The 235,000-nt window shown below is 49.4% G+C and overlaps 1 protein-coding gene across 1 annotated transcript; it reads right to left on the bottom strand.

Annotated features, from left to right (window-relative positions):
- Positions 1–18,459: 18,459 nt before the first annotated feature.
- On the bottom strand, positions 18,460–167,392 carry LOC132319035 (hydrocephalus-inducing protein homolog). The gene is made up of 84 exons (XM_059828440.1): positions 167,273–167,392; positions 165,993–166,118; positions 163,970–164,089; positions 160,415–160,549; positions 155,249–155,448; positions 146,882–147,006; positions 134,166–134,367; positions 131,360–131,543; positions 122,229–122,328; positions 117,616–117,734; positions 115,361–115,584; positions 110,868–110,935; positions 108,656–108,891; positions 107,717–107,817; positions 105,797–105,932; positions 105,150–105,314; positions 100,628–100,780; positions 91,462–91,700; positions 88,278–88,533; positions 86,216–86,359; positions 84,348–84,491; positions 83,180–83,493; positions 69,767–69,959; positions 67,938–68,054; positions 67,188–67,397; positions 66,196–66,333; positions 64,321–64,498; positions 63,675–63,805; positions 62,793–62,926; positions 61,761–61,897; positions 60,775–60,902; positions 60,467–60,658; positions 59,925–60,074; positions 58,542–58,781; positions 58,093–58,261; positions 57,340–57,531; positions 56,333–56,503; positions 55,518–55,691; positions 54,145–54,353; positions 53,529–53,681; positions 53,041–53,224; positions 52,421–52,562; positions 50,434–50,599; positions 49,044–49,679; positions 48,374–48,586; positions 47,732–47,934; positions 47,369–47,551; positions 47,029–47,148; positions 45,597–45,756; positions 45,319–45,491; positions 44,651–44,849; positions 43,683–43,782; positions 43,039–43,138; positions 42,356–42,524; positions 41,836–42,074; positions 41,398–41,512; positions 40,577–40,781; positions 39,984–40,219; positions 39,101–39,252; positions 37,930–38,122; positions 36,940–37,048; positions 36,096–36,356; positions 35,455–35,597; positions 34,894–35,112; positions 33,576–33,736; positions 32,889–33,001; positions 31,037–31,283; positions 30,277–30,489; positions 29,469–29,607; positions 28,962–29,127; positions 28,398–28,545; positions 26,925–27,132; positions 26,453–26,674; positions 25,722–25,891; positions 25,331–25,529; positions 24,998–25,156; positions 24,596–24,876; positions 24,030–24,249; positions 22,977–23,189; positions 21,380–21,543; positions 20,912–21,062; positions 20,268–20,498; positions 19,426–19,650; positions 18,460–18,939 (listed from the first exon to the last, which is right to left on the bottom strand). Exons 1-84 carry the CDS (start codon positions 167,390–167,392, stop codon positions 18,460–18,462), a joined length of 15,357 nt encoding a protein of 5,118 aa, XP_059684423.1.
- Between the last annotated feature and the right edge of the window lie 67,608 nt (positions 167,393–235,000).

Here is a 235,000-nt window from a genome sequence, read left to right as displayed (position 1 = left end):
TTTTCTTCTTTTCCTTCTTTTTCTTCTTCCATCTTCTGCTTCCGCTTGTGTTTTGCCTTCTGCTTCTTCTTCTGCTTCTTCCTCTGCCTTTTCTGATTCTCCTTCTTCTGCTTCTGCTTCTTCTGCTTCTGCATCTTGTTCTGCTGCTTCAACTTCTCCTTCTGCTTCTCATTTTGCTTCTTTTTCTTCTGGTCCTACTTCTTCTTCTTGTTATTCTTCTTATTCTTCTTGTTCTGTTTCTTCTTTCCTTTTTCTTTTTCTTCTTCTGTTTCTGCTTCTTCTTTTCTGCTTTTTCTTTCTATGCTTCTCCTTCCATTTCTGTTTCCACCACGGCTTCTGCTGCTTCTACTACTTCTGCTTCTTCTGCTGATGCTTCTGCTTCTGCTTCGCCTTCTACTTCTGCTTTTACTTCTGCTGCTTCTGATTCTTGTTCTTCTTCTGCTTCTTTTTCTTCTGATTCTGATTCTGTTTCTTCTGCTACTTCTGCTTCTTCTTCTGCTACTTCTTGTGATTCTTCTTCTCCTTCTTCTACTTATTCCACTTCTGGCTCTGCTTTTTCTTCTTCTTCTTCTCCTTCTTCTTCTTCTGCTGCTCCTTCTTTCTTCTACTTCTTCTTCTTCTTCTTCCGATTCTGATTCTGTTTCTTCTGCTACTTCTGCTTCTTCTTATGCTTCTTCTTCTTGTTCTTCTTCTGCTTCTACTGCTGCTTCTTCTGCTGCTGCTTCTTCTGTTTCTTCTGCTACTTCTGCTTCTTCTTCTTTTGCTTCCCCTTATGTTTCTTCTTCTACTACTGCTTCTGCTATTTCTGCTATTAATTCTTCTTGTGCTTCTGCTTCTTCTGCTTCTGCTTCAGATTCTTTGTTTCTGCTTCTTGTTCTGCTTCTTATTATTTCTTTTGCTTCTGCTTCTTCTGCTTCTGATTCTTCTACTACATCTTCTCTTCTGCTTCTGTTTCTTTTTCTTCTTCTACTTCTGCTTCTGCTTCTGTTTTTGCTTATCCTTCTTCTGCTTCTTCTGCTTCTGCTTGATTTGTTCTGCTTCTTCTGTTTCTTCTTCTGCTTCTTAGACTACTTCTGCTTCTTCTGCTTCTGCTTTTTCTCCTTTTTATGCTTCAGCTTCTTCTGCTGCTGCTTCTTCTTCTGCTTCTTCTGCTTCTGCTTCTAGTTCTGCTTCTTCTGCTTCTGCTTCTTCTGCTGCTTATTCTGTTTTTTCTTCTGCTTCTTCTGCTATTTCTGCTATTCTGCTTCATCTTATTCTTTTACTTCTTCTTTTGCTGTTTCTTCTTCTTCTGCTTCAGTTTCTGCTGCTCCTGCTTCCTCTGCTTCTTTTGCTTTGTCTGCTTCTACTTCTGATTCTTCCTCTTTTTCTTCTTCTTCTTCCTCTTTTCTATTGCTTCTACTGTATCTGCTTGTGTTTTTCCTTCTGCTTCTACTAATTCTGTTTCTTCTGCTTCTTCCTCTGCTTTTTCTGGTTCTCCTTCTTTTTCTTCTGCTTCTTCTGCTTCTGTTTCTTCTGCTTCTTCTTCTGCTTCTTAAGGTTCTCGTTCTCCTTCTCCTTCTGCTTCTGTTTCGCCTTCTACTTCTGCTGCTTCTCCTTCTGCTTCTTTTCCTCCTGGTTTTTCTGCTTTTGCTTCTGCTTCTTTTTCTGTTTCTTACACTTTTCTTCTTGTTCTGCTCCTTCCACTTCTTCTGCTTTTTCTTCTGCTTATTCTGCTTCTTGTCCCACTTTTGCTTCTGCTATTTTACCTTTTTCTTCTTCTTCTTCTGCTTCTTCTTCTGTTTTTTCTGCTTCTGTTTCTCCTTCTGATTCTTCTTCTTCTTCTCCTTCTCCTTCTGCTTCTTCATCTTCTGCTTCTGCTGCTTCTGCTTCTTCTTCTGCTTCCTATTCTTCTGCTTCTTCTGTATCTTGTCCTTCTTCTAATACTTCTAATACTACTTCTGCTTCTGATTCTTCTGCTTCTTCTACTACTTCTGCTTCTTTTCTTCTCCTTCTGCATTTTCTTCTTCTGCTGCTTCTTTTTCGGCTTCTGCTTCTTGGGCTTCTGCTTCTTCTGCTTCCCCTTCTTCTACTTTTTCTTCTGCTTCTTCTCCCTTTTTTCTTCTTCTGCTCCTTCTACTACTTCTGCTTCTTCTGCTTCTTTTGCTTCTGCTTCTTCTGCTTCTTTTTCTTCTGATGCTTCTGCTTCTTGGTTTCTTCTACTTCGACTTGTGCTTCTTCTGCTGCTGCTTCTGATGCTTCTGTTTCTGGTTCTGCTTCCGTTCCTGCTTTTTATTATACTTCTGCTTCTGGTTTTCCTTCTCCTTCTGCTTCTTCTGCTTCTTCCTGTTCTTCTGATTCAGCTTCTTCTACTTCTTCTGCTTCTTCTCCTTCTATTGCTTCTGCTTCTGCTTCTTCTTCTGCTTCTTAAGCTTCTCATTCTGCTTCTTATTCTGCTTCTGCTTCTTTTTCTTGTGGTTCTCCTTCTTCAGCTTCTTCTGCATCTGATACTTCTGCTGCTTCTTCTTCTGTTCTACTTTTGCTTCTGTTTCTTTTTCTTCTACCTCTGCTTCTGTTTTTCCTTCTACTTCTACTTCTGCTTCTGCTCCTGCTTCATCTGCTTGTCATTATTCTGCTGCTTCTTCATGTGCTTCTGCTTTTGCTTCTTCTGATTCTTCTGCTTCTTCTACTGTTTCTTCGACTTCTTTTGTGTCTTCTTTTTCTTCTTCTGCTACTTCTTCTGCTTCTTCTGCTTTGTCTGCTTCTGCTTCTTTTTCTGCTTCTGCTTCTAATTTTGCTTGTTCTGCTTCTTCTGCTGATGCTGCTTCATCTTCTGCTTTTTTTTTTTTTTACTTCTGCTTTTGCTTCTGCATTGTTTCTTCTGCTTCTTCTGCTGCTTCTGGTTCTGCTTCTTTGGCTACTGCTTCTTCTGCTGCTGCTTCTGCTGCTTCTTCTGCTTATTTTTTTTCTCCTTTTTCTTCTGCTTCTTCTTCTTTTCTTCTTATTCTGCTCCTTTTGCTCCTTTTGCTACTTCTGCTTCTTCTGCTTCTGCTTGTTCTGCTGCTTCTGCTTGTTCTGCTGCTTCTGCTTCTGCTTCTTCCTCTTCTGCTTCTTCTGCTCCTGCTTCTGCTTCTGCTTGTATTTTTCCTTCTGCTTCTCCTTGTGTTTTTCCTTCTGCTTCTACTACTTCTGCTTCTTCTGGTTCTCCTTCTCCTGCTTCTTTTTCTTCTGCTTCTTCTGCTTCTTCTGATTCTGATTTTTCTGCTTCTTCTGCTTCTTCTGATTCTGATTTTTCTGCTGCTTCTGCTTCTTCGTCTTCTTCTTCTGCTTCTTCTTCTGCATGTTCGTCTTCTCCTGCTGCTTCTTCTGCTTCTGGTTTTTTCTGCTTCTGCTTCTTATGCTTCTGCTTCTTGTTCTGCTTCTTAAGCTGCTCGTTCTCTTTCTATTTCTGCTTCTGCTGCTTCTGCATCCTCTTCTTCTGCTTTTTCTAATTCTTCTGCTTCATCTTCTGCCTCTTCTTCTGCTTTTCCTGCTTCTTCTGCTTCTGTTTTTTCTACTCAATTTTCTTCTGCTTCTTCTTTTCCTACTACTGCTGCTACTGCTTCATGTGCTTCATCTGCTTCTGATTCTTCTTCTGCTTCTTCTTCATCTGCTTCTGCTTTTGCTTCTTCTGATACTTCTTCCTCTTCTGCTGCTTTTTTACTGTTTCTTCTATGTATACTTCTTCAGATTCTCCTGCTTTTTCTTCTGCTGCTGCTTTTTCTTCTTCTTTTGCTTCTACTTCTGCTTCTTCTTCTGCTTCTTTTTCTGCTTGTTCTTCTTCTACTGCTTTTTCTTCCATTTCTTTTTCTTCTGCTTCTTTTTTTTCTACTTTTTCTTCTGCTTCTTCTTCTTTTTCTTCTTCTGCTTCTTCTTCTGCTGCTTCTTCTACTGCTTCTTCTGCTTTTTTTTCCTCTGCTGCTTCTTCTTCTGCTTCTTCTGCACCTTGTGCTTCTTCCTCTGCTTCTTCTTGTTCTTCTGCTTTTTCTGCTTCTGCTCCTTTTTCTGCTTTTTGTTCTGCTTCTTCTTTTTCTGCTTCCACTGCTTCTGCTTCTGTGTCTTCTTCTTCTTCTTCTGGTTCTTCTGGGCTTCTTCTTCTACTTCTTCTTCTGCTTCTTCTTCTGGCTGACTTTTGCATCTTCTTCTGCATCTTCTTCGTCTTCTTTCTTTTGCATCTGCTTAGCAACAAATTCATAAAAATAACATAAAAATCACATGAAATTGCACATAACAACATAATATAAAATAAAATAAATAAAACAATTAAATAAAAGTATAATAACATAAAGCAATATAAAATAAATTAGAAAAGAAAGAATTTAATATAAAATTTATTTTGCAATAATATAGTATAATAAAACAAAAAATAAAATATCATAAAATAAGAGAAAAACACATTAAAAAAGAGAAAAAAGAAAAAAGAAGAAAAGAAAAGAGAAGGAAAGAGGAAAGAAGAAAAGAGAAGATAAAAGATGAAAGAAAATAGAAAATGAAAAGAAAGGAAAAGAAAAAAGAAAGAAAGAAAAGAAAAGAAAAGATGAGGAAAAGAAAGGAAAAAGAGAAGAAAAGAGAAGAAAAAAGAAAATAAAAGAAAAGGAAAGTAAATGAAAGAAAAAAGAAAAGGAAAGGAAAGAGAAAAGAAAAAAGAAAAGAAAACAAAAGAGAAAAGAAAAGAGAAAAAAGAAAATAAAAGAGAATGAAAAGAAAAGAAGAAAAGAAAAAAGAAAAGAAAAGAAAAAAGAAAAGAAAAGAAAACAAAGACATATGAAAAGAAATCCTGCTTCAACCCATAACCTTTGTGATTTGTGTGCTTGAAATTTCTTTTTAGAGCTGAAAAACCGCTGGCGTTACAGGCTCAGCCTGTCGACTGATCCCAGACGTCAGAGGTGGTCTGCCATGGTATGTTCCCTAACATCCCTCCCCTCTCAAGCCTTTTGACAGTAATTTTTACGTTACAGGTGGAGCTTGAGTGACTCTAGTCATACATATCTTTGTTGGAATTGGTGTCAAAGTTTCTCGCTTTGCTTGTAAAGGTATAGACCAAGAAAAATTCAGAGCGCAAGCTCAGCGAAGGGTGGTCGCACCTTGGAGGCGGGTAGCTTTTGGGATGGAGGTGTGTTTTGCTGTTATGATGAGATTATAATGAGCGAAGTTCACCCAAGGATAGTATTTTGTCAGAAAAGTGAGAGTCTGGGGGCCCATTCCCAGGCATATTTATCAGATTCAAAAATGCTTCACTGCACAGCATTACACACACTAAATAGGTTCTTGTATCTTTGTACAGTAGCATTGTCTTTGACCAGGTACGCGTATCCTGGTTACCAGGGTGGGTCTCCATCTCTGTGTCCCATAGTACCTTCCAGTTCCCGTCTTATCACAGAGCCTGGCCGCAGTGTCTCCACGCCGCTCCACCCTCCGTACAGTTTCTCTCATAGTTGGCACACCATGTTCGCCGGGTGTTGCCAACATCTAAGGTTGCCTAGGGAACTTGTGTGGGATGGAAGCCTTCCATAACCTCCATGCTCCACCCTGAAAGTTTCTTCAATGCTGTACCTTTCCTTAAAATGCGAATATAAATTTAATTTCTAAGTCACCTCCAGCAATAATTCCAGAGACCTGCACTGCAGAGAGCCGCTCTCCTCGATGGAGCAGGAGACCTTACCTACATTGGTAAGGAATGGTGAGGAAATGCTGCATGCTCTCTACGTCTCTGCAGAGTTCATGCGGAGGGAACCAAAAGCCTTTCTTTCAGCTCGGGCATCCCCACGTCCAAAGGCATGTCTATGGTGCAAAAGCCCTTCTTTACCTAGTCTGGACGTGCAGATGAATTGAGAGGGACGCCCAGCAGCTCTGCCCAGCGCGTGGCCACCAAGGGCAGGGACGGCCCGCTGGGCCTCCAGGGCACGGGGACTGCCTCGGGGCCAGCACCAAGGAAGGGTGCTGGGTGGAGGGTGGAGGGCGGGCGGGCGGGGCTGTGCATGGCGGGCCTCGTCGCCCCCACGTCACAGGGCCACCGCCCGGCAACGGCGCAGTCACAATGCCCTGGGACAGGATAAAAGGGAGCATCGTCCCCTGTCCCGCTGCCAGAGGGCAGCCCGAAGACATCCGAGAGGAAGCCCATGAGGAGACGGTGGAATTACTTGGAGAGGGGGCTGAGGGAGGAAGAGCGGAGGAGGTGGGACGAGGCTGCTGGAGGTTCCCCACTGCCAGGCCAGCTCCCGACAGGGCCCCCTTCACAGCCCATCTGATGGATGAAAATCCTGCCTCAGCCTTCAGGGATCAGACAGCAGCTGCTCAGGAGATGAGAAGAGGCACCCAGGCCTGGAGGTGCCCAAGGCTCTCAGGCCTCTTCAGCTGGATAAGCGGTGGCAAGACCAAGGGAATGCCTTCTTGAGGAGCACTGCAGAGCTCGCCGTCCTCACCCTCTGCGGAGCCAGTGGCAGCAGCCGTAAGAAATGGGATGCAGAGATGTTGCCAGGGGTCCCAGTGCTTTGGAGCACCCACTGGTGCCCTGCCAGGCGCAGGAAGGATTTTGCCCGCAGGGTCAATCAGGCTGGGGGCCTTTGGCCACTCTAGGAAGCCCCTGAGGTGGCTCCAGGTTAAGGGAGAATAGGGCTGGGACATCTCCTGGGAGGCATGAGCAGCCTGTGGGAGGAGGAGGCAGGTCTTGCTCACATGCTCAGGGACTAGCCGATCGATCGCCAGCGCTGGGGTCAGGAAGGAATTTTCCCCCGGGGCAGATTGGCACCGGTCCCCGGGGGTTTTTTGCCTTCCTCTGCAGCATTGAGCATGGCCGCTTGTCAGGGCTCCTCAGGTCCCTTTTGGCTGGGTCACTGCCTGCTGCTCATGCACCACGAAGACGGCCTCTCGTGCCCTGCAGCTGGGGGGAGGAAGGCTTTTTTTCCCCCACGGTGGGCTAGCGAGTGTTCCCGGGGGTTTTTTGCCTTCCTCTGCAGCGCGGAGCACGGCCACCTGCCAGGGTTCCTTTGGGCCATTGTGGCTAGGTGCCTGCTGCTCCTGCTCCACGAAGGTGGCCCTCGTGCCCCGCATCCGGGGGGAGGAATCTCTCTAGACTCCCAGGGCGGGCCCCCAGGGTGGCCCCCAGGGCTTGCTTCTCCTCCTCTGTAGCATTGAGCACAGCCCCTTGGCAGAGCTCCTCCGGGCCCTTTCGCCTCGCTTCTTGCCTGCTGCTCTTGCACCTCCGAGGCGCCACTCGTGCCCTGGCTTGCTCGAGCTCTCTTGCCCAGTGCCACTTTGGAGCGGGAGCGAGCTCTGCTCTTCCCTCGGCTCCATTTCCCCAGGGGCTCTTGCCTGCGCTTGGAAGGGCTCCAGGCTCGCTGCACCATCTGGAGCTGCCACTTTTCAGCTGTCCCGGCGTGCAGGACAAGCGGGCCCGAGAGCGCTCTTCATGCGCCACTGGCCAAGAAGCGCAGCGGAGCAGGTTTGGGAAGGCAGAAAGTGTGCTTGTCATCGATACGTGTCATACTTTGGAAAATACCCCACGGTACCACACACCTCTTCTTCTTCTTGTCCTTTTGTGTGTGGTCGGGACCGATGCTCATAGTTCAAGTTGTCACTCTTCAGGAACCAGGGACTGCTTGGCCTGTATTCCTGCTGCGACTTTCCGTGGCTCTGTGGCATTCCTTTGCCAGACAGCAAGGGCTGGTTTTTTCAAGCTACACTGAAGAATGCATCTGCCTGCTCCTGGCTACACACGCGCATTGGGTTAGCGCTAGTGAGCATTGGGTCTGCAAGGGATTCAGAAAAACAACATAAAATCACATAAAACCACATAATAAGCCTTAAAATAACAAACCATAAAATAACATGTCATAAAATAAAACAAAGCAAAGTAAATCCAAACAAAGTAAAGGAAAAAAAACTAAACTAAACTGAAATAAAATAAAAATAATTAATATAAAATACGTACAGTAAAATAAAAAATTATAATAAAACAACATAGTAAAATATAATAAAATATCATAAAATAAGAGGAAAAAATGTGAAGAAAAAGAAAAGAAGAGAAAAGAAGAGAAAAGCAGAGAAAAGAAGATGAAATGAGTAAATGAAATTAAATGGGATTAAATTAAATGAAATAATGAAATGAAATGAAATGAAATGAAATGAAATGAAATGAAATGAAATGAAATGGACAAGGAAATGATAGAATGAAATGAAATGAAATGAAATGAAATGAAATGAAATGGAAGAATAAATTGGAATAATGAAATGAGAAAATGAAAAAATGAAAAATAAGGTGAAAGAATGAATCAAATGAATAAATGAAATGAAAGAATGACAAGAAATTTAAATTAAAGAGAAAAATGAAATTTAAGAATGAAATGAAATGAAAAAAGTGAACTGGTTAAATGAAGGAATGAAAGGAAATGTAATAGTGAAATAATGAAAAAAGGAAATGACTAAAAAAATTAAATGAAAGAATAAAAATAAATGAAAGACAGAAAATATATGTAAAATTGAAAAATGAAATGAAGAAATATAATTAAATGTAAGAAAATTTCATTTCATTTTGCCATTCATTTCTTTTCATATTTTCATTTCATGATTTCGTGTCATGATTTCATTTAATTTCATAATTTTATGTCATTTCATTTCATTTCATTTCATTCTTTCATTTGATTTTTTGTTAGTTTTGTTTCATCCTTAAATGCAATGTCTTTCTTTTCATTCTTTCATTGTTCCATTTTGTCATTTCATTTCATTCTTCCATTCATACTTTTGTTTCATTTTTTCATTATTTCATTCTTTCATTCTGTCAATATTTCATATCATTACTTCTTTTCACTCTTTAATTTGTTCATATCATTTTTTCTTTTCATTTCTTCATTCTTTCTTTCTTTTTTTATGTCTTCATTTCATTATTTCATGAAATGAATCAAAAACACATGAAATGAAACAACAAAATCAAATGAAAGAATGAAATGAAAAATAACATGAAAAAAGGAAATAAAATAAATTTAAATTGAATTAAATTAAAGAAGGAAATAAAAGAATGGACTGAGATGAAAGAAGGAGTTGAAAAATGAAAGGAAGGAAATTAAAAACAACATGAAAGAATGAAGCAAAAGAACGAAATGGAAGAAAATAAATGAAAGAATGAAATTACATGGAAGAATGAAATTAAAAATGGAAGAATGAAATGAAATGAAACGAAACGAAATTAAATGAAATGAAATTCAGTTAAATGAAACAAAATGAAAGAACAAAATAGTGACACACAAAAATGCACTAATGACAAAACGAAAGAATGAATGACTGACAAAACCAAATGGTGAAATAGAATAATAAAATAATGAAACAATGGAATAATGACATAATGTAACGATGTAACGCTATAATGAAATAATGAAATGAAATCATGATACAATGAAATACAATACTTTAATTTCATTCTAATGAATTCTTTCTTTTAATTTAATTTAATTCAATTAACTTCATTCCGTTCCATTCCATTTTGCCATTTCAGGATTTCACGTAATGTTTTCACTTCATGATTTCAGCTCATTTCTTCATTTCATTTCATTTCATTTCATTTCATTTCATTTCATTCTTTAATTTAATTTAATTTAATTTAATTTAATTTCATTTCATTTCATTTCATTTCATTCTTTAATTTAATGTTTAATTTAATTTGTTCCTTTCATTGCATTTTTCTGTTTAAATTCTTGTAATTCTTTGATATTGTTTTATGTCACTTCATTTCATTCTTTCATTTCATTTCATTTTACATTTCAATCTTTCATCTCATTTAATTGTTTGATTTTTCATGTCTCCATTTCATTGCATTCTCTCATTTTAAACTTCATTTTATTATTTCATTTTTTCATTTCATTCTTTCATTTCTTAAATTAATTTCATGTAATTTCATTTAAGAATTTCATTTAATTTCAATTAAATATATAATTTTGTTTAATTTAATGTTATTTCATTTCATTCTTTCATTTTGCTTTGTCTAATTTCTTTTGATTTCACTTAATTTCATTTCTTTTCATTTCATATTTTAATTTCATGATTTAATTTCATATTTTCATTTCATGTCTTAATTTCATTATTTCATGTTATTGTTTAATTTAATTTCTTTTCACTCATTCATTTTATCCTTTAATTTAATTTCATTTCATTTTGTGATTTCATTTCATTCTTCAATTCACACTTTCATTTCATTTTTTCATTGGTTCATTGTTTCATTTTTTCATTGTTTCATGTCAGTATTTTTTTAATTTTCATTTTTTCATGGCATTATTTCTTTTCATTCTTTCATTCCTTCATTTTTTTTTTACTTTATCACTTCAGTATTACCAATGAAATAAAATAAAAAGACATTAAATGAAATGAAAGAATGAAATTAAGAGAATGAAATAAAAAATTACATGAAAGAGTGACATAAAATGAAATGAAATAAAATTAAATGAAAGACAGACATAAAGTGAAATAATGTAATGAAATGAAATGAAATGGAACCTAAGAATGTATTAGTGACGTGAAAAAATGAACTACTGGCAAAACAAAAGAATGAACGACTGACAAAACAAAATAATTAAATAGAATAATACAATAGTGAAACCATGAAATAATGACATCATATAATGATATAATGAAATAATGAAATAATTAAATGAAATACTGATACAACAAAAGGAAATAATTTTTTTCAATTCATTCTTTCATTTTGTTTCGTTTTGCCTTATTTAATTTCATTTCATATTGTCATTTCATGATTTCACTTCATGATTTCATCTCATTGCATTAAATGCAGTGAATGAAATGACATGAAATGGCGAATGGAAATGAAATTGAATGGAAAAAATAAACTAAATGATATTACATTAAATGAAGGGTGAAATTAAATTAAATTAAATGAAAGGAGGAAATGAAAACTTAAATGAAAGAATGAAATGAAATTAAATGACATGAAATTAACTTATTTTTTAAAATGAAAGGCAATGAATAAAAGGAAAATCTGAAAGGAAAGTAATGAGTGTATTAAGTGGAAGGCTAAAAGGAAAGAATGTAATGAAAGAATGAAATTAAATGAAATCATGAAATGTAAGAATTAAAGTATGAAATGAGATTAAATAAGATGAAACAAAATTAAATGAAATGAAAAATGAAGTGAATAAATAATGAAAAGAAATCGAATGAAATAATGAAAAGAAGTGAAAGGATGAAATGGAATGAACTGAACTGAACTGAAATTAAAGGAAATTAAAGGAAATTAAAGGAAATAATGCAATGAAATTCAATGAAACAATGAGATGAAATGGTGAAATGAAATGAAATAATGAACTGAAAGGAAATAATGCAGTAAGATTAAGTGAACTAAAATGAAATGAAAGAACAAACAGAAATGAAAGAAATTTAAATGACAGAATAAATAACATTAATAAGATTTAAAAAGAAAGTGAAATTAAAGAATTAAATAAAATAATGAACTATCATGCAGTAAACGAATCAAGGGAAATAAAAAATGAAATGAAATGAAAGAATGAAAAGTAAGAATGAAATAATCAAGTCAAATAATAAATGAAGGAATGAAATGCAATGCAATTAAATGATATGAAATAATGAAAAAAAAACAAAAAATGAATTGAAAGAATGAAAAGAAATTAAATAAAATCATCAAATGAAACTAAATGAAATAATGAATTCATTAAAAAAAGGAAATCATGAACTGAAATGAAAAAATGAGTTAATGAAATAAAATGAAATGAAAGGAAAGAATAAAATAAAAAATAAAAAATTAAATTAAATTAAATTAAATTAAATTACATGGAATGAAATGAAATGGGAAAAAAGAATTAAATCAGATGAAGAAATGAAGGAATTTTTAAAAAATATTGACATTAAACAGAAGACTAAACAAATCAAAGATTGAAATTAAATGGAAGAATAAAAACAAATGAAAGAATGAAACTAAAAAAAGCAATGAAATTAAATGATGAAATGAAATGTAAGAATGAAATGAAATGAAGCAATTAATGGAAATCAAACAAAAGAGTGAAATGCAATAAAATAATGAAACGAAATGAAAGAAAATTAAATGAAATTAATGACAATGAAATTAAATTAATGGCAATGAAATGTAAGAATGAAATGAAATTGAAAGACTGACATGAAATGAAGGCATGAAATGAAATAAAATAAAATTAAATGAAATGAGAGAATCTATTTAAAGATTGAAATAATTAAATGGCATGAGAGAATGGAAGAAAATTATAAAATGAATTTAAATTACTATCATGAAATGAGTAAGTGAAATGAAAGGAAATGAAAAGAAAAAATGAAATGTAAGAAAAATTAAATGAAGGAATTGAAATGAAAGAACGAAATGTAAAAATGAAATTAAATAATGAAACAATAAAGGAATAAGAGAATGAAATGAAAAATTACATGCAAAGAAAGAATGAAAAGACTGTATTATATGAAATGAAATGAAATTAAATTAAATTAAATAATGAAATAACCGAAGAATGGGTTGAAAGAATGAAATACAATGCAATGCAATGCAATGAAATGGAAAAATTATAGGAAATTAATTGAAAAATAAAAGATGAAAAGAAAGAAAGTAATGACAGGATTAAACTGAAGAATAACATGAATGAAATTAAAAGAATGAAGTGAAAGTATGAAATAATGAAATTAAATGAAATAATGAACTTGAAAGAAAAAAGAAATTAAATTAAATTAAATCATATGAAGTGAAACAAAACTAAATGAAATTAAGTTAAAGAATGATATCAAAGAATGAAGTGAAAAATGAAAGAATTAGTTTACATGTAATGAAATGTAATGTAATGTAACCGAATTTAATGAAATGAAATGAAATTATTAAAAAAGGAAATGAAATGAAAGAGGGAAATTAAAGGAAAGAATGAATTTAAATAAAAGGCATGAAAATAAATGAAAGAATGAAAGAGAATAAAATGAAAGAATGCCTTGAAAAATGACATGAGAGAACAAAATGAAATTAAATGAAAAATGAAAAATTAAATGAAAAATGAAATTAAAGAATGCAATGAAATGAAATGACATTCAATGAAATAAAATTAAATATTTAAATGAAATTGGATAGAAGAATGAAATGAAATCAAATGCAATGAAATTAAATTAAATTAAGGAATGAAAGGCAATGAAATAAAATTAAAAAGCAAAAGAAAGTAATAAGTGTAGTAAATGATAGACAAAAATGAAAGAATGATAGAATGAAATGAAAGAATGAATTCATGAAATGAAATCATGCACTGAAATGAAATCATGCACTGAAATGAAATGGAAATATGCACTGAAAGGAAATAATGAAATAATGCACTGAACTGAACTGAAATTAAACTAAATTAAATTAAAACAAAACAAAATGAAATTAAATGAAAGAATGATATTGAAGAATGAAGTGAAAGAATGCAGGAAAGAAATCGAATAAAATTAAATGCAATTAAATGTATCGTAATGTAATGAAATGAAATACTGAAATGAAATAATTAAAAACTTGAAGGAATGAAACTGAAAAATGAATACAGATTAAATGAAAAAATCAAATGAAATTGTATTAAATTAAATTAAGGATGAAATGACATGACATGAAATGACATGAAATGACATGAAATGACATGAAATGAAAGGAAAGAAGGTAATGAAAGAATGAAATTAAATAAAAAGACATTAAAATAAATGAAAGCATGAAAATGAAATGTGAATTTACTAGAAATTAAATTAATTTAAATGAAATGTAATTAAATTAAATTAAGTTAAATTAAACATTGAAATTAAATGAAATGATGTTATGAAATGAAATGATGAAATGAGATGAAATCATAAAGTGGAATCATGAAATGACAATATGAAATGAAATGAAATGAAATTAAGTGGAATTAAATGAAAGAATGAATTGAAATGAAAATATTTTATTTCTTTATAGCATTATTTGAGTTATTTAATTATTTCATTATATCTTTACAGTATGTCTTTATTTCATTGTTTCCTTATTTTATTATTCTTTTCATTATTTCTTTTTGTTAGTAGTTCATTTTCTCATGTCACTATTTCATTCTTAGGTTTCATTTCATTTCATGCCATGTCATTTCATGTCATTCCTTCATTTAATTTTTCATTTCTTTCATTCATTTGGTTTCTTTCATTTTTTCTTTCACTCTCTCTTTTCATTTTCCATTTTCTTTCATTTTTCATCTCCTTCTTTCATTTCCTTTCTTTTCATTAAATTTCATTTTAATCTTTCATGTAATTTGCCGTTTCATTCTTTAACCAGGGGTTTTACGGCGTCATAGGGGAAGACAGGGAGTCGAACATACGCTACCCCTTTGGCGATTTAGACCGTGCAAGAGAAAAGCACCTTGGAGATGACCAGGAGGCGGCTCTGAGGCCCCTTATAAAGACAGAAATAACTGTCGGGGTGTGGAATTTGGATAATGAGGTGGGGATTCCTGTGCTCAAAGAACCGTTAAGACTGACCTTGGCATCTCTTGGCATCTCTTGTGCGACCCGGGGGAGCGGAGACTCGCCTGCAGATAAGGAGGGGGCCCCGTGGAGGCAGGACAGCTCTGCTTGTGGTCAGCAAAGACAGCGAGATAACAGGAACCTGAATGGGTCTTTGTTTCTTCCAAAGGCTTCGTGTCCCATCACTGACCTTTGCCTCATTACCGGTGAAATGCATATTCCAACTCACACCCTGCATATGCTAATGAAGATTAAAGAGATCATGCTAAACATGTATGACTATAGCACTCGTCTCTCCACCCAAATCATGCTACACATCAAATGGGGGGGGGGCGGGGGGAACCTCGTAGTTTTTGGGGATGAAAGACAGAGAAAATGATTGTAAAAGTGGGAGAGAAGAACCTCTACACCTGACGGAGCTGTCGACGGGCTGCGTTCTCTTCCCCCACCCCAGGCAGGGACGGCTCTCTGGGAACGCGCTGCGCCTCCCACCCTCCGGGTGACAGTTATCCCCGGGTTCGTGTATTACTGTCAAGTCTGCTAGCAAGATTAACCTTAATTAGTAGCACTATTGCAGTTAGTGACTTTATCAACAGCAATCTCGAATCTGTTTCCGTCGCTTTCAATAAAATAACTGATTTTGATTTTTGTGCACCTGCTCAGTGCAAGTCCTTTCTCTGGGGCTCTGATAAACGAATCAGTGAAAGTCCCGGGACTCTGACAGACAAATTTGGAAACCACATTCCTTTTAACACAACATGAGGCTGATGAGGAACCGGAAATAACGACCCACACCGTTCCTTATTCCCCCACTGATGTAGCAAAAATTCAGGAGAAATATTCAAGAGAATCAGGAGAAACAGAGACAGAATATGTGCGGAGAGTCTCGCTTACGGGTGGGGATACCATAATGTTGTCCGAGGAGGTGCCCAGGAGTCACTCAATTATGGACAGAGAATGGGGTTTATGAACACAGGAGGGACTAAGGCTCAGGCAAACCTCCGAAGGATAGCGGGACAAGGGGAACGGAAACAGCAGCATCCCACAGGCCCCTGTTCCCAAACCCATCAAAGAAGGATGCCGAACACTCGGGATCATAGGAGATATGCTCTGTGGGCCGAAGGCATTGCAAAAGGGATTCCGAGGGAGGTCATGGACAAATTGCCCACGCCTAACCTGGAGGCATTAGTCAGGACATGGAAAGGACTCCAGGACAGCCAATGGCTCCCTCCTATCCTGAGAAAGGCCGGAGCCAAACGCCCTCTCCAATCCACCGCATAGGGACTTGATTGATTTAAGGGGCCCTGGTTTGGGAAACTCCCCTTAACCTGTATGCCTGCACAGCCACCGATGCCCATAGAGGGGAGCGTAAAATTGACACTCGGTGCATTATCCCTTCCTTTTAAAACCGGTCCTCGTTGGACTGGGGTTTCTGGGTTTTTTCTGTTCTCTTTTAGGAGGAAATATCACAGGTGGTTAGAGAAGACCTACAGTCAAGCCTATAATGAACAGTGATTGTGAGCATTTGCAGCCGGCGTAGATCGACAGGCTAGTAACTGCACAAACCATCGCTGCTGGCTCGCTGATCTTTGCGGAATGTGTCTATTGGCACCACGAACATTGGTTTGGGGGATCCTTTTCCTCTCCCTTACTGCCACAAGCGGCTGGGGAGATGAGGCCCCAAACCTTGCCTGGGAAATGATAAAGGGCTTTATGAGAATACGGGGGCAACCGGATCAAGGAGGATATATTACTTTACCCCGAGCAGCTGAAGAGGGGCTGAGATTTTTCATGATGCCGGTGAATTTGAGGTTTATTTTGAACACGACTAATGCCACCTCTCTTACATTTTTGGCAAAGAAGTGGACGACTGTAAACCTTGATAGCCAGGTACGATGGAAGGGTAAGCCGCTGATGGGAGGTGACATCTATGAAACATGGAAGGAGCCTCCTAATTTGTCTAGGAATGCCACGTTAATGAATCTGCTCTGTAATGTTACCAGGCCTTTGTTTAACGTAACGGTCCTGTCTCCAATAGAAGGATCAAACCCTTTGTTACGATGGGGCAATTTGTCTAGGGGTAATACTACTTTTGAATAATTGTCAGTATCCACGTAGACCTTACCCGTGGGATCCGATGCTCCATCCTCTCCGGAAGCCTGATCCCTTTGAAGCCAAGTATATGACAAAGTGGGAACCAAGTTGGCGCATCCAACTCCCCAAGAGAACACAAAGATCTCCAAAAGATGGAACTAAGCTGATCTGGGCCTGGTCTGGATCTACTACAACACAGCCCCCCCAAGACCCTCAATTCAAACCACCCGTTGGGGGCCACCCAGTCCTCTTTTTAACTGTACCAAGGTGATGACATGTGACACTGGACCTGGAGATCCTCCTGAAACATGGTTGATTAGTAGGCTCAGGACCCTGATCAGAGATATGTGCACCTGTTGGGGATACGCATCAAAAGGGTGGCAAAATCAAGATTCACCTTGTAACACCACCAATACCTCCTACATTCCCTCAGGTGGCATCCCACATACGCATTGTCCTATAAAGGGAACCCCCCTGGAGACAGAGCCGCAAATAACTGTCATAAGGTTTGCTGACCATTATCATTGCAAGACAGCTGTATACACGGCTCCTCTGGGGTTGGCTTGGGGATGTTCCGATGGAAAGTTCTAGTCATATTTAACATTGGAACAACATGCGGGATTGAAGTGTGGTGTTGGAATCCCCTCTTTGTGTCCCTCTAGAGTATTTAGTTTCACATCCTACCGCCACAGAACACGCATAGAACACGGTAATAACCCCACAGCACGGCCCGGGTGGGGCTTCCCTTGCAAGCGCTTTCAAAAACCAGCCCCACGGCTTGACTCAAAAGCCTGACGGAGCCGTGAGCCTGCAGAGTCCGTGCTCCCCTTCACAGGGACCTGGATGCTCTGGCAGAGCCCTGGGGGCAACTTATTGAGCTTGTGCTTGTTAACGAGAGGGAAGTTCTAGAGAAAGACCTTAACAGGGACAGAAATCAGCTGACTTCCCATGCAAGGGACATCAACACAACACCTCCAGAACTGGACTGACCGACCCACGCGTTCAGCAAGTCAAACTTCCGCCAAGCTGCTAGCTCAAGCTAACGCAGCTTGACACCTTAAGCCACTTGCTTACTTTGACTACAACTCCGCCACCGTTTGGCCCGTACCTTAACCCGCTTCCCAAAGGCCCTGCCTGTGCTGCCGGAGCCGGTTGAGCCGGGAGATAGAAGGCCCCTTCCCTGGGCTCCCGGGCCCACAGACCCCCAGGGCTGCAGCCCCCCGATGCCCCCGACCTCCCGGGGTGACCCCTTCCCCCGGACACCCCCGCTGCCCCCGGACCCCCCCAGTTGCCTCTGGGGTGACCCCCTCCCGCGGGCCCCCCTCCCCCGAAGCCCCCAGCTCCCACCGGGGAGCCGGGCCGGTCCCCTCCCGCCCCAGACCCACGGCTGCACGGCGGGACCCCCGCCCGCCCCCCAGCATCCCGTGCCGGCTCCCACCACCCCGGGGCCGCAGGCGGCCCCAAGACCCCCTCCAGCCCTCCCCGGGCCGCCGGGCCGGCCTCCCCCCGCCGGGGCTCGGGGCAGCCCGGAGCGGCACCGCCCCGCTCCCCTCCCGGTTCCCGGCAGCCCCCGCCGCCCACTGCTCGATCTCCAGGGCCGCCCCCTTCCTCTTCTCGCACAGCGCGGCGTTCAGCGCCCGCACCACGCCGGGCGACAGCGGCGCCAGGTCCCGCTCGGCGATCATGGCCCCGCCGGGCCCCGCCCCGCCGCCAGGGGCGCCCTTTCGCCGATCGGGCCCCTCCCGTTGCCTCAGCACGGGCTGGATGGGACGCGCTGCTGGGTTTATTCCAAAGAGACCTTTAATTACCCCCGCAGTTAATTAACGAACGCCCACGGCCAGAAGCAGCGTGGCCCAGGGACCCCAGGAGGGGCACGAGTCACGGCTGAGGGGGCAGACCCCGGAGGTAGTACACCCAGGAGACCCCCGGCCCCTGACCGCCGGCAGCCCCGGGGCAGGAGACCACCATCCTGGTGGCGACGGGGGCCGGGGCACCCTGGAAGGCGACGGTGATGAGGGCAGTCTTCTTGGAGCGCCAGCTCTCGGGGCCCCTGAGGGTGAAGGCCGGGTGCTCCACCCTGTACTGGAAGGCCGTGGGCTGGAGGAAGACGTTTTTGAAGGGGATGGAGGTGGTGCCGCCGGCCTTGACGGGGAAGGGGCCCTGGGGCTTGGGCGGGAGGGCGAGGCCGAAGAGGGGGATGCTGTACTCCCCCCCGAGCCGGGAGGAGAGCCGCAGCGTGGCCCTGACTTCGCCCAGCTGGCAGGGCTCGTAGGTCACCTCCACGCTCACCGCCGAGCCCCCGGGGCTGGCGGGGGCCACGCTGATGGTTCTCTCTGTCTGGAAGTCGGGGCAGTCGGTCTGCGCAGGGGAGAGAAGAGACGGGGTGGCGGGTCACAAAAGCAGAGCCGGCACCTCGGGGAGAAAGCGATGGTCCCCCGCCATCACGCAGGCCGGGGTCCCTCTCCCCTGCCTGTCACTGCACCTGTCCCACCCACACCATACCCCTGGTGAGCACCCACGATCGACGGCCACGAGGACTGTCCAAACCTGCCGAGCAGGGACAACCCTGCACCCAAACCCCAAGAGACCCTTCTGCCAGAGCTGGGGTTTAGGGTGGAAGTCCAGACCCCACAGAACCTGCAAGAGCAGCTCCAACAAGGGCAGCAGAGAGGGGTCTGCGAGTGAGGACAGTCCAGCTAGAGATAGATCCAGTGTCGGTGGGAAGACCCCCGGGCTCACGTGGCTGCCCTGGCTACGCCAGGGCAGGATCCCTTGACAGAGAGGGCTGATGCTGGCCAGATGAGCTGCCTCCCCCCAAAAGAGCCCAGGGAAAGCTGCGGTCACCTGGAGGAGGTAGTCTGTCTTCTGTCGGGCATAATTCGTGATTTCAGTGGTGATGGTCTGACTAGAGCCCAGGGTGGTGCGGAAGTAGAGGGGCTTCTCCGTCCTGCTCGTGGTGGCTTTCAGGTGCAGGTTGTAGTAGAAAGAGCCCAAATCGCTGCTCTGAAGCACCAGGCGCCCGCTGCTCTCACCTATTTTCATGGGCTGGTACTCAAAGACAAGGTCAGCCTGGGAGGGATGAAGGGAAAAGCCACTGGGTCAGGCAGAGATGGGGAAGGCAGGGCCCAGGATGGGGGAAATCGGTCCCTGGTGTGCTCACGCAGTGCTGGAAGGCAGCCCAGCACCCTCCCTCGCTCCAACTCCTTCTCTCTGGGTCAGAGCCCTGCTGCATATGGGGGACAGTTCACTTGGGGGACAGTCCCCAACATCTGAGCGCCCTCCAGCACTATCCCAGAAGCTTCCCACCCTAAAATGCCCCTATACTCCCCCAGGTCACACAACGCCTCCTGTCAATCCAGGCTGCAAACACCCTGCCAGTGGGGTGAGGCATGCCCTGCAGCCACTCCAAACTGAAAATACCCACGCTAAGTAAGGAGCATGTGGCACAAGGACCTGCCACGTGAGGCCTGATGGGAGCATATCACAAGGGGCAGCATGGCAGACTCCACCAACACAGGGCGATTCCCGCTAGGGATATTCTCACACACTGCTTCACCTCCAGATTACTAGCAGGTCGGAGCTGTCACCCTTGGAAAGAAGCCCCAGATGGTTCATGTAGGGCAGAGCACCCACTCCCAGAAAGGCTGCAGGAAGAGGAGAGCGTACAGGACGAGCTTTGCTCCTACCTCCGACTGTGCAGGAACAGTGAAATGTGGGGGAACGTTGACATCGGGCACTTTGCAATCTGTGGCAAACGTCACCGGGACAGGCAGAGGGTTCTCCACCTTGACGGTGGAAGACACTCTCTGCCGAACAGCGGCGGTCATTTCAACAGTGCTGAGGGGTCCCGAAGCGGTGGCCTTGAAAGTCACCATGTAGAACAAGTACTCCTTGGTCACCTCGTTGAGGAAGGTCACCTGAATGAGAGAAAAAGGGAAGCACTATATAAAAATATACCAGCTGTGCTAAGCCAGCCCAAAGAACCCTCCAAGCCCAGCACCCTACTTCCAAGAACAGTGGTAAGCAGCCACCCAGGAAGAGTGCCAGACTGGGGAAAGCATGTGTGGTATTTCCACTCTGGAGTCTCCTGATTGCCTATTGCTTCCAGCTCACCAATGGCCTGACCCACCTGTGCTCTGCAGCCCCCAGTGGGACCCTCGCAGAGACTGACACGTGAGTGGGGCACGTGGAGAGGTGCCTGCTGTTCAGTACCCACCCAGGACACCTACAAGCCCACCAGTGGGCACGTGGAGGTATGAAAACAGGCACGTAGCTTCTCAGTGAGCAAACAGCTCCTTGAAGGGCTCCACAGTCTGGTGTCCACACTTACCGTTGCGTTAAAGACTCCTTCCTTGTAGGAAAGGAACGTGAGCTTGTAGTCCTTTTTGGCAGAGCCTGGCACGTCAATGTAGTCCAGCCCCTGCAGCACAGAACTGCTTTCCAGGTTTTCTGGTTTGAGTATGTCCACTACCACGAGGAACCTGTGGGTGAGAAGAATGCAGTGAAGCTCAACGGGAAGGACTCCCATAGGATACCCATCGTGGGGGGGCACAACACAGCTCCTCACACCCTCAATGCCTCAGGCAGAGGGAGACAGCTCTCATCCCCTCGGAGGAAAACCCTCCAGGATGGGTCTGCATAGGCAGAACGTGGGTAGGGTGATCCCAGACACCTATGGCCAGAAATGGGCCGAGGAGAATAAAAAGCTTGCAGGAAGGACCTTCCGGGCAGTGGGAAGCCCTTCCTTGTGCTGCTGCAGGGATTGCTGATGGGACGAGACTTCCTGGGCCGGACTCACCTCTGCGGTCTGTTCAGCCAGTTGGAAACAGGGATGAGCTCAGTGTAGGAAGTCCGACATGGTACCTGCCGGAAAATGGTCCCTGAACACTTTGGGGCCTCAGCAGTCCCTTGCAAGAGGTAGTACAAGCCTGTCCCATCCGGCAACGGGAAGAAGATGGAGCCCTAGAGACAAGAAATAGGATAAGTGAGCTCTCCTGCTCTCTGCCTGGATGAGTTACTGGCTCGTGAGCACACCTGGCCAGTCCCATGTCTCAGGCTGTCATTTGAGCAGCTTTGAGCAGGTCCAGCTGGCAGAGCTGTGACCGCAGCCCTGTGTCCCACGCAGGTGGAGATGGCAGTGTCATACCCGCTCGGGCTGGCACAGCCACGGGACACAGAGGCAACACGTCTGGGCAAGGCAAGGAAGCACCAGCCCTGCAGCAGAGCTGGTCTGACCGTCCTAGCACCCTTTTACTTGCCTTACTAATGTGGGCACGTCAGCTGCCAGCCCTGTGCTTGTGCAGGGACAGCCGTGGTAAGGGGGTGGCAGTCCCTACTAAGCTTGACTGCCCCGGCAGTGCTGGGATTAGCCCCAGCATTACTGCCAGGAGAGCAGCCTGTAAGCTAACACGGCAGGGTCCCACCAGCCAGGGTGGGCCACGAGAAGCTCTCATCCCAGTACTCATCGGGTGCCAATGGGTCACAGCCACCTGCCTGCAGCACCTCCTCTGCCTCCAGAGCAGCATGAAGAGTCCTGCAGTTTTCAGCAAGGCTGTACATTAAAAAGATACTGAGCCTATGCAACCCTACAGGGCACAGATCTGCTCCGCACCCTGGAGATTGAGCCCAGAAGTCTCTGGCCTCCACTCTTGCACTGGCCTAAATTCTGGCGTGGTGTAAGATCAGCTAGAGGGGGCCAAGGGGCAGGTGTCTGACACCCACCTCCAGCACCCCGGAGCCATTTGGAATTGACCCCCTTGATTTAAGAGCTTGTCCCTGGTGCATCTCAGAAATAGTGCTCATGGAAACAGAGGGGCCAGTCACCCTACCTGCCCAGCCTGAGACCTGCAGGAAGGGCTCTTTTCACATCACCAAAGGTGATGTCAAGAGAGATGTCTGTGTTGTTTCCCACCCGACTGCTCATGGTGAGGGGGGGCACTGAGAAATGGCAGGGCAGCTTCGCCCCTCTCGTTCCCTGCATGCTGCAAAAGGACCCCAGCAGGGCAGTGCTGGCAGAAGCAGTCGCGCCCAGGGCTTGGGGAGCCTGTGCAGCCCACAGGGCTGAGCACGGGGCGGGTCTCCGAGCCCCCCTGGGCTGCACAGGCAGGGACCAGGAGCTGCACAGAACGAACTTCATTTCCTGGACCTTCAGACAACCTGGTTTTTCAGGTGAGCTGCTCCAACACATTTAATGGTCAGTCCAGACTTCCCACCTGCAGTTTCCTTACACCTGGCCTCTAGCCACCAAGAAATCCAGCTTCCAACATGGGATCACAGGATAATTTCAGCTTGGAGGGGACCTCTGAAGGTCATCTTGTCCAACCCTCCTGCCCAAAGCTGGGTGAGCTATGAGGGTCATGCTACCGAGGGTCAGCGTGCTGGCACAGCTCACATACCTGATGCTGCTTCTTCTCAGAGCTCATCGTTAGGGGTTGGTAAGTGATCTTGTAGGGCTTGTTTTGTTGATTGGCCTCTAGATGGAAAAATTCAGGCCCCTTCCAGTGTTCCCCCTCAATGACAGGTTGCGCGGTCCAGGCCTCATTGCTTGGGTTGGACAGGAGGATGGTCTGGCTGTGCTCCTGGCGCACGTCGCATGCGAAAGTCAGTGTCTGCAACAGAGGAGCACAGAGGCTGCTTGGCCATACCGAGGAATCCTTTCCACTCGGACTCTGACTAGCTCTACGCACAGGGAGCAGCTTTTCCTCGTCGTACGCAAAATTCCCGTTTGAGCCATAGATTTTGGTGTAAACCAAATTGTCGGTTCTTAGAGAGGGAGAGGAAGGGGTGTTTTGCATGCTGGGTGAAGGGGGATGCCGCCTCCCAAGGAGGGGAGAAAGAAAATGGGGAGTCCTGGAAGGAAATCTCTCCTGTGCAAGGACAAGACCTGCAGCCGCACAGCCCCTTCGTGGGCAGAATGGAGAGCAGCTCCGGGCTCTCTTTTGGGAGCAAGAGCCAACACCCCCCAGCTGCACCCTCCCGCGATGCCCGTGAGGGCCAGGAGTCCTCCAACGCTGCATCCCTGTGCCCTAGGAGCTGGATGCAGACGCCTTGCCCACTCCTAGCGCTGAATGCCCTCCCCAGTCCCGACAGGGAGGAAAAGTGTGGCTGCGCGTGCAATACTGGGAGTACAGCTGGGCAGCTCTGTGGGGAGGGTCTCAGAAGAGCCCTGCAGGGTGTCCCTGCAGCAAGGGTGCTGCAATGCAGAGCCAGGACAGCTGAGGTGCTCGCTGGAGGAGCAGCACCGTTAACAGGGGAGGAAGGCAATTACAGGGCTCAGAAATTCTGGGAATCCTGCCCAACGGTTTTTTTCAGGTCTCTGGGATACCCAGGCAGGATGACAGGCAGGAGCGAGTCTATGCACGTAAATATCCTCCAGTCCCTGCCCTGGGAGAGATGTGGTGCAAACGGTGGTGCAAGGAGAGGACCCATCCTGTCTCTGCTCCAGTTACCTCTTTGGTCACAGGGGTCTCCATGCAGCATCCTGCCAGCGTAAGCCGGAGCGGCTCACTGCCCTGGATGAAGCACTTCAGGTCCTCGTACTGGATAGCGTGGCTCAGCTTAGAGGGGTGGAAGGTCACAACGAAGGGGACATCCATTCCTGGGGAGATGTAACCCTTGGCGGGGCTGATGGAGAAATCTGGCTTGAAGCTCGCGATGTCCCACTTAAACCTTGCCAAGGAAAGCACAAGGACAGGAAGGAAGGATTAGCAATGGGGAGGCTGCGAACGCAACGTGCCGTTTCTAATCCTCTTGTGGGCTTTTCCACCAGATTTCAGGCATGACGCTGAGCCACCTGGCAATAAGGCTTCAGGCTGGCCAGGACTCAGCTGCACCCATCTGTAAACAAGGTTTTGGTTGTATCCCTTGCTAACTTCCAGGGCCTGACTGCACAGCCTTGGCTGCCCAACTCTCCATTGGGACGGAAAAGCAGAGGGGAACTATCTGGGCAAGCTACAGCTCCATCCAACCCTCATCCAAGCTCTCAGCCCTCAGAGAGAACAGGGTTTTGCATTACTTGACTCCTATGTCGCCCGTGTTCTGCATGATGATGCGCCGGGATGTGTAGCTCTGCTGCACCACCGCTCCAAAGCTGAGGTGTTCCTGGTCCAAGCTCACATGGATGCCCTGGCAGGAGCCCCGCACCATGAAGAGGGAGTGCACCAGGCCGTTGCACTCCATCGTCACTTCTTCGGTGAATGGCTGGATGCGGCGTTTTGGGGAGAAGGTCACCTCCACTTTACAGGTGTCACCTTTGGGTTTCAGACTTAGTTCGGTGGTGGGGTTCAAGCAGAGAACCTGCCCAAAGAAATGAGTGGAGACTACTACTACAATTGTAACTACTAGCTCCTGCCCAGAGCAGCTCATAGCTACCAGCAGGCACACCAAAGTGCTCTCCAAGTGAAGGAAGGAGCCTTACCCCAGCTTCTTGGAGCTCTGGCATGGTGGACATGAGACGGAGCTTAAAAGTAAGAGGGGCAGCACTGTTGTTTGCTATGGTGACCATCTTCTTCACCGTCTGTCCGATGGAGAGGGCTCCCAGCTTCACCACCTTTCCTCGTGGTTTCACAACATCAACCTGAGGCAGGAGGGATTAATATAAAGTGAAGGGAAAGAAGGAGAAAAGGTTTTCTGCCACCCTCATGGCAGAAAACCAAAACATGGTAGGCTGGGGAAGAGATGAGGAAAATGAGAGAGAAAGCCATGCTGGCTGCCTGCCACCTGGAGTTTTAGGGTTTGGATTTCATCTCACCTTCATTTTCATGCCCCTTCCTCGGACCTCAACAGTCTGCTGGCAAAGACCATTGATTTCAAAAGGGATGAGCTCATGGTAAGACGCAACCTCTCTGGGATAGAAAGTGATGGGCACCTCCACTGTCCCTCCTGGGCGTAGGACGTGCCCTGGGAAGTCCACCTCCAGGTACGCGGTGTTGGTGAACAAGCAGTTCAAACTGGCAGAAAGCACAGCAAAGAGGAGCAGAGGTGTCACAAGGCTGTGTGCGCTCAGACAACAACATCAGGGCTACTTGGGGCTCTCCTTTCTCCTCCCCCTGCATCTTCAGGATTTCACCCACAGTGGTCACGAGGACATGGAGCAGGCATGCGCTAAGCAAGGGTTGAAGGAGTGTGCGGAGAAGGCCTACCTCATATCCCTGTCTGCCTTGTTTGTGATGACAAGGGTCCGCTGGGCAGGTGGCATCCCAGCATGGTAGATGAAGCAGGCTCCAAAGTCGAGTCTGGTGGTGGAGAAGTGGACAGCGGGCACTACCACGGTGGCCAGGAACACGCAGGTAAACGTGGGACCCTTGCTGATCTGGTGGGGCAAAAGACACCATGAGCCAGGTGAAGAGGTGGGAATTACAACCCCAAACACCAGAGATGGCTGAGGAAGAGGATGGGGGACAGCTGGCTGCAGTGACAATAAGGAAAAGCAAGTACCAAAGGACCCCAGAATAGAAAGAGAAGGCGGAATGCTTGGGCTAAGAGGGAAAGGGTTTTTGAAGAGTCATGGCCCTGCTTTGTGCAGCCATGTGCTGGCAAGACCGTTCTGAGCTGTGGGACCCGACTCAGGAGGGGCCTGGCAAGGAGAAACAGCTCCATCCCCGCGCACATCTAGAGCCCCTCCAAATTAGGGGCAGAGATAGCCTGGGGCATATGTCCTGCCACAAAAGCACCTCCCAAAGTAGTCCTGGATAAGCGCTTAAGTATTAAAATATTCCATTCAGAAGCTGTCAGGCTCTTTATTGCAGCAGCAGGAGCCTCTCTGCCTCGTTCAGGCTCTTCAGTGACGGAGCTCACCCCCAGCCCTGGCCTCCTGCTGCCAAGCTGCTGCGTAGGGAAGGCGAAGGTCCCGTATTAAACACTGGTGCCTCACCTGTAGCGTCAGCTCTACATCCTTTAAAGAGCACATCTTCTGTGGGTGAAACACCAGCTGGGTCTCTGCTTTCCCCTCCGCCTGCACGGTGCCCGTCTGAGGGGTGACAGCAAGGACCTGCTTACGGGCTGGGGGGCCGCTCAGCTCCCACGAGAAGGCGAAGCTGAACTTGCCGTTATTGCGGATGCTGAAGATGCGCTTGATGTTCTCGTTTAGCTGTACCTGCGGGGAGAAGATGGTGAGGATTAGGGCTTGGAGCACATGCAAAGCGCTGGCTGACCCAGCAAGTGCTCCTTCATCTTTCACATTCAGCTAATGACCTGTCTGAAAGATCAATCTCCCTCCCTCTAGAGACCCACAGATGAAGAAAAAACGTTCCCTCTTAGTCAAACATATCTGCAAAGCTCCTGGTTAAGGCCGAATCTTGCAGGGCTTTGTGGGGCAAATGGTTCAGGGAACCAGCGCTGCTCACCTCCTTGAGATCAATGACGTTGACCTCCTGGGCGCTGAGCTCAGTGACACAGCCGTCGCCGTCCTCACAACTGACAGACGCCTTCACGCTGTAGCCGGTGGCCTTGATATTCAAGGAGAGGGGCTGGGTCTTCCTCTTGACATTGCACTTGAGGTTGAAGACCACCTCTCCTTCTAGTGTTGGTGTGAAGATGACTGTAATGGGAAGCCTGGGGAGAAAAGATCCTTTTTGCTCCATTCACTGCCTCTTTGCTTTCTTGGCCCCACATTGCCTGCTCTGGGAGGGCAGGCTGTGCAATGGCTGTGGTGAGACCCCAGGCCTGGGAGAAAACAGGAGCAGCACTCTGCCCTTCCAGGGCCTTCCGCTATGGAGCGAGCCCTGGTGAGAACTGTTTAGGGTATGATGATCCCATGCAATGAAACGGCAGAGGATACAACGACAAGGCAGCAAACCCTGAGCTGACGCTGACCTTACTGCCCTGCCCATGTGCTACAAGGCAGCATTGGGTTAAGACCCCACTTCTGTCCCACACACAGAGGAGGGCACTCCTAGAGACCCCCAGTCTCTCTGATCTATACGACAAGGGTAACAGCCTCTTTGCAAAGAGGAATCATCCAGCTCCCGTGACCGCTGTGCAACGCGGGTGCCACCAAACTGCCTCTTTGTAATTTCTGTGGATAATTTCTGGGTACGTGATCAAACACAATCAAACTACAGAGATTGAAGGAATTACCACCTCTCAGGTGAGCCACAGTAACTGATACAGGATGTTCTCTTATCTTACACCCTGTGGCGAGCCAAAATTCAGCATCTTTTAAGCCACAGCAAAACTGCCTGGAGCTAACGCGTTCTCCTTACACCCAGGCAGGCTATGAGTGGGCACAGGGACATTCGTGGTGGATCAGCAGATGAGCTGGTGACCTCCTTGAACTCATGATCATGTCTGATCACAAGTCACACCTGCAGTTTACAAGAAAAGAGCATCCATTTTCTGACAGGTGATCCTGCAAAACACAGCTAGCTGTGTAAGCCTGTTGCTGTCCCCCATGATGGGCTTATATGCTGCTTGTATGCTTTGCTGCTCTTGGTCGCTTTGCCCAGACCACGCGTGGTGGACTCTGTCACTAAAGGAACACAGAGGAGAGAGGAGACCTTGCACACTTAAGGCTGCTAGCTCAGGGGAATCACAGAGTTAAAACCTCCAAACATGCTTTTGTCATCAAAACTAGAAGATCCAAAGCCTGAACTTCTCCAGGAAGGGGGCCTAGAAGACCGGGGTAACCCCAGCACAGCCACTCTACGGAGAAACCTGAAGTTTCATGGTGTCCCCATTGGGAAGGAACAAAACAAGGCAGACGTATGCTATGGCCAAGAGTCACCGGGTGAATGTGGAGGGGAGAGCGTCTCAAAAGCAAAATGATGGTGCTGCATTTGGCACATGGGAGAGGGAATCTGACCCGTGAGCCCTGTTACCTTGAAAGAGGAGCGATGGAGCCTTCCAGGGGCTCTATTTTCACGGAGGTGTTGCATCCCTCTGAGAAGAGAGAGCTTTCTCTGAAAGCAAAGCTGAAGGCTTCCTTCTCACTGTTGATCATATAGATAGTCTGGCGTACCTCGTGCCCTGGGGAGAGGACAAAGCAGCTGCTGAAAACCTTTTGTTCCTCTGGCCACCAGACCACCACTGCCCACTGTGCTCCTGCCTGCCGGCTGAGCCCAGCAGGCAATCTGCAGTGAGAAGCACTGCCTGCAGCATGGCACGCTCAGGATGCCAACATGGAAACGTACTTCTCACCCCCTGGGCTCCCCCAAATCCCCTCTTGGAAACAGCCCCAACTACATGCTGTATCCCTGACACATGCCTTCCTCCCTTCCCCTTCCTCTCCCTCCTAACACTTGGGTGCCAGGAGCTGGATGCTCTGCTCACAAGTGCCTGTTTCCATTTCCACCTTCCTCGTGGGAGCCTGCTGGAATAACGGGACTGCTGGGCCCCTGGAGAGGTACGCTTCTGAGCACGTAAGCTATAATCATGGTGCTCACCGATTAACAGCAAGTGGAAGTTCAGGTGGGATCTGTCCAGAGTCACGAGCGGGTCGGTGGTGTTGCCCACCAACAGGAACGGGACCGAAATGCTTTGCTCAGGGATTGTAAAGACCCAGAATGATTCTGTGATGTCCAGGTGCCGGGGGATGAATTCAAACTTGATCTGGGGGAGAAAGAGGCAAATGAAGGAAAGTTGCTGCCCCTGGCTGGGTAAGGGGAGTGGGGTGCAGTCTATACCACCAAGAAACCCCCCAAACCTCCACCTTATGTTGCTGTGAGCTCAGAGATAGGCTGTTGTGCCACTTACAGCCCAAAAGCATGGCAGATGCGGGGTACACGGTGAGGACAGGTTCATCTGCCAGCTCAGTTACATTGCAGTCAAAAGTTTCTTCATGGTCTTGGCAAGCTCACAGAGACATGGGATGCCCAGTAGGTGTAGATATAGCTGGTGTTAAATTGGCATACACGTGTACCTGATCTACTTTCTTAATTTTCTGCACCCACCTCTGCTTTCTTCCCTGGCTGGATCTGACCTCTCTCTGTCAGGCAGAAGAAAGCCACCTGCTCTGGTGGGGCTTCAGGGTCTTGGCAAGTCCACTGGAAGGAATACACGGAACTGGTTGGGTTCATAACCCTGATGGTCCTAGGCACACAAAGCAAAAAAAAGGACTACTAAGGTCGTGTTGGGATGTTAATGACTCTGTCCTGTAGCAGACATCAGGCACTGCCAATCCTGCACACCATCTGGAAGGGGTTATTTGGTACAGGGGAACGACGTTGGGAGCACAAACATTTCACCTGCTTTCTAGGGGCCCTGTTTGTCTCTCAGGTGGCTAAAAATTAATGGCTATCAACAAAGAAATTAGCAAAGAAATTAGCCAAAACCTCTTGCATATTAAAACAGTGAGATCAAGTGAAAGTGGTAAAATGAAGTCCAGCAAGACTCCTTTAGAAGATAGTACTCTCTGTTGTGGTTGCAGCCTTTGCTGACCCTGTCTAACTGGTATCTCAGAGGTGCAAGAATGTCCCAAGGATGCTCTTCAAAGGGACAAAGGTTGTACTGGCCACATGACATGGGCTGGGGATACGTGGTCCTCCCAGACTGACCCATACCTTACTGAAGACAAAGAACAAAAAATTGGCCAGTTGGTCTTCAGTGACCAGCTTGTTCCAGCCCCAAAACAGACTGGTGGCCAAGTCTCAGCAGATCACAGACAAGGTACCTCGGGGCTTGGAAGAGTAGCTAGAGAGGTCTCTGGTTAAGGAGGGTGACTAGGAGACCACAAACAGGGGAAACCATGCCCACACCTACCTGCTGTTCCTGCCGTGCGCTCCAATTGCCGCAAACTCAATCACTTTTGTGTTGAGATCGAACGTTGCCCCTTTTGGTCCCTGCAACTCTGGGTTGCGCCTTTTTGCAGTGATGTAGTCAGAGTCTTCCAGTTCAAAGTGGCAGTTTGGCATCAAGCTTCTCCCCTTCACAACCACCTCTGGGCACTTCTGATTTGGCTTCAGGTTAGGAATACTAGGAAGAAAGGGACTGGTATTAGCCAAACTAACGTTTCTGGACGGCAGCTGCTTGTCTGTCTCCTTGTACAGCACAGAGCGCTGCATCCTCTCTCCGTGCAAGCGTTGCTCAGCAAATCAAACAGAATTGCACTCCCTGCCATGGGGAGGCAGCAGAGGTGAAATGGCAGAAGCATGACCAGTTATGTGTCTAGAGACCAACCGCAGCACACAAGTTTCTATGTAGGTAAGGAGGCTGTGCTTGTCTGATAAGGAAGCGTAGCTAAGGACTAGCTGGCCCCTTGACAGCCTTTCTGGATCTCTCGTTCCAGATTTTGCAACCCTCCAGGAGCTTAATATTTCATACAATGTCTTTTCCCACTGTCCCATACCTGCTTCTACCAAGGCCGGATGACCATCTTTCTTTGTTGCTGTATGTTAGCTGTTTCTGCTGCCTCTCTGGGGCTGGCTGTCCCCAGGTCTGCACTCCCACCCACCCCAGTCAGAGGTATTACCACGACTATGCATCAGTAGCATGAGTTGAAAAGTGGCTGGACGTTTCCTACCTGCAGAGCATATGGCTCTGAAAGTCCCCCACGTACACCGGAGAGAACTTCATCTGGAAGAGCTGCTCCTGGCCGGCAGCGATGGTGCCGCTGCCGGGCTCGACAGAGAACAGCAGGGCGGCACTGACGGCGTTCAGAGATGAGCTCAGGGAGGAGGAGACGTGCTCCACAGCACGGTCCAGCTGGCTCGAACAACGGCTAGACCGGAGCTTCACAGAGGTACCAGAAGTGGAGGAAAGGAATTCCCCTGCAATGAGGAAGAGGTTATAGCAGGATATCTTTCAAGGAGAAAATCCTCTGTTCCCAGCAACTCTGCCTTCTGCTGCAGGCGAACAGAAGGGAGGTGGGATGCACTTGGAGCATCCCTGGCCAAGCGCTTTCAGCAGGAGGACTCCCGATGAAGAAGAGGGAGAGCGGTCAGGTTGCTTTTTGCTTCTGTGTTACTGCTTGCTAAATCGTCATCCCAGAAAGTCCTGGGGACGGGTGTGAAAGTGAGGACGGACAGGAGGGACAACTGAGGGTGGGGGGCAGCAAATACAGTGAAAAGGCCCAGCAGAGACCCAGAGAAGCACGTGAATCAAAACACACAACTGAACATCAATCTGTAAAGATATTCAGATGATGGACAGGAAGGCTATGTCTATGTTAGCAAATGAAATGGGCCCAGGACTGAACCCCGCTGCTTCACTCCATGCTGTTAAACTCCCTCCATCTCCAGGACTGGGGAGCTAGATGCAAACTTCTCCTGCAGAACTGTTTCTGGCCAGTGTTCCTTCCCAAACCATACCCAGGAACTAACAGTAGAGATGTCTGGTGTTACAGCATCTGGGAAAATTTCTGGGCGCTGTTTCACATCCCAGCACAGCCAGCCTCAGCGCTTAGCATTAAGGACAGCGTTAAGTCCTGCTCCCCAGCTGCCTACAGAACTGAATTTTGTTTGTTGTGCATGGTGGAGAGAAGGCTTTGGGGAACAGCACTGCTCTGTCCTTCACACCCTTTCCTTCCTTCCTCTTTGTCAGGCTTTCATAACCGACAACCAGCCAGCTAATGGCACAGCAGACCGGCTTCAGCACAAGCGTGCCCCGTGCCGGGGAACAGCCAACACCAGGACCCACAGGGGAGGGAGTTAAGCACATTCAGAGCGTCAAGGACTTTGGTTGAGGTCTCCCAGCTCGGCAATCAGACAAGCTGCTTGTGCTAGGAAACGCAAGGCTTGACAGCTCTCCTCATTCCTGTTCCTGATGAGACCTCTTGGACACACAGCCCTGTTTCCCCGCAGAACCACGCTGCTCCCAAGGAGACCACGCGCTCAGACACAAACACATTACTGCACGTTAATGAGTCACGGCCCCGCCGTTGAGCTCCGATGGCTGCTGTGAGCAGGGTCTCCGCCTGCAGCAAACACTCCCGTGCCCGAGTTAGGAGGGTTAATTTAGACAGTGACTTTGCTTTTGCTGTAGACTGGGGAATTGCACACAGACAGTGTCTGCAGGTCAGCGAACCCATTGTTACACTATCAATTTTCCCAGTCTCAGAGACTTGCCAAAGAAGTGCCCTGATGTCCCCCTTCCCAGTCCCGACCCACCACGTGGCTCTCCCCTGAGCCAGGCCCAGCTCCCGCGCAGAGCACAAGCGTCAGAGCAAGTGTAGGAGGGTCTGGAAGGCAGAGAGGGGGCAAGGAGAAAGTCTCCAGCTGCAGCTGGGAAGATGCTGGTGAAGGTGGGTGACCAGACAGGGATGAAAAAGCAATTCATGCTCTGGGTTGAAGTGGTATAGTCTTCTCACAAAGCCCTCAGCTACCAACTGAAACACCCCGGGCACCCCCAGCTGCCACAGAGAGCTAGTGCCTTACCATCCAGACTGGGCAGGAGCAGCTCCCCAGTATGGCTCACCGCCCTTTCATCCTCCACAGCCCTCATCCAGGTGTATTCCAGGGCCACATTCCCTGTATTGGACAGCTGGAAACTGAAAAGCAAGGAGGAGGCATAAAAAGAAAACGTCCAATAAATACCAAGCAAGTAGAAAAGTAACCCTGTACGGTGGCCTCCCGGCACCCCTTTCTTTATGCTGAGTAGCATCTTCTTCCCCAGACAACTCTGCCACGTCTAGATCGCTGCCCTGGGCTGCCCCGAGACAAAGTATTTCAAAGTTTGGAAGTTTAAGAGGAAATGGCAGACATGGTGACCATGAGAATTAATCCAAGGGTCTTACTCTGGTCTTTATGTCTCGGTTTGGCGTTATTTTGACTCAAAACTCGTCTTCAAGCAGATAAGGACAGGCAACACACAATGAAAGCAAAACCATGGTTGTTCTCAGCAGAAAGGCATGGCAGGATGGCAACCACCATCTCCTGCTTGGCTTTGTGTGTAGATATGTGGGCCCCAGCACCCAGCCAGGACTTGGAAAGGATGAAACCAAAAAATTATGTGTTTAAAGGGAAGAACAGCAGGTGAGACTGCTCTAGGGAAGCAGACACCGTGTCAGCCCTGGGCAAAGGCAGCTCCCATACGCAGGTCCCTGCCTGGCCTCCAGCACTCACGTGAACGTCCTCGTCTGGAAGAGCAAGGTCTCCTCGAACTGAATCATGTCCGTATCCAGCTTGAACTCGGCGTAGTCAACGACAGCACTGAGGCGAAGCTCCACCTCACGGCTGCTCTTCTCCAGGACAGTGTGAGCTGGTTCTGGCTCTGGCTCGACCACCTCCAAACAGGACAGGAAAGAATCACTGAGCAGAGCCCAGAAAGCCAGGCTGAACAGGGAGTCTTTTGGCCTCCAAAATCAGCCACATAGAGGGGCCAGAAAGGACCATTCCCATTTATTTCCCTGGAAAGATGATAAAACGTGACCCTTCCGCTACAATATTTGTTTCTACCTACTGATCAGAGGAATCACCACGACTGCAAATACACCCATGGGGACTATGGCCGGGTATCGGTCCCCGTGTTTCAACCCTGCAGAGTGTCTGACCTTCTTCCTGGCTCCCCATAAATCTAGCAGGCCCCTAAATTAGGATTAAGTTCCGCTGCTGGAGCTCTGTGGATGGAGAACCCCAAGAATGAACAAACCTAGAAAGCACCTTTTCCTTCTTGTCTTAGGAGAAAGTGCTTTCCAGATGTCTCGGGTGGGGCAACAGCCACACTGGTGGGGGCTGGGGATGGGCATTTTGGGATGGGCACAAACTCACTAGGAAAGTCTCCAACTGCTGATGCTCGGATGGGGAAGAAGTTTGGTTTACAGGTCTTACAATGGTTCAGAAACTAGGGAAGACCCATCACCCAAGACAAGTGTGTTTGGCAAGAATGATAGTAAAAGCAAGAGTTTCTGGAGATGATACTTCTCCGAACTCCTGCATGACTGCCATATAGTGCCTGGGCTGCCCCGTAATGAGATATCCCACACGATATAGAGACCACAACTAAAATCTCCAGTACCAGTACAGACAGAGCTCAGAGCTCACCCGCAATGTGCTGGTGGGCTAGCCAGCATACATGAAAGAGCGCTAGTGTTGCTCTCCACTTTAAAACAAGGGGACAGAGCGCAGTGGATTTAACTCCTTGTTGGTGAAAAGGCACTGATTCAGATGAATAGATTTTAACACCATAAAATCAGCAGAGACTGATAGTTTGCACGTGGCTAAATGTCTCTTGTCAAACTAAACATCTCTCGTCAAAAAGACTTCCCCATCTTGTGCGAGCATAGCAGGTCACTGTGCATCCACCTCTCCCCTAAAAAGCACTGCTGGTTAACCTCACGGATGGATTAAATGTCAGGAGGAAGCAGGAGCCAGCTTAGCCAGCAAGGATGGCGGTCTGCTGCCGTTGGCAGCTCTTTTTGTAGAAGCTCAGTTAGCTTCTTACCTTCTTCTTGAGAGGCCACGTGGCTGCCGGGCCCCTCGGGGCATCCACCCACTTGACGGTGCGCAGGCGGTCGTCCCAGTCGGTAACCAGCTCTGGAGGCAGCTGGAAGGCGATCCTAGCCACCTTACACTTCACAGGGTGCTTTTTGAAAGCGACCGCAACATCCGATTTCAAGGTCACCGTGATGTCCTTAGCACAGCCAGCATGGAGGTGTCCCACCTAGGGAGAACCGGAGAGCCAAGACCAAACTGGAATCACTGGCAAGGGCAAGACTGACAGCAAAGGGATTGATGTGTTGAGGAGCTGTGCCAGGGATCTGCATTCTATTGTGTATTTATCTGAAGTTTGATAGGGAAAAAGTACAAACAAAAGATGCCACCTCCCATAACACGGAGCCTTTTCTGCCGGGCTGACAGCCCTGCCCCAGCAAAGCCAGGGATTGCATCTCCTATGTGGCACTGGAATGGGCTCTCACTGGGACGTGCTGACTCCCTGCTAACTCCTGGCAACCCGCCGGGAAGGGCTCGACCAGCGGGGAAAGGCAGAGCCGTTCAAACTCACCTGGGGGGAGAAGTGAAACGGGGTGTCTGCCAGCCACTCAAACCGCACCGCCTCCCCCCTGCTGCGATTGGTGACGGTGAAGGTCACGGGGTAAGGTGTCCCGATGTGACAGTCCCCGAACTGGATGTGATCCACTCTGGTAGCTGTTAAGAATGAGAGCAAGGGATCTCAGCGTGCTGTGAGGTCCGCCCGCCCCCCTCACACGCACAGACACACGTATGTCCAACTCCTTTCCTCGCTCCAAGCCTTCCTCCCTCTGGGAGGTGCAGATCCCCATCCTACCACTTTCAGAGATACACCCTGACATGTCCCTAAACACGCGGCTGTGTCTGGGCAGAGGGGACATGCGGTGCAGCACGCACGGCCTCTGTGCACAGGGCTGGCCCGCTCACAGACCACCAGACCTCCTTTTAGAGATACTCAGCTGAACGCTGGCATCTCTCACCCTTCCCTCCCAGCCTGCACGCGTCCCCCTTGACAGAGGATCCTCCCTTGTGTTCTCAAGCGTGGCTGCTCTGCAGGCTACAAAAGACAACAGGATCTGTCCGCTAAGTCTGGACCACACCTGCACTGGCACAGGGTGAGCAGAAACGTGTATTTTCCTCTTCCTTGCTCCATCTTGGCAGCCTCTCCTTTCTTACCCTCAATTATGTCTTCTTCCAAATTGCCTTCAGTGTTCTCTTCATTGCTGTCTGCCACTAGTCCATGGATGTTATCAAGCGTGAAGTCATCCTCGTAGCCTTCACCCACCAGCTGAATGTCGGTCTCTTCATAGGGGTTGTCCACCACCGAGAGGTGGATCTTCCCTTCCACACGTTGGGCCAGGTTGGGTTTGAAAAGCACGTCAAACTCTGCTAATTCCCCGTGATGCAGGACCAGGCAAGCGGTGTGGGGCTTCCTCCCTGCACAGCAATGGAAATCAGAGACAAGTGATACAGCTGTGCAGAGGAAATATTCCATTGGGTATAAGAGGAATAAGAGGTTGAAACACAGCTGTCTCTAAGCACAGGTTCTCCCACCACTGGTTCCAGACCCTCCTCCTATATTCACAAGTCTATGAAACCACCATGTATATCACTGCTTAAGCATCTTAACCTTAGGTTAACACACAGCTCTCACTCAAACTTCTCAAGCCGTACGTAACGCTGAGTCAAAGAGCGGTTTTGGCTTTTGTTGGTTGGCTGTGGGCTCAAGGGCTGCCTCTGTTCAGGCTGGTAACTCCCCACATGCAGCAGAGACCTCAGATGGTCCATTCAAGTGCTGATAATTCCCCGACAACTCAACCCACCACGTCCAGAAGAACAGAAAAACTTCCTACAACTTGCTAGGAGGAAACTCTGCAAAGAGTCCACGGGAAAAAATAGGGGTACAGAGAGCCCCAGGAAAGAAAGTATGTCTAACATCTGGCTGCTGCTTGGCCAGGCCAAGAGCAGGGCACGCATCTTCCCTGTGTGAATGACCACACTTCATGGTTAATGAATTTACCTTCTCCAGGAGAGTCCTCCTTCGTGCCCGCAGCTTGGTAGATGCAGTGTGTGGTGGGTCTGGCTTTCAAGAAGAAAACTCCCCCTTCATCCAACAGGTCTATCATCAACTGAGAAAAGGGAACACAGAGAACGACCACACTGGTGTGGGTACAGGGCGGCACGTGGATCGACACCGTACCGCTGCTGGTCCAGCACGGGGAGCCCAGCACGCTTCCCCGCTTCAAACACAGCTCTTAGCACGAAGTTTAAGTAAAATCAGACAGAAAAAAAGAGTGTTCAGAGGCATTGGGATATCATTAAATTAGAACCAAACAGGACAGAAAGTACTAAAAGCAATGAGCAGAACGGAATTAAACTACAACTGAGTTTAATTAAAATGTAGTAAAATGTGATCAAATACAATCTAATGTAACGAGGACATCCCACATTCCCACATGAGAACCAAAGCGTGAGAAGAGAGTCGGGAGGAAAAATACCCCATCAACTTTCTTGTGTTGTGTTGAACTGAAAAGGATAGACTGGTCAGAAACTCACATTGCCAAGAGGAACACCCTTCCTGGAAAGCAGAGTTCAGTCATTTGCTTAAAAAGAATTTCTGAGACCCACTCCTGTGCAGTTCACTGCGGCACAGAGTGGAAAGAGTAACCGGCATAAAACCCAAAGGTGGGTCAAGACTAGCGGAGACAGCAGCAGTGGTTGCAAAGGAGAGGGGGACAAAGACGAAGGGCTGATGGAACTTTCCTAGAGGATCTGGCTGAGAAACGAGACTTTTCCCACTGGTTTGCCAAAGCATCTTCCAGAAAGTCAGAGGGAGTTATTCTCCTGCGATGGAGTGGCTCTGAGCGCAAGGCAAGGGTTTCATTTGGTGTTCAACTGCACACATAGAGTAGCGGTGCATCTGTGCACCTCTACCACGGTTTTTGGTGCCTTTCCTCCATGGCACAAGGACTTGTTCCCAGACCAGAGCATTCCCTGAGCAGGTCCTCACCTGGACAGGTACGACGCCATCATTCCGAAGGACCAGAGACAGTTTTTCTGAATCACCCAGCAACAGCTTCTTGAAGAGCAGCACTGGGTTCCCTCTCTTATTGTGAAGGACCGGGCGCAAGACCGTCACTCGAGGCAGATGCCCATCTCCACTGATATCGAAGGTCAGGCTTTGTGCTTTAATTGCTGCAGGGCTGCAGGAGAGGCAGAGGAGAAATCCTTACGGCTGGCACTAACCCATTTCCCACTTGGCAATCAATGAAGCGAGTGCCATCCACTGCGTTTTCCCTGGCTGCTGCTCCTGTACCCCACGACACAGCTCCCTCTCACCCCTCTCCTCCCAGTCAGATCAGGGCCATTCACAAGAAGAATCTGCTCTGAACAGACAGAGCCTTCCAGAATAACAGTTAAAAATAATTTCACTTCATCGAATCATGCACTACAGCAGGTAAATAATGAGGCAACAGATGACACATGGCAAATTCACTGGCTGCGGTGATATGAGACATACGCAAAAAGCACAAGCACAGCATGAAAATAGTAGAAAAGCAAGAAGGGAGAAGTCAATAAATAACACCATCACTAAGGATTATTTCCAAGGACACTAAACCAGGAATTGCTTATTAGGGCAGAAAGCTGACTTATCTCGTCCCATTTCAGTGACTAAAGGGTTGGGGAAAAGCAGGTCAGATCCCCAGTACAAACACAGGTCCCAGGACAGAGGAGCTGGGCTACTCTTTCGTAAGGGGTCCAATCGCTCCTTTAACATAAAATATGTTAATATACCCCAGGTAATCACATAGGATCATCTCATTTTAACATAAACAAGGAGGAAATAATGCATGCTGACTTGCTGGCACAGAAACCGCTTCATCTAACGCTTTGTCCTTGGAAAGCCCCAGCTCAGCTGTCGCACATCACCGTTTCTTTCTGATTCAATAACTTCCAGTCGGCTACCTGATGTTCTTCATAGACACTCATATAGGCTAAACTATGACCCTTATTTTTCTGCTCTGCTCTATCTAGTAGTTACTGCCTCCTATATTACCTAATGCTAAGTACTCGACCTAAGGCTAATGAAAGCATTAGGGTTAACAAGAGGTCTACGTCCTCCCAGAGGAGAGGCAGCTATCAGAAAGGTGTCCCTGACAAGATTCCCCAGGGTGAATTACCTTGCCTGGACATCAAGGGATGCCTCAAAAGTGCACTGGTAGCTCTGCATCGCTTGCGGAGTGAAGGTCACTGTAGCAAAGGCGTGGGAGCGGCTGGGCACGCACGTCCGAACGGGATCCACCTCGAAAATGTGGCTAACAGGGCTGTTAAGCTTGGGGAACCCACAAAGAGGTGTTAGGAGAAAACATCCTTCAATATGATTTGCCTTAGTCACATATTCATCATGGGGAACAGCCCCAGGCAGCATTTTCCTTCCTGCTTCCCTGGACAGGCTCCTTCCATCTCGGGGGTGACTCCAAAGTGGTGCTGACCTTGCACACGAGCTGCCATAAAGCCCAGGAGTGCAAAAGCTTGCTCTGAGCGCTGGGCAGCCAGCCCAGCATACTTGGGAGGTGGGGAATGCATGGCAAACCCCACAAATAACCTAGAATTGGCCTTTAAAGAGAAGGGAAAGATCAGGGAGCCTGAGGAAATAGTCTGCTTTGAGCCCTGGCACATCAGTCCAGTAAAAGCCCCCATCTGAGCGTGCTTCCAAGAAGGGTTCAGGTCTCCCACCAAAGATACAGAGGGTTGAGCCAAAATCTTGCTTGAATCACGGAATCACTACGGTTGGAAAAGACCTGTAAGATCATCAAGTCCAACCATCAACCCAACCCCACCATGCCCACTAAACCATGTCCCACAGTGCCTCATCCACACGTTCCTTGAACACCTGAGACACACTGAATTCAATTGCCACCCCAGCATTGCTGCTCTCCCCTCTAGTTTGACCTGCACTGAGCTGAACTAGTCCAGACGAGAGGAAGCAATGAATCTGGAGAAGGCGGCAGGCTACCACACAGCCTTTAAAGAGCAACAGTCGCCTTGGCCTCTTGTTCCTACCTTACTGGGGATGGGTTTGATGGAGAAAACCACGTCACAGGGGACTTTGTTCACGTTGCAGATCTTGAAGCGAGCTGTGGCCCGGTGCCCAACCAGAACGTTGGTGAAAATGAACTTGTTCTCATCTGTGACGAACACGCCCTTGTCTCGCACTGTCCGTAGGATCCGGCAGAGGTTGATGCTGCTGCAGATCCGATGTTCCTCAAAGATGGACTCCATGTCATCAACCACAAATGCTGTGAGCAGACAAGAGGGAGGGCTGAGGATGAAGAAGCCTTCCTGCTCAATTTATCTGGACCCTCTTGGTCTCTCAGAAGGCTTGATAAGCCCTTTCTGCCTGGGTCACTGCAAAACCCAACCTGGGTGGGGAGTTGGCTGTGAGGATGGAGCTCAGTCACCCTCAGTCTTAAAGGGCAGCGCTTTCCCTGTATCCTTCCATGCTTCCCTCCCAGCCTCCCCCCACTGCTGGACTTGAAAAGGACTGGAACCTCTGAGGATTTTAAGATGGGACTTTAGGGTTAGGGCGTCTCTCTGTAAGCCTGGGTGCTGATCAGCAGCAGGTCTGGCCAGGGGAACCTGTGGACGGGGCGTACCTGGGAGGCAGGACTCAGCAAACAGGGTGTAGGGGATGCCAAGGGGATTGTCCGTAGGGTCTCTGTCGCTGATGTCGATGGACAGGTACTCCTTGCAGATCCCCACTGGCTCTGTGTGGCAGTCCACTGTGATCATCTGCTGGCCCCCAGGAGGGATGGAGCCAAAGCCAGGGTACACCGTGAACATGCCTAGAGTGAGGCGAGCCTGCAGAGAGAGTCCCAGGAGAGGCTTGAGCATCCCCAGCAAGGAGTATGCCACTCCTTGACCTCCAGCCGGGCCCAAGCCCCCAGTCCCAGGGCAGGGAGGGATGATTCCATGGCCCATAGGTAGCCCCAGGATGACATGAACAAGCTGGGAGGAGGCATAGGCTTGTCCCAAAGGGTATGGAGAAAGGAGTTGGGGTGTAAAGGGTGAAGGTGGTGGCTGGGATCCTTCAACCTCCAGGGGTAAAACAGGAGAGCAGAAACGATGGGAGAGGAGAGAGGGGGCTGGGAAGAAGAAAAAGCAAGGTCATCTCATATCATTGGACTGGGAGTTCAAACAGGGATGTTCCGCATCTGTGGTATTCATAGACCTGTTTTGGCCAGCAGCTACCAAACACAGGACCTGCTCCCCTCCCTTGAGCCCACAACTTCAGGTCTGAGCCAGAGCATGGGACTGTCAGTGGGACTGAGCAGCTCCTGCCTCTGCTTGTGGCTGGGAGATGACCTCCGTCATGCAGACCACCAGATCTCATGGCGACAAGCCCCCCAGGCTGGGCACAGCAGCGTCCTCCCACTCCAGCTGCAGTGGCACGTGTTGGGGAGCCGGAGCCACCCACCTGCAGGAAGGTGTTTGTGTCCTTTGGCAGCGAGCGCTTGCTTTGTCTGGCCGAGGGAGTCATTTTGCCCACGTTTTCACTCTCGTGGGAGCGGGCAGATTTGATTCGATGTGCACTGAGAGGAGAAAGCAGAAAACATCCATCACGCTGAGCTCCCCCTGCCTTTCTCCGAGGCCAAAGCTGGCCTTCCTCGCCATGGAGGAAAGTCCTCCTGCTCCCGGAGGGCTGCCTGCACCACCCATTGCTGTAGCTTATGGATAGGTCAGCTGTATCACCGCCTTTGTCCTACACATGGGGATACTGAGGGGTTTTTCTGCTCCCTGCTCACAAGCCAGTGACGCAGATGGACAAGAACCCAGGTGTCCTGGCTGCCTGTCACACCCCAGCCATGCTGTGGTGCCTCCTCGGGCAGGAAGGGTGGTGCAGGTCTTCTCTCACCTTTTCCTTGGCAATACAGGTGCAGCCTGGTCCGCTCGGTAGATGACGAATTTAAAGTCAAGGACGCCTTTGTTCTCCAGCGTGAAGGTGCAGGTTTTCCTGGTGCCATTCGTCAAGGCACCGAAGTTGATGAGCGAGGCAGGGTAAATGCTGTACTTGCTGTACACAGCTTTTGCTGACACCCTCACTGGGATGACAGCGATGGTCTCGCCTCCTTCACAGATGCTGGGCTCAATCACCTGCAACCGGAGGAGGGGTTGGTAAATGCAGCAGAAGCCAGCCTCTATCTCTGTCCCCTGACGCCACCCCAAGTCCCCATCAGCTCACCCTCCCTGCTTAAATGCCTCCTCCAGAGCCAATTTCAGCTCTGCTTAGGAGCATCAGAAATGGTTTCTGAAAGACTTTATTGTATATGGATGAGAGAGGATTCCCCAACTAAAGCCTTCCTCCCAGAAGACACGTGTCCCGCCTACACTCCCAAGACACGGTGTGCTAACACCGCCTGGCCCAGGCAGCTCACCTGGCACTGCAGGATGGGTTTGTTCTCAATGCTCATTTCCATCTTGGGATGGAAGAGCAGCTGGACCTGCACGGGGTGCCCGGAGGCAGTCAGCACGCCCTTCTGCGGCTGGAGAGTGAAGTGGGATGCCAGGTCGCGTATGTTGGTATCTGCGGCTTCCAGCTTGAAACTGGGGTGAAAGGGAAGGAACAGACCTCTGCAGTTAAAAATACCGGTGCCACCAGCACAGCCGGGACTTTGCATAGGACCATCAACAAAATAATAAAAGGGAAAGAGTCCAGCTCTGCTTGGGGAATTCCAGATCTTGACACAGAGTGCAGACAATCAGGAGTGTTGTAAGCTAACCTTGACACCAAATTTTTTCATTCCCTCCTTTAAAGAGTCTCAAAGAGAAATGAGCTGACCCTCAAAGGAGGGCAATGAATCTCAGCAGTGAGGGGCTTACATTTCAGGGTCTCTCCTTCTGGTTCCTGCTGAGCTGTGAAGAATTGCTGGTGTGTGGCTGGATTCTCTATTAAAGTATTTGAGCTTAGAGAGCCCAGGTTTTTATTTACCTGGAGCATGAGGTAGTCAGCATGGGAACAGGTTCTAACCATGGACAGAAGGAGAATGCAGGCCTGGGTGGCACCATGCATTCACGGGTGGTGGCACCATGCATTCACAGACCAGGCAGCTGGACCCACCTGTACACGATCTCGTATTTCCCTTTGTTCTTCAGGGTTAGCACCTGCTTTGCCTCATCCAGGACCTTAAGGATCCCAAAATCCACGCTGCCATCTGTACCTGCAGAAAACCCCCAGAGAGAGGTAAGAAATGGTGAATATTTGTGAGCTGCTGCAGACTACACCAAGTGACAAGATACAGATTTGGAGTTCTCAGGTGGCACAAAACCCTTCTCGGCAAGTTTCCCTTATGGAAGGTTTTTCTAGCTACTTTGCTGCCCTTTCCCTTACTCAGAGAATATGCGTAGGGTTTAGCAGCTAAGGAGCTCACTTTCCATCTGCCTGCTTCCAAGCACAGATCCAACAACTCTCTGTGCCATGCCGAGCCTTCACGAATTGCCAATTGCTTGTTCACATCACTGTCGTTTCAAAGCCCCCAAATCAATCTGCACATGAAGTTGCACACTTCAAAGTTTGGAGGCGAGAGACTCAAGAGACTTTCTGTGTCCTGACAGTGCTTCACTCCACGCAGCTTGCAGGATACGTGTGTTACATATCCGTGCCACGTTTGCATGGTATCCCATCCTGTTCCAAGTGCCCTGGCTGCTCACCTGCCAAGGCAATGCCATGCGCCGGACTACTTGGCTTCGGGGGCATCCACTCACCTTTAGACATGCTGATGCTCAGAGCAACGTCATAGGCCTCCGCAAGGATTTGGATATTTTCAGTCTGAACAATCCCCAGGATGTTTTCTGCATCTGAAACCTGAGATGGCAAGAAACAAACACTGCTTAGACCATTCTCAATTCTTTTGGAGGACAACATACGAGGCCTTGCCTCTGCCGGCTGCTTCCACCATGGCCTCCCCTGCTTGACAAGCATTTGTGACTCCCAAACTTTCCTAACCTGTTCATCTCACGGGCTGACCCAGCGAGATTCTGATGCAGTAAGAAACCCTGTCAGCCCACCTCGGCACTCCTCTAGCAGCAGTGTTGCTGCTAAAGCGCCCTGGGAAGCAAGGGGATGTTAAAGCCACCACAAGAAGCATGAGGTGTCCTAGAGCACGTGGCATTGATGCCCAACCCTCTCCTCTTCAACCACCCAGCACCCTCACTGAAACACAGCCCCTAAACCATGGGGAACAAAATCCCAGGCTGAGAGTTTGTTGCTCCATGTTAAGAGCCCCAGACGGATTCCAGGATGGCTGCAGGGAGCACGTCCAAGTCTGGACAACCAAACGACTGCACTCAACCATGCACAGCAGCAAGGTTGTTGTTGTACGGCCTCAGGACGAAGCCTCAAAACCCAGATGTAGGCCACGCAGATGCAGCACCTCTTCCTGAGGTGCTGTACACAGCAGTACATCTCTTCCAGACTCCACAGCGTACTTGCCCCATGAAGCTCAGCTACAAGAGCACCCTAGGAGTCACCTAGTTTCCAAAACGTTATCCTTCAGTGAGAGTCCCTTGCTGCTAAGGGACTGGCCCCCCGGCAACGCAGGTAGAAGGGAATCTCATGAAGGCTCATCCTTTTGCCCTCTTGGCAAGGTACCCTTCAAGCACAGTCTCCCAATCCCCAAGAGCACAGGGATCACTCTGCCCTGCTCTGCCAGGGAGGGCACAGTCCCCCTCACCTCTAGCTGGATCATCTTCTTAACGGTTACAGCCTTCGTGGCCTTGAAATACAGATGCACGCCAAACTCCGTGCAGGGAGCAATGAGGCCCTCATCCTGTGACAGGGAGAAGTCCTCGCCGAGGTTTTCCAGCCCGCTGAGCCGCCAGGCCACGGGTAGTGGGGTGCTGTTTCGCAGCACCAGCGTCTTGCTGTCCCTCCTGTAGAGACAAGAAGACACTCAGCACCGGTTGCTCGACTGTCATGCTAGCCTTGCAACTGAATGCAACTTGGAGCAGCCCTAGCCATGCGTATGAAATCATATTTTAATGTTTTCCCTATGTCACAAGTCTGAGAGGTGAGGTCCTTGGGGGACAGCTTGGTGTCAGAAGTGTATCCAAGAGAAGGGAGATAAGGAGGAGCCACTGGACTGCTCTGCAACCAGCAGACAAGATACCAATGCATCGAGATGCCCATGGCACAGCATTGCTGGGGGGCTATGGAGCTCGTGGCTGTTACAGGATATCGGAGCCAGCGAGGAATGGTGAGCAAGGGACTGGGAATTGCTGGGAAGAAAAAGGGATGCTAGCCCAGCCTCCAACCTGAGTGGCCACACAGCCGGCGAGAGAAGCTGAAGGGAAGCCCACTGTCAGCTCTCGTCACCAGCAGAGCAGCCGCGGGATGACTGACCTGTGCAGAAGCAGCCTGTCGAAATGCACCTGCTTGGAGCTGACCCCCAGCTCCACCTGCACACCCTGGCAGCACAGGCGGAAGACCACCGGCTCTGGGTTGTCCTTAATGCAGCAGATGAGGTTGTCTTCCACGAGGCCAGCTGAATTGGGGTACGCCCAAACGCTCAGCTCCTAGCCCCGTCCCCGCAAAAAGAAATACAGAAAAGCATTCAGTGAGCAGGAGGAACGGCTCCTGGGCACTTCTACCAGAGCCTGCCCTACCTGTCCGTCTCCTACCTGCTTCTCGTTAGGTTTCAGCCTCATGCTGGGAGGGTCTAAAAGGAACGTGTCCGCTTTGACGTCGTGCTCAAAGAAGAAATGCACCTCTGCCTCCAGTGGGGTGACATTGAGGATGGTTAACTTCTCGCAGTTGCTGGGATACTGCAGCGCCTTGTACCTGTCCACAAAAAAGGGAAAAGGCTGCAGAGGAGATGCCGGGACCGTCGTCTTTATCACACATCGAGGAAAGCACTGTGTCCTGGCAGCGGGAGGTTGCACTGGAAGACCACGGTCTAACAAGCCGGCTAAGAGAAAGGATCACTTTCACGGGCACATTGCATGGTATGCACGTTCATTCTTGCGTTACTTTGATGTCCACCTCTGTACCTGGTGCCTCCATCCCAGAGGCGTTACGATGCACAGGCCACTTAAAAGAGTGTTTTATAAAATATAAATTCAAAGGTGCATGGAAAAATAAAAGTACACTAGGCACATGGGTTCTTCCCCCTTCTTTGTTGGGTTTCCTTCCCTGCAGGATATAAAGAAATGCTTTTCAAAAGAGGTTTTAAAAATAGTTTAGCTTATCTCTTTCAAAAAAGTCATGAGGCTGTCTTTTATTTCATGGGTTAGCCCAAAGTCTGAGGGAAGGAAATAGAAAGGATTCATTCCCAAGAGGAATGCTAAATTTTACAAGTGTCCCTTCTTCTCAGGTGTGGAAGAGAATTTGGAGTTAAAGGGTTAAAAAAGCAAACAGAAACCTGAGACCATTCATCAGCCTAGCTAAAGATCCTCTTTTGTTTTTTAAACTGTTTTGATTTAATTTCCTTGGGTGGTCAAAATACCACTAGCTCTCCAGAGCTCCCATGAAGACAAGAACTTCATTTCTAATATTAAAAAAAAAAAAAGAAGCTATGTTAAAAATAGAAATACACCAGCAGCTACAATGCCAACTTTTTTAGGCAGACTTCATCCGGCAGTGAGGATCAGGAAAATGTAATTCCCATTTTTATTCCTCTGCAGGTTCCGCCCCCCTCACCCCACACGCATATTGGCAGGTCAACTCAAAGTCTTACTAATATTACAGATTAATAAATCACTTTAAAAAAGCACCATAAAGTTAATTTCACAGGTGGTGAGGCTGAGATGTGGACGGGGGACACAAGTTGCCCCAAGTCACCTTCAGGCTGGAAGCAGCACGTGGCTCTGGCCACCGAGGCGCCCACCATGTTGGAAGATCATCTCCATCTCTTCCCAGCTCCTCCAAGACTCATGTGCCTGTTTACCTACCCAAGTTCACACATCCGCGGTCCTTCAACCCCAGGTATCTCTCAGGTCTTTGCCTGGGCCTGCCCGGAATTGTGCCGCGGGGACAGCATGTCTCCAAGCATGTCCATGAAAGCACAAGGCCCTGGAGATCCCATCCCAACATCAAGAGATCATCAACACGTACCGGTCTCTTGACTTCCCACACAGCAGCGGTCCAAAGTGGAATGCACCCGTGTCCATGACATACTGCTTGAAGATGATGTCGTCATCCGCCTTGCTCTTCCGCCAGTGAGGAAACACCAGCCTGGGCAGAAAAAACAGGGAATGAGGAGCTGCGAGATACTCTAAGTAGAAAACCTGGTCAGAAAGCCATAACCCTTCCTGGTGGCTGAGGCACCAGTACTGGTTCCCAGCTCAGGCAGCACGCTCTGCCCAAGCCAGAAGGCCACAGGGGTACAAGGGACAGCCCTGGCTCGGAGTTTAGGAGGGAGCAGTGTGGGAGGGCTCCCACGGGCCAGCCTTACCGCGGGTCCTGGCTGATGGTGGGATACAGGCAGGTGCCCCTGCAGTGCAGCTGGTACAGACGGTTTGTCCCCAGGATCTCAAAATGCAGCGTCTGATCAAACTGGCCCAGCACTGTGGAGCTGAAGTGGACCTTCAGTTCCACCTCGCCGCGGGCAGGCACTATCCACCGGCAGCTGCTCAGCCTGGCAATTAAAGAGGAGGCTTCAGGCATTGTTAACGAGCAAACGAGACAGGCAGGAGGGTTGTGAACTCGCCATCCCATGGAGGCACTGGCAGAGGGTCCCTGCAGAGCTGGGGACAACGGGCCTCGTTTGGCAAGATGGACATGAAGCAGAGGGATCACCTCCTCCCTCACAGCTCACCTGACGGATCTCCCTGGGCACGGGACCACGTCCATGCCGCTTTGGTCCGCCTCGGGGGGACGTGTGGGTGCTCCTGTGCCTGGCCCCTGGAGACTTCTCCTGCTGCGGCTGGAGCTCCGCTTCTCCCTTGCAGCCTCCTGGCTGCCTGCGGCTTTCTGCTTCCTCGACCGGCCCCTGGTTGGGGTGACCTGCTCCTCTGGCATCTTCACACCAAGAGGAGAGAGAGAAGGGAGAGAGGTGAGACCTGCCCTGAGACATCCCCATCCCGGAAAGAAAACTGCAGGTCTGCTAACAAACAGGAGAGAGAATAAATAAGTAACCAGCATCTGCTGGTTTCATAGCTGCCCAGGGACTTGGTCTTCCTTATTGGACTTTGTTTTGCCTACGAGACCTCTCCTCGCCCAGGACCCTCTCCTCGCCCAGAACCCTCTCCTCAAGGGAAGTTGAGGACTTTAGGTGATTTTTTTTCTCTCGTCTTACAGAACCGCCCTATGTCTCAAGCACAGCTGTCTCTTTCGGACAGACAAAAGGGATGCCTGCAGACATGGGACCCTGACATGTCTTCACTGCCCTTCCACAGTGATCTTTTTCCATCCTCCCCCCCACCATGCCCCCACCCAGCCTGCTCCCTTGCCCTGGCACCTTCACCGCAGGCACGGTCGGGGCATCCACAGGACTTTCCATATCCTTCTTTTCATCTTCTGCAGCAGCATCTTCTGGCACAACAAAGACAAAGTGCTTGAGGGCTTCTCCTGCTGCAGGGAGCATCCGCTTCTCCGGGTAGTGGACCACAGAGTAAAAAGCCGTAGGGGGAATAGGAGGCCCGGAGGGACCCAGTCCCAGGTCATCCAGGATCTAAAGCATAAGAGAAATTCCCATCACCTTCATCCTCACACTCCTTCCTTAAAGGCAGGGAGCTTTTGGCAATGGTTTTTTTTTTGTTTATATGGAGTACAGTCCTTTTTTACGCCCAGTGGGGTCGGCAGGCTCCAGAGCAGTGCCAGGACCTACAAGCAGGACCTAGAGAGAAACCTCTCCCTTGAGCGACTCAGCTGCCCTGGGACCATTTTTAATGATTTCCAGACCGGGAAACTCTCTGAACAGACAGGATGCTTGAACAGAGAGAGCACTCCCTCTTTCCACCCATCTGAGGGATGCTGAGAACCTCCCCAGCCACGTGGCTGCTGCGGAGCCGTTGTGGAACATCATCAGTGGCCTGGACAAGGCTCTGTGCCATTGTCACCTGGCAGGACACAACACACCAGGGCCCAGACCATGGCAGGCTCAGCATCTGAACCTTGCAGGGCTTTACCTGCTCTGCTGCTGGCAGCTTGCCGCTCTCCAGGATCTTCTTACTCACATCTTCTGAGCTCAGCACCTGCATGTTCAAGCAGGGCACCCCGACATCCTGGCCTCTGGCTGACCCTTCTGCACCTTCCCCTTCCAGCCGAGATAACTTGGAGTCCTCAAGAGCCTTCAGTTTTTCCAGCTGCTCCTTCTCCAGGCGCTCTTTCTCCGCGCGCTCCTTCTCTCTATCCTTCCGGCTCCTGCGGCTGGATAAATACCGGCGCTGGTCTTCTGCTTGGTGCCGCACCTCCTCTTGGTTCAGGGGGGACAGCAGGATACCCTGAACCCTGTCCCAGGATGACAAAATATGTGTGATGTCCTTCTGCGATGCCTCATAGATCTTAAACCTCATGGCCAAGTTCTTCTCGCTGTCACTCAGGGCCTCGTTTTTGGTTTCCCCCTGTTCTGGGTCTGAGGGTTGCACAACCACCGCTGGGCACGCATCCGTCAGGGGAACCTTGCCTCGCTTCTTCGTATCTTCCTTGTCACCTGCAACAGAGTCTGGGCGCTCCTTTACAGATCCCTTCTTGTCCACCCCCTTGGTGACATCCGACCAGTTGCTGGTGGACACGTTGGTGTTGCTGGTGGATGCGTTCATATTCTGGGCAGGAGGAGCAAGAAAAAGCAGTGAGCATTTCAAAGCACCGACTCAAATGCTGTAGGACAGTGATGACCTTTACAATAGCACCCCAAGCCTCGTCCGAGACCTGTGCTAGGTGCTCTACAAATCCCAGTTCAGAATGCGGCTGGTACCCAGTTTAGCTCAACTGAAACCAAACTCCCCAGTGCCAGACTGATGAGGAGTCCTGCAAACCAGATGAAGAACAGAACAGCTTCCCAACCCAAACAGGGAACTTAAGACACCTCCTTATTCCTGTGCAGTCCTCTGGGCTCATTTGCAGTGTGCTGAGCATCCCTGTGGCTGGCGGACTCTGGGAAGTCTGGTTGCTAATGAATACCTAAGGCTTGGTGGTGTCTCCTGCCAGTCATGTAGGAAAAGACACCACATCCCAGACGGATCGTGGCTCAGAGGTGTAAGTCACATGCAGAGTGGGGAGAAACGCTGGACTGAAACTATCCAGGGTTTCACAGTGAATGTACGGAGTTATCTGAAGCCGTGACTCCAAGGCAGCATGATCCTAGAAGAGCAGTTCTCCAACAAACCCATGGGAAAACACACCTCTAGCAGCATGATCCAACACCGGCTGTTGTTTCCCAGCACAGCCCCACGTGTTACTCATGGCCAGGTACTCGTCCCCAGCGCTGCATGTGACTGCTGGCTTCTGGGCGAATGGTCCAACTCAGCGGGAAGGTCCCCAGGGCTTTTACTCATCTCTATAAACACAACCACCCACCTGTCTGACTCCAGGCTGGCTTTTCTTCCCCAAAGCATTATTTGTGTCTTTGCCAAGCTCTCTCTTGCTCCGCCTGGACGACTTCTTCAGCTCTTCTTCCTCCTTCAAGCGTTCTAGCTCCCGCCGGTGCTTTTCCTCCAGCTCTTGAGCCATCCGCTCCATCTCCCTTCAGCAAGCCAAAGAGAAAACATCCCTGAGAGTCACCACCAGAAATCTGGGCTCACCGCAATCCCAGCTGGTCCTGCACTTCAGCCATTGACCCTGAGGCCAAGCAGAACCATTAGACCATCTCCATGGACCTCCCTCAACCTGGGGAGGCTGGGAACATCCAAAGTGAGGAAAGGTGGGAGACGACCTCCAGGACCAGCCAAATCTAGCCTTTGCTGTCATAAAGCCTAAATTGCCCTGCTTCTCCAATAAGGTCCACCTGGACACCTCCAGCACACTGCCAAAGACTGATCCACCATCGCTCCATACTGATGCCTGAAGTCCTCTCTTGATTTCCCGGTGCATAACAGCTCACAAATCACTAACACCTACTTATCCCTGCACCAATACTTCCTTGGCTTAGCCAGCCCTTCTCCCTGGCCATATCCTGCTCCTTAGGGACAATAATCACATCCATCAGAAAGCAAAGACTGCAGGAACTGCCCTCCTGCAAAGCAGGCTCTGAACAAGCAGGTTTCCTGCTGGAACCCCGTCGTGAATCATGGAAAACTTGTGCTATTGTGCTGGTTTTGGCTGGGACAGAGTTAATTTTCTCCATAGTAGCTAGTACGGGGCTGAGTTTTGGATTTGTGCTGAAAACAGTGTTGGTAATACAAAAATGTTTTAGTTATTGCTGAGCAGTGCTTACACAGCGTCAAGGCCTTTTCCGCTCCTCACACCACCCCACCAGCGAGTAGGCTGGGGGTGAACAAGAAGTTGGGAGGGGACACAGCCGGGACAGCTGACCCCAACTGACCAAAGGGATATTCCAGACCATAGGATGTCATGCTCAGTGTATAAACTAGGGGGAAAGCTGGCTGGGAACCGCTGCTTGGGGACGGGCTGGGCATCGGTCGGAGGGTGGTGAGCAACTGTTTTCATTTGCATCACTTGTCTTTCTTGTTTGGTTTGGGTTTTTTGTTGTTTTTGTTCTTTTTTATTACAATTTTTATTATTATCATTATTTCATTTCTTTTCACTTACTAAACCGTTCTTATCTCAACCCACAAGCTTTCTTTTACTTTTCCAATCCTCTACCCCACTGCCCCCGCAGGGGGGCAGTGAGCGAGCAGCTGGGTGGTGCTTAGTTGCCAGCTGGACTTAAACCACGACAACTGTTTGTCCTGGAAATCACAATTTGAAGCAGCCCTAGTGACCTCCTCCCAGGGAAACAAACTTCAGCCTGGGCTGAAAGAAGTGCTGAAACACGTGTTTGCTTTAAGCAAGGCCCTCCTCGAGTTTCAGGCGGGGATTAATACAGGCTTACGCCTATCCTATGCATCCTCCTGAACACGCTGCTCTGCTGGATGGGAGCTTCTCCCGGGCTCACCTGCTGCTGCCACAGCTGAAGGTGAGCCTAAGGACACCAGCTTTTATGGCTGGGGTCACTCAGTATGGAAAACCCTGGGAGATCGGCATTGCGAGGACTTCACCTGCGAAAGGACTGGTATCTAAACCAAGCCAGCACAGCTGCGCCTCACGCCAACCCCCAGTGTTGAAGAAGGGGGATGAAGAAGATGAGAATCAAAATAATTAACTTGGAGACACTTAGAAGTGCAGTGGCAAGGCAAGCAGAGAGCCCAGCTCCCTGCGTCTCACCAGAGGAAGCTCCTTCCTCCGTTGGGAACCAGGGAGGTGGTACTGGCCATCCTTGTGCCCCTTGTAATAGACACTTTTGGCCTTTGCTCTGTAACCCCTCTGAGCTCAACCAGGGTCTCCAGAGCAGGGAAACCCTTCAGGGACACTGTCCTGGGGAGTTACCCATGGAAGGCTTACAGACCTCTTCTTCCTCTCACGCTGGACTTGTCGTATATTGTTATCAAACTGAGCTTTCTGCTCCTCAGAGAGGGCATCATACTCTTCCTCATCCATCTCCCAGAGACGTGCTTTCTCTCTCCTGGCAGCTTCTTCCCGCTCCCGTCCTTCAGCACAGACCAGAGGAGAAACCATTAGCGACCACAAGCAGAGCTTGCTGTTCTGGGTGAGCTGCGAGGATTCACAGCTCTGCCCCGGCCCAGACTATCATTGGGCCAGGAGATACTGGGGAGCTCATATCCCAGCTCCAAAATTCAGATAATCCCCCAAACTGTCGCCGGTCAGCGAGTTCTCGTCCCTTGCTTGGCTCACGTGCACCAGCGGCGTGGGCAGCGGGCCGGTGCTTAGTTATTGAGCCACACACTTGGGCACAAGCTTTAACGTTAGAGACCAAGATAAGTTTTACAGCCTCAGCTCTGATGTATTTTAAGCAACGGGGCACTGAGCGCTGGCTACACTGAGGCAGAATGAGGAAGGATTAAGAAAAACATTTCTGACAGGCTCTGCTGGTAACCCAGATACACATGGATAAGGTTGAGGGCTTGAGAGAGAGGATTTGAGAGGTATGGAGGTGAAGAGTCTCACCTTCTTGCTCTCTTGCGGCTGTCTCCCTGGCTTTCAAAGAAGAATAATCCTGGAACAAGTTCACAAAATAGATAGAAGGCCGATTTCTGACAGCTTTGAGCAGGCAGAGGAGAGCAGACGCCGTGTTGCGTGCAAAGAGGGTCTCCAGGCCATCAAACACCACTCCCTGGTAGCAGTCACTCAACTGTGAATCAAATCGAGAAGGAAGAGAGTCAGCTATCACACGCATTGGACTCTCAGCTAGTCAAACCCCAAGGTCAAAGGACACCAGCCATCATTGTTCCAAGCGCATCAGCTCAGACCAGCTCTGATCTTCCCCCGTGCTCTGCCAACTTATGGCATCTGCAGCTTCACCCAGGGATCCCTGCACGAAGCCCAGGACTCTTCCAACAGCAGATATAAATCTCCTCCTCTCCAAATTGTACCTCTCTGTGTCTCGCTGCCTGTCTCTGTAGCAGGGACATTTCATCTGCCTCCATCCCACATACCTGCAGCCTGTCAGAGAGGATGGCCACCAGCAGGTCCTCGGGCAGCACGCAGCTCATAAAGCCTGTCTCTCCCGTCGTGCTGCCACTGATGCTCAGCCATCGCTGCGCAGGAATGCACGGAGAGGGCGAGATGAGATTAGAACTGGATGAGCCCTGCAACATTGAGCACCACGAGAAAAATCAGCCACTTTGGAACCCCCTAAACAATTCCAGCTGCTGGGCTTGGAGTTGGGCTCTCTCAGTAACGGGAGACCAGAACAAAACTGCAGACCAGCAGCTCCAGGGGACAACCCTGGGGGTCACATCCCTCGGCCAGCAGAGACCCAAGCTTGCAAGCCCCTGGCACAGCATCCCACAGCTCTGCCCGCTGCCTGCAGCCACGTTAGTCGGGACTGCACTTTGCCAACAAACCGTAAGACCCAGTAGAGTTTTTCTACTGGTGCACAGGGTTTCGTTCCCACCCTGAGCCATCCCCAGCCTGCCCAGCTGGCTCTCTGCGCTATGCAGCCCAGCACCAGGCTCTGGGTGACACGAAGGCCCCACTGTAAGCAGCCTCTTCACTTCTCAAAGGCAACTGGAAGCTCCCAGGCATTAACCAGTGCAGATCACACTTCACCTGGGAGCCTGTCGGATCTGTTGGATGCTGCTTCTGGGATTGGGATGTGTGGCTATCCGTCTTCCTCTTGTCCACTGCGGCACTCGCCTGGCCTCGGGAACTGACGGAACGCAGGCTGGCTTTGTCCCCAGAGCTGGACTGGCTCATGTCCGAGCTGTGCTTGGCCTCGGCGCTGGACGGCAGGCTGAGGAAGACATCTGCGTTTTGACCTGCGGAGGGGACAGACGGCTCAGCGGGGCTGCGGACGGCCCTGTGCTTCAGGCACCTTCCACCCCAATGGGCACAGCCCTGCGCCCTCGCAGGGATGCAGCACGCGTCCCCCAGCCTGCCAGGGACTAGCAGCACTGCTTCCCAGAAGCAGCTCCTTCCTTACTTCTCTTATTAGCACGATAAACCACACCATCAGATACTGGATTTTGAAGCTACAGACTTTTCAATGCACAGCCCTATGTCCCTCCTACCAAACGGAGCAGCGTGCACGCAGGTGATGCCATTTGCACAGTACCTCCCGGGTGGATCAAGCCAAGGATTTGTCCTCCAGGACCATCGTTTCCATACCTCACACCCGTCCTGCATTCTCACACAAAGACCGTAATACGCAGCCTTGCCCTGGCTGCAGTCACCCATCTCCCCTAGAGTTAAATCCTCCGCTGTGGGATACCCCCACCCAGGACCCACACTCTTCTTCCTTCCACCAGCTCCCAACTCAACCAGGTTCAAAGCTGAGTGATGCAAAACTTCCCCCCACCAGAGCCAGGGTCCCCACCTCAGCCTGCAGAGCTCGGGGCATCAACTGCCCAATAAAGTTCCCTAAAAGTCTCCGGTCTCACGTGGAGAACAGCACAACATGCACGAGCTGTGCGACCTGACAGCGTGTGTAGGAAAATCTCTGGAGAAAAGAGCTCATCTGCAGTGTGTCTCTCATCTGAAACTCCCCTGGGAGGTTATTCTTCCCTTCCTCTCATGTTTGTGAAGCCACACTCCAAGTCAGTCCTCTAGTGCTTAATGAGCCGCTTCAGAGGGCTTCTTCCTCGTTAAAGTGGGCAGCAGTTCTACCTGATGGCCATGAGGAGGAAGCTGGATTCAGCTTTGAGGAAATATATAAAAACCCTGAGAAAAATACAGGTGCGCTTCACCGCTCCTAGGAAAAGGAACATGTGCTGCGAAGCCCGGCGGCACTAAAAGTGTCTCTGAGCTCTTAAAATAGAGATTTTGTTAATAACCTGAGATGCTTTATGAAATGACTTTGCATTTCTACACCCATGTTCCCTAAGAGACCCAAGGGCTGTCAAACTTCTTCTCGGGAGCAAGCAGAAGCGGATGGTCACGGTGGGTTTCCGAAGCGCTGCTCTGGGTTCACTGTTTCTCCTTACCGGCATCCTCCGTCTCCTTGTGGCTCTGCTCGACGGCAGCCCTGATGCACAGCTCCCGGGCACGGAGCCCTGCTGAGCTGCTCCTGTCCGAGATGGCTTCTGTCACCATGGCATCGATGGACAAGCACGCAGCACCGTAATATTTGGACAGGGCGACCGCTGCCGACGTCTTGCCTTGAGAGAGAGGAAGACTGCTTGGTGACACTTGCATATGCAGCATTTTCAGGGACAGGCTCTGGAAAGCCCCCGAATGGGATTTCAAAGTTTCAAGGACAGTCCGAAAGCAAAATGCCACTTTAGGGGAAACCACGAGGGAGGCAGCTTGAGCATGGTTAGAAGTGTTGTCCTCTAGAGCCAGGTGGATCATCTCCACTTCACATTCACCTAAAGACTTCGTCCCTTGTGGCAACCTCAACCCTGGGCCAGGCTTTGGAGCCCTGTCCCACCACCATTCAGACCATTTGCTAGCCTGTGCTGGATGGCGCTGCCTCGGGTAACATCTGGGCACGGTTTGGGGGTCAGTATGGGCTAGGGACTGCTCCCACAAGGCAACATGGACACTAGGCAATGTGGTCCCAACAAGGCAACGGGGACATGGCCACCCTGTTTGGGGGAACCAGAGCCTGGCTGTATGGACACAAGATGAGCCACGCCACTTGCGCCGGCGAGGTGAAGGCCTGGGACCGTTTAACGTACCAGCAAAGCTGTGGCTTACCTCGCTTCGCTTCAACTGATCAACCAGGCAGCACGGTCCACCAGGATACTCCTCTCCTGCTTCCCCCACTCCTTGCAGCCAAGGGCTGCAGCTCACGTACCTGTCAGGGGTGCCCCGTGGACGATGACAACAATCCCTCTGCGGTTTCGGGCTGCGCGCCCTTCTGCAGAGATATCGATGCCAAGGTGGCGGGCGATAGCCCTATAGACAGGGCTGTCATCCAGTTCTCCCGCGGCCTCCTTGCTGCTGGCGGTGCTTTGCCGATGCTCTGCTGTGCGGGACCGGGTAGAAAAGTCAGCCTCCTGCCTACCTGTGATGCTGATCATCCTCCCCATCCCCTCAGATCCTGGCAGAGAAGACTCTGCCAAAACCAACGTCACGCCCAGGGTCTCCCCGTCCCCTTCCTTAAGGCTTGTGCAGAGCAGGGTCTGCCCTAGATGCTGGGAGAGGTTCCTGTTCAGAGTATAGTAAACGGGATGGCAGAAAGAGGAAAGAACGAGCATCTGGCAATACCTAAAAGGACTGGGCCAAGTCTCCTTCCCTGAACTGTCAACATGGTCCTCATGGGAGTTTGGTCCCAGGTCCTGCTGAGTAAGGGGGGGACAGGCAGAACTGGGCATATTACACAGTCCCAAGGGAGCTCCTCCATTTGGGAATCAAGCGATTATCCAAAAGCTGGATGCTTTAGGAATATTAGAGCTGCAGATGTGCTGGGCTCTGAATTCACCATAACAGCATTTACAAAGAGTTGCCACCTTTGCCCTTGGAAGGTCAGCCAAAGCCATCTTGGCTTGCAACGTCATATAGGACAGAGAGCGCGCTGCCCTGCCTAGGAAAGGGACCACCACCATCCTGATCCCAGCAGCTCCTGGGAGAAAAGGCGCTCGTTTGGCAAAGCTGGGCAAAACCTCCCTGGCCTCTCCCTTGTCCCTGCCCCAGACTCTTCTCAGGATCCTACAGACTTCAGATGCAAGAGTGGATTCAGGGCCCACAGGAGCGAAGATGGCACCAGGCTGCAGTGAAGTGATGGAGGTGACGCTGAAGTCCACTACTGAGGCCCTGTTGCCACAACAGACGTAAAATAGGTGAAGGGCTTCGGGTTATTACCTGTCCCGTGTCTTTTGTCCGCACCTTCCTCCTCCTCTTCTCCACATTCAGATTTAAAGACCACCTTGTTGGAGGGGCTTTCATCAAAAATGGTGGAGGGAACGACTGAGCTATGGGATGAGATGGTGTCAACAATCCCAGCAGAGCGCTCTCCTCCTTCATCTGACCGTGTCCGGACGTCTTCAAGGTTTGCTGAGGAGGAAGGACATGGGGAGGGAAGAAGAGGGTGAACATGGCCAGGCAATCTGCTCTTTGCCATTCGCCACTTCGCATGGCCACATGCAAACCACGGAAAATTTCCCAAGAAGGGAAGCTCCCAAGGCAGAGCTTCCCTGCCCAGGAAAACCTGCCCAGGCTGCCTCTGCCCTCAGGGGAATTTTGAGCTTGTGCTTTTGGTGCTGGGAAGGAGCAAATATCAAATAGCTACTGAAATTAGACCTGGTTCTACCGGCTGAAGAACTCATCCAGCCCTACTCCTTGTGGATGAGGGACACAAGGAGATATCTTGATTATTTCCCCAGTCCATGGCAGGCAGATATGAGCTTGCTTAGGCTGCACTCAGGGCTGGTAGAGGATGCACATTCCAAGCCCCAGGAATTCCTTTCACCCAGGAATTCCTCCCCCGAGCTGGGGAAGAGGTGGCTGCTAAAAGCATGGACTTTCCGTGGAGAACAAGGTCACAGAGAGCTCAGGGGAGGTGGGCTGGACTCCCTGCTGTGTCTACACTCAGGACAGCCAATGCCAAACCCTCACCATTGTCCTGGCCCGCTGGTTCCCCCGTCTTGGACTGTGCCTGTTCACCCTGCAGTCTCTTCTGGTGCTGGTAGTATTCCAGCACCTCCGGGGGCAGCTTCTCACCCGGGGCACGTGGAGGCAGCAATAAGGTGTTGTGGCAATCGTAGTCCTTCAGCGTCTGCAGGATCTGTGTGCGTAGGGAAGAGAAACCATAGATGGGATGTGTTTCTTGACCTCCATCCCATGAACAGACTCCCCAGCCAACCCATCTTCTCCCTCATTCCTTCCTCCCAACAGCACGGACTATCCAAGCCCCTCCACAGCCTGCCAGCCCAGCTGGCTAACCCTGAAATGCCACCAGGCTTTGCCCTGGGGACTGCCTCCGTCTCCCCGGCACAAGCCTGGGAACGCTGGAGCACTGTGGAGCTACGGGATTACGCATGTGGGGACCAGACCTTCCCTCTCACCTGCTCCTCAGCAAGGTACTGCTGGTCGAACTCCAGCGAGTAAAACTCGATGGGGAACTCGCAGGGGTTCTTCACTACGACCGTCCCCTCCGCCCCACGGCTGTACGGCAGCACTGCTCCCAGGTCAAGCACCGCGGGGCTGAACTCCAGCTGTGGCTCCAGCCCCTGCCCCGAGACCAGCAGCTGGAGGGGCTGGGTGCGCTGGCAAATGTTAATCTTCATCTCGCTTCTGTAGGACCTCTGAAAAGAGAGAAGTGCAGAAAGCTCCTCCATGAAGTCCCAGGTGGCAGGGCCTCAAATTTAACCCTTGCCCCAAGGTCAGGGATGTTACCAGTACCTCTAAGCTGAATGGAAAACAGATATTAACTTATAGCAGGGGCTATGGCACCTGCATGCTGGCTCTGAGGAACTGGGATGAATCCTGGTGTGAAGTGGAACTGGATATTTGGGTATCTATGGATGGATCTAAAATGGACTATCAGATGTTTCCACCTAGTCACGAGGGAGCGCAATGCTCCTAAGAAAGGTCTTCATGGGTGGACTCAGCTCTCACAGGATTCAGGGGCTGCTTCACCTCCTTCTTCAGGGTTATGTTGCCCAGACAGAGTCCTGGAACTCATGCATCAGGCAAACATCAGCTACATGAAGGAGGCAGATGAGCTCTCACGGGCTAGAAATAAGGGTCTTCCTCTCTGCTCAAGGCTTGGCTCTAAAGCCAGAGACAAGATGGTTACAGCTCTACTAGCAATTCAAACATCCCTGGGACGCTTCCTAGGCGTGGAAACACTCGTGTCCATACTGTTACAAGCTGCCAGTTTCCAAGTCATTGTGGCCGCATGCAAACTATCTCTGGGAACACTCCGTCCTTTATGCTGACTCCCAAACTACCTGGGAACGTGCAGGCAGGCTGCGCCAGAGCCACAGGGACTGCTGGCAGCATACCACTACAGGTGACTGGCCTGCCGTGCCCAGGAAGGGGTCTGGTGGCTGTTTTGTCTGCTGGTACCAGCAGCAGGATTAGCCTAGCTCAGCCCTTCCAGGGTTAGTTATCCCCTGCGAGCGTGCCTGCTGCTCTGCACCAGGGCGTTGCAGCCTGCAAACACACCCATGAAAGGGGGAAGACGAGGGGAAACAGGCAGATTTCCCCCCATACGCCGAGAGGGAGCTGCACTGCAGTGCCCTGATGCTCTCTGTGCCAGCTCCTCATTTTGGCATTTCAAAGCCCCTCTCAGAAGAGTGCGCTGCAGGGGAAACTGAGGCACGCTGGTATAAGACTTGCAGAAAGCTCCATGTGCAGATAGACCTCCTCTCGGGCTCCCTGAGCTGGGCTAGTTACCACACTGCCCTGCCACACCTCCTGGGGGTGACACCCGCCAATCTCACCTCTTCCACGGGTGAAAACCTGACTCGCACATTGCAGCGCTCTCCCGGAGCCAGGGTTCCAGCCGAGGGCAACACCTTGAAGACACGGGGCTTGGTCTTCCACTCCTGGAACAGCTTCCGACGCACCCTCACCGGCAAATGCTTGTCCCCCTGAGCATAAAAAAACAATTGTGTGAGGTCTCCTCGGTCTGCGAGGACAGACTCTCGGGTCCTGCAGTGCTCTGAGATACTTTCACGGTGCTGAGAGCACCCCCATCCAAACCAGCCGCAGCCACCACTGCTCTACAGCTGGAGGGAAGACATAGGCAGGGCAGGCAGATGGGGAGGCACTGCCCTCGGAGGAGGAATGGGGGAAGATGGCAGAGAAGTGAAGCATCAGCTAGTGAACAGGTCCAGGAGAACCAGATTTGCTCGGTAGTCCCTAAGGCTTCCTCACACGAGCTGTAGCCCAAGTGCTCAGGCAGCCACAGGGGCAGAAAAGGCAAGAGAGGCAATGAAAACTCAACCAAGAAGTTAGGCGCTACACGTCGTCTGCGCTTTACCTTCTTAACAGGCTCAATCACAGTGATGAACCATTTACAGGGGACCTGGAGCTGGTTGTGGAGCTGCACAGTTTCTTCCCGGCACTGCCCACACTGGACAGCGGAGAACTCCAGCCTGTCCCTGGAGAGGCAGAGGGACGGCACAGTCACGTAGGCACGGAGGCGGACATGAAACGTGGGGCCTTCTGCTACCTAGCAAAGGACAGAGCATCCAGCTGAGAGCCTGAGTGACACCTACTGCTGTCCCCAACCTGCTGCCTGCCCCAAAAGGTGGTGCGGGCAGAGGGAGGTGAGGGACCATGAGGTACCTTGATGGGCAGGAGCACGTCCACCTCTCCCAGGGGCAGGTTGGCACTTTGTGGGTCAAAGCGCACGTCAAACGTCTCAGTCTTGCAGTAGGGCAGGTGCTTCACACGGTCCAGGTCCACGCTGAAACCTTGAACAGAGGAAAATAAAACAGCTGAGACACTCAAGCGACATGAAATGTGTCACAAGCACGTTAAGGCCATACGGGTGTCCTGGCTGGCAGGTCTGTGAAGAAGAGGGCTCTTTGCCTCTCCAGAGAAGACTGCCACTCTTTCTCCCTTGTCACCGCTCCAGGAGAAAGGCTTTTCACAGCCACAAGCCAAGGTCCGCATGGTAAAAAGGAAACATTAGCTGAGGAACACTGGTAATTCCTTTATCAGGCATCCCAGGGAAGGATGCCCAGACCTCTCCAAAGGAGAACTTCCAACTACGATTCCCCCGTGCTGTGGTGCTCCCTGGAAAACAACTTAGAGGAGACACCTGACCAGCCCTCAGGCACAGCGAGTCACCATTTGATGGCACTGCAGCCTTACCTCAAGGCCTGTTTCGGAAGCCTATTTTGATACACCAGAGGACCTCACAGGCTGTTTTCTCAATAAAGGCTGAACAGAAGTTCTGTGACATTATGAACTCTAAACCAAAGCACTTCCAAACCACCAAGGGGCCATCTGTTTGCAATGCAAACCTACTGACTGCACAAAAACTCAGATGATGTTCACGGTAGCCAAGAGCAGAAGATGCTGAGAGGTGACCACAGTGATCAGCACATCCAGCCCCTGCAATCACGTGTTAGGGCAGCCACAGGCAGGCCACGTCTCTGGGCACTGCTGGCCAGGAGCACTCAGGCTCCAAAGCACCAAGCAGGGGATACTAAGGACAAAGCTATACAAACAAGCACTCAAAAAACGTCCCCATGTCCAGTGGCTTAAGCCAATCTGTTGGAGACAGCTCCTTCAAGCCCATGTGAAGTCTCCCCAGCACTGGTTACCTGTGTCACACAGGACCCGTCCATCGGCGCATAAGGTCACGGGGAACTGCCCAGTGTTGGTGATCTTCACAACATGAGTGTGGATGTTCCCGAGAATGATGTAGCCAAAGTCCAGGACGTACTCGGGCAGCTCAGCTCTGAAAGGAGGAGTAAGGAGAGCCCTTAAACCACAGCCTGGCTATGTTTCCAAGTGGATGGAAGATGCAAATGAAATGGATATTTCTGTATTCACTGCTGTAAAAGCTCAACTCTAGCCAGTGAAACCCAAGCCTGACCACCTGGTAATAAGTCTTTGGTAAGTCATGGGGAGTCTAGGTCCTAGGTTTTGTCAGCTACCAATGGGACCTTAACAAAAAATCAGGTTGCACTGCTCTGCAACCAGATCTGTCCCCAGAGGAGCACCGGTAAATGCAGTAACCAACACCTCCAAGATTCGTAGGAAGGTCCTTTGCCAGAGCAATCCCACTCAGGAAAACACCTAAACCATCTGTTTTGCAGAGCCTCTTCTTCCTGAACTGGAGCCTACGGTGCCCGTCCCTCCTCATGAAGGAGCAAAAGCAAGGACCAAGTTACCTAGGTGAGCCCTGCAGTCCCACCAGCACCCAAGCCTCCCGGTTTAGGGCTTCTCAAGGGGTTGTCAACCTGTGCCGTTCCCTGCTCTTTTTGTTTAGTGTGAGCTGTTAGTTGGAACAAAGATGCCAGCTTTGAGTTGCCTCTTTCGGAGCTGGTCAGCAGGGATGGTGCCTGGGCTGTCTGGATGGGCTTGGTGGTCTGCACTGGACCCCCTTAGCTCTAAGAACAGAACCCATCATCTGTGGGGAGTTGAGCATCCCCAAAGCTCGGGGTGACACTATAGAGGTGAGGACACTCAGCTGCTCACAGGGAACATGTAAATCCATCAGGATCAGACCCTTTCTGAAGTCCCCAGCTATTCCCAGCTCTGCAAACACAAAGAGCTCTCAGGAGCAGGGGTGTGCCGCCGGGTGTTACCCTCGGGGTGCCAGGAGATAGGGTACGGGAGTCCCCACTAACTTGAGAAGCCTCCGACGAGCACGCTGGTCAAAGACAGTGTCCTGCGGGGAACCAGAGGCAAGAGCTTTTTGCTGCTCCAGGGCGTGTTCCTCTACCAGCAGCTGCTCCATCTGCATCTGCAGCCAAATGTCAAACTGAGGAAAGCAAAGACAGTGGCTGGTTAGCAAAGGTCCTTCCCAAGGGAGAGGCTTGTCTCTGAAAGAGGATCCCACCCTGCTTTTGTTGAAGGGGGTGATGGGGTCCACCTGTCTCCCTGCTCAGTGTCTCTGACACCTCCCGCTCTCCTAGCCAGGACCTTATCTGGGGGGAAATGAACTCCAGCATCTTCGCCTGTCCGGTCACTGTTATAAAAGCTGATCTGGCCAGACAAACGACAGACAAGCCAGGAACCTGCCAGCGCTCCAAGTATTTGCCTGCCCCCAGCCACTGCCAAAGCAGCTTGGACAAAAGCTCTCTCCAAAAGGGAACCACGACAAAGCCGGTGCCTCTTGGAGACGAACCCTGACAGCACGGTCCCAGGGCACAGTCAGGCTGCTGCTATGAAGCTCTGTAAACCTGGCAGGGCTTGGGGTGTGAGCCACAAACACCCCAGCCATGACCTGCATCTCCATTCACAAAGTACCATAAATTCAATCACATGAGCATGGTCTTCAGGATCTCTCCCTGGGGTAGTCTGGAAGCTGGTGCATCTACAGGAGGGACAGCTACCAGAGGTGGGCAGCCCCCGGGGCAACGCTGAGCTGATGCGTGATCATGGCCAGATGCGGGCAGGGAGGTCCCAAGTGCCAGCAGGGCCCCGGGAAGCCTGCTGCAGGGTGCAAGGGGCCCAAGTGACACGGCGGGAGGGTGGCACATGACAAATGGGGCAGCAGCCGTTCTCACCACGGTGCCCGAGTCGTCCGTGGGTGGCTCCACGGCTGCAGCCTCCACCAGCACAGCTGCTTCATCTCTCTGGCCGTCCTTTTTCATCTTCTCTTTCACCTCCCTGAGGATTCTCTCATACTTTTCATTTCCTGAAGGAAGAAAACATCCACAAATAGAAGGGTGAGCGCAGCACCATTCTCACTTAAGCTGGGAAGTCCCACTCCCCCGATGCTGGGCTCTCCCAGAAACAAACTCCTCGAGCAACCTATGGAAAATGGATGCTGCGACTCCCCTCTGAATCCTGATGTTCACTCCCACCCATCTTCCTCCCCACATAGGAGCATCTCATCGCCCGCAATGTGATGCAAAGCCAACCCTGCCAAAATCCCTGCCAGCCTGACAGCTTTCCCAAGCTTTTCTGTTTAGGCATCATCTTTCCAGGCCACCAACAGATACGCTGGCAAGCTCTGCAGGATGGTTCCTGGGGCAAAGCCCACGTGGGCTCGTCTGCTAGAGACTTGGGAAACAACCAGAGGGTTGAGTGTCGGTCTGACAGCCCTGAAACCTCCAGGCTTGCTGGAGATGGGTGGGAGCTGCCCTATGGCCATATGACATGGGGGAAAAAGCCGAGGACCTCCCTGGGGAGCAGACAGGCAGTGCTCACCTTCGATGTTCCTGGGCAAGTCCAAGGAGATCCTGGGAAAACTCCCCTCTCCTCTCAGGGAGATTTCTTTTGGTTTTAAGTGACCCACTTGGATCTCGAAAGTCTTAAAGAAGATTCCAGGCACTCCCGGCAGGTAATAGACTTTCAACACGTGCTGCTTGCCAGGTCCAAGGTAACCCTGCAGGGTGTGGGAGAAGAGGGAGGGAATGCAAACCAAAGAGGGATTGGTGGAGGGATGGCTCAGACGATAGACACGCTGAGAGGAGAAGGCAGGTTCTCAAAGAGAAAAAAGCATCAGACAACATCGCCTTCTAGCTCTCTTCTATCCAAAAGCTCAAGTCTCCTACACCAGGATGCAGCGTGTCCTTCAGAGGGCCTGTAGGGATGCATTCCCACAGCACAGACTGCCCTGCGCTCAGCAGGAGCACAGCTCTTCTGCTAACGGTGTTCACTCTCTGCTAGCCAGAGCCAGACTGAAGAAATAAAAGCTCTTTTACCAGCCGCTGTGGAAGAGGAGTGAAGTGCCTGCGCGCTCAGCAGAGCCAGCAGCTCCTCTCACAGAACGTCAGTAGTTCCCAGGCTGGTGCCGAAGGGCCTCGCCCCTTATTAACGACCCCAACCAAACACCTCCTGCCTGTGCGGTTACACCGAGGGTGCACGAGCCTATCTGGACTCACGATGACCTGCAAACATACATCTCTGGAAACGCAGGAGCAGGGACTAGAATGAGATCTAGGGAAGAAGGTGTTGCCAGGAAGGTCACCTCCTCTCCGGGCTTCCAGAAGGACTGTCCGATCCCCGGGCTGGGCTCACACCAGCCAGGTTGAGAGCAAACACAAGCAGATGGCAACACAGCTCTGGATGACAGGACACAGCCGCAGCTTTCCTTGGCTCGCCCTCTGCACGCGGGGCTGGACCCTCGGCTTCCCGCTCCCCTCCATGCTGCAGGGACGAGCTACAGAGCGGGACGGATCCTGCCACTTGGTCCCCCGAGCCCTTACTCCAGCACACAACACAGCTGCAGCGAAAGTGAGCCCTGTCAAGCTGCCAGGGCCGACAACACCGTTATAGCAACAACTGCACGGGTCCAAGCAGAGCTGTGTGTTGGGAAGCTCGCAGGAAGAGGGCATCAGCGTGTCATCCCTTGTAGGAGACAGGCATGAGGGAATGTGAAAGCCATTTGGCTTCCTCTTCCCATCGCAAAAAGCGTCCAAGATAGGAACACTGTTTCAGCTCAAAGATATCCATGCAGGACTGAGAAGCTGGGATGGTGGGATGCTGCAAACTCGTCTCCTTGCTATTCCAGCCCTGCTCCTCCCTGGCCCCCTCACTGCCCCACAAAGCTGCTGCAGAGCAGCAAAGCTGGAGGAGCGAGGGACTGGCACAGGGGCTGTTACAATTTCTGGCCAAAGAGCGTCATGCCCAAGCCAGAGAGTATTGAAGTCTCACCTGCTCAGTGCTGGCAGGGGGCAGGCAGGGTTTGGTACAGGCAGGGACAAGGACTAAGTCCTCTCCGATCACACAACCTGGGTACAGTGACCCTCGGGAGAGCCTGCACCGGCCAGCGCCAGTGCCGGCACAAGCAGAGAGCTCAGCAGCTGGGGTCCGGAGAGCTACCAAAGCACTCGTGCCTCCCGCCCGTGGCTGCTGAATGACAGCAGAGCCACCCGCCAGCAAAGGCCATTCAAGGCAGTCTATTAGGACCGCGCTTGCCTGACCTTCTCTGCCCCCCAGCAGCAACTGCTTACAGCCCTGTCTCTCCTGGCTGCTTTTGCAGGGTTTTTCATGGCTTTTTTCCCTTTTTTCCCTATAACCCTCTCCTAGGCAGCCTGACAAAGGACCAGGGTTAATTGCTTGCGCTACCTCCATACTCACCGTGCTGGGCACGACCAGGGGCACGCCGGGCAGAGGGCTGTCGGCAGCGGCCGCGCTGGGGCTGAGCACCACGTAGGTGAATCCCACCTTGCCGCTGTTCTGCAGGGTGACCTCTGCTTCGATGACTTTGTTAAACAGCTGAAGAGAGGACAGAGGAGCGGGAAGTTACAGACACAGGCCTGATGCTGGGAATCTCCTTCCTCTTTCATTGGCTTGAAAGGAAACGAACCCAACGCAGCAGCAGGGACTGCAGAGGACATATGGGCACTTGACTCTCCCGGGTTAACCCAGGGAACCCACAGCCACAGGGCACCTCTTAGCCCTACACAGGAACAGATATTTAGGGCAGCACGCAGAGGTGCAGTGACAACCATGTAAAGAGCAGTAACAAAGAAACCAGGGGATACAAGCCCTCTGCGCTTTAAGGTGTCATCGAACAGCTAGCTGAAACAAAGACGGAGGCATTTCAGAGGAAAAGGCACCTGCATACAAGTACTTGCAAGCAAAATACCAGCAAAAAGGGAGACAGACAGTGCAACACATGCAGGGCCAACAGCTGGAAATATCTATGGGGTTTTTAAATGAAAAGAAGTAAAGTGGGGATTCTTCTGGGAAACTCTCTCCAGCTACAGTGACGGGAAGCCCAAGTTAACTCCGTCCCTGGTTTATTTTGTGATTAATCAAGAGCACTGAAAAAGAGCATCTCCTTGCACCTCAGGCTTTAGGAGTGGATCAGTGGCTGGATGTCTTGGGGCATGTCCCTCTGGAGATCACCACCGGGATCCTGCCTGCCCCAGGAATTCCCAACTTTGGGGGGGATGGAGATGGCCGTTAAAAACCACCTTGGATGCAGGATGTATCGCTCAAAGGTTGTACTTCCAAGCCATACAGCTGACAAAGTAGCTGGGAAGGGGAGAGAGCCCTAGACCTAGGTGGGCAGCAACCCGCCAGCGATGGTTTCAAAGACCTCTGCCAAGAGAAGTGCGCGGTACCTGCAGCCCGCAGTCGATCTCCGTAACATCTAGGAGATAGTCGATGAGCGAAGCCTCCCCACTCAGCGAAACCTTGTAAGTCGGGCCGCCCTCCACCTTGCACACCGCAGTGACGCTGGCGACGATGTTCGCGTGGCCAAAGAAGGTGAACGTAACCCGCTGGCTCTCGCCCGGCTGCAGCACACCATACAGCGGCACGATGTCAAAAATCTGGAGGGAGAGGAGGAGAGATCAAGATGTCAAGCATCCAGATGGATGCAGAAGAGCCATGGCTTGAAGCAAAGGACAGACATGACTGGAGGGGCCTGTTCCTCAAACACAGGCAAAATCATCCTAATCTCACCCTACATCCATTACACTTTCTAGTGGAGAAACCATGGGAAAAATCTCCCATATTCATTAAGTAATACATTAATTAATACACTACATCAAAGTAATTTGGGAGGTCTCCTCGCTCTCTCTCTGATTTGCATGCTGCTCTCTCTCAGGATGCTACAGCAAAATCTACTGCAAAATTTTCCTATCGACCACTTGGTTAGGAACAGCAGGATGAATAATGCCCTCCATAGGTGCCGCACAGGTAACGTCCTTGGCCAACCCTACGACACGTCCCGCATGGCCTCTCCAATGACCGGTTGCTTCAGCAGTGCTGTGCGATATGCTTGGAGGGGTGTGAGGCCACTCCGTGAGCCGCACCGAGGGCCACCAGTGGGAGTGGGGGCTACATAAGCACGTCAGATTCCCACTTACCTCCTCCACTCCCAAGGTGAGATGCTCCGCCTCCACGAACGGCGTCAACTTCTTGACCCTCACCAGGCTCCGAGTCTCCACAGCACCTTCCAGCTCCGCAGCAGAGGATGGTAGCAACTGGAAAACAAGCACCATGGGCTGCAGAAAGCAGCTGCCTGGTCTGGGTGAGACCACTCTGCTGCAGGATCCACCACCTCACCAAGCCAGCAGCAGCTGAGATGGGACCTGGGCACAAATCAAGCAGGGGTATGCCCGTGCCATCAGTTGAGCGTGGGTCCAAGCCCACCCACAGATGAGACATGGGCTCCATCTGCACTTCCTACACGCAAGCTTGCACGAGGAAGCTGCGTGCGCCCAGCACTGAGTCCTGGCAGAGACCTCAAGGGTATTTTGCACCCTCATGCCAGCCTGGCTTTGCTCACTCCCGCTCAAGGAACACACCGAGAACAGGAAAACAAGGACTGAGAAAGTGCTCAGCACAACTATCCCATTTCAGATGGTGCTTAGGTTTCATCTCATGCACTCATCGGTGCTGGAGAGCTGAGGATCTCTGCTCGGGCATTCTTCTCCAACGGCACCTTCCTGAAGAAGGCAGCTGAGATGGCTTTCTGTCTTGCAGCAGCTGAGAGCTGGTATTTAACCTCAAAGGCATCACCTCTCAAAAGGAACCTCATCCCTGGGCTTCTGACCCCTATTTATAACAGAGGGCTTTGTGACTGCTCTTCAAGTTTAATACCCCCTCGCTCACTAACGCGAAGAAGTGCTTTGTGCTGTGGCCTTGACTTCAGCAGAATCTACAAGAGTATTTACAGGACATCCTTAGACCTAATCAGAGGCTACATCTCCCCAGCAGATAAAGCACTGGGGAGAGAAGAGTTTTCTCTCATTTCATTGCTCTTTCGGTTGTCTCCACATTTTCAAGCTTAGCAAAGCTTTGCCAAGCGTATATTCCCAAAGATGCTAACCCGCATCTTTCCTAGGCCTGCGGTCTCCCACCTCCCCAGGGAGGTTATATGGAGCTTGCGTACAGTGACACAAGCAGAAGACGAAACTGCAATCCAGAAGCATCCTTTGAATCCAGAAGAATCCTTTGAAGCAATTTTGGATCCTACTTAGCCTGGTCCACTTGTATTTCCCTGGTTTACTTCCTGGGCATACAAGGCAACAAAGCAGGGAATGAAGATGAATTCATGCTTCTATCCAAAAACATTCAGCCACGCTATTCTTTACATCTACAGGGCATCATTTCTCCTGATTCAGAAAAAATGTGCAGAGTTATAGCATTAAAACTGCTGATATTTGGATGGAAGCAGGTGCAAGCCCCCTCCTTGAACTTAATGTCAACACTGGCACTTTCAGAACCTCTCGAGCTCTCTTACATCCTTTTTTTATTGCCCCAGGAGCAGCCTTCATCCCACACGATGCAGAACAAGGTGCCAGCTCCCACTAGTACCAAGGTCAAGCTCCAAAGCAGCGAGGTTCACCAGGAAGGTCAGCAGATCAAAGGCGTCTTTGTCTGCAAAGCCTTGTTTTATAAAAATCCTCTCTGTGGCCGTCACTGCAACACCGGCTCTTAGGGGAAGCCAGAAGCATGAAAACGGGTGGCTCCAGCTGGGGTTGAGAAGGTGCTACATGGAGATCAGTACTTGGCATGGCTTGGTGCAGAAAGGAAACTGGAAGCCTTCACATCATGGTGCAGATAAAAGCCTCATTTGGTGGTGTAAAAAAACCCAAACCAAACAAAAACCAAAAAAATCCCAAACCCAACGGAAGTCAGCAGAATCTGAGTGGGCTTCTCCAAGGAAAAGAAGGTGCAGAAGAAAATCTACCTTTGCTCCCAGGGAGTCATCTGCAGCTGCTGGCTCTTGGGCAGGATCCCCCGCTGCTGCCAGGACTTCGGCCGGCTCCTCCGCACCCCCGACCCTGGAGCTGCTCTCTGCAGACGCTGAGCGCTCCGACAGGGCTCCCTCCTTCTTTGCTGGTGGGGGTCTGATGAAAAATTTAGGTGCTGGAGGGCTGAACCTGGAAAAGAACATAACTTTGGTCACGGACCTGCAGTGGGAAGGAGGAGAGCCTGCACCAGCGGTCCCTTGGCAGGATGCGGCCCCTGGTGTGGCACTGGTGGGGTGAGCTCAGCGATGGGTCTGACCCAGCAGCTCCGAAACCAGGATGGAGCAGGACAACGCTTGGGGCTGCCCAGGGATGATGCTGCTGTAGCGGCTGTGCAGGCAACTAGCAACGGGCTGCAAGGAGAAATGGAAGAGGACAGAGGAGAATAGCTTATAGGGAGGTAAAAAGCGCAGCAGGAAAGGAAAAGGGACAGAAACTGTACAAAAAAACGTGAGACCGAGATGCAAAGTGGCAGAACCGGACAGCGATGAGCCAGTACAGACCCACCAGTGCCCTCCTGAAAGCACCCACCGCCGCGGACCATCCTTCCTCACCCAGAGGGCCAAAGCAAGAACTACTACACCTCTACTACACCTTCATCCTGAATATTTCCGCTGATAATTACCCGCAACCGTAGGTCAGTCCGAGCAAGCAGTAATGCTGGTGGCTTTCTCAAAGCGCGATGGGGCAGGAGCAGGGGTGCAGCCCGCAGCCTGCTGTGCCCTGACCGGACAGAGCCCAGCACCGCTCGGGGCACCCACGGAGCCCAGCGTGGGACACCCTCGCACGCGCACGGCAACACGGAAAGACACGTCGAACAATTCCCGGCAGAGACTCGCAATTAAACAGCCCATTGATCCCTGATGAGCGCCAGAGCAGCAGCGATTAGTACTTTGGGAAAGAAAGCTTTGGTCGTTTTGAATCAATATACACCAAACGTGGATGACAAGATACAGCTCCCTGCCATGCCGCAGGTATTCCCCGGCTGCAGAACAAGGGCTCCAACAGCACCTCGCGCTAAAAGGGCAGCAGCTCTGCTGAAAGAAGGTTATAACCGACATGGCAGTTACCAACGGTGCGGCTACCTCCCCAGCAGTTTCTAAACGCAAACCGGTTGAGGACCAATTTGGCAAATGATTCAGCAAAGCAGTTCAACGGCTCGTTTCACAAACGGAGCTGAGATTATAGGTTGACCAACATCTCTCAGGAAAAGGTATATGGTTTGTAACTTTTTCAAATGTTCCCAGGTGACTCTGATGACATTCCCTGCACAGTAACTCTGCTCCTATTTCTAATGCCACACACTCGAACCATGCCCGCCTGTCACCATGCCGATTTGCAAGTGTTCCCCATAGGCAAACAAGGCAGATTTTTTTCACAGCAACCTGGGTGCTTGCACCTCGAATGCTGTGTTCAGTTTTGGGCCCCTCACTATCAGAAGGACATGGAGGTGCTGGAGCATGTCCAGAGAAGGGCGACGGAGCTGGTGAGGGGTCTGGAGCACAAGTCTGATGAGGAGCAGCTGAGGGAGCTGGGGGTGTTCAGTCTGGAGAAGAGGAGGCTGAGGGGAGACCTCATCGCTCTCTACAACGACCCGAAAGGGGGTTGTGGGGAGGTGGGTGTTGGTCTCTTCTCCCAAGTGACAAGTGACAGGACAAGAGGAAATGCCCTCAAGTTGCGCCAGGGGAGGTTCAGGCTGGATATTAGGAAAAATGTCTTTCCTGAGAGAGTGATGAAGCACTGGAACAGGCTGCCCAGGGAGGTGGTGGAGTCACCATTGCTGTAGGTGTTCAAGGAACGTGTGGACGTGGCACTGCGGGACATGGTTTAGTGGGCATGGTGGGGTTGGGTTGGTGGTTGGACTTGATGATCTTACACTCTTTTCCAACCTTAATGATTCTATGATTTATTCCCAGCTGGGAATTTGGTGCCTCTAATGACATTGCTCCCAAATAAATATTTGTCCTTAGCTTTGTAGCTTATTATTTTCATTTCTGGATGAGCGGCTCTGCTCTTCACAAGCCCCAAGAGGTCTCACCTGACTTGTCCTTCCTGCAAACACATGCAAGAACAAGGCTTGACCCAGGCAAGCTTCCCCAAGCAGGGACCGATGAGCAGCGGTGCCGTCACCCCTCCCCAACCCTCCCTCCACCTGCTGCTGGGACCCCATGGGGGACCCCAAAGACAACCTCAGCACTGTCTGCGTGGAAGGACAAACCAGGACTGGAGGGGACAAAAGCATTCAGTTGCCCCTGCAAAGCATCACCCATCTCCAGGCCCACCTGCATAACCTTCACTCCTCTCAGCTGAGGCACCTTAATACATTTCACACTAGGCAACCAAACCAATCCACACCTCCAGCAGCCACTAAGTTGGGCATCTATGTAAGGATGAAATAAATTCAGCTCAGCTGTGACAACAGTGCCTCTGGGCAACACTACTTCCCCTGGCTGATAAAGGAGATGCCTGCAGCATAGGGGTACAAATATCCAGGGCCAGGAGCACTCGGAAGCCCTCCAGCTATGCACCAGTTCATGAACCAGTTCAGCACATGAGCCTGGCCATCATCACGGCGGCTGTCCCAAAACTGCTAGCTGCGATCCATCCTAGCGAGGAAATGAAACTGCGGCTCTTAGAGTGCTTGTGATAAATACTGCGGGTTAATAACAACTCCTGAGGAGAGAGAAACCCCTGAGATGGAAAATCCATCATCGTTTATTAAATTACCTTTAGTTTTATAGAATGGTTTGAGGCAACTTCACGGAACCACGGTGCCTAGACAACAACAATATTTTTCACTCTAAAGGAGAAGCCCTCTGGGACCCAGTGCTGGGAGATGATGTGATTAGCGAGTCCTGCTGTGGAGAAGCACAGAGAACCACAAGGGACTTTTTCCAGTGGGGGAAAGTCAAAATGAATAACAAGTGTAACGTGAAAAGGGAGGGAACGAGGAACCCAAGGTGTCAACAGAAAGCTGCCTTATTTCTGATCTCTGAGACAAGAAATCTTCTTGGCACTGAAGGAAAGAGAGCTGTCTCAGAAAAGGAGAAGGAGGGGGAAGATAGGAAGCTCAGCATCAGCTCAGGCTTTAGGCAGCTCTTCCTCTTCCTCCCCAGCACCTTCTGGCCAAGGTTGTGAATGCAAGGAGGAAGGCAAGGAGCAGAGAGCAGCTCCTCCACCTGCAGAGAGGACCCATCCCAAACCAGAGAGGCCAAAGGGCTGTGGAATTGCCTCCACCAGCACCGTGGAGCTGAAGCAAGGAGCCTCCCGACATAAGCAGGTCAGCCTGGAGCTGGAGGGGCCGAAAGCAAGGTGTTAACCCCTCTGGGTCTGTCTCATCCAACCTGGCCACCCCTCAGACGAGACAAAATGCATCCAGGAATTAACAGTGGGCATTTAATGGCAGCACGGGTGGATTGACACCGGGGAGAGAGGAGTCCTTCCTGCTAGGGCCAGGACAAGTTTGTGCCGCCCATCGTCCCCAGCCTCTGAGACATTAGAAAAAAATAAATCTCACCCTGTCTCTTGGTTTCTGAGCCTGCTAGGGACACAGCTTCACACCGCTTCCCACACCCGCCTCCCAAAATAGAGGAGCTAGAAATCACACCGCTTCTGCAAACTCCATGTGAAGATTCACGTGGGACGATGTGACCCTGCCGACCCAGGCTGCGCGAGAGACATCGACATCAGGAGCGTCACCCCGAACCTGCAGCGCTGCAAGGGGAGCACCCGAGTCCCCCACAGCCCCTGCCAGCAACGAGGACACGGGCCAGAAGCCACCACCCCTTCGCATTAAACAGTGCTGAGGCTGCTTCCCTAGTGCATGGCACCCACATGTACCCTCACATCCTTGCCTGGCCTTCCAAGGACCACCCGCTGGTGCACCCATCAGGCACAGCCATGGCAGGGGGTACAAACAAGCCTCTCAACAAAGCACGAGCTCTTTTCAGGTTATCACAGGGCAAGGCACCGCAGACCGCATGCCCGTGAGGTGTCTACACAGGCTTACAGACCCCTACAATGCACTTTCATTTCTCCCTGGGGCCATCAGATGCATATTAAAAAGGCACTTTGGACCAAGCCACAGACAGCTCAAGGGTGTTTGCAACTGAAAGCAAAATAACGGAACACCGGAGCAAACCGAAACCCTTCCCAGTGCACCATGTGGGAACACTGGGCTTGAGCTGGGCCACCTGGCCAGCAGCTGAGGAAGGTGGTGGGGATGGTTTGCCCTCATCAATAGCAAATATTAAACTGCATTTTGTTCAAATGGCCCCGACGACTATTTCTTTGCTAGGATAAATTCCTCTGCTGAGCTAAGGCTTGGGTATTTCCTGAACCACCCACTGAAATTCAGACCAGGCAGTGGAGAGAGAGAGAGAGAAGAGAAGCAACATCACTGCAGTGAGATCCGACACCTCCAATTTCTGTCTCGCACACGCTGGAAATGATTAAGCTGGATTCGGCGTTCATCTGAATGCAGTGAGCGGTCCTGGGGATGTCCCCCTGTGAGCGAGTATTAATTAACTCAAAGTTAATAAGCAGTTTTAAGAGCCACTTACTTGAGTCAAAAAAAATATTTTGAGAGATGAGGGAGAATTTTGATTTCTCCTTTGAAAAGAGAAATTGTGTAGGAATGGACGCAGGGATGTTACTACTGAAGAGAAGTATCACATTCCTGGGGCAGCAACCAAAACGCTCCAGCACCTTCCAAGCAGGAGCCACAGGATTTGATTTTGGGGTGCGCCGAGAGGCCTCGGCTCCTGCTGAAGCCCACTGACCTCAACTGTACCATCACTTTTGATGAGAAGAGTCAGAGGAGCAGCTGAGGCCCCTCAAGCTCTTCTGACATGGTTTGTACCTCTCTCAGAGTATTCCCACGGGACATGCCTGGTCTGGTTTTGCAGGGTGCAGGCGCTAAAGCTCCTCAGCCACCTTGGTCCAGCCTAAGCTGAGTCAGGGCCAGCCACCAGCACTGCAGGCACAGTGGGTCTTGCTGGAGATCACCCTTCGGCAGCAGTACTTGCCTCTCTTGGCAAGTGATAGCCCTGGAAGAAGTCTCCATTGACTTCACCGGAGTTATTCTGACTTGCTCTCATTTTACAGATGGCAAAACACTACCCATTAAGTCCTCTCCTTCCTCATGCTTTGCACATCAGCCAGGTGATTTAGAAGCATCAGGTGAGGCGGTAGGAAGCTCCGGCTTCTCCATCAGACAGAAAAACGCTTCTTAATCAGACTCCGGCCAAAGGTCCCTCTGAACAAATCAGTAGCTCTAACGAGAAAGACGATTTGTCATCTTTGTTCAAAATTAAACGAGCCCCAACAGCTGTAATTTGGAGATGCTATTTAAAGTAATCAGCACCAATTACAATCTTACCAGCTACTTCAAAAATTGGCTCTGCAAACAGACAACTGTGTTGACCCCCCGTAACTGACAGCAAACAAGGAGAGATGTGCTCCAGCTCTCTTTGTGGCAGGGATCTGGACATTCACCATTTTGAGATGTCTTCATAGGGTCAAGCCTGAGAGCTTGGCAAACCAAGAAGGGTATGGCTGCAATGGTTAAAATTATTAGGAAGTGGGGGGGGGGAGCCAAAGAACTGGTTGAGAATAACCAGTTGAGAGCAGCAGGCTGGTTCGGGGAGCGTTAGGCAAGCAGAAGGCTCCCAGCCATGGGAAGAGAGAGATTCCTGATCTAGCCTCTCCTTAGGGGAAACGCTGCAGGAGACCAAAGCTGGATCTCAACAAGTTTGTGAAAGGGATGAACAGGAGAGAGCCTGAGGTCACAGGGAGCAGGCTGGGTAGGCTTGGCAGGCCAGCTTCACCCTACAAGAAGTCAAAAAGAAGCTCAAGTCTGAGCTGAGGCATCCTGGGGGTTGAGGACCAGTGTGTCCCTGGGCTCTTCTGCCCACCAGCTAGCATCACTGTCCCTCCAGGGTGCCAAGAGCAGAGCGTGGAAAAGGAGGGAGATGAAAAGATGGAGCACATCCTGAAGTCCTCACCTAGGGGGAAACGTCCCTGCTCATCTCGACCGCTTCTGCGGAACCCCAGAAGGTGTCTCCACTGGCCTGCACTGATGCGGGCTGCCCGGCACGTCCCAGGTGGGCAGCAATGCCGCAGCCCAGCGCGCCCTCCCAATGGGACTCCACAGCAGGTCACCGCAGTGAAAAGCGGGAGAAGGTAAAGCAGCAACGATAACGAAGGCAGAATGAAAAACAAACCAAGAAAAGCTCCAGTTTAATAGACTTCCTAGGGTCGCATCCCAAAATCAATCAGACAGACACTGAAGCTCCACCCCGCTGAGTACGCTGGCACCACCATCCATCCCCTGTCCAGAAGGAACAGGGCTTGTCACAGCAGCAGAAATCACAGATTTAAGGCTGAGCATGGCTTTTACCTTGATTTATAGGGTTGGTGTAAAAGGCTAGTTAACATGGCTGCTGAGTTATTAATTAAAGGTCACTCACAGAGTACAACAGAATTACCCCCTGCTTTACCCAGAGCAAGGCAGATGTACTGCCGGGAAACGTGCTCACAGTCCAACGGCCCCACTGAGCTCCTGGGGACGGGGCGAGGGACGACCGGACAGGGTTGGCCTGGTCCAGGCGACACCGGGGACAGCTGAGGGCAAGTGTGGGGTGACGGAAGCAAGCGGGCGAGGGAGAGGGGACAGTTACCACCGAAGACGAAGCAAGCAAAGCAAGCTCACAGTTGGAAAGGTTTCCTGCAGAGGAGACAGATGACTCTTCCGAGGGCAGAGCGGCTGAAAAGGCGGCATTAACTGAGTCAGGCGCTCTCGAAAACGCATGGCATGCCAGCTGGCCCAGAAGGACCCTCGGGGTGCCCGACCCCCCAGGGACCCCTGCCTCCCTCCACTACACAAAGCAGACGGTGGGGAATAAATCAATCCTTCTCGCACCAGCCCACACCACTAACTCTGCGGTGGGCATCTCACTGGGCTGCCCTGCTCTTCGCGGAGCCCCATGAAATCTCCCTGTGAGCTGAAGTCCTCCCCAAGCTGCTCTGCTGTAAAGAGCTAAAGGGTTCCCCTCTCTTCGCCCCTGCCTGCCTCCCTCTCCGAGTCAGGAAATGTACATCTACGGCGATACCTCCTCAACATCCCAAAGTCCTCACCAGGGCTGTTTGAACACAGGGGCCCTACTCTCGTAACCCAATTGCTACTTGTTTGTTGAGTGGGCAAAGACAATCCATCTGCTTCCGCGAGCAGCACGGCAATCTGTCAGAGTTCACGGATCATCTGGACAATGGTCTTAGTCAAATGGTTTAGTTTTAGATAGTCCTGCGAGGAGCAGGGAGTTGGACTCAATAAACCTTATAGGTCCTTTCCAACTTGAGATATTCTATGATTCTATGAACCAACGCTCCTGTGCAGCTACAAGGGCAGTAGGAATGGCAGTTCTTCACCACGGCTATTTTCAGGGATGAAGAGACGGGCCAGCTGATGACAGATGATTTTTTTTTTTTTTTTAACAGGGTCATTTAACAGAGTCTATGGCAGCATGGAGTGGCTCCTCACCTAGAGCACATGGAGCTGGCGGCTGTGGCCAAAGAAACCATTGGGGACCAAAACGCTGGCTTTGGCCACCTGACTTTGAGAGGAACAGCAAGCATTACTTCTGCTCCACGCTGGGACAATCTCCGGCCTCCTCAGTGATAGAAGAGGAAACCACAGCACCGGCACATGCCGGACAGATCCCACACTTTCTGAAAAAGAAATGCGTGATGATGTCTTGGGAAATGATCTCCCTCACTGGTACACTCCTCGTCTGCCTTAAACCAGCCAGTAAGCACCAAGGGATCTGAAACCCACCCAAAACCCATGCTGTCCACCCACCATCCCGGTATCAGCCTCTCGAGGGGAAAAGAGAGAAGGAAGAGCATTAGCTTCACTGTCCAGCCTCACACACGACAAAATCCCTGTTCTCTGGAAGGGTTTTTGCTGCAAATCCCTGTCTCGGCAGCAGCCAGCTCCGGGCTGAAGACGGGACCGGCAGGGAGCTGAGCTCTCCATCACCTGTGTGCTAGGAAGCGCCTTGGACTAGAAGGGATCAGCACAAAAATCCCCAGGGCAGATTTATACCCAAAAACATGTGAAGATTTGACACGTGGATTCAAATCTGGCCTGAGCTCCTACTCCTAAGAGTTTAAAGGTTTCTCAGCTCCCCTGTAAAGACAGGGATGTACCAAAGAGCACAGCAATACTACAAACGACACTCTTGGGCAGAGCAATGCCAGCGGGTTCAGACGGATTTTCCCTTAAGGAACACTGTTTGATGCACAGCTTGCATGATGTAGGAAAACTGTGATGGGTGAGAAACAGCTGGAAAGATTAAGAGAAACGAGGTCTGGAAAATTATGTCACCTTACTCATCATCACCAGATGCAGTGACAGCAGCTCAGCAAATAAACAGGCACAAATAGCCTATCCTGCCACCCAGGATTCAGCTCCTGAACCAATGCTCTCGCTCTGCCTCAGCCAGGCTACGACAGCGAGCTGTTCCCACAAACCAAACAAAAAAAATCCCCCCCAAATCAACATTTTGTTGCATAAACAGTAAAGCTCTGCAGAGACGGGGTCTTGAGCAGCAGCCCAGCGGCAATTAAAGCATGAGCCATCCAGGCAGCACAGGCGTAATGGCGTTTATAGGGAGAGGGACGTCGTTTGCAGTGCAAACGTACCTTGGGTTCCCACTGCATGCCTTGGGTAATGAAGACGTTCAGAAAGCAAAGAGAGAAGTCGGCTGCTCCCCAGGTTCCCTAGCTGAACATCGCTGGCAGGGCAAGAAGTCACCTTCCAGCCAGCGTTTGCTGGCCAGCTGTAAGACCAGAAGGCAACCCCCGTCCAACCGCAGCCCACTCAGGGCACGGATGGCACATGGATATCTCCCACGCTTCGTCCTGATGGCACAGGACAAAGTCAGGGAGAGAGTCAGCTGCCTGACACCACCTTGGCAGGGACATGCAGCGCTTTCCACCCAAGCAATAGTTTCTCCTTCACCTCCCCTGCCCTCAATTCACTCCTCCAACACCCTGGGGCTGCTCCCCGGTCTGCCGGGCCAAATGAAAGCTCTCGGGGTCTGTCACCCTCATGCAAAGGAGGAGGCTGAGCCTCAGAAAACCCAAGTGTAACAGTTGAAGTGATTCCCACGCAGCCGTTCTGGGCTCCAACCTCCATTGCGATGGCCCAGGTAAAAGTCCTCCAGGTGCTCAACAGTGAAACCGTTGGGCAGAAGCCCCGGGGCAGCAGAAGCTGTCGCAAACCTGCAGCTTCCCAGCAAATGAGCTGGGGAAAAAGCAGTGTCGTGCTGGAAGGCGCAAAGGTGGAGGGTACATGGTGAGGGTCACCATGCTGAAGGTGGAGGTAGAGAAGAAAGAAGTTTACAGACATGTTGCAAATAGGAAATCATCACACTCCAACCTTCGTTCTGATAAAGCATCACTGTACCATGCCGAGTAGATGGGTTTATGTCTCTAATACAGACTTGGCAACAACATATGCTCACTCACTCCTGGCTCCAAAGCCCTCCTTGGCACTCACTGTATTTACTTTTCATCCTTTCTGGAGGGGAACAGGTCACAAATTTCCCCAAGTCGCCCTTGCTTCAGCTCCCCAGTGCCTCTGTCCACGAGTACAGAGCCTGTCCATCAGCCACTCATGGCAGCCAGACTGCCACCCCAGAAGTAAAGCCTTCCCGGCACCCAGCCCTTGCTCCAAGAGACTCCGTCTCCAAAAAATAAGAGGCCACTTCTCTGTTACACCGAGCAAACCGCTTCTCAGCTGCTGCCAAACCACACACGGCTGAAGGACACCTTCAGCAGCACATTTCCATCACGACTCAGTCCTCCTTTTCTAAGTTACCCATGGGATTGAAGCAGGAGAAATAGCACCCATGGGGCTACCAAAGCCCAAAATGTCCTGCCCCGAGGAGCTGATTGCACTGCGGGGTGAGAAGGGGGTATGCTCTACTGTCACCCATCCCAGACTCCCCAGCATCAGGGGCACGGTGGATGTGTGCATGTCTGATGTATATTCTCACTGCTGATGTTGCTACCTCTCCCCTCCGGTGGCTGACAGAGCACTGCTGTCAGGTTTTTGCCTTGCACTGTTTTTCACCGTCTACATTTTCCATTTCTTCCTTGCTATAAAAACAACAAAGCAAAAAACTCATCAAATACAATACAGAATTGATTTGGGTTTTTTTTTTGTCAGTACCAAGGCTGAGATCTGGCTCGCAGGGTCCCTGCAGTGCAACCTGCCAGGGGACATGGAAGGAGAGAGGGCAGAGGCATGAGGAATTACTAACACTACAGGAAGATCCACTTGGGAGGAGAAAGGCTGCTGGTTTGTTCAAAACAAATTGCCCAAGAAAATCCTGGATGGAAAGGGAAGAGTCATTTTCTAGATGTTTAGGCCAACAAACTCTTTCCCCAAAGAATCTACTGGCAATTCATTATGCTGGCTTTGTAGCCAAGAAGTTCCCACTCTCCAGAGATGTCGGATCAATGCACGGAGGGGGCTTGACATGTGCCATGGAAGTGCAGAGCTCCTGCTGATCCATCCTGGCACACGGAGAGCACGGCGTGTGTTAGCTCTGTCCCAGGGAACATGGCTCGCGTGACGGGGACAAAGAGGTGATGCAGGAACAGCAACGCTCAAAGTAAATGACAAGGCGTGGACCCTTAATGAAGGATGAAAACTCTAGAGAACAGCTAAGTTTGGGGATGAGCCTTTGTCACAGGTCTCTAAGAAAATCCTTGTATACCCTTTGCATTTAATGTCTTCCTTTTGATGGGGATCCCAAACAAAGCTGAGAAGCTGAGTACTGCCCTTAGAAAGGGGGACAAATCAGTCTTTCAAGAAACCTTTAAGGTAAGAAAGGTGATGAAATGTTTGAATTTGACTCCAGATCTACTGTCTCCTCCTGGGCGATTCTGGAGATCCACTCCAACGCTGCAGAAAACATCTTGGTGCAAAGGCTTAACTCAGCTTTGAGCTATCACAGGTCCAAGGGGTGAGGAGAGCCTATTCTCAGTTTGTCTCTAACCACATAGGTCTAGAAGAAGAGTAACCATGAGAGATTTACGGCTCAGCAGTGTCAGAGAAGGGGCATGGGTTGGCATGAGTTGGGCATGTCCAACCACACAACAACGGTTGGACTGTGTTGCTCATATGATTGCTCTGCTCCAAGTAGCAGCAGTGACTAAAGTGTAAGGAGAAAAAAATGGGTTGAACAATTAGAAGAGAAAAAGAAAAAGAGATCTAAGCACACAGCGCCCTGTCCAGGCAGAGAAACAACACTTTTCTCTCCTGGCCAAAATAAATAGATGTGTCTGATTGGCGCTGGGAGTCTCTGATGATCGGCTCCAGCAAGGTTAGATGCATGGACGGTTAAATTCTATTGATCTCACCTTCCTGAGACCTGATGTTTGATTCCCTCAATGTCAGACTGAGTTAGTTTGATCTGACAATTCAGAATACCAACACTGCTTAATGTGGACCAGGAATAATATCTGACATGTTGCTCTTCTGCAGGGCTCTTAATGAGCAATTTGAGGTGTTAATAGCTTGGAGACCGTCTTCATTTCCAGCTCTGCCACAGAGGATCACATGGTGTCTGCTGAGGGACCCGGAGAGTACATTACTGCTTAATTAATATGCAGAGCAGAGAAGGGAGCTGTCGTAACGTCCACAGCGCTAACGAGCCAGCAAAGGGGCTATGCCAAACCCTGTGGAGCAGAGGCTGCTATCCTGCCAGATGCTCAGGACCCTCAACTGCTACCGACTCAGCAGAGTCGGGTGACTCCGCACCCGCTGGAAGAATGAGCACCTGCAGGCTCAGGTCCAGCAAAGCCAATGTAGGTGGAGACGGTGTAATTAAAAGCTGAGAACTGATTCAGCATTCGCATTTTCAAAAACCTAAATTGGTTCTAAAAAAAAATAAGAGTAAAGATAAACAGGCAACCAGCCAACAAGTGGCCCCAGAGGAAATTAATTCCACACAGGCTTCGCTGCAATGTGTTTGTTTCTCTTATAAAATATATGCATTGTTCCATCATCAAAATTAGATTTTCCCTTTAGCTGGTAATTAAACCCTAATCTCATTTACCAGGAGATGACAGGGGCCTCCAAGCAGAGCTTACAGCCCTGCTCCTCTTCCCCTGCCCGCCTCCCTCCACCTGCTTTTGCAGACTTTCCTCTGCATTTTAGGGTCTGTTCTTGAAGGCGCTGTGCATCAAGAAGGGCCACACTAAAGACTTGTTGTTACTTGGCAAGAGCCAGCTGTGGACGGGCTACCCCAATGCCCAGATGTTCTCCCCCCAAGCCCTCCTCATAGCCATAGCTAATTTCCACTTCCCAGTAGGTTGTCTCCTCTGAGCCAGATCCCAATGCCCTGAACAAAACTGTTTATTGAGGATCTCCGGTATTTGTAATAGCAGCACTTCAATGCACAATGGGTGATTTTGCTCGGTTTCCTAGGGCATTATGGAAAAACCATTTGTGACTGTAATTAAAACTGCCCAGACTAGACTTTTGTACTATGTAGAGAGGCCACAGCATGAGGAACTGCTAGAAATCTGTTTATAGATGTGCTCTGGCATGACTACAAGATTGGCTTGGAAACCACAGACCAGCGCTGGGTGGCCCTGCTCCCAGGGGATGTTCAGATAAGTCCTCCCCCCAACATCTACAGCTGCACTCGAAGCTGCACCAGGACCTGCCATTTCGCTGCAAAACACTAAAGAGCTGTTTGGCGAATATGACGTGCAGTTGAGCAGATGAAAACTCACTTCACCAAGGTGGTGTTTGCCTCAGGCCACAAAGGTCTGAGAAAGCAGCTTTCCACACCAGCTTTCCTTCCCAGGGGAACCAGGACGGGGGCTACGGCAAAGCAGCAGCAAGAGACTGGGGCAGCAGCACATCGTTCTGGTGGCAGTGCCTGTGTAGGTTCTTTGTATGACATGATGACAAGTAGGGTTGGCAGGAAAGGAAGAGAGCTCCCGTTATAGATCTGCTTTTCCAAGCGCCTAAGCATGGCTCTGTAGCTCCAGACACCAAGCAGGATTCTAGGCTACGGGCTCTGCGAAAAGTGTTGGTCGTGTCTTACGGTCCCAGCTTGGCTGGAGAACGCTGCCTCTTTCCCAGCATCAAACTGGTGGAGATCACCTATTCCCTACGCATCGAGCCTGACCACGCCTGGTAGGTGTTATTTCCACAAGGGAAAGTTGAAGGCAATTTGTCGGATCCCAGGCAAACAGCTTGGTCTTGGCAAAGTACAAACAGGACACCAGGAAGAAGAGCTTCAAGGAAAGGGCACTGGTGCACGTACCTCATCTGCTTCGCGTGGCTGTCCACCAGGAATGACCAGTGGTACTGGACAAGCAGCGGGCTGCAGTTAGTCATCTCAACATACTGGACAGCTTCAGTGTCGTTCAATATACAGCCGAAGTCCAGGGCCGTGGTCTGGATGTGGAGATTCGGGAAGTAGACCTCTCCCCGAACGGTGACCTGCTCCTCACGAGGGTGCTCGAGAAAGTGTATTTTCAGAGCCTTCTCTGCTACCCAGGTGTTCAAATGCTCTTCAAAAGCAGGGTTAAATCTGATGGAGAGGTGAAGCTCCTCCCCTACCTCCAGCTTCATGGGCTGCAAGGAGATGAAGAGTATTAAGCACCAGTGTGATGAAGTCCCAAGGTCTGATGGCATGAAACGTGTAAATATTCAACATGTGACCCCAACGTGGCCTTCTCAGTTCATCCTTCCTTTTCTTTACAGCGTGCACGTGACCGCAAGCACCACACCACTCTTGTCTGAGACTATCTCAGGCTCATGCCTCTGGGCCCTGCATCAGTACAAGAGGGAAGTAAATATTGTTCTCCTGAATTCTGGACCCACAGAAGCTATACGCTAAATACATAACCAAACCAGCACTCTGGCAAGCCAGGGCCTTTTGCCCTGACTCTACAGGAACTCCTTTATCCTCACAGCACAAGCGCAATGGCATTGCAGCCTCACCCTTGCAGGTGCTAGTCACTGGCACGGCGCAGAAATGGTGGCCGTGCCTACCACAACACGTTTCGCAGAGTCCATACCCAACACCTTCCACCAACAACGGGGCAGGTGCCGGGGAGCGGCTGGAGGAGCATCCTCAGCCTTCTGGAAAGCAGGGCTGCTCTTGAAGGGAGCAAGCTGCTCTCGAGGTTATCTGGATGGCTGCTGGAGAGCTAGGATGGATTCCAGGAGACATCTTTACTACATGGCATGCCCAGACCTAGTTGCACGCTCCCCTCTCCTCATGGCTTAGAGCCAGGACATATTTCCCCAATTCAGATGATATTTTGGTTCCTTCAGCAACTTGTTTTGAATCTAATTTAGTTCGGGCCAGTCTACTGCTGATTCTAAAGAATAAACCTCGCTACCAGAGGACCTCCCAACAGAAATGCACCACCACGCTCCTCCCTCTTCAAACCCCACCAGCACGAAGGTCCACGGCTGCTCACCTGAACATCTGCGGGGAGGGGCTGCCGGTCAGCATCGCAGATCATGAAGGGTTGCTCTAGGGCCAGGACAACGCTGAGTGGCAGGGAGGAGTTGTTTTTTAAAGAAAGAGGCTTGTGCTGAAGAGCAAGGACATCACCAGGTTGCTACAGAAACAGGAGACAAGGAAAAAAAACAACCTGAAGCGACCACGGACGTCCTTTCCTTTCTGATGCGTTTCAAGTTTTTCAACCCCAGAAGAGCATACACCTCTATTTACTATTTTTATTCACTTCTACCCTTCTAGAAAGGTTTCCTTGAAGTAGATCAGATGCTTCTCATCTTTAGAAACTAGAGCATCCCCCGGGGGACAGGGAAACAGTCTCAGGTACACATGGGGGGATAGGACCCCGAGAGGAGGCAGCTGCTTGAACAAGATCAAAAGAGAAAGTGAACCCAGTTCGTTTGTCTCCAGTTTTGTACCCTCTCTTGGGCGGAATGGCACAAGACTTTTCACGCACATACGGTCATTTCTTATAAGCCTATCGGTTCTAGTAGCCTCATAAAAGCAGTGATGCTAGTCAGAGGAGAAAAGCAAGCAGGATTTAGCCCGTAGTGGAGAGCCTGCAGTAGCCTACGGTTAGCTTTGAACATTTCCATGCACATACAGCCAGCGAGAAACCTCGACAGTTCGTTTGCAACGTGTCTCCTGCCGCCCCTGCTACAGTGACAAGGTGTCTGTAGCCTCAAAGCTCAAGCTCAGCCTAAGCTATTTCTTCCTGTTTATGCATTGCTCTGGGCTTCCTGCATGGTTTATGTAAACTAGGCAGTGTTTGGGAAACTAGTTCTGGGTGTATTGATATCAAACAGCTGCAGCGTCGTAACGCTCGATAAATCAGAGCGCGTGGCATCAAGCAGACCACAGGCAGACATCAGGCAGAGCTGAAAAGCTTCTAATTAAATCAGAACTGCCTGCTCACAGGATTTTGTGCTTCTCTGGAAGCCTAGGAACCGGAGGAGAGACCTGAAAACACAGAAACTAAATAATGAAATATCTTCTCTTTTTCAGACTCCTCGCGGGAGAGGGAAAGATGATGCAGGAGTCAGGATCCACAGACTAAAGGGCACCTGCTTCACGTTGGTGTTATCACCACTGCGGCTGAAGGACGTCTGTGGGTCCTTTGAAGAAAGTGAGGCTTGGGGAAATGCAAAGAGCTAGCATCCATACCAACAGCAGAGAAGGCAAAGAGAGACAAGAGATGACAGTTTTTCCTCATCAGCCTGAGGAGTTGACAGCTAAATCAGTTTTTCTCAGCTCCCCTACAGGATCAGTGTTCAGACTTCACCGTGCCTTGGAGGATCCTTAAAAACCTCCCGTTATACTGAGTACAGAAACTGGTGTCTCTCTACAAGTGGCCATGATCCCCCTCAGCGGAGCAGCTGTAATCTCAGTTTTACTTTGGTGAAGTTAAGAAACAGTCCCAGCCCTAAAAATGTCCTCACTTATTTTACAAAGCGCCTCAGGAGGGGTGAGGAGCGGGTTTAGCATCGCTCAGCTGCAGCCCCAGCACACGAGGTGGCTGAGCAAAGCCCACGCTGTTCTCGGGGGTCCCACACATCTCACCCTCCGCCCTTGGCTCAGCAGCTCAATTCTGTCTCCACATCAAAAAAGGCAGAATAGAGCTGCTGAGACTGTCCCCCAGCCCAGAGGAGCAAAATAATGATCTCGGTGTTAATGGCAAAAGCTTTGTCCTTCTCAAATCAATAGCCAAAGCCCCGAGGACTTGGAGAAGATATTTAACTTCCTCCTTTGAACACAAGCGCACACACCCCACGGGCTCTCAGTCATCAGCCAAGCTGTTCAATGCCAGCATGCAATCCAAAGACTTACCTTCTCCACCCGGAAAGTGACTTCTCTGGAGGATAGCTGCACAACAGGAACAACAAACTCACAGGTGACATCCACTTGCATGATCTGTGCCTTCCCTGCCTTGCTCCCCACCATGGCATGACACAGCAGCCGCTCCTTCACCACCTGCATGCAAGAGGCACACGTCACCCAGCGGGTGCTAGCAGGGCGTCCAGAAAACACCCTGCAGTTGCTAGCCACCCGACCGTGGACATAAAGGATTTTGATAGCATGGATAAAAACCATGCCATGGGATCTTGGCCATCAGCAGCTATTACTGCCCTAAAGTGACAGTCACTCATCTCCTCAACAGCCCCCCTCTTCCTATGCTGCATCCTATTTATTCTGCACTCAAATGTCCGTAACACTACACCCCAACATCCGCAAAAGGCACTTGAGTCATGTGCTGTCTACAATTGTAATAATCCCTGCCCCAAATAATGATTTGATGTGCCCCATCGCTAAGCATAATGCTTATGAAAGGCTGTAGGAATGGATTAAAAAATACCTAACTATATTAAGGGAAACAAGTGGTAGAAAGGCAAATGCCAGCAAACCCTCCCTCGGAAGCTTAGTGGAAAGGATCCATGGCAAAAACCCAACTAGCCAGCCTGCCTTCAGGTAAAGAGGGGATCACTCACTCCAAGGCTGTACTGTGCCCTCCTAAAGCTGGTTTTAAAAGCAATCTCCCCAGAAAAGAGATGTCTTGCACTTTACACGAAAACCCTCTGCTGAAGCTGGATGCTCTTGCGTTCAAGACTTTTTCCTGATTTCTCATGGTTTCACTTTCCCAAATTCCTCCCGTCATTTCTCACTCTTCTCTCTGGTACAACACCACAACCCAACTCCTCATTGGAGCCTACAGTCTCCAAAATCATCTGTGTTGCACAGGCAGTGCAGGCAGTTGGGTTTCTGGCCAACCTGAAGAGTATTAAGTTCTCAAGAGCCAAGTAAGGTGGAAAGCCCACTCCCAGGGTCTGGGCTTTGACTGCACGAGCCAGGCAGCCACAACTCAGCTCACAGATCCCCTTTGGCCTTTCCAGGCAAGACACCCTCACCAGTGCCCTGATCACTTTGTTTCCTTTCCGGTACCTTTTTCCCTCTTCAGCAAAACCTTTGGGCTCAGAACTGCACAGGAACAGTCCCACCACAGTCAACTGAGTGAGTAATCAAGTCTTCCTCAAGCTGCTCCTGAGGCAACCCTTTAAAACACCTTTCAAAGCACTGCTATCAGCAGGAGCTTAATGGGGATTTATTCCATAGTTGCTTAAACATCTGGAGCCAGGGAATGCACACCAGGGTTAGCTGGCAGTTGCCTTGCAGAGTTGGATTTCCCCTGCTGAAATCCCCCCTCTCAGCTGCCATCCAAGGGTGCTGCAAGACCTGGCTGCCCTTGGGACACCGCGGCTGGCTGAGAGACTGGGGCGAGCTGTTATGGAAATACTGACAAAAGTCAAGCTGTCAAGTATAATGATCCCTGGGAACAGGCTCCCCCGTGGAGAATGATCATTAGAGCTGACACACCCTGTTCGTTTTTCTCCTCCAGGACTCGCTGCTAGACAAGCCCTCGGCTTCTGTTTGTCTACAGAGGAAAAATGATGCTGCTCCCAGACACTCCCTCCCCTCACAGGTGGTTTGTTTTACTCACTGCTTCCCCCAGATATATTACCTTGCATTTTTTAATCTCCTTTCTTCCTGTGTTCCTAGTCTAAGTGTAACTTATTTTCCCTGCCCTTCCTTTCTGCCTCAGCACACGGCACCTTGTAACCTGCTGTTTGCCCCTGAAGTAGGAATACTTCCTTCAGCCCGCATTTTGGTGTCAGCAAGTTGGGTTTATGGTAGCTATAGAAACACAAAAAAAAGCCTTAGCAACTGATGGTGGCCAGCAAGAAAAGCAACTGGTGCTGCCATGGTAACTTGTGGCATTAAATCAGTTTCTGGAAAGCTCTTGCTCATTTTCGCAGGAAAATGTCAAGGGGCTGCAAAAGAAGTCCCAGTGGATGTGATCTGATGGGAAAGGCTCAGCCCTCGTGGGGGACCTCACCTGAGGAGTGCTGGAGAAGCCTTCCAGCGTCATCTCCACGGTCTTGCCCGGCATCAGCTCCATCCTCAGAGGCCGAAGCCTGAACACGGGGCAGGCGGGTTTGGGGCTCTGGGAGGCATCTTTGCCCTTGCTGTTACTGATGGCCGGGAGACGATGACGCAGGTGAAAGGGGGCGAAACCTTCCGTCGTCCAATAGAGCTGATGGGTGCGTCGTCCTTTATTGGTCAACTTGAAGTGGTAACTGCAGGGATCCAGGCTAGAAGAGAAGCAGAGATGGAAAATGTCATGGGAGCTGCTATTTCCCAGCGATCACCCAGCTTCAGCACCCTGATTTCATTATCTGACTGCACACTCAGCAATAAAGGCACGTCCAAAAAGGCTGACCTAGCTCAAAGCTACAGCAAGAGCTGGACCTTGGTTGCCCCTAAGTTTATCACCATCCAGCAGCTGGTCTGGTTGTGCACAGCAAGGAAAAGCTTCATGGAGAACATAGTGGTGGGTTGATCTCGGCTGGACTCCAGGTGTCCACCAAGCCACTCTATCACTCCCCTCCTTAGCAGGACAGGGTGGGGAGAAAATCAGATGGAAAAAACCTCGTGGGTCAAAATAAAGGCAGTTTAATACAGCAAAAGCAAAGGCTGTGTGCGGAAGCTAAGGAAAATAAAAGATTTATTCTCTACTTCCCATCAGCAGGTGATGTCCAGGCACTTCCCAAGAAGCAGAGCTTCAGTACACTTAGCAGTTGCTCCACAAGACAAATGGTGTAATAACGAATGCCCCCCCTTCCTCCTCCTTTCTCTTAGCTTTTATTGCTGAGCAGGCGTCGTATGGGATGGAACATCCCTTTGGTCAGTCTGGGTCAGCTGTCCTGGCTGTGTCCCCTCCCAAGATCCTGCCCACCCCCAGCCCACCGGTGAGAGGGGAGTGTCGGAGAGACAGCTCGGATGCTGTGCGAGCACTGCTCAGCAGTACCCAAACCACTGGTGCCTTATCGACACCTTCCAGCTACCAGTACCAAGCACAGCACTATGAGGGCTGCTGTGGGGAAAAGGAACTCCATCTCAGCCAGACCCAACACAAACATCATCTCAGTTGCTGCAGACAGAGCATCACCAGCCTTTGGGGCTTAATAATCCGAGTATTTTTTTCCAAGGTGCAGGTCTCGCTGCATCAGACGCTAAGCTGGCCTGGCCGCAAGTAGAGGGAGGAACAGCTTCGCTGCCATTTCACCTTCCCCTTGGGAGCTGCTGCCTCGGATGGCTTCCTCCAAAGACGCTATTGGGGAGGCTGCAGGGTATAGAGACTCATCTGGTGATCCGGGCACCGCTTGCCTCGCTGGTGGGATCTCATCCCTTAGAGAGCAGCCAGCCCTCATCGCTCCCAACATATCGCCCTTTGCCTGAACAGTGCAGCTGGTTTTGTGTTTTAGGAAGATAAATGCACTCTGAGAACACGGGATCAACAGAAGTTTCCCCAATACGAACACGGCAGCAAGACCAGCTCTAGCTGCTGAGGGAACGCAGCGACAACCAGAGATGAAGAACTAGAGCTAGATATAAAACCAAATGAATATTCAATGGAAATTGATTCCTTCAGGTAAAGAAACACTAACCGCAGGCTAGTCTGGAGTAATTCTTTTACCCTCTATAAATCCGAGCATGACCAGGAAATGAAGAGTTCCTGGAACAGTTAGTGTCTTTTTGAAAGGTACAGAATATGTGGCTCACAAAATGCCTGTCTGCCATAAGCAGCTAAATACAAACACAGAAGTGACAGTATAGAACAAACCAGTCTTTGAAACAGACTGTTAAAAAAAAATGATGTATACAAGTTTAGTATGACATGGTGTACATTGGGGAGAGCAACGGATGAAAGCTCGGAGCAGCTCTGGGGAGATGCAGAATCTGTGGCTCTGGGAAAGCCCAACTCAGAGATGTTACCGGGGTCCCACCTCAGCTCAGCCGGTGGCAGCTCTGCAGCCGACACCAACGGCAACAGCTCCAAACAGAGCCTGCGGGTGAAGGGCGGCAGAACATGATGACGTGAACCACCCCAACATTGTCCCCCGTGTTGCGTAGCCAATTTGTGGCTGCACGGAGCACAGGACACGCTGGACAAGCACCAACCTCCCTGCAATGTCCCTGCTGATGTGGATGGCTTGTGGATGCATATTTAAGTCGCTAAAAATCTATCCTAAATGCTTATGGTGGGATTAACCTGCTCCAACTAAAATTTTAGGTATCGGAGCACTGTGGACCCTCTTTGCAGCCAGGGAAAGGAACAGGCACCTCGAGAAGGTGATGCCTCTCGCCCCAAAAGGTCTCCAAACACAAGGTGAGCAGCACTTTGCAAAGCCTTAGTTTCCTCCCCTGTTTAATAAGGATGTGCCTGGTTTCAGACACGCCTGTTAGGATCGATAAATCCCCTCCTCTGAGCCAAGCTCTTTCAGTTGAAACTCCCAATTTACCCCACCCAACCTCAGCAGATCTCTCCTCCTCTCCCTTTCAGAGCTGGGCCTGCAGCCACCCTCGCTTGCCCGTGCCCCGGGCTGCTGCTGCGGTCTTGACGGAGGAGACAGGGAGGAAAGCAGGCAGGAGAAACGAGGAAAGAGCGACTACGTCTAATAAAGAGCAGCCCGGCAGGGGAGCCGGGGATGATGAGTGAACTGAGGGATGATACAGGGCAAAGACAAATTCTGCTGCTCCTCCAGGACTCCCAGGCAGAGGGGAAATAAAGCAGCACCATTAATTTAGTCGAGGAGCTGCTAACAAGCTACCTCCACGGTTTTCCGCTGTTGCAAGATGATACTCCACAGTGAGTGAAAAAGCAAGCCATGTTATTGCAAAGGGAAATATGTTTATACTCGTAATGCAGCGTTTTCCAGCCGGAGGCTTTCGGGGACCTGCTGTTTTCCTTCGTATCTTTATTTGATAAAGTGAGGAAATAAATGTATTATAACTAAGGGCAATTCAGTGACAATTTAGCAACTGGTGTCCATTTTGGTGGCTTTTGAGGGTATCTAACGTCTTTCAACTGGCCATAAAATGCTTCTAAAGGAATTCTTGTGGCTTCAGTGAAATGGAGCCAGGACCTTGAGCACGGGAGGAGAACTAGCCTGAAGGACCACAGCAAAACTCCTCCTGGCTGAGCCCATGGCAGAAGCGGGTGATGAGAGATATCCTACCTGAAGTGGGGTCCCAAGTTGAGCTCCGGACCAAAAGGTTTGTCAGTGACAATCGTGGTGCCGATGCCGACAGCCTGGACGGGGATGACATAAGAACGACTGTTCTCTATGAACAGGTTCACCTCGTCCTTGAATTTCTCCGTGTCATCCAAGTTCGCTATGACGGTCACAGACACTTCGCTCTCAGGGGGGATCACTCCTCTACGGGGTTCAATCCTCCAGCGCGAGCGTTTGCCAGCCTGCAAGACAAGCCAAACACTAATGAGGATGGAAACCATGGACCCTGGTCTCTTGTGGGGCGCAGGAAAAGGAAGGACTAAAGATATGAGGGTAAAAAACATAAAGGCTTCATTTCCCTAAATCTAAGCTACAGTGTCTGGAAAGAACAACTACGCAGGAGCTTACACAACCTGTAATTTACCCTCCTTTAACAGACTCACTTCATTAACCCAGTCTTGCCCAACCCAAGAGATGCTCATCCTCAGGAGAAGGTTATTCCCCCTCTTCTTTTGGTCTCTCTTTCGGAGTGCACACCAAGGGAAGCTACTTTATCTCTCCTGCCTTCCCAACCACGGTCGCCAGGTTTGCATCAAGGCTCAAGGCCAGAGGAAGCCAGGACTGCTCAAATCCCACCGTGGCAGCGGGATACTGCTGAGAGCCTGAAGAATAACTCTGCAAAACCGGTCCATCAAAACCCCAACACCAAAGTCTTCTTTCCCAAGAGTTCGGCAGTGCTTTTCAACAGCCCCTGAAGGACTGAAGCACTTGGGCCCCACTGATCATCAGCTGCAGCGAGGTGTCCCACTGTCCTTGGCTTTGAAACATTCAGCTCTAAGTGTTTACAGCAGGGCAGTAAAGAAATAAGCAGAAAGAAAGGGCAAGACATGCCCTGTGGGCATGGCCGGGGCTTCCCAAGCGTTCTCTTCCTCTGGTCTCTCACAGACCTCCCTTTACAGATGGGGCAATAAGGGCGCTGGACCCCCAATTCCATTTAAAACCACGTTCGCAGGGAGCAAGCTTGCAGCAGACAAAGAGAAACGCATGCAATGCTCCCTGGCCAGCCTGAAATGCACTGGGATGTAGATGTACGGCTTCAAAGTGTCCACCACAATGTTAGTGGCACATGCACTCCACAGTTCAGTGCTGTGTTCGGGAAAACAGGCACTACTCACCCAAAACACCGCAGTATTGTAAGAGAAAAGGGGGTTTTCTATTTTTTTTTTTTTTAAATGAAAAGCAATGATGAGCTTGGAGGCCTGACATGATCCCAGTGCCTGATGCAGGTGAAGTCAGCTTGAGTTTCCATCTGCCAGGCTGGCGGCACTGAGCTCTAACAGGACACCAGACAGCCCAAGGGAGAAGAGCATCAGAAAACCAAGCAGCACTTCAAAGTCATGGAAAGCATTTTAAATAACCCCCCAAAACGAGGGTAAGACTAGCGGGAGGCCAGGGAAGCAATAACTTGCTGAGCATTCAGGGTCCCAGCAGCGTGGGTAGGCGCCCCAGCTACAATAACTCCTCAGGCTGACTGCGCCCTGCACGGAGAGCGGGTCAGGGCTGCATGCTTGCATCCCAGGATGGAGCACACCAAAGGCATCACAATTATTCCAGGCGCTGGCAAAACTAATAAACTCAGTTCCATTTCATTTATCCTCTAGAGTTGCAAGAGAAAGTCTTAAAACAAAGGCAACATAAGGGTGGAATCACAGACTCACAGAATGAGAGGGGTTGGAAGGGACCTCTGGAGATCACCTAGTCCAACCCCCCCACCAGAGCAGGGTCACCCAGAGCAGGTTGCACAGGAATGCGTCCAGGTGAGCTTTGAATATCTCCAGACTCCGCAACCTCTCTGGGCAGCTTGTTCCAGTGCTCTGACACCCTCGAAGTAAAGAAGTTCCTCCTCACATTGAGATGGAACTTCCTATGACCAAGTTTGTGCCCGTTACCTCTCATCCTGTCGCTGGGCACCACTGAAAAAAGACGCCCCATCCCCCTGGCACCCACCCCTTCAGTATTTAGAAGCATTAATAAGATCCCCCTCAGTCTTCTCTTCTCCAGACTAAAAAGACCCAAGTCCCTCAGCCTTTCCTCATAAGAAAGATGCTCCAGTCCCCTAATCACCATCGTAGCCCTTTGCTGTACCCTCTCCAGCAGCTCCCTGTCCTTGAGTGGAGGAAGGTAGTCGGCACAGGCTAAACCCCGGGGCTCTGCATCTCCAGGGACAGCAGGCTAGGCTTTTTTCACTCCTCCTACACCTTCCACATCCATTATTACCTGCAACCTTACTCTCCAGCCTTCTGGTTTGGGACCTCATACTCTGTTAGGGAATATTCTTATATTCCCTTTGAGGTCTGGCTAATTATCATTTTGGTTTCTGCACCCCCCGACACTGCCTGCCTGCGGAGGGGAAACAGTGCTTGAAAACCAGGCTGAACCTCAGGGTGTCTAGCGAGACTGGAAGATGGCAAACAAAGCAAAAACCTGTCAGCAGAGCTCTACCTGCTTACCCAGAGAGACTACAGTCACTGAAAATTCATCAAATCAGCACCACATTTATTTTCATCTCAAAGGCCAGTGACGCACACAACCCCAGGCAGGCAGACAAGAGAAGACTGACCTCATTCACCACATAGGATCCCACCAAACCTCTGCTGTTGTCCCTGCATCCCATGCGTAGCCTCAGTGGAGCCTCAGAGGCATCCACTGCGCTGCCATCAGCCAAGGGCTACCCAGCCAACACGTTCATGCCAAGCCGGTGGGTGTTAAGTCTTCATTGACGGTAATGTACAACTTTTCCTCTGATTCATGCTGACACAGGGTAGCTCGCTTGAAAAGGAGACCTGATAGCTCTGCTCCAGAGGTGAATCTGCAAGTCTGCTATCTGGCAAAGCTCATTTATCAAAGCTTGGCAACAAGCCGGGCAGTAAATTGTACCCAAGAAACTATTACTGAGGAATAACGATAGGCTGTCTCGACGGAGCCAGACTTTGCATTTCCCAGGGTGACCCAGCGCAGACCCACCAAGTCCTACCAGGCCAACAGCCCACTCTGGAGGAGTGTGATTTGCATCGTGTCCTCATTCCTTCAGTCAGCATTTGGTGCGGGTCCGAGGGGCAGAACAGTGCATCACTGAACAGGAGACCTGCCGGGACCAAAAGGCTCTGCCGGGCCACATTCACTCAGGTTTCTAGGTCAGCTCCTGCCTACACCCAGCCAGGCTGTGTCCCAGAGACAGGAAGTCTCGTGGAGCCATGCTGAAGAACTCCATCACTTTGGAGACCAAGATCTAACTTCTGATGACACCCCTGCTACTTGCTTCTCCCTGAATGCTCTGGAAAATGATGCAATAGCCGTACGCACTGGATAGACAAAGACAGTGGCTATTTTTATCCCTGTAGGAGCTTGCGCTATCGGACATCAGAGTCCCTGAGTGCTAGGCAAGGGTAGGGATCAATCACTTAATCAAGAAGTTCAATGCTAAGATCATTAGCTTCTCCCAGGACAGATTTCCATTGTGAATAAGAGCTGACAAAATTTGATGATAACAGACACCAGCGTGCATCTCAGAGACGGATGGATGGATGGAAGGATGGCTGGCTGCCCTAAGGGACGACTGAGGAGCCACCACACTCCGTTCTCTTGAAGCTACTCAAAGCGAGTTAATTAAAGGGGTCTGGTCATTCTGGCCTTGCACAAGCGAAAGAGGAAGCAGAACTCAGTATTAAAAATGCAGCTGTACTTTACCAAGCCATAGCTCTAGGGAGAGAGCGTTCCCACCACGTCAGGCTGACCCATCGCTCCTCGCAGAGGTTGCACATGATGGAGAAATAAAACCCCATCCTACATCAGTCGTGCGGAGAGCCTTGTCCCAGGTGTTTTCGCAGTCCTGAGGTGGGGGACCGCACCTTCTTCGTTTCCAAGCTACTCTTTAGCCGCACAAACTGCCCGTGGCAGAAAACAGCACAAAAGCACCCCGAGCCCCAGCACGAGGTGGAGATCGGAGTGCGAGGCTGGCTAGGTGCTCCCACCAACAACCAGCCTCCTCCCGGCACCTCAGCACCAGCATCTCCTCAGCAAAAGCATGGAGACCACCTTGGTTTAGCCTCCTCCCCAGCGCACCATCAAGGGGATGCTTTATGAAAGCAAGAGGCAGAGCCTTTAAAGCCAGTAAAAATATAAAAACTAAAGCGTGGCACTCACTGCCACTGACAACGCAGCCTATTTTGTCACGCTTGGTTCAGCTAATAGCAGACTGGTGAGGGAGCTAACGAAGCCTCTCTCCACCTTTGGCCCCTGCCCACAGCTCACCCCTCCAGACCCCATCTGCCCTCCCCACTGAGCTGGGGAGACCAGTGCCACTGCTCCGCACATCGGGGTTCGCCAGCCAGGACTCAGGCACGGCTTGGCCAGCTGCTGCCCAGCACAACATTTAGTAACCAAACTCCTCCCGCTTTTCCTTTGGGAAAAGCACTCCGCTGAGTCACTCTTGCTTGTAGGAACATAATTGCCTTGAAGACTTCTACCCTTCTTTAATTCAGTTGGCCAACGGGTGCAGCGCAATACGACGAGCTTAGTTTCCCTAGACGAGCAGAACAACAACTTCTTCAATTACTGAAATACAGCAATTTTGAAAGGGCATGAACTCATATAAGATACCTGACATGATAAAAAAACCCTCTTCCCTGTGGCCAGGTTTCAGGCACCTTTTCCAAGGTGTCCTCCAAACCTCTGCTCCCCTAAGAGCCACATGCCCTGGACCTAAGCCTGTGCAACCCTGGCAGGGACACGGCCTTCCACCTTCCTCAGGTTTTCATACAACCGGTCGCCAGCACAAGACCGGACCCTCCTGGCCCTGACCCCCGTTCATGACCGATGGCGTGAATTTCCAGGCATGGTCCAGCTCTGGCATGACCAAGCTGGGTGGAAATCAGCAAATCGGTGCTGCTGTATTAGCAAAACACAGCCTTTAAAAACCAAACCAATGGTTTAAGTCTAAAGGTGAGCTTTCAGAGCACCACGAGGCTCTGCTGGGACAGCTCTGGAAAGAGTTAAGCCTATGCATCTTATCTTCAAAAGCTCTGCTCACCTTGGAAGAGACCACATATTCAGGGCCAATGCTGCCCATACCCTGCGAAGTTAATGTAACACTCCTCTCTAAACAGCATTGCAGGTATCATTTGAAGGGCACGGCACTGCCTGCGTCTCGCTACGAGCAAACACTGACAGGCTGCCTAATTATTCAGATGCTCCGGGAAACAAAAAAATAAATGTAATTTACAGTAGATTTCAAAACCACCCTCTTGCCGATTCAAGTCTGCTCCGACTTCAGCGAGAGCAGCAGGAGAGAGCTATGAACAATGCTGACAGGCTCTGCGAAGCCTTCCCTCCCGCAGCCTGCACAATTCGCTCAGATAACAAAATCGCGCATCAGCCAGAACAAGAAACAGAATCACTAAAGCAGCATCCCTTTATCGGCACTGGTTTTAAGTTTAAATCCACGTTTTGCTGTCCCTCTGTACGACCATTTCTTTCACAAAGGGAATGTCGTCAAAAGCTTGAGATAATAAGCAATGAAATTAGTAAATGAAACAAATCCTGCACTAAATGAGGAGAGAAGCGAGTATGGGAATGGGAACTGCGTGTTCTCTCCTTGCTTACACCGAGTTTGACCAAGAGCCTTTATATGCTGCCTCAAAATCAGTTGATTTTCTCCACTGAATCCCAGTGAGAAGACAAACAGTTACAGCTTTTTCTTTTTCTTTTAACAAACAAAACTTGGTCTCTTCTGCAACGTCAGCTCCAGTTGAACCTGACGGCAGCTCATCCCTGGGAAGGTGGAAGGGGATCTGCTCCCCAGGCGCTCTCCTGAAGACAACACCACATCTGGCTGGACAACCGCTGCTGGAAAAACCAGGCGGCAGCGAGCTCCATCAGGAGCACAGGGCTCTGGATTAGGGAGGTCAAGGATCCCGTCAAAGGAGACTGGACCTCAAAATTAGGAAACAGAGCACCGTCACTAGAAGGGGAAGTCCCAAGAAAGTTTTTTCCTCTCCTCCCTCATTACAAGGCACCAGGAAACCACCGTTTGCCTCCCTGCGGTAGCACATAACAGACCCAGCGCGGTGGTTATGCAGGCAGAAGAAAGCTGCCGCTGATTAACAAAAATTACACCCTAAGCCTGTCTTCTCTTTCCTGATCACACAGGCATGATACGCAGCTGCCTTCCGTGATGCCGAGAGATGTCATTCTTAGCAGCCAAATAAAAGATGCCCGAGAAGAGAGAGTGACAACAAACAAGTAGGAAAAGATCAAAGAAAGATGCTTTTCCCTCTCTGCCTTTCTGCAGGGAGAGCAAACACTTCCATTAATCAATACAACTCTTCTGCACTTGTCAATACGGCAAAAACCAGACACTTAGGGAAACAGGAAAAAAGATGACAGCGGCAGCAAGGAGGAGAAACAGCCACTTTTTTCAGCAGGTCGCATCAGCCCCCAGCTAAGCTGCAGCAGCTCCTTCATGTTGACCTACTCCTCCAGTCTTTTTTACCACGAAAAAGGCAAATCCTCCTTGCTGGATCCAGAGGATGCTCTAATGGGGCTGCCTGGCAGCTGGGAAAGCAATCTGACAAGGAAAAGTACAGACAGACACAAGAGTCAGTGGATGAGCAGGGGATGACACGCTGGCCCCAAGGGTCACAGCCCTGCAGCTACCCTGGCAAGCAGGGATAAGCCAACCAAGGACATGGGTATGAAGTCCCTACACCCCACTACAAACCCAAAAAGCCCCATTGCAATGCACAGCTTTGGAGGTTTTTTTATTTCCTTCCTTCTAGTGGCAGAGATGCTCAGTGCTGCTCCCTGCAACTCATCCGACGGAGAGAAGAGGGGTACGGGGAAGCCTGTGCACAAGGGGTACTCCAGGTAATTCCTTAAGTCTCTATCCCGGAGTGAAGTTATCCACAAAAGACATCTCTGCTTGCTCAGATAATGCTCTTTTCTCCCATAAAGCAAGAAGAAAGCTCGACTTGACAGGAACAGCAATTTGCACGTGATGGTTAAGGACACCACCATGGCCATCTGCATTACAGCATTTCCCTTTTCTGTTCTGAACAAGACACCAGCCTTTGATTTGCCTTGTTGCTGCCCCTTAATCTAATCTCATTCAGGTTGTTGAGCTGCCAGTCAATGTGCTGTAATGTTGCTGTGAAAATTTCAATCAATAGCTCTTTCTTTCGAGTGGGGAATCGTGATCTAGAAGCCTGACTGCAAAGAGCCACGGTTTCGAGATTAGCCATCAAGCGGGAGACAGGGATATCACAGCTCGCTGTCCTGCGGCAGTCTCCAAGCAGGAAATCAAAGCAGCAGCTTTGGCATCTTCGAGAACACAAGACTTGGGTTCAGGGGCACAAGGGAATGAAGGATGCCCAAGTCACCCACCAGCTAGGCTAAGGGACAGCCGGAGCCAGTTCTGCTCTCAGATCTACACGTGCAGGTCACCCTGACACCCGACCGCATCTCAGATTTTATCTCCAAAATTATTCAGTCCTCTCTTCTTCCCATCAATAAACTGCCAGGCAGCCTAAGGCAGCAGCAAAGGGCAAAACTTCAACCGAGGCAACAAAACAGCACCAATGGAGGCAGCCGCTGGGGGCAAGGGAGGAGCTGGAGCACACCTCGCCTGCCACGGTGCTGCTCCCATCAGGCAGGCTCAGCATCACGGTCTTGAAGAGTCTGAAGAGCCCTTGCTGAAACGCCTGATCCAGCAGGTTCCCGGGACCTGCCTCCTTGAACACCTCCAGGATAGCAGCAGCTATCCTGAGAAGCCAAGACGCTCACCATGGGGTAACTCCATGCTGGGGAGTCAGCAGAGGGGCTATGGAACAGCAGAGGCCATCTTTACTGCAGGAAAAGAAACCATCCCTGAACCACCTCATATTACCATTCTAGTTATTGATGAGCACAATATTTGCAGAGATCGCCGGGAAGCAGGATGGGATTTATTGCCCAGTCCCATAAGTTAGGGCACTGAGGCAATGGAGAGGCAGATACACCCCTGCAAGCCCCCTGGGTGCACTGCAAGCTGCCCAGGGGAGGGAGGGAAGGCATCACACCCCGACGGCAGTACCTAAACAGAGCTCTGCAGGTCAGTCTTGGGTACAAGCATGCAAACCCCATCATTTATACACCAGTGCCACCCATCCGAGGTGGCTTGCTCTCTGCAGAGATAGAAAGCAGGTTTTTGTTGTGGAGCCAAAGAAAGCTGCCCTGGGAATCCCCCACTTTGAGGTTACATTTATGCTCCTGGGCACAGAAACTGGAGTGCAACAGCTGCAAAAGCAGCAGGAGGGAAATTCAGCCTGGGTTAACCAGCCCCAGAACTCCAACCCACCACAGACAAGCACAAACCCCCTCCAAACCCTGTTTTCCTGCCCTGATCCCCCCTCCAGTGGGGAGCACATCCCCCCCAGCCTCAGCACCCGAGCCCTTCCCGGCTGCATCAGCCCCGCTCCCCCTGCCAGGGAAGCAGCCAAGCTCTCCTCCTGCTACGCAGCTTGTCACACTAGGCAGCCTCCATGAATTAAATAACCTTCTTCTGCAGCTAGTCTCCAGAGATGCTCTGCAATGCTACGGAGTCCACAGACTCCGTGGCTACACCACCCTTACAAGCATATTTTTGGGCAACAACCCAGCTCGTGTGACCCCCCGTAAGTGTGAAACTCGCCTCACCATGAGCAGTTGGAGAACAGACCTCGCACCCTAGTCTCTATCATTAACAGGAGGTTGAGGCAACGGAGATGCAGATGGAACAGGGAAACCACAGGGCCACCCATGCCCTTTCAGGAGCAAAGGGTCACAGGGTTCCCTTCATCTCCTAGAGCTCCAAAAGCATGACTCTCCGAGCTAAATACCTTCCACAAAACAAAGGGACAACTTGTAAAAATGACCCAGACTCATTTCTGCTCAAACATCTATACAAACTCTCTATTTTACTGAGGGGTACCCCAGCTAAAACCACCCCCAGAACCAGGCTCCTCTTACCGCATTGTGATGGAATATCTTGCTTTCTCTCTCGGAGAGCGATACGGAAATGTTGTGCATAAAAATCAAGTCACGGGCTGTTATGGACCAGTCATTTTTGTTGGGAAATAGCCTCACAGATACTTACCATCTCTGCCCAGAAGGATGCAGGGATGACAGTCTGATTGCAGAGGTGGAGAGTTCGGGAAGCATCTTGCAGAACTTGGACACTGCCGAAATTTATCTTATTTGGATGCACGTAGACAACTGGTCCTTCTCCAATGCTCACTAGATGGATTTTCTGCTCCAGGAAGCAGGTAGGAAAGATCAGAAAGAACAAGGGAAGTTTAAAAAGATTAGACAGCTCTAAGGGTACTCCTACACTGAGGGATAATTAGGGTGGTTTGAAGTTTTCAGTGTTGCAAGACTGAAACAGAAAGCCTGGAGCAAGTGTGGGATCTGGAGGGATCCCATCTGAAAGCCACAAGCTCCCGTTATCAGGGGATAAAGAAACCCAGTTTCCCATGCTTGCTCTTTCACACCTCCTCCACACTGTTAGCTCTCCTTCCGCTACCCTGTGCCTGCTCACTCTTGCCCCAAACCACCTTCCCTAACTCCTGCTACTGCACAGTCCCACTTGGAGAGTGACTTTGTTAACATTCCCAAAGTGACACTGATGAAAACCAGCCCAAGTCAGAAGCAAAGCAGGCTCTTCAGAGTACGGATCACAGAATCACTGAGGTTAGAAAAGACCTGTAAGATCATCAAGTCCAACCATCAACCCAACCCCACCATGCCCACTAAACCATGTCCCACAGTGCCACATCTACACCTTCCTTGAACACCTCCAGCAATGGTGACTCCACCACCTCCCTGGGCAGCCTCTTCCAGTGCGTCACCACTCTCTCAGGAAAGACATTTTTCCTAATATCCAGCCTGAACCTCCCCTGGCGCAACTTGAGGCCATTTCCTCTTGTCTTGTCACTTGGGAGAAGAGACCAACACCCACCTCCCCACAACCCCCTTTCAGGTCGTTGGAGAGAGCGATGAGGTCTCCCCTCAGCCCCCTCTTCTCCAGACTGAACAACCCCAGCTCCCTCAGCTGCTCCTCATCAGACTTGTGCTCCAGACCCCTCACCAGCTCCGTCACCCTTCTCTGGACACGCTCCAGCACCTCAATGTCCTTCTTATAGTGAGGGGCCCAAAACTGAACACAGCATTCGAGGTGCGGCCTCACCAGCGCCGAGTACAGGGACACGATCCCCTCCCTGCTCCTGCTGGGCACACCATTTCTGATACAGGCCAGGATGCTGTTGGCCTTCTTGGCCACCTGGGCACACTGCTGGCTCATATTCAGCCGGCTGTCAACCAACACCCCCAGGTCCTTTTCTGCGGGGCAGCTTTCCAGCTACTCGTCCCCAAGCCTGGAGCGTTGCATGGGGTTGTTGTGACCCAGGTGCAGGACCCGGCACTTGGCCTTGTTGAACCTCATACAATTGGCCTCAGCCCATCGATCAAGCCTGTCCAAAAGTATCATGCAAGTTAGTTGCCTCTGACTTGTGCTTATGTGTATTCCTGGTATTATATGAATAACAGACATTAATTATTAATTACATCATTCAAGCAGTATTTTTTCTTTTGACAGTCTGAGACCCCAAAGTTTTCTTCTTGCAGAGCTGGCACAGACTATTGGAGGAGGAATACGGATCTCTTTGCTAAACCACCTTCTCACATCATTAAAAATGGGAATTTCTCCAGTCTGGCTGGATTTCATCGGTTCCAAACACCCCAACTCTTAAACAGCATCTGAACGCATAAAACTCCCAACACTGACAAGCTGCTGTACGATTCACTGGAGGGCACGGAGTATGATTTAACCACAAAAGAAACCAGACTGATGTAAAACCTTTAATAATGTCTGACTCAAGGAAATGGCATTGGCAGCTGTCAGGATCGCTAGTCCAACTCAGCCAGAAGGAACAGCATCCAGAAACGCTCATCCCTTGACAGAACACTACTGCGTGCAACTAAGAGCCAAAAATCACATACCAAGGCTGGTACCTCAAAAATAAGGGACCTGAAGCTACACATGATGCTGGACCTTTTATCCCTCCGGGAGAAGGGAGGGACGGAGACCTGCAGTCTGGGTGATGCTGCCCAAAGCTCCCAGGAAGAAGGAGCTGGAGGGAAGAGCTGTGCCTTGCCAGCTGGCCTTGCTTCCACGTGACAGCAGGGCATAAGCAACAAAGGCAGAGCAGAACCCTTTGGAGATGGGCAGAGTAACATCTGGGGGATGCCCAGGCTATCTGGCTTCAATTAGAGTGTCTGCTAACACCACATATCCTCGCCAAGGAACGGGCTTTTAAAAAAATACGACCCCTTCATCTACAGTTGTCTTAAAAGGGATGAGAAAAAAAACCCGTTCAACAGTGTTACAGACAACATGGCACACGGGGAAAGGCAGTAAAAGGAGACAGCAACTTTGCCATCAGTCATATTGCCACACTCTTGGCTTTGTCGATGGGTATGTAATGTCACATCTGATCATTTAGGAATGAAGAGCGTCCGTCCCTGGCAGACAGCCACGGTTTGAGTGACTGCTTCATTCTGATAGAAACCAGCTGCCAAATGCCCTGCGCGTGGCACACGAGGCTGCCTTGCCACCGTGACCCCAGGGCTGGGGTTTTACCAGCTCCTTAACGCAGGACATCACCTCCAGTGATGGTGACTCCAACCAAAAAAAAATAAGGTGTTCAAGGAACATGTGGACGTGGCATTGCGGGACATGGTTTAGTGGGCATGGTGGGGTTGGGTTGATGGTTGGACTTGATGATCTTTCAGGTCTTTTCCAACCTCAGTGATTCTGGGAGATTACATGCACCAAATGGAAGCTGGCATGCAGTCACTGACAAAGAAACTACCAGGCAACAGACCCGTGGAGGGACCCTACACAACCTGGATGAAAGATCTGTATGATATTTCACCTAAAGACTCGGTATCAATACCAAACGGCCTAACCTAAGATAACAAGAGCAAGCTTAAATTTTGCTTTATTGGAATACATTGCAGCGATTCCCCTGAGGTCAGATTCGCATGATATGATCTAGACGGGCAGGATTTGCCACCAGTGCAGGGTGTGTAACAAGATGGTTAGCTGTTCTGCTAGCTCGGAAAGCTCTGGACCAAGGAATGACTGAAACAACACCTAAACTATAGGGCAGTCCTATAGAAAATGCAAAGAACCTCACCTAACGGCCAGAAACTCAGGTCTGTGCTGCCAACATACCCAGCAAGGTTCCTAACAGCACTCGCTGGGCGCTAGAAGCAACCGAGCATAAACGCTGCACGTTCAAGTTCAACTTCATGGGTGCACGCACACGCTCAAGCTCATGCTGGTCATTTCTTTAGGGACAGCTAGGATTCTCCAGCTGAAATGCTCGCCCTTTGGGCCAAAAATTGACATATTCCTCTCCCAACAAAAACAATTAAGGTAAAGTTTGAAACTATACATGGTTTAGCCCAAGGGTAAAAGCTTTGCAAGAACACTGTAGGTTAAACAAGCTAACAGTTAAACAGCCAGGTTATTCTAGGGGGGAGAAACCCTCCTTTTTAAGGGAAGCATGCCTTCTATTTACGAGCAATTGTTTTGTCAAACTTCACACTTCCCTGCCAAGCCTGCATTGCCCAGCCTTCCTCTTGACTGGTTTACATGGCATATCCACAACAGCCTGGGTTGAGAGGTTCAGTGGCATCCAGGGGCTTCAGCAGCATCATTTCCATTCCTTTTAATGAAAGTTTAAATCCCTAAACTACCTTCAAAATGTCAGCCTTCCTTTCTGTTACAGAAAGCTTCAGGTTCCCAGCAATCATCTGACATTCTCTTTCATGCTCAGAGAGACGACAAGACATTTTAAAACAGCTGCTTCAAAAGTTAATACCATTTTCAATTAAAGGTTAATTAACTAAATTTGCTGTAGATTTCAGCTAGATGAAGCCAGGACACTACACACAATGTTCTCTTGCCTACATTTTGTTGCTGCTGCTGTCGCATATGCCTGAATGCAAACATCTTTTAGGAGGCTTTAATCGAGGAATGCTTTGCCTCATCCATTTCCAAGCTTGGTAGAAATAATTCCCTGTGCTCCAGATGCAAATGGTGCTGAGACTCACGTGTCTGTGGCTGGGACTTTTGGCAAAGAGATTTGATGGATATTTCTCAGACACGATGGGCCTGACTTCAGAAAAGCTGAAATCCAGCTTTGCACAAAACATCACTTCAGCATGGTTTCTTACAGGCTCGCTTTAGCAGGATGCGGGGAGGTCCCTGTGCGCTCCTGAACTACAGTCCTAATGACACAGCAGTTGCTGCTCATCTAATATCACAGCAGAGTGTGAGACCCAGGGATTGGGCTGGGTTTCAGACTGGGCTTGTTATCCCATCTCACATATCCGTAATGAAACGCGGTGTCAGACACTTAGATTACCACCTAAGAGAATACCATCCTTCCTCTTCTCTAGGCATTAGCCGTTGCTCATGCCATGAATCCCATCTTTCCTTGTCCACACCAGCCATATATTACAAGTTCTTGTTTTCCCAGGAAGAATCCCTGTACACTTTACGCCCCACCAAGACGAGTCGCGCAAAGGCACGCATCTCCCCTAGCACTCACCAGTGGGGATCCTTTGCTCCCAAAGACCGCGACGTGAGCAACTGTTTCCTTCTCTCCCATCACCTGGGCTTCCAGCATAACCGGGACCTCCACCAAGCTGTGAGGCTGGATAATCCCACACGGCACAGGGCTGGAGTACCACACAGGAGCATCCTTCTTGTGTTCCTGTAAGGCACAGAATCAAACCCAACATTAAAGCTTCCTCAAAGGTCACTCTGAACTCCTTGACATCTACCACAATGATAATTCCCACATATTTTTAAAAAAATCCCTAGGAGAAAGCAGAAAGGCACAAAAACAGATGCAAGACTAGTATGAGCTTAGCGTCCTGAGGGGGTCCAAGAGCTGCTGCAGGCACAAACACCCGCTCCTGTGCTGGCAGCCTCCTTGCAGCCGCCTTTCGTGACCCTCTAAGTCCTCCTATGTGAACGCAACCCAAAGACTAGACTATAAACTGTTTCCTAAAGTTTATATTCAGGCACGTTCCTATTTAACTGCTTCCTAAAGTTTCTATTCGGGCAGGTTCCTGTTCTCAGCAAACCTTTAGGTTTGAATATAAACCAGCAAGGTCTTAGCCAAAACTCTTTTTTTTCCCTAATAAACCCCTCGATAACATTTGAGGGCAGGAGGCAGATGCGATGACAAACCTGAGGAAGAACCATGTAGCAGCCTGGAAGATTGCTGTCGTTCGCAAGGCTCAGTATCTGCCGGTAAGGGAATTTCAGAAAGCACCGTCCAAATGTCATGACTGGGTTGAGCACTCGCAGCTGAGGAACTATGCATCTAGGCAGAGAGATGACCAAAAGGGAATCAGAGATCCTGAGAGAATGTACAATTTCTTTACTCCCCAAATAGCACGAAATAGACCATAGCACGTGTCACTGCCAAATGGATGTTTAATACCCCTACAGCAATAAATTGCCTTTAATTTCTTTTTATACAACAACCTCTTGTAAAAGGAGGAGCAAACCCTGAGTCTCAGCATTGTAGGGGCTGCCAAGTGCCCAGGCAGAGCACCGCGCCCTGTCCCAGAGCTGTCTGATGGGCACCTTCGCCCCAGGAGGCTTGCGAAGACACCTTGCAGCCTCCTGACGCTCCCAGCAAGGCATGAGCCCCAGGGGAGCCTTCCCACCCATGACCAGGGCTCACCAAGCCTCAGGGAACACAAGACCCCAGTATCTCAGTAAAAATGACTCCTCTCCCATACCACTCTTGCCCTGCCTGAAAACTCAGCCATTTACCCCAGCAACAGAGGGCACAAGCCACCACCTGCCCCACGCAGCAGGTGGTCACCCTTTCCCCATGTCTGTAGCTACCTTGCTCCGCAACCCCCACGGCGCCATACACTCTCTGCTCCCATTTGCACTCATTTTACAGAACTGCAGCCCAGGCACTGACTGGACAACTCTGCCACTTGCAATGAAACTGACACCCACTGCAGCACAACAGCATCAAATCCGGCTGCAGCAAGAAAAACTTTTGGCATAAGTCCGGGAACATTAATGCTCCAAAGAACCAGAGGAAAGAAGGGAAACCTGAGCTCCCAGAATCACTGAGGTTAGAAAAGACCTGTAAGATCATCAAGTCCAACCATCAACCCAACACCACCATGCCCACTAAACCATGTCCCACAGTGCCACATCTACACCTTCCTTGAACACCTCCAGCAATGGTGACTCCACCACCTCCCTGGGCAGCCTCTTCCAATGCTTCACCACTCTCCCAGGAAAGAAATTTTACCTAATATCCAGCCTGAACCTCCCCTGGCGCAACTTGAGGCCATTTCCTCTTGTCCTGTCACTTGGGAGAAGAGACCAACACCCACCTCACCACAACCCCCTTTCAGTCGTTGGAGAGAGCGATGAGGTCTCCCCTCAGCCCCCTCTTCTCCAGACTGAACAACCCCAGCTCCCTCAGCTGCTCCTCATCAGACTTGTGCTCCAGACCCCTCACCAGCTCCGTCACCCTTCTCTGGACACGCTCCAGCACCTCAATGTCCTTCTGATAGTGAGGGGCCCAAAACTGAACACAGCATTCGAGGTGCGGCCTCACCAGCGCCGAGTACAGGGGCACGATCACCTTCCTACTCCTGCTGGGCACACCATTTCTGATACAGGCCAGGATGCCGTTGGCCTTCTTGGCCACCTGGGCACACTGCTGGCTCATATTCAGCCGGCTGTCAACCAACACCCCCAGGTCCTTTTCTGCGGGGCAGCTTTCCAGCCACTCGTCCCCAACCCTGGAGCGTTGCATGGGGTTGTTGTGACCCAAGTGCAGGACCCGGCACTTGGCCTTGTTGAACCTCATACAATTGGCCTCGGCCCATCCATCCAGCCTGTCCAGATCCCTCTGCAGAGCCTTCCTACCCTCCAGCAGATCAACACTCCTGCCCAACTTGGTGTCGTCTGCAAACTTACTGAGGGAGCACTCGATCCCCTCATCCAGATCATTAATAAAGATATTAAACAAGACCAGCCCCAAAACTGAGCCCTGGGGGACTCCGCTTGTGACCAGCCACCAACTGGATTTCACTCCATTCACCACGACTCTCTGGGCTCGGTCGATACCTGGCTGTGAGAGGCAATGCCAACACCTCCTTGCCAACACCATCCACGTCCACCACCAGCGCCAGCTCATATCTCTTCACAGTGTTGGAACACAGGGTGACCTGGCGGAAGAGAAGACCATCAAATACTGCATCGCTCCCAAAAGCCATTGTCCATGTGTGGTGTCCTCCAGTTCTGCTTCCACAGGAAGGAAAGAGAGGATTTTGCTCTAATTCTTCTGCTGGTCCATGTACAGAGCACAGGCTCTGCAAGTAATAAAAGTCTTCTGACAACGTCTGCTTTGTTAAATACACCGTGCAGTTATCAGGGTATATACAAGGTAAATTAAAGCACAATTAGACTAATGCTCTACTCACCACTGTATTAAAATTAAGGGACCAATTTGTAATCTTGACTACAATAGCATAAATCCAGAGGAAATCTGCTGACTTGAACGGAATGAGTACAGCTTTATGGGGGGAAGGTGAGAGCAAAACGTGGCCCAGCAGATGCTGTGCAGTTCACGGCTGCCAGAGCTTTTTCAGTCCCCATTGGAGATCGCTGCAGTGAATACAGCTCCTTCTACTCAACAGGACAGGAGAAATAAGACCGGGAAGAAAGGCAAACTGCTTTATACAATGACATCTCTCTTTTTAACAGCCACCTTCTGTTCTCATTCTTCCTCTGCCCACTTTAAATCAAAGAAATCGCTCTAAGCAGCTCTCAAAAACACAGGAGTGGCTTCTGTACTTGACTATATGGTACCAGACCTTCTGCTTGGGATTCTGGAAACAAAACAGTGCTCCTTCTGAAACGTCCCAGAGTAACCCAGCCAACAAAAGCCTAACACTAATGCATATATCTTACTCGCATTATGCTGGCAGCACTAAAGCCCTCTCATACATCAGTGAAGCTTCAGCTCCACCTGCTAAAGCACGTATGGCCGGACTCTTCCCATACCTCGATATCCATGATGCCCTGGGAGTGGATGGTCCCTCTGCACGGTGTTATGGTAAATTCAGTTGGCTTGACGTAACCCTGGGCTCCCCTTCTCCAGGATGGGGGAGCATTGTCCGACATTTGAACAAAACTGCTAACGCTGGGCTCTCCTGAGCCGTCCCCAGGAATGCGAAGGGTGAAAGTCATGGGCACCAAGGAGGTGTTAGTGAGGCGACACGACAAGGTGCGAGGGAAGCCTAGGAAAAAAACACAAATATGAATTTATGCGCCAATTATCCCATGATTCCTGGTGTGAATATTCTGTTATGATAAAACTGCACCTGGAGTTTAGCTCTTCTCAATCTGAATTAGAGCTAATTGACAAGCTAAGCAAGGAATTAGTCGTCACTTAAGCTCCCTTTTATGCTGATCAGAGATTGCTTCCTCGGCAATGGCCACTCTTAATGATGCCGAACACCAGAATTTCGTCTCTCTAACTGAGGACTGTTCTCACATGCCCCTAAAGCAGCACCAATTATTTCTCACTTACGAGCGTGCATCCAGACAGACCATTGATTCGGAAAATTCAGTCCATAAAATTCCCTGTTAACTTTGCGAACACTCCCACAGTTTTCAATATATAAAAGCAGTGTATTGTCATCGAGGAGAAGCTCCAGTAAGAGAAAGGGTGGATGCAGTGGGATACCACAGCACGATGCAAAGCACTCTAATGCAGTTTCTCTAGGCAGCATCCTTAAGGCATCTCCTCTTTTGGGGTAACCAGACTCGGCTCGTGACAACTTGCAGCCCACTTCACAGGAGGCAAGCCTGATGCTTGCTTAGAAAATTAGCAGGAACCATGTCTCACCTTACCTAACAAACGGGGACATCACATCCATGCTGCACACTGGCTTTGGTTACTGCCCGCAAAGGTTTACATCACTTTAGCTTGGATACTTGCTTTCCATAATGGAAAAGCAGTGATACAACCACACCTGGTGGGAATGTGCTGCAAAGACAGGACATCAGCCCACAACCTGCTCCGGAGTGGACATCGGGCTTGGCTGGCCACCTCTGTGAGAAGGAGACATCTCCCATGGCCTGCTTACCAAGCGTTACTGGAATACGGGTGGGGAGGAAAACCATCTGCAGACACAGCGGATCGTTCATCCGTGCCCACCAACAGTGACCACTGCCCACCTCCAGCAACTACTCCAGCAAACAAAAAGGACAAACACAGACTTCACAATCCCAAAGGAGACCGAAGTCTCCAGGGGCAGACAACAGCCAGCAGCAGAGCTAAAAGAAGCAAAAATACAGTAGCTGCCTTCAGCTCAAAAGGCCTTATTAACGAAATCAGATTAAAAGGATGAATCTCCTATTACATAACCAGATTTCCGCCTGGTGCGTTTCTTGTTTTATTTATTCAAAAGGAAATAAAGAAGTGGCAGAGTGGTGATGTAGGGAGGGGAGGAAGCAGCTCAGGGAAGGCAATGAGTTTTCTTAGAAAGTCCATGAACAGCATGAAAACACAGAGGCATCCTGGGTGCAGAATGATAATGGCCCTTCAATCAATCCACAATTGATTTCACATTTCAACTTCAGAGCATCTCAGTAAAAAGCCTTTTGTGAGACGGAGATAGAGAACCAGAATCTGCATTTCAATGGAGACGCTCTGGATGCTCAGCCACCGGATCCATCAGCAGAGCTGGGCTTTTGGCAGGGAAGGAGGAGCCCAGATCTCGGAGGACATCAGTGCCCCATGCCGAGCTATTGCTTGGGCATATTACCTGGGAGGTGAGAACGAGGTGCCCTCACAGCACTAATTAACATCTCACACTGAAGGTCAGGTGGGAAATGGTGTCCTTGCCTTGCAACACGCACATTGACCCAGAGCAGCTACAGGCTAGGACGTGGCTTCAACTCCCTTCTCCTGCAGTCCCATCCCCTGGGACCTTCTGGCACAAGGATTTTCACAGCCATTCTGCTGCCAAGCATTGGGAGCTTGGGGCTGAACAGACTATGAGGGACATCAGAAAATACTGACTTTCTGTTCCTTTGGTCCTATCTGATCTCATGATGGCACAATACTGCCTAAGCAGCCAGCAGCCCTGGTTTTAACACATGGAAGGCTGCTATGGAGGAACACAAGTGACATGCTCTTATGTGAAGTGCTCTGTTTTGGTAACGCACAGACCTCTCAACCTATGCTCCAAGCCCAGGGCACACTCACCGAAGGAGACGTCACCAAAGCAGAGGGAAGGTACACTGAAATGAAAAGTCGGTCCGATGACACAGCCCCTGTGAGAACAAAGACAGGCAGAGAAGGCGTTGGTTTGGTTAAAGAGAAATGCAAAGTGTTCAGCTTTCGTTACCGCCCAGAGGGATAAATGCTGGTCTCAGAACCACAGCAGGTTTCAAATCAACCCGTCGCCCTTCTGCTCAGCACGGCATCCATGTGGGCAGGAGACAGGCAAAGCAAAGTGGTCAGCAGCTGATAGCTGCTGATGTGCCTTAGGGCACCATGTCAGGCAGGGTATGCCCCCAAGTTGCTGCTGGCCTGATGAAGGACCCTGAACAAGTGATGGCTCCGTGCCTCAGTTTCCCCATCTGTAACGTGATGACACAGAGGTCTCCACGCAAAAGTGGACCCATTGTACTAACTTTTCCAGCTGCAGGTTCTCTGCTTTGGTATTTCTTTGCTGGAACTGGTATTCCCATGGAGTATATGAACATCTTGTCCTCAGAGCATCTTGATCCACACAATCATTAGGCATGCAGGATTTGGAGGCATGAAGCCAGGGGAGCTCCCAGACACCCACTGGCCACAACAACAGCAGCAACAGTTCTACACAGCGGACAGCTGAATCTTGGGGGAAAGGATCAGCTTGTCACCAGTGCACCAGCTGACACATCCAAGAGCAACACACGTCTCCAACCACCGAACATGGATGTCCTGAAGCCATCATACCCATCCTTACATTCAGCAGCCAGGCTCCAAACTCCAAAAACTCACCAAAATCCACCAAAATCAGCACTTGGAGCTGCACAACATTCATTAATTTATTTCATGGCTGATGCCAATCAATGCCAGCTCTGCCTCTTAGTTAAAAGTCAAGGACCACAGTGAACGCTGCCTTCTAGTTTTAATCACAGGACTGCCACTGGCTCTGTTTGGCACATCAACAGACCCCAGCATCCCGCAGGAGGGACCTGCGTTCATCCGTGGTGTCTCATTTCCAGCATCCCTTTCTAAGCACCAAAGAAACAAGCATTCAGGACCTTGTAAGGTTGGGTTCCAAGTAAGGAAGAATCACCTACGGTTTGGGCATCTTCTGATTGCATAGTCAAAAAGCACTCAAAAACTGACTTTCAGGAGTTTCAATCCAACACTAATTCGCAGTTCTTGGAGCTGAAGCAGTTCCTGAGACTAAGTCAGGGAGCAAATCCCTGCTGCTGATGAAGTTCCCTCTCCAAGGACCTCACATAATCAGACCTAACCTCCCAAGCCCTAACAGCTTATTTTGGACGGAGCAAAGGGAGCAGGCATGTTTTCCGTCACAGCACTTGCCAGGAGACAATGGAAAACTACCTCCAAACCAACCATGACTGGGGATCACGCTGGGAAACTGCCAAGGATGAGCCTTGCCAGGCAAGCGGAGAAATGACTGCCATTTCTGCTGAGTGCGCTGTATCTGGGCTCAAGTGAGTTAACCTGAATGACTGCCAGAAGGCTCGGGAAAGGAGCCAACCCGGAGCCCTGTGCACCACAGCTGATAACAGTACAGCTTGTGAGAAAATGGGGGGAAAGGCAGTGGTTTTGGCAACCACCGTGTTTTACAGTAGCATTAAATAATGCACTTGCGAAGGGAGATCAGGGTCCTTGCAGAGCACGAAGGATAACACAAGGTGGGAGAGGAACCACTTCAACACTCATCCCCATTCCTTCCTTTGCAGCCCAGTGTCCCACCAGCCAGCTCACCTCCGTTCAAAAGAACTGGGAGTTTTTCTCCATGGAGGACTAAATCCAGTGCTTAAAACCTCCTGATGAGGGAGGCTCAGCTTGACCTGGTGGGTGGACATCTCAAAAGCTTTTGAAAAGCAAACAGCTTGACTTGTGGGGCTGGAGAATGAGAGATAAGGACTGGATAGGGATCCTTGAAACAAAGGCAAGGCAGAAATCAAGGAGGCAGATGACATGTCAGAAGAGTGGACTGCAATGGGAATTACTGCTGAGGGATAGGTGTACGGGAGCAGGTGGGCATGCTGGGGTACCCTCAGATGGGCTGCACAGGAGCCACCAGCCAGCAAGGAGGAATACAAGGATGGGGAAGAAATAAATAAAAAAGGACCAGCAATCCTCTTTCACTGAGACGGACGTGGTTTAGTGGGCTTGGTGGTGTTGGGTTGATGATCTTACAGGTCTTTTCCAACCTTCGTGATTCTGTGATGAGGTCTGCACCAAGCTCAGGGCCGTGCTGGCAGAACGGGGCAGAGCGGCCACAGAGAAGGGGAGGACGTGCTGGGCACCGGGAGCCAGGGCATCAGTGGGGGAAAAAGGACCACTTCATCTGGTTGTGGGGAAGCCAGAAGACAACTATCCTGCTGACAGCTCTTTCCTGCCCCAGGAGCAAGGCCATTGCAGGGCAGAGGCAGTGGGCACTACCCAAGAAAAACTGTATTCTACCTGTGATAAGCACATCTTTACAAGCGAAACCTGCCCTTGGCTCAAGGAGAAAGCTGCTTATGCTATAACATCCCATGACCAATTTGGGGGAGGGACAGAAGAGAATAAATTATTTGATTGTGAAATGTTCCCTCTTGATTTCCAAAACAAGCAGCACTTTCCCTCCAAACACAAAGCCAACATAATTGTTTCTCTACTGAGGTCAACAGACCTACTCACCACTCTTCTCTTGCAAAGTAATAACCTTGTTGTTCTTTTTTTATCCATTTCCCTTACCTTACTGGTAAAATCAACTGCAGACTCCTTTTGTTTCTTTACTACCTTGATCTAATGCCTCCCCACAGCAGCCGCCCGGGAGGCTGGCTGCCGAGCAGGCACAGCCAGCCCCAAAGCTCCAGAGCACCCAGCATCAGCTTCCCTGCCTACACCACGTTATCCCGCCAGCCCATGGTTAAGACTAGCTGGGACGAGTTCGCATGCTGCTGTGCTCCTGTGAAGCGAGCTTGGCCTCTCCTGTCATCAGCTTTTTTTTTTTCCCCCTTCTCCCCTTTCCTCGGTGAGGATTATCTTTTCCAAAGGCAGCAGCCCATGGGATGACGCCCAAGTCCTTGTGACAGTACTTGCTGCAGAGCTTCCCGTCTCCCGCATCAGCACTTTTCCGGCTGCAGAAAGAAGGTACTGTAGCACTTGCTGCACAAGAGCCGGGAGGACAGCTTGTCCCAGTGCATTAGCATGAGAAACTATGTTGATGCTGCTGCTGCTACCCATTTTGTATGGCTTATTAACAGAGGATTTTAAAAACACTGCTTCTGGCTGCAGAATCACCCAGGCTGGCCCCTCTCCAAAGCCCTCCTGGCCTTGCTGGGTGTTCGGTGGGACATCCCAGACCATCTACTGCCCAAAGCTGATACCATCACACTGTCTGCCATGGCCCAAGGGCGAATGAGCTACCTGTAGCAAGGAGTCACTTCAGCTCCTGGGTACCCACACAGGGCAGCAGGCATCTCCACACCTTTCCTGTCAAACTTTTTTCCAGCATGGGTAGCCACTTAAAGCCCCAGGGGCCTCACACAGAGATGTCAAAGGGTCACAAAAGGAACCTGCTGCTGCTGAATTTGGTGCAAAAAGTTTCCTGGAAAGTTACAGAGCCACCCTGCCTCAACCATGAAGGCAAAGCTGCTTCCCAGAGGAACCCAAGACTTGGAAAGTTAAACTGGGTATTGAGAGCAGAGGAGGCACGGTCATAGGTGGCCAGCAGCTCAAGGGAGGTGATTCTGCCCCTCGGCTCTGGTGAGACCCCCCCTGCAGCAATGGGTCCAGCTCTGGGGTCCTCAGCACAACAAGGACATGGACCTTTTGGAGCAGGTCCAGAGGAGGTCACGAAGATCATCAGAGGGCTGGAGCACCTCTCCCATGAGGACAGGCTGGGAGAGTTGGGGTTGGTCAGCCTGCAGAAGAGAAGGCTCCGGGGAGACCTTCCAGGACTTAAAGGGGCTTATAAGAAAGATGGGGACAGACTTTTTAGCAGGGCCTGTTGCGACAGGACAAGGGGCAATGGTCTTAAACTAAAAGAGGGCAGATTCAGACTCGATAGAAGGAAGAACTTTTTTACAATGAGCATGGTGAAACACTGGCACAGGTTGCCCAGAGAGGTGGTAGATGCCCCATCCCTGGAAACATTCCAGGTGAGGTTGGAGGGGGCTCTGAGCAGCCTGATCTAGTTGAAGATGTCCCTGCTCCCTGCAGAGGGATTGGACTAGATGAGCTTTAAAAGGTCCCTTCCAACCCAAACCATTCTATGAGTTCCTCTCGTGGACAATTACACTTTCCTGGCTGCTGCAATTGCAAGGTTCAAACTGGAGTCAAGGTGAAAAAGCCTTGGCTCTTAGTGCTAGGTGCTAGGTGCTAGGATCTGAGCCAAGACTAAGACCTTAGACAACCCCTTTTTTCTCTGCTCCATCATAAAATGAGGTAGGGGGGAGCTGATTACCCAGAGAGAGCTACAGATGTGCCCACCAAACTCCTATAACCCTCCTCACCTGATAGTCAAGGTCACAGGCTCAGGGGATCCATTCACACTGAAACTGAACTCTTCAGTGAACGGCCCCAGGATGGTGGAACTGAAGGAGATCTGGATGACCTGCAGCCCATCCGGCAAAATGGTGCCCTCCTGGGGGAGAAAGGTGAAGCAGGAGCCCAGAGCTGTAGCTGGAGGGACCAAGTTGAAGGAAGCATCGATGGCTCCTCTGTTAAACAGGACCGCCTGCAGCAGCAAGAAAGCAAAATGGAAATACATAAGGAATCTTCCTTTCTTAGACAAGGCTGATTTGTTTTCCCGTTAAACAATTAACATCTGTAAAAGGCAGAAGATGCCATGTGCTGCTGCTTGCCAGAAGCCAAAGAAAATGCAACAGGACAAGTTCTGCCTTTGGTTTTTTTCATGCAACGCAGTGATAACTTCATCTAAACAGAGTCACGCTGCGTTTATTCCACTGACACAGAGCAGTCCACTTTGACTTGCAGTGCTCAGCATCACCAAGTTGATTCAGACCCATCCCTAAGAGCAGCGAAGGGCGGTTGCAGCATTACTAGCGGATCATCACACAACTGCTGCTGCTCCAGATGAGCCCGGTCCTGCCAAGGGCAGAACACGTTCAGCTTCCATTGCAGCCAGCAAGTTTATTGCATGTAGAAGACACCTCAGACCAGCACTATAACCAACTAAGTGCTCCCCAACTCTGCTACAGCAGAGAATTTAGGGTTCAATTTAGGTTTCTTTTATTTTTTCTTTAATGCGATACTTTCTTAATCTTTGCTCAAACAGACATGTCAGGAAAGGATGAGCGTGAGGTGCATAGCAGCTCCATCTATTCCAAAGAATTTCTCTTTCCTAAATATTCACAGCCACCACCTAAGATTTTACCATTATTAGAATAAACTGCAAATTTAGAATCAAGCTGTATTTTGTTGAATACTCGAACTACTGCCTCTAACAAGTGACACAATCCCACAGCGTTTGTTGAGATTCAGCTCTTTTCGTGTTGGGCAAGAAACGCCCGCATCTGCCTGTGAGTACCAGCATGCTGTCAGTCACCTACAAACCTACCCAAAGCAAAGCTGTAGAGTTTCTGATTGCTGCAGGGTGAAATCCTGCCATTTCCATGGACTTAGCTATCTGCTTTCAATTTCTTTTCCCTAATTTTTCTCCTTGCAAAACCTGTCAGAAAAACTGAGACAGAAGCATAGAAACATCCCTTGTCTTTCAATTTTGCAGCTGCTCTTGAAAATATGCATGTATTCAAACTCCACAATGGTAACTTGAAAACTACTCTCTCCTCTCATGTGTTTTACACCTTCGTTACAAATTGCACTTAGGGATCCTACGCTGAGCTGGGGTTTACCTCCAGTCTAGCTGCTTAGGAAAGCACTAACAGCATCATCTACTTATCCACATTTTCTCAAGTAATGAAAATAAGAAATTGATAGAGAGAGAATCAATAAAGTAGCAGCATTAAAAATGCACAGAGAGCACAGAATTTTGGTAAGAAAACAACTTAATGTGTCCTTCCCTGCCATAGTCAAGATTTTGAAAGTGTCTGGCATGATGTATTGCCTCATTTTCTACCTCTTTCGCTTGCGCATTTTTTTTTTGCGGAAGACTTGACACCATTGGGGGGAGGCAAATATATAGAAAGTGCTTTGCTTTATTTCCAGAAATGCTTTGCTCTTTATAGTGCCAGAGATGCACCAAGTCTGAAGTGTGGTGAGGCACTGGTCGGCGAGGGGAAGCACTCCCAGTTTCTTTGCTGGGGACAGCTCGGAGCCAGGAGGCTGCACGGCTTCCCTCCGACTCCCAGGAATCGGTAGGATGCACTTAACTGAAAACTCTTCGCAAGGGACTTGAGTTCAAACACAGTAACTTTGTTCCAGCTGCTTTTTAAGAGCCAGAGTACAAAGATGCTTTGCATCTAGGGCTGAAACAAAAGCCTCTGGATACTTATCTTTTTGACCCAGCGGTGCCTGGGTCAAGGGGCTTTTTTGCATGAAGTCTCCCAGCTGACCTCAAATGGAGGTTGCCAAAAAGCAGGCATTAGGGCTTCCTAAACATATATACCTTTCAGACCCCATCAAAAGTATCCAGATTGTGTGAAACCCCCCACATTTGGCTATTATGTCAAATATTCCCTGCTCACAACTGCCTGAGTTGCCAGGAATCCCCCAGGTCCACGAGGCTCAGCGTTGCCCCGGGAGCCGTGAGGATCCAGCCCAACCCCTGCGAACCCCTCCTGCTCACCTCATAGCTGTGGGCCGATCCAACGAAAACCTTCCCGATGTCCAGCTGGTCAAAGTTGAAGTGGAGCCGGGGCCCTATGCCTTCCCCCTTGATGCGCAGGGGCAGCCTGGTCTCTCGGCCTGGGGAGAGATTGCCGTTTCAGTACAGTAATTCCCTCTGTTGTCCTGGATTTTCCAGCCTGCCTCAATGCTAGTCCCTGACTCCGGGATGGATGGGACCTGCTCTAGATGCTCTACGAGAGGATACAGGACCCTTCTCGGCCCTCAGGAGATATGCCCTTGGGCTGGTTTCTAATTGCGCACCAACCCCTTGGATCAGTTTCTAATTTAGCGAACAATTTGCACCCTGAAAAAGCGATGCTGAGTTTAAAACATGATCTCTGAATTTCTTCCCCACGCACTTAGACGAGCTCTGAAATCCATTCAGTGAAGGCACAAAGCTCACGAAACAGAACTGAAGATAAAAATACACCATCTATACTGGAGATGACAGCACAAGAGCCGAGAAGTACGAGCCCAAGCAAGGCGAAGCTCCCTGCTAAGGGCCATACGCACATCCGAGTGCTGCCTCGAGCAAGCAGAGCATCTCAGCCACCGCCTGTGCCCAACATACAGCTCCATACCTGGGAGTGACCCCAAGTCTCACCTCCTGCAGCAGCGCCTGAATAACACAGGGCTTTATGATCTCCAGAGAAGAGAAGCACTCACCTATTCCCACCACGATACCAGAGCTCAGCTTCGTAAAGACACCTTAGCTGAAGCACGCTGAGCAGTTATGGAAAACCAACCTCCTCACTACTGAGATGAAATAAGCCATAAACATACCGCGAATACACACATCCCTTGCTGCAAAGGTAACTGAGACCGCAAGGCTCATAGCTAAACTCCAAGATGCTCGTTCTCATCCATAAGTCTGCTAAGCCGACAAAGTGCAGGGTCTTCCAGTCTGAAGGCTCTTCTGAACCACCGGAGCAGCCCAAAGTGCCTGAATCCTAGCTGGAATTTCAGGTTGGGTCTCCCTGCCTTCCCATTCTACTCTGCATGGAAAGCGAGTAGCACAAGGAGGAAGAGAGTGCCCCAGAAGTTGTGTACAACCCTCACTGTAGCTTTTGTGCAAAAATATTCCTCTTGCCTTCAAGTTCCCCTGCTCACTGCTTAGTAAAGAGTAGGGATTGAAGGTTGCTTTTAGAAAAAAAGTCTTCTGCAGAGCTATTCGAGAACATCCAAACTGACTTTTTATTGGAAAGAGCAGCCCAGGTGTGGCAACACAGCAACTAGATCACAACTTGAAAAAACCCTCCTGGAACAGCCTTTTCAACAATTACTGACTTTTTGATCTCGCAACCATGGGATGAGGATGTTTGATAATGTCCAAAGCCAGAAAGGAAGAGCTAGGGATCTTTTGTTCAGTTCAACATTTTTAGCGTGCATCCAGCCAAAGCCCAGCTGACGCCAATGATAAGAGTTATGTTCCACAGCTCCGGCGCTAACAGAGGGCTCTGTATTTCTATTTCTCAGACACCGTAAAAGAGGCAGTATTGGGTGCTCACTGTCAAAAGAATTCTCCATCTTGCATCACGTGTGGCTTCATTTTAAAAACTCTAGGTCTAAGCCATGAAACCTCTTGGGAAATGGCAAAGATTGACAAGTGACAAGCTTTCGTCCATGACCTTGCTGAGACACACGTCCCATGGCCACTGTGATGGAAAAATCAGTGGCAGTTCTTCCCCTTCTGCAGTAGGTCCTCATCCTCTCCTGAAGGTCCAGGGAAACCATCCTTTCTTCTACCCCTACGCTGAACTTGAAACTCTAGGAAATCCCTGAAATCTTGCTCTTCCTCCGTCCAGGTGAACCTCAGAGTGGGCTTTTCCCAAAGGAGGAGCAGCAAACTAAACTACAGGCAGCATTCAGGAGAGCTGAGAGGAAGAAAGACGAGAGTACATCCTCCTCTTTGCTAGCAGCTGGGGCTTTCAGGAGCATCCAGCCTTTGCCCAAGGCCTGGGTACAGCTGGCCTGTGGCCCTGTGATGCTCCCACCATAACGTGTCCCAGAGCACGCAGACCAAGGGCATGGAGGAGCTACAGCCTCCTCATCCTCAATCCCAAATCCACACCTGGTACGAGAATTTGGATCTCAGGAGGAATAATACCTTGGCACGTCATGCAGGGTGTACAATTTGGCACTGCTGCCTTGCTTTCAAATCAAGAGGGGCGTAGGTGGCCCAACAGCACAGCACTTGGTTGCCAAAGTCCTTAACTTCTGCTGCTTTCTGACACTCAGTTTCTTGTTCACAGAACGTCCCCGTGTTTTGTGACTGGTTTTGAACACGATTCTCATCTGACCACGGCAATAAACAGGTTCACATGATGCAGGACAGATCTCTCACAAGGTAAGGGAGTGATTGTCATTTGGGATTTTGCTTCTCCCTGCAAGAGTGGCTCAGAAAGGGGTTTTGCAAGCTGCAACCTAACACAGTTCTGTGTGCAGACAAACCTAAAAATGAATTTTAGGTGTCTCAGCCCCCCACCATATGCTTCCTTCCAGCACTCACGAGCTCCAGCTTTATTTGCATGAATAACTAAGGAAGTTCATTTTGAGCTTAAATATTTGCCAAGAGCACATTTCAAACCACTTCTTAACTGCCAGCTTTGCAAGTTGCCCAGTGCTGATTAGTTCTGTAAATCCCCTGATCCAGAAGCATCTGCTAAGCAATTTATGGAGGCACCTGCAAAAAAAGTGGAGGCCAGCAAAGCCCCTTTCCAGTGGGGCATGAGATCCAGCTGCACAATTCACAGCGCTGCACTGGGGCAAAGCTTCCAAATATTCCCCGCGAGGGGCAGGCACGCCATCTGCACAGCACGCTCCAAAGGGATGTGTGACTGGCACGCCGATGTACGAGGAAGGCAGTCATGCTTCTCAGAGGAACCAAGAAGCAAGGTTAATTGACTCCCTAGTTAAAGATCGTTGTTTTCCTCTTTAAAGTCTTTTCGCACCCAGGGACCTTGACTCTGGCACAGCTTCCATCCTGACGACACAGTGGAGCAGCTCTGTTTTGTCACGGATGGGGAGTAGGGGCATCATTTAAATGACCTCCTCGACATCCTTTTCCAAGGAGCCAGTGGAAGAGTTAAGCTCTCCGGAGGGCCCGTCAGGGTCTTTCAAAAGCAGGATCCTCTTTCTAAATACAGATCATTTGCCCAGCTCCGTCTCCTGTAACTCCCAGACCAGCTCAAGGCTTGCATGCAAGTAGTTTTCCCATTTCTCTGCAACGAAAAAGCTCTCCTGGCACAACCCCTGGAGATCCCTGCAGCAAAGTGATAGACAGCCCCCCATCACCACAGCAAGAATCCCAGAGCTATGAGCATAGCACTGAGCAAGGAATCCCTTGGGAGCAACTTCTTAAATCAATCCTTGCCTTCCACAGCTCTAACAACTGCAGCTGGTGGGCAGGAAGACAGTTTGCTAACACAAGCCCTCTGTAATTACTGTAGGTGGCATTTGCCAAGTAAACCCTGCGCAATTACTGTATAAATAAAAAGCTGTTTCATGACATTTGTGTCTGTCAGCTTGGAGCGGTAAGGAAAGCAACAAAGCAGCTGGGTTAGTGATTTCAGCACCCTCCAAAACAGGAGCCTGGGTGCTGGAGGGCCACGGCTCTCGCACCTCTTCCATGGGGAAAACCATCATGTTCCCTGGAGGGAAATCTGACAGCCATGTCCCACTCAAAAAACACCTTAAGCAGCACCGTGCAGAGACACAAAGGAAGGACAAGGTAACCTGAACCACGCAGCCTGCTGCAAGCATTCCCTGCCCCGTGCTAGCACAGCAAAGGGATCACCTCTGAAGGGCAAAGATGGTATAACTCGGGTGGGTCAACAATAACTGCTCCCAGAAGAAGACCTGACAGCACTTCTGTAAGACAGGATGAGCAGAAAGCTTGTCTGGCAGACTGCTCGGACTCCAATTTCCAGGGAAGGCATTCACTCTGCTGAGTACAGCAAGGCCTGTGCAACGCTACCCGTATGCACCATAGACTCCGAGCCACGAGGTGACAATTCCCACGCAGGGAGAGAAGCACAGGCTGGCCAGAAGCGGTCCTTTCGCAGACACCCCGTGCTCAGCAGGGCTCAGTCACCTGAGGTCTGGCAGCATCGGAGGAGCGGGAGGTGATCCAGGGTCTGGGAGCACATTTGTAACTCAACTCCTGCTGCCTCAGGAGTCTGATGATGCATCCGTGTAATAAAGACTCATCCGGGAAGGAAACGGTCTATAGGGGCTTAGTGCTCATCCACAAAAGCTGTTCTGCTGTGTCCTTCTTTGGCATTCCCAGGCACCTCACAGCAGAGGAAACGCTGGCAAACCCATGGCATGAAAGCTTATCCCTTCACTGCTTTGGTTGTCTGGGATCAGTGATCCAAGCTCATAGCCAGACATCCCGAGGGCTGGCCGCGGATAGGAGACCACCTGGAAACCGCAGGGACAGCGGGCATGTGCCAGCCCTGCCCTGCTGACCACCCACCCTTCCCAGCAACTACACAAGAACCGAGGGGGCTGGAAGACTAGTTGTGCCTCGCCTTCACCGTGGGTAACAGAAGCAGGAGAAAGGAGCTGTACCTGAGATGTCACAGTAGACCGTCTGTTGATAGACTCTGGCTTCACGCGGTTTAAAGATCACCTTGATTTCAGCCGAAGAATTTGGCCAGACATCCCCCTCCTAAAACAGAAGCAGACAGCAAACCATTTATCTTCCAACGTTACATGTCTTGTTTTCAAGCCCAGCCCTGTAGCCTATATTTAGAGCATCAGTGAGGAGCAAGGAGCAAGCAACACTTGTCAACAAAATTTATAAGAGAGTTTGGAAGCAGCTGCAAAAAACTAAGCCCCTTACCTTTACTGGCACCTGGTAGAAGCATTTTGTTAAATTAGGGCTACAACAAAGCAACCAAACTGGCAATCAAACTCCAGCGAATCAAGCAGGATTTCTTCAAAGGTGCTAGCCAGTCTACGGAAAAAGGACCTCTCTCCTGCAGACCTTCCCGTATATCCCTGTATCACTATGGCTATGTGAACACTTCTGCTCAGATCAGAAGAGATTTAGCAAATCAAATGGATTTTTCCATTCTTAGTTATGAAGGTTCTGCCTCTTCTCCCCTTCACCCGTACATGTATTTAAATATATAACGTACTCCGGTGAGTTGGGGCGCTCAGCAGAACAAGCCCTCCCACCTGTGGATCAATGAAGAACAGACTCCTTGTCTATGGCTGCTTCTGCCCCGTGCCGTCAGCAGTCAGCCAGCACATAGGTTACAAAAGATCTGAGAATGAAATTGAGAGTTGGATGTGACCTGATTACCTCTGCAAGGTGCATGCGCTCCTGGTTCCCTGAACACAGGCTCCAACAATAAGAGATGGGATTTGCTTATAGCTCCACACCTCTTTCAACCAAAAATCAAACAGTTCTTTCCCTTGTCATGCTCAGAGATTGAAGCCTGGGCCATGCCACCAGTGCTTCTGCCAGGGTCTGCCGCTTCCTTGGGGTCTTCTCGCTCTACTTCACCCCCAAAGAGTCCTGGCACTGGTGCCCAGTCCCAGGGAGCCCTGTTGCTCAGTTTTGGAGGCATCCCTGGTTTGTAAAGGCTCTCACTCACTTCTTGCAGCTGCTTTAAACAAAGGCACCACTTACATCCCCTCAACTCCTACCATTACAAGCAGCTCTTCGTGCATTTGTTGACATAAATATAAGCACATCTGACAGCTGTAATAATACTCTACAAGGAATGAAAAATTTAGTTATAGAAGGAGACAAAAAGAACAGAGTTCTTTTTCTATCAGCAAAGTGAGGCTTTGATTCTGCTTGCTGCTGGGGATCCTCAATACTTTGTCCAGAACAGCCGTGAACCGACTGGAGCCTCCGGCGCTCCTGCGGCATAAATATTCAATAACTATAATACTTCCCATCGACTTAGCACTTATAGCTCAAAGGACAGTCCCCACAAAAATTAAAGGGCTGTGACATGGTGAGTTATTGGGCTGCAGCTGCAAATAATTCCCTAATGCACAGCCTGCTCGGAGTCAACAGAACAGAGGGAAGAACAGGCAGAGAGAACAGTTGCGAACACCAACCACCCATCACCACCACAATAATAAGAAAAGGCAAGTCTGAAAGCATAAAGTCACTTGGATTCCTCTCAAAACCTAGAGCAAACACATTTGCCAGACCAAATGTACTTCGTGTTTCCCCCCAGCAAGCGACTGGATGAAGATGAAGCCGCCTTCTATGACGACACGCTTGCTTGAGGAAGCAAGATGGGGACATCAGCCTGCAACCCACAGTCAGCGTGCCAGGTGTCAGAGCCTTTGGGTCCCACAGGGATGCCGCGTGGACTGAGCGCCCACAGAATTATCTCAGATTTGCAGGAATAAAAGCATTCCGGGTGCTCCAAACAACAGAAGCTCTGCTACGTCTGGAGCTTGCCTAAGCTGAGGCACTGAGAAAAACCACTCGGATGATAGATTTCCCTGGCTTGGCTAATTAGAATTGAGTAACTCGGCAGTGCGCATCACCCAGCAGCTCCCTGTGTGTTCAACAGACTGAATTCAGTGGTCTCGCCCTGGGCAGAGCATCCCTGGGGAGGGGGCATGCACTAGGCAGCTGCTGGCATTTGCTTCAAGCCCAACGCCTGTAGCTGAACACAGATCTCAGCTCACCGGCGTTCTACGCTTCTCCTTAAAGGGTGCTGCATGGGCTGAGCTGCCCAGCGGCACCGTCTGATCCTCCAGCTGCTGTGATCCTCTGCCCAGAGAGCTGCAGAGAGCCCTCATTCCTGCACAGCAAACAGTGCCTTGCCAGCACCATCAGCTATGCAAACACTTGCTGCTGCTACGCTGAAGCGGTGGTGATCTTTGACGTCTTCATCTTAGAGAGGGGCAGAAAGCAGGGGAGGATAGCACATCCTGAGCCTTAAAACCAAAACACAGGCAGGCACTAAAAGAGGACTTCAGCAAGGAGTGGGAGTGAAGAGAGCCCAATTTCAGAACAACCACCCACATCACACCAAGGGGAAGTCTCCATTTGCTCCATAGAGCCCCACGGGCCAGACAGCAAAGCCGGGAGAAGGTGTTTGAATGAGACAGGACAGAACCAGAGAGGCTGAGGGTGAAAACTGATGCCAGGATTTGACTGGAGGTCTGCAAGCAGGCTTACGAGGGCTGTGCACAGCCAGACTACCAGGGGCACGCAGCTTAGAGTTTGTGCTGGCTGTCAGACGGACGATGCCTACCGTAAACCGAGCATCCCATTTGCTGGGACGGCGTTACTGCTTTCAAGACTTTGGGACCTATCTCAAAAAGCAGAGTGAGATTTATACCATGTCACCATTTAGTGCGATACTGGCTGCTCTAAAGCAGGAGTTCATACGAACAGGTTCCATACAGCCAAATCATTCCTGGGAAACTCAGACAGCATCCTTCCCTCCACCGAGGCCAGGAAACAAACTTCTCTGAGCCTAACGCAGCAGTATCAGTCTTTCACGTCAACGATCTGACAAAGTACTCTTTTGCTGCTGGCTTCTGCTGGATCGCAAGCTGATGGTACTCGCTGGTATATTTTATGTGCCACAATCAGATATATAGGCCCTGCAGACACTTCAGGCCAGTTTGGTTATTACTCAGAGCTTGACAGAGGCAATACATCTCCCATTAATACAATTCACAAGCAAAAATGAAGCTAAGCAGGAAAGGAAGAGAATTCAAAAGAACCATCGGCCTGATGAATATGTATCTGCTAACAACGGGCACTCTTCTAGCTGAGCGAGTTTAGCTGACTTTGGGATTCGATGAATTCCAATGCCGGCACATCTGTGACAGAAATATAACCGACACGGTGATCTTACCCCATTGTTTTGGAGCACAGTAACAGCAATATATCACGGAGGCAGCGACAGGGACAGAATTGACGGGGCGGGGGACCTAGGAAGGCGGTGCAGAGCCAGAAGGCAGGGACAGGAGTGGGAGACGGTTCAGAAGCAGCCTGTGCTCGATGCTCACGACAGCTCTGCCTTGCTACGAGCTGCACCCACATGACCTGTCCAGCTCTGGTCACTGCCAGTTGAGCTTTGGGTGAACAGGACTAGGATGGCAAACTTACCTGTTCCCCCGCTAAGCTCTGGCAGTCAGACAGGCAGATACTCTGCATGCCTGAGCCCCTAACGTGACTTGCACGGCGACAATCCTGACTGCAGCGGTGAATATACACAGGGAGACATTGTGACTACAGCAGGGAGAAGGGAATAGAAAGAGAACTTCATAAAAAAATTCAGTAAATCTCACTCCCCCATTTTACAACACACCAAAATGGAGGCACAGCAAGGCTTTCACTCACCGCAGAGTCCACCCAGGCTACTGCGGGACTTCCAATGCTCCTCTCAGGGCAGCGAAACCTTCCAGGAGCTCCCCTGGCAGGGCAGCACCGTTAGCCCCAGGCGCTCCACCGAGGTTCCAACATACAGAAGGACTAAGGGCTGAATCCTCAAGGCCTGAATGCCCTCAAGTGTTCAGGAGAGATGTGGGAGTATTCACACTATATAAACTTTCTATTTCTAACTTGGATCATCTACAAGGAGCCTCGGGCTACAAAGCCTACATCCCCTTGAGTGCAGAAGCTGAACTGCCCAGGTTCTCCACCACCCCGGGACACCTGAGGTTTGTGTCAAGGGCAGGCAACGGGGAAACCCCTCCTCCCCAGAGTAACATAAAAACCTTTGATAGTCCTCACGCCACTCCAGTGGTGTACTAGCCCCAGGAGTGCACGACTACACGCTATTTCATAGTCCAGAGAGCAGCCTCTGCACATGCCCTGGGCTCTCTGCAGGCACCGAGCTCCATACCAAGGGCTGCCCCTCAGAGGAATCCCTTCGGGTCTTCGCGGCTTTGGATTAACCTGGTTTGGGACAACAACGCCCACACTTAGCCTGTTCTCAGGGGACACTGCCTCTTGCCACGAAACTGCCTTGTGCAATACCAAGTCCGCTTCAATAGCCTTTCTCTCTCTCTCTCTCTCCACCATAGGACCTGTCTCCATTCAACTCTTGCCCCCACCTAACCCCCGTCCCCCTGCCCCCCGTAGCACACACATCTGTAACAGGCACCAGGTAGCCGGACGCTGGCAGAGCCAGCAGCGATACCCTGCCTCCCGCTGCGTGCCAGGCCTTGCACCCAGCAGGACATCTCAGATCAGCTCCTGCGGAGAAAACCATGCCCACCTCCATCTTTGCAGAAGGTACTTGGAAACCAGCTCGCAGATGAAGGCTGGCAGGGAGCTGGCTACCCCAGCCAGGACTCGCTGTCCAAGGCTCCCTCTGCTTACGGACAAGTGGGCACAGAAGGCAGGAGGGTGATATCGGGGCTTTGCAATCTGCTCCGGCTGCCTGCTGGTCTCCATGTGGGATATGAGACACTGGTCGGGACACAAAGCCCTAGTTGTCCTGGCCTCCTCCCATTCCTGCATCACCGTTGCTGTCGGAAGGGGAACCGGAGCTGGGTCAGTGCTGGCAGGGCATATATCCGACTCTGGAAGTTGATCCTGGCCCAAGATAGCCCAAAGTGAACATCAAAATGGGGAACTGCCACTGCACCAAAAACCACAGCTTCAGCAAGAACCCGGGAGAACACTGCAAGTGCACATCTCCAAACAGCAAGGGAGTGGAAGTGAGTCCCTGCAGGTGTTACTTGGAGTGCCCGAGATCCTGGTGGGATGATTTGCTCAATACCGCGAAGACCACAGTGATGGCTGCAATGCTGCCGGGATCTCTCGGTACACTGTATAATTAACCAGTGCGGGAGGGAGCCTAGAGCTTTGTGCCGATGTCATGTCTTCTTTTACAACCTAAACAGACAAACCCCCCTTGCCGGGGAAGATGCCTTGCCACGCTCCAGGAAGCCATTCAGTGATGCACCAAGATCCTGACAAGGGACACATCTCCATACATCTGAGGGGCTGCTGGATCCCAAAGCACAGTCACATGAGACGCCTCTAAGGCACCAGGAGGAAACAAACCTCCGGACTAGCAATAAAACCCAGCCTTCTGTATGCATCAGCACAGCTCTCTGGAACGATCCTAATGCCGCATCATTACTGGAGCCTTGCGCTCATATCCCCACTCCCAAGCAAACCTGCACCAGCAGTTAATAGATTCAGTCTCTTCGGCTCCCGATGCGAAATCGCCATTCGGCAGGATCCAATGTATTTGGGCGGAAACTTTTGGCAGTACATCCACAGATAGCTTCCCTCTCCTGTCAGTGAAGCTATAAGCCAGATCGTTTGACTCCAAAGGTGGAGAGCAAGAAGAAATAATCAGTTACACTTTCTTCTACTATACCATAGCTAAAACAAAGTCTTTCAAGACATAACTAGTCTGGGAAATTTCTGTCATTTCTCCCTTCATTACTGCTGCATCTTAGACTATCAAACTAGAAAAATACTCTGAGTTATTTCTCCTGTGAAATTAAAATAGGCTGTTGAAGAGGTTCCTCACATTCCTGCTACCCCACAGGGAAGAAAAGAGCTGCTGGTTAAAAGGATATGCTTCATTACCCACCCTTGCAGGCTGCTGCTACATGCCTAAGAGCCTCGGGACGCCTCAGGAGCCAGCGGTCTGCCTGGGCTAGCGTGTTCTCTATAGGATGGCAGTTGAGTCAGAGCACGAAAAACTACCATGGATGCTAACCAGGACAGAAATAAAACATATAGTGCTGGGAACAGGATATTGCAACGCTTCTGGCTTCATGTCAGTCTCAGACAGGCTGCAACTGGAAGGTGGCAGAAAATACAGACAGTGGCTGTATGGTGATACAGCACAAAAACTCCAGCTGTCGTACCCTGGCTTTGCTACAGCGTAAAGCAACGTGATACGGGAGGGGATAACACACCATGACTCACAGCTCCAGAAGTGATGTCTATGCAAGAGCCCAACCGTAAATACTTGCAGATCTTATTTTCCCCCCCTCAGGCCCTAAATAATGAGAATCCGCTAGATATCCACCAACCTGAATAAGAAAAAGCCTGTCTTGAACAGCTGGGGACGACCAACTGTTGCCAAATCCCCTACTTGCTTTTGCAGAGGGGGAAGGCGAGCCACGGAATGGAAATCGCTGCTCAAAGTGGACAGAAAACCAAAGACAGAGCTGGCAAGAGAAGTACCAAAATGCCACCCAAAGCGCACCCTGCTAGTTCAGGGCATTTAGGAGAAAGGCAGCGCCGAAGCAAACATCTGCCTCTTCCCATAAATAACTGAACCCCTGGAGACAGTCTCTTCTGCCAAAAACTGAAGTGCTCTGTAGTAACCTTTCATTTGGATGGGGACCAGCTTGGTCCCCCAGCTGAGGTGGAGATTTGCAGGAACAAACAACACAGTTACCTCCCAGCCCAGCCTCTGGATCAACAACACGAGCAGCTTCATAACCTGGACATCTCGAAGACCACCTCCCTCAGCTCAGAGCTAACACATGGCACTGAGGAGTCACTACCAAGCAGTCACAGGACAGGGAGGACTTGTCAACGTCAGCGCAATAGTAACAAATCCTTGCCCTCCCTTTCCTCTGGTTTCCATTTCCAAGGAGTCAGCACCCACGAGTCTGCAATGTGACTTACAGCTCAGCTGTGCTGCGGAGGGTGCAGCAAAAAGCAAGGACCTTCTCCTTTGGTAGCCACCTGGGCTTCTATCACAGCTGCTTCTGCTGACATAGCATGTGTATTTGCAAAAATAAATTAAACCAAATTCGAGATGCACTCAGAAAGTCAGAGTTGCGTAACAGCTTGTTTCCCACAGGCTTGGACGGCTGCTCAAAATGTTCATGGCCACGTGGTAATTCCAAAATCACTGCCTCCTCTTTTTTGTTATTATTTTCACCAGCAAATTAACCCTATACACACTGAAGTCACCTGCTGCAGCTTCTACAGATAGCAACACCTGGAAAAAACAGCAGCTAATGGTGCACTTACACAGCAAAGCTTCTGCACAAGCCCTGCAAAGGCACCCTGCCCAGAAAGCATTTCCCAGACCGCTGTCCCTCCATCAGCTTCCTAACCTCTGGAAGCAAATGCTTCCTCCAGTCACTTGTTACAAAGGTTTGATTATTTTTATAGGGTGCTCTCAGACATCACAGGTGATAGGTGGGAAGAAGAGAGCAGCCACTTTGGGCCAGAAGGTCTGTGAGGCAGCAAGGTCCCAGCTTTGGGGGGGCTCTCCAGCACGTTCACACGGCAGTGCAGGAAGGGTGTCTGTCCAAGCTAAATGTTACAGGGCTGTCACTGGAGAGAAGGTTGTGGAAGTCAGTGGCGGTGGATTTGTAGATTCTACCTTTGATAAAAAGGAGAAAATACTTGCTATCTTTTGAGGTAAAGACACCCAAATGTCAGGCGGGAGGGAGAAGACAGACATGAGCAAAACTCCGAGCGTGAAACTGATTGTTCCGTAAATAATGGAAATAATGGAAATCAAAAGGTTGATAATGCTGGCCAAGGCAGAAGGGGAGAGACCCATGTAGTAGCCCACTTATATTCAGCCCTGGAGCAAACTGTGTAACATCACCATAGCCATTCAGGAGATGTTTCCACTCAAGACCTGAGGCCAGGCTACACTTCATGTCCGTACATCATTACATGGAGTACCAGCACGCAGTACTGTGGGCAGCCAGACTTCGGGACCTCACCTTAACATATGTAATGCATCAAGGGTGGGTCGAGCTAGTTCTGGAGACATATGCCAACTGTAACGAAGCAGGAGCCCTGGGACACGCTCCAAAACCAGCTCTAATGCACTGCAGGATGCCCTTCATGCTCAGCTGATCAGCTCCCACCCTCCACAATACTCCTACAGCTCTCACTCTATCTCTTGGTCACACCATGCTGCTGCCAGCTACAGTGGTGTGAAACCGCAGCTGTGCTGACATTGCTGGCTCTTCAGCCTTAGATGGGCTCTAGGAACAACCAAGAAGAGAACACAATCCCCTTCCTTGAAAAAAAACAAGAAATTATTTTCACCTATTTTAAAAAAAAGAAGAGGTTGGGTTTATTCTAGGGTTTACTCCACGATGAGAACGGATTTTGCACTGCTCAGGCAGCAAGCATTCTTTGTCTCAGACCATGCAAATACTCAGAATCAGAGCTCTGGTTAATTGAAGGACATGGGGTTTTGCTTGCAGAAACAGAAAAGCAAAGAATGTTCTGTACTTATGTACAATACAACTCAAAAAGACCGTTTAAACCTGCCAGTCTTGTGTCCAGGCTCACAGATGACCCTGGATGGGAGATTCCGACATGGTGTAAGTCCAGGTTATACAAAGTGATTGGTATTTCCATGATTAAACTTGGGCTGAATTTGGCCTCCTTTCCACAGAGGACCATTTCATTCTTCAGGTCAATATGTGAACTGACAGTGCTCTAATACCCTTTGATACTCCCCATACAGTATGCGTGAAGGTGTGCCCTTACGTATAATAACCGATACCTCTGAACACTAAGAGCACTTATTTATAGCCCTTGCAGTAGCTCAGCTTTAGGCAGGCTCTCGCTGCCTGTCAGGAGCCCGCAGTTCAGAAGTGGTTTTTGTAACAAGCTCTCCCAGCCTCGCTAGAAACCTGATGTTTTCTCTCGGCACATCAAGGCAGCTGATGCAGGGATCTGCCAAGTGACCTCATTCAGGGAGGAGGAAGAGGAGGAGGAGGGGAGGTTCTCAGCTACAGCTTACCATCGGCTCAACGGTGAAGATATCATCTGAGAAAAGCATGGAGTCTCCTTGCACCTTTGCCCTCTGGTTCTGGAAGGTGCGGGAGAGAAGGGAAAGGCGTTCTCGGAGAGCGGGGTCCACCGTGCACTCCTTGAGGATGCAATTCGTCTTGTCCTCTTCCTGCCTCTGCAGCCTGCGACACAGCCTGCGGTCACAGGGAGAGACAAACCAAACAGATAATTCAATAAGCAACATATTTGCAGAGACTGCCGGGTAAGTGCAGGGGCAGCAACGCACTCAGGGAGGAACAGCTGCAGCTCAGCAAGGGGCTGACCCCGAGCCATGGGGTCCCAAATGGCTCAGATGATCACTTGTTGCTCGCTGGCGCGGCAGGTAGTTTTACAACACACTCACAAGTTAAGAAGAGGTTTTGGAAAGCTAGCAGCCCTCAAGAGAGCCTTCCGGCTCAAAGGCGCTGCCGCAACTGATGGAGAATCCACCAACCTCAACTGGCTTTTCCCACCATAGAGCTGCTCGGGGGGAGGCAGATAAAGATGAAGGAGCACCCGTTGCAGGGCTTCACCAGCAAGGGGAGAAGCACCTGGGGTACAGCTGCAGGTTACTAGCATCACTCTTTTCCCTTCCTTTTCGGACCTGCGACGATAAGGAAACAATCTCTGCTCTCTGTTCCCTATACGGCCTTCCAGAGGAGCCCAGAGCACTTGACAAGCAAACTAATGAATTCAGGCATCACACCCCCTCGGTGAAATTAATGGGTTTATATGCTTGCAAACAGAGGCCCTAGGAAAGGAAGGGACTTTGCCCAGCATCACCCCATAAAGAAGTCAGGACCAGCACCTCTGAATCCAAACCCTTCAGTCAAGCCTTGAACCACCTTATTTTTTCCCTTTTTTGGCCTTCTCTCCAGAGCTGTGACACCGTTACTCTCTCCCTTACTTGGTAGTTGTAGCAGAAATCATTCTAGTGTTTCAAGATCGCAACCAAGAGATGAGAAGGCAGCACTGCTACAGAGCCACTGCTTCCAAGCTGGCATATTCCTGTCCCCACTTCATGCTCCAGTCCCCTGGCCATCAGGAACCAGCAGATGACAACACGGGGGGGGATGAGCGAAAGGCTCCCTATGCAACAAATCGAGGCAGTGTGGTATAAACAGGAGAGCGATCATCACCCAGCTAAATTCAAACACAATTAGAAAGGAAATACAGTCATGGATGTTACTAGCTGCACGCAGACAGAGCCTCGGGCAAATGCCGTCACCAGAGCCAAAAATACTTGCTTTGGCTAGCTCCCTGTGGAGGGCGATGGAAATGGTTCTCCGTGGCTGACCTGCAATGCCGCGCATTCGGGGGGCTTCCAGCCACTGAGATGAGCAACCCTCAACTCAACCTCAAGGGACCATAATTCCACCATTACATCCCAGAAAGTCCTGCAGGAAGGAGACGATCCAGGTCTTTTTGGGTCACATCCCAGTGCAGGGTCCTGCCTTCTCCCATGAAAAAGTCCTCCCTGCTCCAAGACCTCAAAAGCTTCTCTGACACCAGGACAGCGGCCTTAGAGCTATGACCATCCCTATGACTTCCAAGTAAGGAAGAACAAAACCTCCTGCTCAGACTTTAAGACACAAACTGGCATAGAGATCAAATGTAATTGGAAAAAAAAAATAAAAATGATCAGGTTGAAGTCGACTGGGGGGAAACCTGGATGCTTCTGAGGGGAAAGAGGATCACTCAGGGTCCAGGCTGAGACAGGCAGCTGGGAGAGATGGTAAAGGAATGGGCCAGGGAAGTACCAAGAGAAGGTCACGAGATTTTCTTTCAACACACTGAGCTTGCACAGAAGTCACACACTGTGTCTTTAAAAAGAGAGAACAGTGGAAAACTAGTTTTGCCCTTCAAGGCATTTCTGACCTAATTATGTTGAACTTTATTTGCTCAGAAGCCCTTAAAAATCGCTCCAGTTTAAGGCAGTTTCCTGATCAGTTCAGACTAACTCCAATATATCCACATCCATCCAAGTCTGAAAAGTCACACAGGGATTCCCTAAATCACCCAAGCTTTGAAGTGTCATTTCCAATTCACACCCCCGCCCCGGGCTGTGTGTGCTGCCCGAAATGGGAATTTCAAAGCCTGAGCACAGACACGCTTTGAAGAACCTGCCCCATCTCTCACCACCATGAAGACACAGGTGACTGAAGCCCAAATGCACTTCCAGGTCCTGTGCTGCCCTACCTTCCCTGCAGAACCCTCCACCTCCAAGCTCTCCCCAGCCTCGAAGGAAGGGCACAAATAGCTCCTTGTGCTGGAAACCAGGGCAGCGCGAGGCAATTAAGACCCGACAGCAGGGTGGCCTCAACTTCCACCCTACCCTGCACATCGCTGGAAAAGGAGCCTGCCACCTTATCAAAACTGGAGGGGAAGAAACTGCAGTGACTATCGTAACAGTTATGTTATCTGCAGCTACATTACGTCCCAGGTAACGAGTGCTGACATTTTCCGCAGCCTCATGGACCCTCTGTAGCCCAGGGATGTCTGGACCTCAGTGGTTTGTGCTCCCACCAACCACCAATTTGCTATCTAGTCATTGCAACCAACCTTTCCTCCGTAAAACATCATCCTCGCCTGGAGTATGGGTGGAACTGGAATGGGAAGTGCTGAGCTCCAGTACCCTGAAGCTCAGTGACACATACCCTGACACTGGGGATGGTTTACTTCTCCTAAACCGTTCAAAAGCACCAACACCCTTGAGGCCACACGTCAGTTTTACCCTTGGGCAGCGTATGTTATGGAAACAAATCTTTCAAACGAACCTCAGCTTCCGCTGATCCTCCTCTTCCTGCATAGCAAAAGGCTTCCACTGGAAGTGGGCTATGATTTCACTCTGATTGTGGATGACCACGGATCCGTGGTTTGACAGCGAGAGGTAAGTCTTCTCAACTGCCAAGGAGTTCCTGTCTAGCCTGATGTTGACATCTCCAGCTGCTCCATAAAGGCTTGTGTGAACATCTTCACCTGCAACAAAGCAAAAGGCAGTCTTTGCTCATCTCACTTGCCGACAGAAGTACCAGGAAGAGAGCAAACCACAGGTAACAGAAGAAAGCGTTACAACTTTTAGCTGTATTAGCAGTTCCATGGATCAGTACATTTATCACATCCTGATAGATACATGTGTACAGCACAAAGATGTCCTGGACACCACCTTAAGCACTTAATTTCTGGGTGTGTTTGTAGAGGTTTATCCCCAACGTGACAGCATTTACAGTGAGATTTTTCAGATGTGCCCAGGTGCCCTTTGGGTTGCCATCCCACTCAGGTCACAGGGAATTCTGCAAAGTCATTCAGGTGAGTCTGAGGAGTCCCACCACAGTCACAGCTTGCCCAGGGTCTCCTGCAGGCACACCACCAGGGGTGGGTCTCTCCTGAGGATCCCTTGTTGCTGGCAAGCAAAGATGCCTGGGGGCATGTGGGCAGAAAAGGGAGGTTCAGAGGAACAAGTCAAGTGACAGCCCACCGCAGGATGACACACAGAAGACAACCTCACTGTGTCGTAGAAGCAGTGCCCTCACTTGCTGTGGGTTTGTGAAGATATGTCAAAACGAGACTGGTGGGGCACAGCCCACACCAACCCGCCCATTGCAGACCTGCAAGCCCATTTTTTCAGCCTGGATCCTGTTGCCTATGCCCAAGGGCGCAAGTCTACGCTGAATATTCCCAAGCTGTTCAACAACCAGAGTGACGACATCTTTGCTTTCCAACTCAGACCAAGCTGAAGAGGAGCGAGCCCCTGCCTGTGCACATCAACTGATTAATGACCGGAGTCTTGCTGGGGTACCTGCCAGCATCGCACCCTCCAGAACAGACTCCCACCAAAGGCTCCCTCATTCCCAGAGCCTTCAAACCTTCATTCTTCCCAACCAAGGAACTCCTGGGAGTCAACTGAGCTCAAACTTCACTACCAAGCCCACTCTTCCTGTTGTGGGTGAGTGTTTCCCAGGTGAGATGCAAACAGCAAACATCAGACATGCTCTCCAGAAATGGCATTTCTAGGGAGTGGTGCTTCAAGCCTCCGAGCCAGCCCCAACTGACAAGCGCAGCAACCCGGCCATGGCCTGGAGGGCATCCCTCTGCAAAGGCACAGCCTTCTCCTCACTGCAGGGCTTACAGCAAGGCAGCCAGGGGATGGACCTGCCTTTAAAAGGCTGCCATGAAACAGCACAAGGGGAGAGCTGGATGGACTCCTTCAATCCTAAGCCCGGCAACACAGCAGAATCACATTCGCTTTGGGAGTGGGGAATGAGGCAAGACTCACCCTTAAAATAGCAGATCTTTACAGTCATTCGTTCACCTCCACACATGGAGAATTCAGCCTTCATGCCTGTGTAAGCCTCAATTTCTTTGCTCTTAAGGGAGTTTGGAGTGGCAGGGATTTGTGGCCAGAGCTGAGTTACGTCGGGAGAAAACCAGCAATGTTTCCAAGGACTGGACAATCCACCTCCCATAAGGGACAATTCAGCATATAAAAATAACTGAAGTTCAGAGGAGTTAGAGGCAGGTATGCTTTATAAGCATTACCTTTCCCCTGCGCTGAATCCTCGGCATACATTGGCAAGCAGATGAGCCAGGACCCAAGAAATGGGAGATAGGCACAGTGCTTCGAGCGTGCACAACGCCGGTTTCTGGAAACACAAGCTAATCCTCCACAACCATCAAGACAAACTACTACAAAATAAACACCATGAAAACTATCATCTCACTGTCCAAACCCATGGCCACGTGGGTCTTGAAGTATTGGGTATAGTTCTGATCTCAAAAACCAAGTTGAAGCGTTTGAAATTAAATAGAGAAGGGCAGAAAGTACAATTAAAAGTATGGAGCAGCTTCTGCATGAAGACTGAATAGGATTCCTCAACCTAGCAATCCTATGGGAGATAGATGGGAGAGGTTTGTAAAAGCATGAATGGCCTGGGAAATGTGAATGAGGAAAGATTTGTCAGGATTTGTCACAAGACAGGAACCTGAGGGCCTGAAATCATGTTAGTAGTCAGAAATTACACAGAAGTAGTAGTACTCTTCCAGGGAATATTCCTTCCTTTGCAACATACTGCCATAGGATGCTGTAGAGGCTAACAGCTCTAAATCCAGAGAGCAACCGGACAAATTCTCGGGAGATAAAACCATCAGAAGCTCTTAAATGAAGATGAGAATGAAGCCTCCAGCACAGAGAACTGCCAACTCCAGAGCCCAGGGGGGAGAAAGGATATGCACTGCCTGTTTCTACACGCTTTGCTGAGCATCCCCCGTGACTGCTCTTCTGGAGATGAGCTGGGGACGCAGCCACCCTTACACTCCTGGCTGCAGGCACCGAGGACTCTTTTGAAGGCTGGAGGGCTTGCCGGAGCACCTTCTACCGCAAGGAGAAGTATTTGACATCGTGCTGAAGATATAAACCCAGAAATGGCTCGGTACAGTAGAGCGTGCACAGATGCCGGTGAGTCAGGAGGAAGCCGCAGCTCTGTCTGCCAGGCAGATGAACTGACACAGAGAGCGGAGCTGCCAGGGTTGGCCAAGGGCGGCTGCAGACTTCATGTCTGGGGTGCCAAATTAGATGTGACATGTCATTTAAGACTCTTGGTTGTCTAATACATAAGTTTATAAAAAAAAAAAATCTCTCTACTGTAACAGTGATGTAGCACTAGGCATTGCACTTGACAGGGTAATGTCCATGGTGTGTAGTCTGGGATGCTTTGCTGCCGTGAAAGCACATTTACCGAATCTAGATGTATCTGCCCTACCATTATTTACACAACACAATCGTATTACAGGCTGTCAATTCTTTCCTCCTTACATGCTTTTGATACATTTCCTACAGGTGGCAGGACACAGCGCTCACTCTGCAACCCAAACAAAGCAAGGCCTAAACTTGAAATTAAAAGCTAGACTTTTTACACAGCAGTAGGGCAGACGCTTTGGGTTGTGCACTCCCGGACGATGCTCTTTGACACAGCAGAAACACCACTCTGTTTTATTCCACCATCCATCTGCATGACTATGGATGCAGGTGTCTTAGCACATCATTACTTTTTATATGTTGAATCAAGAAATCTAGTATTGGGTCATCCTTCCTGGGGCCTATTCTGCAGGAAAAAATGTTAAAAAAGGGGAATTTACAGGACAGCTAAAACATCTCTCTGAATTCTTCTAATGCTACATGATCGTCCTGGTGCAAGAGGAAATAGTTTTCAGAGCAGTACAAATTGTTCTTAAATAGAAAGACAAATTTGGTTTAGCCTGAAAGTATAGCTCAATGAATGGATGAGCAAACCCTCGAACAAGATTTCAAAACACATTTTGGCATTTATGAAGAATGCTTTCCTAATATTCAAGAGTAGTACTTTCCTTCATTGATCACCGCTCTAAATACTAGAAAGCTGGCAGCCAGATTGATTAGACCGAATAGAAACAAAACAGCACCCTGCTGCACCTCGCCTTCACTGAGATGATTCTTCCTTTATCCCTGTCACTCCTCACATCGATCTGCAATAAATAATTCTTTTGCTCCCGCTACTATCATACCCAACTGCCTCACCGCTGCCGGCACACTCTTGTTTTTCAAACAGCATGCAAAGGACAGCTATTACCACTGCACCAGGCTAAGCCATCTCTGGGAAGCTAGAGAAGTCACCTACAGCTGGAGCCAGCCCTCCCCAACAGATGCTTTTTGCTGCACCTCCCGCAGAGCTACCGCTAGATCAGAGTCAGGAGCACTGCTCTGAGCCCTTTCGCTGTCGGGAAGCTAATGGCATCACCTGTGAGGTGTGCTGGGTCTCCACCGGCCTGAGGAAGGCAATCTGTCAGCCCCCACGCTTGAATTGCCACCACTAGAGCAAAATGCAGAGCAGTGACAGTCATTTTTAAGTGTTTCTCCAAGGCGGCATTCATGAGCCACCTTCAGACTCTTAAATCATCACGTTATTTACTCCAGCCCTAGGAGCAGCTTGTTTAAAAACCTCACCACTAAATAACGGCTGCTGCTAACACGGGTGTTTCAGAAGAGTCATTCCCAGGCTACAACAAAGCTCAGAGCATCCTAATCATTACCATTGCCACAGTTATCGCTGTTAACGGCCAGAAGTCCCCGGCATGGCCCAGGCCTCAGCAAAGCACCCGCTGAGCTCATGCGGCACATCGACAGAAGAGGGTCTCTACCCCAAAGACTTTGCAAGGAACCGTAAGACAACAGATGGGGAGGAAGAGGGAGATGGAGAGCAATGACAGGCCGGCAGTGGTCTACGGACAGGCTGCAGGCTCTTCAGACAGCTCTCTTCCACATCAAAAGTCATTTCATTGTCCATCAGGGTCTTTGTTGTGCATCCATCTGTAATGGAGCACCCAAAGTATTCCCCATTAGCTCCTCTGCCCCATGCTTAGGAAGAGCTCGTTGCCTCGTTATAGGATGAAATACTCCGGCACAGGAATATCTGGGACCCAGCAGGGAGGCTTCGTTCTGCCCTGCGTGAAGGAGCCTCACAGAATGTATTGAAAAGGACAATAAAACTATCGGATGATGAAAGACAGCGCTGCCGCGGGCTATTTTTAATCATTATTGCTACTACAGTAACGATACGCTGGGGTACCTGACTGGCTGAAACATTGCTCTTGGCCCACGGGGAAAATAGTGCAGGAACTTTCATTCTGATTGCCTGGCAGAGACATGCCCAATATACCACATAATAAATCAATTACCCTTCAAGCTGCTCTTCTGCTTCTCAGCAGATACTGACTGATCCACAAGGAAAGGAGGTTAATGAATGGTCAGTTCTGCCCTGAAACCCATCCAGAGTCAATGACACTTAAGAACGTATTAGTGATTTCCACTGATGATAGGGTAGACAAGCTGCGCTCAAGGATGACCTGCTACGAGATGAAAACCACCTTCTTCCAGAAATTTGTCATGCGCTAAGAATGAGATCTGCGGCGTCACACAAAAGTCTGTTTCTGTGCATATCTGGGGATGAACAAAAACTGCCAAAAGGAGATATTTAACTTCCAAACGACCCTCCAAGTACACACACACACACACACCCCCCCCAGTCTGTGCTCATGCAGCCAACTCCATGGGTTGCTTTAGCAGGGTTTTTGTCAGGAGGGGTGTTAGGTAGTTGTGGAGCTATAAAGCCGTGCAAAAAAACCTCAAGCACAAATGAAGCACAAACCTGATTCCCCTTCATCTACCCTCAAAGCGATGGACCATCTGTCTTGAAACACAAAGCCCTGGAAAGGGGGCAAAGGCCATACTCTGTTTGCAAGAAGCATAACAACCTTACTTAAAACAGTATAAAAAAATCATTCTTGCAAGCAGCACTAGAAAAGGGGAACAAAGACAGGGAACAGTTATTACCTATTAGCTGTTTTGACATAAACGAACACTTTGGAGACCAATTAGACTCACCCATCAATCTAATTGATTTGGACTATAAAAGCCTATAACCAATCCGTTGGATAAAGTATTAGTTACCAATCCTCCATCTGTTGCAACGCCGCTACTGTTAAGATGCAAAGTCAACATACAATTGCACAAACTCCTATTTACACCTTTTTTTCACCTACAATATGCGCCTCCCTCCACCCACCTAGTTCCCACTCCCTTCGAAGCAGGCGTACAAGAACATACGTCAGTCAGAAACCAGCCGTACTGCTGGGAATTCGCACAAGCAAAGGAAGAAAAACCCAACCCGCACTCACCACCTGCCACAAGCAGAACGAAAAATCCCTTTGCAAAGTTGTTAAATGCCTGATGGCCCAAGAAAAAGCTAGAGAAGCCTCTTGTAACAGCTACAGCATCAGTCTGGCTTACACCTTACAATAACGTGGGAAACAAGGTCTTTATAAACTCACGGAATAAAATAAGTTTCTAAACATCTGCCAGCACTAAACACAAGCAAAAGAAACTGTGTCAGTGCACAACAACAAAGCTTCGGAGTCAAAAGAGGCTGCTGCTTAGGAAGCAGAAGATTTCCCCAACTCTTAGCACTCATAAGAAGCTACTATAAATCTGTCTGGTGTTGAAGGAACAGAGAATTGCACGAAGACGAACAACTACAGAGGTGAATAGCAACAGCACACAGCGACGGCAATCAGAAGCTCAGGGTCTGTTGCTGTGAATTTAGCTCAATAGTAGTTTATCGCTACTAACAGCAACATCCGAGCCCCCGTAAACACTCACACAAGACTAAGATTAAAGCCAGAAAACGGTTTTGGTATTCCCACCTTGGTATCCTCCACAACACAGGGACGACTCAGATAAATATCTAAAGAGGTAGCAAGTTTGCTCAGGCAAGCGTTGAGCCTCCTCCGTTCCGGCTGAGGTCAGTACAAATTGAGAGCACTCAGCAACCTCTTTGAGTGATCTCAGGAAGGGAACATGCAACACGACAAGGGCTAAACCTCAGCGAAACCCTGCTGCCTACCCACATCCATCAGCGGATTTGCAAAGAAGAACAAAAGAGAAAGGAAAAGGCTTGATCTAGAGACTAAATCAATAGGATTTTCATTTCATTTTCAAACAAGTTCCTGGAAGCCACTGATTGCAATGCCGGCCTTGCAAGGCAGATGACAAGACCCTTGGTAGAAAAGAGGTTCTTAAAGGAGAGAGAACAGAGCTATGCAAAGGTGCTTGTGTTCTCCAAAGTCTACACACAAACACACATGAATAGCACAGCAAGGCAGTGCTTGCCTCAGATGCTTTAGCCTTGTGGGTAGCTGAGATGTTCGGAGGTGCTGGCACACCCATGCTACAGTCACTTGTTCAGCCTCAAACAGCGAGAAACAACCAGGGCTGGGATTTAATGAGTTTCCTGCATGCGCACAGTGATCACTAACACACCACCAAGCCCTCGCACGGGTGGCTTCATTTACCAAAGTAAGCCAATTCAGCTAAACCCAGCATCAATTTTACCTGATGAAAGGGATTCAGCATCCCGACACGTTTACATTCCCAGCTGGCAACGCCACGCTGATCCACGTAGGAGCTGAACGGTCACTAACACGGTTGACAATTCCCCTTGGCCCATTTGCCATACCACGTAGCCCCTACTCCAATTTAGCACCGTGGCCAAGACGCACAGGCTTTCCTTCCTACGCTGCCAGACAAGCACACCCGGTTCTGTAGTTACCCATCATCTTCACCAAACCCAAACGGCTCTAATACATCACGTCAAACTCGCTGTCATTCCACGGGTGACTAAAGAGCTCCACATCAGCTCTCTAATTAGTCAGTTTTTAATATGCCTTAATTTTTCCTGTGATCTCATGCCTTGTTCTCCCCATTTGAGATGAAATGTCAGTGTTTTCTCAAGCTGGCAGTTTTTACTCATGGCTCCAGAGACTGCTGCAGCACAGAAAAGCTGTCTGTGCTTAGACCAAGAAGGGCAGAGGCATCTCAGGGTGTCCTACGTAGAGTAGAAGACCTAGAATCATCTCTGATAGCCCCCTGGAACCCTGAGCATTGCTGCCACACTCAGTACAGCCATTCCCATTCAGTTCTTTGAATCACAGAATCACTAAGGTTGGAAAAGACCTGTAAGATCATCAAGTCCAACCACCAACCCAACACCACCATGCCCACTAAACCATGTCCTGCAGTACCATGTCCACACGTTCCTTGAACACCTCCAGGGATGGTGACTCCACCACTTCCCTGGGCAGCTTATTGAGATCCACCCAGGAAAGTTTTTACTATTTTTTTCCTTCTTACATTGCCCCAAGGAAGTCGTATCTAGCCTACGAACATTCGTGCTGGCTCAGAGGAAGGGGATGATCACAGATCTGCTAAGCACGCTCGCTCCAGACACCCGTAGGGCTAGCAGCTGTAGAGGCAGTCCATGCAGGCAGATCCTGGTCAACCCAAACTGCACATCGTCTTGGCTCTCGGGTGCTCAGTACAAAAATCCCCTGCAGTGATTCCCCTCAGCGCAGCCAGCCTAAGCGCCTGGCTGTTGGACAGCTTTCAGGACTGGAAAGGACCCCAGGAGAGACTAGAGGGGCACTGCCAGGGAGGAGACATCTCAGGCCAGGGCTTGCTTCTCCACCCTGCAGCCTAGTGCTACGTAACACAAGGCTGATGTCTTGCCTTCCATCTAAAAGCGAGCAGCAATGGGGAGGAAACGATGCTGGGGACCCCATACTTCCAGGGCCAGCCAGCAAAGCCCAGAAGCAGGGGAACAAGGCAGACAGACCCTTCCCTGACCCAGGGCTGGGCAAGCTCAGCTCCACATGGTGTCCAGCACTGGACAAATATTTAGCTGCTCTCTCTTCTCCCATACAGGAATAACCTGAATTTGGTAGAGGGCAAGTTTTGCTTCCCCACGGCTCAGGAAGGAAGGCACTACTTCATCCGCTTCCTACAGGGACAGTAACTAACCCAGTGCAGGAAAACTCCATCTGATTGACAACTACGGAGCCAGAGGCAGACGCTGCCCGCATCTTCTACCTGCTCTTGAAGTAATTAATCAAGGAGCTGAGGCTGAGCTCTCCCTTCCTTGCCCTGCGTGTGCAGAGCCACAAAGGATGCTCTGAGCCTGGGTCTGGCATCCACATCAAACAAGCTGATATTTGCTTTAGGAGACCTCCTGCTCAGGAACTGTCAAGCCCTCCCGTAAGTTCTGTAGGAAGTGGAGGGAAAACAGGGTATTAATCTGCCAAATACCCAGATGGTTCCTCAGCAGGCTTTTAGCACGAGGCTGGAGGCTTCCAGCAGGACTAAAACCACTGAGAACTATTCCTGAGCCACACGTGCCCTTTTCTTCTGGGGAAGCTGCTTTCTGGGGCTCTACACCAAGGGCAGACAGGACAGTAATGGAGTAGACACTCCTGCCTGAGGGCTGGCTCTTCTCGCATGTGCCGTGTCTCCTAAAATTCACATACGAGTACTGGCTCTGATCTCTCCCCCTCGAAGAGGACGAGATCCTGCCCCCAGGCTTTTGCTTCTGTGTTACAGTCTCACAGAGCCACCGAAGGAAAATGCTCTGCAGAATTACACTTATTACTGACAGCAATAAAGGCATCTCAATATATAGTGTCTGTCAGCCACGCACAAGCTCAGTGAGGCTTTGCTAATTACTGACGTTTCCTGTGCTGACAAAGGCATCCCAAGGGATGCAGTGACTGATGGGGAAAAAAACCTGTACAGAGGACTTTCAGCACTGCACAACAGATCTCCTAGACTAGAAGCACGTTGTAGCACCTTGCCACAGGGTGCCGGGGGCACTGCAGGCACCCACCTACAAGCACAGAATCTGGTCTTACACCTTGAAGGCCACCCATCATACCAGAGTAGGTACTTCTTGGAGGCAGGAGTCTAATGTGAGTCAGGATTTAGGGAGCTCTGAGCAGAGAAGTGATTCTCCTTCCACAATTCCCACCATCTCTCCAGCACCTCCTGTCTCTGGCAGCCTCCTTTACTTGCGTGGAGGATTGCCATAGACGTTCTTGTTTCTGGGTGCTATGGGACTGGTGAGTTTGTTTGCAGCTCCGGCACAGCTCTGGGAAGCTGTCACGCATCTCCTTAACCACGTGTCCCTGAGCAAAGCTCACCCTCCCGCCCCAAGCTTGTGCTACGCCGTCAGGTTGCAATGAACGCTCTGATTGCAGCAGACTGGGTTTCATGTACAAACACAGCAGCACGCAGGGCAAACAGCTTGGGTAGCTCACTTGAGAACTGCTTGAAAGCTACAAGAATACCTAAGCTTTATGAATAATGACTTGGTTGAAACTAGAGACTTAACTCCATGACCTTATTTTCCCACAACCACATGGGGTGGCCTAAGTGTCACCTGGGAAGGGCCAAGCCACCAACCAACCTTCAAGCCGTCCTGAGGGCAGAACGCTTTCCAAACCTGTACATCTGCTTGGCATGCAGGCTTCAGAAACCCCTTCTGATACCATCATGAAGATGATGAATAGAGAGGACCACTAGATGATCTTGGAGGTCCCTTCCAATCCAAACCATTCTATGATTTATGAGGAGGAGCCCAGAACATCCCAAGTCACCTTCATTTCAGGATGGGCAGGGATTTTTCACACCCACACACACGTGCATGGGGCAATATAGAGGAGTTTGGACATGTAAAGCACCGAAGATCAATTTTTCATTGGAAATCATTATGCTTTTAGCAGCAAAGACACTTCCTTCACACTCATCTGTAAAGTTTGTAGCAACAGGACTATCAATATACGTACTGTCCATCGAGGGGACAGTACCTACATTCCTAGCCAGGGCAGTCTAAAGGATGCACAATTTAAATCAACCAAGTAATAGGCAAAGGGAAAATTGTGACTTACTGACATTGAAGAGCTCCACATTTGCTTAAGCAATGCTAGCGACAGATTTGACCCAACTTCAGCAAAAATTAAATCAAGGCAACACGCACCTGATCCTGCGTAAGTCACACTCACAACAGCATGATTTATTGAGAACTACTGCCACTTGTGAGCTGAGCAAGTCAATACCCATACGCAGCAAAGCAAGGAAAATGCCTCCCAACATCCTAAACCGCTGTGATGCTCTTAGCACTTCTGTTTCGTAATAAACAGTCGGTTGGTGGCTCTGATAGAGCAACACAGCTGCTTTTTGTATGCGAGTCACACAGAGTCTGACTTAGTGCAGGACAAATTAGCCAGGGCTTGCCACGCGAGGTTGGGTAACATTGTCTGGTGCTCTGCACTACACCTGCAATAAGCAGCTTTTAAGAAGGATTGATTAAATGTTTGGGTTTCATTTTAGCAATTAATCACAGCAGCCTTTTACTTACTTGTATGCTTCAACGCTAGAGAGATAATCCCTTCATTATTCCCTTGCTCTCCTCCTTATTCCGTGGTTTATTTAAAAATAACTGCACTGTTGTACTGACAGGCGGGAAGGAAATCCTAGGTTTATCTCCCAGGTAGCTGCACGTGTTCCTGCGAGGTCGCCCATCTCAGAGCCAGCAGATAGTTTGATCTCCATGGTCTAGCCATGCAAATTGCTTCGGCAAAGATTAACCACGAAGGAACCAGGTGTTTCAGTAAGAACCAGACTCAGGTTTTCAAAGCAAGCCATGAAGATCCTCGCCCTAATTATTCACTCAGTCTTCTCAGTCACAAAGTAGAAACCCTACAGCCCTAACCTCTAGCGTTACTACTGACTTACCCCAGAGAAAGATCTAGCTCTCTGAATTTTATCCTATAAATTCTCTATATGCATACAAATGAGGCACTTTTTGTGCTTCTTTCAGTAGCTCTTTCAAGAAAGTCTTACCCAAACCCATGAGCTTCCCAGAGTGAGCATAAACCATTCTCTGGGAATACGTCACTAACTGACAAATATTGAACAAAGCTGTGATAACTCAAAGCCACAAAGAGCATCTGGAAGATAAAGGAGCCTTTTTATAACTTCTACAAACTCGAAACAACTAAGATGTTCACTGCTGGCCTAAAGCATCACAGTATCACCTGGATGAGGACATCATGCTTCCCAGGACCAACAGTCAGGAATAGGGACAAACCAAACCTCTCTTTCCAGCAAGAGAAAACGCACACCAAATGCATTCATGCAACGGAGAAAGCGTCTCCTTCAGCATCACAAGATACCTCTCCTGAACCAAGGCCGACAGAAGCACTTCAACATGTCGCACCTTCTTCTTGAGTTTTCCCCACTCACTCCTAAAGCGACTTATAAAGCTGACGGTATTTCTGTGGCCTGATCTTGGCTTCTCGTACCCTAGCATACATTTTACACCTATCTCTGGAGGCAGTGAGCACTTCCTGCCAAATCCCAAGAGCCCTCAAGTCTGGCTACTTTAGTCCTGATGTTGGGAAGCACGGGCTGTAGATGGGTAGAGGGCAATACGGAAGAAAAGATCTGTGGCAAGACGATGGAGAAGCAGTACATGGCACAGAGGTGTGTAAGAGACAGCGGGCACTGCAGAGACTCTAACAGAGACGTGTGTTCCCTGTGTTACGCTTCAAACATAGCATTGTCTAGGAATAAAACCTCACGCATACATATGCAGGCTGCAATGGTGAGTCAAGGTTTCTCCTTCCTCTGCTCAGCAACTCCCAGAAAAACAGCATTCCAAAATCTCATTCCCATTTGAGGGGATCTACTTTAACAACCCCCTCAACACCAACTATTCTTCACTTTTATCCGAGGTAAAGCTGGGGCAGGGCAGGTACACCTGGACAGGGAATTGAGGTGGCTGGGACAACGGGGAATGATGGTGGAAGACTGTCACGAGAAGGTGCTGGGTGCAGAACACCATGCTGACACCAGGGTCCCCCAGGGAGGGACCAGCGCACAGGACATACAGAACAAGGACAGGCTCAGCCTCTGCCTCTTATCTGTTCACTTCTAAGCACTGAAACATGCAGAGGTTTTGGAAGAAAAGCTTTTAGAAGTTGCCCACAAAGCAAACTTAACATTATTCTGCTTAGAAAGGGCTCTGCTTTGAAGGACGCAGAGAGCGTGCACCACGCAGCGCCCAGCACTTACCTGTGTCGTAGTGAACTACCAAGGACCTGGAATGGTGCCCGGTCTTCAGTGGGTGAAACTCCACTGTCACTTGCATGGCATCACCAATCCCAAGAGTCCCGACGGAGGGATCGACAGAGAAAGGGCTGCAAGGCAAAGAGAGCTATCAGGACTACTGCGGGAGATTTGGGGACTGTATTCCTTTGGCAGCCTAGTTCCCTTCAGCTCACTTGCGCAAGCAAGGAGCAAACAAACCACAGCCAGCAGAAGACAAACACAACATACAGGATCAGAAACAGAGCGACTGACTCCCGCTTCTGCAGAGATCCAGCCCTCAGAAGATCCCATGGCATAAAATGACCTCATCTCCCCCATGCTCTGCATCCAATTCTCGGCAGCCTCAGGAGTCCAACTGCTAGCAATACGATCAGAGAATGGCTTGTGAAGAGCACAGAAATGGTAACAGCTATTCGCATGCACAACCTGATGCTGATTTCCTCAGGAATCTGTCTTTTCCTGCCACCCAGAAACCTCACCTCAAGAGATGCAATACCTGTTCCAATGAGATTACAGCCTAGAAATCAGAGAACAAAAGTCTTTTTTGAAGACCAGAGACTAATTATGGTTTAATTTGCAGAATTATATTTTTTTCTTTTTACCTTGGAAACATTCTGGTTTAGCCTAAGAAAGGGCACGTTTTATCAGCATTTCAATGAAAGCTGCTCCAAAAAAAGGAACCATCAGAAAAATCTGAGTGCAAATGCAGATCGGAGCGATCCCATGGCATGGAAACAAGACACAAAAGGAGTATCCCATTTACAGCCTGAACAATTAAATCTCGAGCTAAATGAAGCGCCATTAACAGGAGCATATCAAGGCGAGTTTAACGGGAAGTTTTCTCTCTGTTCACAAGCAACGCAATCTGGGACTCCGGGTTGTAATCCAAGCTCGGTAACTGTTTGCCTGGCCCACCAGACAAAGTCTGTGCAATGTCTTGGAAATAATTATGAAAATGCGTTGGCCTACTTTGGATTTAATATGAGCTATTATGATTTGTCACCAGGTAAACAGCTCTTGGCTGACAGACACAAAACTCAGTGCTTTAATGCTTAGGGCTAAGTCAGATGAAACATGCTTCTGCACAACGGCAGGTGGGCTCCATGGCTCTTGTGCAGCCCCACTTAGAAAACAAAAGTTACTGGGTTTTAGTGCTTTGCTGGTGGTCAATTTGTCACCGTAAAAACATGTTCTGGAGAGTTTTACCGTGATCAGAGAACGCAATGCGCACACAAAAATAATGAGAACAACCGGAGCCGTGTGCAAGCTGAACTTTGTTCACCTAAGTAGTGACAGTGATGAAATTGCTGGAGTTTCTGCTCGTTAAGGAGATATTACTGTGATTAGGGGCCTGACCTCTTCCCATTACAACTAGTGAGAACATTACCGCTGACTAATGGAGAAGCATTGGGCCTGCAACGTTTACGTGCTGGACTTGAGACTTCTGAGAGAGAGGAGGAGGAGGAAAGACAAGGCATCACCAGCCTCAGAACCGGATTGCTCTACATGGTGCTGCACCTCCACTGGTGGTTACGCCAGGACTGCTGCAGGTCTCTGCTGGCGCTTGGGTGGGATCATGGCCTGCTGTGGGAAAGGCACGGATTTTTTTTCCCCCCCTTCTTTTTTGGCCAGAAGCGTTGCCAGAAAAGCTGCTAGCTAAGGAAGGGGACTCCTGGCAACACTTCAGCACTGCCTCCCATCCCATCATCTTCCTACTCCTTCCCCATGTCTAGGTACTCCTGCCCTCACATGGCTGGGATGGGAATAACACTCCTGCGGGTGACTTCAGGGGACCCCTGAGAAAGAAGTATCTCCTATTTTCAAATTCTCAGAAGAGGATCTAGCCAAGTTCAGGACTCTGTTCTCAGGACTGAGAAACCGAGCACAAATCAGACACTGCATCTCCTACACCCCATCCCATGCTGTACCCACAAGACCACTCTGTTACTGCTGTAGCAAGAGCTCATTATCCCTCACATAGACCAGGTTCTCCAAGACCCAAAGATGCAAGCTCCATGGTTCAACTTAACTCCTCCGAATTGCAGTCAACATCACTAAGCTGTTCCCTGCAGCCTACAGATAAGAAGAGATGCTACGGAGACATCCCTGATGCATTGTAAAAGCCAAATGAAGACCACTGCCAAGAGATGAAGCTGGCAAGGTAAACTTTGGCCTTTTATCCATTCATTGTGAGCTGCTCTTTAAGATAATTCCGGTCCCGTTCGATCTACCCTTTTAATGAATCACTACTGCTCCCAAAAAACAGGAATGACAAGGCTTGCAGGTTTTTTTAATAGCTTGTTTTCTTCCAACTTGCTTCTTAACTACGTCCACTTGGACGTCTGCATTGTTGTATGACATCTAAACTTTCACAGGTCCAGATCTCCCAACGGTACCTTGCAATCCCCAGCTTGTATAAACTCATCTAGCCACAGCAATTTAGGAGAGACCTTCCCACCAGCACCTGCTGAGATCTTGCCTATTACTGTCCTTTAGAAAGAGATCAACGCTAGATTGGTAAGCAATTTCATAATGATGTACTTTAGCATTTACATCTTGCTTACTTTCTCCAGGCAGCAGCCCCCCTTCTTTACAGAGCTGGGCAAAAGTTATGGCCCGTGAGGATACCAAGGGCCAAATACTCCTGACGTTATTTAGAAACACAACTGACGAGTGAACAAAGCTGGCAATTCAGGCTCTCAAGCCACCATGCCACCTTTTCTCCTGCAACCACGCAGTTAGCAAATACAGTGTGCAGGGAGGCTGCAATATCCTTTCCTCAAGTCCCATGCTATGTTTACCTTCTACGACCAAACTTCCTTTGGTCTACTGACCCCTTAATTTGCATTATCAAATTATCTGAGTTTGGGAGAATCCATTTCACCCAAAGCTACCTCCAACCCCATGGAAGGCAGTAAAATCTACTGGTGATTGAATTGCCTCATCTGTCCACTAAGATCTACTGCAGGAAAAACCCAAAGATCATTTAATCTCAGTATACATTACTTTTAGTAATAGTATAGCAGCCAAAGTCAAGCAGTGTCACTATTCCAGTAAACCCAGTCGGTTAGGTCAAAGCATCCAAGACTCCATCCCTGTGCTGAAAAAGCCTGTGTAGAGTCAGCATCCCACAGCTCTATCTTTCCCTCTTTCACTGCACCTAGGCTCTATTTTCATATTCTTGGATGGTCTTTGTCCGTCTTATTGTAACTTTTCAATCCCATGCCTCCATGTAGTCTGTGGGTACTACAGGGAGGGATGCAAGGGGGCTCCAAGCACTGTGCCTCGTAGGATAATCGTGCCCCTGTACTCAGCACTGCTGAGGCCACACCTCGAATGCTGTGTTCAGTTTTGGGCCCCTCACTCCAAGAAGGACCTGGAGGTGCTGGAGCGTGTCCAGAGAAGGGCGACGGAGCTGGTGAGGGGTCTGGAGCACAAGTCTGATGAGGAACGGCTGAGGGAGCTGGGGTTGTTCAGTCTGGAGAAGAGGAGGCTGAGGGGAGACCTCATCGCTCTCTACAACTACCTGAAAGGGGGTTGTGGGGAGGTGGGTGTTGGTCTCTTCTCCCAAGTGACAAGTGACAGGACAAGAGGAAATGGCCTCAAGTTGCACCAGGGGAGGTTCAGGCTGGATATTAGGAACCATGTCTTTCCTGAGAGAGTGGTGAAGCACTGGAACAGGCTGCCCAGGGAGGTGGTGGAGTCACCATCCCTGGAGGTGTTCAAGGAACGTGTGGACGTGGCACTGCGGGTTTAGTTTAGTGGGCATGGGGGGGTTGGGTTGATGGTTGGACTTGATGATCTTAGAGGTCTTTTCCAACCTTAATGATTCTGTGTGATTTGTGATAATTACCTGGGCTTTCAGAGCTTGGTGGGGACATTCCTAAATGGATCTTATCTCAGACTGATCCTCTCTAGACCTATAGCATGGCATAGTACAGTGTCTGTAACGTCAGAAAAAGGCAGTGCTGCCCTGAGATCTTCTAGACACCATTTTCAACTCAAATGTACTGGAATGACATTTATCTCCCTGAATGTCATGGAGAAGAAACTCATTATCCTGCCTTAACAATGAGAACGACAGAAAGAGACTTTCTGTAGTTATACTATTATTATTATTATTACCAAGCTATGCAGTTAAGAGCTGGGTATGGACGTGCAGAGAGAGGACAGGCACAAAGCCAGACTGCATGATGAGTGCTTTTAGTGGTTTTTTTTTTTCCTTTTTCAAAAAGTGGTTAAAATGTGGCCATGTTTTCTGGTAGACACCATGGCAAGGGAGAGCTCTGAACAAGGAGCAGCAGAAGGATGCTGTATTGGCCCCACGGATTCACTTAAGAGGTCTTCCTTGGAGGGAAATGCACAACAGAAAACAAAGTCCTTAGATAAATGAATAACAGGCAGGGAACATCATGAACTGACCAGATGTAAGAATCGAGCTGTCCATACTGACAGAGGAAAGGTTAGGATGGGAGATGGGCTGAAAAATGCACCGAAGGTGAAAGCAGATAGGTAACGCTTGATGCTATAGAGAAGGGAATCCAGAGAAAGGAGGCCAAGGGAAGCAATATGACCAGTGCAAGGGACTAGGAAAGGGTGGCATCTGCAGCTGGCTTGCGAATGGGCAAGACCCTGACTTTGCTCAGGCCAGAAAACAAAAGTTGGGGCAACTAAGACAGAAGCTTCAATTGTGCAGAGAGAGAGGAAAGGACAGAGGGCAGCTGATGGGTCTAGAAACTTACACAGATCTCTCATTCCCTTCTACTCCACCAATCCTCCTCCCTCTCTCCTATGCATGCATGTGCTTGTACGTATCAACACACACCAAAGCTATTACGGGATATTAAGAGTGCCTTTAACACAACACCGCATCCTTACTCAGCAGAAGTCAAGCATACATTCAACTTAAGCTGCTTAAATTCTCCACTAAATAAGAAAGACCAAAACAGTCCTGAAATTCAGCCTGGAAGGCTGGCACTCCTTTCCCTAACTCTTGATTATGCATTTCATTTACACTATAAGCTCTCCAGGACAGGGAACATAACTCGTTCATTTCCAAAGCACAGTTTTAAGTGTTCTGTGGTAATAATTAATCACCAAGTTATTAGGAAAGTCATTCAAAAGAATTAGTGACATTAAACCTTCACTACCTCTGTTGTTAATAATGATGCAGCCTTTGTCATAGCCTCTACAACAGGGAAATTAATCCCCTAACGTTAGTAGGAAAATGGCCTCTCTTGTGAAAGCCTCTGTAAATATATTTGTTCAAAGACAATTGCCAGCTAATAATCTACTAGCCTGTGGAGCGGTGTATCAGTCTGATTCTCAAGCCAGCTTGTCACACCACCTGGGAGGCCAATTCTTGTCTGCTGGGGTTGCTAGAACCCCAGGGCTCACCTGGGAGCTCAGTATCTGAGCAACTTCTCATAGCACAAGCGGCAAGGAATCAACCATTGATCACTGCTATCAAGAGACTCAGTCAATAATGGGAAAGTTTACAGCCACGGTAGAGGGTCCAGAGGCACTCAGACAGCAAGAAAAGAGTTGGTGCAATGCAGTGATGACATGTCACACGGTACAGTCGCCAGCACTGGCTGCAATGACCACTCCTGGCACACCACAGCCTCATCGCAGAGAGACAACACGGTTGTTCTGGTCTTGGGCTGCAAGGGGACATCCTGACCTGGTCAACAGCAGGGAACACTCCAAATGTGCTGGAGGATACCACGCTTTGGGGAGTGGTCGACACACTGGAGGGCTGGGCTGCTCTGAGGAACCACAACAGGCTGGAGAAACAGGCCAATGTGAACTTCATGCAGTTCAGGGATGGAAAAAGGCAAAATCCTGGATTTGGGATGGAATAACCTCCAGCAGTACAGGCTGAGCACTGATGGCACAGAAAACATTTCTACAGAAGAGGACCTTAGGGGCTGGAGCACAGGACAGGCTGAGATAAATGGGTTTGTACAGTCCTGAGAAGGAAAGATGAAGCGTGATCTTAGTGCTGTTCACAACCACGTAAAGGGAAGGCGTAAAGAAGAGGGAGCCAGGCTCTTCTTGGAGTTGTACAGTGTAGAATAAGGGAAAATGAGCATAAGTTGCAGTAATGGGAAATCGGAGCAGATATTAAGAAAAAAAAATTGTCATCATGAGGGTGGTCAAACACTAGAACAGAGACCCAGAGAAGCGAGGGAACCTTGAAGACATTCAAAGCTCAACACAAAACACAAAAAGGTCCGGAGTAGCAAGCTGTGTTGCTTGCAAACTTGATCAAACTGACACTGCTCTTGCTTTGAGCAGGGTGCTTGCTCAGATGATCTCCAGCGGTCCCTTCCAAAGGTACTCTACGATTTTAGCTTCTAAATCAGCCCAATCCCATTTCACATACTCCTCAAATTTCTCATTATATTTCCTATACATCTGTGCGTGTCTGTGTAGGCAGACGGTAGACAGACAGGCATTAGAGGAACTCAACCTTTAAGAAAATTCCCAATGAAGAATTCATTATGACATTTTGCTGAACACTTAAAGCAAAAATAAAAAACAGAGAGCAGAAACACAGGAACTTCAGAGTATTTAAAAAGAAATCCGAATAAAAGTAGGACCGACTTAATTAGAATAAAATGCTGATTATATTCAAAGATTTAAATCATCTGTTTGAAATTTCAAAAGTTCATAATGAAATGGAAGAGATGACTGCTGCCCTCAGCTAACAAGGGAAATTACATTAGCTTTTGAGCTCTGTAAACATGCAATCCGGTTATTCAGGATTCTACTTTTTGGTGTAGTTTGAAGTAAAATTTTCGTAATGCTTCCCATTGCTTTATTGCAAATCAGGACTGAAATACCTAATTGCTGAAGTTCAGAAAAGTCTTAAAATCTCTATCAAGCAGGATTCAACATACGCTGCATCACGCAATAGAATAGTTGGCAAGTACACTGCAAAAAGACGCTAGACTTTACTGGGGATTTATTTTAGTTGTGACAACCAGATCTGGAAATCCCAGAGGAAAACTGTACACTGATTTGCAAGTTCCTGCCTATGCATTCTCCATGGTGAAAAGCAGCAGCCTGCTTAAAGAGCATCCTCGAAGCCTGCTTAAATGGCTTTGCCAGGCTGTGGTGGAAGCTCCTCTTGGACCCTCACGTTTCACAGGACAAAAGTAAGAAGTCTTCTTTCGAGCCCTGCTTTCCTGGGGAAGAAATTGAGGCAACGCAGGTGCACCAAGTCAGACAGCGGGTCTTTGCTGCATTCTTGACCTCAGCTCCTACACCAAGACCTCTGGGACCAAGCAACTCTCAACTCATTACCAGCCAACTGAACTGCTTTCCTTGCAGATGCGGTGTCAAAAAACTCATTACCCTCTCCAATTCAGCCAACTGGAAAACCAGTGACTGCCTTCTGAGACCAAAAGGAACAGCACAGGCTGTCCGCAACACAATTCACATCAGGCATTTGATCAGGGGACCACCGGAATACCCTGTGCTTGTGGCCTCCCAGAGAACGGGTGTATCTGGCTGACAGTGGTATGCAACCATTTCAGAAGGTATTTACCATCAGCAGGTTGCAAGCTAGCTACTAACATTCTAGCACTCTCCAGGAAACCTAGGGGAGATAAAGCTCCAGGAGAAAACGCTCCCAATCCATGCACCAGATTTTTGCCGCAGCTTTTGCCTGTGCCCTCAGTAGCATTCTGCTTTGGGGCTGTAGTGCAATCTTGAAGCCCGTGTCTACTCATCTCCACCTAAGAGCTCATTCTACTTAAGAATATTTTGGTTCCAAGGACCAGACGAAACCTACTGGAAAACAAAGTTCCTGGACCACACGGTGGTACTCTCAGGGCCTCAGTACCCTCAGCTTTCATCTACTCATCTCCAATTGCTCAGAATGACTTGCTAACATAGACATAGCTGCTGATCGACTCTTAAATGTCTCTTCCACCAGCTCATAGCCAGCCATTTCCTAACACTGCGTTTGGTCTACATAACCGAGCTCCCTAGAGCTGTCATCTGCCACACACTATCCCATACAGCCCAAGGGCGGTCAGGTTGCCTTCCTTTATTTGTTCTTTCAAGCTAACAGAATTCGTCTAGTGAGATGCTGTGCTGGAGACACCACTGCAGTGTAAAACTTTGCTGCAGCTTGCAGAGTTTTATCAAAGGTTGTATCATGCTTAAGACACCGTAAGCAACTGCCAGACCCACATGTCCTGCCTGTTTCCAGCTACGGCTGCAATACAGCAGCTCAGAAGCTCTCATTCCTTTTTGTTACTGTTTACCAGCTATATTATCACGCAACAGTGTTTTGCACAAGATGTTGAGTTCCTTTACCTCTGAGTGCTCATGCGGTAGCGGGCCTCCCGGTTCCCGATGTTGCGAACCAGCAGTGTTTTCTGGGTGCTGTATTTGACTGGACAGACACCGAAGTTCAGCTGGTCAGGGAAGTCCAGGATGGCTCGGGCACCTATAGCTCGGATCGGCACAACGAACTTTTCCCTTTCCGTGATGCAGGTGACCCGGTGGAAGTAATCCTGCAGGGAAAGAAACAATCTCAGCACAGTGCGTTTAGTACCATCCCCACGGCAGAAGGAAAGCTGCTGTTTTCTAGGACTCTAACAGAGGCATTCAATAACGTAATAGTCCTTTTTGCCTTAATGACCTTTCAGTCCAGTAGCACGACTTGAACAGGGCTGCTAACTCGCAAAGAAGGAACAACCCCCTTGAGTCACCTGCTTTCCCAGCAAGCTGGCAGAACCAGACAAAATCATCTGACACTTGGATTCTGAGGCACCAAAATAGAGTCATGTCATGTACGGGATTACAGCAGTAACAAGAACCTGCCTTGATCGCCACTGCAGACTATTAAAGGCACCACTAAGAACCCACTTGTGCCACAGGGCCAGCTCCAATCCCAGCAATGCAGTGACCTGCTTGAAGCTTGGCAGGGGATGCTCAGGTACATTTTCAGAAGGACTTTGCCACATGCACAATCAAGAGTCAGTCTGGTGAAATACTTAACAAGCTGGACACAATACTTTTTTTCTATCAGCTGAGTGTAGGGTACAGGTGTATTTCCCACCCCTTCCCATAGCATTATAGAGACAAAGCTGGGGACACACACCCTTAAAAGGTTATCTGATCCATCTCCCCACCCCAGAACTGGCTCAGCTCTGTACCCACACTACTCAAGAGATGTTTGACAAGTACTTGAAAGCACTAACAACTCCACCCCTGCCCTCAGCAGCCTGTTCCAGCTCTGCCCTAGGCTTAAAAAGAACTCTTTCTGTGTCTAATCTCAGTTTCCCTTTACATCTCCTCCTAGCCTCAGCGGAGGCAGCAAACAGCTTTGCTTCCTCTCCGCTGCATGACTGATGTCTTCATCGCCTCCCTTTTGTACAGTCTCCAGAATAAGCGACTTGCTGCCTTGCTAGCATGCCTCCCTGAGGCAGGTCAGACATCCCGACCAGAGCAAACTCAGCTCTGCCATTCCCAGTCATTGGCTTGCTCAGAAAAGAGCCAGACAGCCCCCCCTAAGCTGTCTGGCATTTAGCAGTAGGGAGGTGAATTCAATCACCAAAATCATTCTGCTGTAGGGTTGAGCAGATCGATCTCCAGATCTACAGTGTGGCATAGCTGGGCTGGAAGTATCACCTTGCCCCCCGCTGAAAGCAGTGGTAAAACTGTTTCGTAGGGCCAGGAGCCATTACCTCCAGCAGCTCTTAGTGACCAGTTGATAACAGCTCTGCCTCTTATCACTCACTTGCTCTCCTGATCTTTTTTCCACTCAGTGCTTTTATCTCGTTTGGTATTTTTATAATTGTTGAAGCAGCAAGCAGACAATTTAGGATTTGCACACAGCAGCAAACCCCCTCAACCAGACCACATTCGCATTCCTCTGCCCTTGGGATTTCCTGCTCCCATACCCACCCTCTCCAAGCCTGCAAGGGACCTACAGCAGCCAGACGAGGCACAGACACAGAGCTACAGCTTTAGCACAACAGCTAACACCCAGCGCCTACCAACCGCCTGCTCGGCTGGGGTTTAAGGTTGCAGTAACAGACGCTGTCACATCCAAGGTGGAAAAAGAATAAAGAAGGACCTTTTATTCTGGGTATCTGAAATATTCACACTGGATATTGCAGAAGGGCTTTTCCTTCGCATATTTGGAAGGTAAAATACCAGGAAAGGAACTGCAGCAAACGACCTACAGACTGGAAGATCACATTTCAGGAATGCATTTCATCTTCAGCAAGTCCTTCTGAATTAGCAATTTTGTACTCAACCTTGCAGCCTAAGCCCTCTAAAATAAAACCTATGGGCAGTCCATGTGAATTTAAAGCACCTATTAGCTGGGTACTTCACATCCTGGACTGTTTAGATCCTCAGAAACTGCATTAGCAAATAAAGAATCCTATTTACTTTTTTTTTTTGTTATTTTGGCCACACTACTGTAACAAAGGCATTGTAAATCCAATTGAAATCTGCGTGCCTTATTAAGTCTGGGCATGCCATATTGACTTATCTCTCCCTTCCAGAAGCCAGGTAGACAGAGGAGGACGCAAGGAGTTCAGATCAGCGGGGGGATAAAGAAAAAAGAAAACTTCAACAATTGGAGGCATTTGAGGGAAGTAAAAGGAAATAATTTTCAAGTCATTGTCATCGCTAAGGAGCAGATCAGCAGCAATGCAAATAAGAGCCCAAGGAATCAACCCCCCCAAAAGCAAGCACAGGCAGCCTTCCCAGCTCCGCTGCCGGTGAGGGGCACTGGGACTGCCTGCACAGCAGCGCCTGGGGAAGGGACTTCTCCAGGCGTGCAAAGACAAGGCTAAAGCAACAAGGATTTGGCCTCGCAGAGACAACCGCGACCTTTGAGAGAGAAAGCTGCCTCTTCCCATTCACATACACACATGTTGTGTGCTGAGCCCCTTCTCCAGGGACACCCTGGGACGGTGCATCCTCTACAAAGCTTGACTCAAAGCACTTCAGCACGTGCTGACCCTTCAACCGCGCTCTAGGACCCCAAAGTGGGACCTCGCAGCAAAGTTGAATGCAGCATCAGGCCAAACGGGGGGGCAGAAAGCAAGGAAAGAGGGGTGCTAGGCAGAAGCTGGCTGCTCACGCTGCTGTGAATCCATGGTGGCTTTACAGAACCATTTCCCAGAGCCTGCCTCTTCGCTAAGGGGTTTTCAAGGTGCTCTGCACCTCCTGACCATGCTACGAATGCATTTCTAGCTGAGCTACAGCACTTGGGTACTTCGCTGACTCACGCTCCACCAAGGACGAGACAAATCCTTCCATTTGTACAAAATTCTGATTCAGCTGTATAAACCCCTACGTGCTCCTCACCAAGCAGCACGCACCCCTCTCCCGATGCCCTGCACAACCCCTGCACTGGGCACAAAACCCAGTTCAGCAGAAACCCGCCGGGGTGTCGCCAAAGCTGTGCGGAGGACCTCTCGCTGGCAGAGCTCCCTACTCCAGATGCTCGCCAGTTCAAGGGCAAGACAAGGGACAAAGTATTGGACATCAGTGCTCTTGGGGGGTTATCTCACCCTACTTCTACTTGTGGTGATGTTCACCTGTTGCTCTGCTGCCTCTCGAAACTTGAAGAGCAGCACTTTGCCACCCTTCATGGGCACCCACTTACCTCTTCCACCCCAAAGATGAACACTAATTTATACTAATAAATCACATTTTAAAGGCACCAGTGTACTTTGCAAAGCCTACCTCAGTGACATTAAGCTCTCGTGTCACTTGGGTAGCATGGAGAACTGCCCTAGGCCAACATAATTTTTACCCTAAATATTAATGATGTTAAATAATTTCTCAGTCCCTCCAAAGGAACGGATTATTTCACAACCATGGGGAGCCAGGCACCACAGGGCATTTCCTCTTTAGTTTTCTATATCCATACTGTTTGAGGACAGGACAAAGTGTTAAACTGAATCTAAGCTGCAAATGGAAGATGAGAAAACAGCTATGCCCAAAGAGATCTTGCACCTCTGGCCTGCTGCAGAAACACCAGCTGGCTCAGAGCTATCCCCTACCCTTGCGTCTCCAACAAAGTCATGCGAAAAACAGTGCTAAGGGGTGGCAGGGTGCTGGCGGAAGGAGTCAGCCTGCCTGTCTTTGTTTGCCTGCAATGCTTCCTCCCTTCCCTGCCATGGACTAAATCCTCTGTATTAACAAGCCTCCAGGTAACAGCACTGACCCTTCGCATCACAGCACTGAGAATCAGACTTGCCAGGGCCACGGCACTGGTGTTCAAACCTCCAAGCAAAAGTATGTGTGGCACGGAATAGGCGCCAGGTGACAGAGCAACCACAATAACACGCATGAAGACACAGCCACACCAGTATTACTGCCCACAGGCTCTGGGGTACGGTGTCTGCCTGCAGACTGTACCTGCCCCTTTAGTCCCATACGTGCTCTGCCAGGCAGATGTCTCACTGTCATCTGCAGCACATCAACCTCCCGCTGAGTTAAGGACATCTAGAGCTCAGTGGCTCTGCACCAGGCTGGCTCCCTGCCATGGGCACAGCACTCCCTCTCCCCTACACTCGCAGCTGGATCGCAGGCGGGTAAGTATCCTCAGAAACAGCACGGCTGCAAGGCTTGGAAACACAGGGGATGAAAAAGCATCATCTTTGCTCCAGTCCAGAGCCAGGCAGGGAAGTGGCTGCCAAATGAGACAGAGAAAAGCTCTCTGGATCTACTCATGCCTCTAGGATTTTCCATAAGAATTACACCCCTGCCATTGAGATGGCTAAACATCTTCTCAACACCCCTCCCTGACACTTTCCTACTGTTCCACGTGCACCTTCCCTCACGAACGCTCAAGAAAGCACAGGGAGGGAAAGCACAGCCTGCGAGTCCCTGCTGCAGCGCCTAGCAGCACCCTGCAATGCCAAGATGTGACCAGCTGCAGCCTGGAGCAGACCTCACAGCAGGGGGTGGACTAGAACCAGCATGCAAAAAAAGCGATTACTTTAGACACAACGTTCAGCTGTGTCACTGCTGTGTGTCCAACATGATATACATTAAGGTGACTGCAGTTTTCAAAGGTGGTGGTCCTCACTCTGATCAGGCTTACTTCGGGTCCCCCAAATAACAGGTCACTTTTAAACAGACCTTTGTATTTATAATTAGTGGAGCAAACCCATAATTATGCAGCAACGGACAGATACTACAAACCGACACCTTGAGAGGCTGCCTCACCACAGACAGTAGACTCTCTTATCCCTGAAGCCAATAGACATTACGTTAAATGTGCCAGCGCTGAAGGATAAAAACTGTCTGAAACACGGAAGAGCCTCCAGCCTGTGAGAGCATAATCTTCACCATGGGGAAAGAGTTTCCCCCAGTTCTAGATCCAGTGCAACCCCACCAAAACCAGGACACTTCCACAAAACCCACACCAGATGCCCTGGTCTGAATCCGGCCCTGCAGGTGCAGCTTCCCCTGAAGGCACCAACCTCTTGGCACCTCCACTCTCACCTTGTTCTCCTCAGGGGTGAAAAGGATGCGGAAAGTGGAACGCATGCCAGGTGCTACCTTACGGTACACAACCTTGGGGCCGATCAACTTGAAATAAGGTGAGCTCTCCAGGACGACCTTCACCAGCCGAGGAACCTGCAGGAAAGACATGAAACTATGACTTTGCCAGTTGTGGAAACACGAGGAGAAGAGACCTAGCCATGCCCCGGTGACATCCTGCCTCAACCACCTTTCCAAGGCACTTTTAGCTCTCGAGGTACATACACATAATACACAAGGGTGGACCTGAATCCCTGCTGCCAGGGCAAAATAGCTCCAGGCCAGAGGCAGTAGGGCAATGCCCTGCTGTGAAGGAAGTGCCAAGCAGATAAGACACCAGCAGCATGGCGATACGATACCAGAATCAAGTCATCCACATAGTCAACAAACCCCGAGAACCTGCTTGCTTCTGCCTGCGCACATCCATGCCATCGCACCTCTAAAGGGGGAATGTATTATCTGAAGGCAAAACAGGACGTGTTATACTGGGGCAAGGAAGAAATTCACTTCTAACATACCGGGTTTGAGCAGGGCAGTCAAGCTGCAATGCTACAGAGTCATGCAGGCAGACCAACAAGAGAAGGAGACCACAGACATTGTGGCCCTACTGGGAATAAAAGCAAGCTGAGGAGCAAAAGGAGGAACATAGGAAAACAAAGGGACAACCCCACAAACAAGGAGATGGCTAAGAGAATTTAAAGGAGGCTGTAGAGAAGCAAGGAAGAAGCATCATACTCTACAAGGAAAGGCTGATGCAGAAGATCAGAGCAGTGAACTTACCACAATAATGGCAAGCCAGATGACCCCCCAGGCTGTGCCTACCAATTATGGGCTTCAAAGGCATTTTCTGCCCTGAGATACATGACCAGCACTGACTCACAGCGTGGTTTCATTACTAAAAGCCAATCTCAGCTCTCCGGAGGCTCTTGCTGCCTGCTGACTGTAGCCAGGCAGCTGCCAGTGCAGGCAAGGCAGATCTCTGGGCATTCCTCCCCATACCCGGGAGTCCCTGCAGGCACCCTGCTGCAAGTTTCTGCCCTCTGGGATGCCACAAACACAGAGACTGCACACAGGCATTTTCTAGCACGCGGATATCAACCCTCGAGCAGCAAACCTCATCTCAGAAAGTCTAAAACAGGTGATTTTGACTGACAGGCAGCTTCACTGGGAAACAACGAACCCACATGAGGCTTGGCAAACGTGGAGATTCATTCTGCACCACCCACCCGAGCCTCATAACCCACGGCCCAGGCAGTCCTGAACTCTCCAAACACCCTTTGCTCCCAGCAATCCCCTGGGGCAGCGAGCTCCCACAGCCAATTTCACACTGCAGACAGACATTTTGGTTACCAAGTCCCTTGGGAGATGAGTTAAGACCTTCAGCAAAAGCCACCCAGAAGACGTGAGGAGCAGCCTGAAGGCAGAAAAGCACTTGTACAAAACACAGGTACAAACAGGAAGTATGTAGCAAAGCGCTTCTGTATTGGAATGATTACAGAGCCTCTATTTGGAATACACTTTGCTGTCAGCTGGATTTTGATGGAGCAGACAGCACCAGGCTACCATGCAGTATAAGTCAGTATGATTCAGAGGAATCTGGGAAACTGGTGAGAAAACTGAGACAGAGCACATGTTGCTTTTCTCTAGGACATTATCAAAAGCCAACGAAAGTAAAATATAATAACCTCTCTTAGGACTATCATCTCTAACTTTGTGTACTTAAATATGCCAAGGATTTTCCTTAGAGCCAATCTTACTTTCACACCAGTACTATCCAATGGTTGAGGTCTTACTAGCTTCAAAACTAATTCATTTCGGGAAAAAATCAACAGTTCACACATTGCCTCCTCTTTACAGGGCATACAAATCCCAAGGTGCAGCTGTACAAGTTTATTATTTTTTAGTGGGAATGGCAGAAATGTTGATGCAGATCTTCTTTTCCACTTGAGGAAGCAGGAATACAGCAAATTAACTGTTTGCCTGTTGGCTGGTACTTGGCAAAGACAAACATTTTGAAGTGCCACATGGATAATGGAGCAGCTGAAGCCAAAAGACTTAGTGGGAATGAAGCAGAGCCATAGGGAAAGAGAAACTGAGGCACACTTTAATCAGGAAAGGACACCTACAGCAAAGAGTGCCCAGAATCACTGTGGACCACACAAGTGGTATCCCTGGGGCACGGGCATCCATGCTGCATCTTTCCAATATCCCCGAGCTGAACGCCAGACCAGGAATGGCACAGCACTCTCCAGGAATAACTGAGGGACCACGCCTGCATCCTCCCTTGCCAAAGGGGCTTCTTTTCAACCATGTCCCTGTCAAAACCTGTCATCTCCAAATATACTTTGACTTCTCTTGCTGTTCCTCCACCTGCCATATGCCCCGACAGTGCTTTTTTGTCCACCTCTTTGTTTCCCCCAACAGGGAGATTTGGAGAGGTGGTTAATTCACCCGCTCTCGTGCACACTTCCATCTTCCCATCCTGCCGCCCTCCTCTCATGGATACGTCTCACTCTTCAGTACACAAGACTGTCTTTAATCACACCTTTCTTTTTCTCACCCTTCTCTGCTTCCAGCACACTTACTGCTAGGTGTCAAGAGAAACCCTTGCCTGTACAATGTTCTCTCCCAGAGCACTTTCTAACTCAGCTCCTTTCCTCACTCCTCTCTTTTCCCACCACCTTGCTCTTGGCACATGCCTCACTCCAGCAAATATTTCCCCTGATGAAATTCAAAAGGTCTCAATTCTCCTCTTTACAGTGGAAGAAAATTGCTGACGTTTTTCAACTTTTCCCTTCTCAACTTCCTTGGGAAATCTCAAAACAATCACAATTTTTTCAAGGAAAGGTGGAGACCTTCAAGAGCATGTTACTGTGGATGGGCTGTGGTTCTCCAAAGGGAAAGCAGAGAGCCACGTTGCCTTAGAAAAACCTGGGCAGAAATGAATTAAACTTAGCAGGAGCCTAAAGTGGCCCCTAAGGGCCTCCCACTGCTCCTGCTAAATCAGTCCGCTTCCACTGCTGTTTCAAAACACCCTTTCTGGAGTGCTAACACCACTAATTGTAACTTATTCCAACATAAAGCGGAGAAGACTCAACCCCTGTGCTCTGACACTGAGCTGCAGAGGCAGCTAAACAGGTTGTGAGAGGCAGAGATGCCCTGCCAGAAACCAAGATTAACCAAGGAGCCACCAGGACATGATACACACTCGAGGTAAAGCATGAGGGCAGATACGGACTGTACAGCCCCTGACATTCCCCTCAGTCCGGGGCTTTCGAGAGGAAGGATGCTGACTAGAAAAGCTCCTTTGGGCTAGATACCACCAATGCATGGCCAAAATCAGGGGCAGAATCTCCAGCATGGGAAGATTTCCACCAGCTTGCAAAATAAAGGTGGTGAGACATTTGATTCTGACGTGCTGCGCTGCAGCAGATAACTTGCTATGCTGTATACCGCGTGAATTACACTGCTCTCCTCTTCCAGCACAGCATTAAACCTCCACGTCCCAGCACTTACCTTGTCGGTGTTCCTCAGAATCAGAGGCGCTTCATAGACCTCGCAGGGGACGTAGCTCTGAAACACCACCTCTGATGGAAAAGGCTGAAACAAGCTCTGGTCCAGGTCAACTGAGGAGAACTGGAGATGCAAGAGAGAGCAGTGAGAGGTTCAGCTGCTGGGAAAAAGATTCATGAATGAGATTCCTACATTGATCTCCCGGGAAGTACAGTCTCTTAGTGACTATGTCTGCCCAGCTCACACTAGGGAAACAGGAGCTCACCCACCTGTGTTCTGAGCTCAGCAAAAGTTTCTGGGCCACGCTGAACGGGCTCAAGCTAAGAAGCTCTTTTGGGAGGTGTTTCTCCAGGTTTCCTTCTCCAAAATGCACGGCAGCACTTACCTCCAGCAGAGCCCTATGCTAACGGGGTCACACAGCTCCAGAGCACTTACTGAAAGAGCCATGAGCACTCACAGAGAAAGCGAAACCCAAGAATTTACGTGAGACTCCGTGGGAAACCATTTCAGGATGATCTTTACTCTGAGACAGAGAGACCAAGTCCCACACATCCCCAGATATCATTTTTTGATATAGAGCCTAGAAATCAGTAAGAAGAGAACAGTACCAGAGGAGGTAAGGCCAACAAGAAAGTAACAGTAGTTAGGAAAAAGACATGTGAGGGGAACGTTGGATGGTGATAAGGTTCAGCTCTTTTCTCAGCATTACCGGGCAACTTGAGTAAGACTGGACTTGAGATCTCCTTTTGCCATGAGCTTTAAAAGGGATGCTTTATTGTATTCTATTATTACTCTTAATTAACACCACTGCAGAAGCATGGCTGAAAACATACACAAACAGCAAATGCTTACAGAGCAGAGGCATTACTTGGAGGAAATTCCTCCCTGCTTTGTCTCCCCTCTTCCAGCTGCACTGCTCCCCCTCGAAAGACATGGGCAGGTCTCCATGTGTGGCTGCGGCACACTGCCAGTTAGTTGTGCACTCGTCTGACGCATTCCCAACCTCCCGTGCTGTCTAGGGCAATCCTTAACCAATTCGTTACAGGTCTCTGGCTGGCAATTTTCCACTCAACAGCCTACCTCAGTAATCTACCCATTTGGACTGCGTGTTGTACTGAGCAATCCTGTAAGAAAAGCAGCTTTAAAGTAAACGTTGATCCAGATAAAGCACCTCCATGTCGCCTCTGCCCAGCGTGATTCCCCTGTATATCTGGCAGCCTGCAATTTCTAACACCCTGCAAGGGTCCCACACATTGTTCCAACCCAAAGCACTAATGCAATTGGTTTTCTTAAATCTTGAATAATTACCGTAGGCCCTCAGCTTTCAAAGGCCAATGCTGCCACCGTTGAGGGAGTCCTATGACCCCAAGCATTTGACAGCAACTGTACCGAAGCGAGATGTGACTATTTCAGCAGGAGGATGGAAAATGGCAAGCTCGCACCCTGGTGTCCTGCCCCAGCCTTCCCCCAGTATCGGGCTTTAGCACTGGTAGCTAAATTCCAGCAAAACACACCAAGTTCAGCAGAGGTTATTCGTATTGGCTACTAAGCATATCAGGACTTCAATGTCTCACCGGGGAAAAATGTTTTACTTTTCCCCCAGCAGAAGGAACTCCACCACCACCAGCAGTTCACAGAATCACTAAGGTTGGAAAAGACCTCTAAGATCATCAAGTCCAACCACCACCCCAACCCCACCATGCAAACTAAACCGTGTCCCGCAGTGCCACGTCCACACGTTCCTTGAACATCTCCAGGGATGGTGACTCCACCACCTCCCTGGGCAGCCTCTTCCAATGCTTCACTGCTCTCTCCGGAAAGACATTTTTCCTAACCACCAACCTAAACCTCCCCTGGCGCAACTTGAGGGCATTTCTTCTTGTCCTATCGCTAGTCACTCGGGAGTTGGAAAGGACAACAGGACCTAGTCACCGAGGTATTCAGAGAAGCTGGAGGCAGGCCTGTCACAAGCACGCACCCTCTTCAAATGTCACCAACAGCAAGGAAAAGGGCAGGAAAAGGCTACCTTTTGATGGGAGGTTTCACTCATGTCTAGAAGCTGGATAATTCGGGGCCGCCTCATCTCCCGAGTGCTGGCCAGCCTCTGCTCCGTGGTGAGAGACATCTCCTTCAGGAAGGCCGAGGGAGTCAGCTGAAATGCAAAACACCAGCAAGAGTTACACAGATGCCTTTCTTCAGAAAGGCTTTTCTTCTTCAACTGCCACTGATGAATAATTTGTGATCACAGCCACTAGGATAGTCCTGGAAGTCCCCTAAGTTACCTGCTGAAATATTTAACATCAGTAAATTAATGATACAGAGCGGAACACACACGCTCTAACCAAGTGGCTCTGCCCCGCCGTTAGCTTCTCCTTCGTGATTTGATGTGACATGTTTGGGGATTTCTGCTCTTTGGGCATTTGTTTTCTTTTTAGTTTTGCTGCACTGAGCCAGTGACCTTTGAAGACAGTGGCGAGGAGTTATCAGAAATCCCCAAACTCTATCCTTGCACAATGCTCACAACCAACACGTGTGTGATGTCACAGTGACATCACAGTGGGTGAGTCAGAGGAAAGCAGAAAAGCAGCGTTGTGCCAAGGCTGACGTGGAGAGGAATGGGTCCAAGTTTTAGTTATTTCTTCTTAATTAGCACTTGTTTTCTCTCGGTTCTGGCCTCACAGACCCCTCCGCAGAAGTACACAGAGATATCTCCTTGACAGACCCTGAGCACTAGGTCATCTCCAGTCAAGTGAGCTCCAGTCAACAAAGGGGACGTCTGTGGATGGGAAGGAGGAATCGCCCTGACTCCACTGCTGTTTGCAGGGCTGGATCTGTGCTCCACACGGGATATGAGATACAATTACTGTTTTGCAACCTGTTCTGTCTGGGACCAGCCACGTCTTCAGGCAGAGATCAAGCAGCCCACCACATTCCCAGCTGCCTGGAGGGCAGGTACGGTCAGAGCAGCACTGGCAAGTACGCCTACGTGACAGAAGATATTACTGCCCACACAAAGAGGATGGAACGAAGCACACACTCACGCTTCAGCTATGCCAGTGCAATGCCCAGGACATTCATTTAACTTGGCATCCAGGCAAGACTCTGGACCTTCCCCGAAGCAGCATGCACCCCATTCCCCACTGCACCATGACAGCCACCTCCGGCAGAAGCCGGGCAGCAAAGCGATGGGGAGGTGGGGTCCAGCTTCACAGTGCTGCTAGACAACAGGAGGGGAAGGCGAAGGAGGGACACAGGGGGAGTTTCCAGCCTTAACACAGGGCCTGCCCAGCCACAGCAGGTACTTACAGTTACAGACTCCTCTGTCTCTCTGACTAGCTTTGGAAAACGAGGTGCTACCACTTTCCTCTGGAATCCACCAGCCATTTTGGAGGACCCCATGGACAGATGCATCTTGCCAGTGGCCATCTCTCAGCTCACCTGCAAGGAGCAACAATGGAACTTTGAAACTCTAGAATCCCATTCATAGTAGAACCAGAGGACACACCCACGTCTCCAGGCTGCGGCATCCTTCCGAAGTGGAGAACTTAAGGCCTCCCCGCCCTGTTCCGTGATTAGGCCATATTTAAGTGGCACAGTCAACATTCATAGCAGTAAAACCCCAGAACAAACATTCCCTGAGCCAAAACAGCCTTTTGCTGGGGGTGCTCTCCCACGAGCCACAAACACACACCAGGGCCTGCTGGCATTTCTCACCTTCCCCCGCTTCCATTACTTTTGGAATCCCATTTACTGGAATTATCAACCCAATCTCTAGTAGTAGCCAAACTGTCCTTTATTCCTTTTTACAAGTTTTCCGGGGGGAACAGAAGGAAGGGAAATGTCACTTAGCTGCTTCATTTTGCCAGGGCAGCTGACCTGATGGGACTGTGTGCCTGACCCTACTAAGTGCTCAGAGTACTATGAACAACCTTAAACCCAGGGATCCCTGCTGCCCCCAGCGTTAATAAAATCAGACTACTTGCCGACTTTGCAAACCCGATGTCCACCCTTTGTGCAAGGAGCCTGGTGATGCTTCCAACTAATGGAGTGTAGAGTTCAATACTCTGATTAAGAACTATAGTTTCTCAAGGCTAATTTGGTTGGTTGAAGTTACAAAAATTAACCAGCAAACATGACTCCTTCCAGGCATGAAATTACCACAGTGCCCAAGAACGTTTCTCCACGGCGAATGAGGGCCCTCATTTTCACTTATTAACACCCAAACTTAAGGCTCCCTACAGGCATTAGAGGCTGTAACAGCAGAAATAAAAGCATGAAACCATTAAAGGAACATGAGCAATTAGCTCAAATATAAATGCAAATATGTGACAGCTGGGCCACTGAAGACTTTATCCTAATGGCAGTTCTTCTCCAGCATCCTCATCCTACAAGTAGCATGGGTTAACAGGTCCATGGGCCATTCTTCTTCCAACCACCAGCCTGCCGACCACCTCTCTCCGTCTGCATCACACAAAGTGGGGGTGCAAGAAAGGGCAAGAAGAGACGACAACCCCAGAAAGTGGTCTCGAACACAAACAAAGAGAAACATGTACAGTATTTGCTAAGCACTACTTTGGACTAGAAATAATTTCCCCTCCCTTTCTGGCTAACTGGACCAAGGAACAGATAGGTTTGCCCGCTTCTTATTTTCTGGCACTTGAAAGGCCAGTGCTCTCAAACCCAGCTCTACTCTGACTTTTTTCTTTTTCATTCTGACATTATCTGACAAAAATCACAGCTCACATTCCCTCCTGCTTCCTTCTGTTCCACATCACCTTTTTTGTGTGGATGATGTCTTGCTGTATACAGCAAGTCATCATCTATACAAAGATGACCATTCCCTCCCCCTCAAGGTTTACCCTCATCCTGCAAGCAAGGTAATTAACTTCATTCCTTTACTCCCCCAAACAGCTACAGCATTGCACATGTTCATGGTACTGGGCCCTTTACAGTGTTAGGAAACAACAACATTGCTGTCTCCTTTTGTTCTTGCAAGAAACATGAGACAGCACAGCACAGCACTATGGACATGAAGACATGCTGTAGCAAGAGCTAGGATTTAAAGCTGGAAAGAACTCTTTTTCCAAGACAGAAATCTAATGGGGATGATACAACATTAATCTGGATTTCCACGTTTTATTATTAGGTCTTGAGAATAACTGGATTATTTGTTCCAATTTTCTACCTGTAATTTCACTTTGCTTGAAATTAATCCCATTCATCATGCCCACAATGCTTATTTCCAAAGGGCTTCCAACCTCCACAGCCCTGGCCCCGTCTTACAGCTTCCCCTGCTCTCCACTGAGGCACTATCACAGCCCTGCGGCTCCACTTCCCTAGAGCCCGCAGGGATCAGCCTCCCAGATTCAGAGGAAAAGAGCAGAACTAAGGAATCAGCCACATCTCCCTGTAGAGGCAAGACAAAACAGCAACCGCGCCACAGCACGCCTCCAGCCCACCACCCCTGGCTGGTGGGGGGAGATCTCCATCTTCCCCACCTCAGACAGCCCTCTACCCATCCCAGAAACATAAGGAAGGGTTGCAATTCCCCCTCTGCTCCAGGCCCAGGGCACAGACAGCGCTACCACCTCAGCTTTAGGTTCAGAGCACAAATGCCCTGAGCCTGGGCAGAGGAATCGGGACACAACAGCTAAGACCACCTAGAAGAGCAATGAAGAAATATGCCCAGGGCTGGGGTAGACATTCCTGACGTGTCTCAGGAAACCAAGATGTATCGGAGCAGGGCACCAAGCTGAAGATCCCCAAGGACATCCAAGCTTCAGTCTCCTCCCCAAGGCTCCCTTTTACCCTGGTATCTACAGCTAAGCTAGAAGTGTCCACCATCGCTGCACGTTGCACAACAATTTTTGAACCCATTAAAAAAACCTTTACCTCCCCAGACTTGCTCTTAGACCAGGTATATAATTCAATCCTACTGAGTATCACGTAGCTGCTGCATCCCTGCTGTTGGCCCTCCTGCCAACAAAACTGCCTCCTTCCTGCCCGCTGCCCAGACACTCCCTTAGGACAGGGAATTCACGCTTCTCCTGAAGGATTCACTTTGCATAGTGCCCACTTTTGCTTCCTGAATCACCATGGGCTACTCGGTGGCTGTGGACAGCCTGGAGAGACAGGAGATGGCCAGGGAGCCATTGGTGTGACCGTGCTCCCACCAGCGCAGCAATAACTGACACAGTGGCGGCAACTTCCAAGAACCCCAAGGCAACTGACAGGACTTGGGAATTGGGCTGCCCGGCGTCCCCTCTCCTCAACTGTCACAGCCTTGCCAGGCACAGCAGGAGGATTTTACCAGGACCTCAAGGAAGCAGAGGGTTCAGAGCTTGACATTAGCTAAAAGTATGCTTGTTTCTCTGCCGCTCAGCTCCCCCTGCTCTAACGTGGGGAGATACTGCACTGGGCAGTGCTCAAGGTGCTGTGCGGAGAAGCTTCTCAAAACAGCAGCATCTCATCCTGCAAGTAGCACGACAGGAAAGGGCCACTAACCCACTAAAGACTGGGGGTTTACCACCTTAACCAGTTCCACACCAAGGGAACAGATGCCTGTTCAAGCATTTGCGGCTTTGGGATTTCTTCAGCTCTAGGCTGGAGTGGAAACGATGCTTTCTGCCTTGAACTTTCTCAGCATCACAACTGGTCGACTCAGTCTCATCTCTGGTGGTTTACAATGCCACTGAAATGCCTTCACAAAGTTATAGCCCTGTAAATCACTGCAGCCCATCCATTTCCTAAACATCTCACTCCGCAGTGAATGATTGCAGCAGTATTCTAAAGTACGCCTTAGAGTAGCATTTATTCATGTTCCACGAGCTTCAGATCAATTAATTTAGACACTGCAGACTAGCTAATCATTTCTTTAAGGAGTACAGAAAAAGTTTCCACGCTGACTTACAAAACAAGAACTCAATTTCTATTTTGCTCGCCCAGGAAGGACCCCAATCACATCAATACAAAAGACAGCAGGCAAATCAGTGTTGCCACAGCTCTGACAATCCCTTTGGGGGTGTCCTCTGTTGTTGCACCTGGTGAATACCCATCTGAGGAGCTCGTTCCAATTAACTGTGCACACATATACCCACACACCAGCCAGGGACACCCAACCTACAAGAGCATCTCAGCTGCCAGGGAGCTTCACGCATTTTCAGCACAGCAGATACTATAAACATAAGCTTCTCATGAGACTCTCGGCCACAGGCAAACCAAATCATCCCATCTGCTTGGCTGGGAACAAGAAATCCTTGGTCTGAAAACCACCATTCATTATTTGGGGGTTTACAATTCAGTTAAGGAGCATCTTAGCCCTGAAAACAAACTGGCTCTCCAGCCACCTAGCCTGTGGAAACTTGCTCCAAAACATCTCCCACTTGGTGTCCAGCCACCGATTGAGTGGAAACTGGAGAGCTCAGGCAAAGAAGCCTCAGATGTGACACCCTTGTGCGCTCAAGGCACCAAGACAGAAGTGCTGTAAGGAAAGGCAGCTGGATGCTGGGTGATGCTTCCAGTCTCAGAAGGCAGAACTTGGAGACAGATGTCAAGGTGAGACCCACCAAGTCCCTTGTGCTTGGCCGGAGATGCGCTCACAGGGCTGCCACCTCGTGCTCCTTCCCACGGCTCCAGCACCTTACAAGCAACATTAGAGCCTCCCCTGCTCAGCACAGAAGCAACTCCTGCCTGCTGCAGGCACAGAGCACACCTGCAGCCAGGTTTCATGCTCAGAGGACTTGCCAGACAAGCCTTGGGTGCTTAGCAAGGGAAACTGCTGGCCACAAAGCACCTTCATGGAGCTGCATGGTAGGAGTGACACAAAACCCATACAAGGCTTGCAAGCACCTCAGCACCCCAATGCCAAACCCAACGCTGGTACCTCGACCTGCTCCCTTCAGCCTCAACAACCCTGCTCCCATGCTTGGCTGTGCTCCCGCTAGCAAACTCACCGTCTCTTTTTCCAGCCCAAACCTTCCTGCCCTCCCAGATAGACGGAGGGGGACAAAGCCATTCCTTAGTCCTGCTTGTCAGTGCAGACAAGGTCACTGCCACATCTCCTAGCACTGCTGCGTGGAGAAATCAAGTGAGAAAAAGCCTGACCTCCAAGCTAGCAGCTAGGATGCTTAAGGGCTAAAGAAAAGCCTTGGCTGGGGGGCTCTGCCCCTGCATCACAAAGTTTTTTAACTAACGACTATTTAACGTGCAACACATGAGCAGTCTCCAGAGGGGGAAAAAAAAAATAAGAGGCCAGGATCATCTTCAAAGTGAAGGAAAAAGATTTGTTTCATGATGCGGGCTCACAGCTAGTATAGGCTCCCTGCCTCACGCTGGGCAGAAAAGGAGGGTCTGCACAGGACCGCTCTGCTCCCAGCTGTTTTTGGCCTTCAGCTACATTAGGGGTGCAAAGAAGCACCTTCACCTTGTCTCTTTAGGGCAGCAACATTAACCTCTGAACACTCCCTGGCTCATGATATGGGCCAGGGCCATAAGGCCAAAGTGTCAGTAGGCACAAGGTAGGGCTTCACACAAGCTCAGTCGTGCCAGGACCTGGAAAATTCAGAAGGCTCAGCAGCACAAATACAGGCACAGAGGGGCCCTGAAGGGCCCCTGAGCTTGGCAAAAGCTGCGCTGAGGAAAAAGTTAATGTGAGCACTTAGATATGGCCCTAAAGCATCCAAATCCCTTTGTGCATATGTCCAACAGCTTCCCTCAGTGAAGTAACACTGAACAGCTCTCTGATGACGCTGTGCTGAAAAAGATAGGAAATTAAGAATAAACAGCAAATTTCTTAATGGACATTAAGAAAAAAAATTGGAAGTTTCATGTAAAAGCACAGCTTCACATCTATACAGATCCTGCGGCTGTCACTATGCCACGTGCCAGTGCTCTTATTTCAAGGGACTCCACGTCACTTGTGCTGAAGCAGCAGCACCAACCTCTGAGCTGGTCTGATACCAACCGATCGCCCTCCAAACTTAAAGGCTGGGGATATATTGGCACGCTCTGCACTACAAAACGCTACACCCAGCTTTTCTTGTAGAAGCAGGGACTACTGGCTCAATCTTGTTTCAGTATACACAATAAATCCTCTTTCTTCTTCCTTCTGCAAAGATAAACCATCTCTCTCTGGACTAATTGGTTAATTTGCCTTTCTATTACACTTTGCTGGAAGAGTGAGACAGGAGATCTGTTCAAAGTGAGAATCAGGATGCTATTGAACAATTTTGTTCAGCTACATCTTCTTGCCCTCTTCAGGCTTAAGTAGCAAGATCACATTTTGTGACTACAAATCACCTGCTTAGCTATCATTACCATAGAAACAGCATCTCAAGGAAGCCAGGAAAGGAGAAGCACAATTTCCAGGACTAATCTCTTGTCCCTCCAGCCCACTGCTAAGTGGCTGAGTGCTTTCTAAATCAAGTCTTGCTACCCAGGAAGCCTCACCCGTCGCCTTTATAGTGCAGTGCCTCTGTATTTTATCACTTCGGTACTGTCATCCTGCAATTTATTACAAAAGCTCTACCATAGCCAAGATAATTAATAAGAGCCTAGTGTTACACCTTCCTGTTATTTCTTTTAATAAACTTCAACTCTCAGCTGACAGCGAGCTGGACCAAGGGTCTGCTGGAGATTCCACAGCTCCACATGCTATAATTTACAACTGTGGCTCCTGCCTGAAATATTAACAGTACTACTGTCCCTTTCCCAACTGCCTCTCCCAGCACCTGATCTCTGCTCTCCTGGCTTTGCAACTTGCATCAACTCTCCCTTTTTATTTCCTCTTTTTCTGGCATCTGGACCACATTTCATTCCGGTTCGCAATACATCGGAGCTTCCACGCAGCTAGAGGCTTTGGAGTGGAAAAGCAGAAACCAAAGGACTATTAATGGATCCCCAGGTCAGGAGCAAGCGGCCGTACGCGGGGTCAGAGCTGACTCCGCAATGGTGAATTCAGAGCAGCACGTTCGCTAAGCAGTACCTCTCTTTAGTAGCTACTGTCAAGACCTCATTCAAAGTTCATGGAAATCATAGGAAGACTCCTATGGATAGCAGATTGTTTCCCCATGTGATCCCTTACTCTGCAGCAAATGTTTGGACACGTCACATCCACTAGCCTGCTAAGGAGAGCTAAGATGAAAGGAACAATTCTGTACTCCCCGGGGGCTTAAAGCATATGAACCTCCGCTCTGCTGACACGCAATCGTTTGTTAATCTACCATTCCACTGCACACCCAAGCTGGAACAAGGGGCACTGCCAGCATCCCGAAAAACCACCCTCCCTCCCTTTCTGAGCCATCTCTCAGCTTCCGCAGTATCAATTTGCAGTGCGCAGCACAGGCAGCACGATGTTCACATCCTGACCAGCTGCCTTCCCCAACCAGGACCCCGAGAGGTCAGGCATCAGCCGAGTTCTCGGACAAGCTCCTGTGAACCTCAAGCCAAGTGTTTTAACCTCAATTTTCAAAACCTTCCAAGTGAAATACGTCTGCATATTCACGCCCAGTTCTCAAACGAGTTTCAAGCTCTGGAAAAACATCAACATTAATTGAATTCAAAGATGCTAAACTGCAGACAGGTAAGCGGAGGCAGGAGTACCACTCGGCAACCTCACCTTGGCTGGCTCCAGCCTCGAACCCAATTATCCAGCACACACATGGATTGGCTGCCGGAACAGCAAATATTCCCTATTGACTGGATTACTCCTGTAACACTACAGCACTGGCTGTAACCCCGAGGTGCTACAGAGCAGGCTTTGGCTTCACCGAGTTATTTCCCACCCTTCAGCCAAGGGGCAAGGCTGGACAACCTGTTAGGAGCAAGCTGCACCCTCCTGGAGTAGTCCAGCCTTTGGCTTTTCCCTCGACGTAGACAGGAATTGCTTCTCAGGAAATCACCTATGGATTTAGAAGGCAAGGAAAGGACAGTCAGGGTGAGTTGGCTGCGCAGTCGCTCTGAGCTAGGCCATTTGTTGCATTTTGCATCACAAGCCTTCACGGCATTTTCTAGACAGAGCGAGAATAAATTGTCTCGTCCCTCATTTACAGACGGGGCCTGTGCTGGTTTTGGCTGGGATAGAGTTAATTTTCTTCATAGTAGCTAGTATAGGGCTGTGTTTTGGATTTGTACTAAAAACAGTATTGATTATTGTCACGAAGGATGAGGAAAAGGCTGAGGTACTTAATGCCTTCTTTGCCTCAGTCTTTAACAGCCACACCGGGTATCCTCAGGGCATCCGTCCCCCTGAGCTGGATGACAGGGATGGAGGGCAAAATAGGCTCCCCATGATCCAGGAGGAAGCAGTTAACGACCTGCTATGCCACCTGGAGACTCATAAGTCTATGGGGCCTGATGGCATCCACCCAAGGGTGCTGAGGGAGCTGGCGGAGGAGCTTGCCAAGCCGCTCTCCATCATTTATCAACAGTCCTGGTCAACGGGGGAGGTCCCGGATGACTGGAGGCTTGCCAACGTGACGCCCATCTACAAGAAGGGTCGGAAGGAGGATCCGGGGAACTACAGGCCTGTCAGCCTGACCTCGGTGCCGGGGAAGGTTATGGAGCAGCTCATCTTGAGGGCGCTCACGGGACACGTGCAGGATACCCAAGGGATCAGGCCAAGCCAGCACGGGTTCATGAAAGGCAGGTCCTGCTTGACCAACCTGATCTCCTTCTATGACCAGGTGACCCGCTTAGTGGATGAGGGGAAGGCTGTTGATGTTGTCTACCTGGACTTCAGCAAAGCCTTTGACACTGTTCCCCACAGTATTCTCCTAGAGAAGCTGGCGGCCCGTGGTTTAGACAGGTACACTCTTCGCTGGGTAAAAAACTGGCTGGATGGCCGAGCCCAGAGGGTTGTGGTGAATGGGGTGAAATCCAGCTGGCGGCCGGTCACAAGCGGAGTCCCCCAGGGCTCAGTTTTGGGACCGGTCTTGTTTAATGTCTTCATTGATGATCTGGATGAGGGGATAGAGTGCTCCCTCAGCAAGTTTGCAGACGACACCAAGTTGGGAGGGAGTGTTGATCTGCTTGAGGGTAGGAAGGCTCTGCAGAGGGATCTGGACAGGCTGGATCGATGGGCTGAGGCCAACCGGATGAAGTTCAATAAGGCCAAGTGCCGGGTTCTACACTTCGGCCACAACAACCCCAGGCAACGCTACAGGCTTGGGGATGAGTGGCTGGAAAGTTCCCCTGCAGAAAAGGACCTGGGGGTGTTGATCGACAGCCGGCTGAATATGAGCCAGCAGTGTGCCCAGGTGGCCAAGAAGGCCAACGGCATCCTGGCTTGTATCAGAAATGGTGTGGCCAGCAGGAGCAGGGAGGTGATCATGCCTCTGTACTCGGCTCTGGTGAGGCCGCACCTCGAATACTGTGTTCAGTTTTGGGCCCCTCACTACAAGAAGGACATTGAGGTGCTGGAGCGTGTCCAGAGAAGGGCGACGAAGCTGGTGAGGGGTCTGGAACACAAGTCTTATGAGGAGCGGCTGAGGGAGCTGGGGTTGTTTAGCCTGGAGAAGAGGAGGCTGAGGGGAGACCTTATCGCTCTCTACAACTACCTGAAAGGGGGTTGTGGTGAGGTGGGTGTTGGTCTCTTCTCCCAAGTGACTAGTGACAGGACTAGAGGAAATGGCCTCAAGTTGCGACAGGGGAGGTTCAGGCTAGATATTAGGAAAAAGTTCTTTACTGAGAGAGTGGTGAAACACTGGAATAGGCTGCCCAGGGAGGTGGTAGAGTCACCCTCCCTGGAGGTATTCAAGGAGCGTGTGGATGTGGCATTGTGGGATGTAGCTTGATGGACATGGTGCTGTGTGGTGTTGGGTGGGTTGTGGCTTGTTATTGTTGTTGTGTGGCGTGGGTTTTGTGGGTTTTTTTTTTTTTGTGGGTTTTTTTGGTGTTGGTGGTTTTTTTTTTTTTTTTTCTTTTTTTTTTTTCAGGTTGGACTCGATGATCTTACAGGTCTTTTCCAACCGTACTGATTCTGTGATTCTGTGATTCTGTGATACACAGGGATGTTTTAGTTACTGCTGAGCAGTGCTTACACAGAGTCAAGGCCTTTTCTGCTTCTCACACCGCCCCGCCAGCAAGTAGGCTGGGGGTGCACAAGAAGTTGGGAGGGGATACAGCCGGGACAGCTGACCACAACTGACCAAAGGGATATTCCATACCATAGGATGTCATGCTCAGTATATAAACTAGGGGGAAGGCTGGCCGGGGGACCGCTGCTTGGGCTGGGCATCGGTCGGAGGGTGGTGAGCAATTGTTTTCACTTGCATCACTTGCCTTTCTTGTTTGTTGTTGTTTTCATTACAATTTTTATTATTATTATTATTATTATTATTATTATTATTTTACTTCATTTCATTTATTAAACTGTTTTTATCTCAACCCACGAGTATTCTCGCTTTTACTTTTCCTATTCTCTCCCCCATCCCACTGGGGCAGGGGGGAGTGAGCGAGCGGCTGTGTGGTGCTTAGTTGCCAGCTGGGCTTAAACCACGACAGTCCTTTTTGGGAGGATGATGGTAGGAGAGAATGTATTGGATAGTGTGCTATCTGAGTATGACAAAACCAGCACAGGGCCACACAAAGATTTAAGGCCAAAACATCCGAAAGCCCACGTGCGAGACGAGACGAGACGAGACGAGGGGGGCAAGACCAGCAGCGGCGAGGCAGGCAGCCTCCATCCCCCTCCACATTTAACCCACAGCCCGCGTGCAGTCACATCGGCATCCCATGGGGAAAAAAGGGAAAAGTTTGGGAAGGTTCTCCTTCAGGGAGCAAAGCTCGCTCCCCGGCCAGCCCTGGGGGGAAGAAGGGGCCCCAACTCCCCCTCCCCACACAGAGAAAGGGCTGCAGCCTCCGGGGGCACCTCACCCAGCACCACAGCCCCACTCTGCTCCACCCGCAACCTCACCCCTAAAGCCTCCCCAAAAAAGCACCCTGGGCGCACCGGCACCGCCCTCCCGCTTTCCTCCGGGGAGGGGACACAGCCACCACCACCCCAGCACGGGGGGTCACCAGCGTCCCCCCACCTCTCCCCCCCCGCGGGGGACACGGGGCACACTCACACACCCGATCCCCGCTGCCAGCCGGGCTGTTGCCCTCCTGCCGAAGGCAACCGGGACTCCGGGCGGGCCCAAACACCCAAATTCCAAATGACAGCCCTGAAGAGGTCACCACTTGGGAAGAGCACATCAAGACAGTCTGCAGGAGCTGATTTCAGCCACCCAGGCTACAGAAGCACAGCACCCAGAGGGCCCCAGCTCTATCCCTGCGCTCAGCCAGGCTCTTCAGCCTCCCTGCAGCACCCATCACTAGAGGGAGAGCCTGGGTAACCCTTGCAAAACCTGCTCCCAGCCCCGAGGGAGGTCAACTCCCTTTGCCGGGGCCTTAAACACCCAGACAAAATCCTGGCAGGCAGCAGGCAACAGCTGATGCAGCCCTGTGAAAGGGGAGCCTCGGAGACCCTGGTGAGCAAGCAGAAGGGGACCAGTGCTCTCTGCAAAAAGCAGCTTTCTTGGATTCTCTTGGCTTTTGCACACAAAGCCCTCGGGGGGCTCCAGCGTTTCCCAAAACACAAACATTCTGCCAAAGCTGCTTAATTTCCGATGGCAGAGAAGGTGAACACTACAGATTATTACTTTTTCGAGCTAATGGGGACTTTGAGGGGTAGGAATACACTGCATTCCCAGAGAGCACAGCGGGGAGGTGTCGCTGCAGCTGTACGCTACCAGCCAGAGTGCTGGCAGCTGAGCAGGGGGAGGCCACAGCCAGCTTGTCCAGTAGCTTCTTCACCATAACCATGGCTCTTGATGGATACAGACACCAGGCAGCCCTGCCAAGCTGCCATTTTTGAACAGCACAGACCTGAAATTAAAATCAACATGGGTGTACATACTTTGCAAGCCTACACACACGGTTCAGGACGTCCTGCAGGATGTAGAAGACTGCAGCCACCGCTTTCTGACCCAGTCTTGGGCTTCACCATGTTTGGAGCTGGAAAGATCATCTGTCTCACAGAGCTTGCTGCCCGAGACACAGGTGTAGCTGAGACAGGGAAGACCAAGTCCCTTCCAGGCTTCTTCCTCAGGACAGGGCTTATCAGTTCCAAGAACACTTGCAAGCTAGCCACAAAGTGAAGCATCAGCCATCTTCCCGAGGGGAGACCCACGCTTTCAAAAGGAGAGCCCAGAAGCTGAAATTCACACCACCACGGATGCTCAGGACCACCAACTCAGAGGAGGTACAGGGTTTACATCACTGCTCCTTCTCCATTCCTGGGGCTGTACATACAACCCCACAGGGACCAACAAGCCCCTCTTCCCTTGCCAACACCCTCTCTGCCCCATGAGCTCACCTCTGTTTTCCTTCACAATATCCAACTCTCACCATCAGGTTCACCTTGGAGCCACCATTCCCAATTCACACTTGGCTCTCAGTTGGCTGCCTGCGTTTCTGGCTCAAAGGACACATTTCAAGCAGCACAGACTGCAGCTAGTCCCAAGCAAGCAGAGAGGGGGGGATCACACTTGCACACAGCCCAGCGCAGAAGCAAGCCACCCACCTCAGCACTTCAGACAAGCCACCCTTCTCCACCCTAGCAGGGTCTGACCAAACCAGGCTGTTGGCCCTGGTCTCCTTAGAGGCACAGCTAACAGTCCGTGCCGGGAGCTGCTCTACAGGGCTCCAAATCCTGCCCCCCATCCCCTGAGAAGCGTTGTTTACATAGCTCTTACCCTCCTGCAGAAACAAAAGAGCATACAGCCAAGGGCAACAGGCACCCATGTTGCATTAGTAACCTCTCCTTTGCTGCAGTGCTAGAGGCACACAGAGCACTATCAGCCGGCATCCCCAAAAGCCCTGCTGCAGGCTCTGAGATGAGACCTGACAGCACAGGCACTGTCTAGCTTCCGAACACCAACACCAACACCCTGGCGGGGGTTGAAACAGGCACATCAGAAACATAGCTTTCCTGTCACCAGTGCTGCACTCACCAGATCAAACCCACAGAATAATTGCACACATCTGGTGTCTTGCAGAGGACAGAGCCACAGCAAAGGCAAAGACCAGAGCTGCAATGAGGATCCAGGGAGAGCAGGGAAGTGCTGGCGCAGACAGCTTACACCATCACAGGGATGCAGATGGGAGCATCCACTACCCCCACTTCAACCCATAAAGGTAAAACTCCAGCACTTGGTTAAAGAAAGGAATACGACTGCAACACTCAGTCATTTTAGATGCTGTCAAAACTTTTCCTCCCAAATAACTGCAGTGACATCACTTACCTAACTGCAACCTCGTGAAGTGCCAATCATGAAGTCCCAAACAGGCAGCCCATAGCCCTCTTTGTCCAGGCAGGGTTCATACTTGTCTTCTTCCGAAAAAAGAAGGAAAAATAGAGTTGGCCCCTTTCAGCCATTTTCCCCCCTGCCTTCCTCTGAGCAATGCAATCCCACATTGCAGGGGAGAACATCGGGTTTTTTGGTAGCACAGACCTCAAGGCACAGCCCTGGATTTGCTTTCTCCCTTTTTATTCCCATGCTGGGAATCCATTTTGTTTCCTCACTTTTTGCTTAGTTTACATCTCACTTCCAAACCCTGAACTGCTTCTCCACTCCTGTTCTGAATCAAGACAAGATTTCAAACGCCTACATTTTGGAGACCCTGCCATTTGCCGTACAGCCATGAAACCCCCCCCAAAATAAATTGGTTTTTCCCCACTGCTTTTTAAAACAAAGTCCTTGGCCCCAACAAGTGTAATGCCTCCTAGGTTTTCTTTTTCCTTAATACTATGAAACCATTTAATCCAGCCAGCTGCCTTTGCACAAATGCAGAAGAACATTTATAAGCCTCAAGAAGTTAATCCCATTTCAAGGGGAATGTCTGACATAGAGGTTAGCAAGGCAGTAACGGGGGCTGTGATTGCCCGGAGACAATGCACAAGAAGATGGGGAGGCTCTGGATGGAGGTTCAGGCCTGACTCAGCAAGGTACTGCCACAGCATCTCAGCCTGAACAAGGAAACACAAAGATGTCAAGGGCACTGATCACTCACGCAGTTACAGGACGGTTCGATAGCTGTTCCTGGGACTGACACTACCTTAATCCTTAGTCTTGGCCTCATGTTTCCTCTGGAAGCTAAAAGCCACCTAAGTCCCCGTGATATTGAGGACAGAAACATGCTGCGGTACCACCACGCTGTAGCACCAGGGCTCAGTGGTCTTTCACGGTCACAGAGGCAGAGCAGGGGTCAGTCTCCCCTCCCGCACACCCAGCCCTTCTCCTCAGCTGGCAGGGTCCCGCCAGGGCATTCTCCATCCCACCCAGTGCCACCGGGCACCACAGGCTGGGGAGTACCGGGCTCTGGTCGTGCATTCCTTCCCCCCCACTTTTTTCCTGGGCTGCTCTATGATCTCAGGAATTCCAGCTGGGCCTCGGCCTTTGCGCAACGAGTTCGGCGGTTAAGCGTCCCTTGACTGTACCAGGAACTCTTGCATGGCTAAGGTGGGGAGCAGCACTGACTGTACCAAGCACTCCTGTTACCCAACTCAAGGCAGGTAACGAGAGCGGGAATAACCAGCCATCCCCTGACAGCCTTGGAACATCCCTTACCTGGGCCATAGCCCGAGTGAAACAGTACCAGTGTTGCTGGAATTCCAGTAACTTTCCAGTAACTTGCTGATGACTAAAGCCAATCATCTTACAAACCTACAAACAGCCGTTCCAAGTGAGCTCTCCTGGACCGCAGCGGGCTGCCACCAGCATCCTCCTCGCAGTGGGACGCCTCTCAGAGTTTCATGAACTCTGCAGTTTGTGAAATGTGGAGGACTGCCGCCAAAAGCTGGCGACGTGACCTGGGCTGAAACCTTCTCCTCCTTGAGGCTCAACTTGCAATGGAGGGGTCTGCTCCATTGCTGTCCCCAGAGCATCCCCCTTGGGCTCCACCACAGAGACAGCCTTGCAACTTTCCCTTACAAAGCAGCACGGGGACTCCCAGGACAACCAGGCCACAGAGAAGAAACCTTCCCCATTTTCTTAACCAACCCAAAACCTTTTCCTCTTTCCTACAGATAGAAAAAATCCCTCCCGTGCCACAGGCAGCACAGAAGATGCACCAAGTATGAAACTGATGGTCACAGATTCGCACTCATCTAATGACAGCTCTGCCAGGGACCAGGAAAGGTGTTTGATCTCACAGGGACTCAGCTTTCCTACCTGCGAGGCAAGTCCAGCAATACTTATTTGGGAAAAGGACAGTCACAAGAGCTAGCAAACAACTCACATTCAACACAGTGCTGTTACTACTATGGAGAGACTTGTCTAGCCTCTCTCTCTGTAATTAGCCCCTTTCTCTAATGTCTGAGCAGCCCAGTGCTTTTAGCAACATATAGAATCACCTTTCTTAGAAGAAAATGGTATCTTTTACCAGTCTAACTTGGTGGGAAGAAAAAGCATCACTGAGAAACCTGATCTTATCCATACCCTTACAGCATGCTGGCTAGATCAACATATCTTTAAAACACATGCCTGCAGCAATCCTGAAAGGCAGGGGAAAAAGCATCTCGGCTTTGTGGATAGAACTGTGATGCAGACGATACTGCACAGGAAAATGAAGGTATAACTTTAACACGAATCAGCTGTTCTCCAGCAACTGCCTACAAGCAGCGTCTTGTCCCATAGCAGACAAAAGGTCTCATACTCCACATTTGCTGTGGGGTTAGATGTCCGGCATATCTGCAGTCAGGTACAGCCGCCTGCCTGGAGAGTTTCACGAACTCTCCAGTTTGTGAAAAGTGGAGGACTGCCGCCAAAAGATGGTCCTTCCATGTCTCTCTTTTTTAATGCTTACCTAGCTTTACTGTGCTCAGAGACAGAAGATGAAACCCCGTTCAGCCACGTGGCAACATGGGCTAGAATGAAATAGCACCCATTCATTCACAGATGACTTGCAGCTCAATTACTAACAGACCAAGAAGCAGCAAGGTGGAGAAAGGCACTTCTGAACACACAGACAGAGGCAGCAGGAGGGCTGCTGCACTTGGGCAGCTCTTTCCATCCAGTTCTTTTCCGAGCAGAGCAGCCCCAAGTGAAAACTGCCCTTCTTCAGCCATTTCAGGAGAAAAAGGGGGTCCATTTGCTCACCATTAGAATGCAATGTGCATGACTCAACATTGCCTTATTCTTACTGACTACAGCCTTCAGGGCATTTTCATTAACTAATGGCCCTGAAAGCAGCAGTCACCAATTTAAGATCTCAGGGGAGGTTTTGAGTACACATTGCAAATCTGACCTAACTCCTATTTACTTCAGACACAAGCAGGAGCAACTGACACAATTTCAATCAGAATTGGGCAGTCTGGATCAGGTCTTGATGTTACAGAATATCTTGAAAAACAAGGTCAAAAACAAGTGCTAAAAACAAGTAAGAAGAATCAGAAGAATGTAAAGAAGATACTTCATAACAAATGCACCTGGCACTTAGACATACTAAAGAAAAAGACTGTCTTCACCAACTCTCTACTAACTAGCAATAACGATTAACACAAGGACGAATCTTAGAAAAATAGAATGGACTGCCAAAACAGTGCCCTAGAGTTAACCTGTCTCACTATAATCTCATTCTAATGCTAAAGAACACACCTCCTAGCTAGAAAAGCCCCCAACCCAATTAAGCCCCCTAGTCTCTCAGCAGGTGTGGTGAATTAAGAGAACTACAACTTTAAGATGAAGTAAGAAAAGTATTAACCAAGAGTAAATTAAGGGGTAGAACCAGGAGGCATAACTAACGTAGTTAACGGTTTCAAATACCTGTCATGATTTTAACCTGGTATGCATGTTAGGAGGAGAAATCCCCCATGCACCCGCCGCTGCAATAAACCAATGTCGGCTTTCTAAACTACCATTTGGTTTGGCGAGTTTTCTTCGTTACAATTTTCGGTAACAGAATTTGGTGACCCAGATGGGACCTGCTCTCCGGAATCTTGACGGACCAGAGGAATCGTAAGAACTCCAGCGTGCACCGGAGTATTTTCGGGGAGGCCCTCCGATTCCCTGGTCGGGAGAGTTTCTGTGACAGCTCTCTGGGAGACTAACGACATTGGTATTTGATATTAATATTGATATTGGTATTGGTTGCTTGCAAATAAGTCATATCTGAATTCAGTACGCGTTGTTAAGTTGCTGGTATTGATATCAGGAGTACACTACTGTATAATTTTGTGTAATCCGTATGCTACTACGGGGATGCCCGGAATCTGGATTTTGATTTGGACACATCTACGTGGTTATTTTACATAATGGGTGCTGGACAATCTACTGAAGGGGGGATTCTTAAGTGTTCCCCTTTGGGGTGTATACTAAACCATTGGAGGAAGTTTGGGGGTGATCCTCTGTACACTCTGGATGATCAGGAGAAATGGCCTAAGAACGAAAATATAAATTACAACATTGCGTTACAGTTAGTGCTGTTCTGTAGGCATGAAGGAAAATGGGATGAGGTACCATACGTGAATTTGTTCTTTGCTTTGCGGGATCATTATAACATACGTAAGGAGTGTGGCTTGATTGCAAGTGAAAGTGGTGTCTTAGCCCTAGAGGCAGAGAAAAAGAAAGCACCTAGGTGGTGTTGTTCAGCATGCAGCATCGGCAAGCAATGCAATAAAAATAAAGAAAGTGGTGAAGAAGAGCAACAGGAGGAGGTAGAGATGTTGGTTGTACCAAGGAGGGGTAGGAACAGAAGGAGAGAAGAGTGAGACAATGATTCTGACAGTTCCAGCGAAGAGGATTTTAGTCTGGTGGCGGAGAGAACTAGGAGGGGAAATGCTTGGAATGTACAGGCCAACGTACAAGCCCCCCTCAGACAAGCCGTAGCACCAGACGGACCACCAGTTTGGGTAAAAGTGCCGTTTTCGGTATCAGATTTAAAGGCGTGGAAGGAGATGGCCGGTGTATATAGGGAGGACCCCGAGTGGGTGGCAAAGGTTATGGAAACTATAATCAAAAATCAGGATCTGGACTGGAAAGATCTGCAAGTTGTCTTGAATAATTTAGTGTCTTACGATGAGAAAAGATTGATTTTGGCTAAAGCTAAGGAGGAGGCAGAATGAGTGCATGTTCAAGCTGCAATAGCAGGATGGATATAGGATCATTTCCCTTCCAATAATCCCAATTGGGATCCTAACGTCCAGGTTCAAAGGTTATTATTATCCGAGTACCAACGAGCGATTATTTATGGTGTCTGGAATGCAATTCCAAAATCAAAGAATTGGTCTAAATTGTATCAGGTCATTCAGGAAAAGAATGATGAGCCCTCTTCTTTCTTTGAAAGACTAATGGAGGCTGCAAGAAAATACACTGATTTGAATCCAGACAATGAAGCAGACGCTGTCTCGTTGGGCCACATCTTTACGGGACAGCCTAATGCGGACATAAAACGGAAATTACAGAAACTAGAGGGGGCAGATGCCCGCTCATTGGACAAAGTGTTAGAGCATGCCTGCAAAGTGTACAACAACAGGGAAAAGGTGGAGGAAGTAAAGCAGAGAAAGGAGAGGCTTAAAGATAATAAGATGCTGGAAGTAGCCATAAAGTTCCCATAAAGCGAAAAAGATTTCCTGGTGGAGTACAGAGGGTCGGAATGCTGCTGGAGAAAAATCAGTGTGCTTACTGCAAACAGAAAGGACGCTGGAAAAGGGAGTGCCCGCAGCTAAGAAGACAAGGTCGTGAGGAGATGCCAAATCAGGCTGCTAACATGATGACAATAGATTCAGACTGAGGGAGACCGGGGGAGGAATCAGAACCCTCCCCAACAGAACCCCTGGTTAGAGTAAAGTTGGGGGATGAAAAAGTACAATTTTTAGTAGATACAGGGGCCACTTATTTGGTATTGAATACATGCAAGGCTAATTTGAGTAATCAGAGTACATCAGTTATTGGTACCACGGGGCAGAAAGAAAATCAGCCATTTTTCCAGCCTTTGAAGTTTACAATTGGGAAAAAGGTGTTAACCCATCCATTTCTTTATATCCCAGATTGCCCTGTGCCGCTAATTAGGATGAGACATATGAAGTAAATTGAATGCACAAATTACTTTTGAAAAAGGAAAAACCCAAATCCATATTCCTGACAATAAAGCTTTGGATGCTCAAGTTTTTATGTTACAGAAGGAAGCCGAGTTACAGGAAACACCAGAAGCAGCTGAAAATCCTGTAACCCCTCTAGTATGGGCTTCAGGAGCACCAGGACGATCCCGAGTGGCAGAAGCGGTAATCATTCAGTTGAAACCAGACACCAGACCGGTAAGACAAAAAGAGTATCCAATTAAATTAGAGGCAAGAAAAGGATTAGAACCATTAATAGAACGATTCATAAATTTTGGATTACTAAAAGAATGTCAACCAGAATACAACACCCCGATCTTGCCAATTAAAAAATCGCATTCAGAAGAGTATAGATTGGTCCAGGACTTAAGGGCTAGAAACGAAATTGTACAGGATGTTCACCCAGTAGTGGTAAACCCGTATACTCTCTTGACCACCCTGAAGGAAACAGACAAATGGTTTACTGTACTGGACTTGAAAGATGCTTTCTTTTGCCTTCCGCTAGCAGCCAGAAGTCAAGACCTGTTTGCTTTTGAGTCGGAAAGCCCTAAGACAGATAGAAAAACTCAATTGTGTTGGACAGTATTACCACAAGGATTTAAAAATAGTCTTACGATCTTTGGACATCAATTAGCCAGAGAATTAGAAGACTGGCAAAAGAGGCATAAAAATACCACCTTACTGCAATATGTAGATGGCACACTGCTAGCAACAAATGACAAGAAGGATTCCATACAAATGAGAACAGAACTCCTAAACTTTTTGGGGACGGCAGGGTACAAAGTATCCCGGGAAAAGGCACAGATCACTCAGCAGGAGGTAACATATTTGGGGTACACAATTTCCCAGGGCCAGTGTAGTCTTGGAACTGAAAGAAAAGAGGCCATTGGCCAGATCCCCAAACCTAAATTGAAACAAGAGCTCAGAGCATTTCCCGGAATGGCTGGATGGTGTCGCCTGTGGATAATAAATTTTGGACTCACTCCCAAACCCCTATATGAAGCTGTACAAGGGGAAGGAAATCTCCTTTACTGGACTCAGGAGTGCAGAGATGCATTTATGAAATTGAAACAAGCTTTAATGAATGCTCCAGCTCCAGGCCTTCCGAATTTGGAAAAACCATTTGAATTATTTGTGCATGAAAGATTGCATATTGCCTCAGGGGTACTGGCCCAGAAGCTGGGATCCTGGAAAAGACCCCTGGAGTATTTTTCAGAACAACTAGACAATGTTAGCAAAGGATGGCCAGCATGTCTCCAAGCAGTGGCAGCTACAGTATTACTGATCCAAGAGGCCTGAGAATTGATGCTTGGGCAAAAATTAACTGTATTTGTACCCCATGCAGTTACAGCAGTGCTGGAACAAAAAGGAGGACACTGGTTGTCACCAAGCTGGATGCTGAAATATCAAGCCATTCTTCTGGAAAAAGACAATGTGGAGCTGGAAGTAACCACGATCCTGAATCCAGCGACCTTCCTAACTACTGATCCTGCTGGAGAAGAATTAGCACATGACTGCAAACTGTAGAACAGATGCGCTCCAGCAGACCAGACCTGAAAGACCTACCGATAGAAAATGCAGACTGGGACCTGTTCATAGACGGTAGCAGCTTTATGCGGAATGGAACACGAAAATCAGGTTATGCAGTAGTAACTGGTAAGGAAGTGATTGAGGCCAAAGCTCTGCCATCCAACGCTTCGGCCCAGAAAGCAGAACTCATAGCCTTACTGAGAGCATTAGAACTGTCAAAAGGTAAAATTGTTAATATATGGACAGATTCAAAATTTGCCTTTGGAGTGGTGCATGCTCATGCAGCCATTTGGAAAGAAAGGGGACTCCTCACATCTCAGGGATCCCCAATCAAATACGGGCCAATGATCCAACAATTACTACAGGCAATTAATCTACCCCGATTAGTGGCAGTTATGCATTGCAAGGCACATCAAACTGGAAATAGCCCAATGCATATAGGGAACCGCATGGCAGATAGAGCTGCGAGAGAAGCAGCTGAAGGTCAAATATTGCTAGTTTTGCCAGAAAGGGTTCAGAGGTTGGGACCTGAGAATCCGCAGTATACACCAGAAGACAATCCATTGGCTAACCTACTGAAAGTGATTAAAAACCAAGAGGGGTGGCGGGTGACTCCTTCACATCAAGTAATAGTTACACAAGAAATCATGCGTGAAATAGCCAATAGGCAACACCAAGAAACTCACTGGGGAATTCAAACAATGGTTGAAGCATTAAAAACACAAGTGCTAAGTGTACGAATGACTGGAATAATTAAGAGCATAGCGAAGAAATGTGAGCTATGCCTGAAGAATAATCCTCGCCTACCCTGAAGACCTTTACCAGGGGTGACAAAGAGAGGAAACAGGAGACTATTGGCAAATGGACTTTTCTGAATTACCACGGCAAAATGGATACCGAGATCTTTTAGTAACGTTAGATACTTTCTCAGGCTGGCCAGAAGCTTTCCCTTGTCGCATCAACAAGGCAAAAGAAGTAGCAAAAGTGCTACTTAAGGAAATAATACTGAGATTTGGGGTACCCATTGCACTGTCTTTGGATAGGGGCCCACACTTCATAGCAGAAGCTGTTCAAAGTTTGACAAAAGCGTTAGGGATAAAATGGGATCTCCATACCCCACGGAGACCTCAATCAAGTGGAAAAGTAGAAAGAATGAACCAAAGCCTAAAAAGACAGAGAAGTAAAATTTGCCAGAAGGCTCAGATAAAGTGGCTGGATGCTTTACCCTTAGCTTTGCTACGGATACGCATCCAGCCTAGAACCAAAGACAAGGTTAGTCCTTTTGAGATCATATATGGTAAACCTTATCAGATGACTGAAACAGGAGTTAATCCTGAAATTGCAGGAAGACATTACCTAAAAGAATATGTTATCTCTCTGGGAAAGTTTTGTCCTCTCTCCACAGATACATCACTGTGAGCACGCCACTATCTTTGGACGTGCCTGTGCATCACTACCACCCAGGGGACCGGGTGTATCTGAAGACACGGTCAGACGAGCTGTTGAAAGAGAAGTGGAAAGGACCTCTTCAAGTTTTACTCACCACCCATACTGCTTTCAAGCTTGAGGGAGTCGCTCCGTGGATACATCGCAGCAGCATCAAGCCAGCCGCGTCACCACAAATGGACTGTCAAACAAGAGGGACCTTTACATTTAAAATTAACGTGGGAATCATGAAGTTCTGGGTTATATCTCTTGCAGCGATGTCAGGAAGTGCGGAAGTTGATACAGATGGAGAGGTCAATACAGATTTGGATGAAAACCTAATTCTAACTTTGATACAAGGGTTTGGCAAAATGCATAGTCTTACCAGCGTTACAGCATGCGTCCCAGTCCCTCACTCGGCCAGTCAGCCCATCCCATGGGGCACTATACAGGTAAATTTATCGTTACTAGAGGAACACGACAACATCACAGGAGCCTTTAAGCAGGCCAATGTCTCTTACTATTTAGACAAAGACAATAAATGTAGATAGAGAGGAAGCGATGTTTTACAAGATGCTACTTTTTGGAGATCAGGGGACAACAGAACAGTATTTGGGAGAGGCTCAGAAAAACAATGCCCCAAGGGATCACATCCCTTACATGCCCAGTTTCTGCAAATAGCATTGGCAGCCTCCGGCGGGCAGGCCGCAGGATTACTGAAACTCTGCGTCACTAATAATACAGTACCTAACGTAACCACCACTCCAGAATGTACTAACCTTAGAACAAAACTCAGAATTTGGACCAGACCTTTGGAAGGACATTGGAAATATATAGGGAATGTGGACTGGGGCTTTAATTGGGGAACGAAGGCTACTTATGTTAGCCGAACCAATTGGATGTGCCCCAGTGTTCTAAATTATAGTGAAATATCAATCCTAAATTCTACCTTGACAATGATAGAATGTTGTAAAAACCAAAATTTTTCAACTAATGATTGTAAACAAGACGTTCCATCCCCAGGCTACACGACCTGGGTTACATCAGATGGGTATTGGACTACCCGACTACGACTTAGTACAATAACTAGACAAGTAACTTCAGGATTACTGACCTTATGTCCTATATGGAAAAAGAGTCCAATCAAAGCTCAATATTGGGGATGAATTAAAAGAGATACCGAGACAGAAAAGGACCCCGATATTTGGACGGAGCCTTCCGCAGCAGTACAATTTGAGTGGGGATTCCAAAGTTTCCCATTACCAGGGCTGATGCCTTTAGAAAATCGAATGTTAATAGAAAATCTGACTTGGCAGGTGGAAGCCTTATCGAGAGCCACTCAGAAAGGATTCCAAATTATCAACAAACAAATCCAAGCTAACACTAAAATGACTTTACAAAACAGGCTGGCCTTAGACTTGCTATTAGTCAAAGAACAAGGAGTGTGTGGCTATCTTAAGGTAGACAAAGAGCAGTGCTGTATCCACATCCCAAATATCACTGAAAACCTGCAAGAACAATTAGACAAAATGAGAAAAGTAGCAAAAGACAATAGGGCGATAAAAGAGGCGGCGGAAAATAATTGGTTCAACAAAAATCTCCAAGAATTAGGTGGGCGGTCTCTAAAAGGATGGTTAGCTGCATTGTTGGATGGAGTAATTCATGTGATCGTGATTGTGATTATTATAGGAATCTGCATAGGCTGTACTAAAAGAACCATTGAAAGAAACATATGGAAGTAATAAAAATCTAACTACTTCGAAAGGGAGGATTGATACCAAAGAATTAAGAAAAAAAAGAAAGTTGCCAAACCTAAACCATGATCATATACGAGCAATTAATGACCCTAACTGCATCGGTGAACTGATATAATGATAATCCCAGAACTTCAGACTGAACTAATATCCAAACCACTGAGAAGACTTGGTATCGACTATGCATAAGATAACTGATTTTTCCACAGAATTGCTTCAATAAGGCTCTTAGAAATTATTATTAATAATATTGATACTATTATAGTATTAATAGTATTATTGCGTGCATAATCAGGTTAGAATTGAAATATTTTATATTCTATTTCTTTTTCCAGGTTGTAAGAGGACGGGTAGATTTGAGAATGTGTGACAAGGTTAATCACCTTCTGCTTAGTTGGTGAAATCCAGGTAAGAAGGATTGAGACTTATGGAAATTATAAAATATATCCATAAGTCTCAAAGGGGGGAAATGTTACAGAATATCTTGAAAAACAAGGTCAAAAACAAGTGTTAAAAACAAGCAAGAAGAATTAGAACAATGTAAAGAAGATACTTCATAACAACTGCACCCACCTGGCACTTAGACATATTACAGATAAAGACTGTCTTCACCAACTCTCTGCTAACTAGCAATAACGATTAGCACAAGGACGAATCTTAGAAAAATAGAATGGACTGCCAAAATAGCGCCCTAGAGTTAACTTGTCTCATTATAATCTCATTATAACACTAAGGAACACACCTCCTAGCTAGAAAAGCCCCAACCCAATTAAGCCCCCTACTCTCTGAGCATGTGTGGTGAATTAAAAGAGAACTATAACTTTAAGATGAAGTAAGAAAAGTATTAACCAAGAGTTAATTAAGGGGTAGAACCAGTAGGAATAACTAACATTGTTAACTGTTTTAAATACCTGTCATGATTTTAACCCGGTGTGCAAGCTTTGAGGAGAAATCCCCTTGCACCCGGCGCCGCAATAAACACGCCTGCTTTATAACTCTGTGTGAGTTGTGAAGTTTATTTCCGCGTGTCAATACCTCTTTCCCAGGCTCTCAATTTTATTATTTCCATTTTCAATCATTGTCAATACAAGCACAAGGGAGAGGAACATTTGAATATGCACAGGCATTCTACAATTAAAAAAATAACTCTATAAATAAGGGGAATGATATACTTGGCAATGAGGTATAAAGCATAGAGGAAACCCACAAGACCAAGGGCTGTTGCTTAGCACATACATCACACCTGGCAGAGCCCACAAATAAGGGGTCTTGCTGCATATACTGCAATGGCACCAAAAGATCCAGGACCAATATGGCACTTGTCAGAAAAATCACTACCAACTTCAGCAGCACTAAGGAGGTATGCTACACACCTTGGACTTCTCCTCCTCCACAGACATTTGCAGGGAATAATGTGCAGAGCATAGCCCATGCTGCTTGTAACTCACAAACTCACCATGTGGCTCCGTCTCTTTCCTCAAGGGTGGACCAAATTTTACTTGACCAACTAAAGAGGAGAAAAGGAAAACAAGAATCTAAGCTGGACTGCAACTAGACCCAATTCAGCTCCAAAGGCTAACAAAAAAGACAAATCCCGTTTAATGAGTGCATCACAGCCCCACTGATGCAAACTTCTGGCACAGGCACACCCCCAACTTGTGCCTGCTGGAAACTAAGGGGCACAGAAAGTACTCTTCCATCACAAAGGCAGCACGATCGCCACTTGCCCCACCTAGTCATTAGAAAGAGGAGGAAAACCATTCAGCAAACAGGGCCGTCAAGTGCCCTCTTTAGAGCAGCAATACAGATGTAATTTAGACAAAACACACAGCCATTGTGGGAATTCCCTCTGGGACCTGTTCTTCGGGGAGATCACTAGCACTGAAGAGCCGTGAATGGAGTTTGGAGAGAGCTTATCGCATCTTCCAGGAAAGCTCTTTGGCAGACGCTCATTAACACTCCTTCCCTCAATTTTAGCTTCAGGAAAGACAACTAAAGCGCCAAGGATTGCTCTGATTTAATTCAAACAAAAGAATGACTACAGTTTGGGGAATGGAGTCTGCTTGTAATGGCCAGCGATCAACCACCTCCTTTCCTGATTTCTACAGGACTGTTTCAGTTCAAACTACAACAAGAGACTAAATTAAGGCAGAAAAATCTTCCTCTGCCATTCTGCTACCTAGCACAATCTGGCATCACTCTGAATATCCCTGCTGCAGTGGCATATGAAGCAATACCAGCCAGCTCTCAGAAGAGCTCAGGTTGCGTCCTCTTCAGTTAAGATGAAGCAGTAGTGAGATTTGCTGAAGTGCTGACAAAAGGTGTATTCAAATGTTTTACACTAATGTTTCTTTGGCATAGTCATCTAGAACCTATATCCGTAAGTGAAACAGCATAAGTTTTTCTTTTCCTCTGTATCACTAAAAATGTTTCTATATACGTCAGCTATGCAGAATACTAGTTGAAATATGTGCATATCAATGATTATTTTAAGAATATTTAACGATGTCATATTACACATGCTTACAGTTTATTTCAGAGCGTGTCTTTTCTCTTCTCCCATTTCTACTTCTCGAGTGTATCCTATGAGGCACTACCAGAGGCTAGAGGTGAACAATAAAAGACTTCAATTCCAAAATATATTCACTTGAAACCCAGTATTGTGTACCCGGTTTTTAGCAGGTTTCTTTAGCATAATAGCAACAAAGAAAGACAGAAATCAAGCGGAAGCTAAAAATAAAGATTGCATGTACGTTTTTGTACATCAAAGTTAGAATTATTTGGAGACATTTTATCTGTAGAGTGTCCTCACCTTCAAGACAAGGGTTTTTAAAACACTGGATTTGAGCAAGTAAAGACAATGCTGGCCAGCATTTGTCTTTGCTCAGATAACATTTCCTTTTTGGCCTCTCAGTTTAACGGTATTGATAGTTGGAAAGTCTTCACTAACATACAGGTAAGTATGAAGACAGGATGCAGTAACAGAATATCTGTTTTCCCTTGTTTATGAAACACTTCAGTCCTGCACTGCTTATCACCTTACATAAGCGTGCTGTTTTTTCCCAGCTGTTAAAGCAGAAAATCAGAAACTTTGTCTTTGACAAAACCGTAGGTGAAATGGAGTTTCAGAGTATTCCAAGATAGAAAATAGAATCTGCAAGAAACACATACCAAACTCCTTGGCAAAAACAACTACAGGATCATTCTCTTCTTCTCATAGGAAAGTAAATTAGGAACAAAAGAACAAGTTCAACAGAGGTAGAAAATGATTTTTACGAATGATTGCTTTGCAGATGAATGGAAACATAATTCCACAAAGAAACAGAAAGCAGACTGCACGACAGAACTCGGGACTGCAGAAGCAGTCCACACATACTGCTGCAAAATTGTTGAAGGACAACCACAAACAAAATTTTAAGGTGTTTTCATCTCTTTCTCTTTGAGCGTCTCTCCCCCAAATATAATGAATTTTGCTAAGGGCCTGGACGTGTGACAGAGCAGCACAACCAAAAGTAAAAGCAACCCTTCAGCCTGTTCCCAGATCACAAAACATTCTGTGCCTCAATGAACCATAAGCATTTAGTTTTGTCGGCAAACAAAAACTTAATCTGATCCTGTGATTAAAACGTATTCCTACCTCAGGATCATCGCGATCAAAATCACGGTAAGTGGAATGATCAGGATTATTCATTTTATCCAAAAGTTCAATAGCAAGACTTGGATTTAATCGCTGGGTAACAAAAAGGATGCTGAAAGACAGAAGGAAAAACACAGATTAAAATCCCAACCACCCATATTAAGCACATTTTAATTTTAGAACTTAAAAAAAATCCCATACATAAATATATACCTGTAGTAACTTTTCAGCTGTCGGTCTTTTTTTAGGATTTTTCCTAAGTACCATTTCCACAGAATGATGGAAACTATTGGACCTGTAAAAGGAAGTGGTAAACATGAGAATCAATTGCCCAGTGAAATACATGATCATTATCTACTGAAACAGAAAAGTACTTGCCATTTCATTTTGTCCTTTAATTCAGGAGGCTGGCAGTTGCTTTTCATCATTAGCAGAAGCGCTCTAAAAAAACCAACAGTATTTCTGTGGGTGACATGGCAGTACATACCTGACATGAATTTTGAATACATTGTTTAGTTGGCAGGAAGAAGTCCATCCGTTTAAGAGACGCTACCAGGACAACATGACGCGTTTATGCAGCAAAAGGAGTTGTCACAATTTCTACCACGTACATCGAGAACACTTACAACCCAACACCCTCGCAGTACCCCCAAACACCACAAGCACCCATGTAGCCACTACTCCAAATGGATGATTTGGGAAGCTGTACTTACACACCATGCTTTAACCCTTTGCTCACCTCACGGGATGTAGGTCAAACATTGGAGGCTGAAGCTCAGCAAGCTCTGTAGCAGTTATTCCAGCTGCCCACAGATCACAGAGGTGCTTATAGCCACCTTTTCTTCCTACTGCAGCAACTTCTGGCGCCATCCTAAAGGGTAAAACACATTTTTAGATAAACTTCTCGCCACAAATCAAACATTCTTCTGTATGCAGTGGTTTACTACTCTTTTTCCTAAAGCTCTCAATCTATAAGCTCACAGCATATACACTTCCACATGTGGATATATACACAGGCGTGCTTGTGTGCGCGCACGTGTGTGCAAAAAGTTACGTAATGTATACATGAAGTTCTCCTCAATCACCTTCTAGTAACTAACAGGCAGTTTCCAAAACAGCTCTTTAGCTGTTTTCAGTGGATGAAACCAATCTGCCTCAGGCTGTTCTGCAGGCACACAACAAACTACCCCTCCACAGCCAAAGAGCCTAAGGGGTAATTATTCAGCTACAGTAAAACCCAAATAATATCCACATTCACACACTGCCCCAGAAAGGGATCAACTGACCTTGAAAAGAAGAATTCTAACCAGAAAGAACTCACAAAATATCAGCGGGGCTCGTGGCATTCCGGCTTGGCTGCTCCGGGCTCGGCTCGGCCCGGCGGGACTCGGCTCAGCTCGGGTCGTTTCGGCTCCGCTCCGATCCGCTCGCTGCGCTGGGCTCGGGTCGTTTCGGCTCGGCTCGGCTGCTCAGGGCTCGGCTCGACTCCGCTCGGCAGGGCTCGGGTGATTTCGGCTCCGCTCCGATCCCCTCGGCCCGGCGGGACTCGGCGGGGCGGGTCTGGGCCGGGCCCGGTGCCGGTGCCGCAGCCCCCGCCCAGGCGAACCGGCCCGGGCGCTGCCCACGCAGGAGCTCTCCTCGGGCGGGTCCCGGGACACCCCTGCCGAGCTCCGCCGAACCCCCCTCGCTGGGCGGCAGCCGGCGGGACCGAGAGACCCCGGCGGGCGCAGGGCAGAGGCGCGGCGGTCCCGGCCCGCCCCTCCCCGCCCCTCCCGGGACAGAGGGGTCCGCAGCGGCTGTCCCGGGGCTGCTGCCCCACGCCCACCCGTGCGGCGGCACCGAAGCGGGTGGAAGAGGCCCCCGGCTGCCGACCCCACACGCGCCCCCCCGCAGGAGCTCCCCGGAGCGAGGGGGCCCTGGCCGGGGACGCCCGGCGGGCTCCAGCACCCTTCCCTGGAACGGGTTTATTTAAGCCGGTCCTCTGAATCCCAGCAGGGAAGGTTTGCTGCTTTTCCTCAGCTGCGGAAGCAGGGCTTCGCAGGACGGACCATTCCTGTCCGGTAACACGTTGCCTGCTCCCCAGAGCCACCATCGCAGCCACTGGGTTAGAGCTGCAGAAAGAGGTGCCCTTCCGAGGGGTATTTTCTGAGCACACTCAACATAGACCCATCAGGAGCCCCACGGCCAAGACAAGGAATGATCTCTGGCGTTACAGGAAGCGATAAAAGGGTGACAACCTCTGGGCTCAAGAGAGCGACTGCAGCAGCAATTCCCATCACAGGCATCATAGAATAAGGGATGCTGCCCACCCATGTCTAACTCGCATTAAGTCACCCTAATCCCCAAGACACTTCTCTTCTAAGGAACTGCAAATCAATGAAAACCATGGGAAAAAAATAACACTGGGTTAAAAAGATTTATACTTAACACACACAAAAAACAGACAGAACTGAACAAAAGCCAATGCTGGATATACAGCTAGAAAGCACAAAACAAAGCATTAATGTGACAAATGAAGACTAAGCGCTGCTTCCACATTAAAAGGTTAGTCGTCATGCAACAAGCTACAATTATCACAAGCACATGGACAGCCTCTCACAGCAGAGCTTTGCTGTTGCCTGCACAACAGGGAACAAAGTTTTGGGAAGGTAGAAGGAGTTTCTATAGGAGACCTGAGTAAATGGAGAAGGATCCGAGAAATAAAAATGCTGCTGCCAAAATTAAGAATTGTTCTTCCGCTTCAAAGTAATAAATACTTCCAACATGCAAAAAATCCCTACTTCCACCAGTAACTGTAAGCCACAGTGCAGCTTGGAAATGAGTGTTGGCTGCCCAAGTGATACCAAAGACTTAAACAAATTACTTAGCATACAAAAAACCCAGATCCCTTTGTGCAAACTTTGTACAGATGAGTTAAGATGATACTGCGTTGCACAAACTGAAATATGCATTAGTTTTCCCGGAAACAGGCTGGCTGTGGCGATTAGCTCTATTGGGTTATGTTAATGTTGTCTACCTGGAGACAAAAGTAGACTTAGCACCTGATACAGCCTCTGGGTCTACTGATAATGGCCGATATGCAAACTTGAGACTTGGCCAAACAGCCAAGTCAGTGAAATGCCCCAAATGGGCGCCCTAAGGCTGACCTACCTCATTATACTGTTAAAAACCACACCTCCTAGCTAGAAAAGCCCCCAACCCAAATAAGCCCCCTACTCTCTGGGCATGCGTAGTGAATTAAAAGAGAACTGTATCTTTAAGATGAAGTAAGAAAGATCCTAACCAATAGTTAGCTAAAGGGTGGGACCAGTAGGCATAACTAACTTTGTTAACTATTTAAATACCTGTCATGATTTCAAGCCGGTGTGCATGCTAGGAGGAAGGATCCCCCATGCACCCAGCGCTGCAATAAACCAATGTCGGCTTTCTAAACTATCATTTGGTTTGGAGAGTTTTCTTGGTTACGATTTTCGGTAACACAAGTGCTGAGGGCCGCTATCCTGAGGGGAAGCCCAAGTACACACTGCTGCAGAACAGTATCCTGGGGCGCAGGACAGCTCGATCCCATGAAGGGATACGCCGCAGGGGGAAGGAAACTTCAAGTCCCCCAGACAGTGCATCTCTAATGGGGGAGAACAGGAGAGAGGTGTTCCCACTGAATTACCAAGCTGCCTTAACCTGGGGCACTTACTAAATAACAGAACTTGTTGCCAGTGAAACATTACATTTTAGGAACCATTTTTCTTCTACCAGTTCAGAGTGTTCTCAACCACTCAGTAAAGTAAAAATCATATCCATAAAACACATTCTTCCAGTAGGAAACTTCTCCCCTCTAACTGCACACCAGGGAGGTGGGAAGACTTACACCCTCGCTGTGCTGATGCATTTGCTCCTAGCCTCTGCCATACGATCAAGTGAGAGGGCTATGCCTCTTCTTCCAAGCTCCCTGAGGCCCTTCGTATCCAACACTTCCACTTTATTCTTAGCTGCTTTCAGAAACCTTAACGGCTTGGGCACAACAGCAAGTTCCCCTGAGCAAGCAGGGCTGTAGCAAGCTCTGGAGATACGCACTAAGCTCTTTCTTGCTGCTGTTACCAGGGCCCAGCTGATGCAGAGCAGCTCAACCCGGGTACTGTTCTTCTACCAGTTCTTTCATCTTCCCCCACTTTCAAGCATCCGGGGGGGGGGGGGGGGAATAAAAAAGAGGGTAAATTGGTGTGAGAACCAAGCAGACAGTACAACTGCTGCTGCTGTCAATAGGATCTCACTTCACAGGTATGCAGCGCACGTCTCCACAGCCCACCCCTGACAGTTTCTTCTCAGATGAGCTGAAACACCACTGCTGCATTTTATTTGCATAAGCACAATTACCTGTGTTTACGCTGACACACACTGAGTGTTCAGTGTTCACGGGCACCACTTCAGTGCTGCTGTATCCCTCTTACTTAGTATTTTAATTAGGCTTTAATGGATTATAGTGGAAGCCAAATGCTTTTGTTCCACAATTGTTTTCCCCTATTAGGCAGCTCGCAAACCAAACGGGACTGCGTTTCAGCTACTAATGAAAACATCACATTCAAGCTAGGCAGCGATCAATATGGGAAGCAAGAACAGGCTCTTTGTTCTGCCACACAAAGACTCCACAGCCTGCCTTCCAGGTAGTACCTCACCGCTAGGTAAACTGGAGCATTAAGTAAACTGAAAAAGGGCTCCCCTATAGCTCGAAAAGAGCCCCCAAAACCCCCAAAACTCAAAGAACACCTGAAACTTCTGCTCCTGTGGCCCAATTGTTAAATAAAATGGCTTTGGGGCATGCATGAGGCACAGTTTTCCAATTGCACATTGTTTCTCTCTTCCATTAAGCAGTTTCCTAACCAAGCAGAAGGGCAACGCACCCTCTTTTTTTAAGCACCAGCTGCAGGAGTCTGTATAAAACCAGCTAAAGTTCTCTGGCTTTTGCTTGTACGCAGCCAAGATGGGTGCCCCTACCAGCACCTTCTGGCCCTATCCTTCCCTGGCAATGCAGAGCTTCTGAGCTGCCTGCTGCTCTAAAGCCAAAAAAAAAAGCACTGGGTCTACCGGAATCACAAAGAAGAGGTATTTTATGTACATATGTTTGCAGCAGGATGATTTGGGAATCTGAATACATCTGCCCTCTGAGACTGCTGACATTTCAAACAGCAAACTACAAAAAAAAAAAGCCCACAGATTGCTTCATCAGTTCAACTTGACTTGGCAAGTTTCATTTAAAGAAGAGACAACTTTACTTTAGAAGCACCTCCAGCAGTCAGATTTTCAACTGCATGCTGTAACAACGGGAGACGGTACAGGGTACATCAACAAATAAAACAGTAACGCAGAGATTAAGACCCTCTGAAACAACACACGGATATGGAGCATGTTCTCCAGAATCCAACATAGTACCTGGGGGAGACGCGGGGTCCTCTGCTTTGTTACCCTGTCCCTAACACCTCACCTTCCCTTTAGCTGTAGCCTCTCTTGCTCTTTGCTTTGTGGGTAAACAAGTTATAGCACATCAGATTTAGTTTGTTATTTATCCCTTGCAACCGGTTTAAGTGTGCATTGGGGTGTGCACTGGGATATTCTTCCTTAAGGAAATCAAATTAGAACTGTGAGAAAACCCCCTTGTCTGAAACCCAAATTGGCAGAACTTGACTTTACTTACTGAAGCAGTAGCACAGAAAAAAAATTCTTTGTCCATAATTGAAAAAAGGCTAAAACCAGGGGAATCAAACACCACCAGATGAATATTGCTATGAAGAGGGCCACTGTGCCAGTGCGAAGAGGGTGTAAGACCTCCACCTCAAGAGCTGTCCTTGAAAGCTGATGGAACTGCAGAAAAACCAGTGAATCTCTGCTCAAAGACTATTTTTTTCCTCCATTTTTAATTTCACTTAAGTAGAATTTAGTAGCCAGAAGAGATGGCTGGTGTATGAGGTTTAACCACCCCTGTCCTTCAAGAGCTACAGTCTGGTTCTTTGTCCTTGTTCACAGAAGATTGGAGACAAATTAGCCACTATCTTTTCTTGAGATTAACAATACCCCAATAGATCATTTGAAATGCGCTTTCCTTCATACACTGTCAGCTCTTTAAGTGCATTCACACCAATGCTCTGGGCCTTCTAGCTGGCCATCTCACAAACTCCAATTAAACTGGGCAAAAAGATGTGAAAATCTCCTGGCAAACCTACAGCCGAGACATTCATCATGACAAGTAATTCTGGATGGCCAAATGCATCCATTTTGGAGGAACCCTGTTGGTAGAGAACAAATGCTTGGGCTCTCAAACATGTGGGCTCCTTTCTGTACTCTCTGTGTGAGCATCCAAGATCTGAGACCCATTAAAAAATCCTAGTGATTTTCTTTTCATCTGCTCAAAAAAATCTCATCCATCTATTTACCTAGGGCATAGGGGAGATGTTACCATTTGGCAGGCTGCTCAGAAACGTTTGCTGACCCTGCTAACTTCACAGCAATCAAAACCCAGGGATCTTTTCAGTATCAGGTGATAACCAAGAACTGTGGACCAAACCAGAAGCACCTGCAACCCGAGTTCCCCATGGCTCAACTACAGATCCCCATCTGGCATCTTTCCAGTAGAGTGCTACTGAACCACACAAAAATAATTTTTACCTACTGTAATCATGTTGTTGGGCAGGAGAGACTGCTCAGGAGCTGAACACAAATGACTGCCATCATGCTTAGGAACCATTTAAAACACTGATTTTCTGCCACCTGCAGCATAGCTAGTTCTCCTCAGCAGGAGGATATTGTCCTCTACAGGCCTCCCAACACTGAGGGCAAATTCTTAGGCACATAACTACCTGTCAAACTCCAGAGGAAAGCCAAGTGTGGGGTAAGACATACCCTTGTCAGGTGGTGCTCTGCTGACAGGGCAAAATCCACCGAAATTCACAGACTATCTGCATTCACCAACTGCAACTCACACATCAGCTTTCAGGAACAGCTCCAGGACACAGCAGCAATGGCACAGATTGATTTTAAAAGACCAGAGGGGTTATCTCTGGATGTCACAGCCTTCCCCAGCCAGCCCCCCTTCTCCAAATATCCCAGGCACACCCTCTGCTTTAGCAAGAAGAGGCCCAGCAAAGCCTCTCCACACACAGAAGTGAAGAGAGCGAGCACCAGGGCCAGCACACACACACATAGACGCACATTACCTGGGATGAGGACTGCGTTCACATCAGGATTATAAAAATAAACACAGCACAATTAAAATGGGCATTTCTTTTCCTCCCTTTCCCCATCCCATCCATTCCCAGTCCCTAGCCACATTTCTTATTAAGTTTTTGAACCCAATAAGAGTATTTTGACAACACAGGAAAAAAATATTAGGGTGGGAGAGTATTGGCCAGGTAAACCCACAGAAATACAAACTTTTCTGACTTTGATCACTATTGCAGAGGGTGCTGTGACACACAGCGGGACAATATCGCTGTGCTGCTGTGGGAGGTATGTGCCAGCTTTTGCTGGCCCTCCTGGCTGTGCTCCCACTAGATGGCACGTTTCAGAGATGGGAATTCCAGCTCTGCGCTCCAGCACACTGGAGTGAGCGGCCTCACCAGCTGCAGAAAATGCAGCAAAACTCCATTATGAGGAGAGGTGGAGTAAGCCACCAACCACATTCCTAGTTCCTCCAAAGACAAGCCAAGGCAAAAGCTTAACAGCCCTTTCAAAATTGAGACAACTTTGGATCTCATGTCAGTAGGCACCTACCGAGTCCCCATCTCAAGTCCTGATGAGTTCTTGGTTTCCTAGCATAGTAATAATTTATTCATAACTAATGATTATTAAAGTGATGTGTTTTATCAGATCACAGTTTTCTATTTTGCTGTGGTGATACCAAAGACTTAAACAAATTAGTCAGCAGACAAAAGCAGACCCCTTTGTGCAAACTTTGTACAGATGAGTTAAGACGATACTGCCTTGCACAAACTGAAATATGCATTAGTTTTCCTGGAAACAGGCTGGCTGTGGCGATTAGCTCTATTGGGTTATGTTAATGTTGTCTACCTGGAGACAAAAGTATACTGAGATCTAGCACCTGATACAGCCTCTGGGTCTCCTGATAATGGCTGATATGCAAACTTGAGACTTGGCCAAACAGCAAAGTCAGTGAAATGCCCCAAATGGGCGCCCTAAGGCTGACCTACCTCATTATAATGCTAAAAACCACACCTCCTAGCTAGAAAAGCCCCCAACCCAAATAAGCCCCCTACTCTCTGGGCATGCGTAGTGAATTAAAAGAGAACTGTATCTTTAAGATGAAGTAAGAAAGATCCTAACCAATAGTTAGCTAAAGGGTGGGACCAGTAGGCATAACTAACTTTGTTAACTGTTTAAATACCTGTCATGATTTCAAGCCGGTGTGCATGCTAGGAGGAAGGATCCCCCACGCACCCAGCGCTGCAATAAACCAATGTCGGCTTTCTAAACTATCATTTGGTTTGGAGAGTTTTCTTGGTTACGATTTTCGGTAACAGTGGCACAGTCTGTATACCATATTCCAAGGCTGAGGACAGGTGCTCCCAGATCATATCCTTTTATAGCCCTTTTATAACAGAGACAGAAAATGTCTGTAGCCTCAATGCTGAATCCAGGGCAGAGAAGAGGCGCTTATCTCCAAAGTCTCACCCCTGCTTCTGTCCTAAACGCACATTTTAGACACAGAGGCTACCTCAGCAGTGAGAAGGCCTACAGATAGGTGTTTGATAGCCAGGCAAGAGGATACACAGTACAGCAATCCCCCCCACCCCTTCAAGAACTCACCTGGTCTCTTGAGTGGCTTTTTGGTGGGGGTGTCCTTCCTTTTGTTCTGAATGGCAGGGGAATATGGCACTCCAGTGGAGGAGCTGTTCTTACGGAAATGGTCTTTCAGCCCCTTGATGGAGCGGTCAAGCTGGACAGAGCGGATTTGGAAGTAAACAGGCACAAAATCTAGGGAGACAAGGTAGAAACAAGATTATAGGCAAACAGGGAACACTATATGATAAAACAAACCTTTCCTGAAACACTCTGTGCCCCTAAGGGGCCCTAGTAGCATTGATGTGGGACCCGAGGTGGTTTTCCCTCCCAGAGCCTCTCCTATTTTCTTCAAAAACTACTACTTCTTCTTCCTTCCCCCACAGTATTCATTCCAGCCCTCCCACCACACACAACAAGTCTGTGCACCAAGAGCACATCAGTTGTGGAACTGATGGGAGACATTTGTGCAAGACCTTGTCAATTCAAGTGCTCAGTTTCTAACATGAGAGACTTTACACACTTCTCAGGATTCAGGGCATTCAGGAACTAAATGAGGCGTTCATCATTTGAAAGCAGAATACAAACTGACTAACAAAATATGCTATATATGCTTCAGTTGCCTTTGATCATGGAAAAGTTCTTAAGAAGCTTTTAAAAGATGTTTGTCATACTTGGTAAGCACAGTAATCCCCACTCAGAAGCAAATCATTGAGGTGGGGGGTGATTCTAGTAGCTATATGTATGTGAAAGTACAGGTTTCCTGTAACAAGTCCACAAAATTGTTCACTCCCAAAGAAAAAGTTAATAAAGGAGTATAAAGCTGTAGGCAGATTTTGATGCTGCAGAACAGGAAAGAAGAGACACGTACCGACCGAAGAAAGTCTTCTGTGCTGCTTTCCCCCCCACCCTTGGTCACATTTACTACAAAAAGTTCTGTTCATAAATAGTTCCCAAATGGGAATAAGTGACCAGTGTCTCACACATTTATAACACTTATGATGGAGCACTAGATAGTTGCAGCTCCATCAGAAGGCATCACAGATGCAAGTTAAATGGATTTCTGCTATAGGACAGGCTATGCATTAAGACAATTTATGCTTTATTTACACAGCTCGCTCTCTCACCATATTCACCAGATCATTCTGTTCAACTGACAAACCATCACTCACTACAAATGCTGTAAAAAAAAAAAAAAAAAAGGAGGATCTTAAGAAGGTGATTGAAAGGAGACTGAACTACTCACCTAAAAGGTGCCACTAAGGCAGTCACTAGTTTTGCTAGCGCTGCTAGCTACCAACGGCAGTGTGAGTCATGGTTTGTTAGCCACAGCAGCACCTGAGCAGAGGCTTCAAGGCTGAAGGTGTGTGATCTACAATCAAAGCTGTACAGTGCTACACACAACCCTCAACACCCTACTTTTGGTCTCAGCCACATGCAGTAAGTAGTTGGAGAGCACTCACCTGATACAGAACTACAAGGGAACAACACACAGCACTACCAACCTTGATTCCTGCCGTTTTCCACCAGCCAGCCAGAAATGCCGATGATATCGTGCAGGACACTCTCCGGGAGGTGCTCCAGAGACATCTCCTCCTGCGTCTCCATTTCATCATCCCCACTGATCAGGTCCAGGATGAGGATGGGTGGGACCGGCTTGGTGTGTCGTGTCATCAAGCTGCGGAACTCTGACTCCAGGGACTCCTTGCCCCTCTCAAAGAGGGATTTCTGGCATAAACCAGCAGAAGGACAGAAGCAGCACAGGGCTTCTGTAATCAGTCACTCACAAGTATTTCTGTATAAGAACATACTTTCTGCAGCGTTTCTAACCACATGCTTCAAACTCCAACACCTGTAACTAAGAAACTTTTAAAGCAAATTAAATAAAAAAAGGCTTGGGAGTTGCTCAGTTTTCAAGTGGGATTTCAACAGATCTCCCATTCCGTTCAAGCAGTTGAAGGACTGACAAGAGCTGCTCAGGAAGAGGTTCAATCAACTCCACCACACGTGCAAGATGCACTTTCAGAAGTCCTATGGCACAATGCGTAGAGAAAGCAAAACGCCACAAGCAGAAACGCTGCTGAGTGCAGACTTAAACAGAAGCCAAAACAATTGTTTCTTTAGCTGTGCCCAAACACCTTCTTTACAAGGCAGCAAGCAAGAGGGCAAGCAGCAGGGCTACATCTGTCCCTCTTACCCATGCCAGGTTCCAGGCCCATGACCTACCACGCGGTTCAGCTCTGGGCTGTCTGGATTGTTGTCCTGGAAGTATTCCACCGCCTTCTGGATTTTGTCCGTGCAATTCAAGTACTCCTCCAGCCTCCCACTGGGGCTGAAAATAAAACCAAAAAGAAACAGAAGAAGCAAAGAAAGAAGGTATCAAGAAGCACCAGACCAAACTCAGGATAAAAATAACAAGGAACATTTAAATTCCCTTTTCTTCAACTAGGAGGAGGTCATGGGATTCCCTTTTGCCTCCACTCAATAGCACCGCAGAATACCCAATCCATGCAGCAAGTGCAGAAGTACTGATGATGGAGGAGCACACAACTCTCAGCCTTGCCATCCTTTCCCAGTCAGGCCCCGATGGGAAGGCAGAGGAAGCTGCACATCCCACCCCAGAGAAGGGCCATCACAGCACCTTCCCAGAGACTGAAAGCAGGCTCCAGAACAGTTCTGATTCATCCTGGATGCAGCGACAACATCAACAGGGCAGGAAGAACCTTTGGGAAAAGGGTGGAGAAAAGAAGAGAAGCCACCAATGCTCATGAGATTCATATGGCAGCATGTCTGCAAATCCTGGAAGAGACACCAGGGTCTGAGCAGACTTTGCCCTCTGGGGATTGCTGAAGGTCAAGTCAGGCAGCTTCATTGTGGACTGACAGTGGGAAAAGAGTGTGGGAAGGGTACAAAGAACATTACGATGAGTGTGTGGAGTCAGGTCCCCTACCAAAAGTTCAATAGGATGAAGCACCCCAGTAAGATCTAGCTGCTCAACTCACCCTTCCTTTATGATCTTCTCTGTGTCCTTAGCCACATGGGAGTAACTGATGACGTGATCCAAGCAGGACAGGGTCTTCTCCACGTTCTCCTGCAAGCGCTGCAGGTTCTCTGTCTGTTTATCGACAGGGATGATCGAGTTCTCCAGCTTCATCAAACGACTTTCAAAGGAGGAAAGAAGAGAAACCTACACGCCAAGAGAGAAACAGAGAGCTGAGGACACCCTTCCACCTGGACCCATACAGTTGGACAGTAGTTAGAGCAGGGCAATCAGGGACCTTCAAGTCCCAGCTTCACTTTTTGGGCGCTGCTACTAATTTGCCATGGCTCCTAAAGCAGGCTGTTTAATCCCTCTATGTCCTAATTTGTATTAATAATCACAAAATAGATCACCTGCCGTACAGAGATGGGCCAATCTTGAATTAGGTGTTTGTAAAGTGTGAAGCTAATGTTTCAAGACAGTACTAAGGAGGAGCAAAATTTTCTTTGACAGCAGAAAACAAAACCACAGGAACTGCCTAGAGGTGCCCTAGGTAAAAAGAACAAAAACATAAACCTGCTGCCACTTTGCTCCATACCACTAAGACCCAAATATGAGATGCACAACACGACGACACAGGACCAGTATAGCGAGAACCTTCTTTTCCATCATAGACATTTAGTTTTTAAAAGGGACTGCGATATTGCTTCTGAAAGGTGGAAAACCTCTTAGCAAGCTCATAAATAGAGCCTTAATGTCATCTTTTCCAGGCAAAAATGTAATTCTTTCAAGACTCACTCCTACGTTATGTTTTCCACACTTCTCTGGCAGTGCCTCTATGACCTTCTTGAAGCACTAAGCCCAAAACGGGACATAGTATACTAGCTGAGGGCTTAGGAGCAATTAGAGCGTGGTAATTACTTTCTACCTCTTAAGCAGAACACTCCCAAAATAAAACTCCAAACGAGACCTGACTTTATGAAGCAACAACATGATGCTGTTGCACAAACTAGTCTGGGGTCTATTAATACCTATTCCCAAGAGAGAGGACAGACTCATTTGAGCCCTCATCTCCTCAGGAGAGAAGCTTAGGATTTAAACGTTCATCAGTTTCCCACTTTGCCCAGTTACTGAAGCGTCAAACACAGATGCAGAGCAAGTGGTTCATTACTCTGCGTTCCTCAGATAGGCACAATGACAGCCTTGAAAACAGATTGTGCTAAGAAAAAGTAAACCGAGGCCCAACATTAGGGCTGAACTTCAAGGACCTCCTTACCATGTTCTTTGTAAGCTCGTCACTCTTCTCAAGGCTCTCTTTGACAGGGGTTCTTCTTCCTGTCAGTAGGATGAAAAACTAGTCTTCAATTCTGAACACGGAGCATTTAAGTCACTACATGCTACACGTACGTTTTTACAAGTCCTGGTAAACACTGCAGCAAACAATGTTTGATCTGATGCTGACACCACATTTTAATATGCCACCTCTTCGCAGAAATCACAACAACTGACCCGAGGTGAGAGACGCATAACATAAGTGAGGGTTTTATGGATTACTCATTTCCCTCTAATAGCCCAAGCCCATGAGCCTTAGCACACTGAAGTCACAGCACAATATAACGTTAACACCTTTACCACAGAGGCACACTGGCACAAGACCACATTTGCCTGCCACAGCACAACACAGGTGTTGCACAGGCACCATCCAAATCCCCCACACAGCCGTGAACTCAAGCAGCCAACGCAAAGCAACCACCAAGGGCTGTTTTCAAGTCACCAAAGCCCAGAGATGGGGTGGGGGGGACGGACGGGACACACCAACCTGCAAGGGCTGGCCCCACAGGCTGGACCTGAGGACCTGAAGGGAGAGCCCCCAGAAGCTACCAGGCCCTAAGAGCGGGGCCCCAGCCCCAAAGTGGGCAGCAGAAATACCTCCTGACCCTGAAAACTAAGGGCCCTCGGCCCTGAAGGGGACCTGGGGATGCTGTCAGGCCCGGAGCGGGGTGACCAGGCCCTTAGGGGGCCGCGGGACGCTCCCAGGCCCGGAGGGGGCCTCCGTGCCAGCTCCCAGGCCCATCTCCTAGGCAACGCGCTGGGGCTGCGGGCCCGGGACCAGGCCCCGGCCCCGGCAGGGCCCGCAGCAGGGCCCTAGCCCAGCCCTACCTGCTTGAGCTTGTCCTCGATCGCCCTCCTGCGGCCGACACCTCCTCGGCGGGGATCATCCTGCCGCGGAGCGCCGGGGCCGCGCTCCACCGTTCAGTCCCACTGCAGACACCCTCTTCCGCCCTCCCGTCACTGCCGCGGCGCCATCTTGGGAGCGGCAAGACACATTGAGCATGCGCAGCACGACCAAGGGCCCTCTGGAGAGTGGTCTCCATTTAAGTAGGGGCCGGAAAGGCACCAGCCCTGAACGCGCATGCGCTGTTGTCCCAGAGGGGAAGAGGCGCATGCGCACTGCCCCTCGTGACGGGCAGTTTGGGAGTAGTGGGCAGCTGCGCCGCCATGTTGGAAGTGGTGTGGCGGGTGCCAGGGGGGCACCGCATTTCTGTCAGGGCAGGACTGGCTCCCCAGGCCCGCCATCCCCACTACGGCCTGGCCGAGTCGAGCTCCTCCAACCCCAGTATCACCGACGTCCCCACAGGACACGACGTCCTGACGGGGGTCCAAAGCCACCCAGCCTTCCCCCCTGCCAAGCTGTTGGGGCGGCCAGGCCCAGGGCCACTCTGCCACACACCGTGAGGGAGAAACGAGGTGTGGAGGAAGATTACAGGGGTTTGAGCCCAGGGAAATTAAATTGTAGAGATTTGAGTATGAATTATGGAAATGTAGACATTTGCAGGAGTGCAGGTCACTCCACTCCCATCCAGCATCCATTTTCCAGAAGGAAAGGCTACCACCACAGGGAAGGTGCTGCCTTCTCCTGCGGCATAGGTGGGGATGGCCGGGTTTATCACACGCTGAGGCAGTTACGGGGCTCTGCAACCTCACAAACCACATCCAGCCTGGCACAGGGAGCTGGTTTTATCAGAACAGACAGTCCCAGCCTGCCGTCTCATGGTGCACCGAGGCAAGGCCCCTGCTGCGTGAAGGGACTGGTGTGTTCTCATCCATCTTCCCCTTGTCAAACCACCCCGGGCTCTGGAAAGGAGCTGAAACAGCCCGACTGGTCTCTTTTGTTCAACAACTTCGGTGTGTTTCATAACCCACCTTATCATGCTGCAAACAGCTGTGACCGGGCTCTGGCTGCTGTGAGGGCCGATGCACAGCCAGGGCACTGTGTTTTCTGTGTGTGACATTGCCCAGCCATGACTGCCTGCCCGTGTTTTATGGGGACACCTGCTAGAGGGGATCTTGTCCTGTGGGTACAAGAGAGAAGATCCCTGTCCAGGGTCAGCGCTCAGCATGTCTTGTGCTTTTCCCCGCTGGGCTGGTGTGATTGGGAAGGTTTTTTTTTCTCCGTGTACAGCAGAGCCATCTCTTTTTTTTATAGCAATCCATGCTTTTTCTGCTAACACTCATCCCCTCATTCAAAGAGCAACCAGGGCCAAAATGAAATCTCCCCTCTCTGAGCCTGGGCAACAATTGTGTGTGCTCCCCTGAATAGTGCTGTATATCTCCTGAAAACCCAGCAAAAATGTTCCCTCACCCCTTCATGGGGTGACTGAGCCCTCAGAGCAAAGAGGGGGAGCTGGGACAGAGGCACCCAACCCATGTCGCCACTGCCAGCTAGGGTGCAAAGGGTGAATAAATATACAGAAAGTCAGTCTGACAATAAATAGTGTAAAAACTACCAGAGTCTGTGCAAACGTGAGGTGCAACACCACATCCAAGGGGAGGCAGCAGAAAAAACCTGGCTTGCTGGTCAAATGAAAAAAGTCAAAGCAGCAGAGGTTATTTCTGGTAAAATGAAAAAGAAAGGGTAGAAACACTGCAGTTTGAACACGTTAAAATACAGTGCAAAAGGGCGCAAAGCACACCTGGGATCTTTGGGTTGTAAATACCCCCCCGGCTCATTGCTGGCAGTTTCTCCAGAGTCCCTTTCCAGCCCCTTCTCCCACCATCCCAAGTGGCAGCACTGCCCCACAGCTGTGGGCACAGAGAGGTACCCGCAGCCTGGCCCTGGCCAGCCTCGCACCCAGCCCCACATCCCTGAGCCAACCTGCCCTCCCCATGGGGCTCCCCGAACCTGCTGCCCCCAGACCCGCCACCCCTCACCCTGCCTGCGCCGGCCGGGCTGGCAGCTGAGCGTGCGCTGCTTTTCTGCCCAACCGCTCCTCGGCGTAATTGGCCTCGCGAGGGCTTGGCTATTCCTGCGGTTTCTGTGCGGCTCCTCTCACCGCCCTGTACCCAAGAGGGCTCTGAAGCCACTTGTGTTTCTCAGGGCATCTACAGGGCCAGGTGGGGACATGGCACAAGCAGAGGGATAGCCCCAGGCCCTGACACCATGTCACCCTCAAGAGCTCCCCGCAGGGGCAGGGAAGGATGCTCCAGGGGTTGGGAGCAGCTCCCAGGACTTGGGACCCCGGGCACAGCCACCCTTATGTCACACAGGCGGGGTGTAACCATTGTCACACATGTGGTGGTTTGTGCCTCAGTTTCTCCGCGGGGCATTGCTGTGCTGCCGCGGAGAGGGGTGATAGCACCCATGTAGCAAGGCTGGGCGTGCAACCAGGGCTGGGCTGGTGAGATGTCCCCTACCTCCAGGGGAGAGGATCAGGCAGAGCCAGGCTGTGCTGGAGGGAAACAAAGAGGCAAAAGGGTTTTTTCTTCTCCATTTTTTTTTTTTTATTTATTTTGAAAATAACTTTCCATGGAAAAGGTTAAATTGCACACATATCGCTGCAGTTCTTCAGCATCGAGGCCCCGAAACAGGAAAATATAACAAAACCAACAAATAAAAAGGAGCATTGCCAATACAGATATAAACACCTACACTGACCCCCAAAGCCCCCCAAAGACATGGCCTTCACTCCCTAGCCCCAGGACACCGTCCCCAGCTGTGCGGTGGCATCCCAGGGCACTTCAGGTGCTGGCACCTGGGCAAAGCAGTGGCCCAGTCCCAGCTCTGCTGCTTGCGTGAGCTGAAGATGTTGGTTCTTAGCCTGTCCCACGCTTTACCGGGGGGATGCGGGACCTGCACTCCCACCTCCACGGCTCCAACCCTCTCCCCAAATTTGGGTGCAAATTACTCCAAGGGTAATTTATATAGTTTTTTAAAGCCTTGTTTATTGATTCTTACACTACAACTATACTCTCAATAAATTATATTGCTCACATTAAAGGTCCTAAGTGCTTTTGTAACCAAACAAGAAATTCTTTACAATCTTCCATTTTTCAGTAAGTCTAAGACATACAACTAAAACTACAGCTTCTACGTGGCACGCACAGTCTTTGGCCTGAGCTCCTGGATGGAGCCTGAATGTGGATTTCCTTCCTCCTTGGTCTCAGCTGGGAGCATTTGATGTGGAGTGACCCCATTGCCACCAGCTGATGGCCACATTGTTTTCCTTACAGCTCCCAAAACCCAAATGGTGATGCTCCCCTCCGGGGAGGGGCGGCGCAGTGATACTCATCTCTGGCGGGGCAGCTCTGCGATGCTCTCCTCTGGGTGGGGGGGCCGGTGCGGTGATCCTCTCTACCAGGTGGGGTCCGGCGCGGCGATGCTCTCCACAAGATGGGGGGTCGTCGCGGCGATGCACTCCAGAAATAATGGGCTTTGTAATATTCCAAAAACCAGCAAAACCAGAAAGGGCACCCAAAAAACAAAACGGTGACCCTTGCAAAACAAGGCCAAGGGTACAGAGCTCAAAAAAAGCCCCAGGGTGCAGGACTCCTTCCAAAAAAAACACCAAACGGTGTAGGGTTCCCTCCAAAAATTTCTCCAAATGGTGCAGGACTCCCAAAAAATATTCCATATGGTGCAGGACTCCCAAAAAAATATTACATATGGTGCAGGACTCCCAGAAAAATATTCCATAAGGTGCAGGACTCCCCAAAAAATTGCTCCAAACCATGCAGGACTCCCAAAAAATTACTCTAAACGGTGCAGGACTCCCCAAGAAAAACTCCAAACGGGGGAAGGCTCCCTCCAAAATACTCCAAACGATGCAGGACTCCCTCCAGAAATTACTCCAAATGGTGCAGGGCTCCAAAAAAAATATTCCATATGGTGCAGGACTCCCCAAGAGGTACTCCAAATGATGCAAGACTCCCAAAAAACCCAAATGGTGATGCTCCCCTCCAGGGAGGGGCAGCGCAGTGATACTCACCTCTGGCGGGGCGGCTCTCCGATGCTCTCCTCTGGGTGGGGGTCCGGCGCGGCGATGCTCTCCACGAGATGGGGGGTCGTCGTGTCGATGCACTCCAGAAATAACGGGCTTTGTAATATTCCAAAAACCAGCAAAACCAGAAAGGGCACCCAAAAAACAAAACGGTGACCCTTGCAAAACAAGGCCAAGGGTACAGAGCTCAAAAAAATCCCCAGGGTGCAGGACTCCTTCCAAAAAAGTCTCCAAAAGCTGCAGGACTTCCTCCAAAAATACTCCAAACGTGGTAGGGCTCCCTCCAAAAATTGCTCCAAACCGTGCAGGAGTCCCCCCAAAATTACTCCAAACCATGCAGGACTCCCCCCAAAATTACTCCAAACCGTGCAGGACTCCCCAAAAAATTAGTCCAAACTGTGTAGGGCTCCCCAAGGAATACTCCAAAGGGTGCAGGAGTCCCCCGAAGATAGTCCAAATGGTGCAGGACTCCAAAAAAACTCCAAAAGGTGATGCTCTCCTCCGGGGGGTGCAGGTGGCACGGTGATACTCTCCTCCGGGGCAAGGCGGGGTGGCGCGGCGATGCTCTCCTCTGGGTAGGGGGGACGGCGCGGTGATCCTCTCCACGGGATTTGGGGGGGGCGGCGCGGTGATGCACTCCAGAAATCACACGTTTTGTAATATTCAAAAAAACCAGCAAATCCAGAAAGAGCATGCAAAAAACAAAACGGTGACCCTTGCAAAACAAGACCAAGGGTACAGAGCTCAAAAAAAGCCCCAGGGTGCAGGACTCCTTCCAAAAAATACACCAAAGGGTGCAGGGCTCCCTCCAAAAATTACTCCAAACCGTGTAGGACTCCCCAAGAAAAACTCCAAACGGGGGAAGGCTCCCCCAAAATACTCCAAATGGAGCAGGGCTCCCAAAAAAGTATTCCAAATGGAGCAGGACTCCGCAAAAAAATATTCCAAATGGAGCAGGACTCCCCAAAAAATATTCCATGTGGTGCAGGACTCCCAAAAAATTACTCCAAACCGTGTAGGACTCCCCAAGAGATATTCCAAATGATGCAAGACTCCCCAAAAACCCAAATGGTGATGCTCCCCTCCGGGGCATGGCGGGACGGTAATACTCACCTCTGGTGGGGCGGCTCTCCGATGCTCTCCTCTGGGTGGGGGGGCCGGCGCGGCGATGCTCTCCATGAGATGGGGGGTCGTCGTGGCGATGCACTCCAGAAATAATGGGCTTTGTAATATTCCAAAAGACAGCAAAACCAGAAAGGGCACCCAAAAAACAAAACGGTGACCCTTGCAAAACAAGACCAAGGGTATAGAGCTCAAAAAAAAGCCCCAGGGTGCAGGACTCCTTCCAAAAAATACTCCAAACTGTGCAGGACTCCCCCAAAAATTATTCCAAAGCGTGCAGGGCTCCCCAAGAAAAACTCCAAATGGTGCAGGCATCCCAAAAAACCCAAACGGTGATGATCTCCTCTGGGGGGTGCAGGCGGAATGGTGATGCTCTCCTCCGGGGCGGCACGACGATGGTCTCCACCGGGTGGGGGGGCCGGCACGGTGATGCACTCCAGAAATCACGGGTTGTGTAATATTCCAAAAAATAGCAAAACCAGAAAGGGCACCGAAAAACCAAAAAAAACAGTGACCCTTGCAAAACAAGACTAAGGGCACAGAGTTCAAAAAAAGCCCCAGGGTTCAGGACTCCTTCCAAAAAATACACCAAAGGGTGCAGGGCTCCCAAGAAATTACTCCCAAGGGTGCAGGACTCCCCAAAAAATTACTCCAAACTGTGTAGGGCTCCCCAAGGAATACTCCAAAGGGTGCAGGACTCCCCCAGAAATATTCCAAATGGTGCAGGACTCCCAAAAAACCCAAATGGTGATGCTCCCCTCGGGGGGGTGCAGGTGGCACGGTGATACTCTCCTCCGGGGCATGGCGGGGCGGCGCGGGGATGCTCTCCTCTGGCGGGGCGGCGCGGCGATGCTCTCCTCTGGGTGGGGGGGAAGGCGTGGCGATGCTCTCCTCTGGGTGGGGGGGCCGGAGCAGTGATCCTCTCCATGGGATGGGGGGGCCGGCGCGGTGATCCTCTCCACGGGATGGGGGGGCCACCGCGGTGATCCTCTCCACGGGATGCGGGGGCCGGCACGGTGATCCTCTCCATGGGATGGGGGGGCCGGCGCGGTGATCCTCTCCATGGGACGGGGCGGGCTGGCGCGGTGATGCACTCCAGAAATCATGGGTTTTGTAACATACCAAAAAACAGAAAACACCAGAAAGGGCACCCAAAAAACAAAACAGTGACCCTTGCAAAACAAGACCAAGGGTACAGAGCTCAAAAAAAGCCCCAGGGTGCAGGACTCCTTCCAAAAAATACACCAAAGGGTGCAGGCCTCCCTCCAAAAATTACTCCAAACCGTGTAGGACACCCCAAGAAAAACTCCAAACGGGGGAAGGCTCCCCCAAAATACTCCAAATGGTGCAGGGTTCCCTCCAAAAATTACTCCAAATGGAGCAGGGCTCCCAAAAAAATTACTCCAAATGGAGCAGGACTCCCAAAAAAATATTCCAAATCCTGCAGGACTCCCAAAAAAATATTCCATATGGTGCAGGACTCCCAAAAAATTACTCCAAACCGTGTAGGACTCCCCAAGAGATACTCCAAAGGGTGCAGGACTCCCCCAAAAATATTCCAAATGGTGCAGGACTCCCAAAAAACCCAAATGGTGATGCTCTCCTCCGGGGGGTGCAGGTGGCATGGTGATACTCTCCTCCGGGGCATGGCGGGGCAGCTCTCCGATGCTCTCCTCTGGGTGGGGGGGCCGGCGCGGTGATCCTCTCCATGGGACGGGGCGGGCTGGCGCGGTGATGCACTCCAGAAATCACAGGTTTTGTAATATTCCAAAAAACAGAAAAAACCAGAAAGGGCACCCAAAAAACAAAACGGTGACCCTTGCAAAAGAAGACCAAGGGTACAGAGCGCAAAAAAAGCCCCAGGCTGTAGGACTCCTTCCAAAAAATACACCAAAGTGTGCAGGACTCCCTCCAAAAATTACTCCATACCGTGTAGGACTCCCCAAGAAGAACTTCAAAACAGGGGAAGGATCCCCCGAAATACTCCAAACGGTGCAGGCCTCCCAAAAAAATATTCCATATGGTGCAGGACTCCCCCAAAAAAAATATTCCATATGGTGCAGGACTCCCAGAAAAATATTCCATATGGTGCAGGACTCCCAGAAAAATTACTCCAAACCGTGCAGGACTCCCAAAAAAATTACTCCAAACCATGCAGGACTCCCCAAGAGATACTCCAAATGGTGCAAGACTCCCAAAAAACCGAAATGGTGATGCTCCCCTCCGGGGAGGGGTGGCGTGGTGATACTCACCTCTGGCGGGGCGGCTCTCCGATGCTCTCCTCTGGGTGGGGGGGCCGGTGCGGTGATTCTCTATAAGGTGGCGTCCGGCGTGGCGATGTTCTCCACGACATGGGGGGTCGTCGTGGCTATGCACTCCAGAAATAACGGGCTTTGCAATATTCGAAAAAACAGAAAAAAACCAGAAAGGGCACCCAAAAAACAAAACGGTGACCCTTGCAAAACAAGGCCAAGGGTACAGAGCTCTCCACGAGATGGGGGGTCGTCGTGGCGATGCACTCCAGAAATAATGGGCTTTGTAATATTCCAAAAGACAGCAAAACCAGAAAGGGCACCCAAAAAACAAAACGGTGACCCTTGCAAAAAAAGGCCAAGGGTACAGAGCTCAAAAAAAGACCCAGGGTGCAGGACTCCTTCCAAAAAATACTCCAAACTGTGCAGGACTCCTTCAAAAAAATACTCCAAACTCTGCAGGACTCCCCCAAAAATACTCCAAATTGTGCAGGACTCCCACCAAAAATTACTCCAAAGCGTGTAGGACTCCCCAAGAAAAACTCCAAACCGTGCAGGGCTCCATCCAAAAATTACTCCAAATGGTGCAGGACACCCCAAAAATTACTCCCAACCGTGCAGCGCTCATCAAGAAATACTCCAAATGGTGCAGGACTCCCAAAAAACCCAAATGGTGATGATCTCCTCTGGGGGGGTGCAGGCGGAATGGTGATGCTCTCCTCCGGAGCATCGCGATGATGGTCTCCTATTGCCGGGTGGGGCGGCGATGCTCTCCACTGTGTGGGGGAGCCGGCATGGTGATGCACTCCAGAAATCACGGGTTTTGTAATATTCCAAAAAATAGCAAAACCAGAAAGGGCACCGAAAAACCAAAAAAAACGGTGACCCTTGCAAAACAAGACCAAGGGCACAGAGCTCAAAAAAAGCCCCAGGGTGCAGGACTCCTTCCAAAAAATACTCCAAATGGTGCAGGACTCCCAAGAAATTACTCCCAAGGGTGCAGGACTCCCAAAAAAATTACTCCAAACTCTGTAGGGCTCCCCAAGAAATACTCCAAATGGTGCAGGACTCCCAAAAAAAATTTCCAAATGGTGCAGGACTCCCAAAAAATATTCCATATGGTGCAGGACTCCCCCAAAAAAATATTCCATATGGTGCAGGACTTCCAGAAAAAATATTCCATATGGTGCAGGACTCCCAGAAAAATATTCCATATGGTGCAGGACTCCCAAAAAATTACTCCAAACCATGCAGGACTCCTAAAAAAATTACTCCAAATGGTGCAGGACTCCCCAAGAGATACTCCAAATGGTGCAAGACTCCCAAAAAACCCAAATGGTGATGCTCCCCTCCAGGGAGGGGCTGCACGGTGATACTCACCTCTGGTGGGGCGGCTCTCTGATGCTCTCCTCCGCGTGGGGGGGGCCAGCGCGGCGATGCTCTCCACGAGATGGGGGGTCGTCGTGGTGATGCACTCCAGAAATAACGGGCTTTGTAATATTCCAAAAAATAGCAAAACCAGAAAGGGCACCCAAAAAACAAAACGGTGACCCTTGCAAAACAAGACCAAGGGTACGGAGCTCAAAAAAAGCCCCAGTGTGCAGGACGCCTTGCAAAAAATACTCCAAACTGTGCAGGACTCCCCCCAAAATTACTCCAAAGCGTGCAGGGCTCCCCAAGAAAAAATCCAAACGGTGCAGGGCTCCGTCCAAAAATTACTCCAAACCGTGCAGGGCTCCACAAGAAATACTCCAAATGGTGCAGGACTCCCGAAAAACCCAAATTGTGATGATCTCCTCTGGGGGGTGCAGGCGGAATGCTCTCCTCTGGGGCGGCGTGACGATGGTCTCCTCTGGCGGGGCGGGGCGGCGATGCTCTCCACCGGGTGGGGGGGCCGGCACGGTGATGCACTCCAGAAATCATGGGTTTTGTAATATTCCAAAAAATAGCAAAACCAGAAAGGGCACCGAGAAACCAAAAAAAACGGTGACCCTTGCAAAACAAGACCAAGGGCACAGAGTTCAAAAAAAGCCCCAGGGTTCAGGACTCCTTCCAAAAAATACACCAAAGGGTGTAGGGCTCTCTCCAAAAATTACTCCAAACCGTGTAGGACTCCCCAAGAAGAACTTCAAAACAGGGGAAGGATCCCCCAAAATACTCCAAACGGTGCAGGCCTCCCTCCAAAATTTACTCCAAATGCTGCAGGACTCCCAAAAAAATATTCCATATGGTGCAGGACTCCCAAAAAATTACTCCAAACCGTGTAGGACTCCCCAAGAGATACTCCAAATGGTGCAAGACTCCCACAAAAACCAAATGGTGATGCTCCCCTCCGGGGAGGGGCTGCGCAGTGATACTCACCTTTGGCGGGGCAACTCTCCGATGCTCTCCTCTGGGTGGGGGGGCCGGTGCGGTGATCCTCTCTACCAGGTGGGGTCCGGCGCAGTGATGCTCTCCACGAGATGGGGGGTCATCATGGCGATGCACTCCAGTAATAACGGGCTTTGTAATATTCCAAAAACCAGCAAAACCAGAAAGCGCACCCAAAAAACAAAACAGTGACCCTTGCAAAACCAGGCCAAGGGTACAGAGCTCAAAAAAATCCCCAGGGTGCAGGACTCCTTCCAAAAAAATACTCCAAACGGTGCAGGGCTCCCCAAGAAAAACTCCACACGGTGCAGGGCTCCGTCCACAAATTACTCCAAATGGTGCAGGACTCCCCAAAAATTACTCCAAACCATGCAGGGCTCACCAAGAAATACTCCAAATGGTGCAGGACTCCCAAAAATCCCAAATGGTGATGATCTCCTTTGGGGGGTGCAGGCGGAATGGTGATGCTCTCCTACGGGGCATGGCAGGGCGGCATGGTGATGCTCTCCTCTGGTGGGGCGGCGCGGCGATGCTCTCCTCTGGTGTGCCGGCGTGGCGATGCTCTCCTCTGGGTGGGGGGGCTGGCGCGGCGATCCTCTCCATGGGACGGGGCGGGCTGGCGCGGTGATGCACTCCAGAAATCACACGTTTTGTAATATTCCAAAAAAAACAAAACCAGAAAGGTCACCCAAAAAACAAAACAGTGACCCTTGCAAAACAAGACCAAGGGTACAGAGCTCAAAAAAAGCCCCAGGGTTCAGGACTCCTTCCAAAAAATACACCAAAGGGTGCAGGGCTCCCTCCAAAAATTACTCCAAACCGTGGAGGACTCCCCAAGAAAAACTTCAAAACAGGGGAAGGATCCACTGAAATACTCCAAATGGTGCAGGCCTCCCTCCAGAAATTACTCCAAATGGTGCAGGACTCCCCAAAAAATATTCCATGTAGTGCAGGACTCCCAAAAAATATTCCATATGGGGCAGGACTCCCAAAAACTATTCCATATAGTGCAGGACTCCCAAAAAATATTCCATATGGTGCAGGACTTCCAGAAAAAATATTCCATATGGTGCAGGACTCCCAAAAAATTACTCCAAACCGTGCAGGACTCCCCAAGAGATACTCCAAATGATGCCAGATTGCCAAAAAACCCAAATGGTGATGCTCCCCTCCGGGGAGGGGCAGCGCAGTGATACTCACCTCTGACGGGGCGGCTCTCCGATGCTCTCCTCTGGGTGGGGGGGCTGGCGAGGCGATGCTCTCCACGAGATGGGGGGTCGTTGTGGCGATGCACTCCAGAAATAACGGGCTTTGTAATATTCCAAAAAAATTAGTCCAAACTGTGTAGAGCTCCCCAGGAAATACTCCAAAGGGTGCAGGACTCAACAAAAAATATTCAAAATCGTGCAGGACTCCCAAAAAACCCCAAATGGTGATGCTCTCCTCCGGGGGGTGCAGGTGGCACGGTGATACTCTCCTCCGGGGCATGGTGGGGTGGCGCGGCGATGCTCTCCTCTGGGTGGGGGCTCCGGCGCGGTGATCCTCTCCATGGGATGGGGGTGCCGGCGCAGGGTGCAGGACTCCTTCCAAAAAATACTCCAAACTGTGCAGGACTCCCCCAAAAATACTCCAAACTGTGCAGGATTCCCTCCAAAAATTACTCCAAAGCGTGCAGGGCTCCCCAAGAAAAACTCCATACGGTGCAGGGCTCCCCCAAAATACTCCAAACGGTGCAGGGCTCTGTCCAAAAATTACTCCAAATGGTGCAGGACTCCCCCAAAATTACTCCAAACCGTGCAGGGCTCCCCAAGAAATACTCCAAAGGGTGCAAGACTCCCAAAAAACCCTACTGGTGATGCTCTCCTCTGTGGGGTGCAGGCGGAATGGTGATGCTCTCCTCCAGGGCTGGGCAGCGCGGCGATGCTCTCCACGGGATGGGGGGGGCAGCGCGGTGATGCACTCCAGAAATAACGGGTTTTGTTATATTCGAAAAAATAGCAAAACCAGAAAGGGCACCCAAAAAAAGAGAAAAGCCGATCACCCTTGCAAAACGAGGCCAAGGGTACAGAGCTCCAGAAAAGCCCCCGGGTGCAGGACTCCCTTCAAAAGTTACTCCAAACGGTGCAGGACTCCCTCCCTGTCTCGTCGGTGCACAGTTTTATGGGACAATCTAATGCAGACATAAAACGGAAATTACAAAAGTTAGAGGGGGCAGATGCCCGCTCATTGGATTAAATGTTAGAAAATGCCTGGAAAGTGTCTAACAACAGAGAAAAGGTGAAAGAGGAAAAGCAGACAAAGGAGAAGTTTAAGGATAACAGGATGCTGGCAGTAGCCGTAGCCCAGGAAACTAGTACGTTCAGAGGACAGGGCTATCGAGGCCCAAAGGGGAGGAGGTTTCCCGGTGGAGCTAAAAGGGCCGGAATACCGTTGGAGAAAAATCAGTGTGCTTACTATAAGCAGAAAGGACACTGGAAAAGGGGGCATCCGCACTTAAGAGGACAAGGCCTGGAGGAAATACCAAATCAGGCTGTTAACACGATGAGAGTGGATTCAGACTGAGGGAGACCGGGGGAGGAATCAGAACCCTCCCCAACAGAACCCCTGGTTAGAGTAAAGTTGGGGGATGAAAAAGTACAATTTTTAGTAGATACGGGGGCCACTTATTTGGTATTGAATACATGCAAGGCTAATTTGAGTAATCAGAGTACATCAGTTATTGGTACCACGGGGCAGAAAGAAAATCGGCCACTTTTCCAGCCTTTGAAGTTTACAATTGGGAAAAAGGTGTTAACCCATCCATTTCTTTATATCCCAGATTGCCCTGTGCCGCTAATTAGGATGAGACATATGAAGTAAATTGAATGCACAAATTACTTTTGAAAAAGGAAAAACCCAAATCCATATTCCTGACAATAAAGCTTTGGATGCTCAAGTTTTTATGTTACAGAAGGAAGCCGAGTTACAGGAAATACCAGAAGAAGCTGAAAAGGCTGTAACCCCTCCAGTATGGGCTTCAAGGAGCACCAGGACGATCCCGAGCGGCAGAAACCGTAATCACCCAGCTGAAACCGGATGCCAGACCGGTAAGATGGAAACAGTACCCGATTAAATCAGAAGCAAGAAAAGGATTAGAACCATTAATAGAACAATTTGTAAATTTTGGATTATTAACAGAATGTCAATCAGAATACAACACTCCGAGATCTTGCCAATTAAAAAGCCGCACTCAGAAGAGCATAGGTTGGTCCAGGACTTAAGGGCTATAAATCAAATCGTGCAGGACGTTCACCTGGCAAACCCGTATACTCTCTTGACCACCCTGAAGGAAACGCACAAACGGTTTAGTGTACTGGACTTCAAAGATGCGTTCTTTTGCCTTCCGCTAGCAGCTGAGAGTCAGGAAGTGTTCGCTTTTGAGTGGGAAAGCCCTAAGACCGGAAGAAAAACTCACTTGTGCTGGACAGTAATACCACAAGGATTTAAGAATAGCCCCATGATCTTTGGACATCGATTAGCCAAAGAATTAGAAGACTGGCAAAAGAGGCATAAAAATACCACCTTGCCAGAGTACGTAGATGACATAGTGTTAGCAACAAGTGACAAGAAAGATTCCATATAAATGACAATAGACCTCCTCAACTTTTTGGGGTTGGCAGGGTACAAGGTGTCCCCGAAAAAGACACAGATCGCCCAGCAGGAAGTAACAGATTTGGGGTACACAATTTCCCAGGGCCAGCGTAGTCTTGGAACCGAGCGAAATAGAGGCCATTGGCCAGATCCCCGAACCGAAATCGAAACAAGAGCTCAGAGCATTTTCCAGAATGGCTGGATGGTGTCGCCTGTGGATAATAAATTTTGGACTCACTGTCGAACCCCTATACAAAGCTGTACAAGGGGAGGGAAACCTCCTTGTCTGGACTCAGGAGTGCAGAAATGCATTTATGAAATTGAAACAAGCTTTAATGAATGCTCCAGCCCTAGGCCTTCCGAATTTGGAAAAACCATTTGAATTATTTGTGCATGAAACTAAAATTGCACTAAAACTTCCAACGTACACAGCCTCTCCTGCTCAATCTGGCCAGAGCTCAACACCGAAATTGCAAACGTCCAGCGATTGCTCCTACACTAAAGGTGCCAGCCCTGAAAGCTCTTGCTGGTCCTCATCTCCCACTGGTAACCTCTCAAACGAACCACAAACACTTGGGCTCTGAACTTGTTTAGCCTACTAAAACTTCCAACGTACACAGCCTCTCCTGCTCAATCTGGCCAAAATTAAGCACCAAAATTGCGAACGTCCGGCAATTGCTCCTACAGTAAAGGTGCCAGCCCTGAAAGCTCTTGCTGGTCCTCATCTCACACTGGTAACCTCTCAAACGAACCACAAACACTTGGGCTCTGAACTTGTTTAGCCTACGAAAACTTCCAACGTACACAGCCTCTCCTGCTCAATCTGGCCAGAACTCACCACCGAAATTGCGAATGTCCAGCGATTGCTCCTACACTAAAGGTGCCAGCCCTGAAAGCTCTTGCTGGTCCTCATCTCCCACTGGTAACCTCTCAAACGAACCACAAACACTTGGCCTCTGAACTTGTTTAGCCTACTAAAACTTCCAACGTACACAGCCTCTCCTGCTCAATCTGGCCAGAGCTCAACCCCGAAATTGCGAACGTCCAGCGATTGCTCCTACACTAAAGGTGCCAGCCCTGAAAGCTCTTGCTGGTCCTCATCTCCCACTGGTAACCTCTCAAACGAACCACAAACACTTGGGCTCTGAACTTGTTTAGCCTACGAAAACTTCCAACGTACACAGCCTCTCCTGCTCAATCTGGCCAGAGCTCAACACCGAAATTGCAAACGTCCAGCGATTGCTCCTACACTAAAGGTGCCAGCCCTGAAAGCTCTTGCTGGTCCTCATCTCCCACTGGTAACCTCTCAAACGAACCACAAACACTTGGGCTCTGAACTTGTTTAGCCTACGAAAACTTCCAACGTACACAGCCTCTCCTGCTCAATCTGGCCAAAATTAAACACCGAAATTGCGAACGTCCGGCGATTGCTCCTACACTAAAGGTGCCAGCCCTGAAAGCTCTTGCTGGTCCTCATCTCCCACTGGTAACCTCTGAAACGAACCACAAACACTTGGGCTCTGAACTTGTTTAGGCTATTAAAACTTCCAACGTACACAGCCTCTCCTGCTCAATCTGGCCAGAGCTCAACACCGAAATTGCGAATGTCCAGCGATTGCTCCTACACTAAAGGTGCCAGCCCTGAAAGCTCTTGCTGGTCCTCATCTCCCACTGGTAACCTCTCAAACGAACCACAAACACTTGGGCTCTGAACTTGTTTAGCCTACGAAAACTTCCAACGTACACAGCCTCTCCTGCTCAATCTGGCCAGAGCTCAACCCCGAAATTGCGAATGTCCAGCGATTGCTCCTACACTAAAGGTGCCAGCCCTGAAAGCTCTTGCTGGTCCTCATCTCCCACTGGTAACCTCTGAAACGAACCACAAACACTTGGGCTCTGAACTTGTTTAGGCTATTAAAACTTCCAACGTACACAGCCTCTCCTGCTCAATCTGGCCAGAGCTCAACACCGAAATTGCGAATGTCCAGCGATTGCTCCTACACTAAAGGTGCCAGCCCTGAAAGCTCTTGCTGGTCCTCATCTCCCACTGGTAACCTCTCAAACGAACCACAAACACTTGGGCTCTGAACTTGTTTAGCCTACTAAAACTTCCAACGTACACAGCCTCTCCTGCTCAATCTGGCCAGAGCTCAACCCCGAAATTGCGAATGTCCAGCGATTGCTCCTACACTAAAGGTGCCAGCCCTGAAAGCTCTTGCTGGTCCTCATCTCCCACTGGTAACCTCTCAAACGAACCACAAACACTTGGGCTCTGAACTTGTTTAGGCTACTAAAACTTCCAACGTACACAGCCTCTCCTGCTCAATCTGGCCAGAGCTCAACACCGAAATTGCAAACGTCCAGCGATTGCTCCTACACTAAAGGTGCCAGCCCTGAAAGCTCTTGCTGGTCCTCATCTCCCACTGGTAACCTCTCAAACGAACCACAAACACTTGGGCTCTGAACTTGTTTAGCCTACGAAAACTTCCAACGTACACAGCCTCTCCTGCTCAATCTGGCCAGAGCTCAACACCGAAATTGCGAACGTCCGGCAATTGCTCCTACACTAAAGGTGCCAGCCCTGAAAGCTCTTGCTGGTCCTCATCTCCCACTGGTAACCTCTCAAACGAACCACAAACACTTGGGCTCTGAACTTGTTTAGCCTACTAAAACTTCCAACGTACACAGCCTCTCCTGCTCAATCTGGCCAGAGCTCAACCCCGAAATTGCGAACGTCCAGCGATTGCTCCTACACTAAAGGTGCCAGCCCTGAAAGCTCTTGCTGGTCCTCATCTCCCACTGGTAACCTCTCAAACGAACCACAAACACTTGGGCTCTGAACTTGTTTAGCCTACGAAAACTTCCAACGTACACAGCCTCTCCTGCTCAATCTGGCCAGAGCTCAACACCGAAATTGCAAACGTCCAGCGATTGCTCCTACACTAAAGGTGCCAGCCCTGAAAGCTCTTGCTGGTCCTCATCTCCCACTGGTAACCTCTCAAACGAACCACAAACACTTGGGCTCTGAACTTGTTTAGCCTACGAAAACTTCCAACGTACACAGCCTCTCCTGCTCAATCTGGCCAAAATTAAACACCGAAATTGCGAACGTCCGGCGATTGCTCCTACACTAAAGGTGCCAGCCCTGAAAGCTCTTGCTGGTCCTCATCTCCCACTGGTAACCTCTGAAACGAACCACAAACACTTGGGCTCTGAACTTGTTTAGGCTATTAAAACTTCCAACGTACACAGCCTCTCCTGCTCAATCTGGCCAGAGCTCAACACCGAAATTGCGAATGTCCAGCGATTGCTCCTACACTAAAGGTGCCAGCCCTGAAAGCTCTTGCTGGTCCTCATCTCCCACTGGTAACCTCTCAAACGAACCACAAACACTTGGGCTCTGAACTTGTTTAGCCTACTAAAACTTCCAACGTACACAGCCTCTCCTGCTCAATCTGGCCAGAGCTCAACCCCGAAATTGCGAATGTCCAGCGATTGCTCCTACACTAAAGGTGCCAGCCCTGAAAGCTCTTGCTGGTCCTCATCTCCCACTGGTAACCTCTGAAACGAACCACAAACACTTGGGCTCTGAACTTGTTTAGGCTATTAAAACTTCCAACGTACACAGCCTCTCCTGCTCAATCTGGCCAGAGCTCAACACCGAAATTGCGAATGTCCAGCGATTGCTCCTACACTAAAGGTGCCAGCCCTGAAAGCTCTTGCTGGTCCTCATCTCCCACTGGTAACCTCTCAAACGAACCACAAACACTTGGCCTCTGAACTTGTTTAGCCTACTAAAACTTCCAACGTACACAGCCTCTCCTGCTCAATCTGGCCAGAGCTCAACCCCGAAATTGCGAATGTCCAGCGATTGCTCCTACACTAAAGGTGCCAGCCCTGAAAGCTCTTGCTGGTCCTCATCTCCCACTGGTAACCTCTCAAACGAACCACAAACACTTGGGCTCTGAACTTGTTTAGGCTACTAAAACTTCCAACGTACACAGCCTCTCCTGCTCAATCTGGCCAGAGCTCAACACCGAAATTGCGAACGTCCAGCGAGTGCTCCTACACTAAAGGTGCCAGCCCTGAAAGCTCTTGCTGGTCCTCATCTCCCACTGGTAACCTCTGAAACGAACCACAAACACTTGGGCTCTGAACTTGTTTAGCCTACTAAAACTTCCAACGTACACTCCCTCTCCTGCTCAATCTGGCCAGAGCTCAACACCGAAATTGCAAACGTCCAGCGATTGCTCCTACACTAAAGGTGCCAGCCCTGAAAGCTCTTGCTGGTCCTCATCTCCCACTGGTAACCACTCAAACGAACCACAAACACTTGGGCTCTGAACTTGTTTAGCCTAATAAAACTTACAACGTACACAGCCTCTCCTGCTCAATCTGGCCAAAATTCAACACCGAAATTGCGAACGTCCGGCGATTGCTCCTACACTAAAGGTGCCAGCCCTGAAAGCTCTTGCTGGTCCTCATCTCCCACTGGTAACCTCTGAAACGAACCACAAACACTTGGCCTCTGAACTTGTTTAGGCTATTAAAACTTCCAACGTACACAGCCTCTCCTGCTCAATCTGGCCAGAGCTCAACAACGAAATTGCGAACGTCCAGCGATTGCTCCTACACTAAAGGTGCCAGCCCTGAAAGCTCTTGCTGGTCCTCATCTCCCACTGGTAACCTCTCAAACGAACCACAAACACTTGGGCTCTGAACTTGTTTAGCCTACTAAAACTTCCAACGTACACAGCCTCTCCTGCTCAATCTGGCCAAAATTCAACACCGAAATTGTGAACGTCCAGCGATTGCTCCTACACTAAAGGTGCCAGCCCTGAAAGCTCTTGCTGGTCCTCATCTCCCACTGGTAACCTCTCAAACGAACCACAAACACTTGGGCTCTGAACTTGTTTAGCCTACGAAAACTTCCAACGTACACAGCCTCTCCTGCTCAATCTGGCCAAAATTACGCACCGAAATTGCGAACGTCCAGCGATTGCTCCTACACTAAAGGTGCCAGCCCTGAAATCTCTTGCTGGTCCTCATCTCCCACTGGTAACCTCTCAAACGAACCACAAACACTTGGGCTCTGAACTTGTTTAGCCTACTAAAACTTCCAACGTACACAGCCTCTCCTGCTCAATCTGGACAAAATTCAACCCCGAAATTGCGAACGTCCAGCGATTGCTCCTACACTAAAGGTGCCAGCCCTGAAAGCTCTTGCTGGTCCTCATCTCCCACTGGTAACCTCTCAAACGAACCACAAACACTTGGGCTCTGAACTTTTTTAACCTACTAAAACTTCCAACGTACACAGCCTCTCCTGCTCAATCTGGCCAGAGCTCAACACCGAAATTGCGAACGTCCAGTGATTGCTCCTACACTAAAGGTGCCAGCCCTGAAAGCTCTTGCTGGTCCTCATCTCCCACTGGTAACCTCTCAAACGAACCACAAACACTTGGGCTCTGAACTTGTTTAGCCTAATAAAACTTCCAACGTACACAGCCTCTCCTGCTCAATCTGGCCAAAATTCAACACCAAAATTGCGAACGTCCGGCAATTGCTCCTACACTAAAGGTGCCAGCCCTGAAAGCTCTTGCTGGTCCTCATCTCCCACTGGTAACCTCTCAAACGAACCACAAACACTTGGGCTCTGAACTTGTTTAGCCTACTAAAACTTCCAACGTACACAGCCTCTCCTGCTCAATCTGGCCAGAGCTCAACACCGAAATTGCGAACGTCCGGCAATTGCTCCTACACTAAAGGTGCCAGCCCTGAAAGCTCTTGCTGGTCCTCATCTCCCACTGGTAACCTCTCAAACGAACCACAAACACTTGGGCTCTGAACTTGTTTAGCCTACTAAAACTTCCAACGTACACAGCCTCTCCTGCTCAATCTGGCCAAAATTCAACACCAAAATTGCGAACGTCCGGCAATTGCTCCTACACTAAAGGTGCCAGCCCTGAAAGCTCTTGCTGGTCCTCATCTCCCACTGGTAACCTCTCAAACGAACCACAAACACTTGAGCTCTGAACTTTTTTAACCTACGAAAACTTCCAACGTACACAGCCTCTCCTGCTCAATCTGGCCAGAGCTCAACACCGAAATTGCGAACGTCCAGCGATTGCTCCTACACTAAAGGTGCCAGCCCTGAAAGCACTTGCGGGTCCTCATCTCCCACTGGTAACCTCTCAAACGAACCACAAACACTTGGGCTCTGAACTTGTTTAGCCTACTAAAACTTCCAACGTACACAGCCTCTCCTGCTCAATCTGGCCAGAGCTCAACACCAAAAATGCGAACGTCCAGCGATTGCTCCTACACTAAAGGTGCCAGCCCTGAAAGCACTTGCGGGTCCTCATCTCCCACTGGTAACCTCTCAAACGAACCACAAACACTTGGGCTCTGAACTTGTTTAGCCTACTAAAACTTCCAACGTACACAGCCTCTCCTGCTCAATCTGGCCAGAGCTCAACACCGAAATTGCGAACGTCCGGCAATTGCTCCTACACTAAAGGTGCCAGCCCTGAAAGCTCTTGCTGGTCCTCATCTCCCACTGGTAACCTCTCAAACGAACCACAACCACTTGGGCTCTGAACTTGTTTAGCCTACTAAAACTTCCAACGTACACAGCCTCTCCTGCTCAATCTGGCCAAAATTCAACACCAAAATTGCGAACGTCCGGCGATTGCTCCTACACTAAAGGTGCCAGCCCTGAAAGCTCTTGCTGGTCCTCATCTCCCACTGGTAACCTCTCAAACGAACCACAAACACTTGGGCTCTGAACTTGTTTAGCCTACGAAAACTTCCAACGTACACAGCCTCTCCTGCTCAATCTGGCCAGAGCTCAACACCGAAATTGCGAACGTCCAGCGATTGCTCCTACACTAAAGGTGCCAGCCCTGAAAGCACTTGCTGGTCCTCATCTCCCACTGGTAACCTCTCAAACGAACCACAAACACTTGGGCTCTGAACTTGTTTAGCCTAATAAAACTTCCAACGTACACAGCCTCTCCTGCTCAATCTGGCCAAAATTAAGCACCAAAATTGCGAACGTCCAGCGATTGCTCCTACACTAAAGGTGCCAGCCCTGAAAGCTCTTGCTGGTCCTCATCTCCCACTGGTAACCTCTCAAACGAACCACAAACACTTGGGCTCTGAACTTGTTTAGCCTACTAAAACTTCCAACGTACACAGCCTCTCCTGCTCAATCTGGACAAAATTCAACCCCGAAATTGTGAACGTCCAGCGATTGCTCCTACACTAAAGGTGCCAGCCCTGAAAGCTCTTGCTGGTCCTCATCTCCCACTGGTAACCTCTCAAACGAACCACAAACACTTGAGCTCTGAACTTTTTTAACCTACGAAAACTTCCAACGTACACAGCCTCTCCTGCTCAATCTGGCCAGAGCTCAACACCGAAATTGCGAACGTCCAGCGATTGCTCCTACACTAAAGGTGCCAGCCCTGAAAGCACTTGCGGGTCCTCATCTCCCACTGGTAACCTCTCAAACGAACCACAAACACTTGGGCTCTGAACTTGTTTAGCCTACGAAAACTTCCAACGTACACAGCCTCTCCTGCTCAATCTGGCCAGAGCTCAACACCAAAAATGCGAACGTCCAGCGATTGCTCCTACACTAAAGGTGCCAGCCCAGAAAGCACTTGCGGGTCCTCATCTCCCACTGGTAACCTCTCAAACGAACCACAAACACTTGGGCTCTGAACTTGTTTAGCCTAATAAAACTTCCAACGTACACAGCCTCTCCTGCTCAATCTGGCCAGAGCTCAACACCGAAATTGCGAACGTCCGGCAATTGCTCCTACACTAAAGGTGCCAGCCCTGAAAGCTCTTGCTGGTCCTCATCTCCCACTGGTAACCTCTCAAACGAACCACAAACACTTGGGCTCTGAACTTGTTTAGCCTACTAAAACTTCCAACGTACACAGCCTCTCCTGCTCAATCTGGCCAAAATTCAACACCGAAATTGCGAACGTCCGGCAATTGCTCCTACACTAAAGGTGCCAGCCCTGAAAGCTCTTGCTGGTCCTCATCTCCCACTGGTAACCTCTCAAACGAACCACAAACACTTGAGCTCTGAACTTTTTTAACCTACGAAAACTTCCAACGTACACAGCCTCTCCTGCTCAATCTGGCCAGAGCTCAACACCGAAATTGCGAACGTCCAGCGATTGCTCCTACACTAAAGGTGCCAGCCCTGAAAGCACTTGCGGGTCCTCATTTCCCACTGGTATCCTCTCAAACGAACCACAAACACTTGGGCTCTGAACTTGTTTAGCCTAGGAAAACTTCCAACGTACACAGCCTCTCCTGCTCAATCTGGCCAGAGCTCAACACCAAAAATGCGAACGTCCAGCGATTGCTCCTACACTAAAGGTGCCAGCCCTGAAAGCACTTGCGGGTCCTCATCTCCCACTGGTAACCTCTCAAACGAACCACAAACACTTGGGCTCTGAACTTGTTTAGCCTACTAAAACTTCCAACGTACACAGCCTCTCCTGCTCAATCTGGCCAGAGCTCAACACCGAAATTGCGAACGTCCGGCAATTGCTCCTACACTAAAGGTGCCAGCCCTGAAAGCTCTTGCTGGTCCTCATCTCCCACTGGTAACCTCTCAAACGAACACAAACACTTGGGCTCTGAACTTGTTTAGCCTACGAAAACTTCCAACGTACACAGCCTCTCCTGCTCAATCTGGCCAAAATTCAACACCAAATTGCGAACGTCCAGCGATTGCTCCTACACTAAAGGTGCCAGCCCTGAAAGCTCTTGCTGGTCCTCATCTCCCACTGGTAACCTCTCAAACGAACCACAAACACTTGAGCTCTGAACTTTTTTAACCTACGAAAACTTCCAACGTACACAGCCTCTCCTGCTCAATCTGGCCAGAGCTCAACACCGAAATTGCGAACGTCCAGCGATTGCTCCTACACTAAAGGTGCCAGCCCTGAAAGCTCTTGCTGGTCCTCATCTCCCACTGGTAACCTCTCAAACGAACCACAAACACTTGGGCTCTGAACTTGTTTAGCCTAATAAAACTTCCAACGTACACAGCCTCTCCTGCTCAATGTGTCCAAAATTCAACACCGAAATTGCGAACGTCCGGCAATTGCTCCTACACTAAAGGTGCCAGCCCTGAAAGCTCTTGCTGGTCCTCATCTCCCACTGGTAACCTCTCAAACGAACCACAAACACTTGAGCTCTGAACTTTTTTAACCTACGAAAACTTCCAACGTACACAGCCTCTCCTGCTCAATCTGGCCAGAGCTCAACACCGAAATTGCGAACGTCCAGCGATTGCTCCTACACTAAAGGTGCCAGCCCTGAAAGCACTTGCGGGTCTCATCTCCCACTGGTAACCTCTCAAACGAACCACAAACACTTGGCTCTGAACTTGTTTAGCCTACTAAAACTTCCAACGTACACAGCCTCTCCTGCTCAATCTGGCCAGAGCTCAACACCAAAAATGCGAACGTCCAGCGATTGCTCCTACACTAAAGGTGCCAGCCCTGAAAGCACTTGCGGGTCCTCATCTCCCACTGGTAACCTCTCAAACGAACCACAAACACTTGGGCTCTGAACTTGTTTAGCCTAATAAAACTTCCAACGTACACAGCCTCTCCTGCTCAATCTGGCCAGAGCTCAACACCGAAATTGCCAACGTCCGGCAATTGCTCCTACACTAAAGGTGCCAGCCCTGAAAGCTCTTGCTGGTCCTCATCTCCCACTGGTAACCTCTCAAACGAACCACAAACACTTGGGCTCTGAACTTGTTTAGCCTACTAAAACTTCCAACGTACACAGCCTCTCCTGCTCAATCTGGCCAAAATTCAACACCAAAATTGCGAACGTCCAGCGATTGCTCCTACACTAAAGGTGCCAGCCCTGAAAGCTCTTGCTGGTCCTCATCTCCCACTGGTAACCTCTCAAACGAACCACAAACACTTGAGCTCTGAACTTTTTTAACCTACGAAAACTTCCAACGTACACAGCCTCTCCTGCTCAATCTGGCCAGAGCTCAACACCGAAATTGCAAACGTCCAGCAATTGCTCCTACACTAAAGGTGCCAGCCCTGAAAGCACTTGCGGGTCCTCATCTCCCACTGGTAACCTCTCAAACGAACCACAAACACTTGGGCTCTGAACTTGTTTAGCCTAATAAAACTTCCAACGTACACAGCCTCTCCTGCTCAATCTGGCCAGAGCTCAACACTGAAATTGCGAACGTCCGGCGATTGCTCCTACACTAAAGGTGCCAGCCCTGAAAGCTCTTGCTGGTCCTCATCTCCACTGGTAACCTCTCAAACGAACCACAAACACTTGGGCTCTGAACTTGTTTAGCCTAATAAAACTTCCAACGTACACAGCCTCTCCTGCTCAATCTGGACAAAATTCAACACCGAAATTGCGAACGTCCAGCGATTGCTCCTACACTAAAGGTGCCAGCCCTGAAAGCTCTTGCTGGTCCTCATCTCCCACTGGTAACCTCTCAAACGAACCACAAACACTTGGGCTCTGAACTTGTTTAGCCTACGAAAACTTCCAACGTACACAGCCTCTCCTGCTCAATCTGGACAAAATTCAACCCCGAAATTGCGAACGTCCAGCGATTGCTCCTACACTAAAGGTGCCAGCCCTGAAAGCTCTTGCTGGTCCTCATCTCCCACTGGTAACCTCTCAAACGAACCACAAACACTTGGGCTCTGAACTTGTTTAGCCTGCTAAAACTTCCAACGTACACAGCCTCTCCTGCTCAATGTGTCCAAAATTCAACACCGAAATTGCGAACGTCCGGCAATTGCTCCTACACTAAAGGTGCCAGCCCTGAAAGCTCTTGCTGGTCCTCATCTCCCACTGGTAACCTCTCAAACGAACCACAAACACTTGGGCTCTGAACTTGTTTAGGCTACTAAAACTTCCAACGTACACAGCCTCTCCTGCTCAATCTGGCCAAAATTCAACACCGAAATTGCGAACGTCCGGCAATTGCTCCTACACTAAAGGTGCCAGCCCTGAAAGCTCTTGCTGGTCCTCATCTCCCACTGGTAACCTCTCAAACGAACCACAACCACTTGGGCTCTGAACTTGTTTAGCCTACTAAAACTTCCAACGTACACAGCCTCTCCTGCTCAATCTGGCCAGAGCTCAACACCGAAATTGCGAACGTCCAGCGATTGCTCCTACACTAAAGGTGCCAGCCCTGAAAGCACTTGCTGGTCCTCATCTCCCACTGGTAACCTCTCAAACGACCCACAAACACTTGGGCTCTGAACTTGTTTAGCCTACGAAAACTTCCAACGTACACAGCCTCTCCTGCTCAATCTGGCCAAAATTAAGCACCAAAATTGCGAACGTCCAGCGATTGCTCCTACACTAAAGGTGCCAGCCCTGAAAGCTCTTGCTGGTCCTCATCTCCCACTGGTAACCTCTCAAACGAACCACAAACACTTGGGCTCTGAACTTGTTTAGCCTACTAAACTTCCAACGTACACAGCCTCTCCTGCTCAATCTGGCCAAAATTCAACACCAAAATTGCGAACGTCCGGCAATTGTTCCTACACTAAAGGTGCCAGCCCTGAAAGCTCTTGCTGGTCCTCATCTCCACTGGTAACCTCTCAAACGAACCACAAACACTTGGCTCTGAACTTTTTAACCTACGAAAACTTCCAACGTACACAGCCTCTCCTGCTCAATCTGGCCAGAGCTCAACACCGAAATTGCGAACGTCCAGCGATTGCTCCTACACTAAAGGTGCCAGCCCTGAAAGCACTTGCGGGTCCTCATCTCCCACTGGTAACCTCTCAAACGAACCACAAACACTTGGGCTCTGAACTTGTTTAGCCTACTAAAACTTCCAACGTACACAGCCTCTCCTGCTCAATCTGGCAGAGCTCAACACCAAAAATGCGAACGTCCAGCGATTGCTCCTACACTAAAGGTGCCAGCCCTGAAAGCACTTGCGGGTCCTCATCTCCCACTGGTAACCTCTCAAACGAACCACAAACACTTGGCTCTGAACTTGTTTAGCCTAATAAAACTTCCAACGTACACAGCCTCTCCTGCTCAATCTGGCCAGAGCTCAACACCGAAATTGCGAACGTCCGGCAATTGCTCCTACACTAAAGGTGCCAGCCCTGAAAGCTCTTGCTGGTCCTCATCTCCCACTGGTAACCTCTCAAACGAACCACAAACACTTGGGCTCTGAACTTGTTTAGCCTACTAAAACTTCCAACGTACACAGCCTCTCCTGCTCAATCTGGCCAAATTCAACACCAAAATTGCGAACGTCCCGCGATTGCTCCTACACTAAAGGTGCCAGCCCTGAAAGCTCTTGCTGGTCCTCATCTCCCACTGGTAACCTCTCAAACGAACCACAAACACTTGAGCTCTGAACTTTTTTAACCTACGAAAACTTCCAACGTACACAGCCTCTCCTGCTCAAATCTGGCCAGAGCTCAACACCGAAATTGCGAACGTCCAGCGATTGCTCCTACACTAAAGGTGCCAGCCCTGAAAGCTCTTGCTGGTCCTCATCTCCCACTGGTAACCTCTCAAACGAACCACAAACACTTGGGCTCTGAACTTGTTTAGCCTAATAAAACTTCCAACGTACACAGCCTCTCCTGCTCAATGTGTCCAAAATTCAACACCGAAATTGCGAACGTCCGGCAATTGCTCCTACACTAAAGGTGCCAGCCCTGAAAGCTCTTGCTGGTCCTCATCTCCACTGGTAACCTCTCAAACGAACCACAAACACTTGAGCTCTGAACTTTTTTAACCTACGAAAACTTCCAACGTACACAGCCTCTCCTGCTCAATCTGGCCAGAGCTCAACACCGAAATTGCGAACGTCCAGCGATTGCTCCTACACTAAAGGTGCCAGCCCTGAAAGCACTTGCGGGTCCTCATCTCCCACTGGTAACCTCTCAAACGAACCACAAACACTTGGGCTCTGAACTTGTTTTAGCCTAGGAAAACTTCCAACGTACACAGCCTCTCCTGCTCAATCTGGCCAGAGCTCAACACCAAAAATGCGAACGTCAGCGATTGCTCCTACACTAAAGGTGCCAGCCCTGAAAGCACTTGCGGGTCCTCATCTCCCACTGGTAACCTCTCAAACGAACCACAAACACTTGGGCTCTGAACTTGTTA

Source organism: Gavia stellata, chromosome 23 (genome assembly GCF_030936135.1).
Source record: "Gavia stellata isolate bGavSte3 chromosome 23, bGavSte3.hap2, whole genome shotgun sequence".
NCBI lineage: Eukaryota > Metazoa > Chordata > Aves > Gaviiformes > Gaviidae > Gavia > Gavia stellata.
Note: the sequence above shows the minus strand (reverse complement) of the source record. Positions and strands in the feature narration are given on the sequence as shown.

What these genes read in the sequence shown, in the direction of transcription:
- LOC132319035 (XM_059828440.1), bottom strand. Translation starts at nt 167,392, where the DNA reads ATGGCCACTGGCAAGATGCATCTGTCCATGGGGTCCTCCAAAATGGCT. An exon ending in TCTTCACCGTTGAGCCGATG is followed by an intron (nt 122,329 to 131,359) that starts GTAAGCTGTAGC and finishes CTTCTGTTTTAG; the next exon opens with GAGGGGGATGTCTGGCCAAA. An exon ending in TCCATCGCTCCTCTTTCAAG is followed by an intron (nt 27,133 to 28,397) that starts GTAACAGGGCTC and finishes TTTTCTCCCCAG; the next exon opens with GCTTCCCATTACAGTCATCT.